This window comes from Lepidochelys kempii, chromosome 1 (genome assembly GCF_965140285.1).
Source record: "Lepidochelys kempii isolate rLepKem1 chromosome 1, rLepKem1.hap1, whole genome shotgun sequence".
Taxonomy (NCBI): Eukaryota; Metazoa; Chordata; order Testudines; family Cheloniidae; genus Lepidochelys; species Lepidochelys kempii.
Window position 1 is genome coordinate 296,562,723 of NC_136380.1, and position 243,793 is coordinate 296,806,515.

Consider the following 243,793-nt stretch of genomic DNA (forward strand, 5'->3'; position numbering starts at 1 on the left):
CCTCTCTAGCTGAAACCCTGGTTTAGAAAACAAGTGAAAATGGGTTTGGTGGTTTCACCTTAGTCCCATATGACATTTTTCCACATTGCAAAACATTCTCACAATTTGCACATGTGGCAGTTTCTGTGCAGGGCACTTGGGGGAGTCCTCAGCTATAATAGCAGAGGTAGTAAAGGTCCAGATTGAGGTGTATGAGAAGAAGCTCCCAGAGCACAATCCATCTGCCGTTTCCTTAACTTGATCCCATAAAGACCCTCACCTTCAGCAGCATCAAATTCACACCAAATTAAAAAAACTGCTGCTCTTTGACAATAGACTATGTGCCACATTCCACTTCAAACTATGTAGTATCATGTTTTACAAATCCTTTTCTGTATAACTGCTGCATTAAAACATTCCAGTTTACAGTGTTGAATACACAACTGTGTATGCTTTGCAACACTAGAGGCACAGTTTCTTAGCTTGCACTTTTTTTTTAAAAAGACTCTAAAGCATATCACTGTTTTATAAGTAGGTCAGTGAAAACTCTACATATTTCTTAAACTCACATGGACTCTCCAGGTTCGGGGTAGGAATACATGGCAGTAATTACAGTGAATAAAATATTTGTTTTTCTTTAAAAATAGACTCAGTTGAGCTGCAGTAAAATGTAGTGGTTTCCTAATGCAATGTTGTCATCTGCATGCTTTTGAGCTTTTTTCAGTTCATCTTATTAGTATATCACAATTAATGAGTTTCTTTTTGCAGTGAAGTTGTTCATGAGTCTGATGCTTGTAAAGTTTCTCTAACTTTAATTTTTCATGCAAACTGAGAACTTAAAACACATTTCATGGTCTGTTTGTTTCTCAGTACATTCTAAAAAATTCTAGATCTAATAGTTACTGGTCAATATTTATTTTGACATTTTTTCCTTTATCCAGAAGGCCTCATAAAAAGGCAACATTAACTTACCAGAAATCTGTCCTCAATTAGTCATGTTACAGAGCACCCATTTTAGTGGAAGTTAGGCTGAATTACTCCCCTCCATCTCTGCCAACTGGAGGGGAAGAAAGTAGAAGAGCTGGATCTGTGACATGCTTCTATTAGTGCTTGTGGAAGTGCTACCATAGGAGCTCTGCAGATGTAGGCCTCTGTGGATTGTGTGGGAGCATGGCAGGGGTAATAGGTATTCTCTTCACCATCAACACTTCTGTGGTGTTCTTCTCAGTAAGGTACAGAGAGCATGTGCAAACTGTCACAGCTCACAATTTACACCATCTGGGAATCTGTCCCCTTGTATTCAACACTTTTTAAAAATTATTTTCATTTAAACATAGTAGAGCACAGTGTCCAGAGTGGGCTGTCTGTAGTTTCCAGCAGTCTGGTCTAGAGCCCACCTTCCAAGATGGATGATGACTTTTAGTCTCTGTAGCCACATCCTTACTCCACACACAGTCTTTACCCAGCTCATGGGTCCAACTGTCTCAAGATAGCACTTACTGAATCAGCATTCCCTTGAATGGTTTCTCCTCTCCTCCATGACCTCTTCTTTATGAGGACTAGGAGAGGGAGTTCTGATGACAACAACTGGGAGGTGCACTGATATGGGACTGTAGAGCCAGTGTGAAGGCACATGGCCTCTCACTGGTGGCCCTGATCTCTTATAGATCCCTGAGTTATGCAAAGCATTATGGTCAGCATGTTACGAGTGCTGAACCCCCCTGCTCCTTCTGCAGTGGGTCAAATTATGTTTCTTTTCCCCTTCCTTAACAGAAGGAAGAGGAAACTGTGTATACGCAAACTCAGAAAGTTTCCAGTCACCTACTCTGGGACAACCTTCATGGAGAGCATCTTAGGTACTTACACCATGTCCATTACTGTGGTATCAGAGTGCTTTCTTCATGAGAGCTATTCCAGGCTATTCTTAATGGGTTGACAATCTGGAAAGCGTTTAGCAAAGAGAAGGATTTTACATATACTTCAGTTTTAGGCATGTTGGCTTGATCAGACCTAGCAAGGTTGTGTCTACCAAAGCTGGAAATTGCATCTCTGACTCCCGTGCAGACGTATCCTAAGAGAAGGTAAAGGGGTGACTTGATCACTGTTTATAAGTACCTGCACAAGGAAAAAATACTTGATAATGGGATCTTCAGTATAGCAGCAAACGTATACCAAGAACCAATGGCTGGAAGTTAAAACTAGACAAATTCAGACTGGAAATAAAGTATGCATTTTTAACAGTGAGGGTAATTAACCATTGAAACAATTTACCAAGAGTTGTGGTTGATTCTCCATCATTGGCAATTTTTAAAATCAGTACTGGATGTTTTTCTAAAAGATAGGCTCTAGTTGAAACAGAAGTTATTTCAGGGAGGTTCTATGGCCTGTTTTACAGGAGGGCAGACTAGATGATCACAGTGGTTTCTTCTGGCTTTAGAATCTCTGCATATTCAGAAAACCTATTTACTCAGGCTTCATGGAAAAAGAGTGGATTTCCCTTGAGGTCGGCAGTTCTCATTACTTTACTTTTCTTCACTGCTTTGGATCTGATCTCAATGGGAGTTCTGTCATTGACTTCCATGGTGACCTTTGAGCAAAAGGGAAACCTCCAGATACTCTTGGGTGCTATTTTGTGATTGATAAAAGGCTGGTTTTTTAGGCACAAAAAAAAGTCACAATATGACTGTAAAATACCATACACATTAATGTGACATTTGCAGCAATCATAAAATAGTGGTAAATTTCTAAGGTTTGATAAACTAATATTTTGTACTTTTTTTTTCTTTCACTGACAATTTTACACAGGCAAATAACTATTCGTACCCCCACTTAGAGATGTGGCAACAAAGGTGTGGAAATGTAAATATCTTGCACAAGGGAAGTTTGTTTCAGAGCTGGAAACAAAACCTTTGTATGAGTTTAAGGTTCATCCTTCTACAGGCAATGGCCAACAAAAACCCTGTTGTCACAAGTTACAGCCCTCATCACCAGACTGGTGCCTCTTCCTTGTCGAGCTGGGGATTAGCCTGAGGCTGACACCCACGTCCGTGAGCTGTGCACCAGCATTCTGTCTGCTCCTGCCTATGACCCTTCTCTCAGCTCCCAGAACTTCAGTGTCCTCTTTGCAACTCAGTTCTCCAGCTAGGTCATCATCTGTGTTTCCCCTTGCCAGGTGGGGGGTGTATCTCTGTCTAACAGTCCAGCCACTTCCCCAGTGGCAAGTGAGGGGAAGGGGCCAGGCCCGCCCACTACTCTGGGCCCCAATCCAGGGACCCTGTGAATAGCAGCCTTCTGCTGCTTCTCTGTAACCCCTGTCAATGCTGCTATATTTCCCTGGGCCACTTCACCCTCACCTCAAGGCACTCAGCTGCTCAGTTCCAGCAGCCAACCACTTCCTGTCCAAGGTGCTTATGGTTCTCTCTGCCCTCTAACTGACCTACTCTGCCCTGCAGGTCCCTTTTATGGGAGCTTACCAGGCCCGGATTGGTTGCTTCCTGCAACTCCTCCATGAGTGGCTGTACTTCACGCAGATTCTTTGGGCTGTTCGGAGGACTCACCTCCATTGCTTCTTCTGGGGCAGAGCATGATTAACCCCTCTCTGGCTCTGTGGGGTAGGCACTCCATCATACCTATTTTCACGATTTTCAAAATGTCCTCTCTAAAAATCTTCCATTTTCCTACAAAAATGCCCAATAGGCAAACTTAATTTTCACCCATTCTTAAGAGTAAAAAATATTTTTGGTAGTTATTAGACAAAATAGATGTGGGCTGTCCCGTTTCTCATCTCAATTCAGTGAAATAGTGTGTGGAAGTTTTGTTGGGGGAGCATATGTAATATACTCATCTGTAATATTACACTGGCAATCCAGTTTGGATTCCAGTTTACCCCTTACACTGAAAGATCACTGCACTAGCTGATGTGCCACTTCATATGTAAGTTTTATTTAATTACTGGAGATGTCTGATTTTTATTATTATTATTTGTGCTAAAAGATCAATCTGAGACTTCCCCTGAGCCTAGAAAATGATATATTGGAATAGCACTTAGGGTTCTTACTTTAATATTTTGACACTGATTCCCAACAAGAACATGAAAATAAAGTGGTAAAGCAGTATCACTATCAACCAGTAAGTGGTACAAGGGCTTATTAAAAGATCAGCAGCCTCCGTCTAATGGGGAAATGACAGTTTGTTACCCACCAGCATTCTCACACCTCGGAGGCTTTTCAATAGGTTGTTTTAACAGGGAAGTTCCACGCGATTTTCCCTGGGAGGCATGTGGCGTATATGCCTCACCCCCTCTGTAACCTGAGGCAGAGGGATGCTGAGCCCACCGCCCACCCCCCAGTGTCCCACTGACACTGCAGCAGCCCACCTCCGAAGCAGCTTCGCTTCTCTGGAAGGGTTCCCATTAGAAATGTTCGAATGGACTTTTCTGAATCTTGCAAGCTGTCATAGGAAGGGCATGTCAGCGCCGCACCCATTCTGCCTGGGCTGGGCCACTCCAGGACAGCTCCTGCCCGTCATACAAGATGAACCCGCACTTTCTTTCTCAGGGCTCCCACTCACACCCCCATGCCACCTGCTATTTCCAGAGCCCCCAGGAAGCTGAAATCCCACCCTTCCTGCAGGCAGGGCTGCCTGCCACCTTGTCCTTAGCTAGAAGCCCAGTGGGATGGGCACGGGAAAGCTGGGCCCTGCCCTACACACCATGGTCCAGGGGCTAGAGGGGCTCACACAGGCTCCCCCTTAATGAGGTGCCTGGAGATCATCCCGCTGTTCCCTATATTGTTGGGATCCCTCATCCCATATCACTTCCCCTTAGCTCCTTGGCCAGTGGGTTGCACAGTGGGGAGCTGGGGAGGGTGCTGTGGACCCCCCAATCCCTTGGCCCATTAGCCCCTAGGTGGGGTGTGTGTGCTGAGGGGTAATTGGGGCTCCCCATCCCTCTGCCCATTAGCTGCTAGGTTGGGGGGGTATTCTGAGGGGTAACTGAGGCTCCCATCCCTCTGCCCATTAGCCCCTCTCTGATGATGGGAGCTGGGGCTCCCAGCCCTTGGACAGGGGGAATCCTGTCCTGCTAAGGGGGTGGGTGGGGCAGCTGGGAGGGCCTCCATCTAAGGCAGCACCCCGGAAGACTGGGCCTCCCGGCTGTAACCCAGCACGGTACTTGGAGGTGCCGAGACGCCGGGCGGGAGGAGCGGGAGGAGGCGGGCGTTGTTGGACAGCCCCCATTGCCTGCAGCTATTGGCCCCAGGCCGCCCCCTGCCCCACGAGTGTCCCCCCTCCGAGCTCGGGGAGGAGACTGGGGCTCCTGCGGGAGCCCGCGAGGGGGAGGCGGCGGCGCCAGCTGCTCCTGAGCCCGGGAGCTGCGCTTGGTAACGGCGGGGAGGCTTGGCGACAGAGCCCGGGGGAGCAAGGGCCACGGGAGCGTCTCATCCTCCTCCCCCGCCCCAGAGGAGCAATTTATTCTCTCGCAGCCCGCTAGGCTCTCCATTGTCTCTGCCCGGCGGCGGGACCGGGCTGCGCGCCTCACTCCGCCGGCTCGCTCCATTGGTCGGCAGCGGCTGGCTTGTGTGCTCAGGCGTCGGCACCTGGCTCGTGGGGCGCGGAGGCTCCGGGCTGGGGCGGCGGCTGCTCCGCGTTCAGGAATGATGTGCGCAGCGGGGAGGCTAAGTGGCTCGCTCGCCTGTTGGGTCCGAGCTTTCTACTGAAAGAGGAGGCGGCTGGGGTGCGCGGCTCTGAGATTTTGCTCCCCCACAGCTTTCAAAGGGGGGGTGGGATATGGACTGACTAGCTCTGTACCATGGAGTCCGCGAGTTGGTTAAGCACCTTCTGCTTTCTCTTCTGTCTGAGACCAGGTAAGTGGACGCCCAGAATTTTGAAAAGCAGCATGAAGAAAGCGAGAGATTGAGAGAGGAAAAACCAACCAACCTCCCCCGCCCCCCATCTCCCAAATCCCACAGCTCGCCCCAAAATCTGGGAAGAGACAGATGGAATAAGCCAGGGCGATCTCTCTCTTCACAGCCGTCTGGGAGGGGGACTCGCATGAATTTTCTGGCGGAAACTCGTGTGGCTTTTTGAGTCAAAATGGAACTTCATGGCGAGATGTATGTTAAAGTAGGTCATGCCAGTCGGGCAGAGTGCTTGTCTCTCCCAGGCGCTGCTGATGACAGGTACTAGGCTGAGAAGGAGCTAGGGGATTAGTCGACTTTGTTCTCTTTGTTGTTTCTTCACGCTGTCGAAAAGTTAAATGCTCGGCAAATGGAGTAACTAATCATTTCTGGGTCAGTTTTAGGGTTTGGTGTGGACCCCTCGCTGCAGATTGACGTGCTGTCAGAATTGCAGCTGGGAAATTCCATAGCCGGAGTGCTGCAGGTCCAAGGGCTGCACAATGGGAGCAGAGCATTTCTCTTCCAAGGTATCGAGCATCTTTCCTATACTCCAGGCTGGGGTCAACCAAGGCTATTTGAATAATTTCTGAACTTGCCGGCAAATGTGTTTGACTGAACTTTTGCATTAGCTTGATGGCTGACACTATTCCTGAGGGATGATGCACAGATGATCCATTTTTAACAGCAAGGTTGCGTCCTGCTCTTTAAGAGTCCATGTTTTTTTCCCCCTCTCCCTGCCTACTTTTCTTTCACTCTCTTGCCCATTTTTTTTGATTGATGGAAACTTAATTAATGTACAGCAGGAACGATGATGGCAGATGGCTTATTTTGTGAGTTGTGGGGAGCAATGAATAAGAACAACACACTCTTCTGAGCTGGAGGCAATTGATTTAGCTGGAAAACGCTAAACTAAGCTCCAGTTCTAGCTAAGAAAATACTCACTGAAAGTTTTATGTGAATAGACCAAAATGCTGAAATGAACTGTCCAGAGACTTGAGGCATGGGGCTCAAAACGTGAATATTTGCAGGGAACAAAAGAGTCCCTTCTGAACTGTAATGTTGCGCCCATTATACCAGAGAAAGAAAGAATGAATTTTGGCCATGTCTTAAAACCTCTGATTATTTCTCATGCCAGCCAAAGGACAGAAGCAGTAGTCTTGTCACAGTTTGAATAAATAAATTTCAGGTCTTAATTCCAAAATAATAAAACCTTCGTATAATCTAGTTCTCATTCTTAATGAAATAATAATGATAAAAAGATCATTTGAACTCATTGGTTTGGGTTATTTTGTCTGTACCTGTTAATTTTCAAATTAAAGTTTAATTATAGTTTTAAAATGTCATGGGATTTTAAATCAAGCTGCTGACAAGAATTAAATTCTGAGGAAAAGAAATTGCAGGCTTCATTAAAAAAAAATCCTGAAAGGTGGATGTTTGGAAGTAGATCTGTCATCTGAAAGCAGCTACAATGTGCTTTTTAAATGTGGCTAAACAGGAGCAGGGAAGATGGTTCAACATATGGTGGAGTGAGAATAAAGCCCTGCATCACTCTGCAGTTTTAAAACAGAGAGGATTGATTGTTCACATCATTTGTTGGGTTAGGAGTTTTTACTCTGTTCTGAAATGATTTCTGGTGCAACAGGCAAGAGGTAGTGCTACCCAGAGAGGGCAGTTGTAATTTGAGAGAGGTATAATGTGGGAATAGAAATTCTTTGTCACTTTTGCATTAATGATCCAAAAGCAAATAGTCACTAAAGGTCCTTTTAAAGGGGAATCTCCATAGTAGTGTGTTTCCCTGCTACAGCCAGCATGTGTCACTATGATCATTAACATTGAAGCATCGGCATATGCCTTCAAAAAGGAGCCAATTGACACATGCTGTATTTAAACAGAAATGGGCTCATTATTTCAGAGCTTCGACTTCTACAAGAATGGATAATTCTTAGAATGGCAACATGTTTGTGTGGCTCTGTAGTTTGAGTTCCAAAATACTTTAAATGTATACCTAGTTGTTCCAGTGTAAGGCCCCATGCTGTTTTTATTGGGGGGTGGGAGGGGAGTCAAAACTCACATTAACTTCAATGGTAATGGGACTGGTCATTTTCAAGAATAGTCCATTTTATTGTATATTTCTCCAGTGTTGACTTAAAAATCACTGGAGGTTTTTTAACTACTGCCTTTCTCCTTATGTAACTGCTATGTCGTTCTGGGATGCATTGCCAATCTAATCAGATACAATGCTTCTGTTAAAGGTCAAGGACCCTAAACAAATGGGACTGATAGGACCTTAAACTCTCAGGCCTTTTTTTATTGTGGTTCTTCTCCCTGGTCCCCTTATTATATCTAATAAAAATACTTTTGTCTAAAGTGGTTGCTGAGGGCACTCAGCATCTCTTGGGAAGCCTTCCTCACATTGCAGGATTGGATGCTTTTCTCCTATTGCTATATGGCTAAATGACTGATTTTCTTACAATAAAGACAGTCTTCTCTGGATGGACAGACTTGTATTTTTCTTACTTGCATTTAGGAATATAGGCATTGCCATACTGTATCAGACCAGTGCTCTATTTAATCATTTTCATTCTGGTCTTCCACAATAAAGGACCGGGCAAACGAGACCATCTTTACTTCCTGTATATTAATTTGCTGAATGCAAAATTATTGATTTTATTTTTCCTCACCCTTGCCAGGGCTGTAGTCAGAGACATAAATCCTTAGTCATATTCTGAAAGAACCAAATAACAGAAGTAGTTGAAATGAACAGACTGGAGACATCCTGGATTCTTTACTAGCTCTGTGGGATCTATCTTCCCTCTCTTCTTTTCATATAGCTTAACTACATGAGATTTTGCGATGATTTTTTTTCTATCAAGAGTGTCTTTGGGCTACACCCTCAGTTGCTGTAAATCAATGTGGCTTCTATTGATTATTTGTTAATTGTGTTGCTCTTCCCATGGAAGTTCTTGGCGAAATTGAATGGGAGCAGAATCAGGCCCCTAATTCAATCCTATTCACAACAAATATTCTTGATACATCTATTTAAAAAGCATAAAAGAACTGAATGCAGAATGTATCATTATCTTTGAACATTTCAGAACAGTGGAGGCATGAACAGCTAACCGTCACAGGACAATTAAAGAAACAAAAGGGAGAAGTGAATGTAAAATAGTGGTCTCTCTCCTGCAGTCCTTACCTGGAGAAAAAGTCATTTTGATGTAAGTGGGGGTTTTGCCTGAGAAGAGACTGCAGAATTGGGTCTTGTACCATTTTGTAACACCAGATTTTTTTTTTTGCCTAATTAGGTATTCAGATAAAATTGTCCTTTCAGAATTAATTCTCATAGGAACCTATATTCTCAGGAGATATAATTTACTAATGGGTTATGAATTTAGTTTCACTCTTTCATGGTTCCTTCAGTAGAATCTAGATTGCTTCATATGCAGTTTCAGGTTCAAAAATAATTTGACATTCCAAAGTCACAGCCACTAAGACCCTCTTATTCTGTGTCAGACTGATCCTGCACTATTAAAGTCATTGGTACTTTTGCCATTGACTTCAAAAGGATCAAGATCAAGCACTATGTAGCTACAAGGGTTTCCATCACTGCAGAGATGTAATTGCACCATAATTGTAAGTACTTCAGTGTTGCTGATGGGAGAACACATTTTTAAATAGAAAATGGGGGGAAGTCTTCTTCTAAAAAGGATGATGTTGCTAAATATGGATATATACCAGTCACCAAGCAACCACAAACACAAGTATGGCAAGAGCTCTTTTAGAGGAACTGTCCGAATCTTGTAAACCTCGGGATTTCATAGGATTGACTTGAAAGGCCCACAACCAAAACACCAACTGGAAATCAGTATTTGCTGGTTATGCATGACACCTCGAAGTATATGGTGGTGCTAGGGTGACCAGATGTTCCGATTTTACAGGGACAGTCCCGATTTTTGGGTCTTTTTCTAATATAGGCTCCTATTACCCCCCCACCCCATCCTGATTTTTCACACTTGCTGTCTGGTTACCCTAGGTGGTGCAGTCACTGAAGGATAAAAGGACTGAGATAATTACGGCTGCACTGAGGAAACATGTAGTATTGCAGTTCAGCCCACCAAGTTGCACCTGGTATAAAGGAGTCACCCTGAGGTTGGGAATTAACAGCTCATACCTTTCAGGAAACTCCAGTCTGTTTTCACAATTGTAACCACAGGGATGTGCTGGCTACCGCTTCCTGCAGCTCCCATTGGCTGAGAATGGGGAACTGTGGCCACTGGGAGGTGTGGGGAGCTGGGTCTGCGGACGGTAAATGTAAACAAAATGTCTCACGGCCCGCCTTTGGATTACCCTGATGGGACTGCGTGCCGAAGGTTGCTGACACCTGTGCTAAACTAAGGGACCATTCAAGGTGAAGTCGCCTGTTAACACCCCTGTAGTCATGGGACAAAAAGGGGGGTTAGTGAGTTACAGATTGTTGTAATAAACCATAAATCCAATGCCTTTATAAAGACCATGATTTTTAGTGTCTAGTTAAGGTATGAATTTTAAGCTCCCAGGCTCCTTTTTTGAAAGTGTTATGCAGGTTTCCTTTGAGAATGAGGGCTGATAGATCAGATATAGAGTGATCACTTTGTGAAAAGTGTTCACCCATAAGTGATAGGGTGTTTTTTTCTTTTATCATATTCCTGAGTGAGTTAATTCAAGAGCTTAGTGATTGGTTTCACCCACATAGTTGTTGTGGCATTTAGTGCACAAGTGTTTGCATGACGGTGTATACGATCCGTGATCCACACTAGGAATCTGCTGGTAAAAGGCTTTGACATCACCAACTAAAACACTAAGTACTATGCTGTTTTCTTATCAGTGCACTTGATCACAGTGATCATTAGCTCAAAGTCTATCAAGTACTTGCAGTTTCCAGTCTCATCTGCATGACCAGTAAATTGCTTCTCAGGCAAAAGTGCTTTTGCCATGTTGAAGTATCAGTTGTAATACTTGCTTATAGCAACCAAAGGACTTATTTGAACACTGCAAGGAACAACTCTGGTACCCCAGGCAGGACTATATACAGACTGTGTTTCTCAGGAGTATGAAAAATCCACACCCTTGAGCTACATAATGACAGGTTTCAGAGTAGCAGCCGTGTTAGTCTGTATTCACAAAAAGGAGTACTAGTGGCACCTTAGAGACTAACCGATTTATTTGAGCATAAGCTTTCGTGAGCTACAGCTCCGATGAAGTGAGCTGTAGCTCATGAAAGCTTATGCTTAAATAAATTGGTTAGTCTCTAAGGTGCCGCAAGTACTCCTTTTCTTTTTATGACTGCAAGAGTATTTGTTGCATTTTGAACTGCCCTTCTTTATTTCAGGAGTTTCATGGACAACTACAGCATTAGAGACTAATGAAAAGTTTGAACATTATGGGTTTGATCATGCCAAATGCTGATCTTGTCAGAGTCCAGTAAAATATTTACACACGTATATAATCCCATTTAAATAAATTGTTTAACTGCTAATAGAAAATTGTGTTCTCAGATTTTAGCACCAAAATAAGGACAGTAAGTGTAACTTAGTTTCTTTAAACCACTACTGTGAGTAATACTTTTGTATCATTCTGTCTCTGAAGTTAAGGCTCTGTATCTTTTATACTCTGGTGGTGTCCAAAAGCCCCGGTCCCTTTGCTCTGGGTGCTGCACAAACACAAATGATCAGACAGTCCATCACGAACTCCTCTTGCATCAAGTTACAGGAGACGTAGAGTGGGTGAACAGATCATTCTACAGCATGTAAAAATAGGCATATAAAAAAGAGTATCAAGGAATGGTGCTGCATGATGTTTGTGTTATTATTGGATGGAAGTCTAAGGAAAGTATATATCCATCAAAGGAAAGAGAAAATAAGAGGACTGACAGAAAAGTGAAGTCAGACAGTTAATAAATACTGGAATATTTTTGGCTGTAGTGACTTTACATAAGATAAATGTAAAAAGAATATGAAAGAGTAGAGACTTGTCTATGCTACAGGGGAATTTTGTTCTAAGCTACGCAATTTGAATTACATGAGTAGCATAACTCAAATTGACGTAGCTTAGATCTACTTACCGCGGGGTCCAAACTATGTGATGTCGACAGGAGACGCTCTCCCGTCGACTCTCCCTACTTTTCTTGATCTGGTGGAGTACAGGAGTCGATGGGAGAGCAATCTGCAATTGATTTAGTGGGTCTTCACTGGACCCACTAAATCGACTGCCGATGCATTGATCGCCGCACATTGATTCCCCGGTAAGTGTAGACAAGCCCTAAGAAATCTTATGATTGGAATGCTGGATTTTGGAGCTCGTTCAGAAAAGCAACTAGTTTCTTCAGTTGAAATATTTAGCATTTAAGTGTTTATAGTCAAAGCCCAGATATAGCTGATGAGCAGAAATGGTCCTAGTGGCAGTATATGGTAGGTTCCAATGAAGAATGATATGTGGTATAAAACACAAAAGAGCAGATTTAATCTGTCAGTATGAATTATGAAATGACTTTAGTACTACTGGCTTTTGAATTGGCACAAACTACTGCCAAAAAATAAAACTAAAATAGACCAGTTTGTACAATGGTTCATCATGACTATATGGACAGCTAGCTCAGTATATATAAAGGTTAGCAGTACACTGTTGCAGTTTATATGCACTTATTATGTGTCCCTGGGTTTCCTGTCAGAAGGAGCATTCATTGTGTTTTGGTCTGTAATTATAGCTCCTCTCAGTGCCAAATAAATGAGTTAGAAAGAAACTTTAGAACTTTTTAAAATGAAATAAACTTTTATGTATCTGGAATAGGTTTCATGAAAATTTGATTCTGGCTTTGCACTTCACAAGGTTGTACTTGCAGTGTCATTCCCTTTCTAGTTTTGGAGAGATAGTGGTTTGTCTCTATGGAAGTAGCAGGGGTTTGGCTCTCCCTGGAGGCTAGGGCTGTAAGCGTGACGGCTATGTGCCTTTGTACTAACTCCTGGCTCTCCCTGGGCCCTTCCAGTTCCTTAACAGCATGGTTCCTGCAGGAAGACACTGTATGTGGGAGGAAAGGTAGGGTTCATGCAGCGTAGGGGGAGAAAGCAGATAAGTCTATGCTGACATGGACACAATAGTTTACCTGCCAAAATCTTGTGCGATTAGGGTGGGCTGGGGAGATATGATGCCAAAGAGAGTAGCTATCCCTTTGTGGTTTCCACAGCTTTGAGGAAGGGGGAGATGATGCAGTAGGACTGGCACTTCGCTCTTTTTTTACCTCTGCCTGTATTCAATGGAGTTCATTTCCAATGTCTGTGGAGAGGGTGGGGATAGGATGGTCAATGTAGCTTAGAATCTGGTAATTAATTCAATTTCAGTTACTTCTCCTACCCCTGCTGTTTAATTGTATACCTATAGGTAACAGGCATTGTTGAATTCTAGGAATACTTACAATACAAAAGTGAGGGTGCCGTAGTACTATATCGGTTCACGTAATAATCATTTGGGGTATGATTCTGCCAGAATGAGTAATACCTAATTCTGCAAGTAATCCTATTGATTTTAATAGTACTACTCATGGAGAAAGGTACTGCTCACATAAGAATGTGAGAATGGGACCCTTCTAATTTTAAGAATATGAGCAGAAATCTGTGGGACTCAGGTTACAATCTGGGCAAACCTTCTTTTGTCTAAGAACTGCTTTTTCCATAGCAATTCTGTTAGCTGGTTTAATGCAAATAATTACACACCATTTACACAATAACTGTTGGCTAAAGCTATTCACTTATAGCTATAAAATAATCATAATTGCTATTGTACATCACTTTCCTGTTCTTGAAGAAGGCCCACATGCCAACTTAATAGAATCTCAAGAAGAAAATTCCTAACTTGGCTGATTGTATCTCTAAACACATAGGGCTCAATTCAGTATATTTGTGTGAAAACCAGAGAGAGATTAATATGGCGCATAGCTCCAAAGTATGCACTGTAGGAAAATACGTGCACTCAGTACCAGTATATTCGAATGGGAGTTAAATTCTTGCTTAAATTGATGAGGGAGACTATTGAGTAAGTCAGAAGAATGAAGGCCAGCAAGTGGAATGGGCATCTGTCTGCATGTGACAGGACACCTAGGCAGCTGGTCAGTAGCAGATAAGCATAGATGGCAGTCACCAAACAACCTCTGTTGAAAGTATAGCAGGACACAATGGACTCTGTTGAAGTAAAATATCTTATGTTTTACATATGGTATAGTGCATAGCATTTTGATCCACTATGTAGAATGAGATATAGGGGATAGGGACTTCTGTACATCTGGTACCCGTTAAATGTGTTGCCCCCACGTTGCTGCTCAATACTCCCAGAGCAAAGAGATGGCATCCTGTGGGTGAGGTGTTGCTACTCTGTATGTAATTGTTTTTCTGTAATCTGTCTCTGATGGGACACGTGGTCACCAGAGAACAGCTATGACCAGCTACATAAGGGTTTTTTGGGGGTTTTCACAGCAATGGTCTTAGAACATAGGAATTTCCTGCACAGTACCTGATACTCTGGGTCAGTGCCTGAATGTATTTTTCTTCCCCTTACCCACACCCAACTCCAGTGTCTGCTGTGTGTGAAAGCACAGGTATGATATAAGGAACAGGGTGCCTGAACGTTCCTGTGGTCCAGTCCTGCCTACCCACTTTTAACTCATATTGTCCAGAGCCCATAGAAGTGGGATGGAAAGGTAGCTGTAGAACTGCTTGCTGAATATAGAGTCTGTCACAGTTTCAGGCTGACTGCACTTATAATCCTCCTTTATGGTCTACTTTAGGAGTGTCCAGTCAGGTCTCAGACCTCCAGCCCGCACCTATCTCTGGGCAGGGACCCATATCCCACTCCCTTCCGAGCAGGGGTTTTAAGGTTGCACAGCCCCTTGTCTTACTTTGTGCTATCCCCAGCAAGCCAGTCTGCCTAATGGCCAGCACCTGGGCTTTGCTTTCTCTCTGAGGGCTATGATAGATGTGATTTACCAGTAATCCAAACAGCTCTTTCTTAAGAAAGCACATTTATTCAAAGAAGGAAGAAGAAGTGGGACCGCTAAACACTGAGAATGGAGTGGAGGTCAAAGATAATCTAGGCATGACCCAATATCTAAACAAATACTTTGCCTCAGTCTTTAATAAGGCTAAAGAGGATCTTAGGGATAATGGTAGCATGACAAATGGGAATGAGGATATGGAGGTAGATATTACCATATCTGAGGTAGAAGTGAAACTCGAACAGCTTAATGGGACTAAATCGGGTGGCCTAGATAATCTTCATCCAAGAATATTAAAGGAATTGGCACATGAAATTGCAAGCCCATTAGCAAGAATTTTTAATGAATCTGTAAACTCAGGGGTTGTACCGTATGATTGGAGAATTGATAACATAGTTCCTATTTTTAAGAAAGGAAAAAAAGGTGATCCGGGTAACTACAGGCCTGTTAGTTTGACATCTGTAGTATGCAAGGTCTTGGAAAAACTTTTGAAGGAGAAAGTAGTTAAGGACATTGAGGTCAATGGTAAATGAGACAAAATACAACATGGTTTTACAAAAGGCAGATCGTGCCAAACCAACCTGATCTCCTTCCTTCAGAAAGTAACAGATTTTTTAGACAAAGGAAATGCAGTGGATCTAATTTACCTCGATTTCAGTAAGGCGTTTGATACTGTGCCACATAGGGAATTATTAGTTAAATTGGAAAAGATGGGGATCAGTATGAAAATTGAAAGGTGGATAAGGAATTGGTTAACAGGGAGACTATAGAGGGTCCTACTGAAAGGTGAACTGTCAGGCTGGAGGGAGGTTACCAGTGGAGTTCCTCAGGGATCAGTTTTGGGACCAATCTTATTTAATCTTTTTATTACTGACCTCAGCACAAAAAGTGGGAGTGTGCTAATAAAGTTTGCGGATGATACAAAGCTGGGAGGTATTGCCAATTTAGAGAAGGACCGGGAAATCCTACAGGAAGTTTTGGATGACCTTGTAAACTGGAGTAATAGTAATAGGATGAAATTTAATAATGAGAAGTGTAAGGTTATGCATTTAGGGATTAATAACAAGAATTTTAGTTATAAGCTGGGGACGCATCAATCAGAAGTAACGGAGGAGGAGAAGGACCTTGGAATATTGGTTGATCAGAGGATGACTATGAGCCACCAATGTGATATGGCTGTGAAAAAAGCTAATGCGGTCTTGGGATGCATCAGGCGATGTATTTCCAGTAGAAATCAGGAGGTTTTAGTTCCGTTATACAAGGCACTGGTGAGACCTCACCTGGAATACTGTGTGCATTTCTGGTCTCCCATGTTTAAGAAGGATGAATTCAAACTGGAACAGGTACAGAGAAGGGCTACTAGGATGATCCGAGGAATGGAAAACCTGTCTTATGAAAGGAGACTCAAGGAGCTTGGCTTGTTTAGCCTAACTAAAAGAAGGTTGAGGGGAGATATGATTGCTCTCTATAAATATATCAGAGGGATAAATACCGGAGAGGGAGAGGAATTATTTAAGCTCAGTATCAATGTGGACACAAGAACAAATGGATATAAGCTGGTCACTGGGAAGTTTAGACTTGAAATTAGATGAAGGTTTCTAACCATCAGAGGAGTGAAGTTTTGGAATAGCCTTCCAAGGGAAGCAGTGGGGGCAAAAGACCTATCTGGCTTTAAGATTAAACTTGATAAGTTTATGGAGGAGATGGAATGATGGGATAACATGATTTTGGTAATTAATTGATCTTTAAATATTCATGGTAAATAGATCCAATGGCCTGTGATGGGATGTTAGATGGGGTAGGATCTGAGTTACTACAGAAAATTCTTTCCTGGGTATCTGGTTGGTGAATCTTGCCCATATGCTTAGGGTTTAGCTGATCGCCACATTTAGGGTCGGGAAGGACTTTTCCTTCAGGGAAGATTGGAAGAGGGCCATGGAGGTTTTTCGCCTTCCTCTGTAGCATGGGGCACGGGTCACTTGCTGGAGGATTCTCTGGTCCTTGAAGTCTTTAAGCCACGATTTGAGGACTTCAATAGCTCAGACATAGGTGAGAGGTTTTTCGCAGGAGTGGGTGGGTGAGATTCTGTGGCCTACGTTGTGCAGGAGGTCGGACTAGATGATCATAATGGTCCCTTCTGACCTTAGTATCTATGAATCTATTCATAGGGAAAAAGCAACAAGACAAAACATTAAAAAACCCAGTAAACTAATTTAAATGCACACTAAACATACCAGGAGTCACCCATCAATCTTACGGGGCCCTGGTATCCCAAAGTCCTTCCAGTTCTTCAGCAGGATTTAAGCCCCTTTGGACAAAAGGTCATGTCCATTTGCTGGCTTAGAAAGAAAGCCCTGTACCAGTTCAAGCTCAGCTTTTTATATCAAAATCCCTTTCTTTGTGTGAGTCTATGGAATACCCAGTTTGAACCAGTATATGCAAACCTCTTCAGTGTTTCATTAGCAAAGAGTGAAGCTGAATGCAGGTTAAGTTGAACAAGTAGAACTTTGATGTGGACACAGTGGAAAAATGAGGACAGATTCATGCACAGAACTAAGCGGCAGGCCACAACTTTCTGGTAAATCTGAACACAGAGGAGGGGTGCTACCCACCCATCACACATAGTCTCCTATACCAGGCACTTAATTGGTTCCAGTGTGTGGGTTACAGGGCTCCTTACTGTATAACTTATAACTCAGAGTAGGCTTTGCTCAGCCCATTCCTCCCAGGACTCAGCTCTCTCTGGGTCCCAGTATCCTACTCCCCATGAGGGGACAGAGGGTGGGGACCATGGCCTACAAGGGCCACAAGGACTCACCTTGACCTGCAAGGGCCACAAGATCTGACCCTATCCCATAAGCCTGAAATCCATCATCAAAATTCCAGGTCTTCTCTTCTCTTAACCCAGCCCCCCATGGTTGGTTAGAACCCAGCCCCCCATGGTTGGTTAGAACGAGCCTCTGATAGTGTGGCTGACGTTATTAGGCCCTGTGATGGTGTCCCCTGAATAGATATGTGGGCACAGTTGGCAACGGGCTTTGCAAGGATAGGTTCCTGGGTTAGTGGTTCTGTTGTGTGGTATGTTGTATGTGGTTGTTGGTGAGTATTTGCTTCAGGTTGGGGGGCTGTCTGTCTCACAAATCTTGGGAGACAGGCCAGTCCTTGCCTACAGACAGCCCCGCAACCTGAAGCAAATACTCACCAACAACCACATACCACACAACAGAACCACTAACCCAGGAACCTATCCTTGCAACAAAGCCCGTTGCCAACTCTGCCCACATATCTATTCAGGGGACACCATCACAGGGCCTAATAACATCAGCCACATTATCAGAGGCTCGTTCACCTGCACATCCACCAATGTGATATTGCCATCATGTGCCAGCAATGCCCCTCTGCCATGTACATTGGTCAAACTGGACAGTCTCTACGTAAAAGAATAAATGGACACAAATCAGATGTCAAGAATTATAACATCCATAAACCAGTCGGAGAACACTTCAATCTCTCTGGTCACGCAATTACAGACATGAAGGTCGCTATCTTAAAACAAAAAAACTTCAAATCCAGACTCCAGCGAGAAACTGCTGAATTGGAATTCATTTGCAAATTGGATACTATTAATTTAGGCTTAAATAGAGACTGGGAGTGGCTAAGTCATTATGCAAGGTAGCCTATTTCCCCTTGTTTTTTCCTACCCCGCCCCCGGTCCCCCCTCCCCCAGACGTTCTGGTTAAACTTGGATTTATGCTGCAAATGGCCCACCTTGATTATCATACACATTGTAAGGAGAGTGATCACTTTAGATAAGCTATTACCAGCAGGAGAGTGGGGTGGGAGGAGGTATTGTTTCATGGTCTCTGGGTATATAATGTCTTCTGCAGTTTCCACAGTATGCATCCGATGAAGTGAGCTGTAGCTCACGAAAGCTTATCCTCAAATAAATTGGTTAGTCTCTAAGGTGCCACAAGTACTCCTTTTCTTTTAGCTTTATCTCAAGCTCTAAGATACACTAATATGCCCATCACTATGGTATCTAATGGTTTTGCCCTAGAAAAAATAGACTTAATATGATGTAAAAGGGGTTCCAATATTATAGTGGAACCTTTTTGGTTAGAGGTAGCAAGAGTTACATTGCTTTTCCATTATAAATGCTTATTTGGATAGTTCAGGTAATTATAACTTAGCCCTAAAAATAATAAAACAAATTTGTTGCTAACATAACATGATTAAGGTTAAGCCAGGGAATATGTTTATTTTTATGAAACCTGAAAAAAAATCAATGTAGCTATTTTTAATTTACAGTCTTGCAGATAAAAAATAGAAAGTGGTTTCAAATGTTGTTTTGTACTCCTGTAATTCAAAAATGTCTTTTCTGGTTCAGCACTGCCCCTCTGTAGTTTCCTCAGGTTCACCAAACAGTTGGGTGATAGCTGTGTAATATGACTTTAGAAAAGTGGATTTTGTACCCAACCAGCAACTCTTGACAGATGCTAGTCTTAAAAGAAGGCTAAAGATGGGCACATGGATAGAATAGAACAGAACTCTGAAAACAATGTTCATGAGGGTTTTAGCATATAGATGGAACATACATTTGCAGCAGCAAAATATTGAGGGCCGATTGTCATTCTTCAAAAGGAGCTATTACAATCTGTATTGTTAGTGATCCATAAACTGTGGACTCTTCTAGTGAAATTTGACCTGATTGGACCACAGTGGCTATGGTTTATGGTCACAAGAATCCTTTTCATAAAGAAGACTCATGTCAGCCTTGACAACATAGATTGCATTGTAAAAGTCCCTAAAGGCAAATAGTAAACCAGAAACGTTCCAAAGGAACTTTTGTGGCTTTGAGGTAAAAAATCTGTGTTTTAATAACTCTCTAAACACGTATTTGCATAATGGACCATTCAAGGCAGCCCTTATAATCACTATCTCTGGAACTAGTATCACTGGACTTTAAACATCATCACCTGTAAAAGTCTTAAGGGCCCAACAGGAATAAGTAAGTTCTCTGGTCAATAATCCTCTTTAAATTTTCTCTAAATACATTTTTTTAAAATGTTGGGGTATAAATAGATTAATCCAATGGACCATGTGGGGTTTGAGGGGAGGGGGTTTGCTGCAAAGGCAGAGGCAGCCAGTCATGGAGCAGGAATTTGATAGTTGGCTTTACTGAGACCACACCTGCAATTTGCATTCATTTCTGGGCTCATCCATCTCAAAAAGACATTGATTGAAAGCAAGGAGTTCAGAGGACAACAATAAAAATGATTATATAGCAAGGAGGATTGACTTACTAAGAAAGATTAAAGGAACTAAATATATATAGCTTGTCTAAGCAATGACTATGATGTAAGATGATAACAGTCTACAAGTTTTAGAAGGCTGTAAACCCTAAGAAGGAAGGATTTATTTAGTATTCTGAAAGGTGAAACTAAGAATAATGTAATGATATTAAGAAAGAAAATTTCAAGTAACAATCAGAAAAATCTTCCTGACAGTGAGCTATATTATATTGTGGCTTAGTCACTGAAAGGAAATGATGGAAGTTCCCATCACTTTGCTCTTGTAAAGGCAGGGTGGAAAAATTCTAGAAAATTATAAGATAGATTACAGTCATATTTTAATGCATTGGGTGGGGACTGACTGGCTGACCTAATTAGCATTTTTCAGCTCTATTTTATATAAATCTATGGTGATGAAGGATCAGTTAGAGCATTGTGTGTGTGTGTGTGTGCGCGCATGTGAGGGGAATTAGAGAGGCAGATTTTTAAAGATATAAAGGGGAATTAAATACCCAACACCAATTAAGATTAAAGCGTTTTCCTTTGTGCCTTTGAAAATCATTCCCATAGTTTTCATGTATTTTAGAGTTTACTTTAAAAGTGTTTTACATAAAACTGACATAATGAACTAAAACATACAAATGCAAAGAAAATCAAAGTTCAAGCTGCTGTTCTAACCTTTGTTCATCCTAGCATTGTAGATTGGGCATTACTTTTAGTACCTATGATAGTATTCACTGGGACTCGTAAAAAAAATTTAAAATAAAACATTTTCCTAGAAAAATGGGTATTCATTGAAATCTGATTTGGGCACAATTTTCCATTAGAAAAAAATTAAAACTAAATAGTTTTGTGTTGGGTCAATATTAATCTCTTGTGTGGTGTCTCATGGGACCTGTAGTTTTGCTTCCCTCATGTCCCCATTCTTCCTATGGCCTGTGCTCCCTAGCTGGACTACATCTCCCATCGCACATGGAAATCTCTCCTTCTGCATTCATAATCAAAATTTTTTAAGAACTTCTTACACACAAAAAGATTTTATATTTCAACTTTTTATCCCTGTTTGGCATTAAAACAAATGTTGAAATGGCAGAATTTCCCTTGGGAGGGCGAAATTCTGGTTTTTGATCACCTCCAAGTCAATAGCTACTGACCCGCCTTAATTTTTAGTAATTATAAGCCATGTCATGTGTTTGGGACCCGGAAATAAAGATCAGTCTCTATTAACACTTTATTCATCAATTTAGACGAAAGAGAAAAACTTTAGCCCTAGCATCTAACAAGCTTGTGGAACAGTCAATTAACCTTGAAATAGTTACAAAAGAACTATACACCAGGAAATCAGCACACAACAGATCCTATTACAATAACCGCCATTGCAAATGTGAGGGATTAGCTTGCAAACAGAAAGTAGCTGTCAACCTATCAAAATAACAGCTATACCATCCTCTCTAGTGTCATACATCATAACTATATATGAAGGTCAGTACTATAGGAAGAACAGAAGACATCTGCAGAAAACCAGAGAACACAGACTTTCTTTAGGATATTCAGAATGCTACTGACAGAAGTAACACGTGCCCACATGGTCGCTGACAATGAAGAGCAGCAAACAAGAGCAGCAAACAAGCTTCAGGTGTTAAATCCACCTCGGCAGCCAAATAGGCCTCAACAGAAGAAATGGTTAGGTGAACAAGAAGTGACTGTGTGATCAGAAACCATTAGTCTCTGAATTTTATTGACGCTTGTACAATAACTCGTCATAATCCTCTCATCTCTTTGGAGACCTTGAATTTAGATTTTCCTGTTTGTTCAGTGTAATAATTGGCTTTATTAGTTTAGTTTGATTCTTTCTTTCTTATACCAACGCCTGCCATGTGATGGATATAGCCTTTTGTAACCGTGATCTGTGTTATGGAACTCAGGCTAGGAAATAAGATAAATTTTTTAACAACTGTCCTGTGTGTTGTGCCCTTTTATGGTACTAGTTGTGCTGGAAGACAGTGGGATATTTTCCTTGCTGTTTTCAGTTTGTGTGTCAGCCTTAGCAGCATTGCTCAGTGTGATATTTTTGTTCGCTGCTAGGTCAGCTTGGTACATTGTGTGCATGTGGCAATATACAGTAGAGCATACCAAAGTGCATATGCTGCTAGCAGCAGCAGCACAAACCAAGACAAGCTTGATTTTTCTCCACAGGTTTAAGGTTTTCCAAAACAGTTTTCTAGACGATTTCAAGAGTTAAAAATTATCTATACTAGTCACAAGCTCCAAATGGAATTGGAGGATGATTATAACAAACAGAAATCCTGCTCTTCACTAATACTTCTAAGTCCTTGTTCCAGAATAATGGCTGGACTTTTGGGTTGGCATCAGCCCCAGACAACCCACGAACAAGCTTACTGGCCAGATATTGCAGGAAATATGGCAGATGTTCTGTATTATCTAATGAGGAAAGCAAACAAAAGAAAGCATCTTCCAAATTTGCACTAGCTATCAATAAGACTGTCAGAACATAGACTGTGGGGCCATGGAAAACTGGTAATTAAAATAAAAATCATAGTGCAATATATGTGGGTGAGTTAGGTGGCCTAGTGATGAGCACACTTAGTGCCACATCCCAGTGACTGGGTCCTGCAATTCAGGCCCTCCTTTAAATGGAGGTACAATGAGGTCAGCAGGTGGCTTGGGTCCCTCCTGTAGTAGGGGCAGTGGTAGAGGAGCCCAGGCCTGCCCTCTCCACTGGGCTCTAACAGCACCTGGCAAGGTGCCTGTCGAGTTGCCCTCACTGGGTCACTTTCTACTGCCTAATTTTCTCTAGCAGCTTCCATTCCAAAACAAGATAAAAAGAAGGTTAAAAAGGTGCCAATGTATGTTGAGTGAGTCTTTATTTCCTTTGACTCTTTGATAGGATTTAGTAGTTGCAATAAAAGTGTGGAAGGTTAATGTCTGTAATGTCCATTAAGCATAGTCAGCCTTTAGAGCCCTGGAAGCCGAGGCCACCTACTTCTATTTTGGAGACTTAGAAATATAAAGGACAATCATAGTTTTGACCTTTTTCTAAAAGTGTGTTTCTCACTGTTTACTTGCAAACAGCCTTGAAAGTATGTATATGTGTGTCTGTATGTATATATAATATGAAAATATCCTGATGTAAACCAGTCACTAGGGCTGGATGTTCCATTCTGATATATGTAACTTACAAATGTAGGTTTTTTTGTTACATAACTGCACTCAAAAACAAAACAATGTAAAACTGTAGAGCCGGCAAGTCCACTCAGTCCTACTTGTTCAGCCAATCACTAAGAAAATAAATTTGTTTACATTTACAGTGTCACCTGAAAATGAGAACAGGCATTTACATGGCAGTTTTGTAGCCAGCATTGCAAGGTATTTACATGCCATATATGCTAAACATTTGTATGCCCCTTCATGCTTTGGCCACCATTCCAGAGGACCTGTTCTCACATTCAGGTGACATTGTAAACGAGAAGTGGGCAGCATTATCTCCTGCAAATATAAACAAACTTGTTTGTCTGAGCGATTGGCTGAACAAGAAGTAGGACTGAGTAGACTTGTAGGCTCTAAAGTTTTACCTTGTTTTATTTTTGAGTGGAGTTATTTTTTGTACAAATGTACAAATTCTACATTTGTAAGTTCAACTTTCATGATAAAGAGATTTCCCTACAGTACTTATATTAGGGGAACTGAAAAATACTATTTCTTTTGTTTTTTACAGTGTAAATATTTGTAATAAAAATAAATATAAAGTGAGCACTGTACAGTTTGTATTCTGTGTGGTAATTGAAATCAATATATTTGAAAATGTAGAAAACATCCAAAAATATTTAAATAAAAGCTATTCTATTATTATTTAACAGTGCAATGAATCACAAATAATTTTTTTAATTGCTTGACAGCCCTAATATATAGGTTGTTGGGACGCATGAAACCTATGGTCATGAATCCTTTGTTTTTCTGAGAGAATGAAAGCCAATTTGCAGTTGTGTGGGATAGGCTGTCTCATATGCTGTCAAGGGCTCTAAGCTGTAGCCCCACCAGTATAAACTCTTCTCACATCAAAGTGACATTTGGCCAAAGGGAGGATGGGGGTATTTTAGTAATCACAGTGTGGTCTGGTACTGGATTACACCTGAAATGGGTAACAGAGGACTCTTTAATACTAATCCTGACACTTAAATGTACTCTTTTTGTGGCCTGAGCCAAGACAATTAACCTTTCAGCCTGTGTTTCCCCTGTCTCTAAAATGGGGATGATAATATGTAGCGACCAGACAGAGGCAGTTGTGAAGTGCAGTGTATATGCTGAAGTTCACTAGAAGGCACACAGCATTCCCCTGACCTGCTGTTTACTTGAGGAATTATCCCTGGCAATGGCTGTTTAAATGCTGGCAACTGCTCAAAATCAGTTGGCCTTCACTTCTGCAGCAGGTGGCTAGGGGTAGAGAAACAGACTCACCTTCCTACATGTATATAAAAAGAGTTAGTTTAATACAGATATGCTCCAAAGAGTCATTTAAATGACCCTATCCAAAATTGTAAGGCTACCCCTGAAGTATGATCATGGTTGAGAGCACTCAGTATATTTCAAGGTGTAGGTGCTGAAAAATTGTTTTGCAGGCTCACAAAAAATGCTAAGGATGGTTATTTTAAGTACACACTCACGGATCGGGTTTGAGAAAAGGCACTACACAAACTCTCAGCTTGGCATGACTTTCCTCAGGCTTCTAGAAAAATCTAGTTCACGGTGGGCATATTTAGAGGCTGAACACTGCATAGTCATTCTCACCCTCATATTTTATCACCTGTTTTGCAGCACGCTCCAGCATAGATGTGAAATGCTATTATTGATTAACATTGAATGCCTAACGTACCAACAGCTCTGATTTGCCCAGGACAGTCTCAGGTTTGCAAACCCTGTCCTGATGAACTGTAACTGCTTGTTGTCCCAAGGTTGCGTGGTTGTTCCCAGTCAACTATCATATTGTACTATATTGTCTAGTGTTTTTTATTCTTTTGTTTTATTGGGTCACATGACAATTTGTCTCTTAAACTATTGTGATAGACCCAGGCCAGTTGGGTACAGCAGAGTAGTAGAAGGCAGATATACTGGATAAGCAGTTTTCTGTTCCCTGATGACCAGAGCAGGGGCTGCGCTAGAGCAATGAGGAACCTGCAAGAACGAATTAAGACAGGCAAACTAATTAAGACACCTGGAGCCAATTAAGAACATACTAGAATCAATTATGGAAGGCTGCTGTGAGATCTCTGAGGCGAGCAAATCTGCCTATGAGCGCAGGATCCACTTTGTCACACTATGTATAAAATTAATAGAAAGGAAAACTAATAAATCAAGCTAAAATTGTCAGTCCCCAGGCAACAGAATACAAAGCATTATATACAGAGTGCTTTGAAAGAAATCATGAATACTTATGCAAATACAAACTACTCAGGTTAGGCATGCAAGTTAAGCCCTTAATGCGGGGTTTTTTGAATCCACCTACATTGCAGCCTGAAAGCGATGTCCATTCTCTCAATGCTCCCAGATTGGTTTTGTGCACACAGTAGCTTCTGTTGAGATGCCGACTGTAGAAAAGATTAGTGTATCCATTGTGACCCATTTTAGGGGTGCAATTGTCAGGTTTTACACATGCAGCATAAATGGATATTTTTTTCCAAATGTAGACCATCAACTTTTACCTACAAGTATCAGAGTAAAGTGAAGTTGTTTTAAATTAGAGGATATCCCTTTGTGGCCTACACATCAAGAACGTGATTGACATTCAGACTAGAGAAAGCTGCAAAACAAGGATGATTGGAACTTCACCAGTTGCTGCAGAACAAACTGAAATTTTCCCCTTGCTTTTATGTGATGTGATGTGATTTGGTTTCATGTCACTTTGTTCGTTTAGTTTTGCTTTCTTTTTAATTTTTTTTTGTTATTGATGCCTAAATTTTCACTTGTGTCTCTGGTTAAAAATGGAGGCAATCAAAATCAGTGGACGCTTTTGAAGAAGAATGAAATCCTTGTCCCATTGAAGTAAATGGGAGTTTTGCTATTGACTTTAATGAGGTCAGAAGGTCATTCTATATGAATTAGGCTCATAGACTTTAAGGTGAGATGGGACCATCATGATCATCTAATCTGACCTGCACATTGCAGGCTACAGAACCTCCCCTATTCAGTCCTGAAATAGACCCCTAACCTCTGGCTGAGATACTGACAATCTGAAATCATGATTTAAAGACTTCAATTTACAGAGAATCCACCATTTACACTAGTTTAAACCTGCAAGTGACCCATGCCCCAATATGCAGAGGAAGGTGAAAACCCCCCAGGTTCTCTGCCAGTCTGACCCAGGGGAAAATTCCTTTCCCCATCTCAAATATGGCAATCAATTAGACCCTGAGCATCTCTGCAAAAACCACCAGCCAGATATCTGGGAAAGAATTCTCTGTAGTAACTCCAAGCCCTCCCCATCTAGTGTCCCATCAACAGCCATTGGAGAAATTTGCTGCTAGCAGTTGCAGGTCAGCTATATGCCATTGTAGGCAGTCTCATCATACCATGCCCTCCATAAACGTATCCAGATCAGTCTCGAAGCCAGTTAGGTTTTTTTGCCCCCTCTATTCCCCTTCCAGAACTTCACTCCTCTGATGGTTAGAAACATTCACCTAATTTCAAGCCTAAACTTGCTGAGGGCTAGTTTATATCCATTTGTCCTTGTGCCCACGTGGGCACTTAACTACAGTATTCCTCTCTCTTCCTGGTATTTATCCCTCTGATGTATTTATAGAGAGCAAACCTATCTCCCCTCAGCCTTCATTTGGTGAGGCTTAACAAGCCAAGCTCCCTGAGTCTCCTCTCATACGGTAGGTTTTCCATTCCCCAAGTCATCCTGGCACCTGTTCTAGTTTGAATCATCTTTCTTAAACATGGGAAACTAGCATTGCACACAGTATTACAGATAAGGTCTCACCAGAGCCTTGTATTCCCTGTCTCTACTGGAAATACCTTGCCTGATGGGACTGCATTAGCTTTTTTTCACAGTCGCATCACATTAGTGGTTCATAGTGATCCTTTGATCAACCAGGTCTTTCTCCTCTGTCACTTTCAACTGATACATCCCCAGTTTATAGCAAAAATTCTCTTTGTTAGTCCCTAAGTGCATGACCTTGAACTTTGCACTATTAAATCTCATTCCATTTCTATTACTCCAGTTTCAAGGTCCTCCAGATCTTCTTGTATGATATTCTTGTCCTCCTCCGTATTGGCAATATCTCCCAACTTTGTCATCCGCAAATTTTATCACGCTCCCACTTTTTGTGCCTAAGGTCAGTAATAAAAATGTGAAATAAGATTGGTCCCAAGACTGATCCCTGAGGAATCCCAGTAGTAGCCTCCCTCCAGATTGACAATTCACCTTTCAGTATGACCTGTTGTAGTCTCCCCTTAACCAGTTCCTTATTCACCTTTCAATTCCATATTAATCCCCATCTGCTCCAGTTTAACTAATAATGTCCTGTGGAAATGTGGAACCGTATCGAATACCTTACTGAAATCCAGGTAGATTAGATCTACTGCATTTCCTTTTTCTTAAAAAAATCAGTAATCTTCTCAAAGAAGGAGATCAGGTTGGTCTGACGTGATCTACCTTTTGTAAAACCATGTTGTATTTTAACTCAATTACCGTTCACCCCTATATCTTTAACTATTTTCTCTTTCAAAAATTGTTCCAGGATTAGTATATTAGTATACAATAATGTATATTAGTACATTAGTATATTACAGATGGAATAAAACTGGAACCAGTTCTCCAAATCCCTTACTTGTAGATGAAATAGGTTTTTGAGCTGAACTTCCCCTGGCTTTGGTTTTGAAAAATTGAATTAGGCTCAAGTGTTTTTGAAAAATTACACCGTCTCTAGTTTTTGCCTTTCTATATGACACATTTTTACATGCCAGACATTTGGGAACATATTAGTAGAGGTTGGGAGAGGATGGCGGGGGAAGGAAAAATTGTAAAAGACAGGTAGCTCATGCTGCATTACAAGTTAGTATCTCATGTACCAATTCAAATAAAAATTCAAGTTTTTAAAAAATAAAGCATTCCCAGTGCAGAATCAAATAAGCATCCTAATATTGCAGTCTTTTATTGTAATAAAATTGGTTCATTTTATTCCATTTTTGGGTTTCATTACAATCATTGATACAGGAATGAGATTCATGAATTTGAATGCACAGTATTACACTTGAGAGTGTGTGCTGTTGTTTCAACTTCGTAAAGATTCTGCATGTTGATTGGCTTGCCATTCTATCTCATTTACCAAAAGAACCTGACCCTGCAAATCAGCTAGTTAGGTTAAAGAACAGCGTAAAGTAAATGTAGTGCGGTTACCTGTGTCCTTTGCAGACAGAAGGATTAAAAATCCGCGGTCAAAGCGTTCTTAGTCAAACACTGTAATCGGAAGAGGAAATGACACAATGTGAATATATGCTTATGTTACTGATTCCACCAAGGACTGGAAAATGGTACAAAATCAAACTAGCCTTATTACATTCTCCATACTGTTATACCTTGCAGCCCTCCTTCTTCCCTTACAAGCCACTAGAATTTAATTCAGATAGTTCAGCAAATTTTCACTTATGTGCAGAATTGATTTATAGCTATTAAAAGCTGATTGTATGCACATTACACTGAAAACACAGAGCTTGATTCATTAGCAAGTGTTCCTTAAAGGACTTTTTGCAAGAATTCTCTTTCAGCAGTTAGGTGCATATTGTAAGTTTAGCTCCAAATGGGGAAAAAAAGCAACAACCCAAACAATTGAAGACATACCATCTGTTAGGTGCAGCTACCTATTTATTTTAATAACTATCTATTTTTATTTTAGCCAAGAAAGCATCTACAGTAGGTTATTAGTCCTTAAACATTTTGTATGCAGTTTCTTGGCATTACTGAGGGTTGGTCAGCTGGGCTTCAATACTTCAGTTATAGAGCAGAAAATAACATCTCTACATCTCATGGGCCTGATCCTAACAGACCCTGAGCACCCCATGTGAAGAATAGAGTCCTCCACTTTAATATTTGTCTTCAGTGGGAGCTAAGGCTGCTCAGCACCTTGCAGGATTGGGCCATAATAGGAATATGGTACTTGGTCCCAACTTTATATTGCAAGTGGTTTGGGGAAAAAAGGCATTAAACTACCCATACAGTTAATGAATTGGCATCCTTATTGACCAGGATTAATATTGCATATTTAAAAAAAATCTCTGCTAACGGCACCATTTTTCGGTACTTTTGACAACTGGACTATCTCAAATCTAGTAATACATCTTTCTCCATGGGCATTATTTTACTATAGGACATTTTCATTCTGTAGCCGCTAAATGGAACAATCTGAGACATGTAGCAGACTATGAAATTGAATCCTTTGGTGTGTTTCTTTTTTTTCTCATTGTACTATAGAGTTTATTCTTGTAGAAATTGAAAACCGAGTGTTGTTAACACATATGGATTTATGAATTGTTATGAGGGGTCCAAATCTCTCTCAAATGCAATTGTAGTATTATAATAAAGTTAAACCTTTTATTCAGGTATCTCTGTCAGAAGTAATTTTCTCATACAAACTGATAGCTCTTACAGTTTACATACTTTGGGGCCCTAGACTCCAGTGATTTATACCTCTGCTTTAAGTAGATTTTTGTGAACTACACTAAAAATATGTGCAGCATAAATCTCCTATGTAAATTACATGAAATCACAAATTATTAATCTGGATTACACGAGAGAGTTCATTTTTCTATGGTTTTCAATGGACAGTGGTTTTCAAACTTTTTCATTTGCAGATCCCAAAAAATTTTTGAATGGAGATACAGACCCTTTTGGAGATCTTAGACACAGTCTGCGGACAGCCAGCGGTTTGTGGACTATGGGTTGAAAACCACTGCTTGAAGATATTTGGGGATTGTTAACATGTCTGAAAAGGTGCATATAATAAGGGGTTTTCATTAATTCATAAAAATTTACCTACCATGTTGAATAAATATTGGTACACAGTTAATTTTGACACCTGACAAAGTAATCTATCAAGTACTGACTTTCAGATTTTAAGGATAATCTAAATAAAAGATTTGCCTTATTTTATTAGAGCACTGTTCCAGTTGGGTCCAATATCCTAACTCCCTTAGGAGCACTATGAAAACTCTACTGGCTAATTTTGCCATATTGTCCATGGAATGGCAGTCCTCTTTGACCCCTGCACTGCTAAGCCTACACTGTGTTTTGTGAGACTTGATTACTTATATATTAGTTTCAAAAGAACAGATAGTTTCTCCAGTATAATCAGCACAAACAGACCTGCCCAGAGTAATGGTGCTTGGTGACCAGGAGATTGGCAGTTTCATATTCTGGGAGTTAAATTTAATTTTTGTCTCTTTAACATGTTGGGATTCAGAGCGTCCTAATATGGTCAAAAATATGTAATAGCACAAAGGTCCAAAGGAGAATCCCTTTGCCTATATTTGAGATTCAAGTAGAAAGCTGTGATGAAAGCCTATAGAGGCTGGGCGTAACTCTTGTTCAGGAATGTGCCAGAATCATGTTTTGCAAATGAAAGGAGGCCAGAAACTGATTCACACTAGAGTCCCTTTGCCTTACTCAGGCAGCACACAGAAGAGTCGTACTGCTGCCTTAAATAGGCAACTGAGGATTCCCCCACTGGTCGGCATAGAGCTGGCAATATGTGCTCCGTGCCTTACCCTCCCAACATAGGTTGCGCGTCCCAGGTAGAAGGGCATGTGGTCAGAGCATGGGAGCAGGCAGTTACACTCAGTGCCCATGGTTTGTTTATTTACAAAAGGCCTGATCATCTGGAGCAATGGGTGTGTGAAGCTTCTTGTAACCCCAATGGGAGTTGTGGACACACGTGTGGAGGCAATCAATTGTGTGTATAAATGTGCGCGTATAGCATTGGGAGTTTTGGTCTCAAAATACTTTTTCCCCATCCATAATATATTCTCTCCTAATGTGCACATTATATTGATTTCACCAATATTTTTCTTCCTTTTATTAAAAGTTTTTTTTAAAATGTCAACTGTATAGACTATTTGCCCCTCTCTGCATGTGTAGAATGCCCATTTGTGTAGAATGCCCATTTACACTAATAGGTTTTCCTAGTTATTGTGCATTCAAACATCCCAAAGCAACAATAGACCCCTATGCAACCCCTGTCTAAAACAGAGCAATACGGGAAAGCCTGGAACACTGTCAGTCAACCAGAGTTAATATTGGACAGCACAAGCATCCTACTAGGATTTGCATGTTGTTCTATACCTTATTATTGTAATTATACACAAAAATATCAATTCAGATTTAGAATGACTGATCATACTTCCATTGAAGTCAGTAGCAAAATTTCCAGTGAGCAAAACCAGGCCCATAAACTTTGCAGGAAGTCTATAGAATTGCTAGAGGCAAGAGACAAGCAACATTACTTCAGTTGGTTTAATACATTAAATTTAGATACCTAAGAAAATTTCCATCCACTCCAGGTTAATAGAACAATTATTCTCTGGTCTGAACACACTCAGGGCTTGCTTCTGCCACCCACATTGAGTTGCAGCTTACTCCATTACTTTGAGACTTCTTGTAAGCTTTTCAGGGCAGAGATTCTTGTTTATTATTTGTATTGCCTAGGAACTCCAATCATGGATCAGGATCCCATTGTGCTCGGCATTATAGAAATACAGAACAAAATGTGTCTGTATGACGTGTGGCACTAAATAGGCCCCGATCCTAATTGGAATATATTTGTAGTATTAATGCTAAAATAATGGACCCCTAAGCATAAAAACTGCTGGCCTGACTGTCAGAGCTTCTGAGAACTGACAGCTGTCGTTAACTGCAGATAGGGTGGTGTGTGCCTTCCCCTTCTGAAAACTCTCACTGCTTGTATTTTTGTGCATCTTGATAGATGATTCTGTTGGTTTAACCTTAGGCTGGAGTTTTGCTTTTAGTTCTTCGGTCTTATCCTGCATTTCCTGTGTATCCTCCACTCCCAGTGGATTCAGTAGGAATTTTAAGTGCATTAAGAATTCGTGATTGTGGATGGAGAAGATATCCCATGTGTGTCTTTCCTTTTCCCCTCTCTATCTGTTGGAAATAAATTGTTTATATTGCTAGAAACTGTTAATGCAGTTAAGCCATCTTGTAGATGCAACCCTATGTCACTCCATTTTGCTAGTGTCCCAAGGCTAAAAATGAACATTTTGATGTAATTTCATTTGAGTTGCTTCATAATTTATTAATAGTTTCATTAAAATACCATGGATGTCTGCTACATACAGGGTGTTATATAAGCCACAATAGAAAAGACAAGAAATCATAAAAAAGGCATTTTAAAGGAAACTTTTTGCCTCTTGGGTACACCATGTTAAAGAAAAATGGACCAAATTTTAGCCTGGTATGAAAACCTGGATAAGTTTGGCTCAGATTTCTGTGGGTTATAAATTTCTGCATCTCCTCTATTCACATTTACAAAATATTTATTTTCAAAACAATAAACGTGTTTGTTTAGGGATGCAGAGTACAACTTTTATAGGTACCTCTTAAAGCTTAAAAACATGTTTCCAGAATAATGAGGTAAGCTTTTTGTAAGATTCCAGTATTGCCAACTGAGAAGTCAGCATTTACATTCCAGTTGGTTGTCTACTGCTGATGTCATTGCATTAGTGCTGCCTGGTCAAATTGCAAAGACAGGAAGCTTATGAATTGATTTAGATTTTACATGGTTGATTGCACGCTCTGATGAATTCGTTCTTTATATAAAATACATATCTTAAATATTTTCCTAGTAAAATGTATTATGAAAAACCTGCGAATTGTTGCTTCATTTTGATCATGTGACATCTTGTTCTCTAAATTTGGCTCTGTAGGACTCAAAGTTGGGCTCTTTGTACTCTGCTAACATTATGTGCAAATTAGAATGAAGATCTACCCCACACTGTACTGTTGTTGTTTGTGTTTGGATTTTTAACAATTTCATTTTTACAGTTAGTTTCTGGCAAGCATACACTCACATACATGTGTGTGTATATCAGCAAAATGCCCAACACTCATTTTGGCGATCTTTACAAATTTTATATTGAGAGGTTTCGAAAGTTGTGTTTTAATCCATTGATTGATAGCAAACCTTTTAAATTGAAAAAAAAAAACCCAAAAACCCGAGGAGTACTTGTGGCACCTTAGAGACTAACAAATGTATTTGGGCATAAGCTTTCATAGGCTAAAACCCACTTCATCGGATGCATGCAGTGGAAAATACAGTAGGAAGATATATACACACACACACACAGAGAACATGAAAAAATGGGTGTTGCCATGTCAACGGTAACAAGACCAATCAATTAAGGTGGGCTATTATCAGCAGGAGAAAATAAACGTTTGTAGTGATGATCAGGATGGCCCATTTCTAGCAGTTGACAAGACGGTGTGAGTAACAGTAGGTGAAAAATTAGCATGGGGAAATAGTTTTTACTTTGTGTAATGACCCATCCACTCCCAGTCTTAAGTAAAAACTATTTCCCCATGCTAATTTTTAACCTACTGTTACTCACACCTTCTTGCCAACTGTTTGAAATGGGCCATCCTGATCATCACTACAAAATATTTTTTCCTCCTGCTGATAATAGCCCACCTTAATTGATTAGTCCTGTTACAGTTGGCATGGCAACACCCATTTTTTCATGTTCTCTGTGTGTGTGTGTGTATATATCTTCCTACTTTATTTTCCACTGCATACATCCGATGAAGTGGGTTTTAGCCCACAAAAGCTTATAGCCAAATATATTTGTTAGTCTCTAAGGTGCCACAAGTACTCATCTTTTTTTGCTGATACAGGCTAACACGGCTGCCACTCTGAAACCTTTTAAATTGAGTAAACCTTCTGTAAAGAGCCGCTCTTTTTAAACAAAATTAATTGTCCTTTGATACCATGCAAGCTCATTTTTATAGAAGCCATAAGACCAAGGTTCAGGTCTCACAAGACAGCTTAGGCTCATATCCAGTGTTGACATTTTATGTGGTAAAGTTCAGGAGAGCTGCATTGTTAGGGGTGCCATACTTTGGATGAGATATTAAAGGTACCATCTGTCCATCTATGGAGAGGTAAAAGAGCCTAAGGTACTTACTTAAAAAGAACAGAGGATAGCACTTGTGTCCTAGAAAATATATCCTCTTTCATTAAAACAGGCTCTGATGTCCAGAGCTGTGTGTAAGCTATTATTGACCGTAATATTATGGCTGTTCTTGCCTATTTGTCACTGTACTACTAATATGTAACTAGTTATTTTGTAAGGTCTTTGGATTTAGAGTGCTCTTTAAAACCAGAGTCTATTCTTAATGATTTTCTGTTTCTTTTTTAGATACTTCAAGAAATGTAAAAGCATCCCCAGAGACAGCTGAAATCTTTTTTCAGAAGTTAAGAAATAAATATGAATTCACAGTTTTGGTGACTCTAAAACAAGCCCATTTAAATTCAGGTGTTATTCTTTCTGTTCATCATTTAGATCATAGGTAAGTACTGCCACCTGTATTTCCTGTATTATTCATATACTACTAAATACAAATGCATGCCTTAATTAAATCAGAAAAATAAGCTCAAGAAAATGACGTAAGGTTTGTTGTGCAGAAGATCACTTTGAAGCAGCTATAGTGTAAGGAAACACGCACTATGCAAATTCATAGATATTCACAAATCTAAATCTGCCAACAGAATGTGGAACAACTGTCACTCTTTAAATGTCTCCTGCTGCTAAGGGCATAAAAAGCCATTTTGCTGTTGTTGGTCATAACATTATATGCCAGATACCCAGATGGTGTAAATAAGCATTGCTCCATTGTAGTCAATAGAGCTATACCAATTTACACCAGCTCTGGATCTGCCCTATAACTGTAATAGTTAACTAGCTGGCTCGTAAGTTTCTAAAGATAGTAAAAATTTCCTCTGGGTTATGGACATACACCTATAAAAACTGGCACAGTAGTTTGTAAAGAACACGTTTTAGGTTTGAAAGACATGAAGCATTTGAGATTTAATTCTTTCTGACAGTATAATCATTGTTTGAGATACAGAAGGGATATTCTCTGTTTTCTGTACCAGCTATAGCTACTGAAGCTAGCCAACCTCTGGTTCTATGAAAGGGTAAGAAGGAATTTTAAAAACCTGTAATTTTTTTCTGAATAAATTAGTCATCACCCCGGCAACAGACCTTCTCTCCCTCCAGTGTGTGAACCATTACTTTTTTTTCTGATATATTACTGTAACGCTTCCCTACTTGATAGTTGTGCTATTAAATGAAACAGTCATGTGTATATATATGATTGTAAAGAGGCTGATTATAAAGGAAACACTTTCATAATAGGATTACTGTTACTGGAAAACCGGTATATTACTAAATACAAGGGATCAGATTTCAATATCATAGGAGCAATTCTGCTTCCCTTTCTTTTCCAGACAGTCCCAAAACTTGGAACTAATTTGAGGTTTACATTTTTTTTTTATTAACTACCCATCTCCCCCATTGTAGCAGGACCAGCTGTCGCCTGAGTGCTTCCTCATGGTCTGGGGTCGCTCTGTGGTGCTCTGCCTTAATTTTCCCTCTCAGGTAACCCAAGGACTGTATGCTAGGCTCTTTTGCTTCAATAATATGCCTCCTGTTCTCTTCCCCACCCTTCAGTTTTAGTACTTCCTCGTGTATCATGTCCATCATTTGTTTGCAAAATTTCTCTGGATAGCAATCATGTCTTATGTTTGTTTCGGGAGGTGCCTAGCACACCTTTGGATAATTAAATAATAATGATAATGAAAAGGATGTGTGTGTTCATCTAGGCCAATGAAGGATAATAATGTTATAAACAACAGTCAGCACAGATTTGTCAAGAACAAATTTTGTCAAACAAACCTGATAGCTTTCTTTGACAGGGTAACAAGCCTTGTAGATGGGGGAAGTGGTAGATGTGTTATATCTTGACTTTAGTAAGGCTTTGGATACTGTCTCACTTGAAATACAACCTAGATTGAGCTACTATAAGGTTGTGTATAACTGGTTGGAAAACGGTTCCCAGAGAATAGTTATTGGTGATTCACAGTCAAGCTGAAAGGGCATATCAAGTGGGGACCCAAAGGGATCAGTTCTGGTCTGGTTCTGTTCAATATCTTCATCAATGATTTAGATAATGGCATAGAGAGAACACTTACAAAGTTTGCGGATGATACCAAGCTGGGAGGGGTTCCAAGTGCTTTGGAGGATAGGATTAAAATTCAAAATGTGCTGGACAAACTGGAGAAATGGTCTTAAATAAGTAGTATGAAATTCAATAAGGACAAATGCAAAGTACACCACTTAGGAAGGAACAATGAGGTGCACATATGCAAAATGGGAAATGACTGCCTAGGAAGCAATACTGCAGAAAGGGATCTGGGGGTCATAGTGGATTACAAGCTAAAGATAAGTCAACAGTGTAACACTGTTGCAAAAATAAACAAACGTTCTGGGATGTATTAGCAAGAGTGTTGTAAGCAAGACACGAGAAGTAATTCTTCCATTCTACTCCACACTGATTAGGCTTAAACTGGAGTACTGTGTCCAGTTCTGTGTGCCACATTTCAGGAAGGATGTGGACAAATTGGAAAAAGTCCAGAGAACAGCAACAAAAATGATCAAATGTTTAGAATACATGACCTATGAGGGAAGATTGAAAAAATTGGGTTTGTTTAGTCTGGAGAAGAGAAGACTGAGAGGGGACATAACCGTTTTTATGTACATAAGAGGTTGTTACAAGAAGGAAGGAGAAAAATTGTCCTCCTTAACGTTTGAGGATAGGGCAAGAAGCAATGAGCTTAAATTGCAGCAAGGGGGTTTCAGCTGGACATTAGGAAAAACTTCTAACTGTCAGGGTGGTTAAGCACTGGACTAAATTTCTCAAGGAGATTGTGGAATCTCCATCATTGGAGATTGTTTTTAGAACAGGTTAGACAAACACCAGTCAGGGATGTCTAGATAATACTTAGTCCTGCCCTGAGTGCAGGGGACTGGACTGGATGACCTCTTGATGTCCCTTCCAGTCCTATGATCCTACGATTGTTCCATACATTATATCTTCAATTGCTTTGTCCAGTCTAGTTTTAAATATTTCACCGCTTCCCTTGGGAGAATATTCTACAACCTAATAGATCTTTCTGTCAGGAAGCTATAACAATGGATTCTTAAATGATGGGACCTAATTCAGTGGCCACTAAAGTCAATGGGAGTCTTTCCTTTGACTGCAATGGGCATAGGATTGGGCTCAGCACAAGCATACACAAGTAGAATTTGTGAACATAAAATTGGATGTTTGCTAAAGCTTATAATATATATTGTTCACAATATTAGGAAGTAAAAATATTATAAATGCATCTTAGTGATATTTGACTTGTGTTTAATTATACTGAAGTGAGGAATGACTTAATTTAGTACAGTATTGATGAAATTGAGATTAAGGCTAGCACCTTTAAATCTCATTAAGTATCTTTTATGGTTTTGATATTTTTTATGAATGACAATAAAGGTAATTGAATGTATGAGTTAAAAGGAAACATTTATTCTTGATAAATGTAGACTACTGCTTCTTCACTATCAGATTTTAATTTCTCTTTGCAGCCCCCTCCTCCTTGTACAGAGACTTGTCTTTAACAGGCCATAAATTCTTAAACAACTTTTAGCGAACTCTCTCTGTCATACAAATGTTCACAGTCGGAAGGAGAAGTAACCATGTAAGACATGATTCTCCACTCCACTTCATCAGCTTTACATTGCAGATTATGATTATGATTATTAATTATTAGTTATATTATCATAGTGCCTAGGAGTCCCAGTCGTGGACCAGGACTCTATTGTGCTGGGTGCTGTAAAAAGATGGTTATTGAAGTCAAAAGAATTAAACTGGCATCAAACCGGGGCAGAGGAGAATCAGTCCCAGACCGTCTTCATTTTTTACAAAATTCTGTACCATCACTCACCTCTTTGCAGAGATCAGAGTGGAACACCTACAGGCTGGCAAGGGAGAATGGAGTTGGAGACGGCCAAGGGAAATAAATAATCCGTTAATCAACAGGAGTGGCTTTGTCCATTTTTTAAAAATTTATACAAAAATTCTGTTTGTTAATAAACTTTTTCCTTTCATTGAGATGGCAAATGAAAAGAGAATTTGAAGAAATAGAGAGAGGCATGTTTTCTGTATTAATAATTTAGGAAATATGTTTAGATATCTTTTCTAAACATAAACCACACTAACACGCACAGGTCCAGAGCCTCCACTGGGGTAAATCAGTGCTGCCACAGTGACATGCTGATTTACACTGACTGTGGATCTGCCCCAATTGTTTATTACCATTTGATTTTGATTTATTTTTTCTTTAGACATTTTAGATGGTTTTCTTGATTTATTCCATCCTATCCAGTCCAGTGTTGTTTTTCAACTTTTTCTTTTCTCTTTTGCCAGTACTATTTTGTAGGACACCACTTCTTAGGACTTCTAGAGTGGGTCCAGTCCTACAAGGTTCTGCATACTTCCTGAGAGATGCTGACTGCCCTCATCTACTATTGAACACTATGGAAACTAAGGGCACTCAGCACCAGACAGGATCATTCCCACTGTGATCTCACTCTTGCACCTCCATCTTGCATTTGGATTCATGTGGCTGAATCCTTAAGCCTGTACAATCCCATTGACATCAGTGGGGCTTCATATAAACACAAGCCTCTACCTGTGTGGATCTGAATGCAAGATCAGAGCTACTTGATGTAGCTGTCCTTTGTGGCTGTCGCCATGTAAGGTTCTAATCACAGCTTTCAGAGGGATGTATTAGGCATATGGTCATCTTCTGTTGTTTTGTCAGCTAAAGGGAATGACACGCTTTCATTTTTCTTTTAGCTGGCAATTAAAGTTCTCAGTATTTACATTTCTTCCTTCCTTCCCCTTCTATGGTGACTATGTTTTGTCTGATATTTACTACTTTCAAATTGGTTTAAACTGATTTAAAAGCTGAAGTATCTAAAAATATCTGTTAGCTGTTACTTTCTAATCTCCCTGCTTGCACCCATGATTAGTCTTTTTTTCCCACTGACCTGAAATTACTGGAGAGTTCAGAAAATGGCAAGCTTCGATGCAGTTCAGAGGTGTACTTTAGGAAAAAAGCTATTTTAGTGTCAGTAAATCAGAATTTCAGAACTATAATCATAGAGCTGAGTGGCAGGCAGCTAAATACCTGTCTTTGGGAACATTCATGTACTGTTATAGGTATCTGAGACATTTAAGTTACAAATGCTGCCTTTAACTGAGGAAATCATCTGGACTGTACATGCACTGCTGAAAACTGATTTTATTTTACAATAAGACTAAATATTTTGAATGATGTTACCAGAGTTGTCATCTTCTTTCACATAGCAGCTTGGAAAGCAATATTAAGGTTGATGTCCAAGCTTGTAATTCACTCTATGGTTTCTGGTGACGTGGAATGAATCAAGGCTGTCCCTCCAGAGAAGGATCTTAGAGGGCCAGCGGTTCACTAGATATTCCATGATTTGGATGTCTTCTCCACATTCTCATATTGGACTACTCTTCATTTTCCACTTGTGTAGTAGGTAATTGCAACACCCGTATTAAGTTCTGATGACATTCGCTGTGATCCAGATGTTAAGTGGCATGGTGAAGCTGGGTGGTTGGTCTGTGGGATCCATAATCAGGTCTTGATTCTTGACCCTGTTGTTTCCCCACAGCCTCCACTACTTGTCTTTTAGTGATAGTCCAAAGGTGTTAAGAGCTTTGGTTAGTAACCAAAAGGAGTTCTAAATTAAAGTGGCATCTTGGGGGGAGGGGTTGGAGATTGTCATAGATGGGCAAGTCTGGGCTTATTATCACACAGTTGTATTCTTGTATTATTGCTGGTTATCTTTGGAGGGGATGGAGTTAAGATATGCCTGTGAGAGTTCCCATAGGAGCATTCAATCGCATGTTAAAAAGTTTCATATGTACTCTACCAACCCTTGCCAGTACAAAGTATTCAGCTGTTGAGAATATGAGTGCCAAGGTGGCTGCCAACAATGGGCGAGCAGCTGATCCTGACTAGTTTGTGTCTGATTATTTTGTTCCTAGCCTTTATCTTTGCAGCGGTCTTTGTCAGATATTGGTGGTATGTGGGGCTGTGAGCCAGAACCGCACAAAAATCTTTCAGAAAATCCTCATGCTTGAGTTTTATGTCACAGAAGGTGACATTGAGGTATTTCTTTGCATGGTGGGTGCTCAGGTGGAATGTGAAGACCAGCTATTTTTTGAGGATTTAGTCAGTTTCCATAACCAGTAGTACTCCACTACTTTTGTCATATCTGTGAGAATGCATCCCAGTTGGGTGAAAGTGCTTGCTTGGATGGTGAGCATAAGATCATCTGCATATCCAAATTTCCATGACTGGGCCAATGGCATGTCACTAATATAAATATTAGAGTGCCAAGATAGATCCCTGTGGGAGCCAGTTGCTCTGTAAGCGAGCTCTGCTGGTTTGTTCCATTAGATGTACACATCATGTAAAGGTTGCCATCTTCCTCCCCTGAACCAAGTGATCCCTTAAATCTGAGTCCAAGAGAAAACAGGCACTGTTAAACATTGATTGCTGAGCTCTTGCTGACTGCCTCTTCACCTGACTTTTGAATTAATCTTTCAGCTTCTTCCTGAATGAATCAGCAATTTGATCATTTTAATCAGTGTCAGGATTCTATTATGTGTTAGGTCCCAATGCTCCATCATAGGTTTTCATTTAATTGGCCACAATGAGAAGGCGTAATAAGCCTTTCCTCACTTTATGGCTATATGGACAAATGCTACAAATGTATTCATTTATCTCATTTTTGCATATTGAAGGCCTTAATGATAGAATCATTTGATTTTAGTTTAATCATTCTTTTCTTCATTTAATGTTTTTAATGCCATGAGATGAAGCACTGAAATCAATGGAATAGTGAAGCCAGGCATTCCTGAAGCTTCAGTGTATCTCTCTGCCAATGTATTTCGTTCCTGCCTTAAACAACTTTTTGTTTTCACAGTTGTTGGCCTCTCCAGACCATATACTGCCACATGTACTGAATTGTGCCATGATATGATTGGAGAATTGCTAACATAGTTCCTATTTTTAAGAAAGGGAAAAAAAAAAGTGATCTGGGTAACTACAGGCCTGTTAGTTTGACATCTGTAGTATGCAAGGTCTTGGAAAAATTTTGAAGGAGAAAGTAGTTAAGGACATTGAAGTCAATGGTAAATGGGACAAAATACAACATGGTTTTACAAAAGGTAGATCGTGCCAAACCAACCTGATCTTCTTCTTTCAGAAAGTAACAGATTTTTTAGACAAATTAAATGCAGTGGATCTAATTTACTTAGATTTCAGTAAGGCGTTTGATACCATGCCGCATGGGGAATTATTAGTTAAATTGGAAAAGATGGGGATCAATATGAAAATTGAAAGGTGGATAAGGAATTGGTTAACAGGGAGACTACAGCGGGTCCTTCTGAAAGGTGAACTGTCAGGCTGGAGGGAGGTTACCAGTGGAGTTCCTCAGGGATCAGTTTTGGGACCAATCTTATTTAATCTTTTTATTACTGACCTCAGCACAAAAAGTGGGAGTGTGCTAATAAAGTTTGCGGATGACACAAAGCTGGGAGGTATTGCCAATTTAGAGAAGGACCGAGATATCATACTGGAGGATCTGGATGACCTTGTAAACTGGAGTAATAGTAATAGGATGAAATTTAATAATGAGAAGTGTAAGGTTATGCATTTAGGGATTAATAACAAGAATTTTAGTTATAAGCTGGGGACGCATCAATCAGAAGTAACGGAGGAGGAGAAGGACCTTGGAGTATTGGTTGATCAGAGGATGACTATGAGCCACCAATGTGATATGGCCGTGAAAAAAGCTAATGCGGTCTTGGGATGCATCAGGCGAGGTATACCCAGTAGAGATCAGGAGGTTTTAGTACCGTTATACAAGGCACTGGTGAGACCTCAGCTGGAATACTGTGTGCAGTTCTGGTCTCCCATGTTTAAGAAGGATGAATTCAAACTGGAACAGGTACAGAGAAGGGCTACTAGGATGATCCGAGGAATGGAAAATCTGTCTTATGAAAGGCGATACAAGGAGCTTGGCTTGTTTAGCCTAACTAAAAGAAGGTTGAGGGGAGATATGATTGCTCTCTATAAATATATCAGAGGGATAAATACCAGAGAGGGAGAGGAATTATTTAAGCTCAGTACCAATGTGGACACAAGAACAAATGGATATAAACTGGTCATTGGGAAGTTTAGACTTGAAATTAGATGAAGGTTTCTAACCATCAGAGGAGTGAAGTTTTGGAATAGCCTTCCAAGGGAAGCAGTGGGGGCAAAAGACCTATCTGGCTTTAAGATTAAACTCGATAAGTTTATGGAGGAGATGGAATGATGGGTTAACATGATTTTGGTAATTAATTGATCTTTAAATTTTCATGGTAAATAGGTCCAACGGCCTGTGATGGGATGTTAGATGGGGTGGGATCTGAGTTACCCAATAAAGAATTTTCTGTAGTATCTGGATGGTGAATCTTGCCCATATGCTCAGGGTTTAGCTGATTGCCATATTTGGGGTCGGGAAGGAATTTTCCTCCAAGGCAGATTGGAAGAGGCCCTGGAGGCTTTTCACCTTCCTCTGTAGCATGGGTCATGGGTCACTTGCTGGAGGATTCTCTGGTCCTTGAAGTCTTTAAGCCACAATTTGAGGACTTCAATAGCTCAGACATAGGTGAGAGGTTTTTCGCAGGAGTGGGTGGGTGAGATTCTGTGGCCTGCATTGTGCAGGAGGTCAGACTAGATGTTAATAATGGTCCCTTCTGACCTTAGTATCTATGAATCTATGATATGTAGTGTTTTTAGGCCTGTTTCAGTGTCCACCAGGGAATTGTCTGAAACCATGAAAGTGATTTCACCTGTGGATTAATCCATATTTGGACACAGGTTGCCAGAAGTGAACCCAGAGCATTAAGCCAGAGACTCCAGCCAGTAGGGGCAGAAGCAGCCAAAGAAGGGATTGCTGCAGTTTTGACTGGACTTTCTCTGTCCTGCACTGGGATTGGCTGTTTGCTCCAACCATCCCTCTTCCCCTTCCTCACACTTTCTTCACCTTGGCTTCACTCCACACCTGCTCCTCTGATCCTCCCCTCCCCTGCCTTGTTCCGCTCTTCCCATTCTCTACATTTTCTTTCCATTTAACTTATCCTATCCGAAGTAAATGCACTCCCCAAAAACCATGGAACTCACACGACATTTGCTACTGTTGTGTAGTTCGTGCTGCTTGTGTGTTGTATCTCTTCCACCACCCTGTGTCTGTCTTGTCTAATTAGATTGTAAACTCTTTGGGGCAGGGCCTGTCTGTTATGCGGTGTTTTGTATGGTGTGTAGCACAATAGGCTTGATCTTTAGGCACTACCATAATAAATATGATTAATAATAAAATAATTAAGTCACTGTATCATTTAGCCCTCTGTAACATGGTTCAAGAACTAAAGGTTCCTTGTTTTTCCAGTGTGATACTGCCTATATTTCTAAATCAGTGTGTAGTGTCTTTTCTTCTGCCTTCTGCCATCACAGAGACATTGGCTTCCATTGAAAGAGAAAAGCTCTCAAGATTCAACATTTGCACCATTGTGTTTTTCTTTGTTTTTATTCTTTCACTCTAAAAGATTCCAGGGTAGGCACTGAATAAGCAATAACTTATTCCTTTAAATATTAAAACCATTTGTTAGTTACCCTATGCCAACAAGGACCAGTCCATTTCTGTTCTCCAAACCAATGTATGTTGCTAGCCTTTGGCATATTGGTATTCTTTGCTAAAATACATGAATGTTGTATTGTACCATAATTATTTTGGCAGTAGATCTCAATTGCTGTCCATGTACTGTAAGTGTGAAGCCTTCAAACTGTTGTGTTCAAAAGCTATCTGTTGCTTTTGCATTGGTTTCACCTAGAAATTTAGAATCCGATTGGGGCCAACCACATTTTCTTTTTGATTGGGTTTGTATAGCTCTTTAAAAGCATAATTTCTTTGCTTTTTTCATTCATACTGATTCTTATTTTTTGTAGTGCTGAAGAAGATCCTGTGAGCAAAAAAATTTCTACTATGGACACTGTCAGTTTGGATGAGTTCCTTCTACCCATTAATGAATGAACATCTTGTTTTTCTTGGTTTCGGAGATTGTCTATGCTTAAATCTTTTAATCATGTTTGCATCCATAGTTGGGTGAAAATGTTTTTTAAGTCAGTTGAAAGATTCTTGGTTTATATTCTGTTTGTCAAGTTAGGAGTGACCTTATCCTTTAACTGTTGGTTGTAAAGGATGTTATTAAATTGACTGATGACCTGTCACTATTGCCTATTTTCCTTTGCAGTCTAACCTTCAGTTAGTTTATACTTCTTGAAAATGGAAAAAATGAATTTTGACAACAGGATGTAAATTATTCTAGGTGGTGAATGCAACCACATTATAAACAGCTTCCTAGCAACTTCAGTTTAATTGACTGGGACAGACCATCTGTTGATGTAAATTGGGATAGTTCCATCTAAGCCAATGGAGATATGTTGATTTACATCAGCTGAGAATCTGTCCCACAGTGTTTATATGAGGCCAGATCCTTTAGTCCTTAGTCATTCCTTAAAATCAAGCAAAACTATCTTGACTTTAATGGGACAGTTTACCTGAATAAGAGTTGAAAGATTTATCCCATGTTGTCTGGAACTCTGAGAAATTTTATACATGAGGTAGGACGGTTGAACTGAGTGTTTTGGCAGCTTTCACTTTTCCTTTACTGACAGTTAGAAAATACTGCTGTAAACATACAAAATTTGTGTGTCACAGCAAGGGGAAGGAGAATGTCAGAGGGCAATTTGTATACAGTGATGTAGCCATATTGGTCTAAGGATATTAGAGAGAAAAGGTGGGTGAGTTAATATCCTTTATTGGACCAACTTCTGTAGGTGAGAGAGATAAGCTTTAGAGCTATACAGAGCTCTTCTTCAGGACTAAGAAAGGTACTCAGAGTGTCAGAGCTAAATACAAGATTGAATAGATAGTTTAGTATAAATAGTCAGCACATATTTTAAAGGACCATTCAAAGTGTAGGGGCCCATCACCACCCCATAGGACAAGAAGGGGAGTTAGTAGTTTACAGGTGTTATAATAAATCATAAATCCAGTGTCTTTATTAAGACCATGATTTTTAGTGTCCAGCAAAGTTATGAATTTAAGCTCCTAGGCTCATCTTTTGAAAGTGTTGTGGAGATTTCCTTTGAGGATGAGAATTGATAGGACAGATATAGAGTGATTGCTTTGTGAAAAGTTTTCACTCACCAGCAATATGTGATTTTGTCTTTTATCATTTTCCTGTGTGAGTTCATGGGAGAGTGTAGTGATTGGTCTCACACACACAGTTGTTGTTGTTGTTGTTGGGGAATTTAGTGCACTGGATGAGGTCATGTGGAGTCATGTGTAGGACCCATTGATCTTGAAAGGTGTGTTTTGGAGGGTGTTGATCATTGTAGGAGTGGAGATATGTCTGCAGGGTTTGCATCTTCTGTTCTGGCAGGGTCTGGTGCTGCTCTGAGTTGGTGTGTCCTGGTCTATAGAGAGCTTGCTTCTGATGATGATCTTGAAGAGGTTGGGGGGTTGTTTGAAGGCCAGAAGAGGGGATTTGGGAAAGATTTATTTCAGGATGGGGTGCCCATCAAATATGGGTTGTACTTGTTTGATGATACCCCATATGGGTTCCAGTGTGGGGTGGTAGATGACAACTAAGGGTGTGCAGCTGGAGAGAGTTTTACTTCTCTATTGAAGCAGCTTCTCATTGGTGGTCCGTTCTATGATACAATCAACTTCTCTGGTGGAGTGTCCTTGTTTGGTAAGGCAGTTTTGTATGTGGTAAGGTGTACATATCCCAAACTTTCTCTTTGGAGCATATTCTGTGATCTGATTACCTGGCTGTAGATAACCGATTTCTTGGTGTGTTTTGGGGGTGATTACTGGTTCTATGAAGGTAGGTGTGGTGATCTGTGGGTTTCTTGTGTACATAGTTGTCTGTAGGGTTCAATTGCTGACGCTGATGATGGTATCCAGGAAGTTGATGCTAGTGTGGGAGTGTTTCAGAGACATTTTAATGGTGGTGGTAGTGGAGGTTGAATTCGTGGGGAAATCTATTATGTTTAAGTTGTCTGTCCAGAGGATGAAAATATCATCAATGTATCTCAGCTATATCCTTGGTTTTGTGGTGCATTTGCCCAGAAATTCTTCTTTAAGGTGGCCCATGAAGATGTTGGTATATTGGGGAGCCATCCTAGTACCCATGGCTGTTCCCATGGTTTGCACAAAATGTTTGTTGTTGAATGTAAAATTGTTATGGGGGAGGATGAAATGGATGAGTTTGGTAATGTGTTTGGGATGGATATTTGAGGGTTGTCCAATGTCTTGTAACTATTTGAGGCAGGCAGTTATGCTGTCATTATGAGGGATGTTGGTGTATAGGGAGGTGACATTCCTGGTGGCAAGAATGGTGTTCTGAGGGAGTTGTTAATATTCAAGTTTCTGGAGGAAATCCATTGTGTTCTGGAGGAAACTGGCCCTTTGTGTGGTCAGTGGTTTGAGGATCATTTCTGTGAGACCCGATATTCCTTCAGCAAGAGTGCCGTGGTCAGATAAGATGGGCCCGCCTGGGTTCCCTTGTGTGTGTGTCTTGGGAAGTATGTAGAAGGTTCCTGGAGTGAGTTCATGGGGGATGAGTTTGTAGAGTTTCTCTTGGAGTTGTTTGCGGAAGGATTTAATGATATCCTTAAATTCCTGCGTAAATTGTGGTGTTGAGTCTTCTTTGCGTTCTTTATAGCAGATGGTGTTTGAAGAGTTGTCGGTCAGCCTCGTTTAAGTAGTCATCACAGTTGAGGACTACAATAGTGCCCCTTTTGTCTGTTGATTTGATCACTATCTGCTCATTAGATTTCAGGGATTGTATAGCTGTCATCTCGGTAGTGGAGAGATTGTGGTGGATGTGATGTTCATTAAGGATTTTACAGTCAAGTAATGATCCAGAATGTGGTTTCATCTGCTATGTGGTGTCCAATCAGATTATTCTTTTTTCTTATGATTGGTAATTTGGCTTTTTGCTTCCCCTAATCTCTGTCTCACAATGGGGTAAAGTTGGCATGAGAAGGCTGTCACAGAGAGTAGAAGAGTTTATATTTGTTGTATATTGTTTTTCTACTTTTAAAAAATTTGATACGATAAATGTAATAATTCTCTTCCCTTCACCCTATAATTCTGGAAGGTAAGACAGGGTAGATGGCATTAGGAAGGAAACATTTGAGCCAGTGGGACTGCAATAGTAAAAGTACACAGAGAGGAAAAACATCTTGGTAAATGGGGTGAGTGGGGAGGAATGAGAAGAAAAGGAATGAAACACTCAAAGGTCCCTCAGTCTTCAAGTTCCCTTGATTAAAAATGCCATAACCAAGGGGTAGGTGCAGAAAACGAATTGGTTGTCATTCCTTCCATTGCACTTGCATTAGGTGTTATGAAATTATCCGTTAAGGCTAAGGCCATTATTATATTCTTCTCTGTCTTGCTGAACTGTCAGTCATTTCTTCACTGTAAGTAATTTCTTCCCTGGATAGTGCTCTAGGCAGGACAAGGAAAAGGGCAAAGCCATTGAATCGAAGTGACAGTATAGAGAGAGATGAGCACAAGGGCTTTAATGAGATATTACTTATATACTTGGCATTTAGAATTTAGACTATGAGGATGTTTTGATTATATGCATTATCTGTTTTAGGGGAGGGGGCAGGTGAGAGAAACCCATATTTAATCCTTCATAACACTTAAAGTGCCAGCTACTAATTGGAAAATAGGGTTTGTCATCCTTAATGTCTCATTATCATGCCACATGTATCATCATGGAATACAATGAACTAATGTACTTAGCCAACTGTACAGTGCTGAATGTGGTGGTGTGGATTCCTTCTAGAACCTCAGAAGCAACCTATGCCTGGAATAATAAGATTTGCTTACTCTTATTATTACCTTAGTTTGTATAATAACAGATCTCAATAGTCACAATCCCACCCATTTCAAAATCTAGTTGGAATATTTCAGTAATTTAGCTCAGTATTTCAGTTTATTTATTCTATACTTACTGGCTTTCATTTAATTGAGTATTGTCCTTTTCTTCATATTACAGGACAGAGTCAAAAGGTAAATTGATGGATTTTAACATTGTGTATGTATATGAATAATTTATGGAAATCCCTGGTATGAATCTATGCACGATAGACTTAATTTTTTTCAGTGTGGCTAGAACTCAGAAATTTTAAGCTTTCAGAATATTTGTCTAAAGTGTTTTGAGCTAAAGTATAATTTTTATTAATTGTCTGTAATCATAGTATAGCTATTATCCTTTATGGATCCCCTGCTAGAGGGTGTCAGAGCAAGACTTGCCTTAGTTAGTAGATAACATGCACTTAACAATTTAAAAAACCCTCATCCCCAGCATTTTCTCTTTTCCAGACTATCTAATCCTAGTTTTTAAATATCTTTAAGTCTCACCATAACTCTAACCATCTCCATTTCCCTCTCTGAATCTTTTCAATCTCCCTTATAACACCATAAGATAAGGCGACCTCCCATGGATGCAGTTAGCCAGAATGGAGAGACACGGTGTAAGGCTGAGTATTATTATAATATTTTCCCAATTTTAAATCTCCCATTTTAAAATGCATACAAGCCTGCTGTTGTCTTTTATAACTTCTACCATACACTCAGCTGCCTGTGGTGGTAAGTCTTCCCAGAGGGACTCTACAGTGCCACTGAAAGCTTCCTGCTAGAGCCTGCTACCACCTAATGAGTTTTTCTCAAAAAGCTACAATCCCACAATTGAGACAGAAGACCATGCGTTTTAATAAACTATTGTGGTTTACAGGGGAAGTGAAAGCAGCTGTAAATCATAGAATATCAGGGTTGGGAGGGACCTCAGGAGGTCATCTAGTCCAACTCCCTGCACAAAGCAGGACCTAATCCCCAACTAAATCATCTCAGCCAGGGCTTTTTCAAGCCTGACCTTAAAAACCTCTAAGGAAGGAGATTCCACCACCTCCCTTGGTAACCCATTCCAGTGTTTCACCACCCTCCTAGTGAAAAAGTTTTTCCTAATATCCAACCTAAAACTCGCCCACTGCAACTTGAGACCATTACTCCTTGTTCTGTCATGTGATACCACTGAGAACAGTCTAGATCCATCCTCTTTGGAACCCCCTTTCAGGTAGTTGAAAGCAGCTATCAAATCCCACCTCGTTCTTATCTTCTGCAGACTAAATAATCCCAGTTCCCTCAGCCTCTCCTCATAAATCATATGCTCCAGCCCCCTAATCATTTTTGTTTCCCTCCGCTGGACTCTTTCCAATTTTTCCACATCCTTCTTGTAGTGTGGGGCCCAAAACTGGACACAGTACTCCAGATGAGGCCTCACCAATGCCCGTAGGTCCTTTTCGGCAGAACTGCTGCTTAGCCACTTGGTCACTAGTCTGTAGCAGTGCATGGGATTCTTCCATCCTAAGTGCAAGACTCTGCACTTGTCTTTGTTGAACCTCATCAGATTTCTTTTGGCCCAATCCTCTAATTTGTCTAGATCCTTTTGTATCCTATCTCTACCCTCTAGCATATCTACTACTCCTCCCAGTTTAGTGTCATCTTCGAATTTTCTGAGGGTGCAAGCCACAACATCCTCCAGATCATTAATGAAGATATTAAACAAAACCGGCCCCAGGACCAACCCTTGGGGCATTCCTCTTGGTATTGGCTGCCAACTAGACATGGAGCCATTGATCACAACCCGTTGAGCCCGACGATCTAGCCAGCTTTCTATCCACTTTATAGTCCATTCATCCAGCCCATACTTCTTTAGCTTTCTGGCAAGAATACCTTGGGAGAACATATCAAAAGTCTTTCCAAAGTCGAGGAATAACATGTCCACTGCTTTCCCCTCATCCACAGAGCCAGTTATCTCATCATAGAAGGCAATCAGGCATGACCTGCCCTTGGTGAATCCATGCTGACTGTTCCTGATCACCACAAATGGAAGAAAGGGGAAGTTGATAGTAATGAATATAAAGAAGTTAGTAATTGTCAAAAATTGATAAGGGAAGCCAAGAGATACAGGTGGAAATCTACAGCCAGCAGAATTAAGAACAATAAGGAGGAATTTTAAAAACATGGTAGTAACAAAAAGAATCCTAACAAAGCTATTGGTCCATTACTAGGTGGAAATGGTAGAATTATCGATAATAATGCAGAAAAGGCAGAAATGTTCAATAAATGTTTGTTCTGTATTTTGGGGAAAAACAGATGATATAGTCTCATCATATGGCCATGATGAACCTCTTTTCATTCTCTGGAGGATGTTAAACAGAAGCTACTAAATTTAGACCTTTTAAAATCAGCAGGTCCAGATAACTTCCATACAAGTGGTTTAAAAGAGCTGGCTGAGGAGCTTTCTAAACCATTAATGTTGATTTTTCAATACATCTTGGAGCACTGTGCAAGTTCCAGAAGACTGGAAGTAAGCTAATGTTGTTGTGCCAATTTTTAAAAAGAGTAAACGGGATGACCTCAGCAATTATAGGCCAGTCAGTCTGACAATGATCTCAGGCAAGATAATGTAGCAGCTGATGTGGGACTTGATTAATAAAGAATTAAAGGAGAGTAATCTAATTAATGCAAATAACTGCGAGTTTATGCAAAATAGAGCCTGTCAAACTAATTATATATTTATTTATGAAATTACAAGTCTGGTTGATAAAGGTAATAGTGTTGATGTAATATGCTTAGACTTCTGTAAGGTATTTGACTTGGTACCTCACAACATTTTGATTAAAAAAAAAAACTAGAACGTTGTAAAATTAACATGGCACACACTAAAAACTGGCTAACGTATAGATCTCAAAATGTAATTGTAAATGGGAAATCGTCATCAATGGGTGTGTTTCCAGTGGGGTCCTGTACGGATCAGTTCTTGGTTCTATGCTGTTTAACATTTTTATCAGTGATCTGAAGAAAACATAAAATCATCACTGAGAAAGTTTGCAGAAGTCACAAACATCTGAGGAGTGATAAATAATGAAGAGGACAGGTAAGGGCATCGATGCAAAGCAATGTAAATGGATTTTAATATGTCAAAATATAAATCTATACATATAGGACCAAAGAATGTAGGCCACAGTTACAGAATACAGGTCTTGCTCCTGGGAAGCAGGGACTCTGAAAAAGATTTGGGGGTTTTGGTGGATAGTCAGCAGAACATGACCTCCCATTGAGCTACAAACGCACCATCAGAGACCCTTCTGTGTTTGCAGTGGAGACTGAACAGAACATGCCTTTTGCAAAGCATGCTGCTTCATGGTCACAGGAGCACACTGATTTTGGTAACTCTCTCTAGTGCAAGGCCAGCAAAACTGTGGACTTTATTAAGAGTACCAGCAATGATCATGCATACTAGCAAATAGTGAAGATGCTGGCAGCTATGCAAATGTACTGGACCGGTAACCAGTGCAGGGAGCAGATTAAGTGGCTCAGGGGTGAGTATTGGAAAAACCAAGACCAGAACTGCACCTCAGGTAACTCACCAAAATCATGCCTATTTTATGAGGAATTTGACTGTGTGCTGGTCACTGGCAAGGAGCCAACAGTGGTGTATGATGACCTAGTCAGCCAGGATGGTGACCTACTGACCCCAGAATCCAGCATGGGACCGATGGGAGCCAGCAGCAGGCACTGAATCTGGACAATTAAGTCACTCTGTTGCTGAAAGCAGTTCCAGAACAGGCTTTGGAGCAGCAGCATATTCTGGATCCATACTCAGAGGAGCTGATGCACCCCACTGAGAAACAGCCTGCTGTGGAGCCTGCAGCAGACACAGACGGGAGAGAAGCTACACCTAAAGTCCGTGTCTGGCTCCATTTTGATGTGTATTAATATAGTAATGGGAGGGATTTCTGCTCTATGAACCAATGCAAAAGTTATGAGAAGCCCAGCTAGCAGGGTGCATCCATTAATGACAGATTTAATCCCCGCCCCCTCCAAAAAGGTGACTGGGCTATGCAAACAGTAAAGAGGCAACTTTAAAGTGTATTTTTAGTGGAAAGGCTGATTTCTGCTAGGGCCATTCCTGTCTCTTACAAGTAATAGCCTTACATTGCCATGCCTGTAAGTATGCTGCTGTGTAACCATTCTATGGTCTATCGAGCCACCTGAAAACAATTAACTCTGTGTGTATGTTTGGGGAAGTGTGTTCCATTCCCAAATCTAGTCCAGTTCAGTTAGAGGCAGTCCATGTAATCCATAGGTGACAAAATCATTTGTCCCAAATGAGACTGGGGGTTGACATTTTGTTCAGAAATGTGCTGGTGGTGCAAGAGTAATTCCATTGATATCGTCACTTGGTGTGAATAGTGTCCCAGCCTGCCCATGAATGTCTCCTGGCATCATGAACCTTTTCGGTGCAATCCACGCTGACGTTCATAGATTGCCCTCTGTGGTCCATGCGTAAGAATGGAGTTGTGCCCTTTGTGGTTTATGTGCTCACTGAGGAGGACAAATGAGTCCCATCAATATCCCCAGCAGTTTGGAAACCCTGTTCTCTCAAAGCCAGCAATTACTTCAGCAATATCTTTTATGCCTACCACTTTGGGGTAAACCACATGCCTGATTCCCTCAGAAACCTCTGCGACCACTTTAACCATAGTTGACTTTCCAACACCAAACTGGTTTTGCAATGGATCTGGGGCAGCAGTCTGGAGTAGCCAACTTCCACATGGGTATAGCAACCTGCTTCTGGACTGGCGGAGTGGCCTCATATGTGTGACTTTATGTTGGAAGGTTGGAACACACTGCTCACAAAGCTCCAGAAATGTGGCTTTCTTCATGTGAAAGTTCTGGACCCACTGCTGGTCATCCCAGGTCTGCATGGAGATGTGATCCCTCCAGTCTGTACTTCTGGCCCTGCACCAGAAGTTTGAGTCTGCCAAGCCTGGGTACTCCTCCTCCTGCTCCATCATAAGCTGTGTCAGGTGCCTTTGATGGGCCAGAAAACACTGCTGAAATGTCCACCAGCACCTTACAAAAGCTCTGCACATTTCCTGACACAGAAGTTAAAGCGCAAGGAAGAGAAGTGCCTCCTCCATGTTGGTGGCTCAGGTAGCTGGGAATGCACTGACCAAAATGACTGCTTGGCAGGATCTGTTTGCTGGCTGTTCAGACTTCCTGTAATGTGCAGGATGGACAGTCAAGTTTTCCCAAGTGCACCACAGTCAAAGGGCTAGACTGACCACATTTCAGGTGGGCACTAAGGAGTTTGGGACTGCGTGCTGCAGGGTAGATGTCTGAGCCGCAGGTTTGAGCCTGGGTTAGAAAATTCTTAACCTAAGGTTAACAATCAATGTAGATGCTCAAGCTCTGGGTTCTCTAACCCAGGGTCAGCTGACTTGAGTCCCACTAACCCTGGGCTTACATTGCAGTGTAGACGTTACCTAAGTACCTACATGGGGAACAAATATTTAGTAATGGACTGCTCAATCTCGCAGAGAAAGGTATAACAAGATCTAATGGCTGGAAGTTGAAGCTAGACAAATTCAGATTGGAAATAAGGTGTAAATCGTTAAAGGTGAGGGTAATTAATCATTGGAACAATGGGTCTCCATTGCTGACCATTTTTAAACCAAGATTGAATGTTTTTCTGAAAGATCTACTCTAGGAATTATTTGGGGGCAGTTCTATGGCCTGTGCTAGACAAGAGGTCAAACCAGATGATCACAAGGGTCACTTTAGGCCAGGGGTTCTCAAACTGGGGGTTGTGACCCCTCAAGGGGTCACAAGGATATTGCATGGGGGGGATTGCGAGCTGTCAGACTCCACTCCCAAAACCTGCTTCGCCTCCAGCATTTACAATAGTGTTAAATATTAAAGTGTTTTTAATTTATAAGGGGGGTTTCGCACTCAGAGGCTTGCTGTGTGAAAGGGGTCACCAGTACAAAAGTTTGAGATCCACGGCTTTAGGCCTTAGAATCTATGAATTTGGGCTGTGGGTGCAGGAAAAAGGATACACTAGTTCAGCTGATGAGGCTCCTTCAGCAGAACCCCTGGGAGAGGCCAACAGTACAAACCACCTCTTGCTCTCCCTGGAAGTAAATCTTCCTTGGAGAACAGCTGGCTCCCAGAATGCAAATGTAAACCCCCTTACCAGCAGTCATTTTCCACGCCTACACATTTAGAACTCCTTGGCACAGCAGAGACATTTAGAATATTTTTGTCACTGTGTGTTACCCGTTATCCAAGTTGATTTTCTAAGGTTTAGTTTACTTTTCTGTAGGTGTGGGAGAGCATCTGTGAGAATCACAGCCCAAATCTGCCATCACTTATTCACATGGGCTCCCTCTGAAGTTAACAGAAGTTACTGTAGTTTCTTTCTGTGCAAAATTTGGCCTTAGATTTCCATCACTAAGTATATTTGCCCATCTTGAGCAGGGCATCATTTTCTAAGGGTTAAAGGGAGGGCAGCCCCCCACCCCCCAACCTTGGTATGACTTTGCCCCCCTGACTTTTCATAGAGCTATATGCTCCATTATGTCTTACACTCTTCCCCCTCTCTCCCCACCACAACTTTGCAGGATATAATATGGTGTTCTTTATGCTGACACAACTGGCCCCCGCTTCCCAGGCTCCCTGAATTTTTCTGAAATGATGCCCCTGATCTTGAGGACACTCTATCCCTTTTATACTTTAGAGAAAATCAGCTGATGTAGATAGCATAGGTCTATTGAATCAATGGGGTCAAGTCAGCTTATACCAGCTGAGGATCTGGCCCACTCTGTGGTGAATCTGATATGAAATGAAAATGATTAACGCCCCCATCCCTCCCCTGTGTCTGTTTCATAACATTAGTTCATGCTTAAGGTGGTGCTGTTTCAGCTGCTTCTGTCACTGTGTTTCCTTGATGCCTCTATACATTGTTTGTGAACAATAAACTATTATTCCCTTAGTGGTGCTTGGGGTTTTTTTATTTTGTTTTTAATTTTTTAACTTTTAAGATAAGCTTGACAAGATGGAGGAGGAGGACAGTGGCTCCCCGCTCTCATGTTGAGTGCCATGACTCACCCTCGTAAATTCATAATCATTTGTACGGCTGGTCTTTCCCCTTGCTGAAGGCATGTTTTATTTCCAGCTGGATTATAAACTGAGTTTTTAAAGTTACATTGTCATTACTGGTCAGTGTTTACTCACTGGAAGACTTTGCTTGGACCTTTATTATTTTTGTAGTCATGAAAAATAACAGCAAGATGGTGGAAACTGGTAATCATCTACATTTAGATACAGCAGCACACCTTTTGTTTAACAATCACCAAGAGCTTTTAAAAACACTAATTAGGCCCTGCTGTGAGGCAGATAAATAGTGGTTTGCTCTTGTTATGGATTAATAAACAGAGTTTTTTACCTAGAGTTCACACAGTGAGTTAGTGACAGAACTGGAAATAGAACCAGGAGTCCTGAACTGCAGTTCATGTTTTATCCAGAAGGCCGCACATCCAAATTCCAGCCTCATGGTTTATCCCATCAAAGTTCTTGCTTTAATGCTGTGGGCTGACCCCATGTTTCCTTCTTTTCTCTGCCAGACTCCATCACTTGCCAAAAATTTCACGTAAATTCCGAGGCCCAAATATTCCCCAGCAAACCCTCTTCTAGCCCATCTATGTAAGTGTTATGTTCACAGCATACACACAAAGAAGTTAGATTAAAAAACATAAACACTGTTTATGTTTACTGGCAGTTGCAATGTAAAGCTACTTTATTTCTTAAAATTCAGCATGATAACACACAAGAACCCAAAAACTGAGAGAGAGGAAACCGGTTGACTCCTAAGGCTCTATGGCACAACCCAGCCCACCTTGCTTTAAGCTGGCCCTTTCCAGACTGACGGCTGCTAGGCCCAGATTGCATATTTCCCTACAGAGCCCCCTAGCCTGCAAGCAGGGCCAGGAAACCCTCACTCTTAAGGTACCTGTACACTGCACACCACTGGCAGCAGCATGTAGGGTATGTGGGTACATGTCGCAGTGAAAAGTGTCCACATTGCGGTATGTAGCAATACATGGCAGTGTAAGGCTCTGGCAGTGGGGAAAGGCTTCAGCAGGAGGGAGGCAGCAGAACAATGCTATTTTTAGCAGTGTAGACAGGAGAGGCACTGCTTGGGCATGTAGAAAGACGTGTAGGGTACATACCCTAAGGTTGTGGCATGTCTATTCTACTTGCCTAAGCAGTGCTGTGCTTCTTTACTGTCTACACTGCTGTTTATACCCGTGCTTGGGTGACATGCTGTGTATGTACTCTACGTGTCGCCATAAGGAGGGTGCAGTATAGACATACCCTTAAAGTGATAGCTTGCAATGCCAGTGTAGTCCTCAATATACCAAAGAGCAAAATAGTTGTTTATTTTACAACTAGTATACTTATTTTTTCATTTTTTAAAAGTTCCTATGCACTTGGCCTGCTCCTCCTTCCATGGAAGTCCATTTTCCCATCAACTTCCAAGGGAGCAGGATCAAACGCTTGTCTATTCTAAGAGATGATCTTTTAACCTATTCCTATCTCTCTTGCTCAGGTTTAGATCTGTGATCAGTTGCTGAAAGAGCTGTACAATATGTTCAACCTCTTTGTTTGATCAGGAGTGACCTTATTTTTATCCTTTAAGCATGAGTTATGAAGGAGGTTGTTAAGTTGACTGATGCCCTGTCACTATTGCCCATTTTCTTTGCAGCCGAGCCTTCAGTTAGTTTACGTTTCTTGCCAATGAAAAAATGATTGTTGGGCCACAAGGAGGTAAATTATTGTAGAGTGTAAATTTGATTGCTGATGTCAGTTAACTGCTTTGTTAATGCAGAGATTAGAGCATGTTGAAATATTCTTTATGGGGAGGAAGGGGAACATGCCTTTTGCCATTTTGAGAGAGTTAACTGTTTTGGTGCTATTGCAGGGCTCATTTAATTAAAATAAAAGCTAAAAGAAAGGAGCGATGTGTTTTGAGCCCTCCCTTGAAACAGGGGTCATAAAAGTTTATTTTTACTCACTTATCTTGTCTCCTCTCACCCACCTTGCAAACTAAATTCCTTATCCTGCCAGTACTTTAGAAAAACACGTGTCCTATTAGAACAAAACAAACAAACAAAACCACACACATGGTATCAAACTACAACCATTCCATCAATCTTGTGCAGAAAAAAAGGGAGATTGCCAGCTCTTGCCATCGTATTGCGACTCTCATGATATTTAGTGATTTTTCTCTTAAAGTGACAGCTCCTGCATTTATGTGATTATTGGAGAATCCCAGATTTTGTTTAAAAAAGTTTCTAGATCTCATGGTTTCAGAGAAAAGCTTGAAAATGTGAACAGTAAAGATTCAAAACCCAGAAAACAAATTAATTCCACGTTTTATTCTTTTAAAAAAATCTCATGATGTTTAAACCAATCTTTAAACCTGGCTTGTGATTTTTGAATGCGTGGGGCAGGCAATACTGATTGATGAGTTTAAGAAGGTTTTCCTGGGCCTTCTCTTACTCCTACTGCTAGTGGTGTGCTCTATGCCAGCCAGTAGCTGTGGATCTGCAGCAGGTATTAAAGGGGTCATACATTTGCATAGGTTTGGTAATGGATATTTGTCTGGGTTTTGTAAGATCAGTTACTTCTGACTTGGAAATGAAATAAATACTTGACTCTCACACTGCTGCATAAAACACATGTGTTGATGGTACAGCACACACAGAATCTCTTTTCAGGCTTTGATTGTCCCTTCCGACTATCACCATCATTCCACCCTTAGCTCCCTTTTGCAGGATGTAGCAATAAGGGGCTTCATAGGACCTGAGCAAGGAGTGAGCAAGCCCTGTCCTTCCCAGGATGATTTATCAGGCAGTTGCATGCTTACTAGAAGAGGCCTAGTTCTCAGGATAGGCAGGGTGTAACTCTGTCTATCCTGGTGTGGGTCGGACCATGAGGCGCTTTTAAATCCACCTACCACTGCATCTCCAGCTTGTCTGTGCTCAAATTCACCCAACTTTGGTATACATATAATGCTGTTTTGTACCAAGTGTATATGAGTTCAGAAGGGCCTAGCATTTCTTCACCTCCAGTTCTTTGGCAAAAACTATGATTATGAATAATGCAAAGGGATGTTACAGTATATCCTAAAGCATTAGGGCAATATCCAGCCTCAGTTCTTGCTTGCTTATTACTACCCCAATAGCCCTAATGATGGGTAATAGTTCCACTCACAGCGGTTGGTGTTGTCTTCATTGTATTTAGTGTGCCTGTACGTCTCCAGGATACTCTGCCCACTTTCTGAGGGTAGTGCGCTGGATTTTGTGTGGTTCTGGATCAGATTATTTTAATAATAGAAAGAATTGCATTTCTAATGGTACTATGTTAAGGAACACATTGGTGTTTAAAGAGCAACAGAAGAGATCTAATTTGATGATATTAGTGGAATTCTTATTAGCTTGGGATCTGACACACTTGTATGAAGGCTGCATTCTGCTCCTAAAAGAGTTATTTAAAAGGTAAATAAGAGACCAACATTGCACAGCCTCTATTTGCACTCTGACTGAGGGCCTCCTTCTCTTGATTTCTTCCTCTTGTTAATCGTTCATATATGATAATCAGGCACCACATTATATGCAATGTTGCATTCTCCTGTCCTGATATGAATGCTTAATGACTCAATGCTGCATGTTTGGTGTAGGTACTTGGAACTAGAGAGCAGTGGACATCGAAATGAAATCAGGTTGCATTACCGTTCAGGCGGCCATCGCTCACACACAGAAGTGTTTCCGTACATTTTGGCAGATGATAAGTGGCACAGGCTTTCCTTAGCAATCAGTGCCTCACACTTGATTTTACATGTGGACTGCAATAGGTAAGTGAAGAGTGATATTTCATATTAATAAATAGTAGTCTGGAGCATTCCAGCTCAGTAATAAATGAAATGATAATGATTTGAGGTTTATTTCTTCTATTGTTTCTTAACAGAATTTATGAAAGGGTTGTGGAGAAGCCCTACATGGATTTACCTTTGGGTACAGCATTTTGGTTGGGACAGAGGAATAACGCACATGGTTATTTTAAGGTAGGCTTTCCCTGAGAGGAAAAGACTGAACATAGGTAAAAATGGCAATAGTGTTCCGTCTATATCTGCAGCAGTGGGAATATTTTAAATACTGTGGTACATAAAGGCTTTATCATGTGAGGTTGCTGTTGATCCAGTTCCCCTAAGCGGAACATACTCCTTGGCATAGGGGCAGGCAAATTTCATCCTCCAGCACCAGTGTGGGCAGCTGTCTTCCAGAAGGATTCACCCTTATGGGAGGTGAGAGGATCCTTGATCCACCACCTTCCTCCCAGGGGTTTGCTTGAGACAAGTAAGGTTTATCTTGCTACCAGGAGTCTGTAAGAGGTTCCACAGAGGAGAATGCCTGGACCATGTGCTGAATCAGCTGGTGGGGTTAAGCATCTGAAATGAAACTGCTGTGATCAGCAAGGAATTGTCATCAGGAGCCAATCTTTATTAGTTAGAGTTGAAAATAAGTTACCACAACCATCATGCATCCTGTCACACACTTCCTCACACCAAATTGAGATCCACAGCATGTGACAGGAGCCACAACACCCATGAGCAAAGAAATCTGAGTTCAGTTGGGTGGCTGTCAAATTATGGTGTACTGTGAATAAGTAAGGCTAGAGAGCAAGATAACCATTTAAGAGGGGCATGATCAGTGACCAAGGTAAAAGGGGATCCCCGGAGATAATGGAATAGGGATTGTATTGCCTGTTGCACAGTTAGATGTATGTTTTCTGTCTCAGAATATTTTTCACCAGAGGAAAGAGCTATCTACTCCAATACAATACATGGTGCTCAATGCCATTATTCTTCTATTGTGTTTAGGTTCTTAAACTACACCTCTCACCATGGTCTCTGAGCATCTTCCAGGGTTAAAAATTAACAAGGTGACTAACATCAGTAAAGAGAGAGAAGTTTCCTCTGCCGGGAGAATAGTTACAAGTGTTTTAGTTTGCATTTTAACTTTACAATGACTATATTACTACATGTTGCTATATGGGAAAGCAAGGTTGAAGAAGTAAGATTTTTCATTTGGACTAGAAAATGGTAAGATTTATGGTCATGCTTAGTTCCTATTTGATGAATCCTTGGCCATACTCCTTGTCCATGGTTTGACATCACCCATTTTGGGGCTATCTCGGGGGGTCCTTGCAGCACTGCAGCCCTGTCTCCACAAGGATGTTTTGGTACTTGAGGCCCTAAAGGCTAGGGTTCTTTGGATGCTGGGCCCTGTGGCCTGGCTGAATCTGCCTTGCTAATTTTTAAATCTTGGCTAAAACACTGATTTTAATTTTCAATGCAAGTCCTGCCTTTGGTGCTGAAATCAGCATTAGATGTGTAAACGCATGTTTTCCATGCCCAAGTACAGATTTAAATCCCAAGTGGGTGTGAGATATGGAATGGATGTCCCATCAGGCACTCTGTTTTGAAAACTGAGCCCTGTATCTGTTTTTTAAATTCAGTATATTTTTTCTTCTCTATATTAAATGTCAGTCTCCTTGTTAAATGGCTGAGAGGTGATCAAGCCTACAGAGGCAGAATCCACTGAAAAGTGGCATTCTTGACTTTAATTATTTTCTAATTTTTAATTATTTTGTTTAAGATTACTGTGATGGGGCTTAACCCCCATCCCCTGCAAGGCTAATGAAGGCACCCAATTGGTCATGCTTTGCACCTGGAGTGGTGAGTCGCTAACTGGCTCCCAGCCATAGGGGGCGGAACTAAGCCGTAATACGTAAACTGAAGGAGCTTAATTTGAGGGAGAGACAGCAGAGAAGACAGGTCTTTCTGGCTGGGAGAAGCCCAGGGTTAAAGTACACAGACAGAGGGAATGGGGACTGCACACTACAGGGACAGTGTAGGCTCCTGCAAAGGAAGCCTTGAGGTAAGATTTGTAAATAGAGTAGAAAAGACTACAGTAGCCCAATAGCGTAGAAGAACTAATCAGTTTCATTTGGATTTGTGGTGTGTTTCGGGTGTAGTCAACCAGGTCACAAAAGAAAGGACTGCCCTTTCATGGAGCATGGCTATTTGGATTGTTACTGCAGGAAAGTCTGCAGTTTGGCATGTTTCCTCAGTAGTGGGCATGCTCCAGCTTACCAAAACTGCTGATGTGTCTAGATGTGAAATGAGAGGACTGATTGACTCCAGGTGCGGGTGGACACTGGTTTGAGGGAGTAGACTCCCATCTGCAAAAACAGATTGGCATCTGCAGGTGTACATCTCGTGCATGCACAGAGAGACCGAGTCTACCCGACAGCAGAGATAGAAATAGAAATGCAAGTTCAGAGGTACAAGCTGAGAGCTGATATATTAAGAAACCTCCCCTCACCTGTAATTGTAGGGTGAAACTGGCCTAATTTCCCAGTCCTATTACAAGAAAGGATATCACATGAACAAATTAACCATAAGGCAACTCTCATCTGGACACAGGCTGTTGGGCCGGGTGGCCTAGAGACAGGGCCAAGTACTCAATGGACTGGGGAAATGTAATTGAGAGAGTCGAACAAGAAATGCCAAGCCAGCTACAGGCCCTAGAAACACAATTGCACAAGGCAAACTAAGAGCTGGAAGAGGTGAAAGCCTCATGACAGATAGGGTTGCCAATGCTCCAGGATTGTCCTGGAATCTCCAGGAATTAAAGATTTATCTTTAGTTAAAGATTGTCATGTGATTGACACCTCCAGGAATACATCCAAACAAAATTGGCAACTCTAATGACAGAAAATAATAGAGGAGGCCACATAACAAGAGCAAGAATAGATTTGGACAAGACTAGAGCTGGCATATGAAAAGAATTGTTGGCAGCAACACAAATGGGAGCTGGCTGCACTGAGAACCATGGAAATACATGGCAAGGGTGCTCCAACCTCTAGAAACCAAGAACAGTCCCCTGCAGAAAAGGAAATGGATTGGGTGAGTTCATGGGGAATGGATGCTCTGAATGAGGAGAGAGGAGAAGTTGCCTCAATCATGGACCCTGACCGAGCACCCAAAGGGCAATCATACAAGGCTGGCCTGTCCATGGAGAGTAAACGGATCCGGGACTTTCAAGAGAGATTAACTGCTGCAAAAGAGGCCCTGCAGATACACATCCAAACTAGAGAATATTAGAAGGAATGTTCTGAAGACATGCTAGGTTATAAAAATTGATTGTTTATCTGAGTACTACTTAGAGGAGGCAACTGCAGGGCCCCGTACAGTGATGGGGAGAGAGAGTTCTGATGGGCAGTATCTTGAGAGATGTGCGTAATGGGACTTAACCCCAACACCTGCAAGGCTGGCGAAAGCGCCCAATTAGTCAGGCTTTGCACCTGGGGAGGAGAGTAGCTAATTGGCTCCCAACCAGAGAGGGTGATGGAGCTAGTCGTAATAAGTAGACTGAAGGAGGTACTTGTGGGGAGAGATAGCAGAGAAGACCAGTCTCTCTGGCTGAGCGAAGCCCAGGGTTAGGTTACATAGACAGAATGGGGACGTGATGGAGCAATGTAGGCTTCTGCAAGGGAAGCCTTGAGATAGGATTTGTAAGTAGAGAAGAAAAGACCACAGTAGCCCAAGAGGGTGGGAGAAGTATTCAGTTTGGATTTTGTGAGGGCTTGTTTATGATACCCCAGAAGGGGTCTGAATTTAGCTGTTGTGGCCGGAGGGCTGAGCCACAAGACCTGGGGCCAGAGGCAGCTGGCCAGCAGGGGGTGCTGGAGCCAAAGATAGTGGCAACAGCCCACACTGACTCAAGGGGTTGCTCCAACGGTGAGTGAGCCCTTCCACAATTGCTTATGGTGCTCCAAAACTCATTTAATTTGCTGTATTTGCTTATGACTAATACCGTTTTTAGATTAACATGTAGTTATTTCTTTCTTTTCAAGCCTTACTTTACATGATACTCATCCTTTTTCTGAAATGTCTGGGACTGTGGTGGAACATGCACACACATCAAGGTGTAAAATGAAAGACACCATTTGTAGTTGCTTTTTGGTTTATTTTAGTTGTTTGTCAAGAAAATCTAGAGGAGTCAAAATACCATGAGAATTTTTTCTTACTGAGAAAAGCCAAATTAAATGAAATTCAGCAATGAATCGTAGCACCAATCCATCCAAAATACATTGATCTTATTGGTTGTTCAATATATGATATTACAAATGGTTACATTGAAAACAAAAGAATTGAACATAGTGTTGTGGACTGTAAATCTCTTCAGACTTGTAACCCAAGATTTTAATAAATGACTAGTGGGTGCCTAGGGGCTTGGTTTTCTGAAGGTGTATTCCCAGCACTTTCTGAAAATCAGGCCCTTTTAAGGTGTCTCACATTGGATAGCCAAAAAATGAGGCCCGCAAAATCATGACTCTCTTGTGAAAATCCTGGTCTAGGGTTTTATTTGGTTTTGAACCTAAACTTGCTCCCGCTGAATCAGTGTGGGATTTGGCCTTTAATTAGGATTGAGCCCACAGTGTTTTGATACCTTTTCTTCATAGCGCTATAAATCAGTTTGAAATTCATTGCCAGTTCATTGCATTTCTTTTAAGAATGAGTTCTGAAGATCAGTGTAAGTCATGGAAGGAAGGGTAGATGAAAGGGACATCTGCAGTGTGTGTGATAGGATGGTTCATTTCTAAATTACTGTTTGGCCTTTGCTTTAGGAGAGTAGCAAAGTGGCTGGCTGCTAATTATATCTTAATGACTAAGGATGTATGTGAATTCTGGCTGTAAACATGTGATCTGTCCCTCTGGGTGAAACGGGTCATTTCCAGCTGGCATATTTGAATTTTATGCTAAACGTACTGTTCTCCTAAATTGTCAACATGCTCCACTGTAGCTGTGTAATAGATATGTTGCTTCTCTGAATTAGGTATGCTGTATAACAAGATCCATATCAAAATCATGAAATGGCTGTCTGAATCTGTTTTTCATGATTCAAGTTTCTTTAATCTTCACTTCTGTTTGACAACAGTAGTTCAGTGAAAATTTGCATTTTATGTAAAACAGTGTTTCAAAGACCCGGAAACTGAAAATTATTTTTTAAGTTGCTTTAAAGGTCATTTTCAAGCTTTTCTTCAATGGGTAACTAAAAATAACAATGAATTCAAAACAACCAGACTCTTGTCATTTAATTACATCTTGACATTTAATCGTATGCCTTTAAAAATGGTTCAGTATGTGTGTACATGTACAGCTATCTATTTTATTTACTCTTTGCTCTCCCATCACCACAGTGGATGCAAATAAGAAGTACTGTATTCATAAATAGTGGTTTTTTCATGCAGTTTTTCTTTTCATGCAGTTTTTCTGTGTGAGCTCTAATGTTTTATGTGGTGAACATTGCTGTGGAATATTATTTTGACAGTAAAAATAATGCACGCTCTTCTTTCTTTTCTATCTGTACTTGCACACAGGGCATAATGCAAGATGTGCAGCTACTTGTCATGCCTCAAGGATTTATTTCTCAGTGCCCAGATCTTAATCGCAGTAAGTCTATTAGTTCGTACACCATAGAATCAAAGGTGTGCTTCTTGCTTCATTTTTTGTCCTGCAAGCTCTCTTAAAACCTTGAGCTCCAATATACTGATTGTCAGCTGTGACTTGTGTAGATTGAACCTATTGTATATACAATTTGACAAATGTGGTGTTTGTAATTCCAGCCTGCCCAACTTGTAATGACTTCCATGGACTTGTACAGAAAATCATGGAGCTGCAGGACATTTTAGCCAAAACATCAGCTAAGGTAACAGTTACTCAGAGACATGGTGTGGGGCATAGGGAATTTTCAGGCTTCAATTCAGATCTCTCTCAAAAAATACAGATGTTCCGTTCAAAGAGCTTTCTTACATTTCAATGTTTTCATGGCATTGTACATTGTCAAAATAAATAGCATCAAAATTCCTGGACAAGGGTTTACAAATATGCAAGCTCTATCTGTCAGACTAAGGATTCAGTAAAACTGGAATGAAACAGGTTACCACATTTACAGTGCTTGTTGCAGCAGGATTTTTTTGGTTTAAGAGTTTTCTAAACCCGAGCTGTTCAAAAAACAGATCAAAAATATGAAAGTACTGGGGCTGAGGACTTTCAAGCAGTATCTACATCTACTATCTGATGATCACATCAAAAACATACCCAATTACCAATGGGCATACATCAGTTTACACCATTGTTTAAAAAAGGCCAGTGCTTTAAATGTCTGTAGCAGTACTATTGTCACACTGGTTTAATACTGGGTGTGACAGGCTGGGTCACAGAAACCATTTTGGGAACTGCTACCTGATGTGCTGGAACTACTTCTGAGCCCATTTTCCCTGGCAGCCTGGTACTTCAGTACCTTACCTGGTTGTGCCAGACATGCCAGCCTGCTGCAAACACAGACCCAGGTCTGAACCACATCCCCCAAAAGCTGCAGGCTTAACTGAAAACAGCTTAAGAAGTGCTCCTGTCTCCCACCCAGAAGTGCTCCAACACCCAGGTACCCAACTCCCAATGGGATCCAAACTCCAAATAAATCTGTTTTACTCTGTATAAAGCTTATACAGGGTAAACTCATAAATTGTTCGCCCTCTATAACACTGATAGAGAGATATGCACAGCTGTTTGCTCCCCAAGGTATTAGTAGTTGCTTTGGGTTAATTAATAAGTTAAAAAGTGATTTTATTAAATATAAAAAATAGGATTTAAGTGGTTCCAAGTAATAACAGACAGAACAAAGTAAATTACCAAGCAAAATAAAACAAAAACACTCAAGTCTAAGCCTAATACAGTAAGAAACTAAATGCAGGTAAAACTCACCCTCAGAGATGTTCCAATAAGCTTCTTTTGCAGACTAGACTTCCTCCTAGTCTGGATCCAGCAATAACTCACACCCCTATAGTTACTGTCCTTTGTTCCAGTTTCTTTCAGGCATCTGTTTGGGGTGAAGACGCTATCTTTTGAGCCAGCTGAAGACAAAATGGTGGGGTTTCTAGGGGCTTATATAGTCTCTCTCTTGTAGGTGGAAACCCCTTTCTTCCCCCTGTGTAGAATCACAGCTACAAGATGGAGCTTTGGAGTCACATGGGCAAGTCACATGTCCAGGCATGACTCAGTTCTCTACATGCCGATGCCATTGCCCACATGTTCTCAGGAAAGCTCAAAAGTGGATTGGTGTCTGTCAAGGTCCACTGCTAGCCAAGTACTCCCAATTACTTGAATAACCCTTCACACTAAGTTGACCAAATCTATCTTAGGTGCTTTCTACAGCAAACACTTTAAACACAAGCATAGAGCCAACGCTTATAACTTCAGATATAAAAATGATACATGCATACGAATAGGATGAATAATGCAGTAGAACATAACCTTTGCAAAGATATGTTACATGGCATATCTAGCATAAAACACATTCCAGTTATGTCATATTTACATTCATAAGCGTATTTCTATAAAGCATTCTGGGGTGCAACATCACATGGGTTCTGTAATGTTACACTGCATTGGTTTACAATAGAGCACAAAATTACAGAAATATCCTGGTTCAAGTGCAGGAATAAGTGTTATACATGTAAAATGTGAGCTTTACTGCAATCAACGAGGACTCTTGCCTCCCCATCTCTCAAGTTCATGTGTTTTGCACGTGATCTGATAATTATCTGAAAGTAGTTTGAGTATTGCAAAATGGATGCTTCACAGAGTATAAAGATGATAAGCCACTGGCCAGATCCTTCTTGCCCGACTCACATCCGTAGTCCCATGATATCATTGAATAAAGTTAGCAGCAGCATGTCTCAGCTTCCAGTTTTTCTGCTGTAATGGCTGAACACTTAATCATTTAATATTTCACAATAACCACTTAGTCCTCATCTGACTGAATTTTCACACATGTACTTTTTCACTGTGCAATCCTGGATGGTAGAGGGCAGATGGTAGAGGGCAGTTAGATCATTAGTTATATGGAAACTGTTTACCAATGTAATAACCTATCTTTGTGAAACGTGTACAGCTGTCCCGAGCTGAGCAGAGGATGACTAAATTGGATCAGTGCTATTGTGAAAGGACCTGCACCATGAAGGGCACCACCTACAGAGAATTTGAATCCTGGACAGACGGCTGTAAGAACTGCACTTGCATGGTATGGCTACAATTTGAGTAGAGACTCAGGGACCCTAGTGTCCTCTTTATTTACAGTTTTAATGAAACAATATAATGATGAAACTTTCACAGTTTCCTCAAGGTAGCAACAGTCAAGTGCTAGCAAACCTCTTTTTTATTAACCACAGTGTATTAAAAATGTTTTATATATTTTTTCAGCAGGACCAGTATATGTAGTTTTGCCCCATTTTTCTTGCATGCCTAGGAGGATGCTAGGTAAAGTAAGAACTATACTGGGAGCAATATATTTTCCCATCAAGTTTTTCCCAAGTACTGTATTACAGACTGTTTCTCTGGAAAATTAATTCCCTGGTTCTTTCTTATACTATAAATACAGTTTTGTTCCTAGCAGATGATTTAATGGACCCCTTGTGCCTGATTCCATTAAGTCTCCTTTGGTTACATCTAGATCAACATGTAATAAAATGTAAAATGTCAATGCTGTATGCATGTCCTATTATACCACAAATAAAAAAGGATTTGTTGTAAGATGGATGAAAGACCCCCTCAGGTACCAAAATTCCAGAATTAATTGCATGTATCTTTGCAAGTACCAAATTATAATGTCTTGGTTAATGCACATCCATTTTAAAACTCTCATTAAATGCCTGATCCAAAGCCCATTAGAAATCAATGGAAAGACTTCCATTGACTGCCGTGTATTTTGGAGTAGGCCCAAAAGCCCTAGATAGATGTGCTGCAGTCTTTAATACCTTGAACTGTTTTTCTTAGGCTTATTGTCTTTTTGTTCCACAAATTTCTGGGGGCGGGAAATTACCAGTTAAATTTTTAACAGTTTATTGTTAGGTAGTAGAAGTTGTAAGTAGAAGGAACTACCAGTAACAAACCGAGTCTGATATAGTCAGATAAAATGCCTGTGGTTGAGATAAAGTGTTAAATGCGTGGTATGTTTTTGTCTCAGATTTTTCATACAGCTATGGTGATATTATCTTTTTTAAAATTAATGTAGTCTTTCATGTGAAAATTGTAAGGCACAGAATTGTTCTATGAGGCTTTTATACTTCACAGTAATCTACCAATTTGCAATTGATTGGCAGAATGTCTATGCTCCAAATGATTTAAGATTTCTTTTTACCAAGCAAAACTGTTTTCATCTTAATGAACACATCAGACTCATAAAAAGCCTACTTGGAGTAATAATTTTTTAAAGACCTAGGGTTGAATCTTTCTTTATACTAATAATTAAGAGAAACATTGTAAATATGACTTAATTTGGTATTGCTGAGGAGTTTTTCACATTTAAGAAGCAACTTTTAAATTCATGTATTTCACAAAAACTTTATATGAAAACATCTTTTTTTTTCTTCCCAGAATGGTACTGTGCAATGTGAAGCACTGATTTGCCCATTTTCTGATTGCCTACTGAATTCTGCTCCTGCATATGTGGATGGCAAATGCTGTAAAGAATGCCAATGTAAGTTTTATTGTGTGGTGCTTCTTTCTGTCAAATAGTATTTTTGAAATCTGAAAGGAAGATGTATGTACCTTTCAATAGAGATGTCACCAACAGAGCTGGTTGCAAAATGGTTTGTTTGGGGCCTTTTGTGGAAAATTTCAACTTTGTTGGAAAACAGCGAATTTTTTAGCCACTGACATTTTTTCAGTTTTTAGCCAAAAAATGTTGGTTTTGGAGGTTTCAGTTTTCTGGCAAAAAATCAAAACATTTAAAAAAAAGCAGACATTTTCTGTGAAAATTTTCATTTAAACAAAAATCTTATTTTCCATTAAAAAGAAAGTTGACAAAAATTGTGTCTACAAGCCTTAGTCACCACTATGCCCATCTTTGAATGCAGTCTTATTTGATTGGTTGGCTGGCTGGACATGCAGATACATCAGGTCATAGAGTTTAAGGCCAGAAGGGACCACCAGATCTTCAAATCTGACCTTCCGTATATCACAGCCACCAGTACCATCCGGCACACACACACTAAATCCAACAATGGAAATGAGACCAAAGTAAATGAGATCCACAGGAGACTAGATTATTATGTACCATGGACAGAGACTAGGACAGACTGAGGTGCACCTGTGCCCAAGGCCCCCCAGGAAAATAATTAAATGGGACATACCCAGATAATCCTGGCAAGTGACCCACACACTATGAGGAAGGTGAACCCCCCCCCCCCAGCGTCAAGCCAATCTGACATGGAGGAAAATCCCTCCTGGCCCCACATATGACGATAGTTATTTGAGCAAGAACCAGTCAGCCAAGCACCTGAGAGAAAAAACGCTCAGAATATTTGTGCCTTGAACTCACTTTTCAGCACTATTCCAGTCTAGAAGAATATACTTCCAAAATAACATTAGAGCATTAGAAATAATGATCTGCTTTATGAATCTTGTTCTGCAATTAAGGAAACAGTAGACCTTGGCTTAAACAACCACCCAAGAGACCAGAAAAAATCGATAGCTAGAGGTGTTCTTTCACAAGAGGTCATACAAAAATCTACTGGATACTGCATGGGGATAATTTAAAGTGATCACTTAAAATAGGGGTTTGCATGTGGTTTCACTGTATTTTGGTACTGATTGCAGTCACGATTGTGGAGGAGAATTTTTAAGTTAATCAAATCCATGAGAGGGCTGATATAGTACTTGAGGTTGATTATGATCCATGGTGGACACATATACGGTATTTTATACTAAGCAATGGCAGAACCTTTTTCTTAAGTTTCTGTTCATTAAATTGTGCGTGTATTTCTTTGTTCTAGAATTTTTGAGGGTGTCCTGTGTGGTGGTGTGTACAATTTTTTCTTACCCAGTATGCAAGAACTCACAGCTGATTAGAATGACGTGTTGTAAGGAAAATTCAAGAAGACATTTTATACTCCATTGATTTTACTTACACAGTTCATTTATATTTAATTTTGTTAGAAGTTACACAAAGACCATCCATTTTATGAAGCCTTATTACCTTATTCTAGTAGATTAAATCTAATTGAGAGGAAATTGGAATTCAAATATACTTTTTACCAGGAACATAGAATTTCTGTGAGGAATAGATGGCTCAGGGAATTGGTAATAGGATATGAGACTTGTCAACTCTAAATCACTATTTCAAATTTTGCCCATGTTGACAGAGACTGAAAGATGTTTGAAATCCATTTGGTCAGCTACAATATCTGAAATGAGTTGTTGATCTCCTATGGACAAGTGTCCATGTCACAGTTGGTATTTTTGTTGGCAGGCTCAGCAGAGAGGGCAAGAGCTGAATGGGCATGATGAACACTCAGCCTGTCTTAGAGAAAGTGGGACCTTTTGGTAATGGTTGAAATGCATTGGTACCACAATATGATGAAACTTGCACCATTATTACCTTTTTGTGTGTATTTAATATAATAGATGACTTCATTTTCCCGGGTTGTTAATCCAGCGTCTCTTGCACCATTAATTCCGTTGTTCAGTCAGTGTGTCATCCAAATACACACACATATGCAATTTCTAATAAAGTAGCAGAAATAAATGGTCAGAGCATAAAATGATCCCTTATTTCATCTTGTTTTTTAAAGTTAATAATTCATTTTTCAATTTATTTCATGAAAGGCAGAAATGTAGACTCTGGGGATATGAACTTATAACTATAGGTTCCATTTTGTTTGCTGTATTCTCATTTTCACTTTTTAAAATTCCTTTTTATTAGTTAATCTTTATTATTAAGCTGATAATCTTCATCAAGAGAAATTTTCATATGTACAGGGAAAAGTAAAGTAATATTAACACTTACATTGCTTTATGAAACTGTACAAAAGAAAAATGATATCATGGAACTTACTGTATATCAAAATTGGATGAAATCCTTGGCTAAGTTTGTGACCTTAATCATCATAAGCCAGAGTGCCAGAGGTCAGATTGTTCCTGGTGATGGTAGACCCCAGGGAATAGGGAGGGAGGGTAAGGACACCTATGGAATATGTATTTGCTTCACAGGCATGTTTTGTGGAGTTGCTTGTGGTGTTGGCAGATTCATGCAAATGCTAAGTAGACTGTGTCCCTGTTTCTTTCCTGCACCTTCAACTTGTGCCTGGAGGTTACTGAAGCTCTAGTGCCCTGTAGTCACTGTGCTTGGTCATGTGGTGGTGGGAAGGGCAAGAGTGGAGTGCCTTTGTTTTGTTTCTATGGGGGAGTGGAGCAGGGCACCTATTGCAGCCTTGCTTCCCATTCTGTCACACACGAGGCAGGGTTCTTCCATCCACTACTTTATTAGCATAGTTTTCCACCCCTTATGACCTACTGGAACTGTACAAGGGGTGTGAGCAGAGGCCAGTATCTGGCTTAATGCTACCTGACATACGTGAAGTCTGGAGATGTACAGGATTTAAGATGACAGGCTTCTAAGTGTTTTATAGGTTTGTGAACTATTTCAGTGACTCTAGTGGGGAATCTGATGGATTAGGAATAGGACTGGGAGTTACCGGGTTCTGACACTAATTGCTGTGTAATCTTGGCTATGTCATCTAATAGTGATAAGAAATGTACCTACCTCACAACTAAATGTTTCTAAAATGCTATTTGTGTGCAAAAATATTGCTTAGCCTTGACAGTAGGAGAATTTAGGACCAGCCCTGTACTTAACCTATTAGGCCACATAGCTTTGTGGAAAGGAGGCAGGGGGGGCTTCTTCTTTGGGAACACTTTTTAAAATGTACAAGTTTGGATTTTTCAATAAAAGCAGCTTTTCAGTTTTTCTTAAACTTCCAATTCATGAAGAATTAAATGCATGAAATCTTGCTGAAATTTTTCATTAAATTGGTTTCATTTTGTGGACACTTTACCAACTCTAAAACAGCTCTAGTTCTGATGGAATAGCACCAGAGGTAAATGTGGTCTTTTGATGGACTGCAGTAGGTCTTGGATCAGGCCATTGGTGAGACAGTGAATAGATCAAAAATATGGAGAAGCTGCATTGGGTCAAATGTTTGTTTTCTGGTCTGTTGTTTCTCTGGTAGTGGTGCTACAGTCATTCAAATGTTGTGGGTTTTACAAAATATGGATGTTGTAGGAAGTCAGGGACATTAAGCTTTTCAGCCATTGCAGAGGACCAGCTGCTCTTCAGTCATAAATCTTTATACTTGTCCTTTTAAGATACCAATGTAAACAGAGAAGAAATTCTACTGTTCTGGTATGAGTTTCTGAAAAAACTTTAGACATAACGGTCGCTGGATTGTTCAATAGAACAATCTAGCGTTTATGGTGGACTCCTGCTTTCGGTGTGCATACTTTCTGAATGCTACTTAGCATTTTTGGAAAGTATTTTCCCTACAGCTTTAGCTCTCCTGTTCTGAAATGGCTCTGGTGACCTGATTCCTCAAGCCTTTGAATAACATACAATGATAGTACTATGTGATAATGACAGAAATAAATGCCTTATGTACCAGGTTGTCCTACAGAGATGAATTACACTGTCACAACATACTGTACTGGATATTTACCCAGGTTGTACTAGTGTTCTGTAATATTGTGTCTTGAGTTTTAGTGTCTCAAGCAAAATGGAATTGTTCTTAATTTAGGAATAGTACGAATTACTAAAAACAAACAAAAAGAAACAAATTTGAGGGAAAATATTGCTGCATCTATGTTGATCAGTGAAATGAATGGAGTTATTCCAGATTTACAGGGGTGTAACTTGAAAATAGAACTTGGTCCTCCATATTTATTCATCTTCATGTAACTGTCCCCATGATTTTTCACAAATGTTTGCTGGAGCCTTTAAAATTCAACTACCCTAAAAAGGTATTGTATGTCTAATATGCAACTGACCCAAAGTCTTTTAAAGTGAATAGAAAGATGCCACTGGATTTCAGTGACTTTGGATCAATTCCTATGTGCATGGAGAATAAAGGTATAACGGTATAAGGAAGCATATGGCCCTAACTGCTCCATTCTTGCTCTGATTTTCTTGTCTTAAGATTCTGGCATGGTTTATTAATCTAGGGCAGTAGCAACTTCTATATTTTGCGTCAATCATGTTTTGTTTCCACTGCCAAACACTCTAGAGGACCACTTGGGGCTTGGCTTGTGCCTTCAATGAGCACTACTTTTTGAATTTATAAAATAGATGAGTTCCTTGCATCAGGAAAGCAATGCTACAGTCTCTCATCTACTAGCTACTCAACAGTTTCCTCCTGAGAAGGAAACCCATTGCTAGTTAGTCTCCTGCACCCTGAAGGCAACTTTCTGGAAACTAAAACATAATTTACTTACAGTTACTGGAATGCTCAGAATAGATTGCTTACTGTCATAAATAAAGGGAAGGGTAAACCCCTTTGAAATCCCTCCTGGCCAGGGGAAAGCTCCTCTCACCTGTAAAGGGTTAAGAAGCTAAAGGTAACCTCGCTGGCACCTGACCAAAATGACCAATGAGGAGACAAGATACTTTCAAAAGCTGGGAGGAGGGAGAGAAACAAAGGGTCTGTGTGTCTGTCTATATACTGGTTTTCTGCCGGGGATAGACCAGGAATGGAGTCTTAGAACTTTTAGTAAGTAATCTAGCTAGGCATGTGTTAGATTATGATTTCTTTAAATGGCTGAGAAAAGAATTGTGTTGAATAGAATAACTAATTCTGTCTGTGTATCTTTTTTGTAACTTAAGGTTTTGCCTAGAGGGGTTCTCTATGTTTTTGAATCTAATTACCCTGTAAGATATCTACCATCCTGATTTTACAGGGGGGAATTCTTTATTTCTATTTACTTCTATTTTTATTAAAAGTCTTCTTGTAAGAAAACTGAATGCTTTTTCATTGTTCTCAGATCCAAGGGTTTGGGTCTGTGGTCACCTATGCAAATTGGTGAGGCTTTTTATCCAACATTTCCCAGGAAAGGGGGGGTGCAAGTGTTGGGAGGATAGTTCATTGTTCTTAAGATCCAAGGGTCTGGGTCTGTAGTCACCTAGGCAAATTGGTGAGGCTTTTTTACCAAACCTTGTCCAGGAAGTGGGGTGCAAGGTTTTGGGAAGTATTTTGGGGGGAAAGACGCGTCCAAACAGCTCTTCCCCAGTAACCAGTATTAGTTTGGTGGTGGTAGCGGCCAATCCAAGGACAAAGGGTGGAATATTTTGTACCTTGGGGAAGTTTTGACCTAAGCTGGTAAAGATAAGCTTAGGAGGCTTTTCATGCAGGTCCCCACATCTGTACCCTAGAGTTCAGAGTGCGGGAGGAACCTTGACACTTACACACACTCCAGCTCTCCCTTCCTCATTCCTCTGTCCCCTTTTAATCGGAGTCTGAGTCCTGAACAAGCATGAACTGAGCAAGTAAATGCATTGTGCCTCTCTATAAGCTTTCATGCATCAGAGTTTGTGGCTCCCTCCTTGGATAATTGTTTTTTAATGGTTATGGGGGATCTGCACATAATGGCACTCAACTGGAAGACTATAGATCTGGGGGCAATGTATCACTGTATTAGGAGAATTCCAGTTAATGGTAAGTAACCTAATTTTAGTCTCTTTGCCTAAGGAATGAATGATAAAATAAAGTAAATTTAAGCATATTGCTATTCGTTAAAATATCTTTGCATTCATGTACAGCAATCCTATGTGTCCTAAGAACAAACTGAAATACAATATTGGTAATATTACCATTAGAGAATTTAAAATATTTTCACATTGAAAAGTAGCTGTAGGCATCTTTTTCCCTTATAACCTATTCTTGTGTAGAACTTTAGCTCTTTTCCTTTCCTTTTCATAACATTCTCACCAGGGAGTTCACAAAATATAAAATTCCTGCAGCAAATTATTTTTTTTATTTCCAGTGCAAATAAAATCGAACATATGTTCGATATGAATATTTTGGCATTCATACTACTGGGAGTAGGCATTTCGACAGTGTTCCAATCTTTCCAGCATGTCACTACTTCTACTTCAATAGCTGTCATCTTGTAAGTAGTAAGAAAAATATGGTTCACTCTATATGTAGGAAAATCACATTTTGTGTGTGTGTGTGTGTGTGTTTGTGTAGTGATTTCAAGATGCTCATTCTTGCTGGTAATGAGCTAAAGGCACTCTACACTTGTCCTATTTGATTTTTTTTAAGTTATATTTCAGGGAGTGCATGGCCAATTCAGAAACCTGTACTAGATATTCTAGCACATGCTTGAAAGTTTGTATTTTGGAGTACAATGCCTGTGATACCAGCAACAGTGATCTGTAGAGGACTGTGTGCTCTTTTAAAGGACGAGTCTGGTTGTACCTGAAAACCCAAGAACTGAAAGGCTTGAAAAGATCCATTAAGGTCACAAAGGAATAACAAAGTGCAGCATGAGAGCACATCACAGCATCTGATGGGCTAGACTGTCAAAACAGATTTAGGACTCGGTGGGAGCTATGTACTTTGTGCAAAAAAAAAAAAGAGAACAATGGCAGTTTCAGGCCTTTTTGATGGCAGAACTGCTACACTGGACAGGGCGATCTTGGAGGAAGGGAGAGGAGCATAGAAGGGGAGGTACTGCAAAAAGGCAAGGTGTCATTGTCAAAAGAGCCATATGTGCAGTGTCCCAACAGCTCTTAAAAAATAGAAGGAATGGGGAGAATAAAACTAAATTGAAAAATAAAACACAACAGAGTGTGATCTTACCCATGTGACATTATAAGAGAAGGGTAACATAGGGTTAAACAAAGAATAATATAATTTTTTAAAAAAAGATACTGATATAAACAATACAGCAAGGAGCATCTAATGATGAGTTTAGTAAGGAATCCAAGATTTCTTGCATTTGAATTAGATGGGGCTCTTTTCACAGGTCAGACATTTTGTCATTGCTTTATTATCCTACGTCTCATTATATTAACAGTCTAATAAGGCATCCCAAAATTCTAACTGGGGCAACCTTAGAACATATGACACATGTGTTTGTAATTAAATAAAAATTTAAACCTGTAACACGATTAGGATATTTAGTGACAATCCTGTCACATATTCCTCAGTTCTATTTGTGTCTGTTCCCTTCAAAAAGATCTTTGTCTTCCTACCCCTGTACTTAAAAACTCTCGTGACCTATCTGATGTACTCTGCCACCATATTTGCTTTTTTCACTGCAATTGGGTATTGGGCTGAAGGCTACAATAATTCCTAGATTTCTTCTCTCATCATTATTCTGCACCTCTAACCATTTAGAAGTCATTTTGATGTGTCCTTTTTGTCTTGCCTTCTGTATTTATTTGCATTAAGAGGGAAGTGCTATCCACTTGTGTAGAAAATTATGCAACAGCTTAAAATAGCTGACTAGAATTTTCTTTTATATACTGTTTCTATCAAATTTACTACTAGTTTATCTGGAAAATGTGTTTGCATAAATTTTGACTATAAGTTTGAGCTCCTAGTGATAATTCTGGCAGTAACCCTCCACTGGTTTCCATCTTGGAAAAAGTATACTGTATTGAAATTTTTAATTCTGGTTTCCCAAATTTCATTTTAGCCAGTTATTTAATTGGTGGAATTTTGTGAAACTCTCTTAATTTTTTTGTTAAACATAACTTTTCTTAATGGATGAATCAAATATCAAAATATCATTTACTGTTTTTTTTGTTTTGTTTTTGTTTTACATTGTTAATCATCATGGCAAATGGGGGGATAAAGTGAGAAGATTTTGTGCTAGGGCTGGTAAATTTTCATAGCTGGCTTGTGGTGATTGCTGTATCCTACTTATGTATCTATCTTGGCATTAAAACTGTGCTACAATGGGCATCATTGCCTGATGTAATAAAATGGGGATGAAAACCTTGATGTCTGTTAGCAGGGGAAGTTTCTACCCTGTTCTGAACCTGAAAATAAGATTTTTTTTCTAGCTTGTTCTGAAAAAGGCACCCAAATGCTTATTATTGTAGCAAGTGGAATTTTGCACTCTCCGTAGGTAGGGAATGATGAAGTACTTTGATTCACCCTATATCATCTCTCCCTTGAGAAAGTCATCTAAACTCTAGCGTCAGTTCCTTAAGCTGCCTCTTTTAAATTAGGCTCACATTTCCCTTTCTGAGATATATGTTTTGTGTCTGACATTTTATATTCAGGTTTGCCCCCATAACAAAGACAGATTTCTGGTTGTAGATGTTTGTTCTAGTTTTGAGCAGATTACTTCCATACATTCCTGAAATTGTAGCATCCTCTAGTAATCCGATTTTACAGACTTATAGAATGGTAGGTTGTATTATCAAGGTGCTCTGCACTGTTCTGTCCACAGAAATGACTTTGAATGAATCCTTTGTACATCTAAATCAACAGAAAGTCAATTCCTAGTATAAACTGTGACAGGGTCAGGCCAGATGGCTATAGGAGAGTAATGGAAGGCAGATATATTAGCCCCAGGCTAAGTAGGTCCCTTTTCCCTGGGTAAGGTAACAGGGAAGGTTCCAGAACAATCAGGAACCTTCTGGAGACAATTAAGACCGGCTGATTAGAACACCTGCAGCCAATCAAGAAACTGCTAGAATCAATTAAGGCAGGCTAATCAGGGCACCTGGGTTTTAGAAAGGAGCTCACTTCAGTTTGTGGTGTGCGTGTGAGGAGCTGGGAGCAAGAGGCACTAGGAGCTGAGAGCGAGAACGCGGACTGTTGGAGGACTGAGGTGTACAAGCATTATCAGACACCAGGAGGAAGGGCCTATGGTGAGGATAAAGAAGGTGTTGGGAGGAGGCCATGGGGAAGTAGCTGAGGGAGTTGTAGCTATCGCACAGCTGTTCTAAGAGGCACTCTAGACAGCTGCATTCCACAGGGTCCTGGGCTGGAACCCGGAGTAGAGGGTGGGCCCGGGTTCCCACCAAATCCTGGTCAGACACAGGAGGAGTTGACCTGGACTGTGGGTTCAGAAAAACGGCCAAGCTGAGGGCTGCCGTGAAGCTCCAAGGTGAGCAAATCCGCCAATAAGGGCAAGACCCACAAAGGCAGAGCAGGAACTTTGTCACAAAACACAGAGGTAATGTCAACTTTTGCATACAGTATGCTGCATTATACAGTTGCAGGCCTTTTACCAGGGTAGGAAATCATAAAATTATAAAAATCATTATAGACTTAAACATTGGCCATTAGGTCTTTACCTCCATATATACAGAGTTGTTAGTCAGGGAAGGATGCATATTCAAAAACTTCTCATGTTATTGAGTTTTGGGTTAATAAGTGTTATTGGTTAATAAAGGAATCACATGCTAGTTTCCAATCGTTCCTTCCCGTCATTACAATACCCTGCCAAATTGTGACAGGTTCCCCGGGGTGAAACCTGAAGCTGGGGTACAGCTGAGCCCTCTGTCTTACCAACCTGGATTCCCTCTTACACTGTGATGCTGTGGCAAGCTGCAAACCCCTCCAGGTACTGCACTTACACAGACATCCACGACAGGGACACACCCAACTGAGGTACATGAATCCTTTTGCCAGCCACTCATGAACCAATGATAGAGAGGCTTCAGCCAATTCCCACAACTCCCCAGCCTAGGACTCCAAAGCTGTACTGTCTTGCCCTGGTCAGAAGCCTGACCAGTGTAATTTTATTACCCAGTCTGCCCCTCTTTCACCTTGGAGAGGACATGCACTAGCGCTTCCCTTTGCACTTCAACCAAAACTCACTGTTTTAGGTAAAATGTAAAAAAGATTTATTAACTACAAAAATATAGATTTTAAGTGATTATAAGTAGTAAGTGTACAGATCAAAGTTCGTTACCTAAAAAAAAAAAAAGTAAAATCGCAATCTGAGTTCTGTAAACTAGACAGGATTTGAATCAAGCAGTCTCACCCTGATGGTATAGTTCCTTAATACACAAGCTGGGATTCTCCTTTCCAGCCTGTGACAACCTCCCCCATTCAAAGTGTTTGTTCTCCAGACATGTTCCCAGGTGTTGAGTTGTGAGGGGAGTGAGGACAAATGATGAAGTCACTTCCCCACTTTTATAGGTTCTTCCAGCTTGCTGAAAAGATCTTTTGCTATGAGGTGAGTCAAGCAGTGTCCATTGTCTGTGCGACCTCTAAGAAGTCTTCATTGTATAGTCCTTGGTAGCGTGGATTCCCCTTAATGGGCCATTCACGCTGTCTGGTTTCTCCATTGTTGTACCTGAAAGGCTGGTTGTAGGTGTTTCCAATCTTACAACATATTTCAGTAACACACACATAGCAAAACTTCATAACTTTGCATACAATTATAGCGTATATAATCCAACAGGATATTAATGTTCAACAGATCAAGACTTTTAAAATGATACCTCACAAGGCATACTTTGTGCGAACATATCATAATTATATGACCGTGGTAAATATAGGGGTGCCAAGGTGTTGCTTTGGGATACAGAGCATCACACAAATCTTCTTCCTTTTATCCGTTCCACATAGTTAAGCCTAGCTCTCTGTCCATGTTCCTGACATGAATCCTTGAACATTATTCCATGGGAGTCTGATGGGGTGTTAACCCCACACAGCTGTAGAAGGGATTAACCATGCCCTGCCCTACAGTGGAGCAACGGAGGTGAGTCCTCCACAGGGCCTAGAGTGGCTACAAGGGAAACAGCCAAAGAGAGAGAGGCTGAAAGGAGCAGCCAATCAGGGCCCAGGGGCCTCACATAAAAGGAGCTGCAGTGCCAGAGGTAGTCAGTGGCTGCTAGGCACTTAGGGAGTCCCTGGAAAAATCATGGAGCAGGTCCTCAAAGAATCAATTCTGAAACACTTACATGAGAGGAAAGTGATCAGGAACAGCCAGCATGGATTCACCAAGGGAAGGTCATGCCTGACTAATCTAATCGCCTTTTATGATGAGATTACTGGTTCTGTGGATGAAGGGAAAGCAGTGGATGTATTGTTTCTTGACTTTAGCAAAGCTTTTGACACGGTCTCCCACAGTATTCTTGTCAGCAAGTTAAAGAAGTATGGGCTGGATGAATGCACTATAAGGTGGGTAGAAAGCTGGCTAGATTGTCGGGCTCAACGGGTAGTGATCAATGGCTCCATGTCTAGTTGGCAGCCGGTATCAAGTGGAGTGCCCCAAGGGTCGGTCCTGGGGCCGGTTTTGTTCAATATCTTCATAAATGATCTGGAGGATGGTGTGGATTGCACTCTCAGCAAATTTGCGGATGATACTAAACTGGGAGGAGTGGTTTTTAAGGTCAGGCTTGACAAAGCCCTGGCTGGGATGATTTAACTGGGAATTGGTCCTGCTTCGAGCAGGGGGTTGGACTAGATGACCTTCTGGGGTCCCTTCCAACCCTGATATTCTATGATTCTATGAGGACTATGTCTCGGGGGGTTGAGAGAACTGTAAGTGCCTTGGACAGAGCAGCTGCTAGCAGGGATCAGGGGAGCAAGAGGGAACTCCTGGCTGTCTACTGAGACTGGACAGCTGAAGGCCCTGAGGTGATGGCGAAGAAGGTACTGATGCTGTGGGGAAGAGGCCCAAGGAATTGTAGCAGTGTGTAGAGACGTTAGAGATGTAGCAGGAGGCTGCCATCTATAGAGTCCCTGGGCTGGGATCTGGAGTAGTGGGTAGGTCTGGGTCCCCTCCACCAGCCACTGGGGAAGTGGCTAGCCTAAGGACAGTGATACCCACCCCTGGAAGGGGAAAACACAGTTGGTGACATGGCTGGAGCTATGAAGAGGACACTGAGGTTTCTGGAGTGACACGGGTCTACAGAAAGACAATGTCAGGAGAGGTACCACCAAAAGAGGCACCACTGGAGGAGCTAATCCTTAGGGCAGACAGTAGGATGTGCCCCTGTGGTGATGTGCCATGTTATATGGAGCTTTTTGCTTGAGTAAAAACTGCAGGACTGAGTCTTAAAAGCGTGAGCAAATAAATAAAAATAACCCCCTGGTTTCTGTTTCCTTGCTCTTTCCTTGCTCCGTTAGGTGGTGCACAACATTTTTTTTCTCTCATGTGGGTGGAAAGCTTTTTACCAGGGCTGTTTAAATTTAATCCCAATCAGTCTTCCCTCTTGCTGACAATTGATCGTAGGTTGCAAAAGCCCTGTCCTTCCTTCTTTTTTCATAAAACTTCACATTTTTCTAGTCTAATCTTATCTAAGTGTATTTGAACAGAGCTCAAGATGCTTTGTTTGTTAAATAAAACGTTTAAAGAAAAAGAAGAGTTCCTCACCCTTGAAGAATGAAGGCTCTGTGCTTATTCCTTGTTCTGGAGACTGAAGGTCACATTGCAAAACAAATACACAGATTTGTAGCTTTCAGGGAGCAACGTTCAGCATTCCAGGGTTGATCTGGAACCAAACAGATGTATCATCAGGTCTTTAAGTTGAAAAATGTCATTCAAGGACAAATGGGTTCATTTGAACAATATTTGTATTTGTCGTATTATTGATATTGTGGTAGCATGTTGGAGCCTCAGACTACACCAGGACCTTTTTACAGGAGTGGTCTATCCCTTTAAAGGTAGTAGGAGTCAGCCAACCTCCTATTCCATGGCATGGTCCTTTAAAGTTTTGGGAGTTTGGATATACACAAGCCCTAGGAAGGGACAGAGGCAGATACTGGGAGGGAGAAAGTGATCCCAGGGAGTGGTCTCAATTAGTGCTTTGGTGAGGGGGGGAATGGGACTCACGCTACCATTCCTCTAAGAGCCCAGACCAGGAGCTTTGGAGTGCAGGGGGAGCAAGGCTCCCCTCTGTCCCAGACTCCTGGCCATCCTTAGGATTTATGGGGCCCTACACAGTATTATTAAACTGATGCCCCTATGCTCTACTGAAGGTGGTCCCCAGCCAGCGCCGCTGATCCCAGTGTGTCGAGGGGGCACAGCCACCACCCAGGACCCCCAGAACCCTACCCCCCCATTGCTGACACATACCAAGCTTCGTACACAGCAGATGCTGCGGCAGTGGCTCAAGGCAGGCTTCGCGCTGTCACATGGGGGCTGCATCTTGCCAGAGCCCACGGCCCTCCTGCAGCCCCTTGCCACTCCTGGCTCACCACAAGCATTTTGACAGGAAGTACCAAGCAGTAATAACAACAACAACAATAAGTGTGTGTGTGCACGTGTGTGTGTGAGAGAGAGCCCAACAAAGAGCCAGTGTGCGTGTGGCTGTGTGTTGGGAGACTGTGTGACAGAGTGTGAGGCTGTGTGTATGACAATCTGTACTGGGGAACTGTGACTTGTGAGAGGCAGAGTGTATGTGGGGGTGAGAGCCAGTCTGTGTGTGAGGGAGACAGTATATGTGAGAGACGGTGAGCGCACTGTCACTTTAAGTCTCCCTCTCCCTCCCTTCCTCCCGCCCCCTCTCAGCCCAACTCTCCTTCCCCCCACTCCCCAACCCCCTGCTGACTCATGTGGAAGTTTCGCTCCTCCTGGCCTGGCCCGGCCCCTGCTGGAGATCGAGCGGCGCAGGCAGGCAGGGTCTAGGGAGGGACTCCGCTTTGGGCGGTGGTGGCCCTGGTCACCGCACCGCCAGTGACCCGCTGCACTGCTCTGGGCTCCCCTGGGCTGGGGCAGCAGAGCCAGAGGCTGGAGCTGAGACTGAGGAGTGAGTGAGGGAGGGGATGTGGTTGGGGGCGGGGAGAAGCTCACCGGCCCAGCGCGGAGGAGGGCCGCAGAAGAGAGGATTCCAGCCGCGGCCAGCGAGGGGAATGGTGCCCCAAAATTTCGAGTGCCCTACGCAACTGTGTATGCTGCGTATGCCTAAGGACGGCCCTGCCCAGACTATCAGGAGGAGCTCTGGGAAGGAGGGCCGCATATATGCTGTTTTCTCCAGCATGAGGGAGACTAGCAGCACCAGGAGGACTGCTGACCTCTCCAAACTGACAGGTGAAAGGACTGAGTAAAAAGGAGTCAGTTTGAGAGAAGTTGATGGAGGACTGCACCTGGCCTGAATTATAATCCAGCTCTAGGAGGAGGGCCGTGGACTCCTGATTTAAGGAGAGTGAGACTGTTTGAATTATAACCTAGCTCCAGGAGGAGTGTTGGAGACTCCTGAACTTGGGCACAGATGCTTGTTGGCACTAGAAGAAGGGTTGGACTTGGGGGCTATTTTTGTCAGTCCTGACCACATGACTGAAGAGCATGCAATGCTGCGTTTGAATATAATGAGTGACTGAAGCAAGGGCAGATCTCTGAGAGGTTGACAAATATTTACTTTATGTTCAGGATTTGTTGCGGACCATGCATATGGAATGCCTCTAACTGCTCCAAGTCTGCCTGTAAGAGGGTCCAGGTTTCTCACCCATATAATAATATAGGTAGTACACAGGTTTGATAGATCCTGAATTCTGTCTCCGTGCAAAGACATTTTTTGCATCCATAGGTAGGACATGAACTTCATGCAGGAGGTGGTGAGACATATTCATCAAAGAATGTCTGGTTTGCTGTGACCATTGGAACTTGCTTGCAGCCTAGGTAAATAAACTTGTCAGTGCTCTCCACGATACTCGATCCCACCTGAACCAGGGGTTTTGGTGGCTCAGCTCCAGAGTTCTAGACCTTGATCTTCTGCCATGAGACATTCAACCCCATAATGCGGGTTGTAACGGGGAGAGCTTGGAGGGTGGGTACTGAAATTCTCCGACTTCTCCACAAGCAAGGCAGCATCGTCAATGTAGACTTGGTTGGTGAACACTTTTGTCTAACCTTGATTCCGATGTGTGGTGCAGCAAGTCCTAATATCCAACTGATAGCTTGACAGAATATTGCCAGGGTCAGAATAAATCCTTGGCGCACACCTGAGGTTTTGTAAAAACGCAACAAAAGCCATGAATTAATATGGACTCTTGTACTGTGAAGAGTGGGTAAAAATCATCAACTCACATATTCAGTGTTGGGGTTGGAAAATTGTACTTTCTGTCTTCTGCAGGTTTAACATTAGTAGACCACAGTTAAAATATGCTTTGTGTATCTCGACCTCTGTAGAAAGGCAGTTCAGAGTGAGAAAAGGAGGGCACAAATATATTTCTTGGGGGAAAAATAATAAGCTGGCTGTCATACATCAATAAGAAAAAGTAGTGCCACACTCCCATGGACAAGCATATACTATAACCCAGTTATAGTGCAGACAGGCTCAACTTTACATATGTGAATGGTCTCATTGAACTCAATGGGAGTACTAATGTAGCTAAGGTGCACATGTGTAATTGTTTGCAGGACCAGGGACTATACGGCATTGCCCACCGAAATATGCCTACCATTGCAAATGAAGAAGGATTATTGTCATTAACAGACTTTTTTTTTTTAATTCCAGTTTATTGTGTGTTTGTAGTTGAGCCAGATTCTCAGCTGGTGCACACAGGTGTAGTTTTACTTAGGAGACTGGAACTACTCCAATATACAGCTTGTGAGGATCTGGCCCAATGTCTTTTACCCATTTAAGGATTTCAAATCCTCAACTGGCTTACCATTTACATGTGATTTGTAGGTACTGAAGTGACAGGAGAAAGCTAATATTTTGGAAAGTACTCTTGTCAACGTTCCTTCCCCACTCTGAACTCTAGGGTACAGATGTGGGGACCTCCATGAAAACCTCCTAAGCTTACTTTTACCAGCTTAGCTTAAAACTTCCCCAAGGTACAAACTATTTTACCTTTTGTCCTTGGACTTTCGCTGCTACCACCAAACGTCTAACCGGTTTTATTTTATTAGGAAAGAGCCCGTTTGGAAACGTCTTTCCCCCCAAAATCCTCACCAAAACCTTGCACCCCCGTTCCTGGGGAAGGCTTGATAAAAATCCTCACCAATTTGCATAAGTGACCACAGACCCAAACCCTTGGATCGTAAGAACAATGAAAAAGCGTTCAGTTTCTTAAAAGAAGGATTTTAATAGAAGAAAAAGTAAAAAGAATCACCTCTGTAAAATCAGGATGGTAAATACCTTACAGGGTAATCAGATTCAAAACACAGAGAATCCCTCTAGGCAAAACCTTAAGTTACAGAAAGACACAAAGACAGGAATATCCAGGAGGTCAGCTCCCAGACTGCTGCGCTGGGCATCACAACATGGGGAATAGATGGCCAGCCCTCTGTGGAGAAAGAGGTGGTTAGGGACTATTTAGAAAAGCTGGATGTGCACAAGTCCATGGGGCCAGACGAGTTGCATCCGAGGGTGCTAAAGGAATTGGCGGCTGTGATTGCAGAGCCATTGGCCATTATCTTTGAAAACTCGTGGCGAACGGGGGAAGTCCCGGATGACTGGAAAAAGGCTAATGTAGTGCCAATCTTTAAAAAAGGGAAGAAGGAGGATCCTGGGAACTACAGGCCAGTCAGCCTCACCTCAGTCCCTGGAAAAATCATGGAGCAGGTCCTCAAAGAATAAATCCTGAAGCACTTACATGAGAGGAAAGTGATCAGGAACAGTCAGCATGGATTCACCAAGGGAAGGTCATGCCTGACTAATCTAATCGCCTTCTATGATGAGATTACTGGTTTTGTGGATGAAGGGAAAGCAGTGGATGTATTGTTTCTTGACTTTAGCAAAGCTTTTGACACAGTTTCCCACAGTATTCTTGTCAGCAAGTTAAAGAAGTATGGGCTGGATGAATGCACTATAAGGTGGCTAGAAAGTTGGCTAGATTGTCGGGCTCAACGGGTAGTGATCAGTGGCTCCATGTCTAGTTGGCAGCCGGTGTCAAGTGGAGTGCCCCAGGGGTCGTTCCTGGGGCCGGTTTTGTTCAATATCTTCATAAATGATCTGGAGGATGGTGTGGATTGCGCACTCAGCAAATTTGCGGATGATACTAAACTGGGAGGAGTGGTAGATATGCTGGAGGGCAGGGATAGGATACAGAGGGATCTAGACAAATTGGAGGATTGGGCCAAAAGAAATCTGATGAGGTTCAATAAGGATAAGTGCAGGGTCCTGCACTTAGGACAGAAGAACCCAATGCACAGCTACAGACTAGGGACCGAATGGCTAGGCAGCAGTTCTGTGGAAAAGGACCTAGGGGTGACAGTGGACGAGAAGCTGGATATGAGTCAGCAGTGTGCCCTTGTTGCCAAGAAGGCCAATGGCATTTTGGGATGTATAAGTAGGGGCATAGCGAGCAGATCGAGGGACATGATCGTCCCCCTCTATTCAACATTGGTGAGGCCTCATCTGGAGTACTGTGTCCAGTTTTGGGCCCCACACTACAAGAAGGATGTGGATAAATTGGAGAGAGTCCAGCGAAGGGCAACAAAAATGATTAGGGGTCTGGAACACATGACTTATGAGGAGAGGCTGAGGGAACTGGGATTGTTTAGTCTGCAGAAGAGAAGAATGAGGGGGGATTTGATAGCTGCTATCAACTACCTGCGAGGTGGTTCCAGAGAGGATGGTTCTAGACTATTCTCAGTGGTGGAAGAGGACAGGACAAGGAGTAATGGTCTCAAGTTGCAGTTCACTAAGAGGGTGGTGAAACACTGGAATGCGTTACCTAGGGAGGTGGTAGAATCTCCTTCCTTAGAAGTTTTTAAGGTCAGGCTTGACAAAGCCCTGGCTGGGATGATTTAATTGGGGATTGGTCCTGCTTTGAGCAGGGGGTTGGACTAGATGACCTCCTGAGGTCCCTTCCAACCCTGATATTCTAGGATTCTAGGATTCCATTCAGCACAGCATATTTTCTCAGCCATTTAAAGAAATCAGAATCTAACGCATATCTAGCTAGATTACTTACTAAGTTCTAAGACTCCATTCCTGTTCTGTCCCCGGCAAAAGCATCACACAGACAGACAGAGCCTTTGTTTCTCCCCGCCTCCAGCTTTGAAAGTATCTTGTCTCCTCATTGGTCATTGTGGTCAGGTGCCAGCGAGGTTATCCTAGCTTCTTAACCCTTTACAGGTGAAAGGGCTTTTCCTCTGGCCAGGAGGGATTTTAAAGGTGTTTACCCTTCCCTTTATATTTATGACAACTCTAAATGACACTGGTTTCTAACTTCTTGCAATCATGAGAACTAGGGGCTTAGAATTAGAGCTAAATAAAACCCTATATAATGTCTTTGCTTTTTAAAAGTCTGATTCTGTTGGTGGTGCCTGATTTTGATTTCCTCTTGCTTATGTGCTATTTGATAATGAATGTTGAAATTTAATATAGAATTAATTTGGGTAGTTTTGCATAACTGAATTGTTAATCAAGATTGACAAAGCATGCGTTTACCTTGTTTTCAGTTTTACAAGACTTCCTAAAATTAAATGGAAAACTACTCTCTATTAAAGTAATGCTTACAATTTGCTTAAGGAACATTCAGTAGGGTTGTCTGCAGAGTTTATAATCATGCCAATTACTCTTGTTATTTCAGTTCAGGGGAGGGAGAGAAGAAGAGGAAGGAATTCAAATAGGGGAAAGAGAGAAGGGGTGAAGAGATAGGGATGGGGGAGCAAAGTGCTAGTCAATTTCCTTTTGTATCCAGGCCCATGGGTAAAGTGCTTTGGAGAAACCATGACCTAGCCGCCACTTTTGATGTGCTACCCAATCTGTGCCTAAATCCAGCCTTTCTGATAGCTTCCAGATATATTGAATGGGATCTCTCCCCATGGGAGAGGGCAACAGCCACCAACAATTGCAGTTTCATTGGCTTCTAGGGGGTTCTGTCCTCCTAGACCACCTACTAAGGAAATAACCCATATAGAAGATGCGGCATCCTCTCTCTATGGATTGCTTATCCTCTGTAATCATTTTCATGTCTCTAAACCACCAGCTGAGACATGAGAATGAAGAAAACTTTGTTTTCTTCTAAATAATTTAATGATGAGACATGATCATTATTTTATTTATCTTATACTTTCCCTTTAAAATAATAAAAAGTATACAAGTTTTTAAGCAGTCCTTTATTATTTTCACAACTCAATCGAACGCTTACTCCTAATAGCTGCCTTAAACTGTTCCTATTGCTAATGAATTCTCGCATTGGAGAGAAATGATGTATTTGTGTGTTAAACAAGTGAGGAACTGATAAGATATGCTAGTGAGATGTGCATTATTGTTTTGCCTTTACACCACTTCTCCATCCACAAAATTCCCCAGAGAGGCTCTGTCAAGGTTCCTTCCCCACTCTGAACTCTAGGGTACAGATGTGGGGACCTGCATGAAAGACCCCCTAAGCTTATTCTTACCAGCTTAGGTTAAAAACTTCCTCAAGGTACAAACTTTGCCTTGTCCTTGAACCCTATACTGCCACCACCAAGCGTGTTAAACAAAGAACTGGGAAAGATCCCACTTGGAGACGTCTTCCCCCAAAAGATCCCCCCAAGCCCTACACCCCCTTTCCTGGGGAAGGCTTGATAAAAATCCTCACCAATTTGCATAGGTGAACACAGACCCAAACCCTTGGATCTTAAGAACAATGAAAAAGCAATCAGGTTCTTAAAAGAAGAATTTTAATTAAAGAAAAAGTAAAAGAATCACCTCTGTAAAATCAGGATGGTAAATACCTTACAGGGTAATCAGATTCAAAACATAAAGAATCCCTCTAGGCAAAATCTTAAGTTACAAAAAGACACAAAAACAGGAATATACATTCCATTCAGCACAACCTATTTTACCAGCCATTTAACAAAAGGAAATGTAATGCATTTCTAGCTAGATTGCTTACTAACTTTTTACAGGAGTTCTGAAGAGCATTCCTGATCTGTTCCCGGCAAAAGCATCACACTGACAGACAGATCTTTTGTTCCCCCCAACTCCAGCTTTGAAAGTAACTTGTCTCCTCATTGGTCATTTTGGTCAGGTGCCAGCGAGGTTATCTTAGCTTCTTAACCCTTTACAGGTGAAAGGGTTTTGCCTCTGGCCAGGAGGGATTTTATAGCACTGTGGACAGAAAGGTGGTTACTTTTCCCTTTATATTTATGACAGGCTCCTTTTGCAATTCCCCTCAGCAATACCTGCTGCGAGTAGCAGGAATTGAAATAACCAGAAAATCACCTGCAGCCAGTAGGTGTCAAACTCTGATCCAATACTCAGTGCCACTGCTGATAAAGTACAACCAAGTCAGCTATTTTTGAGGGTCTCCCCCATTAAAATGGCTAATTCCGTCATGTGGGACTTAAGCATGCATGAAATAATATTAGTTTAATGATATCTCTATCAGTGCTCAGTTGGCCTTGCTAGCTGTTGTATTATCATAGAATCATAGAATCATAGAATATCAGGGTTGGAAGGGACCCCAGAAGGTCATCTAGTCCAACCCCCTGCTCAAAGCAGGACCAATTCCCAGTTAAATCATCCCAGCCAGGGCTTTGTCAAGCCTGACCTTAAAAACCTCTAAGGAAGGAGATTCTACCACCTCCCTAGGTAACGCATTCCAGTGTTTCACCACCCTCTTAGTGAAAAAGTTTTTCCTAATATCCAATCTAAACCTCCCCCACTGCAACTTGAGACCATTACACCTCGTTCTGTCATCTGCTACCATTGAGAACAGTCTAGAGCCATCCTCTTTGGAACCCCCTTTCAGGTAGTTGAAAGCAGCTATCAAATCCCCCCTCATTCTTCTCTTCTGCAGGCTAAACAATCCCAGCTCCCTCAGCCTCTCCTCATAACTCATGTGTTCCAGTCCCCTAATCATTTTTGTTGCCCTTCGCTGGACTCTCTCCAATTTATCCACATCCTTCTTGAAGTGTGGGGCCCAAAACTGCACACAGTACTCCAGATGAGGCCTCACCAATGTCGAATAGAGGGGAACGATCACGTCCCTCGATCTGCTCGCTATGCCCCTACTTATACATCCCAAAATGCCATTGGCCTTCTTGGCAACAAGGGCACACTGCTGACTCATATCCAGCTTCTCGTCCACTGTCACCCCTAGGTCCTTTTCTGCAGAACTGCTGCCTAGCCATTCGGTCCCTAGTCTGTAGCTGTGCATTGGGTTCTTCCGTCCTAAGTGCAGGACCCTGCACTTATCCTTATTGAACCTCATCAGATTCCTTTTGGCCCAATCTTCCAATTGGTCTAGGTCCTTCTGTATCCTATCCCTCCCCTCCAGCGTATCTACCACTCCTCCCAGTTTAGTATCATCCGCAAATTTGCTGAGAGTGCAATCCACACCATCCTCCAGATCATTTATGAAGATATTGAATAAAACCGGCCCCAGGACCGACCCTTGGGGCACTCCACTTGATACCGGCTGCCAACTAGACATGGAGCCATTGATCACTACCCGTTGAGCCCGACAATTTAGCCAGCTTTCTACCCACCTTATAGTGCATTCATCCAGCCCATACTTCCTTAATTTGCTGACAAGAATACTATGGGAGACCGTGTCAAAAGCTTTGCTAAAGTCAAGAAACAATACATCCACTGCTTTCCCTTCATCCACAGAACCAGTAATCTCATCATAAAAGGCGATTAGATTAGTCAGGCATGACCTTCCCTTGGTGAATCCATGCTGGCTGTTCCTGATCACTTTCCTCTCATGCAAGTGCTTCAGGATTGGTTCTTTGAGGACCTGCTCCATGATTTTTCCAGGGACTGAGGTGAGGCTGACTGGCCTGTAGTTCCCAGGATCTTCCTTCTTCCCTTTTTTAAAGATTGGCACTACATTAGCCTTTTTCCAGTCATCCGGGACTTCCCTGGTTCGCCACGAGTTTTCAAAGATAATGGCCAGTGGCTCTGCAATCACAGCCGCCAATTCCTTCAGCACTCTCGGATGCAACTCGTCCGGCCCCATGGACTTGTGCACGTCCAGCTTTTCTAAATAGTCCCTAACCGCCTCTATCTCCACAGAGGGCTGGCCATCTCTTCCGCATTTTGTGATGCCCAGCGCAGCAGTCTGGGAGCTGACCTTGTTAGTGAAAACAGAGGCAAAAAAAGCATTGAGTACATTAGCTTTTTCCACATCCTCTGTCACTAGGTTGCCTCCCTCATTCAGTAAGGGGCCCACACATTCCTTGGCTTTCTTCTTGTTGCCAACATACCTGAAGAAACCCTTCTTGTTACTCTTGACATCTCTGGCTAGCTGCAGCTCCAGGTGCGATTTGGCCCTCCTGATAACATTCCTACATGCCCGAGCAATATTTTTATACTCTTCCCTGGTCATATGTCCAACCTTCCACTTCTTGTAAGCTTCTTTTTTATGTTTAAGATCCGCTAGGATTTCACCATTAAGCCAAGTTGGTCGCCTGCCATATTTACTATTCTTTCGACTCATCGGGATGGTTTGTCCCTGTAACCTCAACAGGGATTCCTTGAAATACAGCCAGCTCTCCTGGACTCCTTTCCCCTTCAAGTTAGTCCCCCAGGGGATCCTGGCCATCCGTTCCCTGAGGGAGTCGAAGTCTGCTTTCCTGAAGTCCAGGGTCCGTATCCTGCTGCTTACCTTTGTTCCCTGCGTCAGGATCCTGAACTCAACCAACTCATGGTCACTGCCTCCCAGATTCCCATCCACTTTTGCTTCCCCCACTAATTCTACCCGGTTTGTGAGCAGCAGGTCAAGAAAAGCACCCCCCCTAGTTGGCTCCTCTAGCACTTGCGCCAGGAAATTGTCCCCTACGCTTTCCAAAAACTTCCTGGATTGTCTATGCACCGCTGTATTGCTCTCCCAGCAGATATCAGGAAAATTAAAGTCACCCATGAGAATCAGGGCATGCGATCTAGTAGCTTCCGTGAGCTGCCGGAAGAAAGCCTCATCCACCTCATCCCCCTGGTCCGGTGGTCGATAGCAGACTCCCACCACTACATCACTCTTGTTGCACACACTTCTAAACTTAATCCAGAGACACTCAGGTTTTTCTGCAGTTTCGTACCGGAGCTCTGAGCAGTCATACTGCTCCCTTACATACAGTGCTACTCCCCCACCTTTTCTGCCCTGCCTGTCCTTCCTGAACAGTTTATAACCATCCATGACAGTACTCCAGTCATATGAGTTATCCCACCAAGTCTCTGTTATTCCGATCACGTCATAGTTCCTTGACATCACCAGGACCTCCAGTTCTCCCTGCTTGTTTCCAAGGCTTTGTGCATTTGTATATAAGCACTTGAGATAACCTGTTGATCGCCCCTCATTGCCAGTATGAGGCAGGAGCCCTCCCCTCACAGACATTCCTGCCTGTGCTTCCTCCCGGTATCCCGCTTTCCCACTTACCTCAGGGCTTTGGTCTCCTTCCCCCGGTGAACCTAGTTTAAAGCCCTCCTCACTAGGTTAGCCAGCCTGCTGGCAAAGATGCTCTTCCCTCTCTTCGTAAGATGGAGCCCGTCTCTACCCAGCACTCCTCCTTCATGGAACACCATCCCATGGTCAAAGAAACCAAAGCCTTCTCTCCGACACCATCTGCGTAGCCATTCGTTGACTTCCACGATTTGATGCTCCCTACCTAGGCCTTTTCCTTCCATGGGGAGGATGGACGAGAACACCACTTGCGCCTCCAACTCCTTTATTCTTCTTCCTAGAGCCACATAGTCCGCAGTGATCCGCTCAAGGTCATTCTTGGCAGTATCATTGGTGCCCACGTGGAGAAGCAGGAAGGGGTAGCGATCCGAGGGCTTGATGAGTCTCGGCAGTCTCTCCGTCACATCACGAATCTTAGCCCCTGGCAAGCAGCAGACTTCTCGGTTTTCCCGGTCAGGGCGGCAGATAGATGACTCAGTCCCCCGGAGGAGAGAGTCCCCGACCACCACCACCCGCCTTCTCCTCTTGGGGGTGGTGGTCGTGGAACCCCCAACCTCAGGACAGCGCATCTCATGCCTTCCAACCAGCGGAGTCTCCTTCTGCTTTCTCGCCCCAGACATATCATCTGGTCCACTCTCCGCAACGATACCTGTGGAGAGAACATGAAAGCGGTTAGTTACCTGTGTCTGTGTTACTGGAACCCGGACATTCCGCTTACCTCTTCTGGAGGTCACATGTTGCCAAGCTTCTTCACTGGTCTCTTGGCTCCTCTGTGCAACCTGCTCTATATCTGTAGAGCTTTGTGCCCCTAGAAGCCTATCCTGAGTTTCGTCCAGGAAATCCTCAGTTTCCCGTATGCAACGCAGGGTTGTTATCTGTTGCTCCAGACCTTCAATCTTCTCTTCCAATATGGAGACCAGCTTGCACTTTGTACAGACAAAGTCGCTTCTGTCCTGTGGAAGAAAGACAAACATGGCACATTCAGTGCAGGTCACAACAGCTGAACCCCCCCCCTTCCATATCACCTTCCTACTATGAGCTTCCTCAGAGCAGTTTGCAAGACGTAAGCCTCACTGGGCTCCCTCCAGGCGAACTCCCAGGCAAACTCCTGCTGTGTGCTGCTCTGCTGTCCCCGCTGCTCAGCTGGTTCGCGAAGCTCTGGCTATTTTTAAACAGCCAGGCTTCCCTGTCGCAAACAAACAGACACCCTACTGCCCGCCCCCTGCAGGCTATTATTATTCATGAGCCCTTGCGTGTATATGAGTATATATGCGTGTATATGTATATGAGCAGGTATTATTCATGAGCCCTTGCGTGTATACCAGAATACAATAGTTTATAAAATGGAATTAATTGTTTCTTTTCTCTTGGTAGCCTCTAACATTCTTCTTTGGTATTGGATTTCATTGTCTGAATGCTCAACTGTGAAAGTTGCTTTGAGGATTGGATGACCAAGGCAATGTATTTGGCAATTGACATTTTGATTGGATTAGCCATGCCCAAGCTTTCAAAGCTTTGGTTTTATAGGCCAAAAAAAATCCCAGTACTGTTTGAGTAAGTACAATACGGTATAATCTCCTAAAGCCAATCAGCGTCATGCATGTCTGTCAATATCCAATCTTTTGGATGAGGTTTTCAACTCACATTATAGTTGCCATGTGGATAATAGCAATCTAATGTTTTTACAGAGAAGATATTAAATGCTTTCTTCAAATTCCCTATGTAAAGATAGTGTTTTCTTCTGCAAAGGCAACATTTATGAGCTAGTGCTGCCTTATCAACAGATATGAGGAGCATATATAATTTTGAGGTTTTATTATTTGTTGAATGCTGTCAGTATTCTTGGTGCTATACAAAACACAGAAGAGGATATGTTTCCTCGAGCATTTTAATCATTACAGGCCACTCTTGCTCATGTTGAATAGCATTTGTCTGAGAGATCCCCAGTGGGACTAATTGTCCAAGCAATGATTAGAGTATGTTTTGTCATAACTTTTTGTTTTAAAAAAAATGGGGCTTTCTGGCTAAAATAAAAATGTATACAGAAAACTTTTGATTAAAATTTTATTTACATATTTGGTAATGCAAAAAACCAAAAGGCAATTTTTTTTCTGTTAACTACTTTTGAATGACATTATTTTTCCTTTTTGGTTTTTTCATTGAGAACATAATTTTCAGGGGAAATTTTGAAAAAACAGAACATTTTTAAAATTTCCCCACTATCTAGTAACTGCTACTCTTTGTGAATAAAGGCTGCAGAATCAGGCTTTTAGGAAATGAACAAAGAGGATGAGTTAGTGTACTGTGATTTCTCACTGTGAATGGACACTAGATAAACAAAGTGTGCCACAATATATAATGCAAACATTTTCAAAAGCAAATAGTTCCCCTTTCCTATTGCTGTGAACCTCTTACACATACCAGTCTTTTTGTATGAGGATATTGGAATAGTCTCTTGATGTGAGCTGTCCCAATTTACCCAGGTTGACAGTTTGAAGTACCACTGTGTGTGTGAAAAGAAAAGGAGTACTTGTGGCACCTTAGAGACTAACCAATTTATTTGAGCATAAGTTTTCGTGAGCTACAGCTCACTTCATCGGATGCATGCTTACGCTCAAATAAATTGGTTAGTCTCTAAGGTGCCACAAGTACTCCTTTTCTTTTTGCGAATACAGACTAGCACAGCTGTTACTCTGAAACCTGTGTGTGTGAAGCGGTGGGAGGAATCCTTTTCAATCTCCCACTTATGATAGTGTTGAATTCAGATAACACTATACCTGTTACTGCGGGTTACCATAGCACAACTATTGTTACTTCTCTTACAAGGCCTCACACCTCCACCGAAGGCTTCTTTGGAGCCTTTCACAAAAATTATTTCCCTTTGCCGGAGAGACAGGTATATATTCCTGTTGGCTTTTCATACTGTTGTGACATGTCTCAATAAAATATGTTTTAACTGAAAGGGAGGCTATAAGTATTTACATGTTTCGTGGCTTACTTTTATTTTTAAGATCTTTTTATCCTGTTTCAGTAGAGGCTTATTTGTTGACATAAATAAACTTTGCCATATTAGTGGGCTCTAACTTACTGTCCTTTCAACTCCAGTGTGCATATTTGGCTGTGGAATCTGTGGCACAGAGATACTGTGGTGATTGATGCTATATAAGTACCATAGATAGACTCACTATATTGCTGGAATATGATCTGGCTCTGCCTCTGCCTCTTGCTAGCTATACTTATATCTGATTAGTCAGGTACCTTTAGCCACTACTTTTCTGTCATTGATAGCCCAGGTCTCTGTTTAACTACAGGCAGCCACACATTCACTTTTATTCATGAGATCTCCAAATTGGCTTCATACGATTACAAACTCTCTCTCAAACTCTGTATCCTGCTGTCTAATATAAAAGTTTTACTTCATCTGTCAGATCCATCTGTCTTCACTTTGCTGGTTCCAACAGTACTTTCTAGGCTGCCAGCCCAGTTGACATTTCTGCAAGCATCTCCTTTACAGATAACGGTATAATTGTTTTTTGGTTTGTGAAAGGTGACACAAAGAATACTTAGATGAGCCTTCAGTTTGGGGGTAAGAGGAATGGCTTAGGAGCCTTCGCTTAGGAACAGGTGGGCAAGATAAATTATATAATTTCCCCATAGTAGGCAAGGTCCATGAAAATATAAGAAATATTTGTGTAATGATATCTGTATTATTTTAAATTGACTCATCATCAGTGTGACTAAACTGCCTATTAGCATTATTAGATATGGCTCACATTGCAGATACTTACAGGTGTTCATAAAAGTACTAGACCAACCACTTTGCATTTTCAGAATAATGGAGAAAGTTTCTCCTGTTTTGCAACTAATCAGAAGCAAGATATAAATACTATTTAATTTCTGATCCTTAGGAAATTTCAAATCAGATTTTCTCTACTGAAGTTGCTGAAGCCTACTTCCACTGTTGTCCAACAATGATTAACTTGAAGAGCTAGCAGCAAATTTTCCATCTTGAAATCTGGAATCACTTTAAGTTGTTGAAGGAGATGGCATAGAATAATAATGGAAAAAGTTCATTATTCACTAGCTACTCTGACAAAGCATCATATACCCAGGAAGTGAGCAAAGAAGACCCTGTATGAAACACTGCCAGGGATAAATGAGAGAAGGAAGCGCATATTAATTTAATAGTGACTTGGCATTAGACAGATAGAAATTCACAAAGGATGAAATGGACCCCTGTGTAAATTCCCAGGGATAAAGGCCAGCACAAAGAGTAGGCACCACTTAAGTCCTCCAAATAGGGTTTAAGTTGGACTTATGTAGGGCATAAACCTTGTGCAGGGTGACTGCACAGTGAAGAATGTCACCAAGAAGAGGCCAAAGAGGACATCCTAAAATTGGCAGAGAAGAACCAGGCAAAATTTTGTGGCAAACAGAAGATGTGGCAGGTAGGAAAATTCCAAGATTTAAAGTACATGTCAAAATTATTGAAATCTTTCTCAAATTTTCAAACCAGTTTTGTTGCTCATCAGCTGACTAGGATGATGATTCAATAAGATGGATGGAACAGTTCAGTGACATCCTGAATTGCCCTCTGTCACTTGGTGATAAGTTTGAAACAGAATTAGCTCAGACACTACAGGGAGATGTACACATGTACCTCACAGCAATAAGTAAGTGACCGGAATAGCAAAGATAGCAAGAGTTAGTTGGATTGCTTGTTCTGTCACCAAAGAACAGCGTGCTAAAAAGCACATGAAGGGATAGCATCATCTTGAGGCCAGTAGGATGGAAAAGGTATTATGGAGGACAGATGATGGCTTGACAATGAGCTGTCAATAACATACTGAATATAACCTGGTATGAGGTACAAACAGAAATGAAGGAATCCCTAATAGACTTCATAGAATCCCTGCTCTTCTGCCTTTCTAGAAAGCTGTGCTTGAAGTAGTTTTGTTTTAGGTAGGGGCTTGGGGAGGTTGGTGGGGAGAGGATGTGGTTAATGCTGTGAAATAATGGGACAAATTAATCTGTGGTATAATTGTTCTGGGACTGGATAGCTATTGTATGTGTGGGATTCCATCTGTGATAGAATCCCACACAATGACAGATGGAATCTCACACAGACAATAGCTATCAAGTCTCAGAACAATCAGCCATCAGGTAATTTACTGACTGTGATACAATAGTCCTTTGGAATAGGAGGAGTTAAGAAGATGAACTATGATATGGTCCAAAGAGTTACGAATGACAAACTAATCATTCATCCCCTTCTGGGAGGTGTTTAGCCAGGTAGAAGTTAAATCTTCACTAAACTTTGCAGTTACAGAATTATGGTCCAGATGTTCATGTTCTTGGACTTCTTAAGCTAAATAGAAATACAAAGTCCCAATCATCATGGGACACCTACAAGCTTGTGACATCTGCTGGCAGGAGGAAGAAAAAACAAGCTGTGAGTGACAAGGAAGTAGGGTCCAAGTGCCTTCTGAGGAAAGTGGGGAGTGGGAAGTCTGGCACCATCACATTTTTCTGAGTGTGGACAGTGCTCACCTAAGGGGACAAGCCTTTGGGGTTTCATGAAGTATGATGACAAACTGGCAAGAATTCTGGGTCGCTCCTGACACACCCAGAATGCTGCTTCTTTTGGGCTCCTGGGTGGCCAGCCAAAGGATAGAGAAAGAGGACTGATAGGAGGAAGAAAGGGAAGAAGATGGAAGCTTTTGTGGAGGGAGTGGGTGAGAAGACTATTCACTGGCAAATTGGCATAGTAGCCAATGTCTCTGATATCAGCCTTGACAAAGTGGCACTGAGACAGTGGAACTGGTACCTCTGAAGTGCATGTAAGTTGTTGCTGTGGAAGCTCTGTTGGCTGAATTATCTTGGATGAGAGAAACAGGAATCTAGGTGCTGGTGCTCTGCACAAGAACTTCCTCACCTTCTTCCTCCTCAGGTGTATGTTCTCTTTGAAGGGAACTGTCCAAATATTGTGGAACCTTTTTGTGCCTCAACATTTCATGTGACAACTCACCAGGCACCCCCAATTACCAAAGAACCTTGAAGGCCCAACATTTCATCCAACGAACCCCATCTCTCTGCACAGAATCCCTCAGATGCTGTTTAACTAGCAGGGGGAAGGAGAATGTTAACCACAATGTCCCCTTTTTCTTAATCTTCCCCTTATTCCCCAAATCCCCTCTTTTCTCTCTTGTGGGCCATTAAGGGGGAGGAAAGGGAATATAACAAGCTCTACAGGCTTTCTTTCAACTCTAGACATAAGAACGACCATAGTGGATCAGACCAATGGTCTATCTAACCCAGTATCTGATGCCAGTATCAGATGCTTCAGAGGGAGTGAACAGAACAGGCAATTTATCGAGTGATCCATCCTGCGTCATGCAGCCCCAGCTTCTAGCGGTCAGAGGTTTGCATGAGTCCATGAAATATCCTCTTACCTTTTGTGTTTTACCCAGTATGGGAAATGGAGGAAACAAATTCTACAACCAAATTTTTTAGTATTCAGCAGGTTTCAGAGGAAATCTACAATATATGTTCATTTTGAATGTAGTGAGTGAGACATTAGATATGCAGCCCCCACGGACTTCAATGGGAGAATTTTTTTGCAGCTAACTCCTTGGGTACGGTGCTGAAAATGAACCTCCTACATACTCTAAATGTGAACATTAGGCTTTGAGCATATGTCTTGGGTATGTTTCTTTGACAGTGATTGTCATTCAGACATGTGATGGCTCAGTAAGCGTGCAATTTTTTGCAATTATATGTTATATCAAATTATTATCCTAAAATAAATATTCCCTGGGCTATTATTAACACAAAAGAAAACGTTAGACATTGATGTGATTAATTTTCAATTCCATATTATCTTTAACACTGAAGATCATATTTCTTAGTGTGAAAGTTAAATTAAAAATGTATAATCAATACAAATGGACACATACATTAAACAGCCTTCAGCAGATTTTAACAGATATTACATATTTTTTTAAATTAATCCTGACATTTCTTTGAAACTTCTTATGTATTTCTAATTAGTTCTTTGACATTTCTAACTGCTGTATTTCAACAGAAAAGAAAGTACATAAAATCAGTTATTTTAAGTTGGTTATCCAACAAAAGAAGTTTAAATGATGAGATTTCAATTTTCTGTCTTCCGTAATGAAGTGCATTCATCTTCAAATAAACATTTAGAAAGACTTTACAACAACATTATTTTAATAATTTTCTAATTTACATTAATGCACTTATACATACAAAGGGCAATCACCTTTTCTTTAGTATATTTCACATATCCTTGTGTTAGATGGATCAGTAACACAACTATGAAATTTCTTATAAATGTATGCTAATCCAACATCAAGCTTGAGATTTTATAGCACAAAAGTGAGTAGACTTACATGTGGATGTTGTAGGGTGACCAGATGACAAGAACAAAATACCGGGACACGTGCGGGGGCAGCCACAGGCTCTCCCCCCAACCAGAGCCAGCTCTAGGTTTTTGCCGCCCCAAGTGCAAAAAAAAAAAATAAAAAAAAGCCGGAGTGCTGCCAAAGCAAAATATTGGGGCAAATGGCGTCCCGACCGTACATTGGGACAGTACGCGGAACAAACAACTAAATATCGGGACAGTCCCGATTTTATCGGGATATCTGGTCATCTGAGGATGTTGTGAGCTCAATCCTGTTTTTGTTGGAATAGTCAAAATCCTGTGGGATGAAATCCTGGCCCTACTGAAGCCAATGGGAGTTTTGCTATTGACTTCAGTGGGGCCGAATTTCACCCTCTGACTTTGGAAGGCCTAGAGCAGGCCCTATAATATGATAAGTATATAATATGTAAAATTAAAATAATTATAATATAGATTATATAGCACCCAAAATGCGATATAGTGCTTATGATTTACACACTCTAGACCTGTTTAAGGGACTGCTACAATTGTGTGTGCTTATTTCTGAGTTGCCTTTGAGGGATTGTTCTTAGACAACACCTATGTGTAGAAGTGGGCGAAGTGGTGTTCTGTTTTGCTTTTAAACTGTTTAAGTATTTGCATGGAACACACACCACAGATGGAGAGAAATTATTTGGGGTTCTAAGGAATCTAAATATCTGTGGGATGGAACGGCATTAAGAAAAGGAACATTTAAGATGGATAGCAAGGAAACTACCTCACAGTAAAATCTATTAGGGGAAATTATTCCACTAACAAATGCTGGAAGCACCCTCAAGCAAGTCATTTAAAGAGGACTGGACAAAGCATTGTAAAATATTCTGTATGTAACAATTCTGCACTGTCAAAGAGATGGATTAGATGATTTAAGGCCTAATTCAGAACCCACTGAAGCTAATGGGAAACTTCCTATCGATTTCAGTGGGCTTTGGATCAGGCCCCTAAATGGCTCTCTTACATCTTATTCTAATATGCCCTGGTTATTTTTAAAAAATAAATCAATAATTAGAAGGATTAGAATCAGGCTAATTGCAGGATTCTAGCAGACATACCACGTAAATATATGGAACACCACTGGGATACTAGCACAGTCACTGGGATCACAAGAAGCCCTCGGTTCATTCACATCCTGTGTCCTGTGATACTAGCACTTAATAAGGCATTCATGATGCTGATCTTGCCTCCTTCGTACATAAATATGTAAGATGGGTAGACTTGTATTTAATTAGAATTAATCTCTTGGCCATTAGGAAAGCTCTCAGTATCCCTCTCCGTTTCTCTCAACTAATCATCAATTAACCTATGAGTAAATAAGCAACCAAAAAAAATGGATTTCATCCAACAATACTATTAACTATTATTTTTGCCATCTAGTTATGGTGTTCCACAAATCTGTAAGTTTAGAACAGTCCCATAAATATGTATTGTGCACCATTACCCACCTTAAACTTAGTCCTCGGTGAATGTAAAAAGGCTTGATTCACTTTGGAAAAGCATCTGTGTGTTTGCAACATATACAAAGTTAACTGAGATAAATATATCTTCTGAAGGGACCCCTCAACCTGACACCCTTGATCCATTCCTGCCTTCTTATTTCACTATAGCAGAAGCAACAGCATTCTCTCTGGAAATGCACTTTGCCCTCCACCCATCTATAGGTGTCTTCACTGGGGATCCACAGCCTTCCTCCCACTGTCAGGAGTCACTACAGGGCAGCCCCCATCTCCATGAGGCTCTGCATCTATCCTTTGCACTGTTTGTGGGGGAGGTTTTGTACCTTCACTCAGATTGCAGTTGCTGCTCTACTGCCTTCCTTCTTGTACGAGCAACAGGCAGCAGTACAGGGCTCTTTGCTATTCCTTTTGAATTTCCCAACTTCCTTGTTAAAGATACACCCCCTCCCCCAAATTTGCATCACTCCCAAGATTTGGGGGAACTTCTTGGAAGTTCCACTCAGCAGCAGCAGATTTAGATCATGCCACTAGTAGGAGGTGAGTTGTGAGATTTAACCAGTTGGTTTGGGTCAAGTTTTTCCTGAATGTTAGGACTGGTTTTTATTTTCATCAATCTTTTGCCTTTCCCTACTTACAAAGCCAAGTAAGACTTGGGTTAATTTTGATTGCATACTGACTGGCATGCCTTGCAGAGTCTTACTAGTTAAGGTACCCAGTTTACAAAGGAGCCCTTAATATCCCCTCTATTCGACATTGGTGAGGCCTCATCTGGAGTACTGTGTCCAGTTTTGGGCCCCACACTATAAGAAGGATGTAGATAAATTGGAAAGAGTCCAGCGAAGGGCAACAAAAATGATTAGGGGTCTGGAACACATGACTTATGAGGAGAGGCTGAGGGAACTGGGATTGTTTAGTCTGTGGAAGAGAAGAATGAGGGGGGATTTGATAGCTGCTTTCAACTACCTGCGAGGTGGTTCCAGAGAGGATGGTTCTAGACTATTCTCAGTGGTGGAAGAGGACAGGACAAGGAGTAATGGTCTCAAGTTGCAGTGCGGGAGGTTTAGGTTGGATATTAGGAAAAACTTTTTCACTAGGAGGGTGGTGAAACACTGGAATGCGTTGCCTAGGGAGGTGGTGGAATCTCCTTCCTTAGAAGTTTTTAAGGTCAGGCTTGACAAAGCCCTGGCTGGGATGATTTAATTGGGGATGGGTCCTGCTTTTGAGCAGGGGGTTGGACTAGATGACCTTCTGAGGTCCCTCCCAACCCTGATATTCTATGATTCTATGATTCTAAAGGACTGCATTTGGTATCTGTAGGCAAGTTTCACTTGGATAAATGCAGCCCATACTTTAAAAAGTGAAGGTAAAATTTTGGAAATTAAATTAAAATAAAAGTTGTTTTAGTCTGCTTTCCCATGTTCCTTCCCCCCACCAACATACACATATAAAGTTGGTTGGTAATTTTCCAAAAATATAAATACAAATTTTGCAAAAATGTTTATAGTCTGATAGTGAAAAGAGTAAAGGAAAAACTAAACACTATAATGATGATAATGATAATAATAATAATTAATAATAAAAACAACAAGGAGTACTTGTGGCACCTTAGAGACTAAAAAATTTGTTGGGGCATAAGTTTTTGTGGGCTAAAGGCTACCACTCTGAAACCAGTAATGATAATGGTAGTGAAATGGAAAATAATCTATTTTTAGATTTGCCCATAAATTGTAAACTCAATTTAAATGGGATAGATAATTCCATCTGTAAATGAATTCTAGGGCAACTGATTTAAATCATCTCAGTGATATCTAGAATTGTTGTTTTTGCATCAATGATTAGTAAATTAGACCTTTCTCATTTAATCTAGAATTTTAAAGCCTTTATCTATTCCTGTCTGACTATTGTTGTTTAAGTTCTGACAGTGTCCTAAGCAACACAGATATATCAGATTTTCTGCTTCTGACATTTGCACTATTCAATCTTTATATTTTCCACATAATAATTGCAATAGCTATCTCCTTTTAAAAGGAAAAAAATTATGTGAAAATATTTTACGTAAAATTTTAAATGCTAAAAATATAGTCAGTGAGCAAACTGGTATAAACATGTTTCAGTGTGATACAGTAAACCTCACAATATATGGCTGGCATATAGCCATACTATTTGAGAATTGTAGGCCGGATCCTGCTTGCAGTGCAAGTAACTCGTGCAATGAAGATATGCTCTTAAATTATAAAATATAATTTAAAGATAAAACTTAATAATGGTAATAATTGAGGTACTAGAACTGAACTTTTAAATACCTACCTGGAGTAGTTAAACATCAGAGCACTATGATAACATATAACATATTCAACTTCAGGGATTACCCATCATGCAGTAGCATCCCCATCCTCAGGAAACTGGCTTTCCATCCACCTGTTCCACTACTATCATGTCATCCTTCAGATGGGCACTTTAGACTGCCTACCTTGATTTGCCTTCCACTAAATCTCCTCTGGCCTGGTTTCCACCTTCTGCACTTGGCTGAAACTGCTGCTACTATGGTCATCAGTGATTTGTTCCTAGTCAAGACTTGCAGGCTCTATTTTGTCCTGTGTTCTCTCGCAAGCTTCCCATGGTCTGTTTTTCCTTGACACCTTCTCCTCCCTTAGCTTTTGAGGCCTTCTCCTCTCTTGGCTCTCCTCTTCAGTTCTTTTTTGCTCTTGTCCAAACTCCTGTGTCCTGGAATGGAATATACTTGTTGTTGAATTGATCACTTAATTTTGAAATATGCTTAGCTTTAAGAAAATAAGCCAGTTTTATAGCCAGAGTACTGAAAACTTTCTTACCCAAATTGTTGTTTTGTTTTATCCTAAAGTGGTGTGCGTATTTGAAGGCAGAACCTACTTCGAAGGACAGAGAGAAACTGTGTATTCAAATTCAGGGGACTGTGTTCTTTTTGAGTGCAAGGTAAGAACACCATTGATGGGACACTTTTCTTTCAATAAATCTGTTTAAAATGTCATATAAGGTCCTGATGAATAAAAATGTGTACGTATCTTCTGTGACAAGTGACTTTTAAAAGGGCATCAAGGGGTTTCCATGCTTACTGTGTCCAGCTGATTTCCATGTCAAATTTTACAAATCAAATATTTTTTCTAATTGCCAGCCCTGAAAATTCAATCTGGGATCTCTCAGTTGAGCTGGGTTCTTTTTTTATTTCTTATACATTATCATCAATAATAAATATCCTGCAGGCCACATTATGCTCTCTTTTATATCTGTGCAGCCCTATTTTCTCCAGCTTATGTGCTCAGCTACAAGGGGGTTACACAAATGTAAATGAGACCAGAATTTGGCCCACAGGATATTTCTTGCTGGCAATGGTGTATGAGAAGGAAAGAATGCTACTTGACTGTCAAATCTCAGGTTGTGTTTGGAGGGTTGGCAGTTTGGTAATCTATCATTCTACTTGTAAATGGAGCATACTGAATATTGAGTGAGACACACTAAACATTGAGCCTTACAAGATTATTTTAACCCAGTCACATTTCAGAGCAGAAATGCAATTTAAGGGCAAAATGCTGCAGTGTGCTTCTACATGTGGAAAGTGCACAGAGAGATACCGAGGTGGAATGCTACTCTGCTTCCCTAGGTGTGGAGCTTGCTATCAGGTAGAGAAATGCATGCTTCAATGTGGAGCTGAAGAATTGGGTGTGCATTTCTAGTGGGGGAAAGAGAGGCAAGACCTGTCTGCTTATTGTAATGTTGTCTCAGAGTGCAACTGCCGTATGCAAAAGAATATACATTCCACAAGGTCTGAGTTGGAAGAAACTGTGCTGTCAAACAGAATGGGAGCAAAGGCTCTCCCAACTCCAGCCCCTTAAAGCTGTGGATGTCAGGCAAATGTGGCAGATAATACTCCAGCCTCAGTGCCAGGGCTGATGCTTCCCCTGAATCTAGCAGATCCTTTTCCCCTCTATTGGAAAGAGTGCATCTGTCCTTGGACCTTGCTGTCACCTCCTCCAGTAGGATATTGTGCCAGAGCTGCTTTCTGAGCCACTTTACTGTAGCTTTATGAACTGGTGATTATAATTTGTCAATAAATCTATTTCAGAAATTAGGTCTATAGATCAAGAAATACGTGCTGATGGCCTTAGTCATTTGTGAGTAGTACCTTATCTCCCTACTAGTTACATTGAAATCAAGGGGCTGAGGGAGGGTGCAAAATCAGCTGCTTGAGAAATAAGGTCTGAAGTAATTCTGGAAATGCAGCTTAATCTGCCCTACGCTTTTAAGGGCTGTGAATTGCTATTTTCAACACAATTCCTATTGGTGATCAATCTATATATGAATAATAGTCATCAAAGTCTGCACGGTGCTGCCTTATATTTATTGCAGTTAGAAATTATGAGGGCACATTAGTGAACATAGTGAGCCAGAACACCCGGCTTGACTCTACCTGCCTATTGGTAATGGGTACGTATTTGGCCACCTTACTTGTCTCTCACTGTGCTTTTAGAAATGTTTTATGGGAACTTTGGTGATAAAAATTCAGAATCTCAAGCACTGAACTACTTATTGCTGCCAAGAAAGCAACACTAGAAATGACATTTCAGAGCAACAAATCTACATACTGTCAGATGTGTAGATAAAATGAGTACCCATAGGCAGATGCTATTTTATTACCTACATATTTCTACATATAATAGAATCTAGTTAAAGACCTCTGCTCAAGAGAGACTTGAGAGTTATGGCATAGGTCATGATTTCTTGCTTGTAGGCCAGTGTTGATGTTATCAGGGCAGTTTAGGGAATTTCTCCTTCTGGATTTTGTTGTGCATAAACATGGAAAATCACTTTTCTTTTTTTTCTTGGTTGCTGCAGTTAAGCACATTGTCCCATTCAAATCTGAAAAAAACAAAGAAACTCTGCAACATTTCAGTCATGTTTAGCAATAGACCACATTGTTATAATGGCCAATCTTCAGCACGCACACTTACATAAATGTGTTCACTTTTAGGTGGTTTTTGAGTGTTTTGTGTGACATACAGTATAGTTCACGCTCTAGTTTAGTTTGTTACAGGTTCAGGTTTCATTCTGGTTGTGTGCCATGGAGTCTGGGAAGATCAGAAGACTGTTCTTTTTTTTTTTTTGGTCTCATCCTCATCTTTTTCCTGGGATAATAATTTTAAATGAAACACCAACTATATAATAATGGTATATGCAAAGTGTTAGGCACTTTCCACACACAGAGCTTTATAGCTAAGAAAAATTCTGAATTTCAGAAGACTCTGGGGCTTTTCAGGAAGGTGTTGTGCTGCCGTGATTTGTACCTTTGTGTCTCCAAGACTACATCATTGCAATGCACTCTACTTGGGGCCATTTGGAAACTAAAGCTGGAGTACAACGTAGCAGCCTGCTCGTTAAACTGGGTATCTTACTATGAGCATATTACATTTATTCTCTCTGATCTCCACTGGCTGCTAGTGGATACACAGGTGGGGTTTAACATACTGGTTTTGACCTCTGAAGTGCTAAATGGCCTGGCACCAATCTATTTGAGAAACCTCTCTTCTCATGAGATACCACTGCCTCTCCCTTGGGCCATACAGCCACAGTTGAGATCAGACAGGTTACTCAGACTAGAGATCCCTTAAGGTAAAAGAAAGGAAGCTGCTAGCATGGCATTATTTGTGCAGTCCCCCTAGCTTTGATCCCCTGCAGTCCGTAAGAGAACTAATTTGTTGACCTTCTAGGCATGATTTCTGGAGAAGCTTTTGAGGACAGGGAAGCTGCGTGTGGATAATTTTGGGGAAGGATGAGGAATGTTTCCTTATTTTTCATTTACTAAACAGGTGTGGTTTCTGCTATATAGTGGAGGTGTCTGCTGGTTTTGTTTAGTTGTGATTTCAAATTGTCAAAGGTACCTGGAGTTTGAGATGGGCACCCTTTGCTGTCTGTCTGTTATAAATCTAAATGCATAAATAAAATAAAGGCATTATTCATCTGCATTTGTTATCTCCAGTATTGAATAATTACCTTAATTTAATAGGACCACAAAATGCAGCGCACTACAAAATCAGACTGCCCAACCTTGAACTGCCCAGATTCTCAACAAATCTCCTTGTCTCACAGTTGCTGCAAAGTTTGTAAAGGTAAGAAAGTAGCAGGATCTGCCTGTGCTCAGTGTAATGTGCAGTATTTATCATTTATTAATTTTTTATAGTTTTGGAGTAAAACATCTTTTTCGTCACTGGAGATACTGTAAAACTGAATAGATAATGTACACATCAAGGAGTCTGAAAACTGTGTGAATCAGGTGTAATAATGTAAATTTTGCTGAATGGGGCCAGCAGCATTCATGTATTACATACAAAAGAGAAATCCTAAGGGATTATACATGATTGATGTCACCATTTTAAAGTGCTTCATTTATGCATGCACGCGCGCACACACACATCCCTAAGGGCCCTTCTGCGGTGGACATGTGCTTTGCAGATTTATAGAAAATTAGAGTAAATTTGTATCATTTCCCCCTCTTAGCACTTTTCGATTGCCTTCTGAATATAGAATCAAAAGCTTTGGGAATTATAGTGTACTGTACTTCTCAAATTTTTACACATCGGCCAAACAGATGGAATGTGCCTGGACTTTCAGTGCAAGGCTAGAGATGTAAGGAACTGCCAAGGGCTCTGTGACGTACTGTTATAATACTGGGTAATATTGGTACCCTCCCAGCTGTGAGCAGCTGCATCTTCAAAGCAGAAAGTCTGTTCCTATTTCTCCAATAGTTAAACTGTGATAAACTGAGTTCTGGCAGGAAACAAGCCATCACAGTCTTTGGCTTGGGTTAGATATACATTTTGATTTGGGGAATACTGGAGACATGCAAGTCGTCCGCTACACAGACACAAATGATATGATTAATGACATCCAGAAGAGAGATAAGACTAAGATGGAAGAAAATAACTTAACAGAAGTGTGTGTAAGTCTTGAAGTCTATCACAGTCAAAAGGGATTTTTTTTTCCTGGTAAAAACTTACAGTGAAATCTTAAAAACAAACAAAAAAACTTCACTCACTGAGCTCAATAAATCTAATAGTTGGCAGCTGTAGTGCTTGTTTCTGAACGTTTTCAGTCCTGAATGAATCATCCTAGCCTTATCTCTCATGAGCTATGGATCTTATTCTTAAAATCATACTTTGATACAGTGTTAATCTGCAGCACATGTTCTCCTATATTGCTTTGTAGTTTATGGCGATCTATTGATTAGTGGAAAATTGTACACTTACTATTCTGTAATGCTAAGGTTCTGATACAAACTGATAAAAGCCAGGAAATCAAAAACTAAAGGCTGACACTTTGTCCTTATTTCAGACTTCTGTGAGGAAGAAAAAAAAATAGGACAAAGGGTGGCCTTTGCCATTTGTCAGCTATAGGGCCAAATACTGGTCTTGATGTGCACAGCACTCCATCAGCATCAATGGGAGTTGTGAAATGTGCTGAGAGCAACAAATGGCCCTTAATGTTGTTTAAAATGTAGGGATTTTTGCTCCTGAATCTCCTGTTTCACATAATAGCAGTGTGGTAGTATTTTAAAAAAATAAAAATGAATGGGAAGTTGAGAAATGCATGTACACTACTGCAACAAACCATGCCAAGGAGGGTATTATTGTAGTACTTTAAAAGAAGTGTGCCTGAGTTACCATGGTAGGGACATGAAGTTAGTGTCATCATATCAGCAATTCAAAATTCTCTCTGCCTGTACTGTTGATCCTGGTCTGCCTGGTTCTTACACCTTCAGACTGGGCTCATGCATGCAGAGACACTCCCATCCCCCCAGGCCAAAACAGCAATGACCCCCACACCTCTGACTATGCCTTAAAGCAGATTCTAATTTTTTCTCTATTTTAAATGCAAACATAAACATTACTGAAAAGTTGAAGAAGATGGGGGATATTTCATTAACAAGAAATGATGAAGCAGGCAAGTGGAGTTGTAGGGAAAGAGATCTTTATTGAGCATGCATATAGATCTTTGCTACATAATGACAGGTTTGGGTTTATCCTGGCGGCAGCCTCACCCCAGCTTGTACTACTCAGCCACTCCTGTCATACCAAACTAGGTCCCTCCTGAACCCTGATCAGTTCTGTTCATTGTACTATAGGAGCCTTGTGCAAGGAAGCAGGAACTGAAAAAGGAATTGTGAAAGATTACTGTTTGGCTAATCCTAATACTGATTTTTTTAAACAAGTCTAGAGCAATTAAATCACTGAAAATAATAATAAAAAGTAGAGCTGTCGATTAATCTCTGAAAACTCACGAGATTAACTCAAAAAAATTAATCGCGATTTAAAAAGTTAATCACGATAAATCACACTGTTAAACAATAGAATACCAATTGAAATGTATTAAATATTTTGGATGTTTTTGTACATTTTCAAATATATTGATTTCAATACAGACTACAAAGTGTATAGTGCTCGCATTATATTTTTTATTGCAAATATTTGCACTGTCAAAATGATAAACAAAGAAATAGTATTTTTCAATTCACCTCATACAAGTACCGAAGTGCAACCTCTTTATCGTGAAAGTGCAGCTTACAAATATAGATTTTTTTTGTTTTTGTTTTTTGGTTACATAACTGCACTCAAAAATGACACAATGTAAAACTTTAGAGCCTACAATTCCACACAGTCCTACTTCTTATTCAGTCAATCGCTAAGACAAACAAGTTTATTTACATTAACATTTACATTTGTTTACATAATGCTGCCTGCTTCTTATTTACGTCACCTGAAAGTGAGAACAGGCGTTTGCATGGGACTTTTGTAGCTGGCATTGCAAGGTATTTACATGCCAGCTATGCTAAACATTCATATGCCCCTTCACTCTTCGGCCACCATTCCAGAGGACGTGTTTCCATGCTGATGACACTCATTCTAAAAAAATATGTTAATTACACTTGTGACTGAACTCCTTGGGAGAGAATTGTATGTCTCCTGATCTGTTTTACCCGCCTTCTGTCATATATTTCATGTTATAGCAATCTTGGATGATGACCTGGCACATGTTCGTTTTACGAACACTTTCACTGCAGATTTGACAAAATGCAAAGAGGGTACCAATGTGAGATTTCTGAAGAAAGCTACAGCACTCGACCCAAGGTTTAAGAATCTGAAGTACCTTCCAAAATCTGAGAGGGATGACGTGTGGAGCATGCTTTCAGAAGACTTAAAAGAGCAACACTCTGATACAGAAACTACAGAAATCAATCTTCTGCTGGTGGCATCTGACTCAGATGATGAAAACGAATATGCATCAGTCTGCACTGCTTTGGATCATTATTGAGCAGAACCCATCATCAGCATGGACGCATGTCCTCTGGAATGGTGGTTGAAGCATGAAGGGACATATGAATCTTTAGCGCATTTGGCATGTAAATATTTTGTGATGCCAGCTACAACAGTGCCATGCTAACGCCTGTTCTCACGTTCAGGTGACACTGAAAACAAGAAGTGGGCAGCATTATCTCCTGCAAATGTAAACAAACTTGTTTGTCTGAGCAATTGGCTAAATAAGAAGTAGCGCTGAGTGGACTTGTAGGCTCTAAAGTTTTATGTTGTTTTATTTTTGGGTGCAATTATTTTTTGTATATAATTCTACATTTATAAGTTCAACTTTCATGATAAAGAGATCGCACTACATTATTTGTATTAGGTGAATTGAAAAATACTATTTGTTTTGTTTTTTACAGCGCAAATATTTGTAATAAAAATAATATGAAGTGAGCACTGTCCACTTTGTATTCTGTGTGGTAATTGAAATCAATATATTTGAAAATGTAGAAAACATCCAATATATTTAAATAAATGGTATTCTGTTATTCTTTAACAGTGTGATTAGTCATGATTTATTTTTTTAATCTCTTGACAACCCTAATAAAAAGATGGAAAAAGTGGTGCAGCCCAACTGTAGAAAATATTGATGTAGTGTGTGAAAATTATATGGCAGCTTAAAATTACCCATAACCTGTTTGAATTCATCACAGTAAAGAACAGACTCACCAAGTATAGCAATACAGTGGTGCTGGATTTCAAAAAAGCAAATTTGGGAAATTAAGAAACCTACTGAGTGAATGGGAAGACTCATTTAAATCTGCTATTTGGGAGAAAGCTAAAAATACATTAAAAATCTCTCTTAAAAAGAGGAATGCAAGAAACAAAGAGCCAATGTGACTTCAAGAGGAGCTGCTAACAATAAGATTAAAAAGAAAACATCACTGAAATATCAGAGGTAGCACTTATACAAGTATATTCAGTCAGTTAGCGCTTGAAGGGAAAAGAGAAGGGCAACAAAAAAGTAAAATAAGTTAATGTTAGCCGAAGCTTTCAGGGAATATGAAAGGTTTTACAAATATACCTGGGGAACAATAAGGGCTTGGAGGAAAGCAATCCCATTAATAAATGGGCTGCTGAGTTACTGAGCAACGTCCATAAATTACAGCTTTAATAAGAAAAATGAAAAAAGTTGAAGATCCTGTAAAAATAACCATTGACAAAAAGAAGGTAAAGAGATTTAAATATGCCACCTAACAGACATCAGATGATAATAGCTTCTTTTCATCACTGACCTGGAGTTGAACTTGAGACCAAGAGAGACAGGCTCTGTAGCCTATCCTACTCCCCCTGAGATGCTACACTCCTAATATCAAGGTAAACTGTGTGTCTCCTAAGAAAAATAGTTTCCTGAATAGGATTCTGTAGCCTAACTGAGAAAAGATTGGAATGCATTCAACAGAGAAGATGTTTTATCTTTGGATTCATTTTAACTAGGCTTGAGAATTTGACTTTTTTTTTTATAATTTTGACAGATTATGTAGATGTTTATTTTTAAGCATTTTCTGAGTTCTTTGTTTTAAATTTTTAAGTTGTGTGAAATTATAGGGGGGTGTGTGTGTGTGTGTGTTTGTCAGACAATAAATATTTAATGACAGACATCTACATTTAAAAACTTAAAGCTACCTAAGGGGAGCTCTGCTCCAGCTACACTATCTCCCATTGTATACACATTACAGTAGGACTCTAAGTTATCAAGCTGCATTTTTCTTACTTTGCCTGCCTGTAAATTTTGATGATTATAGATGAAAATATTTTTTCATCAGTTTGGGCGTGTATGGTGAAATCGATGTTTACTGACAGTGGTAAAAATCTAATCCTTTCAAGCCTATTTTTAACTATCACTTTTGTTTTCATGCAGGCCATAACTTTTGTTCTGAAGGACATAACTGCATGGAGCATTCTGTCTGCAGAAACCTAGAGGACAGGGCTGTGTGTAGCTGCCGAGATGGTTTCAGAGCCCTTCGAGAGGACAATGCCTACTGTGAAGGTAACCCGTTGTGAAGGTGCTCAGCTGTATAAAGTACTGTGGATTACTGCATGAAGAATGTATTAATTCACAAGTTTTCAAAGTGATGGGACCATTAAATGCAGCAAATTTAATCAGCTAAAATAATTATCTCTCAAATTAAGAATTTTTTAAAAATCCCTGATCTGTGTCAGTTATAAGTTAATATGGCTAAGTTCTTGAATTTGAAGCAATACTTCCACTGCAAAATCTGTTCTCTTTTCATTAATCAGATAATCTAAAAGTCACACATTAGAATAGCTTTTAGTTGGTACACATTTTAATGTAGCTTTTAATCAGGACTTTATTTTGCCACTAGTCTCCTCCCCCAAAATATAGTAAATAGACAGTAGGGACCAGATTCTAATACCTTTATTCACATTGTGTAAAAACTTACTATTTTAACAGTCCCACTGATTTAAAATCAATGTCCCATTTACCAGATAGAGGCAGTTTCTATAGTTCAAATTTTAACATGCTCATAAAATTCTAATAAAAACATCGCAGCTGTAGCAAGATATGTGCCAAATATCACTCTGCTTTTATCTTGCCTCCCTCTCTCCTGCCATCCACCTGTGCCTTTCTCATGAAGGCCTTGATTCTGTGAATGCTTACAACATAAATAACTTTCAGTGGGACCAGTCATATAAGTAAGACATAAGTGCTTGTAGGATTAGGGCCCTCAGGTTGTAAGGATTTGGAGGTTGATTCCTTTGGCTTAACTTTGCAAACAATAATACATATAATTTTATTTTAATGAAATAAATAGTCCCATTGACTTTATTGGGACTATTCACGTGTAAAATTAATAATGTGCATAGGAATCTGCGTGACTAGACTGCAATTCCATTTCACAGAGACCTCTGTTTAATGTTTACTCTAAGACTAGCACAGCATTTTTGACTTATTGTCTTGAGTAGAGCTTTAAGTCATCCAGGAGCAAGTCCTGCACCTCTCTCCATGGCCTTGCAGAGATTTGGCTGTAGGATAACCCAAATAGCCCTTTTATGTAGGCAGGAAATAATGCTGGGACATAGCACACACACAGTCTTTGGAGGTTAGGTAGGAGTTGGGGTCCTGGATCTGCAACTACAGTAACCCCTCACTTAAAGTCGTCCTAGTTAACTTTTTGTTTCATTGTTACATTGCTGATCAGTTAGGGAACATGCTCGTTTAAAGTTGTGCAATGCTCCACTCTTACGTTGTTTAGTTGCCTGCTTTCTCCGCAGCTGACAACCTCCCTGTGCCCCGCCCCTCCTCCCCACAGCGCCTCCTGCCCACTGGCAGACCCTGCAGATCAGCACCTTCCCTCTCCTCCCCCCACCTCCTGCCCGCAGCAATCAGATGGCTTGCGGCATTTTGGAGGCAGGAGCGAGGACTTGGTGCGCAGGCTCTCCCTCCCTCCCCTGTCTCCCAAAAGCGGCAAGCCAGCTGATTGCCCCGGGCAGGAGGGAGGGGGGAGGAACGAGGACTCAGCATGCGAAGTAAAGGGGGAGGAGGTGGGGGGAGAAGAGGCGGGTCAAGGATGGGGACTTGGAGAGAGTGGGCGGGCTGAGGGTTGAGCCCCCCCACACCCCTGATGCTTGCAGAGTAGGGGAAGCTGCCTCTGCTGCGCAACATGCTTCTCCTAGCCTACAGCACCTTCAGCCTCTTTGCCTGCCTCATCTCTAGTGCCAGTGGGCTGTGCCTGTGTGGGGTAAGACAGGGGCACCTCCTCTGTTTAAAACATATACCTGTATTAAATTGCTTGTTTAACATTGTTTAAAATGTATATAATGCCTTTTGTCTGGCAAAAAAAATTTCCGTGGAACTTAACCCCCCCCATTTACATTAATTCTTATGGGGAAATTGGATTTGCTTAGCATGGTTTCACTTAAAGTCGCATTTTTCAGGAACATAACTACAATGTTAAGTGAGGAGTTACTGTATATGGATCCACCAGCTATTTCCCAGTTGAAAGGACAGTGCAGAAGCTGTGGGGAATACTGTTGGCCTGAGACTTTAATAATGGTTTGCTCTACTCTACAGCCTGTAAGGGAGAGAAGGAATCCTGATCTCTGTGGATCTCCCCAGCACACAGTCCAGTTAGAGCCTGTTATATTTAGCGGTCGCTCCTCACACAATATGTGAAAAATGAGACCCTTATCCATGATCCCTTTAGTGAAATGGTTTGGATGAGGGAACAGCAGGTTTTCATAGCTAGGGCCACAGGCAACTTTAAGTCTGGTATTTCCTAGCTTTTGAGTGCTTGACTTCGCAACCTTAATAACCTATATGTGATTTTAAAAAAAAATTAATTGTATATGCAGTTTAGTTGTGTCTGTGTCCATCTCAGGATATTAGAGAGAAAAGGTGGGTGCAGTAATATCTTTTATTGGACCAACTTCTGTTGGAGAGACAGACAAATAAAAGATATTACCTCACCCACCTTGTCTCTCTAATTCTTTGTATTGTATGTTATTAGCTGTTTCTTAAAGTCAACTTAAATCATGAACATTGTTTCTCATACCAACTTCTTGCAAATGCATCAGTATTTTTCAAGTATCATGACTGCTTTTCTTGAATACCATTTTTTAATATTTTTTTATTGTGCCTTTGTAATAATATATAGCAATAATTGTAGTTGTAAAAATCAAATAATACTTCATATACAAGTTACAGGTTCTGGTCTGTAAGTAGGTTCCTAGACGTTGTGTCCCAAAAATGGAACATAATTGAGCTTCTTAAGTCAGAAAAGAACAAGTCCATTTTTAGATTTTAGAATTCTTGAGGTAAAAAGAAATGTAGCCAGGAATGATAGTCTAAGAACAATATAAAACAAGATAAGATTATTTTTAACATTCAGGAAGCAATGATGAATCAGGAATGTCAGCATGTGAATCTAGTTCATAATTTTCAGAAAGAGAATTTTTTGTTATTGTTATTAAGAAACAATACAAGGAATTTGGTTTTGTTAAAGGAAATATAGAACTTCATCTTTTATTAATTAAAATGTATTGTGAAAATAATACTGAGGTCTGGATTAGGAGCGAGGGAGGGAAGGATTGGGAGGTCAGGTGGGAGGACGTGTGTATGTTCCAGGAGCAGTGAGGGAAATTAGGGATGGGGGTGTCTGTCAGCCCCACATTTTCCCCTCACATTTGAAGCTACCGCCCCTTCCCCCTCTCCCCTTGTCATGGCCAGGCCATGTGATAGGGAGTGATGCCTCCCATTCATAGCCTCATTTCTTAGGGCAACATTTGTGGGCTGGAAGGGGATGTGCCTCACACAAAGAGGGAAGGGAGAGAATGAGAAAGCAGGGACACTTACAATGTGTGAGCTGGGGTCTGTGGGGCCTTGCCCCTCTATGGAGGATTTGAGCCCCTCCCTTGACACTTCATTCCCTGGTTGTGAGCTGGGACCTTCGGGGGTGAGGCTGTCTCTCTGGGGTGGTCTGATCTCCTCTCCCTGCCCTCCTTCGTGTGAGATGGGATACTAAATGGGAATAAGAACAAGACAGTGAGCTGAATGGAGCAGTTCACTCCTCTCAGAGCTGTTGTTTCAGGCTGCATTCATCTCCAAGGGGTGTTGTCATTCAACTGTGAATATCTCATTGAGATGAATGGGCCATTTCACTGCTCTCTGAGCCTCCTGTGCTGCAGATGGATGTATAAAGCCCTGTCCTCACATATGAGGCCTAGATTTGGAGTAGGGACTCTACATCTCCACTCTCCTGTCCCTTCCTGCCTCTAGCCAGCACATGTTCTCATCAGAGCCCACCTCCTCCTGGCCCCTCCAGGCTTACCAAGGGCGTGGAATGGCAAGGAGGACTGTGGAGCTGGTGTGGGGCCTCAGACCAGTGGGGGGCAATCAGAGCAATAGGTGAGACGGGTGGAATGTCAGAGAAGTTAGAACGGTTTCAGAGCAGTTGGAGGAAATATATAAGGGGTTGGAACAGTGATTGGAAATGTGGGAGGGTGTTGGAACAGTGCAGGGAAGAGTGAGATGGAAAGGAGGGAGTTAGAGATGTGAATTGAGGGATGTTGGAGGGGCTTTATTTCTGTCCCTCAAAACTCCCCATGTCTGTGCCCCCAATACTGGTCCCTCCCTTTCAAAAATGACCACATTACTCCAGGTTAGTCTCTACTCTTCCTGTATCCTCTCCCCAGATCCTCCATCTGCAAGGTCAATGCTGATGCTGCCCATCTTTTCATGGGGAGAAGTTCTGAGGAGGGAGAATTGAGCTGTGCTGAACAGCCAGACAGATGGGGAATGATGCAGGGGCAGTGAAGAAACCAACATGCAGCCAGTGCATTCTGTAGCCAGGGTAATCATTGCCAAGGAGCCAGAGGGAGTGGAAGGGGAAAGCTGCGCTGTGGTACATAAAGACGTTGAGAAATTATTTATATTTTTTTAAAAAAAGGAAATGAAATGCTCCAGAACTTCATTAACAGAGAGGTAAGGTGGCTCGGTGGTACCTCATGCCCTTCCAGAATGTAGAAAGGGTGTAACTTATACCTCGAACAACCAGGAAATGCAAAGTTACGGATACGCCAGCTCTGCAATGTAACCTTATCTCTTCCTTCTTTTATTGGTATGTTGGGGCACTGCTAACACATACTAACATTCTACCCTCAGAGATGCTGCAGAGCACGTGAGTACTGTAGGAAAAAGTCTAACATGTTCTCTGCGACAGTGAAACTTTGGTTTTGTCAGGCATAACAAACGAGCTACCTACATATGGCCTATACTTAATACTAAGCCTTTTCCTCAAAACCACCCCAGATTTGCTAAATAGCACCACTCTTTCACCAGAAGATTAAGTAGAGGATTCCTCTCAGATATTGCCTTCTCTAACCCTCGACTAAGCCTTGAAGACCACTGTCATGTCTGCCACCACACTGTTCACAAACCCCATGGCAAGAAGACACCATTCTGCACCTCCATGAGCACAGCCTACAAAACTCTGTGCTGAAATGAGGAATACTTGATCCTTCAAGGTCCACATGCACCTCTTCATATCATAGTCGCAATTCTTTCTAACTGCTCCAGCTAATCCATCCACCATGCAATACAGCTATACCTAACACAGTGAAGGCAGCTGGAGCGCATGCAGATAAATGCTGGAATTCAAATCTGTAGAACACAATACAAACAATGGCACATTTTTAAAGTACTTCATATCTAATTATTGTACAATCATAGATTTTAAGGTCAGAAGAGACCATTAGATCATCTAGTCTTACCTCCATCACATGCCAGAGAATTTCGTCCAGTTACTCCTGTATTGAATCTAATAAGTTATGAGTAACAAAAACCTCTTTCAGCAAGGCATCCAGTCTTGATTTGAAGACACCAAAAAAGATGGAGAATCCCTCACTTCCCCTGGTAGTTTAACTGTTGCACAGCTTATTGAACAATTCCCAGCAGCTATTGCTAGGGATGAGGCAGGGTGAGGGAGGGAGCAGAGATAAGGTTATATTTCTGGGGTGTTGTGAACTTTAACTTTGTATTTCCTGGTTTTCAATGGTTTAAATATAGTTGTTGTTCACATGCTGGAAGGGCACAAGGCAACCTGAACTCTGTATTAGCCAAGTTTTGTGCCATTTTAATATTAATACATAGGCTTAAATGAAAATATAGTCTTCTGATTCCAGATATCAAGGGACATTTTCTGATCTTAGTTGCTCCATGTAAGGGCAGGTCTACACTTTGGGGTTAAGTCGACCTAAGTTATGCAAATCCAGCTACGTGAATAACATAGTTGGAGTCAATGTCACTTAGATTGACTTATTGCAGCGTCTCTCCCATCCACTTACCTTACACTTCTCGTACTGGTGGAGTACCAGAGTTGACGGAAGAGCAATCTGCTGTCGATTTAGCAGGTCTTCACTGGAACCGCGAAATCAACCCCCGGTGGATCGATGGCCGCAGTGTTGATCCCCGGTAAGTGTAGACATAACCTAGGTCTGTCCGTGTTTCAACCTCAGTTTCTGAAATGAGTTTGAACACTGATTGCCATTGTCTACAGCACTGGTCCAGATGCAACTGTTGCTGACATCCATTGATAAGTATGGAGAAATTTTCCAGTGTAGAGAGGCCTTAGGAGTGTTGTGGTTCAATATCTAAGTCCATTGAAACCTTCAGATCTTCTTTCTATCTGGTGAGAATGCCAAGAAAGGTGCCAATTATTGCCAGCTGTAGCAATGATTTTGTAATGTGGGTAGGGTCACCAGATGTCCCGATTTTATAGGGACAGTCCTGATATTTGGGGCTTTTTCTTATATAGGCACCTATTACCTCCCACCCCATCCCGATTTTTCACATTTTCTATCTGGTCACCCCAAATGTGGGTTTGTGAATGTGTTCTGTTAATGGGAGCTAGAATGAAAGTGAGACAGCCTAATAATTTCACATAGTCCATTCAACAAAACTATAATCTGCTATTTCTCTGGATGCTCAATCAGGTCTTTCCCACCATCTTCAGTATTCTCACATTTTAGTGTTCTACATTGTCATTCTGGCTTAAAGTTTAAGCAACAGTTACTACATCTCATTTCTATTCTGGGTATAAGGTGTAAAATACAAACATGTTGTAAAAAACACATTTCCTCATTTTAACTTTGTATAATCTAATGCTATTAATCATCTTACTTAACTACTGACAAGCCAAATAAAAGAGAAATTAAATTTTGTGAAAGATAGTAATTAATGCTAATTATTTCTGGAATGCTAACCAGTTATAGGAACAGACTTTTAAGGATTGTGGCATAAAGGGGCAATTCTGCAGAAGACAGAAGAAGTCTGATTGCAATAGAATATCTGTAACATTTATATGTGCCTCGACATGCAATCAATGCAAAGTATACAAATCACTCTGTATAGCGAACTGCAATATTAAAAGACTGAGAAGAGTCAGAATGAATAATTTTAGCATGTGTTCCTAGCTGTATGAAATTGCAGATTCCTTCAGAAAGCCCAAGAAATGGTAGAGTAGCAGAAAGGAAAATATTGGCAACATTTTCATCAATATTTTTCCTCTTTTTTTTTTTTGAGAAAAGATTTAATTGAAAAATGTCAATACAGAAAATTCTGACCAGCACTAGCGAACTCTGTGCTTGGATCAGTAGGGATGTACAGGACTGCTTCATTCAACAGCAAAAAACTGTCAGGTTGAATTTCAGATCTTTCTGTATATTAGACCAGTGGCTCTCAAACTGGGTTCTGTGGACCACTGGGGGTCCACAAGTGTACTCCAGGGGATCCACGAGTCATGTCCAGAGCCGCCGGCCCCGCTGATCAACTCCTTCCCAGTGCCTCCTGCACGCCGCTGTTTAGCAGCATGCAGGAGGCACTGGGAGGGAGCGGGAGGAGCAGAGATGCAGCACACTGGGGGGGTCAGGAAAAGGAGGGGCAGGGGTGGAGAGGGAAGAGGCAGGGCAGGGGTGGGGCCTTGGGTGAAGAGGTAGAGTGGGGGCGGGGCCTGGGTCTCGGTGGGGGTTGAGCACCCTTGGGGAAAATTAGAAGCCATCTTGGGGGTCAGTGAAAAATTAAAAATGGGGGTCCTCGGGCTACTAAAGTGTGAGAACCACTGTATTAGACTATCAACTGATTGGAAAAAAGCAGGCTCTTTTTTTTAAACTCTGGGATAGAATCAAATGGAGACATTTGAATAGCCTAAAAGAATCAGGTATCTAAATATGTTAAATACTACAAGTCATTATTAAAGACTGTGGTGCTTGCTACCATGCATAGTTCTACTGACATTAAGTATCGTACTCCACAGGAGGTGTCAAGGTTCCATCTCCACCCTGAACTCTAGGGTACAGATGTGGGAACCTGCATGAAAACCTCCTAAGCTTACTTTTACCAGCTTAGGTTAAAACTTCCCCAAGGTACAAATTAATTTTACCCTTTGCCCTTGGATTTCCACTGCCACCACCAAACTTTATCTAGGTTTATTGGGAAACATAGTTTGGACACGTCTTTCCCCCCAAAATCCTCCCAACCCTTGCACCCCACTTCCTGGGGAAGGTTTGGTAAAAATCCTCACCAATTTGCATAGGTGACCACAGACCCAAACCCTTGGATCTTAGAGCAATGAAAAAGCATTCAGTTTTCTTACAAGAAGACTTTTAATAGAAGTAAAGGAATCACCTCTGTAAAATCAGGATGGTAGATACCTTACAGGGTAATTAGATTCAAAACATAGAGAATCCCTCTGGGCAAAACCTTAAGTTACAAAAAAGACACACAGACAGGAATAGTCATTCTATTTAGCACAGCTCTTTTCTCAGCCATTTAAAGAAATCATAATCTAACACATATGTAGCTAGATTACTTACTACAAGTTCTAAGACTCCATTCCTGTTCTGTCCCCAGCAAAAGCAGCATACAGACAGACCCAGACCCTTTGTTTTTCTCCCTCCTCCCAGCTTTTGAAAGTATCTTGTCTCCTCATTGGTCATTTTGGTCAGGTGCCAGCGAGGTTACCTTTAGCTTCTTAACCTTTTACAGGTGAGAGGATTTTTCCTCTGGCCAGGAGGGATTTTAAAGGGGTTTACCCTTCCCTTTATATTTATGACAGGAGGGTAGGTAGAACCCAGTCCTACTAGGAGCTTTGAAATTATAAAGATTGTCAGTCTGCAGTTGAACCCAGGAGGATTGGTTACATCAATTCCATTTTGTAAGGGGGATGCTGCATTGAAATTGCTTGTAACTAAGGAATTGAGATTTCTATCTCCATTAGCTGGCAGTGTTTGAGTGATTATCTTGTCAGGTTGGGCTGGAAAATTAATCTAGTTGAAAAGCTTTCTTTCCAGGAGGGCAGAACATGATTTCAAAATCTATATTAAAAAGTAATTAAACATAAAGAAAGGAAACTGCATTTATTTTTCTGAAGAAAGGCAATAAATGCCAGTTTATTTTCATCATTATGATACTGGGAATTAGTGGGCTAATCTTAATATGGCAATGTGGTTTACAAAGGCTAGGCCAAATCCTGTTCTTCCCTGAGGCTGAAGTCTGGCAAGGCACTACATCATGTTCCTAACTATAAGCATGTGAGTTGTCTCATTGACTCAAAGTTAGGTATGTACCTAAAAGCTCTGCTCACTTGAAGTCCAAATGAATAGTCTCATTGTCTTTATTGATGGACCAATTTGAGCGGATGTGGATTGCAGAATCATACCTATGGTGTTTGATTTTCAGACTGACTTCTATCATCTCTCTCCAGCCGTGGCTGACATTGCAGTTGTTATTAGGATGAAAAAAATCTGGCTATTTATATGAATGGAATCTACTGGAAACATTCAAACTCTCAAGCCGCTGCCATTAATGAGGCATGCTAATGCCTTAAATGGAAGAGCTTCCCCTTATTGGAGAAACAAAGACTTTTGTAGGCTCTATGAAGGCTCTAAATGAAGATCTTATTTCCCATATAAACTACCTAAAACTGAAACATAATAATAATTGAACATGAACAAACCTTGGTTTGATCCCAGTTATCAACTATGAGACTGGAGTTTTCAAAGGTGCCTAAGGGATTTAGGTTCCTGCATGATGTTGAGATTCAATAGAAGTAGAGTGCCCAACTCCCTTAGGCTTATTTGAAAATCCCAGTGTATTACAATAGTTCTAAAATCATTGTTAAGCAATGGCTGGGTCCCCAAGAGCTGAAAAGATGAGACAAGTGCCAGATGTTAAACCAAAGGAAAGTCAAAATTAAGATCCCTACATAAAATATGACAGGTTTCAGAGTAACAGTCGTGTTAGTCTGTATTCGCAGAAAGAAAAGGAGTACTTGTGGCACCTTAGAGACTAACCAATTTATTTGAGCATAAGCTTTCGTGAGCTACAGCTCACTTCATCAGATGCATACTGTGGAAAATACAGAAGATGTTTGGCTCAAATAAATTGGTTAGTCTCTAAGGTGCCACAAGTACTCCTTTTCTTTTTACATAAAATATGTAAAGCAGTGATAGCTATATAGACGTATATATTATATCATTCTTTAACCATAAGAGTGGCATTGTTTCAGAGGCTGGATGTAATTCGGACTGATCTGAGATAGCATCAGCAATACCTGTAGAATAGGCAGTAATATTACATTTTATAGCTTCCAAAAGTGTGCTGCGTTCTTTAGTTGTACAACAAAACAAAGCCTTGCCCAATCTAATGGACAATTGATGCAAACCAACCCCCATATATGGGTCCTATTCCAGATTGGAGATCCACTGAAGTAGCACTGGATTATGTACACAATATACAGACAATGGAGTGTTGGAACAGATGAAGCATAATTAATATTTATTATATTTGCCTAGATAGAATCTGGTATATTCTATATATAAAATCCTCTTTTTTCTGTTGTTCATTTTTTAAACCCTTGCCTATTTGTCTGTATATATCATTGTTTCTGTAGCTCATAATTAGGAAGTTGCAAGAAATACTATCACGTTTAAAAAATTACTCAATTTTTAAGTCAATTTTTAAATTTTTTATCCTAACACAATGTCAAAAAAGATATTAACTGTTGTTGCTGTAAGGTGCTCTGACTGGTGTAATTCACTAATTAACGATATATAACTGCCCTTTCTATTCACAGTATGCAGTGACATCAGACTACTTACTTTATGTGTAAGGAAAGCCTCCTGCGATGCTGTCATGTTTGACAGATAACAGTTTATAATTACTTGTTTTATCATGTATACCTAGTGTATGAATTCATGATAAGATATTAAATAATAAGCAGATGTGGTTTGCAAAGTAGAACATTAAATGATGGCAAGCAATGTTTGTGTTCACAGACTTCCTGTGTGGGATACTTGAGTGAATTTCAACTAGGTGGAGTCTGTGTGATCCAGAGATACTTATTCGGTCTGGACTAAATATTTCATTTGTTGAAACAGTGCCACTTTACACACAGAGCTAGTAGCTGTTGAACAGTGTGATCCAATGAACCATCAATGGAGATTTTTAAGAGCAGGTTAGACAGCACTTGTCAAGCCTAGATAATATTTGGTCCTGCCATGAGTGCAGGAAGCTGGACTAGATGATCTCTTGAGGTCCCTTCTAGTCCTATGATTCTATAAGGCAGTATTTGAAGAGACAGATGGGGTCAAGAGAGTTTTGAGATTGGGGGAAACCGGTCTGTGCTTGTGTTGTGAAGGGAGGGAACCAGAGGGGAGTGAGACACTGAGGAGGGCAAAGGATGTGCTGACAGTTAGGGTAAGAGAGATCTAGAGGTGGGAGGGTGTGTCACTACAGCAGGTGGAGAGGGGGTTAAAGGAGAAAAGCAGCTGAGAAACCTTGGCATCAGATATGTGGGGAAGAGGAGATGGTATTGAGGGAAGGGAAGGGAATATGTCAAAAGCAGAAAAGTAGTGCTGTTTGTCAAGGAGTAAGGCAGTTCTGGAGAAGAGAACCTGTCTAAAGTGGAGGAAGTCTGCAAGTGTTCAGCAACACAGGAACAAGAACAGATGCAGTGGAGAGTGTTGCGGTTCAAATACAAGACAGGACAAGACTTTAAGCAAGCAAGCAGGCTGGTCTGCCGACGGGCTGCCGCCTGTCAGCTTTCCACCCTCTCTTTTATTTCTCTCCCCCCTGCGCATTACATACTCCAACCGCAAAAGGAAACAACAAAGGAAATAATATGACTTTGATTAATATTCTTATTTACCAGCCTTTATCTACTACAGTCCTTGCTCTCAGGCCTTGAGCCCAGTCCAAGGAAGCTTCCCACGGTTCATGTCCTCTGGGCGATTTCCCATGGTCCATGTCCTTGGAAGGAGCAGTGTGTGCACTGCTCCTACACAACACTCAGGGTGTGCCCTGAATGTTTTCAGGTGCATGAACCCTGCATGAACCCTTCAGGAGAGCAATGCAGAGCACGGAGCAGTGGTGTAATCAGCCATTGTCTGTTTATCTATGATACAAAGCAGGTGGAGTACTGCATGTTGAACCATATGTTGACACTAAACTGGGAGGAGAGGTAGATACGCTGGAGGGTAGGGATAGGATACAGAGGGACCTAGACAAATTAGAGGATTGGGCCAAAAGAAATCTGATGAGGTTCAACAAGGACAAGTGCAGAATCCTGCACTTAGGATGGAAGAATCCCATGCACCGCTACAGACTACGGACTGAATCGCTCGGCAGCAGTTCTGTGGAAAAGGACCTACGGGTTACAGTGGACGAGAAGCTGGGTATGAGTCAACAGTGTGCCCTTGATGCCAAGAAGGCCAATGGCATTTTGGGATGTATATGTAGGGGCATTGCCAGCACATCGGGGGACGTGATCGTTCCCCTCTAGTCGACATTGGTGAGGCCTCATCTGGAGTACTGTGTCCAGTTTTGGGCCCCACACTACAAGAAGGATGTGGATAAATTGGAAAGAGTCCAGCGGAGGGAAACAAAAATGATTAGGGGACTGGAACACGTGACTTATGAGGAGAGGCTGAGGGAACTGGGATTGTTTAGTCTGCGGAAGAGAAGAATGAGGGGGGATTCGATAGCTGCTTTCAACTACCTGAAAGGGGGTTTCAAAGAGGATGGATCTAGACTGTTCTCAGTGGTAGCAGATGACAGAACAAGGAGTAATGGTCTCAAGTTGCAGTGGGGGAGATTTAGGTTGGATATTAAGAAAAACTTTTTCACTAGGAGGGTGATGAAACACTGGAATGCGTTGCCTAGGGAGGTGGTGGAATCTCCTTTCTTAGAAGTTTTTAAGGTCAGGCTTGACAAAGCCCAGGCTGGGATGATTTAGTTGGGGATTGGTCCTGCTTTGAGCAGGGGGTTGGACTAGATGACCTCCTGAGGTCCCTTCCAACCCTGACATTCTATGATTCTATGATATGTAAAAGATCAGTGACCTTCTGAGTCAGGCTAAATTACCCTCCTTTTCTGATTGCATTTGCAGTAATCAGTTATATTTACTCTTCACCATCATGTTCCTGTGATTCTAACAAGGGAAGGAAAGGCCAGTAATGATTGATACAATTAATAGGTGAATAACAAAATTTATGATGCTCTAAGATTCAAAATACCCTTTTTCCTTTTTAGGTGACTCATAGTGGAATATACAGTACAGCTTTTCTAAGCTAGTTTGCCTGTTTAAATATGAGCCAGGATAACATCTGAAACAAGCAAAAATTAACATCTGATGGTTACTCGGTACTATACATATAAAGAATGTTGTGCTGTTGTAACTTCGACAGACCTCTGTTGTTGCCAGGCGGGATCGAACCTGGGACCTCTGGAGCTCAGTGCATGAGCCTCTACCACATGAGCTAAAAGCCAACTGGCTCTTAGCTAAAGCTGTAGAGTAAACTCATTAATCTCTCTCTTCCCTGCCCCGCAGATGGGACAGGAGTTGTGTGGGTTATGCTGTCACTTAACTTCCTAATCTCTTACTTCAGTTTCCAACTGACCAGTGTATACATCACATACACTGCCACTGGAAATGGTATTAACTGGTAACTTTATTTGGCAGTCTGAGCAGAGACACCAAAGATTGCACAGAAGTGGTAAGTGAATTACACCCTTAACCTAAAGGCGGTTCCTCCAGGTCAAGATTGAGACTTGTTGATGAGGCTCTGTGGGAGAGCTATCCCATTCTGTTCCTGTTCAGTGGATAAATATAGAGCTTGGCTTTCAAGGGCTGTCAAGTCAAAACCTTTCACAAGCACTAAAATTCACACAGTTACTTTAAAAAGAATAATAGCTCTGCCTTCCCATTCAATTCTGAAAAGAGTTATTTTGGTGTCAGCATGATTACTGCAGTTTTGGGGGTTATTGCTTCACATTAGTACACATGCCATATGTTGAGTTGTTGGAATACATTGTAATACATGCTAATTCTAAAAGTTTGGTTATATTTGAATTCATTTATATGAAAAGTTTTCTTCTTGATCAGGCTAATTTATACTGCATCTTTACTTTAGATGCTATTCAAGGAAATATCTTTGAAGCACTTGCAAAAATTAAATGTTTTTCGGATCTCAAAAGCATGGTTTTTTGTTAATGCTATTCTCAAGGTTCCTTCCCCACTCTGAACTCTAGGGTACAGATGTGGGGACCTTCATGAAAGACCCCTGTCATAAATATAAAGGGAAGGGTAAACACCTTTAAATCCCACCTGGCCAGAGGAAAAACCCTTTCACCTGTAAAGGGTTAAGAAGCTAGGATAACCTCGCTGGCACCTGACCACAATGACCAATGAGGAGACAAGATACTTTCAAAGCTGGGGGTGGGGGAGAAACAAAGGCTCTGTCTGTCTGTGTGATGCTTTTGCCAGGAACAGAAAAGGAATAGAGTCTTAGAACTTAGTGAGTAATCTAGCTAGATATGAGTTAGATTCTGTTTTGTTTAAATGGCTGATAAAATAAGCTGTGCTGGAGGGAATGTATATTCCTGTTTTTGTGTCTTTTTGTAACTTAAGGTTTTGCCTAGAGGGATTCTCTGTGTTTTGAATCTGATTACCCTGTAAGGTATTTACCATCCTGATTTTACAAAGTGATTCTTTTACTTTTTTTCTTAAATTAAAATTCTTCTTTTAAGAACCTGGTTGCTTTTTCATTGTTCTTAAGATCCAAGGGTTTGGGTCTGTGTTCACCTATGCAAATTGGTGAGGATTTTTATCAAGCCTTCCCCAGAAAAGGGGGTGTAGGGTTTGGGGAGGATTTTGGGGGGAAAGACATTTCCAGGCGGGCTCTTTCCCTGTTATATATTTGTTAGATGGTTGGTGGTGGCAGCGATAAAGTCCAAGGGCAAAAGGTAAACTAGTTTGTACCTTGGGGAAGTTTTAAGCTAAGCTGGTAAAAATAAGCTTAGGGCGTTTTCATGCAGGTCCCCACATCTGTACCCTAGAGTTCAGAGTGGGGAAGGAACCTGGACACCCCCTAAGCTTATTCTTACCAGCTTAGGTTAAAAACTTCCCCAGGGTACAAACTTTGCCTTGTCCTTGAACAGTATGCTGCCACCACCAAGCGTTTTAAACAAAGAACAGTGAAAGAGACCACTTGGAGATGTCTTCCCCCAAAATATCCCCCCAAAATATCCCCCCAAGCCCTAAACCCCCTTTCCTGGGGAAGGCTTGATAATAATATCCTCACCAAATGGTACAGGTGAACACAGACCCAAACCCTTGGATCTTAAGGACAATGAAAAATCAATCAGGTTCTTAAAAGAATAATTTTTATTATAGAAAAGGTAAAAGAATCACCTCTGTAAAATCAGGATGGTAAATACTTTACAGGGTAATCAGATTTAAAACATAGAGAATCCCTCTAGAAAAAACCTTAAGTTACAAAGAGAAGACACAAAAAAAGGAATACACATTCCCTCCAACACAGCTTATTCTACAAGCCATTAAAGAAAAGAAAAGCTGACTCATTTTCTAGCTAGATTACTTACTAACTTTACAGGAGTTGGAAGGCTTGCATTCCTGATCTGTTCCCAGCAAAAGCATCGCACAGACAGCCCAAACCCTTTGTCTCTTCCCCCCCACCCTCCAGATTTGAAAGAATCTTGTCTCCTCATTGGCCATTTTGGGTCAGGTGCCAGTGGGGTTACCTTAGCTTCTTAACCCTTTACAGGTCAAAGGATTTTGCCTCTGGCCAGGAGGGATTTTATAGCACTGTATATAGAAAGGTGGTTACCCTTTCCTTTATATTTATGATAACTATTATTTTCTGTTCTTCTATGGACTACTATTCTGGTCCAGCCTGTTTTCCCCCATTTGTAGGTTATCCGTTGCTAAAATCCTGAGAGAGCACCTCTCTCCCTAGGAGATGCTTCTGCAGTTGTGAACAGTGGAGGCACATGAGCTAGATTCCCACTGGTTTAAAAGGGAGTCACGGCATTATCCATGAAGGATCCTCAATTCTGGAAATAATTTCCTTTCCCAGACCTTCAAATCCCAGATTCACTGTAGACAGGTGCAAGGCTCATCTGTTTTGTCTGACCCTTATGAGGTCAAGGGAATTGAAAGCTAGAGAAGTCTCAAGAGGGTCTCTTTGTTTGTTAACAGGGGTGGTTATGATGATGGTTTGGTCAGGACTGAATTGTAGAGCAAGGCTCAAATTCTGCTGTTATTTATGGGGTGGCGTGGTGTAAGTGACTGCAGAATTTGGTCCTAAGGAGGCAAATCTAATGGGGTCTGGGAGATTTTTGCTCTGATTTGTATATGCTTATATAATTTTTGTACAAGCACTCTAGAGTAGCTGGGTTAGGTGCTTTTTATAAAGTGAATAAAAAGATAGAAGTACTTATTTCAGCTACTTCCCCTCTTACCAGTTTTTCCGGAATTTCCCTTTGTCTCTTCCGTTCGGACTCATGCATGTTGATCTCCATGACTACGCTGTCTTGTTATATCAGAGTATCTAGTATATCAGAACTGCTAGCCCAGTGTCCAATTACAGACCTAAAGCATGCTAGTTTGGATTGTTCTCAAGAATGTAGAACTGTTGGTGTGATACATTCATCCTATTGAACTGTTTGACTTCAGGATCTTACTGGCTAAGCAATAAGACATGAATGCCCATTAATATGCCAATAGGGCCTTTTGATGGGACAAAATTAAGATAAATTCTGTAGACTTTCTTAGGTTTCAAAATGCATTGGGCTTTCCATTGTATTACATGAGTCTGTAGCTAAAGATGACTAAAGGGCTAAACCAGTGTTTCAATTAATAACGGAGATAAAAAGACTTATTTTGGTGGCTTCTAAAGTGAGCTTTCTTCTTCTCTGACAAAATAGTTTGATTTCATTTGTAGCCCCCAAAAGAGATATAAATTAATGCCCCATATAGTATGCTAGAGTGGGAGCTGATTTATTTGATTGGATTTTTTTCTCACAGTACCTCGGTAGTTGATATTGTGCAACTGCTGGTTGTCATTTGACAGTTGTCTTGTCCTTTCCCTCTCTCTCTCCCTCCTGCTTGTCTGTTGTATCCCCCATTGTAGCTTATCAAATGCTAAGACTGTAAGTTCTTCGTGGAAGGGACTTTTTAATCAGATATGCATATAATGCCTAGCTACAGTAGGGCTTTGATCTCTAATTGGATCTCTAGGTGCTACAGCAGTACAAACAAATAAATATTTCCCAGTGTTCTTAAATGGGTGGGTAAGAAACAATTGAAAAACTATGGAAGATACCTCACAAGATCCAGCAGGTCCAGGGTAACAGAGAAATGTATGGGACATACATGTGGATGACAGCTCAGCCGAACCTGTAAGAAAATCAAGCTTCCCCACAAACAGGAAGGACGACAGATTATTCTTGCTGGAGAGTCAATACTCAGAAGAATCAAATGAACATTCTACCAGGGACAGGTGGACAACAGGCCTTCCCAGAGTCAAAACATGAGACATCACTCTTTTAGATAGGCTTCTGAAGTCGATGGGCCAGGATCTATTGCTGATGGTTCACATTGGCAGTAATGACAGTGCATTGCAAGATATTTTGCAGATACTAAATGACTTCAGGGAACTTGGAAGGGTGCTGTAGAGGAAGAATGTCCAATTGATCTTCTGTGAGATCCTTCCTGTCCCATAAGTGAAAGAAGACAGAAGGCAGAAGATTTCAGAAGTGAACTGGTGGCTAGGTAAACGGTGTAGGCACAGGTGTAGTGGAGCCAGAATGCCTTGGAACAGCGTTCCAACAGTTTTGCTGCATGGAGAATGCTGTTTTGCTCTCAAAATGGCATCCTTTTCTCCCTGTGACCTTGCACACATATGTGCTAGTTCACGCCACATGGAGGATCCCATTTCTGTAGAGCAAAATGGCATCCTCTGTACAGCATGTCCTTGCATGCGTGTGTGAGGTCACACTGACGGGGACATTTCAGTAGTGTACAGCCCAGTCAGGACTACCCCACTGGGTGGAGGGTTTTGGTTTTGTGGAACATAGAAGGTGGATCAATGGGGAGAAGGGCTGTATTGTTTGGATGGCCTCCCCTCAGTAGAAGGGGAACCAGTCTCAGGAACAGGCTGGCTAGAGTAATCAGGAGACTAATAGCAAATGGAGAGGGTAAAAATAAGGAAGATATGAACACTCAGTTAGTAAAAACTTAGAAAGCTTATGCTCAAATAAATTGGTTAGTCTCTAAGGTGCCACAAGTACTCCTTTTCTTTTTTAGATGTTGAGAATGAAATTAATCAAGGAAACAAAGGGCACAAAGAGAAGAAATTCTTGGATTGCCTGTATGCCACTTCTAGGAGCCTGGGTAACAAACAGGAGGAATTGAAATTGCTTATTTATGTGCATATATTCTATCTACACCTCTACCCCGATATAACACTGTCATAAATATAAAGGGAAGGGTAAACCCCTTTAAAATCCCTCCTGGCCAGAGGAAAAATCCTCTCACCTGTAAAGGGTTAAGAAGCTAGGATAACCTTGCTGGCACCTGACCAAAATGACCAATGAGAAGACAAGATACTTTCAAAAGCTGGGGGGAGCAAAAAACAAAGGGTCTGTCTGGGTGATGCTTTTGCCAGGGACAGAACAGGAATGGAGTCTTAGAACTTAGTAAGTAATCGAGCTAGATATGCATTAGATTATGATTTATTTAAATGGCTGAGAAATTAAGTTGTGCTGAATAGAATGAATATTCCTGTCTGTGTCTCTTTTTTGTAACTTAAGGTTTTGCCTAGAGGGATTCTCTATGTTTTGAATTTAATTACCCTGTAAGGTATTTACTATCCTGATTTTACAGAGGTGATTCTTTTTACTGTTTCTTCTATTAAAATGTTTCTTTTCAAGAACTGAATGCTTTTTTCATAGTTCTAAGATACAAGGGTTTGGGTCTGTGGTCACCTATGCAAACTGGTGAAGATTTTTACCAAACCTTCCCCAGGAAGTGAGGTGCAAGGGTTGGGAGGATTTGCGGGGGAAAGATGTTTCCAAACAACGTTTTCCCAATAAACCCAGATAAACGTTTGGTGGTGGAAGTCCAAGGGCAAAGGGTAAAATAGTTTGTACCTTGGGGAAGTTTTAACCTAAGCTGGTAAAAGTAAGCTTGGGGGGTTTTCATGCAGGTCCCCACATCTGTACCCTAGAGTTCAGAGTGGGGAAGGAACCTGGACAAACACGACCTGATATAATGCGGGTTCGCATACAACATGGTAAAGCTCTGACACACTGCTCTGAGCAGCGTGTTAAGGGTGCCAGGCGGGGGCCGAGGGGTTGGGCAGGGGGGTTCGGGGGTGTTCAGGGGCTCCCCCCCATATGGTCTGGGAGGCAGGAGCTGGGGGGGCACTTTTGGGGGCCCCACAGTCCCAGAGTGGCCCAGATGATTAGCAGGGGGCCGGGAGCAGCCTGCTCTGCTTCCCTCGCCCTGGCCCCAGCCATGTCACTTGGGGAGAAGGGATCCCCCCACCCCATGCATTCAGCGGCAGCGGTGGAAGCGGAGCAGCCTGGCTCCAGCCCGCTCCACTCCGCCAGCTCCCAGCTGCGATGCTCCGCTTCCCGTCGCCGGTGAGTGTGGGACCTTTCCCTAACCCCCACCCCAGTGACACGGCTGGGGCTGGGGCAAGGAAAGCGGAGTGGGCTGGGGCTGCGTCGCTCCGCTTCCCACCGCCGGTGAGTGCAGAGGGCATCCTTTCCCCAACCTCCCTGCACTCACCGGCAGCAGGAAGCGGAGCTCCGCAGCTGGGAGATAGAAGAGTGGAGTGGGCTGGGGCTGCGTTGCTTCACTTCCCACCACTGCCGATGAGTGCCTGTCAGGGGGTGGGGGTGTGGATAGGGGTCAGAGCAGTCAGGGGACAGGGAGCAGGGGGGTTTGGTAGGGGGTAGGGTCTTGGGGGTGATTAGGGATGGGGGTCTCTGGAGGGGGCGGTCAGGGAACAAGGAACAGGGGATGCCCAGCTCCTTATGCACATATCTATAATATGTAGGATAAAAGCTGTATGATCATGGGGGACTTCAATTTGAGTGACATATGCTAGAGATTTCATACTGCCAGTACTAAAACATCCTTGGAATTTTTGAGCATTATAGATGACCATTTTGTAAGTTAAAGTGTTGCAGCCAACATTGGGGAAATCTTTTTTTAGATCTTATCTTAACAGATAAAGAGAAACTGATCACAGAACTAAAAATTAATGGTAGCTTAGGTACAAGTAATCATGACTTGATCTCATTTATAATATGCAAGCAGAATGAAGTCCATACCAATATATATTTGGTGCTTTAATAGGGCCAATTTTACAAAGCTAAAAACAATTATGAGCCAATTCAGCTGGGAGGAAGAATTTAATCAGAAAAATGTGAATAATAATTGGGAATCATTTGACAACAATTTACTAGATGCCCAAAGCCACAATCCCACAATTGAAGAAGAAGGTCATACTGGTTTAAAAAAATGACCTGGTTTAGCGGGAAGTGAAGGTACCTATAAAATCTTATATATATATATAACAAATTGAAGAGAGGTGAAGTTGATTGTAATGAAAATAAATCAGAAATTAGGCATTGTAGAAAATTGATAAGGAAAGCAAAGGGACATAAGGAGAAATTTATGGCCAGCAAAATTAAGGACAATAAGAAGGAGTTTTAAAAAAGTATTAGGGACAAAAAAAATCCTGATAATGGTATTGGTCCATTGCTAGATGGAAGTGGAAGGATTATCAATAATAATGCAGAAAAGGCAGAAATATTAAATACATATTTCTTTTCTGTATTTGTAGGAAAAACAGATGATATAGCCTTGTCATATGATGATGATAACATTCTTTCCATTTCACTAGTATCACTGGAGGATGTTAAACAGAAGCTACTAAAGTCAGACATTTTTAAATCAGCAGGTCCATATAACTTGCATCCAAGAGTTTAAAAAGAACTGGCATAAAAGCTCACTGGGCCATTACTGTTGATTCTCAAAAATTATTGTATCACAGGGCAACATCCAGAAGACTGGAAGAAAGTCAGTGTTGTTGTACCAATATTTAAAAAGAGTAAACGGGATGACCTGGTTACCTATAGACCTGTCAGCCTGACATCGATCCCAGGCAAGATAATGGAGCAGCTGATATGCTTCAATTAATAAAGAATTAAAGGAGGGTAATTAATGCAAATCAACATGTGTTTATGGAAGATAGATCCAGTCAAACTAACTCAATATCTTTTTATGATGAGAATACAAGTTTGGATGATAAAGATAATATTAACATAATATACTTAGACTTCTGTAATGTTTTGACTTGGTATTGCATGACATTTTGATTTAAAAAAATTAACAAATATAAAATTAATATGCATACATTATATGGATTAAAAACAGGCTAACTGTTAAGTCTCAACATGTAATTGTAAATGGGGAATTGTCATCACGCAGATAGTTTCCAGTGGGGTCCTTTAAGGGTCAGTTCTTTACCCTATGCTATTTAACATTTTTATCAGTGATCCGGAAGAAAACATAAAGTCATCTCTGATAAAGTTTGCAGATATCACAAAAATCAGGGGAGTGGTAAAGAATGGAGAGGACAGGTCACTGAGTCAGAGCAGTATGGATCGCTTGGTAAACTGGGTGGAAACAAAAAATATGCATTTTAATACAGCTAAATATATACATCTAGGAACAAAGAATGTAGGTCATACTTACAGGATGGTGGACTCTATCTTGGGAAGCTGCAACTCTCAAAAGGATTTGAGTGTTATGGTGGGATAATCAGCTGAACATGAGCTCGCAGTGTGATGTGGTGGCCAAAAGAGCAAATGCAATCTTTGGCTGCATAAACAGAGGAATCTTGAATAGAAGCAGAGGTTATTTTACCTCTATCTTTGGCAATGGTGTGACTGCTGCTGGAATATCATGTCCATTTCTGGTGTCCACAGTACAAGAAGTACTTTGGTAAATTTAAGAGGGTTCAGAGAAGAGTCACAAGAATAAGTAAAGGATTTGAAAACACGCCTTTTAGTGATAGACTTAAAGGGTATGTCTACAAGGCAGTGTAAACTGAGGGTTTCAACTCAGGCTTAAGCCTAACCCCGCTTCCATCTGCACACAAATTGCACTAATCCAGGGCTCAGATGAGTTACATCGTTTGCTGCAGTACTTGTGGTGTGAGCAGCTCTTTCTTATTTCCTTTGTATTCCTTTACATTTCTGTGACTGTGTTTTTCTGCTGGAGACAGCTTGCCATTTTGTTCTCAATTCAGGTGCTGAGGAGATGCATCCACTGTGCTCTTATGGAGATTTCTCTTTTGTTCTTTTCTTATTTAGTTTTAGTAAACCATATTGCCTGAAAGTGCAGATTGTAAGTATAGGTTGCACTTTGTATGAAAATACATAAAAATAGCGACTGCTGCCCTACAGCAGTGCCACAGTATTGCTAATGGTTCTGTCCCTCCAGCAGCAGAGCTCCTAAGGAAGGGAAAGAAAAGCAATCTGAGTATCAGAGTCAGGAATGTTGGGGGCACTGGGTTTGTGAAGAACAGCCCATTGTCACTAACACTCAGCACTGACAGTGAAGGCTTGCATACTTTGGCAAGTAAGATCTAACTTCTGCAACAGAGTCCCCAGATTTCTGTGACACTCAGAACTGGAAAAATCTATGGCAGCTTCAGAAAAAATAAAGAATAGAGGATTTTTTTCAATTAAATACGAAAATGACAACACAGAATCAGTGCAGAATCCATGTGGTGTTTATTTGATTTATTCTGCTTCTAAATGTTCAGTGTGCCACAGACCTTTGTACTGACAATGCAAAACTGTATTTTGGAGTTGTAGGGAGAAAGGAGATGGTGGCTGCTGGGTAGCAGACAGTTGATGCTTTTGCCAGCGGGAAAGGTGTAGAAGGTGTTGTGGGATGAGTATATTAGCTGAATGTTAGTGCTATAAGGATCAGCAGTAAGGTACAGTAGCTATCATTGCTGACATTTAATTTTTCATCACTAGCAAATCAACACCAGTTGAGTTTGTAACTCCTGTCTATATTTTGACTTGTCAGCAGGAACACAACAGTGCATGAGTTCACACTGTTCTCTGTTTGGTGGGTTGTTGTTTTTTGTAGCCATGAGGTCATAAGCACAATTAAAAAACAAACAAACAAAACCCCAACCCTTAGTTTCTAGGGTGCAATTTTGTAGCAAGGTTGGATTCTATGGCAAATTCCGTGGTCATGGAATTGTGGAAAATATATGGGGTTCTGCTTGCTAATATAATTAGAGGTCCATATATGCACTGAACAGCTCAGTGATACTTCTCTGTGCACTGTATCATGGGGGCAGTGTGTTACCATGCCTCAGTAGGTCACAAATTCAGGACAAGCTCCTGGGGAAAAGGGCCGCCACACCCCAAAACTGGTGGTTATTCTTCCATAAGATATACCAATCCAGCAACAAAAGTAAACTTCTGTCTCACCACACTGGCTAACAAGTCAGAAATGCATCCTCGTAAGGTGTTCCAGTCCTGTATTCAACACCCAGACACTAGACTTAATGATAAGTGGTTATTTAAAACCAGTTTAATCAACCAAAGGGTTCTTGTGATCCCAAAAGACCAGCCACGTACCCAGGTCAATATATAACTCAGATCTTACCCAATAATCTTGCTGTTGCCAATCCATTAGTATCTAATATCTAAAGGTTTATTTATAAAAAAGAAAGAAAGGTGAGTTAAAATTGGTTAAAGGAATCCAATACATACAACAATTGTGAAGTTCTTGGATCAGGCTTGTAGCCGTGATAGAATAAATCCCTGGCTGGATAAGTCTCTGGTTTCTCCCAAATCATTGGAAGGTCCTCAGTCCTTTGGTTAGAATGCTCCCATTAGTATAAGTTCATAGTCCAGAGATTTGAGCAGGAAAGAGGCAAAATAGAGATGTTTCTAGGGCCTTTTATAGCTTCTGCCAAATGAAGAGAAACCCTTTTTTCTAGTTTGTGGAAAATTACAGGTAACAAGATGCAGTTGGGAGTCACATGTCTATGCATCCTTCGCTTAGTCATAGCAGAAGCCATTACCCATACTTTAATTAGAATGTCCTTAGGGAAGTCCATTAAGTGTAGATAAAAACAACGAGGAGTCTTTGTGGCACCTTAGAGATTAACAAATTTATTTGGGCATAAGCTTTTGTGGGCTAAAACCCACTTCATCGGATGCATGGAGTGAAAAATACAGTAAAATACACTCTCACAGACCTTGGGAGATGGCAGTCCTCGCTTACAGACAGCCCCCCAACCTGAAGCAAATACTCACCAGCAACTACACACCACACAACAAAAACACTAACCCAGGAACCAATCCCTGCAACAAACCCAGTTGCTAACTCTGTCCACATATTTATTCAAGGAACACCATCATAGGACCTAATCATATCAGCCACACCATCATGGGCTCATTCCCCTGCACGTCTACCAATGTGATATATGCCATCATGTGCCAGCAATGCCCCTCTGCCATGTATTGGCCAAACTGGACAGTCTCTGCACAAAAGAATAAATGGACACAAATCAGACATCAAGAATTGTAACATTCAAAAGCCAGTAGGAGAGCACTTCGGTCTCCCTGGACACTCAATAACAGATTTTAAAGTGGCAACACTTCAACAAAAAAACTTCAAAAACAGACTTCAATGAGAAACTGCAGAACTGGAATTAATTTGCAAACTTGACACCATCAATTAGGCCTGAAGAAAGACTGGGCATGGCTGGGTCACTACAAAAAATAATTTTCCCTCTGTTGATACTCACACCTTCTTGTCAACTGTTCGGAATAGGCTACATCCACCCTGTTTGAATTAGTCTAGTTAGCACTGAACCCCCACTTGGTAAGGCAACACCCATCTTTTCATGTGCTGTAATATATATACCTGCCTATTACATTTTTCACTCCATGCATCTGATGAAGTGGGTTTTAGTCCACAAAAGTTTATGCCCAAATAAATGTGTTAGTCTCTAAGGTGCCACAAAGACTCCTCGTTGTTTTTGCTGATACAGACTAACACGGCTACCCCTTCTGATAAGTGTAGATAGGCCTCTTCCATGGTCCATTGTGAGTTAAGTGTTCTTTGATGGGTCATTCAACTTGAATAGTCTCTTCACAATGTGCTGGCTAAATACCTTGTGGGTGTTACCCAGAAACAAACACATATGAAATACAGGTACATCGTTAATATTCATAACTTCAGATACAAAAATGATACATGCATAAAAATGGCATAATCTTATTCAGCAAATCATAACTTTTCCATAGACATCTTACATGCCACACTTTGTACAAGATTTGTTGCAGTTATATAACAGTGGTAGCAAAATGATCTACATGGTCATATTTAACCTGATAGCATTACACAGTGTGCTACTAACCACTCCCAAATTAGTATAATCCTTTTTTGAAGCAGCAGCAAACACCATAAAATAATGTGCAGAAGTTGCTGTGTATATATATGCCTGTGCTACATATTCTCTTTTTTCCATTATGTCATGCTACCAGAAATGAAACTAATACTGTGTACTTAGTGAGCCACAGATTAGTCAAGATCCATGTCTACAGTAGTTTATACCAGGAACTTGCTCTATAAATTAACATTGCAGCAGGTGTTCAATCTGTTGTGAGATTTTACCAGGGAACGAATTTCTCCATCATGTAAGATCTCCACATAAATAAGTTCCTTTCAGGCTCATAGGTAAGGTTCACAGCTTTGACTAAGTATCTACCCACATATCTAATAAACTACCAATTGGTGACTTCATGTTTCTCGGAAAAACTTTTAATGAGTTCCAGTATCTGTTAAGAACTTGCCACTGGCCTCCCTATGGTAAAGAAACAAAGGATACCTATTGGATCAAAGGTAGAATATATAGCGATTAATGACACTGCAGTGCTGGTGCAGTCAATCTGGTCTTCGAGCCCTTAGATATGTGCTGGTTGATTTAAATCAGGGCTATAACAACACAGACATTTCAAAAGGAGTTAGGCAAGATCTAAGCTGATGTAATCTTCTTTGTACCTCCACTAACAGCTGTTCCCAAAAAGCTCACACTGCTCCTGTTGTCTGAACACTTCAAACAGTTATTTTAGAAGAGAGAACCTAACAACTTTCTAAAATGCTTTGCTGTTCAAGCAACTTTTTATTCCTGCTAAATACTGATGGAAGCAAATAGGGCAATATATTGAGTGGTTCTGAAGAGCTCAGCACCATTTGATCAGTTGACCCCGCTGCTTTGTTCACAGATATTGACGAGTGTGCTGAAGGACGGCATTATTGTCGTGAGAATACTATGTGTGTAAATACACCAGGATCTTTCATGTGCATCTGCAGAACAGGATACATACGAATTGATGATTACTCCTGCACAGGTAAGAGCTGATTATTTATCAAAGAAAAATAACTGATAGTCATCTCAATACTGTCAAATACTATTCTAAAATTTGTTCTAGTTAACTTGTTATTTTATATGAAAATTCTATACAACAAAAGAAGCACCAGAATAATTACAGAAGTACAGTTTTCAGAAAAGCTAGTGCATATTACAAGTCATATACATGTTGCATCATTTCCTCAATATAGAGGCTAAATCGGCTTGCTGTATTAAATACACACTTTTTATCTTCAAAAAGAACAGGAGTACTGTAATTCATTAGAGCATAAGCTTTCGTGGGCTACAGCTCACTTCATCGGATGCATAGAATGGAACATATAGTAAGATATATAGAGATATATATACACACACATACAGATGTTCCATTCTGTGCATCCGATGAAGTGAGCTGTAGCTCACGAAAGCTTATGCTCTAATAAATTGGTTAGTCTCTAAGGTGCCACAAGTCTTCCTGTTCTTTTTGCGGATACAGACTAATACGGCTGCTACTCTGAAACCTGTCACTTTTTATCTTGCATTTGTAGGGAAAAGGGGATTGGATGAGAGAGCTTGACAAGGGAAAGAAGCACTATGGTAATCCTATAGGGCCAGATGGTGCCCAGCTTCCACATAGGACACAATATGGGGTGCTTTGGGGGGTTGTGCACCCCTGACACAGGGGCAGGGCACAACTGCAGTCCTTGTGTCTCCTGCATGCAAGGTTTATGGGAGGCTAACAACAGTGTTGGCACTAGTCTCCAAAATATGGAGGGAGGGTGTGGGGAATGGGGCCTTCCCACTAGCCCGCAGAGCTTGCCAGGCACAGAGGTGAGTGTTCATTGTGTAGCGTGATGGCTACACTCACCCTACACTCCTTAGAGTACTGGGAGTCCCTGTGAAGGAGTCACCCTTTTGGGTGGTGCACCTTCCGTACCACTTCCAACAAAGGACTATGCCTGCAGCCTTTCTGTATCATTATCTAGTATCAGAGGGGTAGCCATGTTAGTCTGTATCCACAAAAACAATGAGGAGTCCGGTGGCATTTTAAAGACTAACAGATTTATTTGGGCATAAGCTTTCGTGGGTAAAAAAGACTCCTTCAGAAGCTTATGCCCAAATAAATCTGTTAGTCTTTAAGGTGCCACCGGACTCCTCATTGTTTTTGTATCATTATCCACCATCTAAATGGAGCTTGCATGACTTCTCACAGAGCTAAACATACTGTGTGTTAGATACATGTTTTTCTTTCCTTTTGGGATTCTCCTATGACAGGGAGTCTGCAACTGCACTCCCAGGGCAGCACTCCATTCCCCTTTGTGCCACTGAAGTGCAGGATCTGGCCCCTCTCTACAACTTCCATTATTGCCTCTTTGCCACTAGCTTCCTCTCGGGATAGACTCAGCTTCATGTGGGCTTCCTCCAGTACAGCTCTGTTCTCACCTTCTTCTGTTTTATTACAAACCAATTTGGGGTATAAAATGATCATTTAAAATCTAATATAGCAACATTTTAAAAGGTATTACTTCTCCCAGAAATGCTGACGGCTGCAGCTCCTTGGAGGGGCCTGTTTATTTCCACATTAGACAGATAGGGCAGATGCTGTTCAAAGGTGTGGGACATTCATTTGGCGGAGAAAAATGTGTGTGGGAAAAATTATATTTTATTTACCATGTGGAATCCTTTTGTTCTTTATGCAAAAGAAAATATTTGTGCTGTAAAACCTTCTTGGAGTTCATTTGCTCTACATTGATATAGCCTGTAAATGGAAGTTAGTGTTTGGAATGAATATATCTAGTATACTGGTCCCTTTAATTTATTCTGTCCCTGAAATCACTCTTGTAAGTTCATGCATATAGAGTGTTGAAACCTGAGAATATCTTGCAGCTAGGATTCTCTGTGTGCCCCAGATTTGCTGAAATGCATAGCTGTAAAATGCAATATAATTTAAAAAACCTGGATGCCTCTACCAAATTTTAAAACTGGCTAGAAGTTCATTAGACATTGCCTTTCTCAGCATCTCCAAACCAAGCTCTGCCCCACATCCTGAAATAAGTATAATAGAATTTCTAATGGAATCAACCACGCTTTTTGAAATAACAAGATGAATTATTTCCTCTCTCCATCCCTCTCCCATCCCAACTCTACACTTTCTGCCCATCCTGATCAAAGAAGAAAACTCCAAAACAGGAGGAAGTGGATTGAACAGGGCTCCCCAAACATCTTTAGGTTGAGAGGAACCTTAGATAGTATGACTGCTTGTGACACACCCATGTCTGAAGAGCAGTGCAGCTTGCAATGTTTTGGAAATATTTCCTAAAAGCACCCACCCTGGGACAAGAGGTTCTTTGACAGTGAATTTGCCTCACTGGATAGGTTTGTTTGGTGCTATGATATTACCCTGAGAAGGCAGTGTCTCTTGACAGTGGAATTTCTGCTAATGACAACTAGAGAAGCTATTAGGAATACATTCTACGGAGGTACTATATGTTCTTCTAGTCTTTCAATTACTTCTGAGCATTTCCAATGCAGCCATTAGTAGTTAATTGAAATATGCAGAACTATGAGGCTCCTCCATTGCATTTCAATCAACTATGAAGTATTCTAAAAGTGAATGATTGAAAAGATAATTATTTTAAAACATCTGTGTGATACATAGATTACTTTTTAAGTCAACTGCTTTGATCCGTAAAAAGCACTTTATGCTTTTATTAGCCTGTATTCCTGACACAGAAAGCATTTTCACTACAGCAATTTGTTTAAGCAGGTAGAAGGACCATAAATCTGCATATAAGATTGCTGTAGCCTGGCCATAGTGATGGGAGCATGAATTTATCTCTGCAGTGGGCTTGCCATCTATTCCTTTAATAATGTGCTTCAGATACTAACTTTTAATTTTTGAGGCATTCACGTGAACTGCTTCCCCCAGTTATAAATCTGATAGGTATTGTGAACATAAATAATGAAGGTACATCATCATTACTTTAACATGTACTTTGAGGAGATTTTCCTTGATATCCACTGTTAAGGTACTTAACACTGACTGCCTTGAAGAAATTCATTGTGTTCTAAGAACCTATGGGGGTTCTAAATAGCAAAAAGACTGGTTCAGGGTATGTTGCAGCAAGATGTGTTTAACACAGCGGTGCTGAATAATGCTGGGAGAGAGCTAGCACTTGCTGAAAAGAAATAATAATGTGAGGTTCTATAAACAGTCCAATAGATTTAGTCTGGGTTATTATGTTTAGGTACAGCAGACTCTTCAGAACCACTGTTTCCCCCCATAGCAGGCAGTAATACTTTTTAAATGTGCAACTTATAGAAAAACCCATTATACTTCCATATATTGTGTTCTGTATTTTAAAGAGAACTTTAATGGCATCTAGCTAGTCAAATGATGTTTAGATTTTGAGAATTAAAATGTTTATAAAACAAAAATTTGTTTACAGTAGAAAAGCACTGAAGTGTTTGATATAGAGTCACAGTCTTAAAAATAAGCTCTTTCCACTCATTATAAGCACATCACTGTCATCTGTCCATTATGACTGTGAAGAGGAGCAAGTCAAAGATTTCACCTTTGAGCACCCAGACAATTTCCAACTGCTCTAGGTGCAGCAGCTCTCATGGTTAGTGTACCTATAAGGTTATGCCGTGAACAAGATCATTCCCTGCATCATGAAATAATTTTGAATGGGATCTGTTTTTTTTTTCTCTTGTGATGCTAGTGGTTCTTAAAAAAGGGCAGCCAAGATTTGCTATTCTGACAGAAAAGAAGTGTGGGAAGAAGAAAAGTATTCATTGCCGAGCGGAGAACCTGGTATAGATGTAATCAATATTTTTGAAAGATCCTGTTAGGACTATAGTATTGAACTTGCTGTGTTTATGGGAGTAAGGCCAAGCATATTCCTTGAAGAATTTCAACTCTTCCTTAATTTAATTTCACCCTAATAACCAGCCTTGTTGTTGCAAGTTTAGTGACTCTCTAGTACCTCGCAGTGTGAGTACAGAGACCTTGCATTTGCCTGTACAGATGAGTGGGAAGTGGGAAAGATGAACTGTAAATGGAATTGCAATTTTAATATTAATTTAGACATTGCTACTAAAAGTATTTTTACAATCCATTAATATCAGCTGGACTTTATTATACATGATCCATTTCCTGCAATTACTGCAGTGGGCACGTGTTGGTGGACCTCAGTCCTCTGCATTGTGACAAGTCACTGTCATGTTTCTTCCTAAAGGTAGCTGAAAGCATCAGTGAGATTAATCTAAACTTAAAGATTGTTCTAAACTGTATTGGTGACCAACAACTGTACCAACTGCCAACCTGTTCCAGCAGCCAAAGATTGCCTTGGTATCCAGGTGTCCTGGTGACAAACCCCTTTCCTATGTAGTGCCAGGTTTAGGGCAGCTTGATGTTGCTAGAATTATGCAACCAAAGATCTGGCTGTAAGGTAGGATTGCCAACTTTCTAATAGCAGAAAGCTGAATACCCTTGCCCTGCCCCCTTCCCCGAGGCCCAGCCCTTCTCCAAGGCCCCACCCACTGCTCACTCCATTCCCCCCCCTTCTTTGCTCGCTCTCCCCCACTCTTGCTCACTCGCTCATTTTTACTGGGCTAGGGCAGGGGTTGGGGAGTAGGAAGGGATGAGGGCTCTGGTTGGGGTGTGGTCTCTGGGGTGGAGCTGTGGATGAGGTGTTTGGGGTGTAGGTGGGGACTTTGGGAATGGCAACGGTTAGAGTGCAGGAGGGGATGTGGGCTCCAGGAGGGAGTTTGGGTGTGAGAGGGGGCTTAGGGCTGGGTCAGGGGTAAGGGGTGCAGGCTCTGGGCGGAGTTTACCTCAGGCAGCTCCCGGGAAGTGGCCAGCATGTCCAGCTCCTAGGCAGAGGCACAGCCAGGGGGCTCCATGCATTGCCTCCCACCCCCACCACTCCCATTGGCTGCCATTCCTGGCCAATGGGAGCTATGGAGCTGGAGCTCAGGGCGGGGTCAGTGTGTGGAGCACCCATGACCACCCCTGAGCTGGAGGGATGTGCCGGCCACTTCTTGGGAGCTGTGCGGAGCCAGGCACAGAACCTGCCAGCCCCACACCAACTGGACTTCTAACAGCCCAGTCAGTGGTGCTGACCAGAGCCACCAGAGTCTCTTTTTGAGCAGGTGTTCTGATTGAAAACCAGACACCTGGCAACCCTATCCTAAGGTTACAAGAGTAAAGTTGGTGTGGCTGCATAATAGTTTGGTTATATTATATGTAATCCTGTCCTGGCTTCTCAATGCTTGTGCTTATAGCAAATGTAATAAGAATTTTTTACACTAGTACACTTTTTTTGTTGGATTTACCATGCTGTACAACTGAATCAGTTATTCAGCCCTACTTTACTTTCTTCAGTAGCTAACCCTTTTGCCATGTTTCCATTCATGCTGTGGGAGATTCTTGTTGCTTGCTGAAGCACCTCTGAAACCGATAAAGAAAACAAAGAAGTGAAAGTCAGATATTCGGGAATGTTAGGAATATGGAAAATAAGCAACAACTGACACCCACCCCCCCAACCGCACTCCGGATTCATAAATGTAAATTTCAGCAAGTCTATTTCAGCTTGCACCATCTATTGTAGCATTGTGTGAGCAAATCCATTTGTGGCATTTCATTATATAATGATGATTGATAATTTTGGTTATATAAAAACTGACTTGTGTCTATATCAGGGGTGGGCAAACTTTTTGGTCCGAGGGCCAGATCAGGGAATAGAAATTGTATGGTGGGTCATGAATCATAGAATCATAGAATATCAGGGTTTGTAGGGACCTCAGGAGGTCATCTAGTCCAACCCCCTGCTCAAAGCAGGACCAATCCCCAACTAAATCATCCCAGCCTGGGCTTTGTCAAGCCTGACCTTAAAAACTTCTAAGGAAGGAGATTCCACCACCTCCCTAGGTAACGCATTCCAGTGTTTCACCACCCTCCTAGTGAAAAAGTTTTCCCTAATATCCAATTAAACCTCCCCCACTGCAACTTGAGACCATTACTCCTTGTTCTGTCATCTGCTACCACTGAGAACAGTCTAGAGCCATCCTCTTTGGAACCCCCTTTCAGGTAGTTGAAAGCAGCTATCAAACCCCCCTCATTCTTCTCTTCCGCAGACTAAACAATCCCAGTTCCCTCAGCCTCTCCTCATAAGTCACGTGTTCCAGTCCCCTAACCATTTTTGTTGCCCTCCGCTGGACTCTTTCCAATTTTTCCACATCCTTCTTTTAGTGTGGGGTCCAAAACTGGACACAGTACTCCAGATGAGGCCTCACCAGTGTCGAATAGCGGGGAACGATCACATCCCTCGATCTGCTGGCAATTCCCCTACTTATACATCCCAAAATGCCATTGGCCTTCTTGGCATCAAGGGCACGCTGTTGACTCATATCCAGCTTCTCGTCACCTGTAACCCCTAGGTCCTTTTCTGCAGAACTGCTGCCGAGCCATTCAGTCCGTAGTCAGTAGCAGTGCATGGGATTCTTCCGTCCTAAGTGCAGGACTCTGCACTTGTCCTTGTTGAACCTCATCAGATTTCTTTTGGCCCAATCCTCTAATTTGTCTAGGGCCCTCTGTATGCTATCCCTACCCTCCAGTGTATCTACCTCTCCTCCCAGTGTAGTGTCATTTGCAAACTTGCTGAGGGTGCAATCCACACCATCCTCCAGATCATTTATGAAGATATTGAACAAAACCGGCCCCAGGACCGACCCTTGGGGCACTCTACTTGATACCGGCTGCCAACTAGACATGGAGCCATTGATCACTACCCATTGAGCCCGACAATCTAGCCAACGTTCTAACAAAATTGGGGTTGGGGTGTGGGCTCTGGGGTGGGACTGAGGATGAGGAGTTTGAGGTGTAGGAGGGTGCTCTGGGCTGGGACTGAGGGGTTCGGAGGGCATGAGGGGAATCGGGCCTGGGGCAGGGGTGCGGGAAGGTGTGCAGGTTCTGGGTGGGGGTGTGGGCTCTGGGGTGGGGCTCAAGATGAGAGGTTTGGGGTGCAGGAGGGTTCTCCAGGCTGGGATAGAGGGGTTTGGAGGGCGGGAGGGGTTCAGGGGTGGGGCAGGGAGTTGTGGTGTGGGGAGAGGCTCAGTGGGTGTATGCTCTGAGCGGCACTTTCCTCAAGTGGCTCCCGGAAGCAGTGGCATGTCCCTTCTCCGGCTCCTATGTGGAGATGCGGCCAGGTGGTTCTGCACACTACCCCATCCACAGACACTGCCCCTGCAGCTCCCATTGGAGTGCATAGAAGGCGGAGCGGGGCCATTCCACAGCTTCTGGGAGCCGCGTGGTGCAGCCACAAGCCAGTGGCCCGAATGGAGTGGGGCCAAGCTGTGTGGTGCGGCTCACTAGCCGGCTTAATACGGCTCACGGGACTTAGTTTGCCCACCCGTGGTCTATATAATAGCTGACTTACTGTGAGTTGAACACACAACTGTTTGTGGCCCATAATTAGGAATGTTAGTAAACTATATGGAAGAAAAGATTCCGCAGTTTGACATTAATATGTCATTATTTGCACATGGTGGCTGCAGCAGAGGTATGAATCTTGATAAAATGAGTAAGTTATCTCAGTTCTGTTTGTTTGTGCAGACTAATGTAAAATGTTGTACTCTCTCCACTCTGAAACTTACATGCACACACACACAACTCAGCAGTCATTGCTCATAACAGAACGGGTGCATAGAAGCAAGGAGACTGAATTTATTTTTTCTTAGATGAAAAACCTAAAAATAAATCAGTACTATCTGTCTCTGTCAGAGTTCTATGCACAAAAGAAACAATTTAGCTATAACAGTCTACAAAGCAGCCAAAATCTCTTCATGGCATATTTATGGAAATGTTACATTATATCTGTATCCATTTTGATTTTCACAACAGGAGAGGCAGTGATCGCATACATGTAAGATTTTTGTTATTTGCAGTTGTTTTCTTAGTAGTGAGTTTTATATAGATTGGATCCATCAAAAAACACATTCACCCCAGAATCTACTGCTCAGGGACTATTTTTCTATTCAGAGACTAAGCTTGAAAGTCCCTGTGCAGTTTGGATGGGAGATGAGTGCTGATCTTCACCCAAATGCTCAAGAGGTTCACAGGCAGTAAATGCAAGACATAAAAAATGTGTCCCATCCTTAGCATATTGAGCAAGTACCTGTGTTTTCTCACCCTCTTTCACAGGGCTGGACAGGACCTAAAAGATACTATGTTGGGGGGCAGAGAAAAGGTATGGCTATCTATGGTGCCCCATCACAGTAGTATCTGAGTGCCTTAACATCCACCTGGGGCAGTAGTGTTGAGCCCTTTAGCACACTATGGAACTGAAAAGGGCACCAGCCATTTTTTTGAAAAAATGGTATCCCTGCTAAATTGCCTCTGTATAGATTATTCTCCATAGTCTGTCTTTCCAAATGATATTTGAGCTTGTCCTACTCTATGGCATTAAGCAGAATATCTTTTAAATGCTTATCTGCATCAACATAGAGGAGTGATCAACAAGATTGTACCCATGCATCAGTGAGGGTTTAAAATTACATTATGCTTTTGGGACAAATACATTTGAAATCTTAACTGATTAATTATTAAATTTAGCTGTGTCTGTTGCAAACTGTGGCCCTCAAAAACGCCTAATCACATGACTAGTGCTCTCATGGATTGGTAACTGGTAAAAGATAGGAAACAAAGGGTAGGTATAAATGGTCAGTACTCAGAATGGAGAGAGGTAAATAGTGGTGTCTCTCAGGGGTCTCTTTCTGGGACCAGTCCTAGTCAACATATTCATAAATGATCTGGAAAAAGGGGTAAACAGTGAAGTGGCAAAATGTGCAGATGATACAAAATTACTAAAGATAGTTAAGATCCAGGCAAACTGCAAAGAGCTACAAAAGGATCTCTCAAAACTGGGTGACTGGGCAACAAAATGGCAGATGAAATTTAATGTTGATAAATGCAAAGTAATGCACATTGGAAAGCATAATCCCAACTATACGTATAAAATGATGGGGTCTAAATTAGCTGTTACCACTCAAGAAAGAGATCTTGGAGTCACTGTAGATAGTTCTCTGAAAACATCCACTGAATGTGCAGTGGCAATCAAAAAAGCAAACAGAATGCTGGGAATAATTAAGAAAGGGATAGATAATAGGACAGAAAATATCACGTTGCCTCTCTATAAATCCATGGTACACTCACATCTTGAATACCGTGTGCAGATGTGGTCGCCCCATCTCAAAAAAGATATATTGGAATTGGAAAATGTTCAGAAAAGGGCAACAAAAATCATTAGAGGTGTAGAACGGCTTCCGTATGAGGAGAGATTAATAAGACTGGGACTTTTCAGCTTGAAAAAGAGACGGCGAACGGGAGATATGATAGAGATCTATAAAATCATGACTGGTGTAGAGAAAGTAGATAAGGAAGTGTTGTTTACTACTTCTCATAACGCAAGAACTAGAGGTCACCAAATGAAATTAGTAGGCAGAAGGTTTAAAACCAATAAAAGGAAGTATTTCTTCACGCAACGCACAGTCGACCTTCGGAACTCCTTGCCAGAGGATGTTGTGAAGGCCAAGACCATGACAGGGTTAAAAAAATAACTAGATAAATTCATGGAGGATAGCTATTAGCTAGGATGGGCAGGAACGGTGTCCCTAGCCTCTGTTTGCCAGAAGCTGGGAATGAGCGACAGGGGATGGATCACTTGCTGATTACCTGTTCCGTTCATTCCCTCTGGGGCACCTGGCGCTGAACACTGTCGGAGGACAAGATACTGGGCTAGATGGACCTTTCGTCTGATCCAGAAGGGCCATTCTTATGTTCTTATGACTAACTTAATCCTTGTGAGTAGGTACATTGAGCTCAATGGGACTACACATGTGTAAGGTTATTTGCCTAAATATTAGCAAAATTGGCGCCTTTTTTCATAACCTTTTGCTAAGCATCTTCCAGAGAGTTTTGTCTTCTTTTTCTGTTTGAACTTGGTCAAGTGGCACTTAAATTTCTGGTGCAACTTTCATTTTTAGAAGGAAAAAATTTGGAGGCCAAATGAAATGGCAAAATAGGGCTAACACATGCTAAGAGGCTACGTGAACATTATTATGTGTTATTAATAAGTACTATCATGCCTCTATTCCTCTGACCCACTTTTGTTTCAATCTTTCAAGAAACTAGTGAAAAATTGTATATAAAATTATCCTTCAAGTGCCAACTTTTGATACAAGGTAGTTTTGAGTAGGCTATGTACTGCAATTGTTTTTCTAATATGTGAAACTTCATTGTAAAGAGCTCCTCTAAAAAGTATTCAGAGTTTGTCTTCCAACAAGTATTGAACATTATTATGTAAAATGAATGAATTACTTCTTAAAGTCACTGTGATGATGAGTTTTCTGACCTATTAACAATTGCATACTTTTTTGTGTAGATATGCTCAGCAGACGATAGAGTTCTTCACTTCAAAAAATATTGTTTTTAAACACTTTTGCAAAGATTCCCATTTATGTTAACAGAAACTTGATGCAGCAAATGCAAAATATTTTAACTAGACATTATATTCCTGATGAAGTCAGTATTTTGGAAGTTACCTATTCAGAAAATGTTTAATGTGCCTGCCAAAAACAAGGCTCACAGGTGATTAAATGGTCATTCTGCCATTTCAGTGGGCATTATGAGGGAGGGTAGCCAAATCTGGCACTAAACAAAGTAAAGGGATGGCCCTCACATATTCAAGGAATGAACATGGTAGATGCATAGCCGTGATCTTCAATTCTTTTATAAGATCTCAGCCATATAGGACCTGATCCAAAGTGTACTTAAGTCAATGGAAGGGCTATCATTTACTTGAATGGGCTTTGGATCAGGCCAATACAGCATATGAGTCATGTAAATGGCTCAAAATTCCCCAACAACATTTGCCATAATGCTATGGCTAAATTCAGGAGTATTTCATATTTTTATGAATAACCTGAGACTGAAGTCTAATAATTGTTTCCAAGTTAATTGTCAAGAACAGTTTATTAGCAAATTTGAATGACACATGAAATGTTAGTTCTCTGCAATTTTGGAAGCTATGCATATTTGTTAAATTAAATTAAACCACAAATCTGTTGGCATATTGGAAGGAATTCTGATAACAGCAATAAAATAATTGAGGGTCTGGAGAGATTGACTTGACATATGGGAAAGATTTAAAGAGAGAAATTTTCATACTGTAGCTTATCTACATGATAAGAATGTGTGGAAAGCTGAGACTTGATAATAGTCAATAATAATAATTCATAATTTGAAGAATGAAAACAGCAAGGTAGGGGAAAGGCCTGCAACACTCCACCAAATTGTATTGTATATCCTGGACCTTATTTTATTGCATATCCCTCACCCTCTTTTATTGCATATCCCTCACTCTCCACGAAGGTTGCCAGCCTCGATGCTTGTTTATCTCCTACTCCCACTCCTGTCTTGGGCCTAGATCCACAAAGGGACACACAGGCACCTAAGTCCCAATTTTAGGCACCACTGCGATCCACAAAACCCCTGCTCAGCTGCTACCTAACCCTGTAGGTGCTGATCCTTACTCAGCAGGTAAATTTTTCTGTAAAAGTTCCCTAGGCACCTTTATTTCTGCCTCCAGGCATGTGTACTGCTGTCTCCCTCTAGTTGTCCAGACACCTTGCTCGCCAAAGCCCCAGTGCGATCCACAAACCAAGGGAAGATAGACTTTTGTCCACTAACTTGCCCGTGAGGCCAATTCCATTAGGTGTATTCAGAACATGCCTACCATATTGGGCCCAATTCAAAACTGGCTTGAGGATATTCTGGTGTGGGTCTCCCTCAGTGTCTCCTGTTGAAGCTGTTCCATCTTAGGTAAATACTTACATTGTCATTGGGCCAGAGAGAAAGAGTAAGAATGACTCTGTAGCCTAATGGTTAGAGTACTCACCTCAGAGGTAGAAGACCTAGGCTCCCTGCTCCAATGATTCCTTAATTATATATCTGAACTGGAACAGGAGAGATTGCGGGAGACCCACATCAGAGTATCCCATAGCTTAGTGGTTAAAGCCATCTCCTGAAAAGTGGGAGATACCTGTTCAAATCCTTTCTCTGCAGAGGGCGGGAGTTGAACCTGGGTCTCAGGTATGTATCCTAACCACTGGGCTAATAGTTATAATATGAGCATCACCTCCCTTTCCTCTGGCCATTTTGTGTGGAGTTAGGCAGGCTCAGGAAACAGCTTACTCAATTAACTCCAGAAGAGGACTTCCCAACTGTGGATCGCAGTCAGAGATAGGCATCTTCTTGCAGCCCAGAGCTGAGCATTTTTGAAAAGGGACCCAGAACTGCTGACTGGGCTGTTAAAAGTCCAGTCGGTGGCACAGCGGGTCTAAGGCAGGCTCCCTACCTGCCCTGGCTCTGCACAGCTCCCTGGAAGCAACCGGCATGTCCAGCCCCAAGCCTCAGGGGTGATCAGGGAAGCTCCACGTTCTGCTCCCAGTGCTGGCTCCACAGCTCCCATTGTCCAGGAACCATAGGCAGTGGGAGCTCAGGGGGTGGCACCTTGCGGGCACGGGCAGCATGCAGAGCCCTCTGGCCCCTCCACCTAAGGGCCGGACATACAGGCCTCTTCAGGGAGCAGTGTGGAGCCAGGGCAAGCAGGGAGCCTGCCTTAGCCCTGCTGCACCACCTGAGGTAAGCACCACCCAGCCAGAGCCCACACCCCAAACCCCCTGCCCCAGTTCAGACCCCCCCCAACCCTAACTCCCTCCCAGAGCCTGCATCCACTCCCATACCCCAACCCTCTACCCTAGCCCTGAGCCCCCTCCTAGAGCCTGCACCACCTCCCGCACTCCTGCCCCAGCCCTGAGCCCCCTCCAGCAATCCAAACCCCTCAGCCCCAGCCCAGAGCCCCCTCCTCGACCCCAACCTCCCCAGCCCCACCCCAGAGCCTGCACCCCCAGCTAGAGCCCTCACCCCTCTCCACACCCCGACCCCCTGCCCCAGCCCAGTAAAGTGAGTGAGGGTAGGAGAAAGCAAGCGACGGAGGGAGAGGGGCTGAAGTGAGTGGGGGCAGGGTCTCAGAGATGGGGCGGGGCAGGGGCAAGGGTGTTCAGTTTTGTGCAATTAGAAACTTGGCAACTCTAGATGATCACTGAACCCCATGTCAGGGTCAGGGCTTAGGACACACTTCTCTTGTTGGCATCTCCCATTTGCTAGCTTATGTGGCTCCCCAACTAGTGTTCTGGCTTTTGTAGATTGTTTGTAGGTGCCTGTCTCTCCTCAGGCCTTGTATCAGCAGTCTGAGCACATAACTCAGGCTTTGTGGATTCCATGCGTTTTCTAGGTACTTCATGGTCATTGCAATGCCTAAATTCCTTTGTGGATCCAGGCCTTTGTTTCTTCTGCAACACAGCCACCACCTTCTCCTCATTCAGGTCACTCTGTTTTTCTGGCAGACTATATTATTGATTATTTGATTTACTTTACACCAATCTTACATCCACAGTTTTCAATATAGTGGCCCCTAAAAACCTGTCTCACATGGTTGCATCCTCACAGATAACTGTGGTTTAAAGATAACCTGCATAAGAAGATGGGAGATGTGAGACACCAGCCGATGGTGAAAGATTTCTTTGCGTTCACCATAGTGTCTCCACACAGAGGAACTGTTCCTGATGATGGTGAACTTGGCTAATCCAGGGTGACTCCACTTGGATAGAATTGATTTTTTTTTCTAAAGAGTTTTTGTTTGAATGTAATCACTTGGATTTGGATGGAGCTGTCTGCTGCTTTGGTTTCTGTGTAATATCATGAGAATACAATAACAATGTCCACTCTACTTGGGTTTCTGCTCATATGGTTTGACAATCTTCTGGAACTGTTGGGAGAGTACTTTAGGTCACTATTTCTATGTTGGACATGTGCCCACGCTGGTTCATTAAGGCCAGCAAAGTGACATTATTCCTACTGCTAATGGAGATTGTCAGTCTCAAAGAGGCCCTGTGAAGCTTCTACTTAGGGAATAATATGTTGATTGTTCTTGCTAGCTATTGACCTGTGTCTAATCTCCATTTCTGGCAAAGGTTATTGAGAAGGTTGTAAAGTAACAACTCAGGAATTCTCATATTTAATTTGTCCCAGTGAATCTGGATATGGGAGAGAAGTTGAGCAATGATTGGGAAATGATCCTCTCCAAGCCGTGGAGGATGATTATTCGTCCACGCCATTTCTTTTAGAACATGTCTTGTTGATATGGTTGTAGTTCCTCATGGAAGTGAGTAGAGTTAAACTTCAGTGGCTCCACTCTCTTTTTAGAAAGGGGGTCTTAGATAGTATTTTTTTTGCATTTGTTTTTCTGCCCCAAAAGTTTCTGTCTTATCTCCCCTCCTAGTGTATAATATATAAGAGGCCTCTGGGAGGGTTCATAAGAAAGTATAGCTCTGGTGATGACACCTGTCTTTGTGTGTGTGTGTGTGTGTGTGTCTCTGTTTGTTCTCCCACAACTGATGTGATGGGAACAAATAAGCCAGTGGCTAGAGGAGCTTGGATGACGAATACCTGGCTGTGACTCCATTAAGATAAAATAGAGCTAGTATTGGATGACTGGAAAACAGAACTAGCAATAACACTGCTGATTGAGGGAGTGGTGACTACCATTTGTGACACAGGTTCACAGATTAGGAGTCTTGTTAAATCCCAAAACTGCTGTTCGATTCTTAAGTACACCTGTTGCTTTGAGTACTTTTCACCATCTGCTCCTGGAAAGACAAATATAGCTATTTCTTTTGGATGTGGCTTTTGCTACCTTTATTTATGTTTTGTCACTTTGGAGTTAGATAACTATGACACTGCTCAGGAACTCAAGCTGATGCAGAATGCAGCTGCACATGGGCTTCCAAGTAGAGTTCAAGGTGTTGCTTTTCACTTAAGTCGCTAAATGGGTTGAGATATTACAGCTGGAGAGGTGACTTCTTTCCCTGTGCCATTCTGCAGCAGGTGCATAATAATGGTGCTCAAGCTCAAGTTTTCTTGGTTTACTTGTGAGAAAGCGGATGGCAAGGTGTGCATTCTTGGTCCTACTGAGCCCAGATCAGTTAAATTTCCAGAAATGCTGCAAAGTCCATCTTTTCTCCCAGGCAATCAAGAAGAAGGTGTATTAAGGGTTCTGGGATGTGACTGAGAGTTTTATTTGAATGTGAGTAGTTTAACTGAGTTGTGTTTTGTTAGTTCTTCTTTGAGTGATGGTCCCTATATTCATTCCAACCGTGGGGATGTGCATGCGTGCTATGTGCCAGAGTCAGAAGGTTTTCCCTAGCAGTGTCTGTTGATCCACAACATGACATGCATCTCCTCATGCTCCCAGATGAGGTTATAAAAGTCTGTGTGGGATGTCACCTCTCCAGTTCCCTCTTAGCACTGCATGGCCCAAGTCGGAATCACTGTTCCTTTGTGCTTTTGGTCTTTTGGCTAAGAGAGTGATCTAGTCCATTTCTTCCTAGTTCTTATTTGTTGTTCTTGTGTAGATAGTTGTATATAGTAGTTGTTAGTTCTTCATTGGCTACCAATAGTTTACCCCTTTTGGGGTCCACTCCCCCCACCCCTAGGGACCATGCCACATTCTGGAATTTAAAAACTATGTTTCATGCCCACGCTTGTTCTTGATGAGCAACAAGCACCAGCACTGCCTGTATTGCCTCGGGGAAGCTCATATCGCTGCTCGTTGTGCAATCTGTAAATCTTTCCCACCCTGGCCTCAGGAGGTGCGAGAACTTTGCATCAGGAAATATCTCATGGAGGAAGCCATGAGACCACTTGGATCCTGGAACTGGCGGTGCAGCATCCATCACCGACAGTGAGCGCTCCTCCCAACGCTTTTCATGCCTCAGATCCGGCAGTCCTGGACAAGCCTAATCATGAGAGTAGGAAGCGCTCTTGTAGGCGTAGAAGCAAGTCCCCATTGAGGCAGCGTTTCTTTCCCGAGCGATGACAGGTCAGGTGAGATATTGTGTGCTGACACTGCCGCACTGGCGTCCCAGCTTCCCCACTTACAGGATAAAGTGAAATGCAAAAGAGATTCGGCGGTACCACTGGTAGCCCCCGTACCTGTCTGCGTGGAGCCATCCCCTGCACGCACAGTGCCCCTCCCATCACCACCTTTGTGCCCTTCGGTCCAGCCAGCCCTGTGGACTCCATCTCAGTCTTCAGGCATCTCCAAGGACACTCCCCGGACTCCTGGCTGCTTGGAGCCCCTTCTGTGAACGGAGGAACTAGAGCTGTCCTACCCAACCTCACTGCTGCTCTCCAGACCCCCTTTTACCGTGAAGTCCCCACTCCAATGGACGAACTGCTCCTGCGGGAGAGGCCCCTGCTGAGTCTGCAGTGTGGCCCGCCCATTCCGCCAGCTTTGCTGGAGTGATTTTCGGACTTGGACAGACTTTCTGATCTGGAGCCGACCTTCTCCCCCATGTCTAGGCACAGCTCAGACTCCCATCCATGACCGTCTTATCCTCCAGCTTACGACCTGGCATTGCTAGTGTGGGACTGGTACCCCTGCGGCCTGACACACCCCGACGCCCTGACCCCTTGACCACACTGAGCACTCTAGGAGCACTTTGGTACCCACACTCCCAAGCTTCATACCACTCTGTCCCTGCTCATCCACAGGCACTGACGGCTCCAAGGAAGAGGCGGAGGTGGAGCCGGTACCACCAGTTTCCACAGCCACTTTCTCCTCACTGGATGAGGTGCTCATTCCTCCCTCCCTATCACCCTTGGATGATCACAGGCAATATCAAGACCTATTACGGATGGTGGCAGCAGACCTGGGCATACCACTGGAGGAGGTTCAGGACTAGCAGCACCAGGTCCTGGACATACTCCAGCTTCAGGGACCATTCAGGGTGGTTTTAAAATTAATGATGCTATCCTTCAGCCCGCATGAGCAGCATGGCACACCCCTGCCTTCTGTACCCCCACACTGAAACGTGGACCATCGTTACTTCATACCAGCTAAGGGAGCAGACTTCCTTTTTTCCCACCCACCCCCAGCTCTCTGGTGGTGCACACAGCAGTGGAATGGGTGCGCCAGCACACTCAAAAGTCCACCCCTCCAGACTGGGATGCTTAGACCTTTTGGGAGGAAGGTCTACTCCTCAGTGGTGCTGCAATTTTGCATCACCAATTATCAGGAGCTGCTAGTCAAATACGACTTTAATAACTGTGCTAGGTTAGCAGAGTTCAGAGACAAGCTACCACCAGACCAGCAACAGCAATTCCAAGCACTGGTGGAGGAAGGGTGACTTGTCGCCAAGGTGGGGCTCCAAGCGGCAGTACACACGGTTGACACATCCTCACACTCCCTCATGACAGGCATTGTCATGCAGCATGACTCCTGGCTGCAGTCCTTAGGCTTTCCTCGAAAGGTCCAAACAACTATAGAGGACCTCCCCTTTGAGGACAAGTTATTTTACTGCAAGACTGATGAGTCCCTTCACATGTTGAAGGATTCTAGAGCCTCATTGTGATCCTTGGGGATCTATACCCTGGCCCCAAGTCGCAAGCAGCAGTGCCAGCAATTCTGCTCCCAGCAGTACGCGCCCTATCCTAACCCCCATGCAGGTGCCATTGGTTCCAATGACAACGATCCAGGGCCTCTGCCACTGACACCTCCTTGATCCTCACCCAACAGCATCCCAAGGCACATTTTTGATGTGTTGGTTGAGGTTTGCAAATCCTCCCTGTTGCCACTCGTGGCCCCCTATGTCATCTTTGGGGTCTGTATTGTCTTATTCACCCACAGTTGGGGCAAGATCATCACAGACCATTGGGTACCGGAGATCATCCATCACAGCTACTCCATAGAATTCTTTCTTTCCCCCCACACTGACCCCCTCCCCGGATGGCTCCAGGGGACCTTCCTATACGTGCCTTCTACAACATGAGGCAGATGTTGTACTCACAAAAGGCACCATAGAGTGCGTGACACCACCTATGGGGGAAGAGGCTTCTATTCCCCATGCTGCCTCATCTCCAAGAAGGGTGGAGTACACCACCTCATCCTTGATCTTCGCCTACTCCACACCTTTATCAAAAAGTCCAAATTCCATATGGTGATACTGGCATCTATTATCCCCTCCCTCCCTCAGAGGGCCTGGTTCACAGCTCTTTACATGAAGGATGCCTACTTCCACGTCAACATTCACACCTCTCACTGGAAATTTCTCTGTTTCCACGTAGGGCCACACCACTACCAATTAAGAGTCCTCCCCTTTGGTATGATGACAGCTCAGCAAGTCTTCACAAAGATCTTCACAGTCATGGCAGCACACATACGCCACCTTAGCTACTCGGTGTACCCATACCTGGATGACTGGCTCCTTGTTGCACTCACCCAACAAGAGCTTACCTCTGCCATCCTCATCCTTCACACTCTTGTGACCTCTCTGGGTGTCTGCATCAACAAGGAGAAGTCAGTCCTTGTGTCTACGCAGATGATCAACTTCATCAGAGCACGGTTCAACTCGGTTGTGGCACAGGCCTTCTTTCTAGCGGACCGCTTTGCAATGCTGACAGCCATAGTGATGGACCTATGCCACAACCCTTGCACCATGGTCTACCATTGCCTCTCCATCTTCGGACATATGGTGGCCCGCACTTATGCGACACCTCATGCATGTCTACACATGTGTTGCCTCCAATTTTGGCTCCTCTCTCTTTACAGACCCCACACAGACCATCTGGAGATCAGAGTCATTGTCCTCTGACAGTTCTGGCCTCCCTCACCTGGTGGACTGATATCTCCATGGTTAAGTCAGTACCCACTTTGCCTTCCCCATCCCAAAGGCTAACATCACAATGGGCACCCCCTTGCTGGATAGGGGGCCCACCTAGACCATCATACTGCCCAAGGTGTTTGGACACAGTGAGAGGCCAGAATGCACATAAACATCCTAGAACTTGCATGCAGTTTGTTTAGCATGCCAGGCATTTCTTCTTCTGATCCAATCACAGCATGTTCAACAACTCTCAGACAATATTGCAGCGGGTGTCTATATTAACAAACAGGGTGGCACCAAGTTTCCATCCCTCTTTTCAAAGTCCACCTTTGAATTGGTGCATCAAACACCACATGATGCTCCAAGCCACATATCTCCCGGGCACACAAAGTTCCCTGGCTGACATGCTCAGCAGAACTTCCTACCTCAACCACAATTGGGAACTCTGCAATGCCACTCTCCACTGCTTTTTCCGCACGCGGGACACCCTGCTATGGGATTTCTTTGCCACTTGCAAGAATGGCAAGTTATCTCTTTATTGTTCCGGGGAAATCATGGGGAAGGACTTGCAGGGTGACGTGCTTCTCCTATCCTGGACATGTGACCTCTGCTATGCCTTTGCCCCAGTGCTCTCCTCCCACAAGTCTTATGCAAGATTTTCCAGAACCAAGTTACCATAATACTCATAGCCCTGTTCTGGCCCCATCAGTTTTGATTTACTGACCTCCTTAGACTCTTTGCCTGCACACCACTCTGCCTCAGAAGATAGTGATGACAGCCATAGTGATCCCAGATCTCCTCATGCAAGCTCAAGGCAGAGTCCGTCATCCCAGTCCAGGCCCTCTTCACCTCCTGGCTTGGTTTTTGGCTAGGGCTCATGGGTAGACAAAGCATACTCCATCCCGGTGTGACACATCCTTAGCCAAAGCAGGAGAGCATCCACCCGTGCCTGCTACCGAGCTAAATGGGAACATTTCAGTGCTTGGGCTTATTGACCACACTATCAACTGAGTGACATCTCCATACCTATCATCCTCAATTACCTCCTTGAGCTCAAAACATTGGGCCTTGCCCTCAGCTCTATACAGGTCCACTGGGCACCTTGGTGTTTAGGCACCCTATCACCACCCGTTTTCTGAAAGGTTTCCTCAATACCTTCCTCCTAGGACTCAAGCCTCCACCCTCATGAAGCCACCCTTTGAGCCAATGGCAATGTGTTCCCTCTCCCATTTCTCCACGAAAGTGATATTATTGATAGCTATTACCTCAGCTAGATGGGTCAGCAAACTGTCAACCAGGATGGCTGTCCCCACCCCCCTTACACCATATTCCACAAGGATAAAGTTTCCTTATAGCTTCACCCTAAGTTCCTCCTGAAGGTGGTGTCAGAGTTCCATCTCAATCTGTTCACCTCCCTGTCTTCTAACCCAAACCTCAAGCCTTCCATGCAGACGGGATCCTTCACTCCCCTGATGTCCATCGTGCATTAACCTTCTACCGCCATACGACTTGTGCCTTTCGAGCATCCATGAAACTCTTTGTAGCCATTGCCGACTGGTGCAAGGGCCAAGCCCTCTCCTTCCAGTGAATCTCCAAATGGGTTTCCGGATGCATCCAGGAATGCTACATGCTACCCAACGTGCCACTGCCTGTATGAGTTACAGTACACTCTACATGAGTGCAAGCAGCCAGATCCACGTGCCTAACAGACGTCTCCTGGTAAGACATCTGTCCTGCAGCAACATGGTGCTCGGTTCACACCTTCATTATGCCATTGCCCAAGGGGCGGCTGAGGATGCTACAATGGACTGTGCCATACTACAGACTGCATTTTCTCTTGAATCCTGGCACATACCTCCACATCACGTACTGCTTGCTACTCACCCACGTATGGAATACATATAGGGACCATCACTCGAAGAAGAGAAGGAGGTTATTTACCTGTAACTTGAGGTTCTTTGAGATGTGTGGTCCCTATTTGTGTTCCAATACCTGCCTTCTATCCCTTCTGCTGCAGAGTGCACTACTCAACAGTAAGAGGGTCCCTGAGAGGTGTTGACCCGCACGGCCTATTATAACCTTGGCTGGGAGCTTGAGGAGATGCACGTTGCATGTGCGGGTCAATGGACACTGCTAGGGAAAACCTGCCGGCTCTAGTGCATGGCGTGCATGCACTCCCCCACAACTGGAATACAAATCGGGACCACACATCTCAAAGGACTTCCAGTTACAGGTAAGTAATGGTCGCTTATGTATATTCTGGCTGTGTATATATTGCTTTAAATTATTTCAGAGCAATTAAATGGGATCTTATTTTCTCAATTTATCAATAGAAAAAAACCCACAATTAATTTGCACGTGAGAAATAACAACAGTTTGAGGCCCCGATTCAACATCACACTGCTCCAGTCTTATGCTGGAGTAAATCAGTTGATTTCAGTGGAGCAAAGTTGGTGGAAGAATGGAGTAAGACAGGGTTGAATCAGGCTCTCAGACTTGTGTGCCTAAAGTTAGGCACTTAAATCCATAGAGGTGCATGAACATACACAACATAATCTGACATTAATAGGAAGTGCTGGTGCTCAGTACCTTTTGAAAATCAGGCCACTTTTTACTAGATGCCTAAATATGGACACAAGACTCTAACTTTAAACATTCATCATTGCCATTTACTCGTTACAATTATGAAAAGGAACAAGTCAAAAATTATACCTCTGAGAACCCAGATAAGTTTTAGCTGTTCTAACTGTAGCAGCCCTCCTTGTTAATGGCATATTCAAAAATTTTGGCCTCATTTAATAATAGTAATAAATACTTGAGCTACTTCCCTCCTGTCATGAATGTCATTTCTCTTCTGGGACTGTTTATAAAACTGCTAACTTTTCAAAATGTCTTAATTTTTCTGTTTGTGAGTTGAGCATGTTGTCTGCATTTAAATAATAAATTACTAATAATAATTGTACAGGGGCAGGGATGACTAAAAGTAATGAAATACAACTAAACAAAGGATATAATCAGAGTGAATATGGGGAAAATTTCCAAGCAGAGAGTTCTGCTAGGCCACAGAAGCAGTGAAGTGCCATGGCTTAAGTAATATCTGATTCAGCAAACCACCTGAGAAAATGCGATGGGGAGCAATTCTGCATTGGCAATGATATGGCCAAGATGGACCATCTGTCTCTTCCAGCTCTGATTTCTTCCAGAATTAGAAATTATAATAAAAATAATATAAAACCACATGTAATTTAAAAACTGTATAAAATTTTATGTAAACTAAAAGAAGCTAAAATAGTGAGGGTTGGCTGTGGTTACAGGATTGCTGTTAATAATAAACACTCCAAAAGCCAGCTTACGAGCACAAAGCATTATAATTCAAAACCAATTTGATTCTGGTTTGCTTCACTTGACACCATTTTTATTGTATTTTATGTTATTTTAATCCACATGAAGCGCTCTAACCTCTTTCAGGATAAATTCTCTCATAATCTGTTGCACAATGTCCACTTTCTAACCCTAAAATAATTCACAAAGCTAGAAGTGCAATGATCCTTCTGAGTGAGTATATTTGTTGCTATGCTACTACATTACTAAAATAGCAACAAAAGTTGATATTATATACCTGCTAGATCCTCCTCACAAGAGCTTATATTTCTGCTTCATTTGGATCCTCTTGGGTTATCGGTGAGGTTCTTAGTTCAGACCTTTTTATTTTATTTTGTTGGATGTTGTTCCGGTTCCATTTTTTCCTCACTATAAACCTTGCTCAGAGCAACTGTTCATCCAGCTATCCAATTATAGCCGGATCTGTTTCTCTGTTTCTTTCACTAACCCACCTGCTCTCCTGACTCTTACTTATTAATTAAGTTGGTCTGGAACCCAGATGTTGTCTTGTTTGCTGCCACAGCCATCTTTAACGCTACCTCAGGCCTCTGAGGACTTTCATCCAGTGTTTGCCAAAGATGCATCCCATAAATCCGCTCATGTTAAGAAAGTGCTGAGAGGCATAGAAACCTCCAGTTTTGCCTAAATGAAGCAGTGAAAGGAGCTGAGAGCAGCAGCTGAAGCTAGGGAGGATTAATATGGAGGCAGAGGGTTGGTTTTCTGTATGGCTAACACAGCCAGCATTGTGGAAAGGAGAGGAATAGGTTCAGAAGAAGTTGTCTGAGGAAGGTACTCAAAAGACAACCCTGTTAAAGGACTGTTCTGTTGAAATGTGATTTGGGTTGTTAAACAGAACATATATTCATACAACAGGCAGGAATATATGATTTCTTACATTTTGCAGATTGGAAGCTTATCAATTTAAAAGGATTGTTTTTTTAACAGACGTATAAAAGTGTATCATTGGCCAGTGAAATGGCACAGGAGACAACACCATACATTGAATGACATGGTAGATGTGTGTTCACTGGTGGCCCTAAGATTCTCATTTCTCAGACTGAGTAATTAATGTCTTGCACTCCTTGAGTAATCTGCAATGGAGAGATGAAGAAGGTGCTACTTATGCTCATGTCTCCATCTATTCTGCAGTTCCAGAACTGCCCTATATGCACAGAATCCACATCTTGCCACAGAACTGGAATCCAGAATCCATGCATCAGTGCTTTCCATTTTATATGAAATACATTTCTAGCCTTTTCTATAGCAAAGAAAACCTTCCAACTATGAACCAAGCATAAAAGGACACACTGAGGCTACAGATCGTTTGAAGCAATAGTTCTGGAAAGAGTGAGTGCCTCCATTCATCTTAATTCCCCTTTAACTCTGAAACCTATTGATGATCATTATAAATGTCAACATTGCTCAACATTTCTCTAATAGAGTCAGTACAAATAACCAGATAAGCTATTTATCCCACACATACCTGGGTGCTAAAAACCCCAGCTGTCAAAACCTCCAGCTTCTGCTTGACAACTTCTACAAAGCTATTATGTGTTGTCACTACAAAAATATATGGCACATTGCAAATTAAATGTGAAGGAGCAGAGTGAAATAAATGGAATATATTAGCAAAATAAACAAGATAAGGAATACTGCGCTGATTGCATTATTCATTTTAATATTTAATTCAATGAAATCCTCATCTTAGAATGTAGTTAAAGCTGATAGAGTTTCTAGCTCACAGCACTGGAGTGCTACAGAAACTAGGAGTTTTTGGTGAAGAATTCCAGTCCTGCATACCACAGAATTCATGGGACCCTGCTGTACTCCTCACTTCATGGCTTTGTAATGTTAACTCAGAAGTAACTGTGGGAGAGCCAGTGAAAAGATAATGAGTTAGTATGATGGTATAAAAGAACAAATTAAAGGAGGGACAAAGGTTGACCCACATTATAGGGTTGTTGTGTGGGAGTCATCTCTTGGTCTGGTCAACTTTATACCTGTTGCTAGGGAAAGGTGAGAGTCCCTTGGAAAAAATCCATTTTAGAGTCCATGCAGTCAGATGTTTGGAGCCCTTCTACCAACATTAAGTGTTTTATTCATAGGACCATACTTTCTTCTCCACCAAGATCTGTTTGGTGCAGGAGAGAAGAGCTGGGTGGATGGTGCATCAGGAAGCCACTTACAGCTCCTTGATTCTCCAGCCAGAGCTGCTCTGGCCCCCACAGATCTGGAGTAAGTTAGAGTGGCCTTGGGACTGCTCTAATTTATGTGAGCTGCCATTAGGGACTATAGACCACCTGAAAATTAACAGAGCAAAGCTCCACCTCCCCCCAGAATGCCCTTTCCCAATCCCCACATACTCATTATGTTTGGGTTAGGGGCATATGTGAGAGGAGTCAATTTGAGACTTTGCCAGGCTGCCAGTTAGATTTTAAAGCTGGAATCTAACAAACTAGGTGTGCCAGTATATAGTAGAATCTAATAGGATAACCCCCTTTTATTGAGTTCAGAGAGCATTAGCTCACTAGTTGAACACTGGGTTCTTTTCAGGTCAATTCTTAAGTTGAACAGTATTTCTCAAATCGGGACCCTTGCTTATTCTTAACCTACCAACAATTTATTAATTCTCCCAGAACTACGTTAATACATAATCAACAGTTCACCACTCAAATGCAGACACAACCAGTAGTGTGTACCACACACACAATACAGTCTTGCAAGCAGTTATCACAGGCTGGGGTTCAGGCTCAGCAGTTATTTCAAAGAACAATGCAAATTACCAAGATTTCTTATTACACTTACTTACGATCAGCAGTTCTCAATTCTTTAGTACCTAACACATTTATCACACTTCCAAGGGTGCACTTGTCTTTATGGCACTTTGAAGAGTGTGGTTACTTCTTTTTGAATAGGTTGGTCTAAAAGGGACAAGTTTCCTGGCCCCAGACCCACTCCCTAGCTGCGGTCCCAGCCTTGCACCCCTGACCGCATCTGCCCCCTCCCGCCCCTGGAACCGCAGGCCCCACTCCTGGCCCTGGCTCTGGGAGGGCAGAGGGGTGCAGACAGGAGGAAGAGGGGTTTGGGTAATTAAAGTTTGGGTACCATTGCCCTGCTGTCAATTGGAATTCCCGCTTTTAAGCAATTTCTCTTAATATCCCAAAGTTATACTCTGGTTTATATCTTTTAACGTTTCTCTTTCTTTGTCCCAGACAATTCCTATTACTTCTAGACAGGGCCGCCCGGGGCGGGGAGGGCAAGTGAGGCAATTTGCCCCAGGTCCCAGGCCTTGCAGGGGCCCCAACGAGAGTTTGCTGCGGCACTTCAGCAGCAGGTCCTTCAGTGCCGCCGAACACACCCTGAGTGAAGGACCCGCCGCCGAAGACCCGCTGCCACTTCTTCCGCTCTGGGTCTTCGGCGGCAATTCAGTGGCGGTGGAGTCCTTCTGATCCTGTCTTCGGTGAAGTGACCTGAAGACCCGGAGCGGAAGGACCCGTGCCATCGAAGACCCCCGGCCCCCTGAATCCTCTGGGCGGCCCTGCTTCTAGAGTGCAACAATTATTTACAATGAAAACCAACAAGATCCTTATAATCGTCTAAATTTGCAGGACATACTGCAGACAGTCTTTGCTTATACATAAGCATTTCACCAAATTCCACCAAATTCAGGACTTACAATAGAACAAGAGACATTTTTCCCATATGGAAGGATGTAGATCTGACTCACAAAGCAAACAAATGGGCAGATTCTGATTTGGGCTGAAAGATTATTCACTGTATATTCAATTTACAAGGAACACAATACAGAGGTTATAGTTTAGGCTGAAAATATGCTGAAGTAGGTAAGCAGGGTGTAACTCTTACTTGGTAACTTGGAGTTCTTTTTAGCTAGGCTGAAGGAAGAAAGAGGATTATACATAGGCAAATAATGAAAGATTCTTGCCTAGGTAATTAAAATACCCTCATTTAGCCATTTTAGTTTCTATAGTTGAGAAGGGGAATGCCCAACCTTGGCTGATCTGTGGGTCCTTAGACAAAGTGTCTCACATGATGTTAATAATTTTCCTATTGTCTTTGTAGGTGGATCCCATTCTGGGATAAACAGGGGTGGATAGCTTTTCTAATTAGTTGAGAGTCAGAAGGAATCATTAGCTATTAATCATTCAAGGAGTATCTGTTCAATATATCTCTTATAAGGGCAGTTAACATTCTCAGAAGAGCACCTGTTTCCAGACTCTGGATCCTCTTTGCTTCAGCTGCACATTGGGGCCAGAACAGGAAGATGCTCTTACCCATTGTATTGCTTTCTATATTTGGTTGCCTGCTCAAAAATATATTCTTTTAATTGCTCAGTAACATTTTATAAATGCAGATCAAATAATGCTAAATACAAAGAAATTTGTATGGAATTAAACATTACAGCTCATGAATATCAAGCAGTTTCTAAATGATTGATGTTATTACACTGAATGCCCAAGGAAGCTGTAATTACTTGCCACTTATTAGACACTGGCACCAATTAACAGCTAGTCACTTACAGTAAGTTGTCATAGTTCTCTTTATTGCAAGCTTTATTTTAAGAAAATAAAACCATGTAGACTTGCTTGCATACAGAGAAATCTATGGCCAGATTCTCCCCCTGGGTAGGCAGCTTTTGCTAGCGTTGCCCAGGGTACAGGGCTCCCAAAATCTATCTGTAGTAAAGCTGTGGTAATATAAGACACCCAGAATTCCTTCCCTAGCAAGCGTCACCCCAAGAGTGCATGGCATTGGCCTGGGATGGGGGCATGACCAAGTAATGTGCTGCTTCACTACACTCCTCAGTAGTCTTTCTGTAGAGCCCCAACCACAATTTAAGGTGGCCACCCTGTAGATCAGCCCATGGGATAGATGGCTGTGGAAAAAATACACGGATTTTTTTCAAGGGTGATTTCCTTCTGGGTTGCAGTGATCCTGCTGGTTCAGGAAGAGGAAATCTGCAACTATCTCCCTGAGCGAGCAGGGAGTGAATTGAGTTTGATGGAAGGAGGTTAGAAAGCTCTTACCTAGGGGCTAAATTATGGCATATTGAATACAGTTTTATTTTTATGGTATAGGCTGTATCCCCTACTTTTTTACTGCATCACCTAACGCAATTAAAACTAAGTCTTGCTCAGCTTACAAACACAAAACTCCTATTTACATCAATTTACATTTTTTGAGTGAAGAAAGCCCTTACAGACTTAAATTTAAAAAGTGAAAAGAAGATTAGCGGTAAGGCAAGATAAGGGAAGAAGATATCGTTCCATTGCAAGTGAGGTGAGAATCAGTTAATCAGGGAGATAAATTAGGTCTCTTCCAGATGTCAGGAGTTCCACAAAAGCAGGCTCTGTCACCAAGAAGAGTATGATATTGTAGAGGAGAGAAAACGCGCTAGAGCTAGATGAGCAGCAATGGATTTAGGGCAAGACAAGGACCTGGAACCTCAGCTGCAACTACTATCCCCAAAGGAGACAGCTGCTGCTCCCTGATCCTGGGGCTGGTTTTCTACCAACCTGGGCCCTGACCCCATTCAAAGCAGCTTCAAAGCTGCTCTAACCTATGTCCACTAGTTATGGATTCTGGGGGCTCCAGACACATTCCCTTCCCCCAGCTCCAACTTGACAACATCCCCAAAGCATCTACAATGCTGGGGCTACGAGTGGAGGTTGTGGCGGGGAAGGCAGCTGTATTAGCTCTGTGCCAGTTAGGAATTTCCTCATGCTGGAGGAATCCTCAGGTGAGCAGATCTGCTGGCCTGATGTGGGAGAAAATCTAGCCCACCATCCATGAGAGAAGCTGGGGCAAAGAGGGCAGCTTTTAAACAGAAATAGTCAGGTTGTTGGAGGTTAGGCTGTTATGCTTTTTTTAAACCCAGGCAGCAGCTTTCTGCACATACACAATAAAAATAAAAGCTACTACAATTAGAGCAGAAACCATAAGAAAGTAGCCCAATTTCTGATGATGTAAAGTGTTGCTGCCTCAATGCAGATAATTTAGCAACCAACATTTTCAGTCTGAATGTTAGACTGTGGCAACATTATTGATGAAAAATATTTCGTATCTCAAAGTAATAACGCAGTCGTAACAAGGAAAAAAAATAAGAAAAATAACCATCTGCCCCTGGAGACTCACAAAAGGCACTGTACCATTGTTTTGGTTTTACACACGCCTGCAGAGACTTTTTCCCTTAGTATTATAATCAAAAAGGCTTCATTTTAATAAAAATGGCTGTAGCTTCCTTCAAAAGATAGGAATCTCTAAATTACTTCTGGGAAGAACATCCATGACTATGGAGGATTTTTAATTCTTTATCCTTTGACTGTTTTGAACAGCATACTCTGTGTGAGTCCAGTGAAAAAGTGTTCTTGCAGCAACTTGGGACAGTTGTCTATGTACTTTGTCTTTTGCAACATCTTTATAAGGAGTAAACTTGACCTAAGCTATTTGACAAACTTGTTTCTTTTACTGTGTCTTCACACCACCACCCAATATTGGATAATCTTATTATTTTTAATCCTGTCTGGTAGATTATCCTATCTGTAGAATAAATCTTATCACTAAGATTTCCCTCACTAGATCTTCTGGTCAGATAATGTTTGATTCACTTATTTAAATAGATTGCACTTAAATCTTGTATCAAACTTTTTCTTTAAATTAAAGGTGATTGGTCACTGCAGCAGACAAAACGATTCACAAACGTTTTCCCACATTTGAAAAGTCACATCTTGGATTAGTGGCCTTACTTGCTTTGCCCATGTGGTGCATCCCACTAACAGCAGCAGGAGTTGCACACTTGCTGGTGCTTTCTTGCACATCACATTAGGCTGAAATTTTTGCTGAAATAGGTTTATTTTGTGAGCCAAGCCATCAGGCTTATCCGCGTCACCAACTCACTCCTCATTCAGTATCTGCACTCCCACATGTAATTACAAAATGCAAGTATTTTTAGTTCTGCATGTTACTGTTCACACTGAAATTAGTAGATGAGCCAGGGCCAGATTGTGCCTGCTCCTGTATGGATACATAAGAGAAGTTAGAGGAAACCTCTCTTGCCCTTGCACTCCTGCACAGGGACTAGCTACAATTCTGTAGCTTGTCCTCCCTGAGCACAGAAGCTACCAAAAGGAGCAAGGAAGAGGACAGGGTTAGGGCAGAGCCCTGGCCTCATTTCCACCTCCATGCCACCTAGAGGAACTAGGTGGCAAGGAGGAATCAATGTTGCCTGCTGTGAAAGTATTGGAGCCCATCTGTGGCATGTACAGTGCTGTTGCCCTGAGGATTCCTGGCTGAGTCAACAGAATCTCTTTGGAGAGTCCCACTTTGCTCTTTGCAGAGCATCTCTTCACCAACCCATATAAAATGTGGCTTACTAACCACAGTATAGAGCAGGGGTGGCCAAACTTACTGACTCTCCAAGCCGCATCTGACAGTCTTCAGAAGTTTGAGAGCTGGGGCACACCTGCCGGGGCTCACGGTTTCAACCATGTGGGAGGTGCCAGACGGGGCTCAGGCTTCAGCCCTGCACCTTCTGAAGCCCTGAGCCCGGGCGGGTGTGGCCCACAGGGCAGAAGCCCCGAGACCCACCTCCCCACTGAAGTCCCTACCCTAGCACCCTGCTGCAAGGCAGAGGTCCTGAGCTCTCCCGCTTCCATCAGGTATGTGGAGAATGGGAGGGAGGGGCATGGGAGGCTCCGTGAGCCACATTTTAAGAGTAAAAGAGCTGCATGTGACTCGCGAGCCACAGTTTGGCCACCCCTGATATAGGGAGACAAGGTGGGTGGTATCTTTTATTGGACCAATTTCTGTTGGTGAGAGAGACAAGATTTTGAACTTACAGAGAGCTCTTCTTCAGGTTCCAGAAAATTTACTCAGAGTGTCACAGCTAAATACAAGGTGGAACAGATTGTTCAGCATAAGCAGTTAACACATATTTCAAGGGACCATTCAAGGTGAAGTGGCCTCCAGTCATAGGAAGGAAAGGAAGGGGAGTTGTTAGTGGGTTATAGTTAAGCCACAAATCCAGTGTCTGCTCAGTCCATGATTTTTAGTGTCTAATAGAATAATGAATTTAAGCTCCCAGGCTCGTCTTTGGAAAATGTTGTACAGATTTTCTTTGAGGATGAGGACTGAGAGGTCCGATATAGAGTGATTGCTTTGTGAAAAGTATTAACCCACAACTTGATGTGGTGTTTTTGTCTCTTATCAATTTTTTTGTGTGAGTTCATGTGAGAGCGTAGTGATTATCTGGTTTCACCCACATAGTTGTTGTTGGGGCATTTAGTGTACTGGATGAGGTACACCACATGTTGAGATAGGCACGTGTAGGGCCCATAGATCTTGAAAGGTGTGTTGTGGAGGGGTGTTGATCACTGTAGCAGTGGAGATATGTCTCCAGGTTTTCCATCTGTTGTTCTGACAGGGTTGGATGTGAGTTGGTGTGGCCTGGTCTGTGGGGAGCTTGCTTCTGGTGATGAGCTTGGAGAGGTTTGGGAATTGTTTGAAGGCCAGAAGTGGGGGTTCAGGAAAGATTTCTTTCTAGCCAGAGTCCCCATTGAGTATGGGTTGTAGTTGTTTGATGATGGGGTCCAGCTGGAGTGATATGTGATCATTAGGGGTGTGCGGTCAGAGGGTGTTTTATTTCTATACTGAAGCAGGTTTTCTTGGGGTATTTGGGTGGCCAGTTCCCTGACATGATTTAGCACAATATAGTCCTGAATAGGGTGGACTATCAGTCATGTAAATGGCAGAGATATAATGCAAAGGGACACGAAGATTAGTGATGGGAAGGAAAAAATGTAAGATTCAAATGGGGAAAATGCAGCTAATGCAATGATAATCTGAAATCCAGATGTTCAATGGGAAGCAGAAACCTGAAACACAGGAATGCTAATAGAGACCTAGTGATAATAGGGGACAACAAATTAGACAGGAGTTTGCAATGTGACATGCCAGCAAGAAAGGCCAGTAAATGTATGTTAAATAAAAGCCTCTCTCTCTACAAAAAGAAAAGGAGGACTTGTGGCACCTTAGAGACTAACAAATTTATTTGAGCATAAGCTTTCTTGAGCTACAGCTCACTTCATCGGATGCATTCAGTGGAAAATACAGTGGGGAGATTTATATGCACAGAGAACATGAAACAATGGGTGTTACCGTACACACGGTAAGTGATCAGGTAAGGTGAGCTATTACCAGCAGGAGAGGGGGGGAGGGAACTACCTTTCTTTTCTTTTCGCTACAAAAGGTTCCCCCCTGCCCCCTGCTGGTAATAGCTCACCTTACCTGATCACTCTCCTTACAATGTGTATGGTAACACCCATTGTTTCATGTTCTCTGTGTATATAAGTCTCCCCACTGTATTTTCCACTGAATGCATCCGATGAAGTGAGCTGTAGCTCACGAAAGCTTATGCTCAAATAACTTTGTTAGTCTCTAAGGTGCCACAAGTACTGCTTTTCTTTTTGCGGATACAGACTAACACGGCTGCTACTCTGAAATCTCTCTCTACAGGTCTTTTGAAACCACACTTGGAATATTGCCTTCAATGCTAGGCTCCTATTTACCTGAAAGATGCAGATAAATTGAGAGGAGTAAAGAGACGAGTAACTAAAATAATTAAAGGGCTAGAGGAACCGATGTATGAGGAAAGATTAAGAGCCAAACACTGCCTCACCTCTGCAGGGAGAACTATTAGATTTTGGAATAGCATCCCAAAGGAAGCTCTATCCCTGGAGACATTTAAAACCCATCCAGGCAAACCATTATAAGATATACTGTTCTAAATAATCCTGCATGGGTCCTGGTTGGAGTGTCCCATCACAAGTGAGGAGGCCAGATGACTCAATATGCCTTGTTCATCTCTAACTTCTATAAATATCCCTGCTGTAATTCTACCATGCATACTGTTCCTGAATCTGGGACTCAGACTAGCTTAAATACATTGAAAAAGCCCAGACTTTTCATATATTAATATAGGGGACCATTTCATAACCTGGAAGAAGTATTAACTTGTCCTGTTAAGATATAAAATGTATTGGAAGCCCCATTGTATGTACAATGCAATTAAGATTCTGTTGCATGAAGTCTGATCTGACAAGTTAAGCTGTAAATTGTGGGAGAATGCTTCTGAAACCAGCATGTCCAAGTATTGGATTTATGTGAGACTACTTTAATAATATAAAGGTACTAAATTTTTTTTTTAAAATTACTACTGAGTTTTGGGTGCCCAAAAATGAATTTTTGGTGGCTTTTCTTGCCAAAATGAAAAACCAATTTTTTTTATTTTAGATAAAAAAATATATGAAATGAAACAAAGACCTGAAATGACACCTTTTTTTTTTTATCGGGTTTTAGTTAAATTTCAGGATGTTCTTTGATCCAAAACACTTTTCTTTTGGTGTGTGTTTTTTGGGTGGTGTTCCACCTTTTAAAATAAATTTCTCAACAAAACATTTAGAAACAAAGTCGAAATGTTTAATTTTGAAATGACTGAAATGAACAGTTTTTACTTCTTGACATATATTTCTTTCATTCAAGACTATTCATCAAATAATTCATGAATAATCTTGGTAAGCCCCAGAAAGCATTTTTTGGCAAATTTACTATTTGTGAAAAAAAATTCACACAGTTCCACTAGCTACTGTGAAAATCTTAGCTTATGTGTTAAGAATTGGCATTGTGGGGAACAGCTTTTCTAATAAGAGGAAGCTATTTTACCTACTAGGCTTCAGTGAATTTTTTTCAAGATTCTGACAAGCCACCTGTAACCCGTGGGAGACTGTGGCTCTTTGCCAGACCTAGAAGCAGCAAACGATTACACTCTCCATATGTCTACATAAGTACTGTCATACATTCATGGATGAAATGCAACAAGAATTTAGCCTGTGATTTACACTGGTCTAAATCAGGAGTAACTCTATTGAAGTCAATAGAGTTATACTGTAGGAGTGAGAGGATAATCAGGAAGAGAATACCTTAATCTATGTGGCTGTATTTTTTTAATCAAGTTTTACTTTTGTAAATGAAATTTTTTTTGAATGTTTTTATTTATGCATCTCATGACCAGAGCCAGATTTCCAATTAGGCACAGTAGGCACATGCCTAAGGGTGCTTGGCATTCTGAAAAAAAAGTTTCATTTTTTTATGGCAAACACGAAGGTCAGCTGTAGGTGGCGGGGCGTGGGTTAGGGTAGGGGCACTAAAGATGCTGTGCCTAAGGGCGCGTAAAGTGTAAATCTGGTCCTGCTTATGACCCATTCCCCTGCACATTTCTTCCACTGTATTCATAAAATCAGTGACCACAGAATTTGAATGGAAAACATATTTTCATTATGAATACTTGCTTTGTAATGCAAAGCATTAAAATTATAGGCTATTTAACCATGCAAAAATGTATTCACACTATTTTCATCATTCTAAATATCCATCTCTATAGATATTGGAATTAATTCTTAAATATTCTGGTAGTTAATGTCTGCATCACATGCAAACTAAGGTTTGGATTGGACTCACAAGATAAGCAGTTCTGAATCTCCTAGAGAAATCACTAGGGAAAATACATTGTCAGCAACAGTAATTACAGCAGGTAATTGTGCCATTTACCCTGTTACAGACCACTGAATGTGACGAGCATGGGACATACCAGCTGTCACACACTGTTAGCTTTGACGTTCAGGAGTCTGGAAAACTGTACAATGTCTTAGTGATGGTGCATTTAAAAACATAATGAAGAAGAAGGTTTTAAAGTGGTAGATTGTGCATAACTGGACAGTTTTCGAGTTAGGAGGATTGATTTCTTGGATTTTTACAGTCCAGTATTTCCAAACTTATTAAAAGCACAGGAAAAAATCTGAAGCACCAATATTCTTGATGAAGCCCATCAAAAATATTGGTGCTTCAGATTTTTTCCTGTGCTTTTAATAAGTTTGGAAATACTGGACTGTAAAAATATTTGGTAAGAAGAATTTATTACTTAGCCCCTGGTTGTAGAGAAGGGAAGCATGGTGGTTTGATTTAGCAGTAATGTCTGAATTCTATGTAATTTCTACTTCCATAGCTTTTTTTGATGTTTGGGATAAGACGTGAACATAATTATCTGAAATGGCTAGTCTTAACAGGGTTACCATTCTGGTAGGGTTTCAGAGATATGATATAATGTAAACACTAATTTAGGCCACAATCCTAAACTCAGCGGGCTCAGTGTCAGTGCAGTTTCTTCTGAGGCAGAGCAGCTTGCAGGATCAGGACCTAAGTCTTACCTTTGGAATTTAAACAGCAAGAGTAGGCAAAAGCAAAGAAGGAGCTCTGATTACAAAGCCAAACACATCCTGGGATGTGAGTAGAGCTAAAGTAAATACTTCACAGGGAAAATGGTTTTGGTTTGTTTTTAGCTTGTTTCTTAACTGTAAGGATTGATCGTGAACACTTTGAGTATTTGAGACCAAACAATACTTTGTAACTTAAGTTTTGGTCCTGTTTAATGGAGCTTTTCATAGTATTAGGTAACAATATTTTTGTTTAACTGACTTTTATTGTATGTTTTCTCTGTATTTTTATAATCCACCAATAAAATCTGCTTTTGTGTGTGTGTGTATGTGTTACCAAATATAGAGATGTGTGTGTGTGTGTGTGCGCGTCTCTGTGTGTGTAAAAATAACCCACATGGTCCTGGATTTTGTTGTTTAGGGTCAATCACTAGTGAGTTCCTTAAGGAAACTGCATCTAATGGTGGTCTCAGGGGTTGTAGAGCCAGGAGTAATAACGTGAGTGCAAAGCCAAGGGTGATTATGAGACTGTGATCTCTTTCTCTAAGCAGTGCATCAACAGGCTGTGGAGTCCTGGATTAAAGACTGTATGGTGATAACTGTTCTTTTTCTTTGAGTAGGTGTCTTTCTGGATCCCACTGCAGGTATTCATGTGTGCAAGATCAGATTTTTGAAATCGTGTCTGGGGCTGTGTGTATGCCCTGAGCCACCTCACATATGAGAGAATTGGGAGGGGGATGACACCCCTCAGTTTCCTCAGCAAAACAATTTGGCGAGTGTCTGACTCGCTAGTTCTTAGCTTAGAATCATAGAATCATAGAATATCAGGGTTGGAAGGGACCCCAGAAGGTCATCTAGTCCAACCCCCTGCTCAAAGCAGGACCAATTCCCAGTTAAATCATCCCAGCCAGGGCTTTGTCAAGCCTGACCTTAAAAACCTCTAAGGAAGGAGATTCTACCACCTCCCTAGGTAACGCATTCCAGTGTTTCACCACCCTCTTAGTGAAAAAGTTTTTCCTAATATCCAATCTAAACCTCCCCCACTGCAACTTGAGACCATTACTCCTCGTTCTGTCATCTGCTACCATTGAGAACAGTCTAGAGCCATCCTCTTTGGAACCCCCTTTCAGGTAGTTGAAAGCAGCTATCAAATCCCCCCTCATTCTTCTCTTCTGCAGGCTAAACAAGCCCAGCTCCCTCAGCCTCTCCTCATAACTCATGTGTTCCAGTCCCCTAATCATTTTTGTTGCCCTTCGCTGGACTCTCTCCAATTTATCCACATCCTTCTTGAAGTGTGGGGCCCAAAACTGGACACAGTACTCCAGATGAGGCCTCACCAATGTCGAATAGAGGGGAACGATCACATCCCTCGATCTGCTCGCTATGCCCCTTCTTATACATCCCAAAATGCCATTGGCCTTCTTGGCAACAAGGGCACACTGCTGACTCATATCCAGCTTCTCATCCACTGTCACCCCTAGGTCCTTTTCCGCAGAACTGCTGCCTAGCCATTCGGTCCCTAGTCTGTAGCTGTGCATTGGGTTCTTCCGTCCTAAGTGCAGGACCCTGCACTTATCCTTATTGAACCTCATCAGATTTCTTTTGGCCCAATCCTCCAACTAACCTTTGGCTAAACCTTCTCAAAAGTCTTCTACAAACTTTTAGAACTCTTCTAATCCTTTGACATATGACTGCCGCGATCTATATTTGCCCATCTGAAATGAGTATTGACTGTCAGACCCCCGCCATATACCTGCTGACCCTGCACAGAACCCACTCCTGTATAGAGCAACTTAGTAAAGCAGACTCAAAACCTTCAGGTTTCAAACCCTGACCATGTTGTGATGGACTGATTCGTCTATTCTGTTCAGAAGAATCAGATATACTGAGCTGATATTAGTTGTACCTATCAATTTCTGCAAGAACACACAAATCACAAGACATGATGTTGAAGTGCCATCTTCTGAAACAGTCCATGAAGGACTCATCAGACGCTGAGGAAATGAGCTCCAGAATCGGGCTAGCAGACAAGCCAGCCTCATTTAATGCCCGGTCTGCCAGAAACTACCAACACCCACAGCTCTGAAGCAGATCCCAAAATCAGCTCCAAAGCTGGCACCAACACCTCTGAACCCAGGCAAAGAGTCCTGGTGGAACTCCGTGTCCTCCCATAAGGCCAGACCACTTAAAGCCTCCAGAGAGATAGCCACCAGCTCTCTGGCAGCATTGATGGCTGCTGATAAGGAGTAGCCTAAGATGCAAAGGCAGCCTCCTGCAGCACTAACCCTGGCTCTGGCAGCACATCTGTTGGCATCAATGCCTACTAATGAATTTTTTAGGGTGATAGCTAGTCCAGGACTAGAAAATGATTCACAGGTGTACTTGAGTAATATGACCATTCCTTCCAGTGAGCTGCAATAATCTTGAGCTACTTGTTTGGGTGTCATTTAAATGGAGAAGATGAGCACAAACTTTGCGTACGTAGGGATTTGGGAGGGTTGACATTAGGGGGAGGCATCTCAGTCATTACCCCAACCAACTGTTGTGGGGTGAGATAAGGAACACTTTTGGGCTCTCCTGTTCTCTAGGAAGTCATAAAACTGGCTCATGAATGGGGAGACACCACAGAATGCTTAAACACCAGGTCCTCTGGCAACCACCAGGTTACATTGGGGGCTCAAGAGAAAACAAAGAGCATGCCCTAAGCCCATCTCATGTGACTGAGCAAGGATGATGTGATGGGTTCCCCCTGGGGTGCCACCTGTGACTGGTGTACCACTGAGCCCCCCTAACCCGCCAGCCTGGGCTCCCTCTCACACTGTGGTGCTATGATAAGTTGCCAAGCTCTCCAAGCTTGCTCTTTCACCAGCATACACACAGGTAAGGACACACCCAGCTGCAGAATTTACAAGCTGCTGTGATCAACTTTGCATGGGGAGGCTACAGCTAAGGAACTGCCCAGCTGCTCAAGAGCACACCCCGCTCTGGAGTGTAAACCCAAAATTATACCATCACGCGCTGCACAGAGATGTGTACAGCGTAAGCTCATGAAATTCACCCCCTCCCTCAATGTAGAGAGAGAATATACAACAGTTTTTGCCCCAAGTTATAACTCCCACACACTGGTGTGTAATATAGCAAAAGCAAATTTATTAACTACAAAAGATAGATTTTAAGTTATTATAAGGGATAACAAACAAATCAAAGCAGGTTACCTCGCAAATAAACAAAAATACAGTCTAAGCTTAATATATTATAGCGATTGCATTTGAGTAGCAAATTCTCACCCTAAATCATAATTTAAGCTGGTTGCAGAGATTCTTAAGAAGCCAGCTATTCTTGCTTGCAGCTTAAAAACCCCAGGTATTCCTTTCACAGGCTAGAAACCCTCTAGCCGGGGTCCAGCACTTCCCCCTAGTTCAGTCCCTGTTACTTAGGTATTTCCAAGAGTCTCCTTTGTATGGGGAGTCAGTGAAGAACCCATGATGATGTCACTCCCCTGCCTTAAATAGCTTTTGCATATGATGGGAACCCTTTGGTTTCTACACTTTTCAGTTGAAAAACACTGAAATTCCAAGATGGAGTCCAATACCAGGTAATCTGGTCATATGCCCCTGTAGTGTCATAGCAGCCATGACTCAGAGGCTATTTGTAGCGTCCTCAGGAAAGCTCCCTGGTGGGAGATTAGCTTCTTCTAAGACCTATTGTTCTCCCAAATGGTCCATTGACTTGAATGGGCCATTCCCAGCCAGCCATCTAGACTGACAGTCTTTTGCCTAGTGGGCATTCCCCAGGTGTAAACACATTTGAAATAGATACATAGACAATATTCCTAACTTCAGATACCAAAATGATACATGCATACAACTGGATAATCATATTCAGTAAATCATAACCTTTTCAATTATATCTTACAGAACCTGTCTTGCATAAAATATATCATTATGCCATACTCATATCATAATAATATTACTATAAAGAATATGGGGTGTAGTGTAACAGATGCTATGAGAGGGATCCTAACCTCAGTAAGAAGGTGAACCTACACACTAGCTGTCCAGTGTTTCAGAGGAGGCTGGAAAATATCCTGCTCTCACTTTGCCATAAAATCCATAATTAGAGTCACTAAGGCATGATCCAAAGAGACTCCTAGATGAGGATTATCTATTTCTCCAATTTGTGAGACACAAAACAGTGAGAAGGTGAACAAATCCTTCTGCTGCAGCAGGCCTTGTGGTCTGTGAAGCCACCTCTGTCTTTTCTCTGAGTGTGAGAGTTCATAGTGAAACAAGACATTTTACCAGAAAATCTGTGGAGAGTTTCTTAGACTACATTCTCAAAGAGCACAGTTCAGGAGGATTTGGATTTAGATTTCATATGGAAAGGCTGTATTTGAAGATAATACTGAAACGTTTCTCTTAGGTTTAGCTGGCTTGAGAGGTTTTCTTATCTTTTCATGGAGGTAGAAAGCAAAGCAGGCTTTCCTAGTGAGAAAAGATCATGTGGAGTTAGAGATGGGAGATATTTTAGCAGGGGGTTTCACTACTAGACCAAAAGCTTTAGGATTTCTCTTCACTTCAGACAAAGAATGTCAGTGGGCAGATAAAGATTTTACCATGTTGATAGCTAAAGATATTATTAATGTTACTGATGTGCACGCATGGGAGGCAGCAGGGCTGGAAGTTCCCCTCAGTGAGGTTAAAAATGGCACTTGGGTAGTGTCAGTATAGAGCAATTATTTAAAATTTATGAGGACATGAATGAGTGGCCCACTGCATTTCTGTATTTATAAATTCCCCTTCCATCCTGGTGCTCCATATGGTTCTCCCCCACCCCCAATACTGGCCCTGAACTGTATTGATGCCTCTCAGCCACAGTGTTGTCAATTTTCAGGGCTATGCAGCAGATCAATTTCTGTTGTTAGAGAAACCAAGGTTACAGAATTCATAATTCATTTATGATATGTACATGAGTTTTGTTAACCTCAACTGAGATAGGACAAGCTGTACATGGGCAACTCATGAAACCCCCTCTCAGTTAATACTGCCAGCCACCAAGAATAGCTGCCTTGTCATTGCCCCTCACAGTCTCCAATCACCCTCCCACTGCCCTTTGTTGACCTGTTATTGCTCAGCCGATTGATTGCCCTTTAATCTACGGCTTTCATTTGGTGATATGTTCTCCCCTTCTGTTCTTCTCATTAGTACTGAGTTTTGTGAACTCCTGAATCTTTCTGATAATGGATGTGAAAATGGCTGCTGCATTTTTACAGTGTCCAGTGATAGTGTTTTTCTCCAGAAGTTTTGCTAGTGGCTCCTATACTAGGTGTTTTGTTGGTGTTATATTGACTCCAAATGTAGAATAAGTAAGTAAACCAATAAATAAAAACGAAGAGACACAGACATCTGGATGAGCAGAATGGCACCTGTTCTCCCTGAAGAACAATGATGGACTGAGTAATTACAGACAAATGGCATTTCAGAGATCAGAATGGTCTCTAAATGGCTACAAAGAAAAAAACCATTTCAGGCACACACTATGCCAGAATCTCTTATTACTATTACTATTATTTATGCTGCAAACACATTATGGTGGCCCTCGTCATGATGCCATAGTTGAGAATGATTTCATGTTGCACTTAAAGCAGGGGGGTCAACTGCTTATGCATAAAAAATACAGTACTGTATATCATCCTCAAACTTACTGCCCTCTTTGAGTATAGAACGGATTTTCTGCGCATTTATTAGTAAAACTGTTAATTAATTTGAGTTAAAATTAATTAAAACTGAGTCCTTTAAGAAATGTAACGTCTGTCTTTTCCCAAATGATCCTAATTCCGGAAAGTTTGAAGAGACTGTGTTATTCCATTTAATTAAAATTAATTTAAATCTTATGTATGAGCTATACAAGAAGGAATTAGCTTGTAATGAAGCTAAATTATTAGTGATTATTTTGATTACACAGGCTACAGACCAGCTTGGGTCAAACAGTTCAGGCGACACTCAAACAGTATCATTATTAGAGCTGGGTGACGTTTGTCAGCTGAAACTTGTTGGCAAAAAATGCAGATTCAGTGACACCAAAATGTTGCATACGTTCATATCAGTTTTACTGAATTGTTCGTGTTAAAAAAATTCCAAAGAAATCCAAAGAATGTTTCAATTTTTCATTTCAAAGTGACTGTTTCAAAATTATCCTCAGTTTTATTTTAAAAATGTAAAAACATTAAATACTTGAAATCAACAAAACATTTTGTTGTGGGTCAAACAACATTTAAATCAATCCAAAATGGCATTTTTTTCAACTTTTCAGTTCACAGAAAATATCATTTTTGGTTCAAAATAAAAAAAAAATGGGGGGGCGGAGAAAGGAATTGCCAGTAAACTGAAAAAATCTATTATTCACACAGGTCTGTCATTATGACATCAAAGGTAACTCAACCAATCCTGAACATTCTATTGGTTGTGTGTCAATGGTATGAGGGAGATTGGATGTGTGTGGTAGATTACTTGGTCCAGCTATCACTGCCCTTTAAAGATTCCTCATTCTAGTTTGGGCATCAGGGCGTGAAAGGCTTTTCATGGCCCTGTTGTGTGAGCTCCACTGTGAGGCACAGACATTTAGGATTTTGTGACTCATAAGAGGGAAAATATGAAAAAAACCAAAAAAACCCCTAATGTCTTTTAAAACCATTTTCATAATCTGGGCCCAGAAGCACAAAATGCCTTAATAGTTACTGTGGGCATCACTACAGGGCAGAATTAAGGCTATGTGTGTGTCTCGTTTGTGCATTTCGATTCCTTAACACATTTGGATTTCTTTTAAGTATGACTTTAAATCTGAATTTACTGGATTGGTAATACTGTACTTGGTTTGAGGATAATTATAATATCCCGGTAATGTGTTTTACCCTTAAGTTACTGCTGTACTCTCAATCTTAACTCCTTTTTAATATAGTTACTCTCACACTTCCACCATCTTGAATAATGGGCCAATGTCCTAAAGAATCTAAATACAGAAAGGAGAAGTAGGGAGATGGAAAAGGGTCACATCACATAAGCAGTGTGATGAGTGGCAAATGCCATATTAGTCTCATATTTCTTTTTAATTGTTTTAAATATTTATTAGTGGAGTATGGAGTAAGGGGAACAACGAAGAAGTTGAGTCAACAGGAGCATGGGAGTAGGAAAAGAAGGGAGGGTGAAACGTCTCTTGTGTATATAGAACACTGGATTTTACTACCTTCATTTTTCAGAACTCTCCATGCCACTTGAGACAATTGGGGTAAATTGTCCTAGCTTCACTGAAGTCACTGCTGCTAGGACAATTTACACCAGCTGGGGATCTGTCCCTATGAGGAAGTGCTTTTGCCCTTGCAACTCCTGCTATTTACCTCCACAATCAGGAGTTACTATCAGCTTTATTTATGTTCAGGACTTTGTAGTCTGTCTTTTGGAGCAAAGTAATAACATTTTGTCAAAGAGAAGCCATTCTGAAATACAGTGCTGAGTACTGTTAAAGATGTAAAATGAAATAAAGTATATCAGTAAAGGTGGCCCAGCTGTGCAGTTAACTTATGTAAACACAGGGAAACAACTTGCATAGTCACACTTTTATATTTCTTTAACTAAGGCATCTGTTTTCTGAAGGATTTAAATGGAACATACATATGCACTTATTGGCACTGTGAAGTAATAGCAAAAGCTTGCTGAATTCTGGAGCTAAAATGATTTTTGTCTCTGTAGAGTCCATTACTCTAGGAACAGCTTAATCAACATGAATACCATATTTAAGGCTTCTGTTGATTCCCAAAGCAGAGATATTACGAATGTTAATGCACTTGAGCACAGAGTTCTGGCCAGTGTTAAATGGATTTTAGATGTATTAGATAATATAGCTTTAGAAGTAATCACTGAAACCAGTGCATTTGCTCTTTATGGAAAGTGCATTTATGCAAATTCAGATTTGTAAATCATTAAAATCTCTTTGCAAAAGTAATTTTATTTCCTTGACTCTTTATTACTGTTGTAAATGGCATGACCATGCCATCATCATAATGATGTGTAGTGAAGCGAGTATTAGTTTTTTGTTAAATCTGCCACATTATTTCTAAAGGTGCTTGAAATAAATGGCCTAAATATTAACTCCTGGTATACATCTTCCATAAGAAATAACATGTTTGTTCTGTATTTACAGTTCTAATTTGTGTAGAATTTGTTATACTTACCAAATGGAAGAAACTGTATTAAAGATGAGCTGCAAAGTATTTTTTTAAAGTTTATTTTGCTTCATGATGTATGTTCACATCAGCTGTTTGCAACATATGGTTTGTTGTGTGTGTGAGATCCCTCACCTAAATCCCTCTAATGTCTTTCTTTATTTAAATTGAACATTTTTAGAAAAAGAAACCAAAATAAGAGACATGAGAATTCATTAGCTTTTAAGCAACAAAATGCCATTACAGTCCTTCATAAATATGCATGTATTCAGTTTTTAAAATGTGTATTATCTGATAGTCCTTATCTTATATGTCAGGCTATATTATGATCCATATATAAATATAGGTAGACAGCTTTGACATTAGTTTTATTATAGACAGATTCAATTTTTAAAAAATGCATACAAACCCTCCTTTTTATGAGATTTTTACCACTCTCCCCCCAAATAATTTATTTAATGCACCATGCACCAAAGTCATGACAAAGCCACGTACAACCAATCAGAACTTCCACTCTCTAGCATGGAGCATATAGACATGTCAACGAGCCTTAAATTTAAACAGTTTTAAAAATAATATACTTGCACTAAATGTAGATCATAGAAAGTCAGAAATCTAGATGGAATATAAAACATGAAAACCCACTTTCCCCCACACTTTTCAAAATGTCTCTTTCTGTAACTGAATCTAAAATCTTCCTGTTGCTCTTACACATTTTCTTCTAAACTAGCAATATCTCGGCTGGTCTACACTACCGTGGTAAGTCGATCTAACTTATGCAACTTCAATTACGTGAATAACATGAATAACGTAACTGAAGTAGATGATGTTAGATCCACTTACAACGGTGGCTATACGGCGCTGTGTCAACAGAATAGGGTCTCCCATCGACTTCCCTTATGTGCCTCGGGGAGGTGGCATACACAAATCAATGGGAGAGTGCTCTCCCAGGGATTTAGCAGGTCTTCACCACTCCTGCTAAATCGACACTCACTGCATCGATTGCAGCAGTACCGATCTACCGGCAAGTGTAGACATACCCTTAAGCCTCATTCTGAAAATCATTTATAAGAATAGTGTATTATATTAGTTGAAAAGAGAAAAATCTAGCACAGTTTTGGGTAATTTAGCCACAGATCTGGGAGGAATAATGGCCATTTTGACATGAACTTTCTCACTTTGAATGAGTCAGAAAAAGACAAGGCAAAAAATAATCTTTTTTTATCCAAACTTTATTACTTATAGTATTTATTTCATCTATAACCATGGATTTAAAGGAAAATACCACTTTTAAGAGTCCACATACTATACAGTACCATTATAATGTAATCTCTGGGCTAAACAACATTCAAAAGTACTGTAGTTTTCTATTTCTTTGTAGGACATACATCATACCAGGTACTCTGAGGCCCCAATTAGTTTCTTAAATGCATGAATTACCCTATTGATTTCAGTGGGAATACTTAAATATTTAAGTAGCTGGAGTTTAGGGCCAAGTCTTCTTGGCCTGGAAACCACAACAGCTCCATGACTCAGCAGCTGTGGATGTCGCCACAACCTCTTGGAGCTCTCCCCAACAGCTGCCTTGTACTACCCTTTCTAGATCTGCAACCTGTGACTTGCCCTTTTTCTCCAGTATACATTTGTCTGTATTCTAGGGTAGTGGTGGGTGTTGGAATGATATCAAAGGTGTTTGGCCTACCCCACCATTTCCAAGGAACAGTGCAGATGGGCACACTTCCTGGCTGAATGTGATAGATAACTTGTAAAATTCAGTACATTGCAATGAAAACCCCAGTAATTGTGAAGTATTGCTGTACATCTCCTACAACCCAAGAGACCATCATAATGGCATGGAAAGATATTTTTGTGCATCAAGTAAATAATATGTTTCCTACAGGTCCATAGGTGTTACTCTGTTTTGTTGTAGGGAATGAAAAAAGTAAGGAACTTAAATTATATTTAAATAACATTAAGATAATGACAAAAAGCCAGGATATCAGTACAGCACAACTGATACTCGTGTGCCTAATTTGCATAGTTGTGACATTTTTTTCTTTTTTATAATGGACTGATCCCACATAAATGTTACAGCACCCAGCATGAGATTAGCTTGTGGAATTCACTGTTGCAGGAGGTCAGTCGAATACTGTAACTGGATTTTTAAAAGAGCCAGATCATTTTATGAATAACCTTTTTAATTATCCATGCTGTGATCAGGGCCATTAAATCTCATGCCTCAAGACTCATGCCTGCAGTCCTTACTCATTACACTCAATGGGAGGCTCAACTCAGTGAAGATTGCAGGATTGGGGTCTCAGCTTGTATTCTACCTAGGGTTATTATTTGTACTCTGCTAGTACCGAGAGGCCCTGCTCAGGAGTAGGTCAGTCATGGTAGATGCTTACAAACAGAAGATGAGTTCTCTCCCACTCCTCTGCCCACACAGTATTGTACAATTGGCTAGTTGAATCATAGATGCTTTAACTGTCATTTGAAGCAAAAAATTTGTCATTACAGGAGGCAGAATTACAGATTTGATGGGTCAGAGGTCTGAGCCAGTAAAACAAATTCTGTATACCCATAATTTTATATCTAGTAAAGAAATTGCTAGTTATAATAACTAGCACTTCAGTGCTTTGCAAACACTAATGGGATTAATTCTCATAACAACCCTGTGAAGTAGGTGACTATTAGCCCTGTCTGACAAATTGGGAACCTAGGCTTTGTGATTTTACCAAGGCCACAGAAGAAAGTATCTGAGTCCAAATTAAAATTTCAGGAGTTCATGGGTCCCAGTTCCATGCTGAGGCCATTAGAACATGCCTGAAGCAGAAGTTGGTTTTATATTGGACAGCCAGAGCAAGGCATATGGTATATAAATAAAAATGTATTAAACAGTGACCAAATTTGCTAGAAGCAACATGGAAACATAAGCAGCAGCGTAGCTTGTGTGTGCTGATCGGCCAAAACCAAGAACAGCATAAAGTAAAAGTCCCATTTCCCTGAAAGAGGAGAGACACCTTTGTTTTCAAGCTAATCTTTTTTTCCCGAACAGAGATCAGAACTGAGTGCGATGTGAATAACAAAGGAAAGCAATATGTCAAATTTCAGGGTGTTGCCCACTGCTTAACCCACTTCTGGTCAATATGCAAATCCTGGTTAGTAACTGCTGAGTTTATGGTTTATTTACATGGAAATATAGTTAAAGCTTGTATATTGCTGTAGAGTCACAATTCAATAACATTCATTTGTTTCACTTCTCAGAGCACGACGAATGCATCACAAATCAGCACAGCTGTGATGAAAACGCACTCTGCTTCAACACTGTGGGTGGGCACAACTGTGTCTGCAAGCCAGGTTATACAGGAAATGGTACCGTATGTAAAGGTAAATTATCAGAAACCCTGGGCTGTAACATGTACTGTCTTTGGACTTGATAATGTTTATCTTGTCATGGTTAACACAAATCTGTTGGTGTACCTTGAAGACGACACTGTAGAACATTAGCATTTAAGCCCTGATCCCACAAAGAGGATTGCATGGGCCGATATCCATTGACTTTGTGTTTTACGAAGTTCCAAGTAGTTTGAGAATTTAACATTTATAAATTGCAAGCTCTGAAATGGTGGAGAAAATACTTTTAGTATCTATCCCAAGATAATTTTGTTTTCATATAGAGTATCCCATTCAAGATAACCACAGTAACCAGCAACATTACAGCTAGGAAAACCTATTACCAAATGCAATTTATTCACCATCAATCACTTGCTATTGTACCTGAATGAACTACAGATTGAATTGCATATTGTTGCGTATGTAATGTTCTTTTGTAAGTGGAAAAAAAGAGCAGTAGATGTTGCCCCTGAAACCTTTACTCTCCAGGAGAAGCTTACAGCCACTGTCAGACCCTGTTAAACATTACAGATTATATCGCTAGTTTTACAAAGAAGCTGAATTTTACAGAGCTGCAAAGCTGCTTTTAGACTGTCTAGTGCTGCATTTCACAGAAGTTACTGAGATGTGAGGGCGTTGGGTCCCATTCTGGTGGTGGTACCATATTTCAGATAGATGCAAAGCCAAGGTGCAGGCCACTTGTAACTATCTAAGAACCCCCAGAGTCCTGGCAGAATTCCAATATTTGTATCTGGAGAAAGTGATTCTTGAATGAATGGATGCAGCTTCATTGCCATCAGTGTGAGGCGCAAGTGCAAATGTGAGGACAGATTTTGGACAATAATTGGTAAAGCCAGTTTTTAAAGCACTTTATCCCTTGGGTGTTATTACCATTTTTATAGTTTGGATCTAATAGCTGAATACAAAGAATCAAATAGCTAATTGATTCAGTGCTCAGTTGTGTCTAATAGGCACAGACCTGTATTGGGAGGCAGTGTAGAGTCGCAAAGCCCTCAGGAGGGTTTGTGCCTCAAGGGGACAATTCCTTGTGAAGTAGGAGGCAATGCACAGGCTGAAATGTCTCAGATGGTACAATCTAGTCCCCTTTCTGCACCCTGCCAGCTCATCTGGTTAGTGTGGTAGGGGGCCATAACTCAGCTTCCTCCCTGAACCTTTTGGAGCCTCTGAATTAAGAATTAAGAAAAGCTGCAGGGATTGCATATGTGTCTGGCTGCTGCATCAGGGGTGGGCTGGGGGGCTACAAACACCTGCACAGTTACTGAATACAATCTGTCCCTTAGCTAATAGGTTCTGATACATTCTACTTTTACTGTTTCAGCATTTTGCAAAGATGGTTGTAGGAATGGAGGAGCCTGCATTGCTTCCAATGTCTGTGCCTGTCCACAGGGCTTCACTGGACCCAACTGTGAAACTGGTAAGATGATAACTTCATTTATTATAAAATTATCTTTATGCCAATGTCTGCACTATTCCAAGAAAATATTTTTTTTTACTGTGCCTCCTAAAAGAGGGAGCTGCTGCTGGAAACTACTAAGATATGCAGTAGATAAACTCAATGACTCACTTTTCTCATATACCTCCCAAAAGCATATACTGTAACAATTTGAACTAGCAGCATATTGACATCTGACTAGCTTACCTTCTGTCGCTCCCTAATTAACATAATTATTCACTCACTTTTCATAGCAAACAGTTTTTGGTAGCTCCCACTGACGGTATATCATCTGACATGTAGAAATAAACGCAAATGGTTGTTCACGACCTTATTGTCAACCTGTGATTATAGTTCACTAATCCACCTTCCCTTTCATCCTCATTTGAGGACTTTTTTGATCAACTCACAGTAAAATAGGATTCAATGCTTCCCACTGTTTTACTTTCTCTCACAACCTTTCTTCTATACTTGATATCTCTGGGGATAACAATACCACAAAACCTCGTTTTAAAACTTTCTTTTAAAATTTGGGTCTATGTAAATTACACTAGCGGAATGCTTTACCAAACAAAAGTATCTGGATTGCTCATATTTAGCACCTTGAGCGCTTGTCAATAATTTTCCTAAATTAAAATAATTTCAACATTTTTATTGGCTACTGAATTTTTAAATGGATTCTAACAGTAAATGGCCTTGGGGTAGAAGGGAAAGCTTTTTTAGATTGATTAGCCTCCCTATTCCTACTAAAAGGACAATCTGCCACCTCTGATTGACTATTGTTGCCATTCTATATTGTCTTCAATAAATCTTCAGCATGGGATCGAGGAGGTAGTTTTAGAAGCACTACCTCTGTTATACTTGCAAACATTGTCCAATTTAGTAAAAATTCAGACTTCTATACAAAAACGGTTCTGGTTCATTTGAGAGGTGAAAAATTTGCCTGTTGTCATTCTATGTCACAGTAACTAGAATGGATATTGCTGTTCTGCACAGGAGGTGCACTGTGTGAAATAGCTGCAGCCCCCGGTAGTTGATATCTTTCTCTAGGAATGTCAAACATTCTTGACCGTTGCATTTGCTGTGCAGTGTTGGAAGTGATGTGGGGCAAAATATAAAGGTCTCTTTCATGTAGCTGTTTCATGGTTTTGGTTTCATGGTGTTTTTACTTTTAGTGGTTTATGTGCTAAAATAATGCTTTAGATATAAAGATGGCTTATAAGGTAGTGTGATATTTTTCCTTTTATAGGACATACAGTTTGCAGCGTTTCAGTGTTATCAGCAAAACATACTGCACGTGTACAGTTAATGAAACACTAAAAGTGGGAGATTCACAAGCTTTTAGCATTGGCCTTCTCACTCCCCTTAAGCCAATGGGAATTTTGAGAGCATAGTTAGGTGAGTGCTGAGTGCATTTGAAAATCCCACTCTAAGTTGCCTAAATATGCTTTACCAAATGTTTAACTTGAGTTTAGTAAGATAATTATGATCCATAACTTAAGGTCAGATATAAGTGTGGTGATCTGCACATGGACCACCCCCTAAGCCATGGACCATCATGGAAGGTGGTGTAGGAGCCACTATGGCAGCCCAGACCACTGAAAGATTTGACTTTGCAGAGAGAAGTGTCTTCCATTGCCCAGCAGACTTCCAGAAAGGAGTCACAGACTTCAGTGCTAGTAGAAGGAATAACCTGGAACAGTAGGGGTCAGTTAGAAGGATCCAAGGAGATCTGGTCACCTGGTTTGAATATTAATATTGACAACAAATGCTGCTATGTTCATTGTCTGATAGCCCAGCTGCACTTTGCACCTCCTTTCAAGCTCTGGAACAGGATCCCAGTTAACTTATATGTCACTTGGAAACACAGTGGATTGCTATTCCATCCAAAATACCTTCAAAGCACCAAACTGTAGAGCAAGCCTGTTCATAACAGGCAAGATCTGGCTGATTCAGACACAGAACTGTCATGGACAGAGAGCCCTCCGTAGTGAAAATCTGAGCTCCAAACAGCACACTCCTTTTGAAAATAGAATACAGCTTCCAAGAGTCATGTCTTGTTGGTATGAAATGATCAGGACATCCATATCACAAATAATTCTATTGGAAAGTTGTCACTCATTCATTTTGTGTGTTCTCACTTTATCCCTCAAGGTGCAATGACACCTCCCTCACCACTACTGTTTGGCTGTGCTCTCAGATGAGAAGGAATAAGGACAGATTTAAAGCTGCCAAGGGCAGTTTTAAATTGCACACTTCTTATTTTATTTATGTATTTCACTTTACAATACCTATATTTAAGAAGTGTCTACCCTGGGTTATAGGAGTCTTTGCAGTAAATTAAACATACAATCACATAAAAATTGACCAGCTGTTGCTCCTCACCCCCCTAACTATAAAACGGTTAACCAGAGATTAAATCAAAACCTATATAATAACCCAGCATCCACAATCACCAGCCCTTATTGTGTCCTCCCTCCCTAGAAGCCTGGATAAATAGGTGAGTTTGTATCATGCTTCAAAGGTCAACAAATTCACACTATTTTGGACCAATGGTTTAGAGATAAAGGGCAGAGAAACTTCTAGCAGCTCCCTTGCTCTTAAATCAGGTGGGTTCCAGCTCAAACACCACATCTGATCACAGCTGCTCGCTTTTTTTTTTTTTTTTTTGCATGGGTGGGCATGTGCTGTTTCTGGGGAGGAAATGAAGTCCATATAACCCAACCATTTGCAGAGGCATTGGAATTCTCTGAAATACTTCTTATCCTCCCGCACCCATGTCAAGGTCAGTCAAGTGCTAACCATAATTTTAACAAGGAGCTCCCACCAAAAGCCCCTCACTGAGCCTGTGATAACCCCAGGCGTTGACTAGAGGAGGGGGAGGGAATGGAAAATGTGTTGATTTGCTTTTCCATTTAAAGCAAAACCATTTCTCACTGCTAAAAGAGGAGACAGCACCATTTAGCAAACCAACTATATTCATTGCTCTTGAAAAATTGATAGTATAACACAGTGTTCAGTAGGTGTAATAAGAGGGGATTTAGACATTTATGGGAAGTCTGGGGATATCTGTGCCCAAGAAATTTTTTGAAAATACCTGCCAGTGTCGGACTTTTTCATTCCAAACCCACAAAATTTGCTCATTGGAAATATTTGAGAGTCCCAGAGGTAATTCATATCTGGAAAGGATCATTTACTAATATCCACAGAGTGGGGTGGCTCTATCAGAGGCAGAGAAATTGCCACAACTCTCCCTTTAATTTGTTTCCAAAATTTTAACAGTGGGCTCCTAGGCATCCCTGAGAATTTCCTCCAACATAGCAATAGTGCATACCTCCAATGCTATTACTGCACTTTTCCTGTTCCCTGATTCCTCTCACAGGCCACACCCCTTTTTGTGCTTTGTAAGCATTTCTCTGGACCATTTTTGTGTTGCTGTGGCATCAAATCAAGTAGGAGTATTTGGTCTGTGTGCATAGGATTTTGGGCAGTTTTTGTAAGCAACAGGATGGGAACATATAGCATTTGGGGGGAGGATTAGGTATAATTTACCGTTCCGTAACTGCATCTGCATCAGACAAGAGAATCAGCTCTGTAACGTCAATTATTTATAGAGTAATTAATCTTCAATAAATCAGTTCATGACAATCTACTGAAAATAAATTATCAAACAAAACAGTCATTTAAATTAAATTGTTCAGATGCAGTTTAACATAACTCCAAATTCATTACACTGTATTCTGTAACAGCTCACTTAAATTAAATGTAGAACTAAATTTATGATAAAATAGCTTAAAAAGCATCCAAAGCCATGTCCAGAAGAATGCTCACTAATATCATACAGTGTAGGCAGAGTTCAGGGAAATGCACTTTGTTTGACTTCTTCCCATGTGGGGTTTTTATCCAAGTAAAGTGTTCATAGTGTGTTGAAACCTCACACACAAATAAAATACGTTTTGTGAATACTTAGTGGTCTAGAAAATGCAAAATATATTTGATATTTATAACTAATTTTTAAAAGCTCTCTTCTAATATCTATAGTTTGGAAGATTAAAATTCAACTCAGGTCAGTGATGTGCCTAGGTAATTGCTATAGATAAGATCTCTCTAGAGTTGTGTGCCGCTTTCTGTAGAAGCTAAATATTTAGCATGTGTGACTGTTGCTCTTTACTGCAACTTCAAATTAATTTGTTAAGGTGCATTGACCATGATAATAGAAAGATTCAGATTATTATTATTCCCAGGGGATAGTGCGAAAATCTTTTAATTCCAGTATTCATAGCTTGTAGAAAAATAGTTGTACCAGTACTCAGAATATAATTTGTTGTCAAAGCTACTACAAAGCCTGTTAAGTTTGCTTGTATTGCTAAACCTGGTGAAATATTTTAGCACCTTTAGCATCACAAGAGAACTGTTTTGATTTAACCTCTTGTTCCTGGTGTTCAGCTAGAGGAACCACAGCTAGCCTCTGGCCGGGTAGGTCCTAAATCTAACAAACTATGACACAAATGGTAATTGAAACCTGCAGAGTACTGAACTCTTTCTGAAAGAACTGGAATGGCTGGTCGCAGAAACATTAAAAGTTCTAGATACCAAATTGTATTAGAAACTCACAATAAACTTTTCCAATGTCACATTTAGAACTCATGACATTTTAGAAAAACAGTTTTCTTTGGAAATTTCTCAAAATGAAATATATTTTACTAGCTAAACTGATTAAGACTACCTTTTCACAAGAAAATGCAAATAAAAGTCAACCACCAGAAATGGGCTTGCCTTCTTGGTGAACCCCAACAAACTGTCTGTCAGATTTGATGTTTTAAGGGTTTGCGATTATTAATATTATTATGTGTTTGTCTTACAGTAGTGTTTAGGCACTAGTTGAGAACACAGCCTCTTTGTGCTAGGCACTGTACAAACAGACTAGGAGACAGCCCATGACCCAAAGAATTTACAATCCAAATAGACAAGACCGTTGTGGGATGTGGGCAAGAAGTGTAACGCACAAGCAGCACGAGCAGAGTGACGGTTTGCAAAGAGTATGTTCGTGCCACAATTTTTTTTGTTTATTAAATCCTTTGAGGTGGATTTTGTGGGAGGGGAGTAGCTCAGCAGATGGATGAAGGGTGGGCTGGGTTGGAGTGAACTAATCCCCAATCAGCTCAGGGGATGGAATGTTTAAAGTGAAAACTGAAGCAATCTGATTACGCCGTTTCTCTGTGGCATTTCAGCGGCTGCTTTTTCCCGCTGCCACCTTCTGGCGGCGGCATTTCAGCGGCAGGGTGTCTGGCACCCGCTACAGTCTTCTGGGAATAGCAATATGCTATTCCCACAAGAAAGGTTGGGGACCACTGGATTACACCATCAGTGTTCCTTAGGCCACGTCTACACTACCCGCAGGATCGGCGGGTAGTGATCGATCTATTGGGGATCAATTTATCTCGTCTAGTGTAGATGCGATAAATCGATCCCCAATCGGTCTGCCGTCGACTCCGGAACTCCACCACTGCAAGAGGCAGAAGCAGAGTCGACAGGGGAGCAGTGGCCGTCGATCCCGCGCTGCGAGAACGCGAAGTAAGTGATTCTAAGTCGATCTAAGATACGTCAACGCTATTCTCGTAACTGAAGTTGCGTATCTTAGATCGATCCCCACCCCCAGTGTAGACCAGGCCTTAGTCCCTGCTTGAACTACAGCTGCTCTGCTAGCTTCAGTCTCTGGTTGGCTACTCCCTGTAGCTTCTTTCCCCAAGGTCACAAGGCTGGGGGGGAGGGGAAGGGAAAGAATGCATGGGTCCTAGTGCCCCCCTGAGGGAAGTCCCCTATCTGCAGTTCTTGGTCTGAGGGGTGTGGGGTAATATTTTAATAGTATCAAAGGCCCAATTTAAATACAGAGAGGCACAAACAAAAAGGTCTGAATAAGTGCAGATTCAGGAAGATCCTCTGCTCAAGATTTGGAAAAATGACTAATGATTTGGGTTGCCTGACTTGAGACACCTTAAAGGACCTGATTTTCAGAGGGTGAGGTGTTCTCCACCCATACTAAAAATCAGTCTCTTTTTAGGGATCTCAAGTCGAGCACCAAAAATCACTAGTCACTTTTTAAAATCTTGGCCTCTGGGTCTAATTGCTCCCTGTGATGAAACTAAAACAAACAACAAACAATGTTATAGGTCCGGTTTAAATGTCAAATGATCATTTCAATCTGAATTTTCTTTTTTTAATTTAAGGTGTTTTAAACTTTTGACATTGCTTTCAGTATTTCAGAATACATTTTCTACCCTTGGTCCATGCCCAGAACTGACTGCAGTCAATAGAAACTTTCACAAGTACGAAAAATGAATATGGCATCACTCAGTGTTTGTGGTTGAATGTCCTTTATTTTACATTAAATTTTAAAAAGAATCCCTAAATAATAAACTTCCTAGTAATTGCATACATTGCTATAGTGACCCTCTAGTGGAGTCCTCTGTGGGCCAGGTGGCTTAATGGTTAGCACATCCCGTTTCCAGTATCTTGCCTCCAAAGTGGAAGGGCACTAAGTCCAGTTTCTAACCCTTGTACATGGCTTTATCCTCAACTCAGGGTTTCACTGTCCTTATCCTCCCCTTACTGGAGCAGGACGGTGAAAATGAGATTTATGCCTCTCTTGCAGCAAGGGCAGTTGGTGAGGGAGCCTGGGCTCTATGAGGGACAACAATGTAGGGAAACAATGAGGCTTCTTCAGTACCCTTGTTCAGCAGCCCTCAGGGTAGGTCCCTCTTCCTCTCCAGCCTCCTCCCTTCTGAGCTGAGTGACTCCCTTTTAAGCTTTCTCTCCACCTGGAGCGGCAAGGCTATCTTGGTCCAGTATTGTCCTTTAACCCCTTCTGGCCCAGTGTGGGGTTTGTAAACCCCATCACAGTCCTTCAGAACAAAGAAGAGACAGGACTTTGGTGTAAAACACAAATGGGTTTTTTTCCTGAAACCGCTGGGGTACAGAGCCCTTATAACTGAGGAATACAGCATATGGGGCATAGTATCACCACATGTCTGCCTAAATCCTGCCCTGATATATGGAGTGAAATGGATTGCTGACTACACTACAGTCAGACCTTCTTAAAGCTGGTCACTTTGTATGTAACTTACCAGTTCAGTAGAACAGAATAACTTCCTTGGAGCTGTCATGGTCTCTCCGTTCAGTGTATGTAATAGGCCTACTCAGTCTCTATAAATATTCTATATGGAAAACCGTTGGAAAAGTTCATTTAAATGAAAGTGCGGTAGGGAAAGCAGATAGTGTACAGTTATGTGCACACTCATGGGGAAGTACAGAGCCATCAAGTTTAAGTCTTTCATTGAGGATAATGGGTAATTCCACTTTGAAATGAATAGTATTGTGTCTCATAGATTTTAAGGTCAGAAGGTACCATCATGATCATCTAGTCTGACCTCCTGCACATTGCAGGCCACAGAACCTCACTCACCCACTCCTGTAATAGACTCTAACCTCTGGCTGAGTTACTGAAGTCCTCATATCATGGTTTAGAGATGTCAAGTTACAGGGAATCCCCTGCACAATTTTTTTTAAATACTTTGGTGTCTGAAAGCGTCTTTTAAATTACTCACATGTACTTTCTCTTTTGCTCTCTTATAATTCAAGAATAATTGTGCCATTTTAAAAACATCTGTATAAATGTTTTTGATGACATTAGTAGATTTTAGTAGACATCAGTGTACAAGAAGTTTCCCTTCAGGCTCTGCCAGTATATTGATTAGACACAAAATAACCTGGCTTTTCGGAGTCTGTATCTCTTAGTAGTTGGAGTCTTGAAGTCATTCCAAATGGTGAGATGGCTTATGGGAAGTGTGTGACAGTTATGGCAATATCCTAGACAAACTTTATTGAATTAAGTATCTTAGCCGTTCATTATATTCCAAATATAAATGCTTATATATTATTGCGGGATTATACGTAAAGTCTGTAGGGAGGAGACCTGGCTAATGTAAACCTTGAGAAGTGTTCTGAGCTACAAAGGACTATTTGAAACAATGTGAACTTTTAAAGTTAAGTGAGTTTCCTAGGAAATCTGTAGGGGGAGTATATGCAAATGTAACTCCTCAGGTTATGCAAAAACCCAGGCTTTGAAGCTAGGCCCTGGGGAGAGACCCACTGTCTATGAATTACTTATTTCCAGTTCAAAGACCCAAGTTCTAGGAAGGAGGAACCACATTTTTCACGACTGTGCTTGTTCTGAACCGGGACAGTTATGAACTTGTAACCACACTTGTAAACCCTTTGGTGGGGTTTGAAGGACTGTTCACCTGCCAGAGCCCTTGTGGAAACTGGGCTGATCTCTGGTAAATGTATTCGCACGTATGTCCTTTCATTGTTTTAAATGTTGTCTTTTTGCAATGCTTCTGCTTTAAGAATAAATGTGCTTGTATAGAAAGAGCTGTGTGGTAACTTAATAGTGGGCAATTATGCTGTTATTAGCCTTTAAGGAGAAAAGCAAAGCAGGCTTACTGAGCCAAGTCTGACTTGCTGACTTCATAGTGTTGGCTACCTGGAATTATCTCCATCAGGGTGGATAGAGACTTATGTCTCTGCCCAAGAAAGTTGATGGGTGGAGAGCTGGAAGTGTGAGAGTGGGTACCCTTGGTGGACCATAGAGGGGGAACTGTGACAATGTGGACAAACATTTTTGGGGGAATAGATTGAAATCACCAAATTCGTCTTCACTGGTTTATCTAGGTTTCATGTTGATGGAGGTAAAAGCTACCGGATGCATCTACTGTGCTAGGTTAGGGCATGAAGAGCCTAATAACAGTGACCCAGATCCTGAGCTATCTTAGTTTATATCAGCTGAGGGTCAGTCCCAATATTTTTTCAGATTTGATACAAATTTAATAGTGGCTTGGAGTTGTAAGTTTCCATAATACCATAATGTTACGATGAAATTAGAATTCAGAAAAAGGGGCGTGAATTCCCTCTTACTTTCACTAATATTACACCACTGTAATTCCATTGACTTCAGAAAACTGGCCAGAAACCTTCAGATCCTTCATGTAAGGTAGAAATCTTAAATTCGGCATTCTGATATCCTGCCCATCTTGCCTTATCCAGCACCAGAGGAGTGTGAGTTGTTGGCAGGGCCCTCAAGCCTACTTTATACTTGGGGAGGGCTTTCATTCAGTTTCTTCTTCTTGGCTGTATTCCAGTTCAAGAAAGTACCTTTAGGAAATAATGAATATATACATCTGAAGCTCTGTTTGGGGCACTTTTAATACTCTTAGGTTGCTTTATTCAGAATTGCTTTAGTCCCTCTATATATCAGCAGTTAACATCCAGCATGTCCTAACCATTTTATAATTATCTGTTGTTGTGACATGTGGCTAATTAACTTGGATTTTATGCAAAAACATTCAGTGTAATACAAGGTGACCAGCTAGCCTAGCAGGAGCAGGACAAACCTGGACTGTGCAATGTCACGTCCTAGACACCAATTAAGGTCTGCCAAAATCTTGTTTGGCTGATCTAGAATGGAGAATGCAAAGTAACTTTCAATCCTCTGCTTTCTCTCTCAAAAATATTTTGCATAAAACAACAGGGTCTGGAGCTATTTTCTGCATAGCCTTGTTTCCAGTGCACAGCTTCTATTTATATGGGATGCTTGCTGTGGGTACAGTCACTGCAAAGTGCAACAGCAAAGTAAGGGCCTGATCTTGTGAGGTACTGAGCACCTTCAACTCCCACTGAGGTCAAACAGAGATGAGCCTTCTCAACATCATACCGGTTGAGGCTCTTAGAGCATTAAGAGGTACGCAGGGTTGTGTGCGGGGTTTTTTTGGTTTTTGTTTTGTTTTTGTTTATTTCTTTTATGAAGTTCTGGCCCCTGCTGGTCAGCTCAAGATTCACATTTGAAGCAACCAGTCTTTACTTTTTTTAACATTAAACATCTCCAATCTGTTTCAGAATATGTAGCAAAAATTAAAAACAAACAAAACAAATTGTTGTCTGTCAATCTTTTCTAATGATTCAGAAACATCCATTCATCTTCTATTGTTTTTTTTCCCTTTTGTTAAAATCAAATAGCTATTGTGTCTTCTGTTTTACTTCTTGTCAAATCTGGAAAAAAGTAATCTCCTCCTCCCTCAGTCTCTGAAAAAACTGGACCCAGATCCCAGTTGGCATAATTGATGTAGCTCCACTGAAGTCAGTGATGCTATGCTTGTTACACTAGCTAAGAATGAGGCCAATTGTAACGGTGCGAGACTCACCACTGTGGCGCCTCCTTCTGGTCATTCTGGGAATTAGCACAGTCTTTCCACAGGATGACCTCTTCCGGTGGTGTCTTGCCGCCGTCACTTCTGCTCTGGACCTGTGTCGCCTCAAGGATCGCGGCATCCTCCTCAAGACACAGCCCTCCGGCTGTGCCCCATTCCATTCTTGGAACAGCAGTCCTCTGTCCAGCCACTTGCCTCCATGGCCGACTGCAGCCCAAGGTTCTAGCCACTTGCCTCAGTGGCAAACTTCAGCCCTTCACTGGCCACACCCCTCAGTGGTGGGGGTTGGGAGACCCAGCCCTGCCCACTACTCCAAGTCCTGACCCAGGGACCCTCTAGATGGCAGTGACATGCTGCATCTCCTTCAACCCCCACCATTCGTTTCCCTGGTCCGCTTATCTGTAGCCCTAGCACCTTCTCTGCCCCTTTATCAGGGCTTCAGTCTTTCAGACAATCAGGCTGAAGCTCCTGCTTGCTCCCCTGACCCAGCACTGCTCTGTCCAGGGTGCGGGCGTGTCAAGGTTCCTCCCCCACTCTGAACTCTAGGGTACAGATGTGGGGACCTGCATGAAAACCCTCCTAAGCTTATCTTTACCAGCTTAGGTCAAAACTTCCCCAAGGTACAAAATATTCCACCCGTTGTCCTTGGACTGGCCGCTACCACCACCAAACTAATACTGGTTACTGGAGAAGAGCTGTTTGGACGCGTCTTTCACCATAAAATACTTCCCAAAACCTTGCACCCCACTTCCTGGACAAGGTTTGGTAAAAAGCCTCACCAATTTGCCTAGGTGACTACAGACCCAGACCCTTGGATCTTAAGAACAATGAACAATCCTCCCAACACTTGCACCCCCCCTTTCCTGGGAAATGTTGGATAAAAAGCCTCACCAATTTGCATAGGTGACCACAGACCCAAACCCTTGGATCTGAGAACAATGAAAAAGCATTCAGTTTTCTTACAAGAAGACTTTTAATAAAAATAGAAGTAAATAGAAATAAACAAATCCCCCCTGTAAAATCAGGATGGTAGATACCTTACAGGGTAATTAGATTCAAAACATAGAGAACCCCTCTAGGCAAAACCTTAAGTTACAAAAAAGATACACAGACAGAAATAGTTATTCTATTCAGCACAGTTCTTTTCTCAGCCATTTAAAGAAATCATAATCTAACACGTACCTAGCTAGATTACTTACTAAAAGTTCTAAGACTCCATTCCTGGTCTATCCCCAACAAAGACAGACTATAGACAGACACACAGACCCTTTGTTTCTCTCCCTCCTCCCAGCTTTTGAAAGTATCTTGTCTCCTCATTGGTCATTTTGGTCAGGTGCCAGCGAGGTTACCTTTAGCTTCTTAACCCTTTACAGGTGAGAGGAGTTTTCCCCTGGCCAGGAGGGATTTCAAAGGGGTTTACCCTTCCCTTTATATTTATGACAGGGCGGTTCCCTCAGCCCTTCAGGGACCCAATCCCTTCTCCCTGAGCACCCAAGAGGGAACTGCCCCCCTCTGCCCTGCAGTTCTCTTTATATATGGGCCTGCTCTGCCCTGATTGCTGCTCATTGCAGCCCCTCTCTCATTGGTCAGCTGCTGTGGAGCCTCCCCAGGGCTGCTTTTAACCCTTTCTCCACCAGTGTGGGGCAGACACCCCATCACACCCATAATCTTTAGATATTATCCCTCTGTTTCTCCAAATTATTTTTTATTAAGAAATAAATTCCAATAAGAGCTGTCCTAAAAAATAATTGTATGGCTTAATGTGGTTTAACGACAACTCAACTATCAATGTCTGTCAGGATTATTTTGATATTTTTAACCAGCAATAAGAAAAACTGGGACCCAGAAAGCACGTTGCTGCTTACAGCTCAACGTTGTAAAATGTTTCTGTAGATCAGGACTTGGATGAGGCAGGAATTCTATTAAGCTAGAGTCTGGGTGAAGGAGCTGTAACATTCAGTGTAACATGTTCAGAACTTTACTCCCATAAATCACCTTCCTTTTTAGTATTCAAGACAAATGGATGCCCAGTTCCGCACGTATAAAGATAAAACAGGTGACCATTAATGTCTGCACCCTTCATCAAGTAAGAAATATACCAAGATTTAATAAAAGTCAAACTAGGGTCAATTACAATGGATGCTTTGTGATATCAGGATATCCAGGGCAATACATTTTTCTAAGCCATTTAGCTGTCTGTACAAAAAAACATCCTGAATTTTCCTGTCTACAAAGTCACCCTGCGGAGCACTTAGTAGACTACATCCTAAAGAACACTGAGCAGTGTGGGAACAAATTCTGCAGCCTCTATTCAGGCAAAACTTCCATTAACTGAAGGCTAAGTATTCCCCTCTACTCAGATAGAGAGGAGCAGAAACTGGTAGAAATCAGGGAGAGGCTTCCCCCCTTTCCCAAGATAAATGGAAGCTAACAGGTTGGGAGGGTTAAAGAATGGGTGGAGCTTAAGAGCTAGCTCTCTTCTGGGTGTACTCCTGTTCTAATCTGCATGACAGTTAATGATGCTTTCATTCAAGTAAAGAGGAAGGGCTGGGACCAGGTGCAGAAATATGAAACAGTGGCAGCATAACTTCTGAGTAGAGCTGTCTGGAAAAGGGCATTTCGCTCCTGCAAATAATTTAAAGTTTTTGAAAAAGAAAATGTGCCCTGAATCAGGACAAAGGGTCAACAGTTCAAATTTCTCATGGGAGGAAAAATTATTAAAAAATAATCCATTTTGGGAGAACAGGAAAAAACATGTTTTATCTTGCTCCCCAGGCAGCTGCCTGATTAGGGCCAGGTGGGCAACCAGGCAGGGGAAGAGGTTGGCTAGAATGCTGACCTGTCCCATCCTCCCTAGCAATATGGCTGAGACTAGCCCTGTTGATTCATGGGAATAGTGTTGTCATGTTCTTGTACCAGATATAGACTGGCTACAGAACTTGTTTTCAACATAAGATCCTTTAATGTTCTGCCAGGTATGTCTGAGATTAGCTTCAATAAGGTATGTTGCACACAGCACTACGTAATGGCTGAATAGTATAATAGAGTTTAGCATTCCATTACATCTTCTACCTTTTAAGTTCTACATTCCTAGCATTTAAAAATTTTTCACTATCACAGTCTTTGAAGTTCAGTACAGATCAGTCTGTCTCTAAATCATACTGTTTTTCTCATTACACAACTCAAATGCATAACAGCTTGGTCATCTGGCTGTCCATTAGGTGAAATGGCTGGCTAGTCAGTCTAGAATCCTTGAGTCATCTTCTTCTTGTGCTGCATCTGCCATCTGTAGAGTTTGCTCTTTCTGAGGAGCAAACTGTAGATGTTGATGGTTTCTGTTGAGCTCTTCCCTGTTGGCCTCAATCACATATGATCTGGGTGCTGAATTCTTTTTCTTTACGACAGCTGCAGTTGTCCATTCTATTACAAATGTACTCCGGCTCTAGTTTCCAGGCCAACCTCACCTCTCCCTCCCAGTGAATTCAGAAAATCCTTTCCAGGAATTAAAAAGCAAGAGATTTGCTGTGCATTGCTTCCAGTGACTCTCCTCTCAGTCATTTTCCCCACCAAATGTTTCACAACTGGGCATACTTTGGCCTTAAAAAGGGTTTGCAGGATTTAGACCATAGATTAGCTCCAGGACTTGTGGCACTTGATCCTGGTAGTTTAACAGTATCATAGAGTTTGAAGAGGTTTGTCACCTTAAGGAACAATAATACTGCATATCCCACATTGCAGATTAAATTTAGTAGACAGTTAATAAATTGGCTGAATTGTCAGTGTAAGGCACTGTACTGTCAAACTTCAGCTGACTGACTGACTGACTGACAGCAAAAGTAGCAATTGTCCATTAGATTTACAGTTACTTTCATATTTACTAACAGGAAATTGAAAAAAAAGATTGTCAGTCACAGAAATTGTTTCCGAAATTGTATGGAGGGCCGGTTAGGGGACGCTGTGCCTCTCCAAACAGCCAGGCATGTCCTGGCCCCCACCCCCTATCTGACCCCCACCTGCTTCTCGCCCCCTGACAGCCCCCTGGAACTCCTGCCCCATCCAACTCCCCCAGTTCCCTGTCCCCGATGGCCCCCCTGGGACTCCTGCCCCATCCACCCCCCCCACCCGCTCTCTGTCCCCTGACCACCCCGGACCCCCCGCCCCATCCAACCCTTCCTCTCATTCGTGACTGCCCACCCCGGGACCCGTGCCCCATCCAATCACCCCTTCTCCCTGTCCCCTGACCGCCCCCCGGAACCCCTGCCCCTGACCGCCCCCCACCACCCCATCCAACCCCCCTTTCCTTCCTGACTGCCCCCCCCAGGACTCCTGCCCCCATTCAACCCCTCTGTTCCCTGCCCTCTGACCACCCTGACCCCTATCCATTTCCAGAAATGGCCCACCTTGATTATCATACACATTGTAAGGAGAGTGATCACTTTAGATAAGCTATTACCAGCAGGAGAGTGGGGTAGGGGGAGAGAAAACCTTTTGTAGTGGTAAACACCCATTTTTTCATGGTTTGTGTGTATAAAAAGATCTTCTGTACTTTCCACAGTATGCATCCGATGAAGTGAGATGTAACTCACGAAAGCTTATGCTCAAATAAATTGGTTAGTCTCTAAGGTGCCACAAGTACTCCTTTTCTTTTTGTGAATACAGACTAACACGGCTGTTACTCTGAAACCAATCCTACAGTTGTGATCTCCACTGTGCAAACAGAAATACAAAACCTAAATTGGTACAAATCAGCACAACCTCTTTAAATTTTCCAGATTAGATCTGGTTTAAATAAGGTTAACTGAGGATGGCCTATGAACGCATCAGATATCTGGGGTTTTCCGAAAACACAGAGCTATGATTTCTTGATTTCTTTACCCTCAAATTTACAAGCCCTACAGTTAGTTGCGTAACTAACAGTTAGTTGCATAACTAAGAACAGTTAGTTGCATAACCTTGTGCTATGATTCCCTCTCTGCTTTGGTGACAGTTTTAATTGCACAGCACCTTGCATTTCAGTTTCCATCAATAGTGTATGGACATGCTTCTCCACCACACAATAGCAATGCAATCATCCAAATGTATAATAATAAAACTTACATTTCCCATTCCAAATAATGTAGCACCTCTTTCTTGTGCTTGAGACAATCTAGCAGTAGGTAACATAATAAAGTTTGTGTCTGGATTGCAGTAATCTTCTCTGTGTGTGATTTAAGATATTAAATTAAATTCCAAAATGTAACTGTATAATTTTTGCAAAATGCTATTTTGTCCCATAAATTAAACATTATTTTAGATAAGACAAATTAATTCATCAAACTTCAAGCAGCTCTGAGTCTGAGTTTCCAAGAGTCATGTGTTGCCTACAAAACCCAATACTACTATCTATCATTTTTCAGCCATAAAGCTCACATCATTTCAAAAAATGTTTGTAAGCATTTTACAGTGTAGGAAATGAGGCATAGGGAACCTAAGTGAACACCAAGAGTCAGATGGGAAGTCAGGGGCAGAAAGTCAAGCAGAATATATAGGCTCCTGACTTCCGTTCCTGTACTCTAGCTACTGGACCATGCTTATTACTACTGAAAAGAGATGTGCTGTTGTTTTAAAACATATTCTAAATGGAATCACTAGCAACTAGTCATATTGCTAGAAAATGTATCATTTATAAAAGTTTTGAAAGTACTGATTAACCAATTCTAAAATAGCTAATGAATAAAACTGCAGAAAAAGTCTTCCATACTAATCAGCAAATTAGCTATGAGATAAACAAATGGGAAAGCTATATTTCTATGAATTAGCTAGTTTCTGGTTGGCTGCAGTGTCCTCTGGGAGGCTGAACTAATCATAGTCACCATCTGTATTTTCTCTCAATAAGAAGAGAAACAACAGCTGGTGGCTTTAGACGCTTTGAAAGTTTTATTTTGCTTTAAAATGCTCTTTTCAATTGTATTTGCTCATACGATTTTTCTGAACCAAATGAAACTTTCTAAAGTGGTCTCAGGGAACTTGATTACAGCTGCCATCTTGGATTCTCTCATTGTGAAAGCAGAGGGAAATGAGCTACAGTTTTAGAAGCTTTAAAGACTTTGTATTGTGCTGCAGACATATCTGTAACACTTCAAAAAATAAATGTCATTTGTATTCATCTTCATCCACCATCAGTATTGACCATTGTAGAAACAGAAAAAAACCCAAAACCTTTCTAGTAACATACTTAAGTAATTCCTGAAACTATTTTCAAATTTTGTTTGAGTTTCTTGTGTGAAGTTTCTCCAATGTCATAGTTTTCCTTCAGTTTTGTTATGTGTTGGGTGTGTGTGGATGTTTGGTCAGTTTCATATGTTTTCTTTCTTTCTTTCCTTCCTTTTTCTTTTTCTCTGAGGCAACATGGTCTAGTGGACTGAGACAGGGACTAGATGAAAGCAACTCCTCAGTTCTATTCCTGGCTCTACCACAGAGCTAGGGCAAGTGACACAATCTGTCTGTGAACGTTCCTCTTCTGTACAGCGAGGGGTAGTAACGCATACCTGCTATGCAAGAAGTTGTGAGGATTGGCTATTTAACACTTGCACAGTGCTTGGAAAATAGAAAGTGCCGTATACATTTTAAGTATTATTTTCTTTATTAATTGCCTTCAATTCCCCAATTTTCTGTTACTGAGGGATTGAAAGATCCATTTACCAGTGCCAGGTGGAAAACTTTCTCTGATGTGTGTGTATGAGAAGGGGAGGGGTGTCTTTGCCTTTACCTTTTGCAGAATTTAAGATTCCATTACTTATAGTTGCAAAGATAAAATTCAAAATATGGACCAAATATAGACAAATACAGTGTCCTCTTCCCGAGTGTGTAAACATACAACCTCCATAACGAATATTTCTTGATTTCAGTGGTGGGAATACAGTAACTGTGCCCCCTTGTTCATACATTTGAATATTAAATGGATTGATATAGTCTAAATACGCATTTAATTAGTCATTTAATGAGAAACTTCTTAAATTATTGATTTTTCTACTACAGGTCTTTTCCAAATAGTTTCTCTAAGCCTCCAGTGTCTCTGATAGTTATAAACCTTTGTCTTCATAGAGTTGTTATATAAACCTCTTGGCACCCACTTTTGCAAGTCTTGGCAAAGGTAGGCTACTAAATCCTTAGTTATGAACCTAAACAAGGACCAAAGATCTTGCAAAGTCTTGCACAGATGTTTTACTTTAGGCACATGAATAGACCCTTTGACTTCAGCAGGACCGCTTGTATGCTGAAAGCTAATCCTTCACATAAGTCTTTGTAGGACTGGGACCACAGTAACGTGATTTTCAAGTTAAGAGTACACCTTAACTCTTACTGAGATCATTTATTTTAGAGCCTAACTAAGGGATTTAGAACCTAATTTCAGGCAACCTTTTTTTAAATCCTTGCCTGCCTATTTTTTCACTGACCAATAAGTGGTAAATATAGTGGGACAATTGTGATTGTAGTATTACTGCTATTAGCGATGTGTGGCCATTTGTATCTGTGTTAAAAACTGTTTGCTAAGACTGAACAGCTTTTGAAGGCACAGAGAATTCTGTGGAATTCTGCAGGAATCTCTTTTGCAACCCAAATGCAAAAGAAAGAGAATTAGCTCACAGGAACTTAGAAATTGCCATACAGATCAGAGCAGTGTTCCATCTACTTCAGTATCCTGTCTCTGATAGTGGACATTTATGGCGTAACTTTAGACCCCATTGCTTAGTGTTTGGCTTATATATATTTCTGTGTAATGTAACTGTGTGTATTCTCATTATCTGTAGAAATGTCTAATCATTTCTTGAATCCTGCTAAGCTCTTGGCCTAAATGATATCCTGGGGAGATCCAGAGCACTAAGATCATTGCCAAGGAGGCCATCAGTAACATTTCAAAATTTGGGGAGGCAAAAGTAGCCTGTCCCAAAAGTACTAAGTGTATTTCTATATTTTTCAAAAGGGGGACTGGGGATGAGGAAAAACAAACTGAAAGGGGGACTATCGCACAGGGCTGAAACGGGGGCATTCCACTTCCATGTACATAAAGGATAAAGAAACTGAGAATTATACTCTCATAAACAGCATATGTGGATGAACCATGATTCCTTCAGGCATGAACCATACTTACCTCATCTCCTCTCTCTCTTCCTGTATAGTGGCCTGCACTGCTTGCTTTTATTTGGGTCTTTTTTTCTCTCCAGTTTCTCTCTCTGAGTTACACTCTGACTGACTTCTATATTTTTTCTCTGCTTTCCTCAGAGTATTTGTGAAATAACAAAAGACTTTTTTCTACTCCAAGGCTGAAAATGCTAGAAAGCCAAATTTTATCCAGGTTTACTTTTTTTAGAGGGCTTGGGGGAGAAGGGAAGTGTTTTGTTTGGCGTGAGCCAGTCTATACTCTCTCATGTGTAGGAGATCAGAAAAAGTAACTTTAGGCAAAAATGTTTGAGGAGAAAGAAAGTTCTAATATTTTATTAAAATATGCCTGTGGAGGATGTTTTGAAGTGTCCAAATACTTATTTATTATTTTGTTCTGGGAAATCACATGATTTGTTTATTAAAAGAAATAAAAGCAAACATTTGAATTATTAGGTTCTTAAAATGGCATAATAGAACATGTACAATGCAGCTGGACAGTACCATAATAGAATTTCTTGCCATATATGAAAGAAATAAGGAATGACCTTCATAACTCATTCTAAGCTCTTTCTTTTATGAATTATGAGACATTCTACTATTAGTGGAAATAAGATCTATAATGCTTCCATCCTTACATCTTTTTTCTCTCTCTCTTGCTTGTCATTGTGTGGGTATCTATATGCACCAAATATATTCCTAAGGCTTCAGTCTCCAGTTGAAATAGATATTTATTATTTATCATTGAAAACCTGCCAAAATTAATTTGCAAACTTGTATTTTTAGGAGTAAGCCAAGAAAAACAAATTTGTACAGTACGTTCACTCTTTTTCTACAGTTCCTCAGTTTTGTGCCACATCGAGTTGATTTCACACTAAAGAATAGCAGTGCAGGCTGAGGGTCCAGAGTATGTTGACTATTTAGGAAATGCTGATTTACTGAATTCTGTAAACATGTTTAAAAATTCTCAATTTTTAATCAAATAATTTCTGCCTGGTGGTGTTGGCAGCAAAAAAATCTGGATTCAAATATCCAGAAGTTCCTCTTAAAATTAACAAACAGTACTGGCTTGAGCACCCCTCCCCCCCTCCCCCCGAAACTTGGTGTAACCCCCTTTTGACCTGAGTGTTTAGCCAAACTTAAAGTTTGGAGCCCTTTGAGTTCTTTCTGTTAGGAGGAGAAATGAACAACAATGGAGTCAGGTATCTCTGATGCAATTCCATGCATGTACAAAGAATGTACAAACTCCTGTTTCCCTGAACACAGGAGGAATCAAACCACAGGAATTAGTTTCTTGCTCCAAGGTCCTTTCAGGAAGCACGCAGCTCAAAAGCACTTTCTCTAGGCTTTTCTCAGGGCTAGGCTCTCAGTGCTTATTCAGGCAGAGTCTGGCTATTTGCTCTATCTCTGTGTGTTTCGATGTGATTCTCCTGTTTCTCTCTCACATGCACATACGCACCTCTATCAAAAACAATACTCAACCAAGCCCCTTTCTCATATAGTTCAAATTCCTGAGAGGTCTCACATGAGTCAGTGATTTGGGTGGAGCCTGCTGTTGTTTCATAAAGAAGCTTAACTGTTTCTTAGAGCTATCTTAAATGAAAGGCTGCACACGCACCAGGTTCAATGATGTTTCAATCAGTCACCAACACGAGAAAATTTAAACACCTTCCCTGCATGCCCTTGACAGGCAATACTTGCCCTCTCTCAAGCTGTGAGTCTGTGTATAAAACAAGGAAAGGTTTATTGAAGGAGAAAACACAACAACAATATATCAACAATATTTTATACCAAATAATAAAACACCCACCCCCATACTGTCTTTGACAGTAGTCCTTTGCCTCAGTTTCCCCATCTGCTTGTGTGAACATCCAATGAGTAAATATCCCTTTAACACATCATTTTCTCCTTTTCCACTTGGCTGCATCCCACTCATGGTTTGCTGTTGGTAGTTAGTGAAGTCCTAGAGTCTGTTAGTGCACTCGGCCAGGGACAAACATTAAAGGTGGAAGCACTGCCTGGTTTCCATGAAGAGACACCTTATGCCTCTTGCCACAATGCCTTCTTTGTACCAGGCCCAGTCCAGACGTGCCACAATCTAACCCAGCTCTCGTAGTGCTGGGAAGAAGGGCCCTGACTAGAGTTCACGCAGCTCAATTTTTGCACAGTGGAAGGGGGTTCAATGTCATATATGATCCTTAAGCAGAGACCTTGCCACAACGGATTTATTCCTAGCCAAAAGTAGGAGCTCTCCTCTCTTTCTATCTGTCCAAGTTCAACTACCTAGCGATGCAAGACTAAGACTTTGGTTAGGGTGACTCTCACTCAGGGCCTATTAAGTACAGTTCTGTTACCCTTTCGTCACACAGTAAGGATAACAACATTTTGTTATCCCTACACTCAAAGCATAAATGTAATTTAACTAAACTATTTGCACTGAGATGGCAGGAAACAAACTTGCAAATAAGATCCAGCTTATTCTGTCTCTTCCTCTGGTTCACCTATAGATGGTAGCAGAAAGCACTTTCCCTGTAGAGATTCAGACCATGGGTTTACATCCATGTCACTCAAGTGGACATCTCAATATTAATTAATAATGTCAATGAGACTATGTAAGTGAGTAAGTGCTTGCCAGCATGAGTACCATTCCACAATTGGGCTCTATTGGAAGACACACATTAACTTCAATCACACCCCTTGACACCTTGGCATTGCCACTCAATGTTTCCTTTCATGGAGGAATATGGACAAGTATCTGAAGGGCTTTAAAATGATCCGAAACTTCTGCCTTGCATTCCTCCAGCTTGAACTAAAGGCCATTGGAGTTGATGGAAAGACACAAAAGCTTCAGTGGGGTTTAGCCCTACTATTGGAAGCAAGATTTCTAGCATGTGCCACTGTATGCTGTAGCCAGAATCTGACCTGAAATGTTTGGGATCAAGCATATTGTATAAAAACTCAGGGACACATACTTCATCCACACATGGAATTCACATTCTTTTCAATAAGGGCTCTACTATGTGGATTGAAGACAGAGGATAGCCCTTTTGAAATGAGACTCAGACAATAGCTTGCAAAATGAAATCCTTTCTCTTTGGACATAATGTACCTATGCAAGTTCTTTAGGCTTCAGTTCCTAATAGCCGCTAATTGACAGCATTTTAAGAAAGTACTGCAAGTAAATTTGTCCTCTTACTGACATTTGCAAATGAAGCAATATAAATCCCAAAGACAAGTTTGTAGCCCAAAAATGGCTATTTCCATATACTTTGAAAGGGAAACTGTTTTTTTTCTCTCAGGAAAATCGTTTACTTTTTTTGAGGAAAGGTTAACAGTGAAGCAGAAGCATGCAATTATTTTTGAAGATTGGTTGCTGCATTACAGAATATACACAAACTGAAAGCAAAACTGTATCTTAATCAACATCTAAAAATAGAACTTCAGTACTATCAATTAGTCTAACTCTTTAATGGACACTGACGTAACCCATTTCACAGATCCTAGTGGAAAAATATATTACCTGATTTTTTTAAACAATTCAAGCATGCATCCAATTCATCATGCCTAATTAGGTGTTCTGAATTATCATCTTCAATTGTTGCAAGTGTCATATCCTTTGATGGTATTGGCTGCATAATGAGAAACTGTCATAGTCTCAGTTGTCTGTGAGTCTGTGATTGATCAATTTTTGACAACAAAGAAATGTGAACAGGGCTGCATGGTGAAGCAGTAACTGGAAAAATCCCTTTCATAATGTTTCTATCTAATTTTGGAGCGTTGCCACTGCCACACATGAAATAACAACACGATTGAATTTCCTTTTGCTGGCATTTAGCAGGACCTATGGGGGTGTGCAGAAATCAATGGGGGATCAGGAGTCTGGAAAATTACACACTTGAAGAATTAATGAACTATAATTCTGTATTACATCCTCAATCACATTTTGCTTTTTTTTTCATTAATGGAACTAAATTAGTTTTCCATGGACAGGATACTTTAAAAAATGCAATCGTGCTTGTGCTATGGTAAAAAAACTGACCTGTTTTAAGAGTAGGTTCATTCTTTCATGCAACATGACAGTAGGAAATTTATGGCGAAGAACAAACCTAGAGTATTAATTCAGCCTGTTGAAGTAGATTTGAAAATTACTTTTGTATTCTTTGATCTAACTAATTTCCTACCTCTTGGGCGAGATTATGGCTTTAAATTGACTCAACCAGAATTTCTGCTGGAGCTCTGGGGAGGATACACAGAAGCAGCAATTCCACCACTCTTTCAAGGACTTCAAGGTGCACTTCCTCCTGCACTGGCCCAATTCCCCAGAGTGGTGCTGGGAGAGGAGCCATAGCACTACCTTCAATCCCTTCCTTCAACTCTTCTTTTACTTGGCTAGTATCTGTCGTGCTATAGTGAAGAACCCTTGTGTTCAGGGTTTGTGCTGAGCTATGGCACAAGGTAAGAATGCATAACTCTCTTTCTTCTTCTTCTTCTGTATCTCACAAGCCAGCCATAATCTGATCTTTTATATTTAAAATAAATAAATTAAACTTTCAGTGAGCTGTGGAAGTCCACATATAGTAACACTCAAGAAAATCCTGTGGTTCAGTGGAACCTTTGTTTGGAGATCCTATATGGTGAATGAAATTCTGGTTGCACTCAGAATGTGATGTCAGATCTTTTAACATTCACAGCAAACTGGATAAACAGAATAAGATTCCAGAAGAAAACAGGCTGTAGAATTTTTAATAACTAAGAAGGGAAGTTATTTTGGGTACAAGCAGCGACATTAGAAGAAAAGAGTTGATTTGGCCTTTATAAAAACAAATTTAAGAGGCATTCAGAATAACTTTGGTTTTCTTCTAAAACTGAAATCTTCCTGACTTAGTTCAGCTACCTCAGCTCTGTATTTTTCTGTTTTTCACCCCTCTGTATGATGTTTATATTCTAACCATATGTAGCAGTAGTTCAACGGGACGGAAATCCCAAATGCTGATATCGTGTTTTAAAAGAGATAGCTGCTGTATATCGAACTAGTTTCAGGCTATTTAGTTTCCCCACTGGGGGCAGATCCAAGTCAGATCTCACATCATAGATCCAATTGAACAGCAGGATCTCTTCAAGTATTCGAACTCTGTTGTCACATGAAAACCGCAAAAACAATTTTCTATTTTTAAATATAAAAGATGGTGAATTAGAACTTGCTGCAGGGAAAATGAAACATTTCCCCAGGTACTCTAAAAGATTGAGTTAATGGAGCAGGTATATTATTCAATGGATTTCGAGTGTATTGAACACTGTATGGGACAAAGTCCTTTCCTTATTGCACTCAGTGTTTTCTGAGTCTTCATGAGCCAAACAAGTTGTCAAACAAGCCTAAGCTGGGTATTGTGTTTTCCATGTAGAACTTGCTACCTGCTGTGAGCATCTTCACTGTCTTCTGCATCCTCTGCAGAAAAACCACCTTTTTAAGTGGATTGATGTATCTATGGGCATGTTAGTATTTGGGTGAGCCAAAGGACACTAGAAGGTAACGACCATTTCAGGTTCACCTTCTACTATTTTTAAGTATCTCTAGAGTTGCTGTATCTCCTTATTCTGTGATCTGTATTGAAATGATTTCCCTTTTCAGTGTCTTCACCAGATGAACCTCATTTACAGTACTGTATGTTAGTGGCTGGGGACTGTGTGGCTCTGGGAGTTAGCACAGGGGTGGAAAGACTTTCACCTCTGAGTTGCTATTTCACATTTAGCCCAGGTCACAAGTGACTAAAAGTTATTAGCACCTATTGGCTGTTCATAAGCTTGTGTGAAACATTTAGTAGTGTCTATCCAGCTACCAGTAGACTGATTACCATGTCTCTACTAATTGGCAGTGTCAGCTGACAGCCGAAGAATGTAGGGTGTCCTGCTACCCTTCCCTTGAAAAACGTTCAGAATGGAAAAATATTAAGTTGAAATATCCTGCAGATATCTGGAGATATTTTCTCCTTGAGGGAAAATGATTGCCAGACCTTCAGTTTGTATCGAGATGAACAAGTTGTTTACAAATAGAAGAATTTTAGGGCTGAATTCTGCTCTGTTACACCTGTGATGTCCGTGTGTGTCTCTGAGAGCAGAATTTGGTGCTTAATGTTAAATATGAATAACTCCACTAAATAGGGGTCTGATCCAACAACAACTGAAGTAAGAGGAATGCAAAGATGGTGTAAATCCATCTTTGCTCCCCTCCGCCCACATCTTGTGCTGAGCATAGATTGACCAGACAAGAGGCCTATAGTTGGATGAAAGAATTAGCCTGCCTTTAAAAAAGCAATTTGATTCCATTGTGAGTCTTCAAAGGCTCTTATATACGGACATTCTCGAATCATATTAATCAGGCTACCAGCTACTCCATTTCCTTTACTGCAGCAATGGTATGTAGTACCAGTCGATAATTTGCAAAGGTTTGTATTTTACCTTGATTTTATCAGTTATCGACATAGACTGTTACATTCCAGCTCTCCAAGAAGCAAAATTTTCTTAGTCTTCCCAAAAGCAAGGGATACAATAGAAAAGAGTTACAGCAGGCTATCGCCACAGTTCAGGAAACAAGTGCTTATGAGGCATAAATATAGATGATTTAGAAGATGCAAGGGGTTTTTTTATGCTAAAGGAAGTTAGATGTATGTGGTACTTCATTCCAAAATGCCAGGCATAGTAGCTACCTGTGTATTTTATTAGAATAGCTTCAGTTTGCAAGATTTTGGAAGCATTTTTTCATCCAAAAGAATAGATTAACGTAAGGAAGTACAGAAGTGAATTGTTTGGCTTATTTTAGTTTTTAAAATCATAGGTAGGTTCAATTTGTATTTTTTAAACAAAATGGTGTTGGGGGCAAATCGCCACATTTTGTGACAGTAGAGCCAATGTGGTACTGCTTCATGGGGGCTGAGTATTTAGGAAGCGCTGGGCAGAGCCTTAACACCCCCCCCACACACACACACACATACACACATACACATATTTAGCTGAATCCAGCCCCACTGGAGCAACATGTCCTAGTGGCAGGGGAGTGATGGCTTTCAGAAAAGCAGAAATTTCAGTGGCAGATCTATCACTGTGCAGATCCCACTGACACAGGTGCTGGAACTAGGGGTGCTGCCGTACCCTCTGGCTTAAAGGGGTTGCCATTAAATACAGGGTTTACAGGTTGGTTCAATGGCGCTCAGCACCCCCACAATACGAATTGCTCCAGCACCCCTGCCCATTGAGCTGGACTGCCGCAGGAGCAGGGGCTGCTGCGGCCTTGGACTACAGTAGCAGTTGTGGCTTTGTGTTCCTCTCATCCTGAAGGTGAAGATTGCTCTCACTAGCTGCCACATAATTTCACACACAAAGCCTGGCAGGATGGAGGATTTGGTACATGTTGTACTGTGTAAATGACAAAGGAAAAAGATATAGGGTGAAATCCCAGCTCCATGTAAGTCAAAGGGAGTTTTGCCATTGATTTCAGTGAGGCCAGGATTTCAGCTATAGGCCCACAGAGCCAAAGGGTGTGTCCTATCACGTAGATTCTAAATGCTGTCTTCTCCCACTAGGGTTGCCAAGCCTCACGAATTGGCCTCGAGTATCCAGGAATTGAAGACTAATCTTTAATTAAAGATTATATCATGTGATGAAATCTCCAGAAATACATCCAACCAAAACTGGCAATCCTATTTCCCACACATGTTGGATTGTAGATTTTTCTCTTTAAGCCATCCCCGCACTCCATGATTTCTCATGCCACCATCCAAACATTTTGTTGAGCAAAGTGAAAGACGTGGAATTAAATATTCTTTAAAATGTCTCACTGATTATATAAGGAACTCCTCAAAACAAAACCAACAGTCTTTTCAGCATAGACACAAGAGGAATTTATCTGCCGTGTTAGAATAAGATACAGTTTGATCATTCTTGCTAAAATAAATTGGCTCTGAGCAGCACTTTTCCTTGTCTATTTTGCCTACCTGCCTTCAGATGTCACCAGCCCCCTCTGAACAAAGCACATGCCAAGCATGGCCCTTCATTGAATTATACCATTCTTTGTAAGTGGGATTTTTTTTAAATAAAAGAAGTAGGATAATGTCTGCTTTGGTAACCTTCTTATATGAGTAGCATTCAGTTTTCTTGTGCCTAACCAGTACAGCATAAAACAGGAGCTCATTAGAGCTGTTAATGCTGCACAAAACTCACTGATCTACCATAGCCACTGGCCAGGCAAAACTTTTCAATCAGTTCTTCTGCCTTTGTCAACTCATACCTCTCAGTGAGCAGCTGCAAGATGATTCACCGGAGAACATTTCACTATGGCAGAGAGAAAAATTTCTTCTGGCTGCTTTTCCTTTGCTAAGAAGATCATGTTAGTTGTAGATCTTTTCACAGTCCTTCCTGAGCCATCTTTTGCCCATTTGAAAATAGAAATCCTTTTATTCAACTGTCAAGAAGAATTTCTGTGAAATAAGCAGTTCAACTCTTCTAAATGCTTTCCTTCTACATTTTTTACTTGTTTCACAGAGTTGTGGTGGTTGTATTTTGTCCTGCTGCAGTGAGACTCATTATTGTAATTAATGTTTAAAATTGTTAGTTTCTTAGGAACTGATTTCATACTTAAAGAAATCTATGTTTTATAAACGACAAGAAGACATATTGGAATTTTTTTCCATAGTTGTGGGGAGAAACTTTTGTTTGCTGCAAAACCATTTAAAGGACAATGGATTGTTCAACACTGATGCAGGCATTGGGTAAAATGAAATGATTTGAAGGCAAACAATCAGTCGAGAATATGATATTTCCTAAAGACCAACAGAGTGCTTCCATCAGTACATTTCATGTTAGGGATCGTACATAACTCCACTCAACATCTTGTATTCAGCCATAAGGAACCTGGGAGAATGTATTTCGTTGCTTATTGACATCTGTAAAAGCATTTCATCCCAAGTAATATTTTTTATGATATAGGTTTTGTCAGTTAGTTTGCAAATAAATACAGAATAGCTACTTTGGCTGTCAATTTACCAAACTGACATGTCATTCAAGGCTTGTTTTTCCTGAATAATCAGTAAGTGATCTCATCAAGATTCATAAAACCTGTGCCTGCAATGCTGTATTCATAATTAGAAAGCATACAGCTCCACAAATAAATTGCTCTGAAGAGAGGAACACAGGCCTCTTTTAATTCGTCTGTGTTACTTTGGCCTTAATCACCCTCTTTCCTCTCCATCATCCCCAATAAGTAAATTCGACTTTTCAATGGGAGAAATGTGCCATCAAGTCATTTTAATGCATGTTATTTAGAGCAGCTATAAAGATTTGCATCAAGTCAGAACAACAACTCTCTACCCCCTCCACCTTTTAGCCCTGGTCTACACTACGAGTGTAGGTCGAATTTATCAGCATTAGTTCGATTTAATCCTGCACCTGTCCACATGATCAAGCCTGTTTTCTCGACTTAAAGGGCTCTTAAAATCGATTTCTGTACTCCTCCCCGGCGAGGGGTTTAGCACTAAAATTGACCTCACTGGGTCGAATTTGGGGTCATGTGGATGCAATTCGACGGTATTAGCCTCTGGGAGCTATCCCAGAGTGCTCCATTGTGACTGCTCTGAACAGCACTCTCAACTCAGATGCACTGGCCAGGTAGACAGGAAAAGACTCAGGAACTTTTGAATTTCATTTCCTGTTTGGCCAGCATAGCCAACTGATCAGCACAGGGGACCATGCAGAGCTCATCAGCACAGGTGACCATGGAGTCCCAGAATCGCAAAAGAGCTCCAGCATGGACCAAATGGGAGGTACTGGATCTGATCGCTCTATGGGGAGAAGAACTCTGTTCCAAAAGACGAAATGCCAATATATATGCAAAAATCTCCAAGGGCATGATGGACAGAGGCTACAACAAAGGCCACAACAGGGGCACACAGTAGTGCCACATGAAAGTTAAGGAGCTGAGGCAAGCCTACCAAAAAACAAAGGATGCAAACGGTGGCTCTGGGTCAGAGCCCCATACATGCTACTTCTATGATGAGCTGCATGCAATTCTAGGGGGGGCCCCTACCACTACCCCACCACTGTCCGTGGACACCTGCAAGCGGGGAGTCTCATGCAACAGGGATGAGGATTTTGTGGATGAGGAAGATGAGGAGGAGGAGGAGGTTGAGGATAGCGCACAGCAGGCAAGTGAAGAATCCCTTCTCCCTAGCAACCAGGAACTGTTCATCACCCTAGAGCCAATACCCGCCCAACCCTCCCAAGGCGGGATCCCGGACCATGAAGCCGGAGAAGGCACCTCTGGTGAGTGTTACTTAGTAAATATAATACAGGGTTTAAAAGCAAGCGAGTTTAATAATTAATTTGCCCTGAAGACTTGGGATGCATTTGCGGCCAGTATAGCTACTGGAAAAGTCTGTTAACGTGTCCAGGGATGGAGATGTCCCTGGAGGATTTCTGTTCCATGAAGCTCTCGTGGAGGTACTCTAAAAGCCTTTGCCATGTGGAGGGGGGAGGCCCATTCATGCTGAGTTGTTCGTGTTTGGCTAGGGATCTTCCCTGATACTTTGCCACACGGTGGAGGGGCGGGGGGTGAAGCACATGTGCTATGTAATGTGAATCACTTGATTCAGTAAGAAATAGTCTTCCCTTTGTTCTCTAAAATGTATCTTTTTAAATACTACTCTCCCTTTTTTTCCTCCTGCAGCTGCAAATGTTTCCACGCTCACCCTATCATCTCCGTCCCAGAGGTTAGGGCAGATTAGAAGACGAAAAAAACTCACTCACAATGACATGTTCTCAGAGCTCATGTAGTCCTCCCGCACTGAAAGAGCTCAGCAGAATGCATGGAGGCAAACAATGGCAGAGTCCAGGAAAGCGTTAAATGAATGCGATGAGAGGAGGGAGGAGCACACTGAGAGGAGGCAGGATGCAATGCTGAGCCTAATGGGGGAGCAAAACTGACATGCTGAGGCGTCTGGTGGAGCTGCAGGAAAGGCAGCAGGAGCACAGACCGCCGCTGCAGCCCCTGTATAACCGCCTGCCCTCCTCCCCAAGTTCCATATCCTCCTCACCCAGATGCCCAAGAACGTGGTTGGGGAGAGGCTACGGGCACCCAACCACTCCACCCCAGAGGATTGCCCAAGCAACAGAAGGCTGGCATTCAATAAGTTTTGAACTGTAGTGTGGCCTTGTTCTTCCCTCCTCCCCTCATCCACTACCCCACCCAGTGCTTCCCTCCTCACCCACCCCTCCCGGGCTACCTTGCAAGTTTTCCCCCTATTTGTGTGATGAATTAATAAAGAATGCATGATTTTGAAACAATAATGACTTTATTGCCTCTGAAAGTGGTGATCGAAGCGGGGAGGTCAGTTGGCTTACAGGGAAGTAGAGTCAACCAAGAGAGTGGGTTTTCATCAAGGAGAAACAAACAGAACTGTCACAGCATAGCCTGGCCAGTCATGAAACTGGTTTTCAAAGTTTCCCTGATGCGCAGGACACCCAGCTGTGCTCTTCTAATTGCCCTGGTATCTGGCTGCGCGTAATCGGCCATGCCTCAACCTCCCACCCCACCATAAACGTCTCCCCTTTACTCTCACAGATATTGTGGAGCACACAGCAAGCAGCAATAACAATGGGAATATTGGTTTTGCTGAGGTCTAACCTAGTCAGTAAACTGTGCCAGCCATCTTTTAAACATCCAAATGCACATTCTACCACCATTCTGCACTTGCTCAGCCTATAGTTGAACTGCTCCTTACTACTGTCCAGGGTGCCTGTGTATGGCTTCATGAGCCATGGCATTAAGGAGTAGGCTGGGGCCCCAAGGATAACTATAGGCATTTCAACATCCCCAACGGTAATTTTCTGGTCTGGGAAGTAAGTCCCTTCCTGCAGCTGTTCAAACGGACCTGAAGATGCGAGCGTCACGCACCTTTCCCGGCCATCCCACGTTGATGTCAGTGAAACGTCCCTTGTGATCCACCAGTGCTTGCAGCACCATGGAAAAGTACCCCTTGTGCTTTACGTACTGGCTGCCAAGGTGGTCCGGTCCCAAGATAGGGATATGTGTTCCGTCTATTGCTCCACCGCAGTTAAGGAACCCTATTGCAGCAACCCTTGATAGCAGCAGCTCAGTGATTGCGTTGGCTACTTGGATCACAGCAGCCCCCAAAGTAGATTTACCCACTCCAAATTGATTCCGGTAGCTGTCTGGCTTCCAGAGGGCTATCACCACTCACTTCTCAACTGTGAGGGCTGCTCTCATCTTGGTATTCTTGCACTTCTGTTGTGAGCATTGCAAACACCTTGTGATCGCGCTGTCATCACCTCCTCACCTGCTTTTGCAGGTTCTGCACATACTGCAGGATAATGTGCGAGGTGTTTGCAATGGTCACAACAGCAGCGGTGAGCTGAGCGGGCTCCATGCTTGCCATGGTATGGCGTCTGCAGGAGAGCAGAGTTGCAGTGGAAGCGGTGGCTGACGTTGGATGCCACAAGAATAGATATTTATAAAGAATGACTAGAGGACCTGCGAAGTGGATTCATGAGAGCAGGAGAGCAGAGTTGCAGTGGAAGCGGTGGAGGACGACAGTTAGCACCACGCACATTTCCCAAGGAAGAACACAAGTACCTGGGAGCACATGACAGACAACATAAAGAAATTCACTATTGAGACAAGAGCAGCAGAGCAGAATTGCAGTGGAAGCGGTGGATGACGACAATGGTTAGCAATCCTACTGCACCGTCTGCTGACAGCAGTATGGCATCTGCTAGGAAAAAAGGTGCAAAATGATTGTCTGCCGTTGCTTTCATGGAGGGAGGGGCGACTGACGACATGTACCCAAAACCACCCACAACAATGTTTTTGCCCCATCAGGCATTGAGAGCTCAACCTAGAATTCCAATGGGCAGTGGAGACTGTGGAAACTGTGGGATAGCTACCGACAGTGCAATGCTCCAAAAGTCTACGCTAGTCACGGTACTGTGGACGCACTCCGCTGACTTAATGTGCTTAATGGGGACACACACAATCGACTGTATAAAATTGCTTCCTAAAAATCGACTTCTATAAATTTGACCTAATTTCGTAGTGTAAACATACCCTTAGACTGCGTGCTTCATTGATTCTGTGGGGTTTGCACCTTCAGCCCACCCCAACAAGCTGTCGTGTATTGGACATATGATCCCCAGCCTTTAGCACAATGACTTAGACCTTGTCTGCACTACAGGGAAAAGTCGATCTAAGCTACACAATTTGAGTTACATCAATAGCGCAACTCAAGTCGACATGGCTTAGATCTGCTTACCGCGGGGGCCACACTGCATGATGTCGACGGGAGTTTCTCCATCGACTCCCCTTATTCTTCTCAATCCAGTGGAGTACAGGAGTCGACGGGAGATGCATTGATCACGGTTCGTTGATCCCCCAGTAAGTGTAGACAAGCCATAGGTCATGTACTGGCAAGCAAGCTAGCTCTCAAACTGCGCATTCCCCAGTGACGTGGGAAGTTCCAAAGTTTCAGACCTTTTTTTTTTTTTTATGGTCTGCCAGTATCTGAGTGAACACCGGTCGCATAAGGCGCAGACTACAAACCAGCTTTTTCTCACTTAAGCAACAGAATTCTTGTTGATCTTTCTCTGATCTCTTGAACTCTCCTGAAGTTTTGCTGTCTCCTGTCTGCTCATTATAAAGAAGGTTTGTAGTGGTCGAGAGCTAGACAAACTGAACAGCTGAAAGTTGTTTCTGAATACTATGGCGGGGCTTATTGTATTGGTGTCTTAGGACAGCAGTTCTCAACCAGGAGTCCAGGGCCTCCAGAGGGCCATAAGCAGGTTTCAGAGAGAGCAGGGCCAGCATTAGACTCACTGGGGCCCAGGGCAGAAAGCCAAATCCCAATCCCTGCTGCCCGAGGCTGAAGCTGAAGCCTGAGCAACTTAGTTTTGCGGGGGCCCCTGTGGCATGGGCCCCTGGGCAATTGCTCTGCTGGCTACTCCCTAATGCTGGCCACAGCTTTTAATTTACTGAAAAACCATTGTTGTGGCACAGGTGGGCCATGGAATTTTTATAATATGTTGGGGGGGGCCTTAAAGAAAAAGATTGAGAATCCCTGTCTTGGGATATGCTTCAGAGTTGAATGTTCTGGTTTTTGAACCCAAGGATATTTCCTCCTAAGTCCCTAATAGACAGGGTGGCCACCATCTTTTTAAGACAAAGGCTGTCAAGGTTCCTCCCCCACTCTGAACTCTAGGGTACAGATGTGGGGACCTGCATGAAAACCCTCCGAAGCTTATCTTTACCAGCTTAGGTCAAAACTTCCCCAAGGTACAAAATATTCCACCCGTTGTCCTTGGACTGGCCGCTACCACCACCAAACTAATACTGGTTACTGGGGAAGAGCTGTTTGGACGCGTCTTTCCCCCCAAAATACTTCCCAAAACCTTGCACCCCACTTCCTAGACAAGATTTGGTAAAAAGCCTCACTAATTTGCCTAGGTGACTACAGACCCAGATCCTTGGATCTTAAGAACAATGAACAATCCTCCCAACACTTGCACCCCCCTTTCCTGGGAAATGTTGGATAAAAAGCCTCACCAATTTGCATAGGTGACCACAGACCCAAACCCTTGGATCTGAGAACAATGAAAAAGCATTCAGTTTTCTTACAAGAAGACTTTTAAGAAAAATAGAAGTAAATAGAAATAAAGAAATCCCCCCTGTAAAATCAGGATGGTAGATATCTTACAGGGTAATTAGATTCAAAACCATAGAGAACCCCTCTAGGCAAAACCTTAAGTTACAAAAAAGATACACAGACAGAAATAGTTATTCTATTCAGCACAATTCTTTTCTCAGCCATTTAAAGAAATCATAATCTAACACATACCTAGCTAGATTACTTACTAAAAGTTCTAAGAGTCCATTCCTGGTCTATCCCCAACAAAGAGAGACTATAGACAGACACACACACCCTTTGTTTCTCTCCCTCCTCCCAGCTTTTGAAAGTATCTTGTCTCCTCATTGGTCATTTTGGTCAGGTGCCAGCGAGGTTACCTTTAGCTTCTTAACACTTTACAGGTGAGAGGAGCTTTCCCCTGGCCAGGAAGGATTTCAAAGGGGTTTACCCTTCCCTTTATATTTATGACAAAGGCAAAAGCATTTTTGAATGAGACTCATTACAGTAGAGTTTGATGCTGTTAGTGAGCACCAAAGTAGAGTAACTAGAGAGAGTTTTGACAGAGTGTGTGCTATAATCAGGGAGAGATATATTAATGAGAAGAAATAGAGGCGCTGTGATTAATTATAACCCATTTTAAAGTCAATATGGTGGTAATTTGACTATGTATATAACTGTAAAAAGTAACTATGTCAACCGTTTAATACAAAAGGGTAGGTCTGCGTCTATTTCATATGTAAATAAAACACCCAACAGCATGAATAGAAAAAATGCAACAAGAAGGATGAATGTGGTTGGCTAAATTAGGACTATGCAATGAAGTCCTCAAGTGTCCCTGAAATATTGTACTACTTCAGCTCCTCCAAACTGACGGTGGTGGTGTGTAGGGATGAGGAAACTTTGATTTGTAACTTTACTTTTCAAAGGGTAGTTTCCATAAGAGGGTAGAGTGGTGATATGTACTCACGTTACTGGGAGATGATACTTATTACATCTCGTAGTTAGCTCCTTAAACAAGAGTAGGCTGTCCTCTCTGGAAATAACAGATCACATTAATGTGAGCCAACAGGGTTTGAGGGCAGGATTTTGACCCACTGTATGTGACTCACTGCTCAGTGTGTTACATGTCCCCCTTTGTGACCAATTGACAGATGATACTAGGTCCATTACAGCTGCACACTTCACATCCTTGCTCTGTAGCTCAAACTATAACTTATACTTCTAGCACTGAAGGTCCCCAGTTCTATCACTAGCATTGGCCAAGAGGTCAGTCATTGCAGACTTGGACTCACTCTGCTGGTTTCTAGAACTTTGTGCCGCATGTGGTGTAAAGCACAATTCCTTCCAGATTTCAAGAAACTTATGTTGGGATTTGATAATGAAGGTCATATTTTATATCCCTGTTTGTTTCCACTGCCCTACTACGTGCCGCTCATTAACATCATTTAGTCACATCACTGAGAATGGGTGCTACTTTGTAATAGTCTGTATTGGGAATGGGGTTGCACAGGTGTGGAAGGGTAGAATTTGGCCTCCCGGATGTAATGTAAGGTACAGCATGATGCACCTAGTTTATAAAATCAGCTCACGTACTGAGCTTTTAGAATTCAGTAGGGCAGGCCTTGCTGTACACTGGACCTAATTAAGGTGTCCAGAAATCCTTCAAGGGTGCGGTCTTTGGAAGAAGTCTAGTCAGTGGAAGGCTAACTTTTAAGAGATCCACATCAGGAGGAGAAAAGTAAGTTGCACTGTGTCAATAAGAACTCACCATGTTTTGTGATAGAAGGCTGATTCTGCTCTTACTTACGCTCAGAGCAGGAGTAACTGCTGTCAATTAGGAGTATCTCCATTGAGGATAATGGCATTTCACCAGTGTAAAGCTGGTATAAGTGGAAACATAATCAAGTCCAGAAGATGTCCTTTTCTTCTTGGGGAAGAAAAAAATGGAAGGAAGGAAATCTGGTCTGGTTTGGAAAACATTTACTTAAAACAAGAACCAAGAGTAAAATATCTAATTTCCCTTTCCCACCCCCTGGCTACAGGTACTCTTTTTAATGCAGCCAGATTGCACCAGTAGTTTTGTCCAATATTTTAGAAGAGCATTACTTCTCTGATAGTGAGAGTAGGGATTTGTTGTCTTGATATGCTAGTGAGATACATAATGTTAGTTATGTCAGACAGTCTGGATAGATCAAGGGGTTAATAGTTGGAAATATAGTATTTATTCCTTGAATTGGGACCCTTTTCTTTCTTAGTGCTTTGGGAGGTTTACATAGATAACAGACTGCTTACAGTTTGGTGTGATTCAATTAATTATTAATGTTTAACAATAGAGAAGGCTTCTAGATAGTCCTTTGCATTCATTAGTATGGCCTTACTATTATTCTACAGCTTTTATTGGAAGAGGTTAAAAAATTCAATCTCTTTTCTGATTTACTGCTAACCATTATGGGGGTCCAATAATATTGATTAAAACCATTTTAGTAATGCAGCAGATACTGTATTGTCAGCAGACTAATGTAACGGATTCAGCTGTGTGACTTCCTGTTTTCTTTTTTGGTTGCTGAACAGACATTGATGAATGCTCAGATGGCTTTGTTCAATGTGACAGCCGTGCTAACTGCATTAACCTGCCTGGCTGGTACCACTGTGAGTGCAGGGACGGCTACCATGACAATGGGATGTTTTCACCGAGTGGAGAATCATGTGAAGGTCAGTACCCAATAAAGAGGAAAATGTCTAATAGGTCACATATTATTACTGTATTATGAATGATAATGTGCAGAGTCTCCAGCTGATATTGGGGATCCATTGTGTTAGGCACTGTCTAGACATAGAGTGAGAGACGGTCCCTGCCCCAAAGACCTTAGAGCGGAAATAGATAAGACAAAAACGGGAGAAAGGAGGTATTATTTTCCCTACTGCGCAGATGGGGAACTGAAGAGCACAGGGAGATGCAGCGACTAGTCCAAGGTCACATATGAAGTCTGCGGCTGAGCCAGGAACAGAATCTCTTTGGCCTCATACCTGCTTGTGTGCAGTAATAATTGGGACCAGATTGTGAGCAGCCCTTCTCCCATCCTCTTTGCCCAGCCAGTATAAGCCAGGCAGAATTGCAGTCCCTGCTCTTGGGAAGCCAGGATCTTATCTCTGCTTACTCTCCAACCCAAAGAGAGCAAAGAGATGGTTCCAGCCTCTCTGTGGACTGGCTTTCTTCACTAGCTGGCTGTAAAGGGGAGTAACAGAGAAGAAAGATAGTCCAGTGGTTAGGGAGAGATTTTCCAAAATGAAATGCTACTAAACAGGTGACCCCTGTATGTGCTAGCAGGCTGTAAAGATCACCACATTCTCTCATCAGTGACATCACAGAGGGGGTGAAGTAGACTGAGGAAACTATTTTTTTACATGCAGAAATGAAGCTTATCCAGCCAGTTCCTCCTCTCCAATTACCTTGTACACTAAAATATTCCTCTTTAAGAAACTTGTCCTATTGCAAAGAATGATTCAGGGGGTCGAATAGGTCACTGCTCACTCCCAGGGTACTATGATGTTGCTTTTACTGCTCATAGAATTACTGCCTTTAGAAAGGTTTCAGAGTAACAGCCGTGTTAGTCTGTATTCGCAAAAAGAAAAGGAGTACTTGTGGCACCTTAGAGACTAACCAATTTATTTGAGCATAAAGCTTTCTTGAGCTACAGCTCACTTCATTGGATGCATACCGTGGAAACTGCAGCAGACTTTATATACACACAGAGAATATGAAACAATACCTCCTCCCACCCCACTGTCCTGCTGGTAATAGCTTATCTAAAGTGATCATCAGGTTGGGCCATTTCCAGCACAAATCCAGGTTTTCTCACCCTCCACCCCACCCCCCCCCCAAATTCACTCTCCTGCTGGTGATAGCCCATCCAAAGTGACAACTCTTTACTCTTTATATAAAGTCTGCTGCAGTTTCCACGGTATGCATCCGATGAAGTGAGCTGTAGCTCACGAAAGCTCATGCTCAAATAAATTGGTTAGTCTCTAAGGTGCCACAAGTACTCCTTTTCTTTTTGCCTTTAGAAAGCGGCAGTTTGCAGAATAACATTAGAAGCTTGGAAACACTGGAGGTGGTGATGGGGGGTTGTTGCTGTGTAGAATCATTCCAGAGGCTCTCGCAAATGGGAACAGCAAGTTAGTGGGTATACAGTTATTTAAAGATGCAGCTCTCCTTGTATGAAGCACTTAGTCTTGAAGCATTTATGAGCCTCTACTCTAAAGGCTATTTTAAGACAAACAAGGCTGCGTGTTCTGTTCTGGTTTGTTTAGACCAAAATTGTGCATATTCCTTCATATTTGGTCATTATAAACTTGGAACGCTCCCACAGCGTGAGTTGCTCAGCTTTGTTTAAGCTCAGGTCTGTAGGCAGTGTCGATCCCAAAGGGAAGGAATGGAATTAATCTCAGTGATGCAGACTCAAAGAATGCTTTCCACTAAGAGCAAGGGTTACCTTTTCAGTATCCCTCTCACCACTTCTTCAGAGTATTTTTACCACATTTGAAAGCCTGTATTCCCAGGTGGATTAGCTACCTGGCTACTGACTTTGTAAAGTTGAGCTTCTCCATCAAGAACTGGCTAAATTTCAATGCTGGTCAGACAGATTTTAGAATATGCCAAATAGTTTTGGAAAAATCTGTCTGTACACAAGTGATGCACTAACTAATTGTCCATGAAAATATTTAGTTGGTAACCATCCAAACACAAGGTTTTATCTGTGACTGTCATACTGTATTTGCCTTCTAGCTTTAACATTGTGATTTGGTGCTGTCTACTAGACATTTGGTTGTTCAACCAACTTAAAACTCAGATATACTAAATTTTTTGCAGTGTGTCCATCACTAAAGATGAGCATTTAAACTTCTTCTAAGCAACAATGATCCCATTTCTATAAAAGTGAGAAGCCAAGGAAAAAGAAATACAGAATTGCTGCTAAATAGAAAGCTTTTTAGGATTTTCTACAAGGCATCAACAACTCATTAGTAAATATGTACAGAAAGGGACAAGTGATTAGACTTAATTCAGGAAAATACCTGCATGCTGTTGATAACCCCAGACACTAACAATGGAACACTTTCAGATTGACTGTTTGCTACTCTAAACTTTAAAATATGTAACAGCACAAGGGAGGTTAGATATTCTGTTGTTATCACACTGCATTATTTTTTGTTGGACTGAAGCTATGGCATTGTGTCTCAAATAGGACATAAAGTCAGAACAAAGTGTGATGATATGACACAGCCTAATTTATTGAATTCAGAAAGCTGAACATCTTGGGGCCAATATTAGTTAGACAGACTTGCTCAGATAAACTAAGAACCAAGGTAAACCTCCAACCAGAACTCTAACTGAACCAAAGCTTTTCTGAAGTTCAAAAAGATTTATAAACTTTTTTAAAAAAAATTCCTCACTTCACTTTGCGGGTTTATGTCAGGACCAGGAGTGGAAGCTCCCAAATGCAGCAAAAGAATACTATGCCTGACCTGTGCAGAAAAAGAAAGCAAGAGAAATGTCAGAAAAGTACAAGATTTCTAGACCAACTCTTAGACCCAAAGGGTTTTTATAAGTCTAGATAAGCATCCACTTTTATTTGAACGTAAGCAAAACCATTCATTTTGAGGTTTTGCCCATGTCTGAGCAGTTTGGGGCAAATTCATCTCTGGTGTAAGTTGACTGATGCGCCTTTACAAGAAAGGATTTGCAAAATAAAGAGAATTGGCCCAAAGCTCAAGGCCATTTTTGTCCAGAAACATTTGAATAAGAACTTCCCCTGTTGCTGAAATATCTTTGGATTTCAGCACATCTGGCAATTTCTGCTGGACTGGCTCCCATCTTCCAGGTTTCTAATTTAGGAGCTCTCTGCTGTATCAAGGGACCAGTGTGTTTGGAGGTTTCTCTGACCTGGGCAAGGCCTGGAATTTACAAAATTTGTATAAAGGAACCAGCCAAAGTCCAAAAGAGAGGGTGTTCCACCCTTGATTCCTTTCTCAATGAAATAGAAAGACAGGAGGCCTCTGGAGCAGGAGAATGGTGTTGGGGGAGGGGAAATTGGGCAGTGTTATGGTCATGTGATGTGATTGGGTTGGGAGGTGCGGGATGGGAGGAGGGAGAAGGAAGACCTTAAAATGTACATCTTATCGAACATGGGTTGGGTAAGCAAAATTTGGCCCTCAGTTAAGCTCTGGGTAGCTATTCACATTTTGTAGGATTTATCCAACACACTCCTCCAAATCTTTTGAGGCTCACACATTCCTATCTGTACCATTCAAACTACTAGCTTCCTAAGCACTGTTGTAAGCTGGCTGCAGTGTTTATGTGTTTTTGGAAGATGACATGGGAGTGATAATAGTGATATAACACCTAGGTCTGAGATTGCTGGAAATTTGCAGCCTGGATTATTTTCCTCACATTCATTGTGTTCAGCAGTAACAGCTACCGAATTCAGTCCCCAGCAGCCTCAGTAGTTTATGGTGTTTGGTGCCCCGGTTATGGTCGTAAACAAAATGTCAGCAACGTAATTCATGGTTTATGGTGGTTTGTTGCAAGTCCAAAATCAAAACGCTGAAGTAAGCTTTTGTCAGGGAAGGATGATTTGTGCTTAAGCACTTTGCAGATAAAGAATGAAGTTTGATGCTGATGAATAATGCAGATATGAATTTCATGTATGCAAGTTTGTTTTTCTCTCTCTGCATTTTGAGCATGTTGCTGTTTCAGAGTAGATTAGAATCACAATATGGACGCCCACTGATTTGGGCTGAGGATATTTAACCTGTCTTGTGCAGGGTATTCATTTTTCTGAGTTCAGCAAGCTGAAAGTTCAGAAGCAGAAGGGTGGGAATATCAGAAGCTCTCAGTGTTGTCCAGACTCTGTTCCCATTGAAGTTGGAATGTCAGTGGTAAAGCTCCCATTGACTTCTGTGGAAGCAGAGTTAAACTATCATTGAAACCTTTGGAAAATTCCACCGCAATGAATAAGTTGTGAAATGTGCCTGAATATGAAGGGCTAAATTCAGACCTGGTGTAAACGGGCACAGCTCCACTTGCTGTAATGGAGATGTTCTCATTTACACAGATATGAATTTCACCCAAAATTTCTCATTAAATGTGGTAGTTTTGAGTCAAATGAAGGTAGTCACCAACTTGCTTGAGAAGTGTGGGAGCCCTGTGTGTGAAAATATTTTAAACAAGAAAAAGTCCCTCCATAAAAATGGCTTAACAATAATAAAGAGAATTCCAGTGTTAGAAATTAATCATTTTGTTTAAAATATTAAACATTTACTTTTTTTTTCTTATGGTGGTAGCCAATGTTGCAGGAGATTGGAAATTGGTTTACAGAGTAGTTAATCAATGCCAAAATGCCAGTTTTGGTTCACATTGGGTTCAGCAATTTCTTTTTTATAATAGGGTCAGGATGTGTCGTGATTTACTCACTTAGGAACATAGGAATTGCTGCACTAGATTACATCCATGGTCCAGTTTATCCAGTATCCTGTTCCTGACAGTGACCAGCATCAGCTTCAATGCATAGGAATTGCCACACTAGATTACATCCATGGTCCAGTTTATCCAGTATCCTGTTCCTGACAGTGACCAGCATCAGCTTCAATGCTTCAGAGGGAGGTACAAGAAATCTTGCTTTAAGCAGTGGGTGGAATAATCACATTAAGTGTCCTCCTATCCCTAATACTTAGACACTAGTCTACATACACCCTGAAGCATGACATTTAATATCTTTTCCAAAATCTGTTAGCATTAAATATTGCAACTCCGGATATTCTTGTTATCCATATAAATGTACAATCGCATATTGGATCTTGCTAAATTTTTGGCTTCAACAACATCCTGTGGCAACAAATTCCACTATTTATGTGTTCTCTGAAAAAGTATTTCCTTTTATCAGATTTGAATTTGCCACCTTTCAATTTCATTGCACACCCCCTGTCATAAATATAAAGGGAAGGGTAACCACCTTTCTGTATACAGTGCTATAAAACCCCTCCTGACCAGAGGCAAAATCCTTTCACCTGTAAAGGGTTAAGAAGGTAAGGTAACCCCACTGGCACCTGACCTAAAATGGCCAATGAGGGGAAATCTGGAGGGCGGGACAAAGGGTTTTGTCTGTCTGCGTGATACCTTTGCCGGGAACAGAACAGGGATGCAAGCCTTCCAGCTTCTGTAAAGTTAGTAAGTAATCTAGCTAGAAAATGCGTTAGATTTTCTTTTGTTTAATGGCTTGTAAAATAAACTGTGCTGGAGGGAATGTGTATTCCTGTTTTTGTGTCTTCTTTTTGTAACTTAAGGTTTTGCCTAGAGGGATTCTCTATGTTTTAAATCTGATTACACTGTAAAGTATTTACCATCCTGATTTTACAGAGGTGATTTTTACCTTTTCTTTAAATAAAATTATTCTTTTAAGAACCTGATTGATTTTTCATTGTCCTTAAGATCCAAGGGCTTGGGTTTGTGTTCACCTGTACCAATTGATGAGAATATTATTATCAAGCCTTCCCCAGGAAAGGGGGTATAGGGCTTGGGGGGATATTTTGGGGGAAGACATCTCCAACTGGTCGCTTTCCCTGTTCTTTGTTTAAAACACTTGGTGGTGGCAGCATACTGTTCAAGGACAAGGCAAAGTTTGTACCCTGAGGAAGTTTTTAACCTAAGCTGGTAAGAATAAGCTTAGGGGGTCTTTCATGCAGGTCCCCACATCTGTACCCTAGAGTTCAGAGTGGGGAAGGAAACTTGACACCCCTTATTCTTGTGTCATGAGATAGATCTGGACGTTCTGTTCTCCCAAACTTCTTTAGGTCCATTCATTATTTGATATACTTTTATCCTCTCCCCTTATTTGTCTCCTTTGTAAGATAAATAATTCTAGTCTTTTCAATCTCTCTTCATATGAGAGTTTTTCTAGGCCCCTAATAATTTTCGTCACCCTTGTCTGAACTCCCTTTAATTCTTCAGTATCCCTTCTTGAGATGGGGTTACTACAGTAGGTGAAGCCACACCATTGATTCAGATAATGGTATTATATAACTTTCAGTGTTTTTCTCCATCTTATTTCTCATGAATCCTAACATCTTGTTACTTTTTTGACTGTAGCTGCACAATGAGCCGAAGTTTTAATTGAGCTGTTTTGCTGTAAGTGTTGGGTTTAAGACTGGTCTGGAGAAGGTTCCCTTCCCATCTTTGAAGCCAAAAGTAGTTGAGTATTGTCTGAGGCTTTGAGATTGATTGTGAAAGATACACATGTCTATGTTGATTTTTTTATTGTTCTGCTGTCCAGTAAGTATCACAAATATCACTTTTTTGTCCAATCTGTAATTAAAAACATGGGGCCAGATTGTCATAAAGTTTTGATTTATGATTAAAGTCCGTGGAGCTACCCAGATTTGCACAGCCAAGGATGTGGCCTTTGATTTTTCAGATACATTCCAAAATGTATTTATATTGAGTAGTGCTATTTATCATATGCTCTTTCAGAATCCTAAAATGAGAGAAATGGGTGAGATTTTCCCTCTAGGAGGAGACAGCTCGAAAAGCTAAATAAAATCATTGAAATGCAAGGCAGTGTATGCCGTTAGTTTATCTTTGCGAAAGATGTGTGTGTATGCATTAATGAAATGTGTCTCTAAAGTACTCTGAAATCTTTGAAATGTAATATTGTGTCAAAGTTGTTCAGCTTAATCCCCGTTGAGATTTATTTTGTTCTTATATTAGACACAAAGATCATGGATGCCTCTGTAACTCGAATAACTAATTTGCTCTGTTGGTACCTTAGATAAACCATGTGATCCCTTATTACTGAATGAAACTACAGGTCAGACTTCACCTTTCATGTTAACTTTTCAGTAGATGTGTAGGTGACTCAAAAGCACTAGGGAAAGCAAAAGAGTTTGGAAGCAAATTCAGTTGTCGGTTGCTTTGCTTGTTAAGTTTCAGAGTAGCAGCCGTGTTAGTCTGTATTCGCAAAAAGAAAAGGAGTACTTGTGGCACCTTCATCGGATCCGATGAAGTGAGCTGTAGCTCACGAAAGCTTATGCTCAAATAAATTTGTTAGTCTCTAAGATGCCACAAGTACTCCTTTTCTTTTTGCTTGTTAAGTATCCTTTTAGTTCTCATGGATGCAGGCTTCCATAGACTAATGGTCTTTCTGGGGCTTAGTATTATCTCTGCTCTTGTGCCTCTTGTCTAGAAGTTGTGGTTGCCTTGTTCTTGCTCTACAACTTTCACTTAGAAAAATTCAAATGATAAAGGTTTTTTTCTTTTAAAACAGAGAAGCGGTTTTTCAAAGACATTGTGTGAACTTGTGAGTTATTTCTCCCCATTCTGGTGGAGTGCAAATTAATTTTCAGCTGAAGGCTTTAATGGCTGAGAATCATTTATACTGGCTGTAGCAAGGCCATTTTTGTTAATTGAATGTGGTCTAAAAGCCTTACGCGGCATGTTTTCACAGACATTGATGAATGTGGGACTGGAAGGCACAGCTGTGCCAATGACACTGTTTGCTTTAACTTGGATGGTGGGTATGACTGTCGATGTCCTCATGGGAAAAACTGCACAGGAGACTGTATCCATGATGACAAAATCAAACACAATGGGCAGATTTGGGTTCTGGAGAACGACCGGTGCTCCGTCTGCTCATGCCAGGTTAGTATAAAGTTCACTGTTTTTTTAATTACTGATGGGGAAAAGGGAGAGATTGCTAGGGTGGAAGAAAAGGCTATGATTCCAGTGAAATTACTCTGTTACTGCTTTTCTTGGGCCTCCTCCACCATGGAGGTGATGTCACAGGAAAGGTGATTTCCACAGGACCATTTGGGATCAGTGTGCTTCCCTGTACCCAACACCGAGCACCCTATCCCAGTCCTACTCAATCCCGGCCATTTCCCATTGGATGAATAATAGTTCCTTGGAGGCTTTGCTGTGCAACCCTGAAAAAAGGAAGACAGAGCCATCAGAGACACCCATCTCCCTTAGCCATGTGGGAGCGGTGAAATTAGTGCACAGAAGATTTCCCCTGTGCATAGATCTTTGAGATGTAGTTGGACCCAGAATTAGATTGGCTAGAACTGATGAAATGTGAAGGAAAAAAGCTGTCTTCCCCCACCCTCCCGGCCTCTCATATACCCCAAAGTAATATTGTCCATCCTCCTCAGATATTAATGTGAAGGTGTTCTTTCCCCTAAACTCATGCTTAGTGCTGAAAATGTTGAAGCAGAACCCGGGCCAAATTCACTGCTGGCAAAAACAGGGACAACTCTCTAAAAGCTAAGGTTTCACCACCATTTAAGTTGAACCCTGGCTATGTTTAGTCTTTCTAATATGAACCCTTTACAATAGGTGTAGGAGAGATGGATTGGTCTTGAAGTTTCTATCAGCACTTACTAACAGGCATACAAAAGTTAGTATAATCTTAGTAAAATCTGTTAATCTGACTGTCTCAGGAAAACCAATGTCTTTCATCACCTCAGGAGAGGGCTGCTTGAAGAATTGCTGTTATGAAGGATATACACAGAAATTAAGGACATGCCAATTAACATGTGATTTAGAATTAAGCCAACATGCCCAATTTTGTATAGTGACCAGAGTTATGCAAATTTCTATTATCACTATGTGCTGTTTGGTCTTGGAACAACAGAGTGGCTATGTGATGTGTCGGCGGATGGTCTGTGACTGTGAGAACCCTACTGTTGACCTGTTTTGTTGCCCTGAATGTGACTCAAGGCTCAGCAGTCAATGTCTACATCAAAGTGGGGAGCTCTCATACAACAGTGGAGATACCTGGGTGCAGAACTGTCAGCAGTGTCGATGCTTGGTAAGTCTTCCTACAACAGCAGAGCCTATAGTAAGGCCAGGTCTACATTACCACTTACTTCAGCATAACTTACATCACTATGGGGTGTGAATAAATCTCTCACCTGAGTGACGTAAGTTACACCAACCTAAGCCTAAGTGCGGACAACACTATGTCGGTGAGCTTCTCCCACCTCTCTAACTACCGCCTCTCACGGAGGTGGATTTATTATGCCAACGGGAAAGTGTCTTCACCAGATGCGCTACAACACTTGTAGCACTTATAGTGTAGAATAGCACTAAGAAAAATGAACTCCAAGCATTTTGGCAACATCTAAATGGGATTTCACTTTGAATGTATTTTTGAATTAATCCTTTTCTGTTTCCCTTTTGTGTAATCAAAGTTTGGTTTGCACAAATGTTTCCAAACAGCAAATTTCAGGCCTATGGCCAAGATTCATTTCATCGCAAAATGAAATTTGTTTAATTGTGAAATAAAACTGTTTTGAGTGGAGAGTGGCGGTCATCTAGTTAAAGAACCTAAATAATGGCTTAAGTGGCCAATCACATCCTGAAAAGCGAATTCTGAATATTGAATTTTTAAATGAGTATCACAACAAGCAATTTCTGATCAGTGCATAGCCTGAAATTTATTTGTTAAACTATTTGTGGAAGAATTTCAAATAGAAGACAAGTTGGTAAAAACTCGGTCTGTTCACGACCCATTCACAAACGTGAAAAAAGATTACATTTCTTGAATACATTATTTCTTGAGAATTGTTCACCAAGCTGCACTTTACTGCATTGGTTTGAAATAATGTCCCTTGCAAGTTTTAAGAGGCAACAGTTCTTAAGTCTTTTAGACATAGTGCAGTGCGATTAGATCTCAAAATGTAGTTGTTAATGGGGAGACATCAATTGGCGAGGCCGTTTCTAGTGGCGTAGTCCAGGGGTATGTTCTTGGTCCAATGCTATTCAGTATTTTTATCAGATGACACAAAGATTGATTGGGTAGTAAATAATGAGGAGGATAGATATCTGTTATGGAGAAGTCTGAATCCCTGAGTTAGATGGACACAATTCAACAAAATGTGTTTTAATACAAGGTAGTACATCTGGTCACAACGACTGCAGGCTATAGCTACAGGATGGGAGATTCTGTCTCAGAAAGCAGCGACTCAGAAAAGAACTTAGGGATCATCAAAGGTAACCACCCCAACATGAGGCCTCAGTGCAGTGGTGTGGCAAAAAGGGCTAATTTGATCTTTGGATAAATAAAAGGGGAAATATTAAATAGAAGCAGGAAAGTGATCTTGCCTTTCTACACAGCATTTTTAAGACAGCTGCTAGAATACTGTTCCAGTTCTGATGTCCAGGCTTCAAGAAGGATGTAGAAATACTGGAGAGAGTTCAAAGGAAACCCACAAAAATGATCCAGAGACTGGAAAGCCAGCCTTACAATGTGAGGCTAAAGGAGGCTAAAGGAGCTCAACTTAACTTATCAAGAAGAGCGTTGAGAGATGAATTGATCACTCTGTATAATAATTATATAGGAAAAAGATATCAGAGAGCTTTTCAATTTTGTTGACAAAGCATAACAAAATCCAGTTGCTGGAAGTTGAAGCTAGACAAATTCAATCTTAAAATAATACTCAATTTCCTACCAGTGAGGGTAATTAAACACTGGAACATCTCACCAGGGGAGGTGGAGGACTCATCATCACTTGGAGTCTTTAAAACGAGATTCAATGTCTTTCTAAAGAAGCTTTAATCCAGCTTCTTGGAGAAATCCTACAGCTTGTGTGTGCAGAGGATAAGGCTGAATGGTTACAGTGCTCTCTTCTTGTCTTAGAGTCTGTGTCTATGAATCCCGTTGTTTATTCCCTTCCTTCATAGGGCACCGAGAGAGCAAGAAGCTCTGCATTGCCCCCAACTTCACAATAAAACACTTTCAGCTCTGCATTAAGACAATGATTGTAATTAAATCTCATCCTTCAGGGCTTCAACCAGTCACCTTTATGGGTCAGGAAGGAATATTTTCCCCCAATAAACTATTGGCCAGATGTATTCTGGATTTCTTTTTGGCTAGTTCTGAAACACCAGGGGTTGTCCACAGCTGAAGATGGGTCATCTAATAGGGTGGACCTGTGCTTTGAGGTAGTACAGAGGTGCCTGGCTGGTGTGTCTTCCTCACATGCTTAGGGTGAAACTGAGTGCCATTTTTGGGGTCAGGAAGGGTTTTTTCCTCAGGTCAGATTGGCAAGGATTTGGGGGATTGTTTTCCTTTTTCTGCAGCATGGAAGATGGCATATCTGCAAGGATCATCTGAGCATATTGTAGCTAATCAATTTCTTGCTGGTGCAGGGTTTTCAGGCATTTGTGCCATCCTGATTTTTCCTGTTCTCTATCTATGGCACACAATAGTTTAGTCTCCTTATGACTGACATAAATTTAGTCTAACTGAAGTCATTGGGTTCAGTATAGAGATAACTTCCCTGTCACAAACAATCCCCAGATGAAAATGAATGGTGTTTTACCTTGGTTTCATCTACGGAAGTAAATCCTGGTCCATCCAGTGGCTTTCTCTGGTCTGACAGTCATGAATAAGAATAGGAAGGAACAAATTCCAAATGGACAAACTTTTGTAGGTTTCAAGTTCACTCTTGCTACAATGCAATAAAATAGGTCCCCATGTGATTCGTTAAATGCCTTAAAAATAAAACCCTATAGTTTGTAACTTTCATACAATTACCAGATGGATGTTTTAGGTGACATCTCTTTTATTTACTCTTTGTACTTTCATTCAATCCAAGAAAATCAATTGAAATGGCAAGGTCAGTCACTGTTTCTTAAGATTACTTTTATTCCCAGCATCATGTGATTCTGAAGAACATGGGAAATTTGAACCAGATGGGAATTGTATAAAAACAGTAACTTTCTAATATTTTTTCCAGGGGAAAAAGTAAAGCAAAAGCTATAGCAAATTCTTAGATGATCTTTCTCAACTCCATGCTCTGGGGGCCACTTAAACCACCACTGTTTAATGCATTATATGTGATTTTTGTAAACAAAATACTTTCTTAGGGCCCAATGCTGGTTTCTCCATATAAATCCTGAATAGATCAGCCAGGTACAAGGGACCTAAACACGTATTGGATCAGGGATGGAATCCTGCTCCAAAACCCAAACCTAGTGATACAGGTAGGACAACCAAGCAGCTCTGGCCTCTGTGAAGTCCGTACTTTGACTGGCAGTATTGGATAGTATACTGATCCCTTGGCCACACTCCAGCCTCAAACACGCATGGCCCCAGTGAACAGCATGCAATTGAGCGCTGATATTCTAGGCACCTTATGACTTTTATGCGAAATTATAAATAGAAAAATATACCCAGAAGAATCTTCAGATGCCAAACAAATAAAATTCCCTGCTTTCGGTTACTCCTGCCCTGTTTCAACACAACCCCTCTGGGGAAGCTTAGGAAAACAGGCTTGGGAAATCAACTAATCTGGTCCTTGGGTCAGACCAAAAGGGCAGTAAGCTCCAGAGTTGAGGACCCTTCACTGAAAATTCTGTGACATCAGCCTCTTCCATTTTATACTTGGGAGAGTTAGCTTTACTGCCTGTGTTGATTGTATCTGCTCAATATCATACCAAAAGCAGATTTCTAGTGTAGCCAGATGCTAAGCATTTTAGGGCTTTATAGGGCAAAATCATCAGTTTGCACTGTAATCAGAAAGGTTTCAGAGTAACAGCCGTGTTAGTCTGTATTCGCAAAAAGAAAAGGAGTACTTGAGGCACCTAAGAGACTAACCAATTTATTTGAGCATAAGCTTTCATGAGCTACAGCTCACTTCATCGGATGCATACTGTGGAAAGTGTAGAAGATCTTTTTATATACACACAAAGCATGAAAAAATACCTCCCCCCACCCCACTCTCCTGCTGGTAATAGCTTATCTAAAGTGATCACTCTCCTTACAATGTGTATGATAATCAAGTTGGGCCATTTCCAGCACAAATCCAGGTTTTCTCAACCTCTCCCCCCCCCTCCACACACACACAAAAGAGCAGGAGAGTGGGTTTGTGTATGTGGTGGGGGGGGGAGTGAGAAAACCTGGATTTGTGTTGGAAATGGCCCAACTTGATTATCATACACATTGTAAGGAGAGTGATCACTTTAGATAAGCTATTACCAGCAGGAGAGTGGGGTGGGAGGAGGTATTTTTTCATGCTTTGTGTGTATATAAAAAGATCTTCTACACTTTCCACAGTATGCATCCAATGAAGTGAGCTGTAGCTCACAAAAGCTTATGCTCAAATAAATTGGTTAGTCTCTAAGGAGCCACAAGTACTCCTTTTCTTTTTGTAATCAGAAACAAATTGAAACACCAGTAGACTACCAAGTACTTGTATAATGTAGTCTGTTGTGGCTTATGTCACTGTCAAAAGTGTGATTTACTAAGCAAGTAACCACATTCTACACCAGATGAAGTTTCCAAGTGGTCATTGGTTGGAACTCAATGTAGAGTGCTTTGGAGTAATCTAGTCTTGAGATGGCAAGGGCCAGCTCATTGTGATGAGGTCCACATCCAAGCACAGACGAAAAAGGATCATAAATAGCTGAGGATAACACCCGCTGTAAATATATAAGTATAATATATAATGAGTATCAAATATAATTAACAAGGCTAGCACACTTAATTGATAGAAATGATAAAATCTCCGCCATAGCTTCAGTTCTTTCCCCAAACCTGCAGCATCGTCTTGGTTTTAGCCATGCCTCATCCAGCTAATGCTCATCCAAGCCCCATTGTTGGATAGACATTGGACAAGAAGCTCAACTGGTACTATGGTCCAGCAAAATTGATATATAGGCTGTCATCTACACAGTGGAGGCATCAAAGCCTGTAGTACTTTGCTAACTCCCCTAATGGGCACTTCCCTAACATGTAAGAACATAAGAATGGCCATACTGGGTTATGCTAAAGGTCCAGATAACACAGTATCTTCTCTTCCGACAGTGGCTGGTGCCAGATGCTTCAGAGGGAGTGAACAGAACAGGACAACTTATCGAGTGATTCATCCCCTGTCATCCAGTCCCAGTTTCTAGCAGTCAGAGGTTTAGGGACACCTCAAGCATGGAGTTCTGTCCCTGAGCATCTTGGCTAATAGCCATTTGTGAACCTATCCTCCATGAACTTATCTAATTCTTTTTTTTTAATTCAGTTATGCTTTTGGCCTTCATAACATCCTCTGGCAATAAGTTCCACAGGTTGACTGTGTGTTGTGTGAAGAAGTACTTCCTTATATTTGTTTTAAACTTGCCGACTATTAATTTCATTGGGTGACCCCTGGTTCCTGTGTTCTGTGAAGGGGAAATAACACTTCCCCAATCACTTTCTCCACACCATCCATGATTTTGTAGACCTCTATCATATCCCCCATCTCTTTTTCCAAGATGAACATTCCCAGTCTTTTTATTCTCTCCTCAAATGGAACCTGTTCCATACCCCTAATCATTTTTGTTGCCCTCCTCTGTACTTTTGTTAAAGGGATGGGTGTACTATGAATTTATATGGTGGCATTATGATATTTTCTGTCTTATTGCATATCCCTTTCCTAATGGTTCCTGACATTCTGTTAGTTTTTTTGACAGCTGCTGCCCATTGAGTGCATGTTTTCAGAGAACTATCTATGACGATACCAAGATCTCGTTCTTGAATTGTAACAGCTAATGTAGACACCATCATTTTATACGTACAGCTGGGATTGTTTTCCCATGTGCATTGTTTTGCACTTACCAGCACTGAATTTCATCTGCCATTTTCTTGTTCAGTCACATTGAATGTTAGAACAGAACCCTGTAGAGCCTTGCATGAGAAAACCCTGAAGGCAAATGAGTGATCACCTGGCACTACCCAGTGAGGTCCCTCAAAAGAAAAGAAGGGGGTAACTTTAGATCAAGCCTTTATACGCTGTTAGGATCCAGTGTGGCTCAACAATACCTCATAGTCAATGATATCAAGGACAGCTTTACATACTTGTGGCCTGATTATCCTTGTACTTACCCTGACATAAATCAGAACTATTTACTTTGTAATCTCTGTCCATATTTCAACACTTTACTCCCTTTCATGGCTTCTTGGCATTCCAGATCTCCTATGCAGCCAAAATACATTCGGCTGCACATTGAGCTTGTACATCCACAGCATGTCTGAGTAGCATTTTCTCCCTAATACAGCAGAGACAAAATAAGATGTTTGAATGAAACGGGAATGGGGAGGCAGAAAGATGTCCATTTACTAGAGTGGATAAAAACTGATAGTTTAAAAAAATTAAAAATTGGATTTTTTTAACTTAAATAATTGTTTTAATTTAAATCAAACCTATTTAAAGTTAAGTTTGAAATAATGACAACCTATGTTAAGGCTCAAACCTTTTACAACCTATTAAAATCATTTAAATTAAATTCAAGAAATAATATTAAGTAGTACATGTTTGCAGCCAAATTTTAAAGAAAGTCAAACCACTGAACTGGTCGGGGGAGGGATAGCTCAGTGGTTTGAGCATTGGCCTGCTCAATCCTTGAGGGGGCCATTTAGGGATCTGGGGCAAAAATTGGGGATTGGTCCTGCTTTGAGCAGGGGGTTGGACTAGATGATCTCGTGAGGTCCCTTCCAACCCTGATAGTCTATATTCTATGAAGTCCCTGGCTAACCATCTGGAACTAGAGATTGTTGAAGTAAACCAGCTTTTGATGGCAATAGCCTCTTCTGCAGGTGCAGAGAGAATATTTTCTTCATTCCAGTTTATTCAACTGATGTAATCCTTCAAAATTAAGAAACCAATTGGGAGTTGAAAAAGCAGGAAAGCTCCTTTTCCTCTTCCAATCTATGAATAAAAACTAGGTGTGTGAGGATGAAATCAAGCAGTTCTAAAATCTTGAAGGACATGATGACCAGAAACAAGCATTTCAATTCACTAACTACAGATACTTCCTTTATTTAATAAATCAGTTAGTTTTAAATGCAATACATACTTTAATGAACTTTTTGATAAACTTTTTTTCTTATGTATCCAGTGCATTTAAGGTAGTTTTATTTATACATTTATTTATTTATAAATAAATAAAATTCTGTTTTGGTTCATTTATAATTGAATTTGAATTTCCATCCAACTAGAGCTGGACAGAAATCACAAGTAAAAAATTAATCATCTAGTAAATAAGAAATGTATCCTTATTTAAATCAAGTTTCCTGATTGCTGATTTCAATTGATTACATTCAGTGATTTAAGTTGCTTTGATTTAAATCAATCCACCCTTCCATTTACCACCAACACCACCCCTCCAGAATGACACATTGATTTTTAAAATACATACACTTTCTATGTAACTTCTGGCATTGTCAATAGGAAATGAGCATCAGAATTCTTTTCACTGTCTTTTAAATACAGCCACATGGGAGAATCAGCCAGCAGAAAGAGACAACACACTGAGTCATAGAAACATGTAATAGTACATCAGAAACAACACAGAATAATTAAAGTGATCTCTCTTTGTTCCTTTTTTTTAAATAGCAAGGTGAAGTTGACTGTTGGCCTTTGCCTTGTCCAGAGGTGGAATGTGAATTCAGTGTACTCCCCAAGAGTGAGTGTTGTCCGCGCTGCGTCACTGACCCCTGCCAGGCAGACACCATTCGTAATGACATCACTAAGACATGTCTGGATGAAACTAATGTAGTTCGCTTCACTGGATCTTCTTGGATTAAACACGGCACAGAGTGCACCCTCTGCCAATGCAAGGTAAAGAGCATAAAACTCAAGCCAAGATGCCTCCTTACCAGGTGGTTCTGTGGCTTATAAATATTAATACATTTAGTCTGGTCAGTGGGAAGTCAGTTTCTACACTTGCTGTTCAAAGGTTGCAATATGAAATGTTCACCTTTAAGTGCAGTCTCTCCTGTCAGTGGTGCAGAGCTTTCAAGAACGAGATGATGATTTTAATGTTCCAGCAGGACAGAAATCTCACAGCATCATAGCCCATGTTGTATCTCACCTTGAGCAAGTGAACAAACATATCCTTTCCACAGAAACATCTTGCTTTGACTGTGATGGCAGATCTTACTCCTGCCAGCCCCTTGCTATTTTGCAGATACTTATAGGGTCAAATAATTTCCAAAGGTCTGTATGATCTGACCTCATACAGGAAATATATACTGTAGAGTGAGCATCAAATTACCAATGCTATTTTCTCCTTTAGGATTGTGTTGATCAAATATTTTAAGTTTTGTAATGGCAAAAATGGAAAGTCTGCTCTTCCTTGGTTTAAAAATGACAGCAGAATCCACATAATTTGGGCCTTTTATATTCCTCAGGGGTAAGGCACAAATTATCTCAAGGAGAAAGGTTCATGGTGAAAAGCTTCTGTGAATTCCGCTGCCTCTTCTAAAAGAAATTTAAAAAAAAAAAGGATGTTAGAATAAAGTATTTCCATTGGATGGATAGATAGATAGATAGATAGATAGATAGATAGATAGATAGATAGATAGATAGATAGATAGATAGATGTGAGGAGAACTGTATTTTGTATTGTGTATAACTGAAGAATGACCAGTAGCAGTTCCCCAACAGAGGTGATCAGCCGGGAGGAAGGCGGGAGAGAGGGAGAGCAGGATCCATTGGGATGAAGATCTATAACCCTCCCAAATAATTTCAGATCTCATCCCATGTCCTTCCCATAGGGCTATATAATAACACCTAAGGCTCCACTTGGAAGAAGAAACAGGATCAGAATCCCATTCTGTTGAGATGCCTGGGAGTGTAGAAGGAGCTTATTTGTATAAATTCCACTGGCTGTCAGTTGTGGAACATGTCCCATCTATTCTACCCTCTTGTGCTCCAAGACTGGTCTCTCTTTTTCACAACCAGTTTATACAGAGCTATGGGCTACTGGTACCAATTGTTGCCTTGTAAACTCAGATCATGATTTGACCCTATATGAGTAATATAGATACTATGCCAAGCTCCATGGGCTCCCAATGTGTCATGTCAGAATCCATTCTAAGATCTACAGAGGAAACCAGTTCAGCTAGTATACTCCACATAATTCCAGTGACCAGATGGACATTAGTGTAATCCTTTTCTTTTAGGATAGTCAGAAACAGAAATGCCAAATAGTCATTGTGCCAGTTTAAACTAGATTCACCATTTATCCTTAGGTTTTCCATGACAGAACAAGGAGCAATGGTCTCAAGTTGCAGTGCAGGAGGTCGAGGTTGGATATTAGCAAAAACTATTTCACTAGGAGGGTGGTGAAGCACTGGAATGGGTTACCTAGGGAAGTGTTGGAGTCTCCATTCTTAAAGGTTTTTAAGGCCCGGCTTGAGGAAGCCCTGGCTGGGATGATTTAGTTGGGGTTGGTCCTGCTTTGAGCAGGGGGTTGGACTAGATGACCTCCTGAGGTCTCTTCCAACCCTAATCTTCTATGATTCTATAATTCTATGTTATGAATTTTCAAGTATTACAAGGCATAACAGTATAATTAGAGCCTGAGACTCTTAATAATTAACATGTACCATTTGTTCCGCAAAGAACAAAACCTATTTTGTTTCTTTCCAACACTGTGTTCTTTTTTGACATGTACTGTAAGTATTTTAGCTTTGTTTTCCATCCAAGCAGCCTAATCCAAGCAAACAAGGCGAATACCATAGTACAGCTTGTATAGTTTTGATTCTGTATCACAAAATATACATACCATACCGCTATGTGTCTCATTTGTACTGCTTCATTTCACTGTTTTCTAGCAGTACATCACATGGCAGGTCAAAGCTTTAGGATAAGCTTCTCTAACCAAGCTATTGCAAAATAGGTTTACATGAAATCCTTTAAGAATTCAGAAAGCCAGGCATCAGCTAAAGCTGACTTAGCCACAAAACCATTTCAAATCACAAGTGAAGAAGGTGAACTCTAGGATTGCTGGCATGGTTGTCTAATCTCCTGCCACATACAGTCAAGAAAATGAATGAATGATTCTTACATCCCTGATCTTTAACCACACTTCAATCGACTAAATGTATTTACAGTAATTTAAAAATTATAGGTTTCAGAGTAGCAGCCGTGTTAGTCTGTATTCGCAAAAAGAAAAGGAGTACTAGTGGCACCTTAGAGACTAACCAATTTATTTGAGCATAAGCATAAGGTGCATCTGATGAAGTGAGCTGTAGCTCACGAAAGCTTATGCTCAAATAAATTGGTTAGTCTCTAAGGTGCCACTAGTACTCCTTTTCTTTTTAAAAATTATATGCACTATCTGCATTAAGAGTCATACTGAGAAGAAGAGGTAGAAATGCAACATATATCTTTTCTTCAATACTTCAATCACTTTTCTAGGCATCCTGTGCCATTAATTGCTAATGTTTATAGAAATATGTCTATACTAAGATCTGGAGGAGAAACTTCAAAGATTAACCTTTGACAGTGTTACAGCTTGAAAGTATTAACTTGAGATATTCAATGCTAAATAAAACTCGTGGTTCCCTGTGTCAAATCTAAATAAAACTCCTAATGCCTTGTCTTCTTTGTCATCTTTACTGCACACATTGGGCCAAATCCTGATCCATGTGAAATAAATAGCATATTGCCAAATGACTTCAATTCTATGTCTTAGTTTTATGGTATGGATCACAACAGTGATTAGTGAGTGAAATCATTAGATTCCTTTTACACAGAGTATGGGACTGAAGTGAAGATAGAAAGAACTAAAAAATAAACAGTTTATACATTTATTTAGAAACATTTTTCTACTGGGCAGGTATTTGCAGGTGGTCATTCTGATTGTTAATTTGATTTTACAAAATACTAACCATTTAAATATCTCTCTTCTTTTCCCCTTCCTCCCCCCACACAGAATGGTCACGTTTGTTGCTCAGTGGATCCACAGTGCCTTCAGGAACTGTGACGCTAACAACCGTGTCTCACAAGCAGTTTCTGGTTACAGAATTTTCCTTCACAAAAAGACCTTTAGACCAAAAATTGTATAAAGCCAAAACTGAAATCATATCAGTTTTGTCCATCTAAAGTGCAGAAATGTTCTGAACTGAGTGAGCTTTCAATTACCTGAGTGAGAATGAAATCTATGGAACTGGAGAAAAGCTCAGATGTGTAAACCTTTCTTTGAGGTCAGGCTCAACTTCTGGCTATTTATGTGTCTGGCATCATTATGCAGAATATTAGGTTAGTGGTAAAGTGACACATTGTAACATTGTACCTAACGATGTCAAGATCGAGAGACAAATAGAAGTGATCATTGAGTCTACTGAAGCTTTGAAAGTCCAACACTTCAATAGGCACAGAGATTTTTACTTAATAATATTTGAATCTGCACAAATTTTGTTTGATTGCTCCCTGCAGACTCTAGCAGAAATTTGAATAAAGGGAGGATGTCTTCAGGAACAAAGAATATAGCAGCTAAGATGTGTTATGTACAGTACATGCTCTGAAAAAAGATATAAGTTATTGTAAAAAAAGTGATGCACAGGCATGGCTACTTAATGTTTTCTGATGGGGAAAGTCATCTATATTTCCTTGTTTTACTGCACTTATTATTTCTTGATTGAATTTGTTCAGTATAAGCTCGTTCTTGTGCAAAATTAAAATAAATATTTCTCTTACCTTATAATATTTCTGGCTTTGAGTCTCCTTCACTGTTACAGGTGATACTTTTATATATTATACATGACTGTTTCTCCTTTGTGAATAGGGTTGAATATAGATGTTTCTGTCTCGCAAAAGTTGTGACATTATTTCATATTTGTGCTGGTCTTTAAGGGATTGATCTTGCAAATGCTTATGCATGTGAGAAAGTTTACTCCTGTCAGTAGTCCCATTGAGTTTGACAGGACTATTCATGTGCATAAAGGTTTGAAGGATCAAGTTCTAAATGTTGATAGGATACTGCCAAACTGGTTAGACACAACATTTGACCTTCCTTAAAGCTGTTCTAACTGGTGGAAAATTCTCTCCAGATTCGAAGCCCCATTTTTGTTGCTGTTAAACTCCACAACTTTGGTGATTTCAGAGGTGCTGGCACTCTGAGTGCGGGGGGGTGCTGCCACACCCCTGGCTTGAAGTGGTTTCCATTATCTCCAGG

General features: G+C 41.3%; 1 protein-coding gene across 2 annotated transcripts; it reads left to right on the forward strand.

Annotated features, from left to right (window-relative positions):
- Positions 1–5,318: 5,318 nt before the first annotated feature.
- Positions 5,319–243,322, forward strand: NELL2 (neural EGFL like 2). 2 transcript variants are annotated; one of them, XM_073327999.1, is made up of 20 exons: positions 5,319–5,840; positions 6,272–6,400; positions 34,623–34,773; positions 59,134–59,307; positions 59,421–59,517; positions 64,902–64,974; positions 65,148–65,230; positions 67,475–67,603; positions 68,956–69,058; positions 104,389–104,480; positions 107,566–107,668; positions 112,776–112,904; positions 139,077–139,202; positions 185,141–185,263; positions 186,609–186,704; positions 222,379–222,519; positions 230,304–230,497; positions 231,489–231,665; positions 239,224–239,448; positions 242,552–243,322. In XM_073327999.1, the coding sequence occupies exons 1-20, from the start codon at positions 5,786–5,788 to the stop codon at positions 242,600–242,602; spliced, it is 2,451 nt and encodes an 816-aa protein (XP_073184100.1). In that variant the 5' UTR covers positions 5,319–5,785; the 3' UTR covers positions 242,603–243,322. The 2 variants fall into 2 exon arrangements, with proteins under 2 accessions (XP_073184100.1, XP_073184101.1); XM_073328000.2 differs by lacking the exon at positions 139,077–139,202.
- Positions 243,323–243,793: the final 471 nt, after the last annotated feature.

Excerpts from the sequence above, each read along its gene's own strand:
- NELL2 (XM_073327999.1), top strand. The coding sequence starts at position 5,786 with ATGGAGTCCGCGAGTTGGTTAAGCACCTTCTGCTTTCTCTTCTGTCTG. Across the intron at positions 59,308-59,420 it reads TTACATGTGGACTGCAATAG|AATTTATGAAAGGGTTGTGG; the intron begins GTAAGTGAAGAG and ends GTTTCTTAACAG. Across the intron at positions 112,905-139,076 it reads GGACAATGCCTACTGTGAAG|ATATTGACGAGTGTGCTGAA; the intron begins GTAACCCGTTGT and ends CTTTGTTCACAG.